This window comes from Pan troglodytes, chromosome 14 (assembly GCF_028858775.2).
Source record: "Pan troglodytes isolate AG18354 chromosome 14, NHGRI_mPanTro3-v2.0_pri, whole genome shotgun sequence".
Classification (NCBI taxonomy): Eukaryota; Metazoa; Chordata; class Mammalia; order Primates; family Hominidae; genus Pan; species Pan troglodytes.
The window spans coordinates 3,610,544-3,898,901 of NC_072412.2; positions in this window are offsets into that span (position 1 = coordinate 3,610,544).

Below are 288,358 nucleotides of genomic sequence, written 5' to 3' on the forward strand. Positions count from 1 at the left end.
TTGATATTTTATGTACCATATATGATACATATTTGGTTAACTTTGATATTTTATTTACAGTATGAAATATATATTAGCTATAATTTGATATTTTATGTACAGTATATAATATATATTTGGTGTACTTTGATATATTATGTACCGCATATAAGATATATATGGTGTACAGAGATATTTTATGTAAAGTATATAATATGTCTTTGGTATACTGTGATATATTATGTACAGTATATAAAATATATTTGTTGTACTTTGATGTTTTATGCACAGTATATAATGTAGATTTGTTGTAGTTTGATATTATATGTATAGAATATAGTATATATTTGGGGTACTTTGATATTTTATGTACAGTATACAATATGTATTTGGTGTTCATTGATATTTTAACTGCAGTATATAACATATATTTGGTGTACATTGATATTTTCTGTACAGTATATAATGTACATTTGGTGTACTTTGATATTTTATGTGCAGTGTATAATATATTTTTGGTGTACTTTGATATTTTATGTGCATTATATAAAACATATTTGGTGTACTGTGATGTTTTAAGTAGGGTATATAATATATATTTGTTGTACTTTGATATTTTATGTACAATATATAATATTCATTTGGTGTAACTTGATATTTTATGTACAGTATATAGTACATATTTCGTGTACTTTGGTATTTTATTTATAGCACATAATATATTGGGGGTACTATGATATTTTATGTACAGTATATATTATATATGGTGTACTTTGATATTTTATGTACAGTATATAATATATAATTGGTTTCCTTTGATAATTTATGTACAGCATACAATATATATTTGGGGTACTTTGATATTTTATGTACAGTATATAACATATATTTGGAGTACTGTGATATTTTATGTACTGTGTGTAATATATATATGGTATACTGTGATATTTTATGTACAGCATGTAATATATATTTGGTGTACTTTCATATTTGATGTACAGTGTATAATATATATTTGGTGTACTTTGATGTTTTATGTACAGTATATAATATATATTTTGTGTACTTTTATATTTTATGTGCAGTATATAACATATATTTGGTATACATTGAAATTTTATGTACTGTATATAATACATTTGGTGTACTTTTATATTTTATGTACAGTATATAATATATTTTGAGTACATTGATATTTTATGTACAGTACATAATTTATGTTTTGTGTAGTTTGATATTTTATTTAGAGTATATAATATATATCTGGCAAAATTTGATATTTTATGTACAGTATATAATATATATTTAATATACTTTGATATTTTATGTACAGTATGTAATATATATTTGGTGTACTTTGATATTTTATTTAGAGTATATAACATATATTTGGAGTACTTTGATATCTTATGTGCAGTATATAATATATATTTGGTGTACTTAGATATTTTATGTGAAGTATATAAAATATATTTCGTGTACTGTGGTATTTTATGTACATTATATAACACATATTTGGAGTACATTGAGATTTTACATACAGTATACAATATATTTGGTTTCCTTTGATACTTTATGTACAGTATATATATGTTTGGTGTACTTTGAAATATTATGTACAGTATATAATATATTTTGTGCATTTTGATCTTTTATGTACAGTATATAAAATATGGTGTACTTTCATATTTTATGTACAGTGTATAATATAAATTTGCTGTGCTTTCATATTTTATTTACAGTGTATAATATATAATTGGTGTACTTTTATACTTTGTGTACACTATATAATATATATTTGGTGTACTTTAATATTTTATGTACAGTATAAAATGCTCATTAGGTGTACTTTGATATATTATGTGCAGTGTATAATATATATTTGGTGTATTTTGATACTTTATTTGCAGTATATAAAATATATTTGGTGTACTGTGATATTTTATCTACAGTATATATCATTGGTGTATTTTGATATTTTAAGAAAAGCATATAATACATAGTTGGTGTACATTGATATTTTAGGTAGAGTATATAATATATATTGGGTGTACTTTGATATTTTATGTACAGTATAAAACATATTTTTAGTGTACTTTGAAATTTTATGTACAGTGTATAATATATTTGGTGTACTTTCATATTTTATTTACACTATATAATATATGGTGTACTTCATTATTTTATGTAGAGTATATAATATATATTTGCTGTACTTTGATATATAATGTACAGTATATAATGTACATTTGGCATACTTTGATATTTTATGTAGATAATATAATATATATTTGTGGTACTTTGATATCTTATGTATAGTTTATAATATATATTTGGTGCACATTGATATTTTATCTACGGTGTATAATATTTAATTAGTGTATTTGAATATTTTATGTGCAGTATATAATATATATATTGTGTATTTTGATATTTTATGTGCAGTATATAGTATATATTTGTTATTCTTTGACATTTTATGTATACTATATACTATATATTTGATGTACTTTGATATTTTGTACACAGAAAATAGTATATGTTTGATGTTATTTGATATTTTATGTACAGTATGTAATATATATTCCGTGTACTTTGATATTTTATGTAGAGTGTGAAATATATAATTGTTGTACTTTGATATTTTATGTGCAATGTATAATATACATTTGGTGTATTTTGATATTTTATGTGCAATATATAACATATATTTGGTGTAGTGTGATATTTTATGTAAAGTATATAATATATATTTGGTGCACTTTGATATTTTATGTAGAGTATATAAATATAGTTGGTGTATTTTGATATTTTAGGTATAGTATATAATATTTATTTGATGTACTTTGATATTTTATGTACAGTACATAATATATATTTGGTGAACTTTGAAATATTATGTACAGTGTACAATATATTTGGTGTAGTTTCATATTTTATGTACAGTATATAATATATATGGTGTAATTTGAGAGTTTATATACAGTATATAATATATATTTGCTGTAATTTTATATTTTATATACAGTATATAATATATATCTGGTGTACGTTGATATTTTACGTACAGTAGGTAATGTATATTTGGTGTAATTTGACATTTTATGTGCAGTGTATAATATATATTTTGTATACTTTTATATTTTATGTGCAGTATATAAAATGTATTTGGTGTACTGTGATATTTTATGCACTGTATATAATATATATTTGGTGTACTTTGTTGTTTTCTTTACAGAATAAAATATTCATTTGGTGTTCTTTGATATTTTATGTACAGTATATAATATATTTTTCGTGTGCTTTGATATTTGATGTACAGCATATAATATATTTGGTGTTCTATGATATTTTATGTATAGTATATTATATATGCAGTACTTTGATATTTTATCTTCAATATATAATATTTTTGGTATACATAGATATTTTATATATACCCTATGGTATATATTTGGTGTCATTTGACATTTTATGTACAGTATGTAATATATATTTGGTGTACTGTGACATTTTATGTATAATATATAATATATAGGTGCTGTACTTTGATATTTTATGTACAGTATTAAATAAATGTTTGGTGTACTTTGATATTTTATCTGCAGTGTATAATATATTTTTGGTGTACTTTGATATTCTTTCAACAGTATAATCCATATATTTGGTGTACTTCTATATTTTATATACAGTATATAAAATATATTTGGTGTATTTGATATTTCATATACAGTATTTAATATATATTTGGGGTACTTTGATATTTTATGTACTGTATATAATACATATTTGGGGTATTTTGATATTATATGTACAGTATAGGATACACATTTGGGTACTTTGACATTGTATCTACTGAACATAATACATATTTGTGGTTTTTTGATATTTTATGAACAGTATATAATACATACTTGGGGTACTTTGAAATTTTATGTACAGTATATAATATATATTTGGGGTATTTTGATTTCTTATGTACAGTATGTAGTGTTTATTTGAGTTACTTTGTCATTTTATATACAGTATATAATATATGTTTGGGGTACTTTGATATTTTATGTACAGTATATAATACATATTTGGTATACTTTGATAATTCATATACAGTGTATAATACATATTTGGTGTACTTTGATGTTTTATGTACAGCATATAATACACATTAGGTTTATTTAAAATTTTATGTACAGTATATAATTCTTATTTAGTGTACTTTGATATTTTATCTTCTGTATATACTGCATATTTGTTTCATTTTGATATTTTATTTACAGTATAAAATACATATCTGTTTCTCTTTGATAATTTATCTACAGTATATAATACATATTTGGGGTACTTTGATATTTTATCTACAGTATAAACTGCTTATTTGGGGTACCTTGATATTTTATGTACTGTAAGTAATACATACTTGCGATACTTTGATATTGTATGTACAGTATATAAAACATATTTTGGTTACTTTTATATTTTGTGTACAGTATATAATAAATATTTGGGTACTTTGATATTGTATCTAATGTATATAATACATATTTGGGGACATTTGATATTTTATGTACAGCATATAATACATATTTGAGGTACTTTGATATTTTATGTACAGTATATAATACACATTTGGGTACTTTGATATTTTATCTACTGAATATAATACACATTTGGGGTACTTTGATATTTTATGTACAGTATGTAATACATACTTGGGGTACTTTGATAATTTATGTACAGTATATAATACATATTTGGGGTACTTTGATTTCTTATGTACAGTAATGTTTATTTGGGTTACTTTGTTATTTTATATACAGTATATAATATATATTTGGTGTACTTTGATATTTTATGTACTGTATATAATACATATTTGGGGTGATTTGATATATTATATACAGTATATAATATATATTTGGGGTACTTTGATATTTCATATACAGTATTTCATATATATTTGGGTACTTTTTTATTTTATGTGCAGTATATTATATGTGTTTGAGCTACTTTGATATTTTATGTACAGCATATAATATATATTCGGTATACTTTGATATTTTATGTACAGTATACAATACACATTTGGGTACTTTCATATAGTATGTAATCTATATAATACATATTTGGGGTACTTTGATATTTTAGGTACAGTGTATAATACATATTTGGGTTACTTTGATATGTTATGCACTGTATATAATACACATTTGCGTACTTTGATATTGTATTTCCTGTATATAATATATATTTGGAGTACTTTGATATTTTATGTACAGTATATAATATATATTTTGGGTAATTTGATTTCTTATGTACAGTATGTAATATTTATTTGGGTTACTTTTTTATTTTATATAGAGTATATACTACATATTTGGGGTAATTTGATATTTTACGTACAGTATATTATATGTGTTTGAGCTACTTTGATATTTTATATACAGCATATAATATATATTCGGGATACTTTGATATTTTATGTACAGTATACAATACACATTTGGGTACTTTCATATTGTATGTAATCTATATAATACATATTTGGGGTACTTTGATATTTTATGAACAGTATGTAATACATACTTGGGGTACTTTGATATTTTATGTACAGTATATAATACATATTTGGGGTACTTTGATTTCTTATGTACAGTATGTAATATTTATTTGGGTTAGTTATTTTATATACAGTATTTAATACATATTTGGGGTACTTTGATATTTTATGTACAGTATATAATACATATTTGGGGTACTTTGATATTTCATATACAGTATTTCATATATATTTGGTGTACTTTGATATTTTATGTACAGTATATAATATATATTTGGGTTATTTTGATATTTTATGAACAGTATATAATACATATTTGGGGTACTTTGATATTTCATATACAGTACTTAATATATATTTGGGGCACTTTGATATTTTATATACAGTATATAATATATATTTGGGGTACTTTGATATTTTATGTACAGTATAAATACATATTTGGTGTACTTTGATAATTCATGTACAGTATATAATACATATGTGGTGTACCTTGATATTTTGTGTACAGTATATAATACATATTCGGGGTATTTTGACATTTTATGTACAGTATATAATACACATATGGGTAGTTTGATATTTTATCTACTGTTTATAATAGACATTTGGGTACTTTTACATTGTATCTGCTTTATATAATACATATTTGGGTTACTTTGATATTTTATGTACAGTATATAATACACATTTCGGTAGTTTGATATTGTATCTACTGTATATAATATATATTTTTGTTACTTTGATATTTAATATACAGTATGTAATACATATTTGAGGTACTTTGATATTTTATGTACAATATGTAATACATATTTGGTGTACTTTGATTTTTTATGTACAGTACATAATACACATTTGGGTAATTTGATATTGTATCTACTTATATAACACATATTTGGAGTGCTTTGATATTTTATGTACAGTATATAATACATACTTGGGGTACTTTGAAATTTTTTGTACAGTATATGATTCATATTTGGGGTACTTTGATTTCTTATGTACAGTATGTAATATTTATTTGGGTTACTTTTTTATTTTCTATACAGTATATATACACATTTGGGTTACTTTGGTATTTTAGGTACAGTATATAATACATATTTGGGGTAATTTGTTATATTATGTACAGTATATAATACATATTTGGGGTACTTTGTATTTCATATAGAGTATTTCATATACAGTATTTCATATATATTCGGTGTATTTTGATATTTTATGTACAGTATAGTGTATATATTTGTTTTACTTTTATATTTTATGAACGGTATATAATACATATTTGGGGTACTTTGATATTTCATATACAGTATTTAATATCAATTTGGGGTACTTTGTTATTTTACGTATAGTATATTATACATATTTAGGGTACTTTGATATTTCATATCCAGTATTTCATATATATTTGGTGTACTTTGATATTTTATGTACAGTATATAATATATATTTGGGTTACTTTGATATTTTATGTACAGTATGTAATACATATTTGGGGTACTTTGATTTCTTATGTACAGAAGGTAATATTTATTTTGGTTACTTTGTGATATTATACACCGTATACAGTACATGCTTGGGGTACTTTGCTATTTTATGTACAGTATATACTACATATTTGGTGTACTTTGATATATTATGTACAGTATATAATATATATTTAGGGTACTTTGATATTTCATATACAGTATTTCATAGATATTTGGGTACTTTGTTATTTTATGTACAGTATATAATATATGTTTGTGGTACTTTGATAAATTATGTACAGTATATAATACATATTTGGTGTACTTTCATATTTTATGTATAGCATATAATATATATTAGGTTTACTTTAATATATAATGTACAGTATATAATACATATTTGGCATACTTTCATATTTTATATAGAGTATATAATACACATATGGGTACTTTGATATTGTATGTACTCTATATAGTACACATTTGCGGTACTTTGACATTTTATGTACAGTATGTAATACATACTTGGGGTAATTTGATATTTTATGTACAGTATACAATACATATTTGGGGTACTTTGATTTCTTATGTACAGTATGTGCTTTTTAAATGGGTTAGTTTGTTATTTTATATACAGCATATAATACATATTTGGGGTTCTTTGATATTTTATGTACAGTATATAATATTTATTTGGGGTATGTTGATATTTTATGTACAGTATATAATACATATTTGGTGTACTTTTATATTTCAAATACAGTATTTCATATATATTTGGTGTACTTTGATATTTTATGTACAGTATATAATATATATTTGGGTTATTTTGGTATTTTATGAACAGTATATTGTACATATTTTTGGTACTTTGATATTCCATATACAGTATTTAATATTTATTTGGGGTATTGTGATATATTATGTACAGTATATAATATATGTTTGGGGTACTTTGATATTTCATGTACATATATAATACATATTTGGGGTACTTTGATAATTCACGTACAGTATATAATACTTATTTCATGTACTTTCATATTTTATGTACAGCATATAATACATATTAAGTTTGCTTTAATATTTTATGTGCAGTTTATAATACATATTTGGTGTACTTTGATATTTTATCTATAGTATAAAATCCATATTTATTTCACTTTGTTATTTTATGTACAGTATAAAATACATATCACTTTCCCTTTGATAATTTATCTACACTATATAATTCATATTTGGGGTACTTTGATATATTAAGTACAATATATAATACTTATTTTGGGTACTTTGATATTTCCTATACAGTATTTAATATATATTTGGTGTACTTTTATATTTTATGTACAGTATATAATATATATTTGGTGTATTTTGATATTCTATGTACAGTATACAATACATATTTGGGGTACTTTGATTTCTTATATACAGAATGTAATATTTATTTAGGATAGTTTGTTATTTTATATACAGTATATAATACATATTTGGGTTACTTTGATATTTTTTGTACAGTATATAATACATATTTGGAGTATTTTGATATATTATCTATAGTATATAATACATATTTGCGGTACTTTGATATTTCATATACAGTATTTCATATATATTTGGTGTACATTGATATTTTATTTACAGTATATAATACACATTTGGTTACTTTGATACTGTATCTACTGTATATAATACACATTTGGGTACTTTGATATTTTATGTATAATATATAATACATATTTGGGTTACTTTGATATTTTATGTACAGTACATAATACACATTTGCGTACTTTGATATTGTATATACTTTATATAATATGTATTCGGGGTACTTTGATATTTTATGTACAGTATATTATACATATTTTGGGTACTTTCATATATTATACACAGTATATAACATATATTTGGGATACTTTGATATTTCATATACAGTACTTCATATATATTTTGGGTACTTTGATATTTTATGTACAGTACATAATATATATTTGGGGTAATTTGATATTTTATGTACATTCTATAATACATATTTGGGTGATGTTGATATGTTATGAACAGTATATAATACACATGTGGTTACTTTGATATTGTATCTACTGTATATAATATATATTTGGGGTACATTGATATTTTATGTACAGTGTGTAATACGTACTTGGGGTACTTTGATATTTTATGTACAGTATATAATACATACTTGGGTTACTTTGATATGTTATGTACAGTATACAATAAACATTTGGGTACTTGATATTGTATCTACTGTATATAATATATATTTGGGGTTCTTTGATATTTTATGTACAGTATATAATACACATTTGGGTACTTTGATAATATATCTACTGTACATAATACATATTTTGGGTACTTTGATATTTTATGTACAGTACATAATGCATACTTGGAGTACTTTGATATTTTATGTACAGTATATAATACATATTTGGGTTACTTTGATATTTTATGTACAGTATATAATACATATTTGGGTACTTTGATATTGTATCTACTGTATATAATATATGTTTGGGGTACTTTAATATTTTACATACAGTATATAATACATATTTGTGGTACATTTATATTTTATGTACAGTGTATAATACACATTTGGGCACTTTGATATTGTATCTACTACATATAATACTTCTTTGGAGTACTTTGACATTTTCTGTAGAGTATATAATACATACTTGGGGTACTTTCATATTTTATGTACACTATGTAATACATATATGGGGTACTTTGATTTCTTATGTGCAGTATGTAATATTTACTTGGGTTACTTTGCTATTTTATATACAGTATATAATACATATTTGGTGTTCTTTGATATTTTACATACAGAATATAATTCATATTTGGGATACTTTAATATATTATGTACATTATATAATACATATTTGGGGACCTTTGATATTTCATATACAGTATTTCATATATATTTGGTGTACTTTGATATTTTATGTACAGTATTTAATATATATTTAGGTTGCTTTGATATTTTATGAACAGTATATAATACATATTTGGGGTACTTTGATATTTCAAAAAAAGGATTTAACATATATTTGGGGTATTTTGATATTTTATGTACAGTATATAATATATGTTTGGTGTACTTTGATATTTTATGTACAGTATATAATACATATTTGGGGTGCTTTGATATTTCATATACAGTATTTCATATATATTTGGTGTACTTTGATATTTTATGTACAGTATATAATATGTATTTGGGTTACTTTGATATTTTTATTAACAGTATATAATACATATTTGGGGTACTTTGATATTTCATATAAAGTATTTAACATATATTTGGGGAACTTTGATATTTTATGTACAGTATATAATACATATTTGGGGTACTTTGATATTTTATGTACAATATATAAAACACCTTTGGGTATATTCACATTGTATTTACTGTATATAATACACATTTGTGCACTTTGAGGTTGTATCTACTATATATAATGCATATTTCGGGTACTTTAATAGTTTATATACAGTATATAATTCATACGTGGTGTATTTTGATATTTAATGAACAGTATACAATACATATGTGGGTTACTTTGATATTTTATGTACAGTATATAATACACATTTGGGTACTTTGATATTGTATCTACTGCATATAATACATAATTGGGGTACTCTGATGTTTTATCTACAGTATATAATACATACCTGGGGTACTTTGATATTTTATGTACAGTATATAATACATATTTGGGTTACTTTGATATTTTATGTACAGTACATACTACACATTTGGGTAATTTGGTATCCTTTATACTGTATATAATATATATTTGGGATATTTTGATATTTTATTCTCGGTATATAATACATATTTTGGGTACTTTGACATATTATATACAGTATATAACACATATTTGTGGTACTTTGATATTTCATATACAGTGTTTCATATATATTTGGGGTACTTTGATATTTTATGTACAGTATATAATATATGTTTGGGTAAATTTGATATTTTATGTACAGTATATAATACATATTTGGGGTACTTTGATATATTATGTACAGTATATAATACACATGAGGGTACTTGGTATTGTATCTACTGTATATAATACATATTTGGGGTACTTTGATATTTTATGTACAGTATGTAATACATACTTGGGGTACTTTGATATTTTATGTAAAGTATATAATACATATTTGGGTTACTTTGATATGTTATGTACGGTATATAATACACATTTGGGTACTTTGATATTGTATCTACTGTATATAATATATATTTGGAGTACTTTGATATTTTTTGTGCAGTATATAATACATATTTGGGGTACTTTGATTTCTTATGTGCAGTATGTAATATTTATTTTCTTCACAGAATTGCAAAAAACTACTTCAAAGTTCATATGGAACCAAAAGAGAGCCCGCATCGCCAAGTCAATCCTAAGCCAAAAGAACAAAGCTGGAGGCATCACACTACCTGACTTCAAACTATACTACAAGGCTACAGTAACCAAAACAGCATGGTACTGGTACCAAAACAGAAATATAGATCAATGGAACAGAACAGAGCCCTCAGAAATAACGCCACTTACCTACAACTATCTGATCTTTGACAAACCTGAGAAAAACAAGCAATGGGGAAAGGATTCCCTATTTAATAAATGGTGCTGGGAAAACTGGCTAGCCATATGTAGAAAGCTGAAACTGGATCCCTTCCTTACACCTTATACAAAAATCAATTCAAGATGGATTAAAGATTTAAACGTTAGACCTAAAACCATAAAAACCCTAGAAGAAAACCTAGGCATTACCATTCAGGACATAGGCGTGGGCAAGGACTTCATGTCCAAAACACCAAAAGCAATGGCAACAAAAGCCAAAATTGACAAATGGGATCTAATTAAACTAAAGAGCTTCTGCACAGCAAAAGAAACTACCATCAGAGTGAATAGGCAACCTACAACATGGGAGAAAATTTTTGCAACCTACTCATCTGACAAAGGGCTAATATCCAGAATCTACAGTGAACTCAAACAAATTTACAAGAAAAAAACAAACAACCCCATCAAAAAGTGGGCGAAGGACATGAACAGATACTTCTCAAAAGAAGACATTTATGAGGCCAAAAAACACATGAAAAAATGCTCATCATCACTGGCCATCAGAGAAATGCAAATCAAAACCACTATGAGATATCATCTCACACCAGTTAGAATGGCAATCATTAAAAAGTCAGGAAACAACAGGTGCTGGAGAGGATGTGGAGAAATAGGAACACTTTTACACTGTTGGTGGGACTGTAAACTAGTTCAACCATTGTGGAAGTCAGTGTGGCGATTCCTCAGGGATCTAGAACTAGAAATACCATTTGACCCAGCCATCCCATTACTGGGTATATACCCAAAGGACTATAAATCATGCTGCTATAAAGACACATGCACACGTATGTTTATTGCGGCATTATTCACAATAGCAAAGACTTGGAACCAACCCAAATGTCCAACAATGATAGACTGGATTAAGAAAATGTGGCACATATACACCATGGAATACTATGCAGCCATAAAAAATGATGAGTTCATATCCTTTGTAGGGACATGGATGAAATTGGAAACCATCATTCTCAGTAAACTATCAGAAGAACAAAAAACCAAACACCGCATATTCTCACTCATAGGTGGGAATTGAACAATGAGATCCCATGGACACAGGAAGGGGAATATCATACTCTGGGGACTGTGGTGGGGAGGGGGGAGGGGGGAGGGATAGCATTGGGAGATATACCTAATGCTAGATGACGAGTTGGTGGGTGCAGCGCACCAGCATGGCACATGTATACATATGTAACTAACCTGCACAATGTGCACATGTACCCTAAAACTTAAAGTATAATAAAAAAATATATATATATATTTATTTGGGTTACTTTGTTATTTCATATACAGTATGTAACACATATTTTGGGTACTTTGATATTTTATGTTCAGTATATAATGCATACTTGGAGTACTTTGATATTTTATGTACAGTATATAAAACATATTTGGGTTACTTTGATATTTTATGTACAGTACATAATATACATTTGGGTACTTTGATATCCTATATACTGTATATAATATATATTTGGGATATTTTCATATTTTATGCACGGTATATAATACATATTTTGGGTACATTGACATATTATATACAGTATATAACACATATTTACGGTACTTTGCTATTTCATATACAGTATTTCAGATATATTTGGGGTACTTTGATATTTTATGTACAGTATAAAATCTAGGTTTGTGTAAATTTGATATTTTATGTACAGTATATAGTACATGTTTGGGGTACTTTGATATATTATGTACAGTATATAATACACATGAGGGTACTTTGATATTGTATCTACTGTATATAATACATATTTGGGGTACTTTGATATTTTATGTACAGTATATAATACATATTTGCATTACTTTGATATGTTATGTACAGTATATAATACACATTTGGGTACTTTCATATTGTATCTACTGTATATAATATATATTTGGGGTACTTTGATATTTTATGAACAGTATATAATACATATTGGGGGTACTTTGATTTCTTATGAGCAGTATGTAATATTTATTTGGGTTACTTTGTTATTTTACATACAGTATATAAAACATATTTGGGGTATTTTGATATTTTATGTTCAGTATATAATACATATTTGGGGTATTTTGATATATTAAGTTCGGTATATAATACATCTTTGGGGTACTTTGATATTTCATATAAATTATTTCATATATAATTATTTTACTTTGATATTATATATACAGTATATAATATGTATTTGGGTTACTTTGATATTTTATGAACAGTATATAATACATATTTGTGATACTTTGATATTTAATGTACAGTATATAATAAATATTGGGAGTACTTTGATATTTTATGTACAGTATATAACACATATTTTGGGTACCTTGATATATTATGTACAGTATATAATACATATTTGGGGTACTTTGATATTTCATATGGAGTATTTCATATATATTTGGTGTACTTAGATATTTTATGTACAGTATATAATATATATTTGGGTTACTTGTATATTTTTTTTAACAGAATATAAGACATATTTAGGGTCCTTTATAGTTCATATACAGTATTTAATATATATTTGGGGTACTTTGATATTTTATGTACAGTATATAATGTATGTTTGGGGTACTTTGATATTTTATGTACAGTATAAAATACATATTTGTTGTACTTTGATATTTGATCTACAGTATAAAATGCATATTTGTTTCACTTTCATAATTTATGTACAGTATAAAATACATATCTGATTCTCTTTGATAATTTATCTACAGTATATAATAAATATTTGGTGTACTTTCATATTTTATGTATAGTATATGATGCATATTTGGGGTAATTTGATAATTTATGTACAGTATATAATCCATTTTTGTGGTACTTTGATATGTCATGTACAGTATATAATACACATTTGTGAACTTTGATATTGTATCTACTGTATATAATACATATTTGGGGTAATTTGATATTTTATGTACAGTATATAATACATACTTGGGGTACTTTGATATTTTATGTACAGTATATAATGCATATTTGTGTTACTTTATATATTATGTACTGTATATAATACACATTTGGGTACTTTTATATTGTATCTACTGCATATAATATATATTTGTGGAACTTTGATATTATATATACAGTATATGCTACATATTTGGGGTAATTTGATTTCTTATGTACAGTATGTAATATTTATTTGGGTTACTTTGTTATTTTATATAGAGTATATAACACATATTTGGGGTACTTTGACATTTTCTGTACAGTATGTAATACACATTTGGGGTACTTTGATATATTAAGCACAGTATATAATACATATTTGGGGTACTTTGATATTTCATATACTGTATTTCATATATATTTGGTGTACTTTAATATTTTATGTACAGTATATAATATATATTTGGGTTGCTTCGTTATTATGTGAACAGTATATAATACATACTTTGGGAAATTTGATATTTTATGTACAGTATATAATACATATTTGTGTTACTTTGATATGTTATGTACAGTATATAATACACAGTTGTGTACTTTGATATTGTATCTACTGTATATAATATGTATTTGGGGTACTTTGATATTTTATGTACAGTATGTAATATATATTTGGGGTTCTTTGATATTTTATGTACAGTATATAATACACATTTGGGTACTTTCATATTGTATCTACTGAATATAATACATATTTGGGGTACTTTGATACTTTATGTGCAGTATGTAATACATACTTGGGTACTTTGATATTTTATGTACAGTATATAATACATATTTGGGTTACTTTGTTATGTTCTGTACAGTATATAATACACATTTGTTTACTTTGATATTGTATCTATTGTATATAATATATATTTGGGGTACTTAGATGTTTTATGAACAGTATATAATACATATTTGAGGTACTTTGATATTTCATATACAGTATCTAATACATATTTGCAGTACTTTGATATTTTATGTACAGTATATAATATAACTTTGGTGTACTTTGATATTTTATGTACACTATGTATTATATATTTGGTGTACTTTGATAATTCATGTACAGTATACAATACATATTTGGTGTACTTTGGTATTTTATGTACAGCATATAATACATATTAAGTTTACTTTAATATTTTATGTACAGTATATAATATATATTTGGTGTATTTTGATATTTTATCTACAGTATAAAACGCATATTTGTTTCACTTTGATATTTTATGTACAGTATAAAATACATATCTCTTTCTGTTTGATAATTTCTCCACAGTATATAATAAATATTTGGGGTACTTTGCTATTTTATGTACACTATATCATGAATATTTGCGGTACTTTGATATTTTATGTACATTATAAAATACATAATTGGGGTACTTTGATATTTTATGTACATTATACAATACATATTTGGGGTATTTTGGTATTTTATGTACAGTATATAATACACATTTGGGTACTTTGATATTGTATCTACTGTATATAATACATATTTGGGGTACTTTGATATTTTATGTACAGTATATAATACACATTTGGGGTACTTTGATATATTAAGTACAGTATATAATATATATTTGGGGACTTTGATATTTTATGTACACTATATAATACACATTTGGGTACTTTGATATTGTATCTACTGTATATAATATATATTTGGGGTACTTTTATATTTTATGTACTCTATATAATACACATTTGGGTACTTTGATATTGTATCTACTGTATATAATATATATTTGGGTTACTTTGATATTTTACATACAGTATATAATAGAAATTTGGGGTACGTTGATTTTTTATGCACAGTATATAATACACATTTGTGTACTTTGATATTTTATATACTGTATATAATACATATTTGGGGTACTTTGCTATTTTATGTATGGTATATAATACATACTTGTTTTACTTTGATATTTTGTGTACACTATGTAATACATATTTTGGGTACTTTGATTTCTTATGTACAGTATGCAATATTTATTTGGGTTACTTTGTTATTTTATATGTGGTATATAATACATATTTGGTGTACTTTGATATTTTATGTACATTATAGAATACATACTTGGGGTTCTTTGATATTTCATATACAGTATTTCATATATATTTGGTGTAATTAGATATTTTATGTACAGTATATAACACACATTTGGCTACTCTGATATTGTATCTTCTGTATATAATACGTATTTGGGTTACTTTGATATGTTATGTACAATATATAATACACATTTCGGTACATTGACATTGTATCTACTGTATATAATATATATGTGGGGTACTTTGATATTTTATGTACAGTATATAATATATCTTTGTGGTAGTTTGATATATTATGTACAGTATATAATACACATTAGGGTAATTTGATATTGTATCTACTGTATATAATACATATTTGGGGTACTTTGATATTTTATGTACAGTTTATAATACATACTTCGGGTACTTTGATATATTATGTACAGTATATAGTACATATTTGGATTACTTTGCTATTTTATGTAAAGTATATAATACACAATTTGGTACTTTGATATTGTATCTACTGTATATAATATATATTTGGGGTACTTTGATGTTTTCCGTACAGAATATAATATATATTTGTGGTACTTTGATATTTTATGTACTCTATATAATACATATTTTGGTTACTTTTATTTCTTATGTACAGTATGTAATATTTATTTGGGTTACTTTGTTATTTTATATACAGTATATAATACATATTGGGTGTACTTTGATATTTTATGCACAGTATATACTACATATTTTGGGTACTTTGATATATTATGTGCATTATATAATACATATTTCTGTTCTTTGATATTTCATATACAGTATTTCATATATATTTGGTGTACTCTGATATTTTATGTAAAGTATATAATATATACTTGGGGTACTTTGATATTTTATGTACAGTATAGAATACATATTTGGGGTGCATTGATATTTCATATAAACTATTTCATATATATTTGGTGTTCTTTGATATTTTATGTACAGTATTTAATATGTGTTTGGGTTACTTTGATATTCTATGAACAGTATATAATACATATTTTGGGTAGTTTGAGATTTCATATACAGTATTTAATATATATTTGGGGTACTTTGACATTTTATGTAGAGTATATAATACATATTTGGGGTACTTTGATATATTATGTACAGTATAGACTACATATTAGGGGTATTTAGATATTTCATATACAGTATTTCATATATATTGGTGTACTTTGATATTTCAGAACAGTATATAATACATATTTGGGTTACTTTGATTTTTTATGTACAGTAAATAATACATATTTGGGGTACTTTGATATTTTATGTACAGTATATAATACATATTTGAGGTACTTTTACATATTATGTACAGTATATAATACATATTTCGGGTACTTCGGTATTTCATATACAGTATTTCATATATATTTGTGGTACTTTGATATTTTATATACAGCATATAATATATATTTGGTTTACTTTGTTATTTTATGAATAGTATATAGTACATATTTGGGGTACTTTGATATTTCATATACAGTATTTAATATATATTTGGGGTACTTTGATATTTTACGTACAGTATATCATATATGTTTGTGGTACTTTGATATTTTATGTACAGTATGTAATACATATTTGGTGCAGTTTGATAATTCATGTACCGTTTCTTATACATATTTGGTGTACTTTGATATTTTTTGTACAGCATATAATACATACTAGGTTTACTTTAATATTTTATGTACAGTACAGAATACATATTTGGTGTACTTTGATATTTTATCTATAGTATAGAATGCATATTCCTTTCACTTTGATATTTTATGTACAGTATAAAATACATATGTTTTTCTCTTTAATAATTTCTCTACACTATATAATTCATATTTGGGGTGCATTGATATTTTATTTACAGTATGTAATACATGTTTGGGGTTCTTTGATATATTAAGTACAGTATATTATACATACTTGGGGTGCTTTGATATTTCATATACAGTATTTCATATATATTTGGTGTACTTTGATATTTCATGTACAGTATATAATATGTATTCGGGTTTCTTTGATATTTTTATGAGCAGTATATAATACATATTTGGGGTACCTTGATATTTTAGGTACAGTGTATAATACATATTTGGGTTACTTTGATATGTTATGTACTGTATATAATACACATTTGCGTACTTTGATATTGTATTTCCTGTATATAATATATATTTGGGGTACTTTGATATTTTATGTACAGTATATAATATATATTTTGGGTAATTTGATTTCTTATGTACAGTATGTAATATTTATTTGAGTTACTTTTTTATTTTATATAGAGTATATACTACATATTTGGGGTAATTTGATATTTTATGTAATGTATATAATACATATTTGGGGTACTTTGATACATTAAGTACAGTATATAATACATATTTGGGGTACTTTTATATTTCATATACAGTATTTAATATATATTTGGAGTACTTTGATATTTTATGTACAGTATATAATACATATTTGGGGTATAATGATATTTTATGTACAGTATATAATACATAATTGGGGTACTTTGATATTTTATTTACAGTATATAATATATTAGGCTTATTTTAATATTTTATGTACAGTATATAATACGTATTTGGTGTACTTTGATATTTTATCTACACTATAAAATGCATATTTATTTCACTTTCATATTTTATGTACAGTATAAAGTACATATCTGTTTCTCTTTGATAATTTATCTACAGTACATAATACATATTTGGGATACTTTGATATCTAATGTACACTATATAAAGCATATTTGTGGTACTTTGATATTTTATGTACAGTATATAATACATATTTGGGGTAATTTGATATTTTATGTACAGTACATAATACACATTTTGGTACTTTGCACTGTATCTACTGTATATAATCCATATTTGGGGTACTTTGATATTTTATGTACAGTACATAATACATACTTGGGGTACTTTGATATTTTATATACAGTATATAATACATATTTGGAGTAGGTTGATATTTTATGTTCAGTATATAATACATATTTGGGATCGTTTGATATATTAAGTACAGTATATAATACATATTTGGGGTACTTTGATATTTTATGCACAGTATATTATACATATTGGGGTACTTTATATATTATGTGCAGTATATAATACATATTTGGGGTACTTTGATATTTCATATACACTATTTCATATATATTCGGTGTACTTTGATATTTTATGTACAGTATGTAATATATATTTGGGTTACTTTGATATTTTATGAACAGTATACAATTCATATTTGTGGTACTTTGATATTTCATGTACAGTATTTGATATATATTTGGTGTACTTTGATATTTTATGTACAGTATATAATATATAATGGGGTTACATTGATATTTTATGAACAGTATATAATACATATTTGAGGTACTTTGATATGTCATATAGAGTATTTAATATATATTTGGGGTACTTTGATATTTTATGTACCGTGTATAATATATGTTTTGGGTACTTTGATATTTTAAGTACATTCTATAATACATCTTTGGTGTACTTTGATGATTCATGTACAGTATATAATACATATTTGCTCTATTTTGATATTTTATGTACAGCATATAATAAATATTAGGTTTACTTTAATATTTTATGTACAGTATATAATACATATTTGGAGTACTTTGATATTTTATCTACAGTATAAAATGCATATTTATTTCACTTTGATATTTTATGTACAGTATAAAATACATATCTGTTTCTCTTTGATAATTTATCTACAGTATGTAATACATATTTGGGGTACTTTGATGTTTTAAGTACACTATTTAATGCATGTTTGGGGTACTTTGATGTCTTATGTACAGTATGTAATACATATTTGTGTTACTTTGATATGTTATGTACTGTATATAGTACACATTTGTGTATTTTGATATTGTATCTACTGTACATAATACATGATTGTGGTACTTTGATACTTTAGGTACAGTATGTAATACATACTTGGTGTACTTTGATATTTTATGTACAGTATATAATACATATTTGGGATACTTTGATATTTCATATGCAGTGTTTCATATATATTTGGTGTAGTTTGATATTTTATGTACAGTATATAATATATATTTTGGTTACTTTGATATTTTATGTACAGCATATAATACATATTTGGGGTACTATGATATTTTATATACAGTATATAATACATATTTGGGGTACTTTGATATATTATGTACAGTATATAATACATATTTGGGGTACTTTGATGTTTCAGATACAGTATTTCATATATATTTGGGTTACTTTGATATTTTATGGGCAGTATATAATACATATTTGGGGTCCTTTATATTTCATATACAGTATTTAATATATACTTGGGGTACTTTGATATTTTATGTACAGTATATATGTTTGGGGTACTTTGATATTTTATGTATAGTATATAATACATATTTGGTGTACTTTGATAATTCATTTACAGTATGTAATACATATTTTGTGTACTTTGGTATTTTATGTACAGTATATAATATATATTAGGTTTTCTGTAATATTTTATGTACTGTATAAAATACGTATTTGGTGTAGTTTTATATTTTATCTACAGTATAAAATGCATATTTGTTTCACTTTGATATTTTATGTACAGTATAAAATACATATCTGTTAGTCTTTGATAACTTATCTACAATATATACTAAATATTTGGGGTACTTTGGTATTTTATGACCAGTACATAATACGTATTTGGTGTACTTTGATATTTTCTGTACACTATATAATACATATTTGGGGTACTTTGATATTTTATGTAGAGTATATAATAAACATTTGGGAACTTTGATATTGTATCTACTATATATAATACATATTTGGGGTAATTTGATATTTTATGCACAGTATATAATACATACTTGGGGTAATTTGATATTTTATGTACAGTATATAATGCAGTTTTGGGTTAATTTGATATGTTATGTACTGTTTACAGCACTCGTTTGGGTACTTTGATATTGTATCCAATGTATAAAATATATATTTGGGGTACTTTGATATTATATGTACATTATATGATACATATTTCGGTTACTTTGATTTCTTATATACAGTATGAAATATTTATTTGGGTTACTTTGTTATTTTATATACAGTATATAACACATATATGGGGTAATTTGATATTTTATGTAGAGTATATAATACATATTTTGGTTACTGTGATCTATTAAGTACAGTATATAATACATATTTGCGTAGTTTGATATTTCATATAGAGTATATAATACATATTTGGAGTAGTTTGATATTTTATGTACAGTATGTAATACATATTTGGGTTACTTTGATATGTTATGTACACTATATAATTCACATTTGGGTACTTTGATATTGTATCGACTCTATATAATATATATTTGGGGTACTTTGATATTTTATGTACAGTATATAATACATCTTTGGAGTAGTTTGATATTTTATGTACAGTATATAGTACACATTTGTGTACTTTGATATTGTATCTACTGTATATAATACATATTTGGGGTACTTTGATATTTTGTGTACAGTATATAATACATACATGGGGTACTTTGATATTTTATGTACAATATATAATATATATTTGGGTTACTTTGATATTTTATGTACAGTATATAGTACACATTTGGGTACTTTGGTATTGTATCTCCTGTTTATAATATATATTTGGGGTACTTTGTTATTTTACGTAGGGTATATAATACATATTTGGGGTATTTGATATTTTATGTACTGTATATAATACACATTTGGGTACTTTGATATTGTATCTACTGTAAATAATATATATTTGGGGTACTTTGATATTTTATGTATGGTATATAATACATATTTGGGGTACCTTGATTTCTTATGTACAGTATGTAATATTTATTTGCGTAACTTTGTTATTTCATATACAGTATATAACACATATTTAGGGTACTTTGGTATCTTATGTACAGTATATAATACATATTTGGGGTACTTTGATATATTAAGTACAGTATATAATAAATATTTGGGGTACTTTCATATTTTATGTACAGTATATAATAGATGCTTGGGGTACTTTGATATTTTATGTACAGTATATAATACATATTTTGTGCACTTTGATTATTCATGTACTGTATATAATACATATTTGGTGTACTTTGATATTTTATCTACAGTATAAAATGCATATTTGTTTCACTTTGATATTTTATGTACAGTATAAAATATATATGTGTTCCTCTTTGATAATTTATCCACAGAATATAATACATATTTGCGGTACTTTGATATTTTATGTACACTATATAACGCATATTTGGGGTACTTTGATAGTTTATGTACAGTATATAATACATTTTTGGAGTACTTTGTTACTTTATGTACAGTATATAATTCATATTTGGGGTACTTTGATGTTTTATGTACAGTATATAATACATATTTGGGTACTTTGATATTGTATCTACTGTATATAATACATATTTGGGGTACATTGATATTTTATGTACAGTATATAATACATACTAGTGGTAGTTCGATATTTTATCTACAGTACATAATATATATTTGGGTTACTTTTATATGTTATGTACTGTATATAATACACATTTGGGTACTCTGATATTGTATCTACTGTATATAATATATGCTTTGGGTACTGTAATATTTTATGTACATTATATAATACATATTTGGGGTATTTTTGTTTCTTATGTACAGTATGTAATATTTATTTGGGTTAATTTGTTATTTTTTATAAAGTGTATAAAACATATTTGGTGTAGTTAGCTATTTTATGTACAGTATATAATATGTATTTACATTACTTTAATATTTTATGACCAGTATATAATACATATTTGGGGAATTTTGATATATTATGTACAGTATATAATTCATATTTGTGGTACTTTGATATTTCATATACAGTATTTCATATATATTTGGTGTACTTTGATATTTTATGTACATTATATAATATATATTTGGGTTAATTTGATATTTTATGTACAATATATAATATGTATTCGGGTTACTTTGATATTTTATATACAGTATATAATAGATATTTGGGGTACTTTGATATATTATGTACAGTATATAATACATATTTCAGGTCCTTTGATATTTCATATAGAGTATGTCAGATATATTTGGTGTACTTTGATATTTTAGGTACAGTATATAATATATATTTGGGTTACTTTGATATTTTATGTACAGTATATAATACATATTTGGGGACTTTGAGATTTCATATACAGTATTTAATATATATTTGGGGTACTTTGATATTTTATGTACAGTATGTATTACCTGTTTGGGGTATTTTGATATTTTATGTACACTATATAGTACATATTTGGTGTAATTTGATAATTCATGTACAGTACATAATACATATTTGGTGTACTTTGATATCTTATATAGAGCATATAGTACGTATTAGGTTTACTTTAATATTTTATGTACAGTATATAAAACATATTTGGTGTACTTTGATATTTTATCTATAGTATAAAATGCATATTTGTTTCACTTTGATATTTTATGTACAGTATAAAATACATATGTGTTTATTTTGATAATTTATCTATAGTATATCATATATATTTTGGATACTTTGATATTTTATGTACACTATATAATGCATATTTGGTGTACTTTGATATTTTATGTACAGTATATAATACATATTTGTGGTACTTTGATATGTTATGTGCAGTATATAATACATACTTGGGGTACCTTGATATTTTATGTACAGTCTATAATACATATTTGGGGTACTTTCATATGTTATGTACTGTATATAGTACACATTTGGGTACTTTGATATTGTATCTACTGTATATAATATATTTTTGTGGTACTTTGATATTTTATATATGGTATATAATACATATTTGGGGTACTTTGATTTCTTATGTACAGTATGTAATATTTATTTTGGTTGCTTTGTTATTTCATATACAGTATACAACACATATTTGGGGTACTTTGATATCTTATGTACAGTATATAATACAGATTTGGGGTACTTTGATATTTCATATACAGTATTTAATATATATTTGGGGTACTATTATATTTTATGTACAGTATACAATATATGTTTGGGGTACTTTGATATTTTATGTACAGTATATAATACATATTTTGGAGGATTTTATATTTCATATACAGTATTTCATATATATTTGGTGTTCTTTGATATTTTGTGTACAGTATTTCATATGTGTTTGGGATACTTTGATATTTTATGTACAGTATATAATGCATATTTGGGTTACTTTGATATGTTATGTAGTGTATTTAAGACACATTTGGGTACATTGATATTGTATCTCCTGTATATAATATATAGGGGGTACTTTGTAATTTTATGTACAGTATATAATACATATTTGGGGTACTTTGATTTCTTATGTAGAGTATGTAATATAACTTTGGGTTAATTGTTATTTTATATAGAGTACATAATTCATATTTGGGGTACTTTGATATTTTATGAACAGTATGTAATACATATTTGGGGTACTTTTATATATTAAGTACAGTATATAATACATATTTGGGGTACTTTGATATTTCATATACAGTATTACATGTATATTTGGTGTACTTTGATATTTTATGTACAGTATATAAAATATATTTGGGGTACTATGATATTTTATGTACACTATGTAATGCATATTTGGGATACTTTGATATTTTATGTACAGTATCTAATACATATTTGGGGTAATTTGATATTTTATGTACAGTATATAATACACATTTGGGTACTTTGTATTGTATCTTCTGTATATAATAGATATTTGAGGTACTGTGATATTTTATGTACAGTATATAATACATACTTGGGGTACTTTTATATTTTATGTACATTATATAATGCATATTTGGGTTACATTTATATGTTATAATACATATTTTGATTAATTTTGTATATTATGTACAGTATATAATACATATTTTGGTTACTTTGATATGTCATATACAGTATTTCATATATATTTTGTGTACTTTGATATTTGAAATACAGTATATAATATATAATTGGGTTACTTTGATATTTTATGTACAGTATATAATTCATATTTTGTGGTACTTTGATATTTTATGTACAGTATATAATACATATTTGGGGTACTTTGATATATTATGTACAGTATATAATACATGTTTGGGGTCCTTTGATGTTTTGTATGCAGTATTTCATATATATTTGGTGTACTTTGATATTTTATGTACAGTATATAATATATATTTGGGTTACTTTGATATTTTATGAACAGTATATAATACATATTTGGGCTACCTGGATATTTCATACACAGTATGCAAAATATAATTGGTGTACTTTGATATTTTATGTACAGCATATGATACATATTATTTTTACTTTAATATTTTATGTACAGTATATTATACAAATGTGGTGTTCTTTGATGTTTTATCTACACTATAGAATGCATATTTGTTTTACTTTGATATTTTATGTACAGTAAGAAATATATATGTGTTTCTCTTTGATAATTTATCTACAGTATATAATACATATTTGTTGTACTTTGTTATTATATATACACTAAATAATGCATATTTGGGGTACTTTGGTATTTTATGTACAGTATATAATACATATTTGTGGTAGTTTGATATTTTATGTACAGTATATAATACATATTTGGGGTACATTGATATTTTATGTACATTATATAATATATATTTGGGGTAGTTTGATATATTATATACAGTATATAATACATATTTGGGGTACTTTGATATTTCATATACAGAATTTCATATATATTTTGCGTACTTTTATATTTTATGTATAGTATATAATATGTATTTGGGTTACTTTGATATTTTATGAACTGTATATAATACATATTTGGGGTACTTTGAAATTTCATATACAGTGTTTAATATATATTTGGGATACTTTGATATTTTATGTACTGTATGTTATATAGGTTTGGGGTATTTTGATGTTTTACGTACAGTATATAATACATATTTGGTGTACTTTGACACATTATGTACAGCATATAATACATATTAGGTTTACTTTAATATTTTCTGTACAGTATATAAAACATATTTGATGTTTTTGATATTTTATCTACAGTATAAAATGCATATTTGTTTCACTTGATATTTTATGTACAGTCCAAAATACATCTCTGTTTCTCTTTGAAAATTTATCTACAGTATATAATACACATTTGGGGTACTTTGATATTATATGTACACTATATAATCCTTTCTTGGGGTACTTTGATATTTTATGTAAAGTATATAATACATATTTTGGGTACTTTGATATTGTATGTACAGTACATAATACATATTTTGGGTACTTTTATATTTTATGTACAGTATATAATACACATTTGGGAACTTTGATATTGTATCTACTGTATATAATACATATTTGGGGTACTTTGATATTTTATGTACAGTATATAATACGTACTTGTTGTACTTTGATATTTTATGTTCAGTATATAATACATATTTGGGTTACTTTGATATTTTATGTACGGTATATAATACATATTTTGTTACTTTGATATTGTATCTAATGTAAATAATACATATTTGGGGTATTTTATATTTTATGTACAGTATATAATACACATTTGGCAACTTTGATATTATATCTACTGTATATAATACATATTTTGTGTACTTTGATATTTTATGTACAGTATATAATAGATTTCTGGGGTACATTGATATTTTATATACAGTATATATTGCATATTTGGGGTACTTTGATATTTCATATGCAGAATTTCATATATATTTGGTGTACTTAGATATTTTACGTACAGTATATAATATATAGTTGGGTTACTTTGATATTTTATGTACAGTATATAATACATATTTGGGGTAGTTTGATATTTCATATACAGTAGTTAATATATATTTGGGGTACTTTGATATTTTATGTAAGTATGTAATATATATTAGGTGTACTTTGACATTTTATGTACAGTATATAATATATATTTAGTGTAATTTGATAATTTATGTACGGTATATAATATATATTTGGTGTGATTTGATATTTTATGTACTGTAAATAACACATATTCTGTGTACTTTGATATTTTATGTTTAGTATATAATACATATTCAGTGTACTTTCAAATTTTATTTACAATATGTAATACATATTTGGTGTCCTTTTTATTTTATGCACAGTATATAATAGATATTTGGTGTACTTTGATATTTTGTGTACAGTATAGAATACATCTTTTCTGTACTTAGTATTTTATGAACAGTATATAATACATTTTAGGGGTATTTTAATATTTTATGTACAGTATATAATACATATTTGGTGTACTTTGATATTTTATGAACAGTATATTATACATATTTGGTGTACTTTTATATTTTATGTACAGTATATAATTCATATTTGGTGTAGTTTGATGTTTTATGTACAGTATATAATACATACTTGGTGTACTTTGATATTGTATGTGCAGTATAAAATACATATTTTTTTCCCATTGAGGATTTATGTACAGTGTATAATACATATTTGGGGTGCTTTGATATTTTATGAACGTTATATAACACATAATTCTGGTACTTTTTTTATGTAAATTATATAATATATATTTCGTGTAGTTTAATATATTTTATACAGTTTATAATATATATTTTTGGTACTTTGATATTGTATGTATGGTATATAATACATATTTGGGGTACTTTTATAATTCATGTACATTATTTAATATATATTTTGGGTACTTTGATATTTTATGTACAGAATAAAATATATATTTGGTGTACTTTGATATTTTATGTACAGTCTATAATACATATTTCGTGTACTGTGATATTTTGTTAACAGTATATAATACTTATTTGGTGTAGTTTGATATTTTATGAACAGTATTTAAAACATATTTGGTGTTTTTTGATATTTTATGTATGGTTTATAATACATATTTCTTTCACTTTGATATTTTATGTACAGTATATAATACATATTTGGTTCACTTTTATACTTTTGTACAGTATGTAAGAGATATTTGGGATACTTTGATATATTCTGTTCATTATATAAGACATATTAGTGGTTCTTTGATGTTTCCTGTACTGTATATAATAAGTATTTGGACTATTTTGATATTTTATCTACAGTATATAATCCATATTTGGGGTACTTTGATATTTTATGTACAGTATATAATACATGTTTGGGGTACTTTGATATTTCATGTACAGGATATAATATATCTTTAGTATTCTTTGATATTTTATGTACAGTATATAATATATATTTGGGATATTTTAATATTATATGTAGAGTACATAATCCATATTGGGGGCACTTTGATATTTTATGTACAGTGTATAATACATGTTTTGCATACTTTGATATTTTATGTACAGTGTATAATACATATTTTGCATAATTTGATATTTTATGTACTGTGTATAGTACATGTTTTCATAGTTTGATATTTTATGTGCAGTGTAAAATACATTTTTTGCTTAGTTTGATATTTTATGTACTGTGTATAGTACATATTTTAGGTGCTTTGATATTTTCTCTACAGACTATAATACATATTTTGTGTAGTTTGATATGTTATCTACAGTATATAATACATATTTTGTGAAATATGATATTTTATCTAGAGTGTATAATACATATTTTGCATAGTTTGATATTTTATCTACAGAGTAAAATACATATTTTGCTTACTTTGGTATTATATCTACAGTCTATAATACATATTTTGCGTACTTTCATATTTTATGTACAGTGTAAAATACATATTTTGCGTACTTTGATATTTCATCTACAGTGTGTAATACATATTTTGCATACTTTGATGTTTTATGTACAGTCTATAATACATATTTTGGGTACTTTGATATTTTATATACTGTATATAATACATATTTTCATAGTTTTTGGTATTTCATATACAGTATATAATACATGTTTTCCATAGTTTTTCATATTTTATGTACAGTATATAATACATATGTTATGTACTTTGATATTTTATGTACTGTATGTGATACACATTTTGCATATATTTTGATATTTTATGTAAAGCATATAATACATATTTTGCATTCTTTCATACTTTATGTACAGTATATATTACATATGTGGTATATTTTGATATTTCATGTACAGTATATAATATATCATATATTAAATATGTAACATATATTATATATATCATATATTGTATGTAATATACATAATATATTTTATGTTACATTTCATTTATTATATGTTATATGTAATATATTATCAATAATATATATCATAAGTTATATATAATATATATCATACATTATAAAATGTATAGCATATGTTATATACTAAATGGCATATATTACATAATATATAACATATCTTACATAATATATATCATATATCCTATTATATACCATATGTCATATATCATACATCATACATTATATTATATTTATCATATATTATATAATATATGTGGTATGGTATATTTATTATATTTGGTATATATTACCTATAAGATATTATTTACATATCATATAATATATGATTTATTGACTGTATTCTGTATTATATATTTTATTTAAAATATATTATATATAATATATTTATCATATATTTCATAAATTATGTATTTATTTAGTAACATATATAAGATGTTATATATACTAGATAGTATATAATGTATATTATATACATGTCACAAAATATAATATATATTATTGTTCATTATATAATATACATATTATATATTATATATTATATAATATATATGATATATTATATATATCATATAATATATAAAATATATATTATATGATATATAATATATCATATATATTATATGATATATATAATAGATCATATATATTATATAATATATATAATATATATACTATATTTTATATAATATGTATAATGTGTATAATATATTCTCTATAATATATAATACATATATTTTATATTATATTCTATATAATACATATAATATATTTTATATAATATATGTAATATATATAACATATTATATATATTTTATAAATAATATATAATATGTAATATATATTATGTCATATTAGATATATTACATATTATATATTTTATGTAATAATTATTAGTAATAATGACAGTTTTTAGATGGAGTTTTGTTCTGTTGCACTGGCTGGAGTGCAATGACACCAGCATGGCTCAGTGCAAACTCTGCCTCACGGGTTCAAGCGATTGCCCTGCCTCAGTCTCCCGGGTAGCTAGGACTACACCACACTGGGAGTACAGCAGCTGCCAGCATACCTGGCTAAGTTTTTTTGTTTAGTAGAGACAGGTTTTCATTCTGTTGGCCAGGTAGGTCTTGATCTGCTCACCTTGTGATCCTCTTGCCTTGGTCTCCCAAAATGGTGGTATTAGAGGCCTGAAGAAAGATACATATTTTTTAAATGAAGAAAAATTTCAAAGGTACTCTGCTTGGTACAATAATCAAATGTATAAATTGAGGAATAAAAAATGACCATGAAACATATCGATAACTGAATATGGAAAATACAGAGGATAATTTTTTAAATAACATATTTAGAAAGCACTAACTAGTAATTTGGAGAGTTTGCATTAGACAGGCCAGTATGAACATAGCTGGAATGAAGAAACACAGGTTCCCCATAAGAAAAATCAAAATAAGGGAAAGTGAAAACACAAAAGTTCAGTCTGCTCTTACCTTTGAAAAACTCAGCACAGACAGTGGCTCTTAGGACCAAGGACAGGAGCTCCCTAATCCCACCACAATGGCGATAGGGCATAAATATTACAGGGTGAAGGCACAATCCACATTGTGAGGTCAAACTACCGCCAGGCAGACAGGAGTGTTTTACATGTACAGGAAGATCATTGAAGGCTCATTGTTTGTTTCAAAAACTTAATCCCGAGCCCACACATTACCTTGCTGTATTTCTTAAAATAAGTTATGAGATGGGAAATAGGGGACCCCAAATATACATATACATACATATGTGTATATGCATATACAATTATCTATAATGTAATATATATAACATATGTAATAACTATAACATATATATAATTTCTTTTACATACTTCATCCTCACATTATATATAATATATTATGTATAATATAATGTAAAATAATATAAAATTATGATATAAAATATAATACATATAACATTATATAATTATATAGAACATAATATGTAATTATACATATAATTATATACTTATATATAACATAATAATATATAATATATGATGTATAATATATAGTATATTATATAATATATGATGTTATAAGTATATTATATAATATATATCTAATATACAATGTAATATAAAATGTATTACATATTACATATAATATGTAATATATTATACATATTATACATTATATTTGATGTTATATATTATATAATATATTATATACTAGATATTTTAGATCATATTTTATATTATAGCTTAATATAATATATATTAGAATATTATACATGAAATATATTAGATTCTATAAAACATATATTATCAATAGTAATAATATAATATAATATATAATATATCATGTTACCATACATATTATATATTAAGATATAGCATATATAAAATACAATATAATCATATATAATAGAATATTATATAATTATATATAATTGATAAAATATATAATATATATCATCTATTATATATAATATATAACATATATTTCATATAATATATGTCATATATTATATATCATATATTATATATAATATGTATCAGAAATTATATATATTATATGTTATAAATAATATGTACCATATATTATAAATTATATATCATTTATTGTCAATAGTACATATCATATGTTATATATAATAAATCACATATTGTATAATATATACAATATAATATATAATCTATAACTTATATTATATAATATATAGCATATATCATATGACTTATAGCATATATCATATTATATACCATATATCATATCATATACTTCATACATAATATTATATATATCGTATATTACATAATATATTTCATATTTTATATTTATTATATATGGTATATGTTACCTAAAATATATTCTTTACATATCATATAGTATACAAATATCCATATTATACAATATATTACAAATTTTATTTAATACATATTATATAAAATATATTTATCATATATTTTCTATATTATATAATTAATTTATAATATATATAATATATAATATATAATATATATAATATGTAATATATATTTTTTAAATGTCATAAAATGTAATACATATTATATTTCATTATGTAATGTACATCATATTATATATTATATAATATATATGTTACATATATTATATAACATACAATATATGTTATATATATTATATAACATACAATATATGTTATATATATTATATATAAAATATATTTTATGTGTTATACGTAATATATTATGTCACATTATATATTATATATTATATGTGATATATATTACATATAATTTGTACTGTATACAATATGACATAATATATAATATATACATTATGAATTATGACATATTATATATTATATATATCATATATGACATATATAGTATAATATATAACAAATATAATATATTATATATAACATATATAATATATTATATAATATATATTACATATTTAATTTATATTATATATATAATTGTTTTTAGACAGAGTCTTCTTCTTTTGCACAGACTAGGGTGTTATGGCACCATCTTGGCTCACTGGTAACTCTGCCTCATGGGTTCAAGCGATTGTCCTGCCTCAGCCTCCCAGGTAGCTGGGACTATACCTTTCTGGGACTACTCCAGCTGCCACCATGCCTGGCTAATTTTTTTTAGTTTTAGTAGAGACAGGATTCCACTGTATTGGCCAGGATGGTCTTGATCTCCTCACGATGTGATCCTCTTGCCTTGGCCTCCCAAATTGCTGGGATTAGAGGCCTGAGCCAAGATACATATATTTTAAATGAAGAAAAATTTCAAAGTTACTCTGCTTGGTCCAATAATCAAATATATAAGTTGAGGAATAAAACATAACCATGAAACCTATTGATAACATTATATGTAAAATACAGAGGATAATATTTTAAATAACATATTTGCAAAGCACTAACTAATAATCTGAAGAGTTTGCATTTGACAGGTCAATATGAAAATACCTTGAATGCAGCAACACAGGTTCAACAAGAGAAAAATCAAAATCATGGAAAATGAAACCACAAATGTTCAATTTGCTCTAAGCTTTGTAAAACTCATCAAAGACAGTGGCACTTAGGACCGAGGGCAGGAGATCCCTAATCAAATCACCACGGTGATAGTGCATACACATTCCAGGGTGAAGGCACAATCCACATTGTCAGGTCCAACTGCTGCCAGGCAGTCAGCAGTGCTTTTACATGTACAGGAATGTCACTGAAGTCTGTGTTTTGTTTAAAAGACTAATCCCAAGCCCACATATTACTACTCTGTACTTCTTAAAATAAGTTTTGAGATGGGAAATAGGGCACCCACAAATATATATATATGTGTGTATATATATAAATATATAATTTATAAAATGTAATATATATAAATTTTATAATATATATAGCAGACATATAATTTTCTTTTACATCCTGCATCCTTATATTATATATAATATATTATGTATAATACAATATATAATGTTATGTTATTATTATATACAATATAATACAAGTAATAATATATAATTTTTACATATAACATCTTATATAATTATATATATAATTATACAATTATATATAATAATATATAATGTAATAATATAGAATATATATAATATAGAATATATGATATAATATAGAATATCATATATATAACATATTATATAATATATAATATTTACTACATAATATAATACATATTACACTATATATTACATATAATATGTAATATATTATACATAATATATAATGTATTAGATATCATAAAATGTATACTATATTATGTATTCAATATTATATATTATGAGACATATTATAAATAATATCATAATATAATATATATTATAATATTATATATGATATGTATTAGATTATGTAATATATTAAATTATGTACAATAATATTATATATTATAAAATATATTATAAGTTATATATAATATATTATGATATATTATATATAATAAATTATGATGTAATATATACTATGTATTAAGATATTTTTCACAATATATAATATTATCATATATTATATAATATTATATATTATATATCATATATAACATATATAATGTATATCATATATCATATATAATATATATCATGATTTGTATATCATATATTATATATAATATGTATCATATATTACATATATCATACATTTTATGTAATAAATATCGTATATTATATGTTATATATCATATATTATAGTCATATATCATATATTATCAATAATATATGTCATATGTTCAATGTAATATATATCATACATTATATAATATGTAACATAGTTTATAAAATATATATAATATATTATATAATATATAGCATATATCATATTATATACCATATATCGTATAATATACATCATATATTATGTTATATATATCATAAGTTACATAATATATGTCGTATATTATATTTATTATAGATGGTATATATTACCTATAATGTATTATTTACATATCATATAATTTATAACTTAAATATTATATAATATATTATAAGTTTTGTTTAAAGTATAATATATAAGGTATATATTATATATTTTACATAAGATATATTTAATATATGATATATAATATATAATATTTTATATATTATATAACATATATTATATACATGTCATAAAATATAATATATATTATGGATCAGTATATAATACACATATTAAATATTAATTAAAATACATAATACATATCATATATATTATATATAATATAAATAATATAAATTATATGTAATATATAATGTCATATATCATGTATTATATATTGTATATAATATGTAAAACATGTAATACATTTTATATATAATAATACATAATATTTTTATGTATATTATCAGATATTATATTATATATTTATATTACAGATATATTCTATAATATATAATGCATATATATTTTATATATTATATATATAATTGTTTTTAGACAGAGTCTTGTTCTTTTGCACAGACTGCGGTGCAATGGCACCATCTTGGCTCAGTGCAACCTCTGCCTCACGGGTTCATGCGATTGACCTGCCTCACCCTCCCTGGTAGCTGGGACTACACCATACTGGGACTATTCCAGCTGCCACCATGCCTGGCTAATTTCTTTTAGTTTTAGTAGATACAGGGTTTCACTGTATTGGCCAGGATGGTCTTGATCTCCTCACGTTGTGATCCTCTTGCATTTGCCTCCCAAAGTGCTGGGATTGGAGGCCTGAACCAAGATACATATTTTTCAAATGAAGAAAAATTTTAAAGGTACTCTACTTGGTAGAGTAATCAAATATATAAATTGAGGAATAAAACGTAACCATGAAACATATTTATAACTGCATAGGGAAAATATAGAGGAAAAAGTTTTAAATAACATATTTGGAAAGCACTAACTAAGAATTTGAAGAGTTTGCATTTGACAGGCCAGTATGAACATACCTTGAATGCAGCAACACAGGTTCCACATGAGAAAAATCAAAATCAGGGAAAATGAAACCACAAATGTTCAACCTGCTCTGAGCTTTGAAAAACTCAGCACAGGAAGTGGCACTTAGGACCAAGGGCAGGAGATCCCTAATCCCATCACCATGGCGATAGGGCATACACATTCCAAGGTGAAGGCACAATCCACACTGTGAGGTCCAAGTGCTGCCAGGCAGTCAGGAGTGCTTTTACAAGTACAGGAATGTGATTGAAGGCTCGGTGTTTTCTTTCAAAAACTGAAGCCCAAGCCCACACATTACTATGCTGTACATGTTAAAATAAGATATGAAATGGGAAACAGGGCACCTACAAATATATATATATATATGTGTGCATATATATATAAATGTGTATATATATATAATTTATATAATGGAATACATAAAACTTAATTAATATGTATAACATATATATAATTTTCTTTTACACCCTGCATCCTTATATTATATATAATATATTATGTATAATTTAATATATAATGATAAGATAATACTATATACAATATAATACATGTAATAATATATAATTATTACATATAACAAATATATAATAATATATATATTTATGCAATTATATATATAATTATATATAATATAATATCATATATTTTATTTATTATAGACGGTATATATTACCTATAATATATTATTTACATATCATATAATATATTATTTAAATATTATATAATATATGTAATATATAATGTCATATAATACATATTATATATTATATGTTATTTGTAATATATAATACCTATAATATACATAATATATAATATGACATAATGTTTTTTATGTATATTATGAGATATTATATATTATATATTATATAATACAGATATGATATATTATATGATATATAATGCATATATATAATATATATTATATGTGTAATTGTTTTTAGATAGAGTCTTGTTCTGTTGCACAGACTGTGGTGCAATGGCACCATCTTGGCTCACTGCAACTTCTGCCTCATGGGTTCAAGTGATTGTCTTGCCTCAGACTCCCAGGTAGCTGGGAATACACCATACTGGGACTCCTCCATCTGCCACCATGCCTGGCTTATTTTCTTTAGTTTTAGTAGAGACAGGATTATACTGTATTGGCCAGGATGGTCTTGAATTCTTCACGTTGTGATCTTCTTGCCTTGGTCTCCCAAAGTGCTGGGATTAGAAGCCTGAGTCAAGATACATATTTTTTAAATGAAGAAAAATTTCAAAGGTACTCTGCTTGGTCCAATAATCAAATATATAAATTGAGGAATAAAACATAACCATGAAAAATATTGATAACTGCATATGAAATATACAGAGGATAATGTTTTAAATAACAAATTTGGAAAGCACTAACTAATAATTTGAAGAGTTTGCAATTGAAAGGCCAGTATGAACATACCTTGAATGCAGCAACACACATTCAACATGAGAAATATTATTATATGTTTATATATATAATATATATTAATATTTATATATTTATACAGGTATCTATATAAATAATTTTATATTTGTACATATATCTATATAAATATTTACATATTTATACAGATAACTATATAAATATTTATATATTTATAAAGATACGTACATATTTATATGTTTATACAGATATCTATATAATTATTTATATATTTACACAGATACACACATAAATATATATATATTTATACAGATATCTATATAAATGTTTATATGTTTATATAGATACATAAATAAATATATATATTTCTACAGATAACGATAAAAATATTTATATATTTATGTAGATATCTATATAAATATTTGTATATATACAGATATCAATATAAATATTTCTATATTTATACAGATATCTATATAAATATTTATATATTTATGCAGATATGTATATAAAGATTTATATAATTATACAGATATCTATATAAATATTATTTATATATTTATACACATATATAAATATTTATATATTTATAAAGATATCTAAATAAATATTTATATATTTACACAGATATCTATATAAATAATATTTATATATTTAGACAGATATGTATATAAATATTTATATATAATACAGATAACAATATAAATAATATCTATATATTAATACAGATATCTCTATGAATATTTGTATATTTATACAGATATCTCTGTAAATAATATTTAGATATTTATTCAGATATCTATATAAATAATATTTGTATATTTAGATATCTATATGAATAATCTTTTTATATTTAGACAGATATCTACATGAATATTTATATATTTATAAAGATATCTATAAAATATTTATATATTTAGACAGATATCTATATAAGCATTTAAATATTTATACAGATATCTATATAAATATTTATATATTTAGAAATACATCTATGTAAATATTTATATATTTATAGAGATATCTATAGAAATATTTATATATTTATACAGATATCTATATAAATAATATTTACATATTTATACAGATATCTGCATAAATATTTATATATTTATACAGATATCTATAAAAATATTTATATATTCATACAGGTGTCTATATAAATAATATTTTTATATTTATACAGATATCTATATAAATACTATTTTTATATTATACAGATATCTATAAAAATAGTTATATACTTCTACAGATATCTATGTAAATATTTATATATTTGTACAGATATATATATAAATACTATTTTTATATTATACAGATATCTATATAAATAGTTATATATTTCTACAGATATCTATGTAAATATTTATATATTTATACAGATATCTATAAAATATTTATATGTTCATACAGATATCTATATAAATATTTATATATTCATACAGATATCAATAAAAATAATGTTTATATATTTATACACATATACATAAATATTTATATATGTATACAGATAACTATATAAATATTTATGTATTTATGCAGATATATATATAAATAAGTTTTATATATTTATACAGATAACTATATAAATATTTATATATTTGTACAGATATCTATATAAATAAAATTTATATATTTATACAGATATCTGTATAAAAAATATTTATATATTTAGACAGATATCTATATAAATAAGATTTATATATTTAGACAGATATCTATATAAATAATATTTATATATTTAGACAGATATCTATATGAATAATCTTTTATATTTAGACAGATATCTACATAAATTTTTATACATTTATGAAGATGTCGAAAAAATATTTATATATTTAGACAGATATTTATATAAGGATTTAAATATTTATACAGATATCTATATAAATATTTATATATTTAGAAATATATTTATGTCTATTTATATATTTATACTGATATCTTTAGGAATATTTATATATTTATACACATATCTATACAAATATATATACAGTAACACAGATACCTATGCAAATATTTATATATTTATACAGATATGTATATAATTATTTATATATTTCTATAAATATCTATATAAATGTATATATATTTATACAGATATCAATATAATTATTGATATATTTCTACAGATACCTGTATAATTGTAGAAATATTTATACAGATACCTATATAAAAAATATTTACATATTTGTACAGATATCTATATAAATAATATGTATATATTTATACAGATATCTGTATAAATATGTATATATTTATACAGATATCTGTATAAATATGTATATATTTATACAGATATCTGTATAAATATGTATATATTTATACAGATATCTGAATAAATATTTATATATTTATTCAGATATCTGTAAAAATATTTATATATTCATACATGTATCTATATAAAGAATATTTTTATATTTATACAGATGTCTATATAAATACTACTTATATATTTAAACAGATATCTATATAAATACTTATATATTTCTACAGATATCTATGTAAATATTTATATATTCATACAGATATCTATATAAATATTTATATATTCATACAGTTATCTATATAAATAATACTTATATATTTATACACATATATAAATATTTATATATTCATACAAATCAGTATATAAATATTTATATATTTATACAGAGATGTATATAAATAACCTTTATATATTTATACAGATAACTATATAAATATTTATATATTTATACAGACATCTATATAAATAATATTTATATATATACTGATATCTGTATAAAAACTATTTATATATTTAGACAGATACCTATATAAATAATATTTATAAATTTAGACAGGTATTTATAAAAATATTTATATCTTAATACAGATATCTACATAAATATTTCTATAGTTATAGAGATATCTGTATAAATAATTATATACTTATACAGATATCTATATAAATATTTATCTTTATACAGATATAAATATAAATATTTATATATTTATACAGATATATGTATAAATAATATTTATATATTTAAACAGATATCTGTATAAATAACATTTATATGATAATAAATATCTCTGTATAAATAATATTTGTATATTTAGACAGATATCTGTATAAATAATATTTCTATGTTCATACAGATAACTGTATAAATAACATTTATGTGTTTATACAGGTTTGTGTAAAAATATTTATGTGTTTATTCAGATATCTCTATAAATATTTATGTGTTTACACAGATATCTGTATATATATTTATATATTCATACAGATATCTGTATAAATATTTATAAGTTTAAACAGATATCTGTATAAATACTTACATGTTTAAACAGATATCTTTATAAATACTTATATGTTAATACAGATATCTGTGTAAATATTTACATGTTTATACAAATATCTGTATAAATATTTATATGTTTAAACAGTTATCTGTTTAATATTTGCATGTTTATACACATATCTGTATAAATAATATTTTCAGATTTACAGATATCTGTATAAATAAAGTTTACATGTTTATACAGATATGTGTATAAATAATATTTACATGTTTATACAGATAACTGTATAAATAATATTTACATGTTTAAATGCACATCGATTTAAATATTTACACGTTTAATCAGATATCTGTATAAATATTTACACATTCATACAGATATCTGTATAAATATTTACATATTTGTTTCTACAGATATTTGTATAAATATTGACATGTTTATACAGATATCTGTATAAATATTGACATGTTTATTTATACAGATATCTGAACACATAAATGTTTATACAGATATTTGTATAAACACATATATATTTCTACACATGTCTGTATAAACATAAATATTTATAAAGATATCTGTATTAACACATAAATACTATTTATAAAGAAATCTGTATAAACATATAAATATTATTTATTCGGATATCTGTATAAACATGTAAATATTTATAGAAATATCTGTGTAAACTCATAAATATTATTTATACAGATATCTATATGAACATGTAAATATTATTTATACAGATATCTGTATAAACATGTAAATATTATTTCTACAGAAATCTGTATAAACATGTAAATATGTATACAGATGTCTGAATAAACGTCTAAATATTTTCACAGATATCTGTTTAAACATGAAAATATATACACAGATATCTGTATAAACATGTAAATATTTATACAGATATCTGTATAAACATGTAAATATTTATACAGATATCTGTATAAACATGAAAATATTTATACAGATATATGTAAAAGCAAACCTGTAAATATTTATAGAGATATCTGTATAAACATGTAAATATTATTTATTCAGATATCTGTATGAACATGTGAATAATATTTATACAGATATCTGCATAAAAAAATATATGTTTATAGAGATATCTGTATAAACAAACATGTAAATATTTATACAGACATCCGTATAAACAAACATGTAAGTATTTATACAGATATTTCTATAAACAAGCAAATATTTATACAGATATATGTATAAGTATGTAAATATACAGATATCTGTATAAACACGTAAGTATGCAAATATCTGTACAAGCATGGAAATATTATTTATACAGATATCTGTATAAACATCATATAAATATTATTTATACAGATATCTGTATGAAGATATAAATATTATTTATACAGATCTGTATACAGATATCTGTATAAACATATAAATATTATTTATAGAGATATCGTTATAAATATAAAAATATTATTTATGGTGATATCTGGGTATACATATAAATATAATTTAGGCAGATATCTGTTTAAACATATAAATATTTATGGAGATATCTGTACATACATATAAATATTTATTCAGATATCTGTATAAACATATAAATATTTATACAGACATGTGTATAAACATATAAATATAGAGATGTCAGTATAAACACATAAATATTTATACAGATATTTGCATAAACACATAAATATTTATACAGGGATCAGTATAAACACATAAGTATTTTCACAGATATCTGTATAAACACATAAATATTATTTATACAAATATCTGTGTAAACACAAATATTGTTTATATAAATATCTTTATGAACATGTTAATAATATTTATACACATATTTGTATAAACATAAATATTATTTATGCACATATCTGTTTAAACATAAATATTACTTATACAGATATTGGTATAAACATATAAATATTTTTTATACAGATATCTGTATAAACATACAAATATTTATACAGATATCTGTATAAACATATAAATATATATTCAGATATATGTATAAACATATAACTATTTATACAGATATCTGTATAAAGATATAAATATTTATAATGTTGTCTGTATAAAGATAAATATTTATACAGATTTCTGTGTAAACACATCAATATTTATAAAGATGTCAGTATGATAATATAAATATTTATACAGATGACTGTATAAATATGAGTATGTTTACACAAAAGTCTGTTTAAACATATAAATATTTATTCAGATATCTGTGTAAATATAGAAATATTTATTCAGATATCTGCATAAACATATAAATATGTTTACAGATATCTTTATAAACATATAAATATTGTTGATGCAGATATCTGTATAAACATGTAAATATTTATACAGTTATCTGTATAAATATGTAAATATATATACAGATATTTTTATACACATATAAATATTTATACAGATATCTGTATAAACATATAAATAGTATTTATACAGATAGTTGTGTAAACATATAAATATTATTTATACAGATATCTGTAAAAACATATAAATATTATTTATGCTGATATCTGCATAAGCATATAAATATTATCTATACAGATATCTGTTTAAACATTTAAATATTATTTATACAGATATCTGTATAAACATATAAATATTATTTATTCAGATATCTGTATAGACATTTAAGTATTATTTACACAGATATCGGTAGAGACGTATAAATATTATTTATACAGATATCTGTATAGACATATATATATTATTTATACAGAGATCTTTATAGACATATAAATATCATTTATACAGATATCAATATAGACATATAAATATTATTTTTACAGATATCTGTATAAATATATAAATATTTATACAGATATATGTACAGACATATAAATATTTGTACAGATATTTGTATCAACATATAAATATTTATACAGATATAAGTAAAAATATATACATATTATTTATACAGTTATCTGTTTAAACGTATAAATATTATTTATACAGATATCTGTATAAACATATAAATATTATTTACACAGACATCTGTATAAACATATAAATTTTGTTTAAACAGATATCTGTATAAACATATAACAACTATTTATACAGATACCTGTATAAACTTATATGTATTATTTATAAAGATATCTCTATAAACACATAAATATTATTTACATAGATATCCGTATAAACATTTATACAGATATCTGTAAATATATAAATATAATTTATACAGATATCTGCAAAAACATATAACTATATATACAGATATCTGTATCAATATATAAATATATATTCAGATGTCTGCATAAGCATATAAATATGATTTATACATATATCTCTATAAATATATAAATATTATTTATACAGTTATCTGAATAAACATATAAATATCTATAGAGGTATCTGTATAAACATATAAATATCTACACAGATATTTGTATAAACATATAAATATATATACAGATATCTCTATAAACATATAAATATTTATACAAACATCTGAATAAACATATAAATACTATTTATGGAGATATCTGCATAAACATATACATATTATTTATACAGATATCTGTATAAACATATACATATTATTTATACAGATATCTGTTTAAACATATAAACATATATGCAGACTTCTGTATAAACATATAAATATTATTTTTACAGATATCAGAATTAATATATAAATATTTATTATACAGATATCTGAATAAACTTTTAAATAATATTTTGAGAGATATCTGTATATACATATAATTATTATTTACGCTGATATCTGCATAAACATATAAATATTAGTTTTACAGATATTTTTATAAAGATATAAATATTTATGCAGTTATCTGTATAAACATGTAAATATATATAAAGACATCAGTATAAACATATAAATATTTATACAGATATCTATATAAATGTATAAATATTTTCAAGGTATCTGTATAAACATATAAATATATATACAGATATCTGTATAAACATATATATATATACAGATATCTGTATTAACATATAAATATTATTAATACAGATATGTCTATAAACATATAAATAATATTTATGCAGCTATCTATATAAATATATAAATATCTATAGAGATATCTGTATAAGTATATAAATATTTATATATATCTGTATAAACATATAAATATGTATACAGATATATGTATGAACATATAAATATTAATTATACAGACATCTGTATTACCATATAAATATTATTGGTACAGATATCTGTCTAAATATACAAATAATTAGGCAGATATCTGTATAAACATATAAATATATATAGATATCTGTAAAAACACATTTATACATATAACTCTATGAACATATAAATATTATTTATACAGATATCTGCATAAACATATAAATATTATTTATACAGATATCTGCATAAACATATAAATATTATTTATACAGATATCTGTATAAACAAATAAATATTATTTATGCAGATATCTGTAAAAGCATTTAAATGTTTATACAGATATCTGTATAAATATATCATTATTTAAACAGATATCTGTATAAATATATAAATATTATTTATACAGATATATGTATAAACATATAAAAATTGTAGATACAGATATCTGTATAAATATATATATTATTTATACAGATATCTGTATAAACATAGAAATATTATCTATACAGATATCTGTATAAACGTATAAATATTATTTGTAGATTTATCTGTGATATCGCATAAACATTATTTTACAGATATGTGTATAAACATATAAATATTATTTATACAGATATCTGTATAAATATATAAATATAATTTAATTTATACAGATATCTGTATAAACATATAAATATATATACAGATATCTGTATAAATATACAAATATTTATACAGATATCTGTATACACATATGAATATTATTTATAAAGATACCTGTATGAACATAAAAATATTATTTATACCGATATCTGTATAAACATATAAATATTATTTATACAGATATCTGTATAAACATATAAATATTATTAATACAGATATCTGTGTAAACATATAAATATTATTTGTACAGATATCTGTATAAACTTATAAATAATATTTTTACAGATATCTCTATATACATATAAATATTATTTATACAGATATCTGTACAAACATATAAATATTATTTATAGAGATATCTGTATAAACATATAAATATTTATACAGTTATCTGTGTAAGCATATGAATATTATTTATACAGATATCTGTGTAAACATATAAATATTTATACAGATATCTGCATAAACATACATATATATACTGATACCTTTATAAACATATAAATATTATTTATACAAATATCTATATTGATATATAAATATTTATACAGTTATCAGAATAAACATGTAAATATTATTTTTACCGCTATCTGCATAAACAAATACATATTATTTATACAGATATCTGTATAAACATATAAATATTTATACAGATATATGTATAAACATATAAATATATATTCAGATATCTTTATAAACATATAAATATATATAGAGCGATATCTGTATACACATGTAGATATTTATACAGATATCTGTGTAAATATATAAATAATATTTACACAGTTATCTGTATAAACATATAGATATTATTTATACACACATCTGTATAAAAATATAAATATTATTTATACACATATCTGTATAAAAATATTAATATTATTTATGCTGATATCTGTATGAACATATAAATAATATTTATGCAGATATCTGTATAAACATATAAATATTATTTATGCAGGTATCTTTATAAACCTATAAATATTACTTATACAGATATCTGTGTATATATATAGATATTATTTATACAGATATCTTTACAAACATATAAATATTTATGCAGATATCTGTATGAACATATAAAAATTATTTATACAGATATCTTTATTAATGTATAAATATTATTGATACAGATATCTGTCTAAACATATAAATATTTATACAGATATCTGTATAAACATATAAATATATACACAGATATTTGTAAAAACATAAATATTTATATAGACATCTCTATAAACATATAAATATTATTTCTGCAGATATCTGTATAAACATATAAATATTATTTATACAGATATCTGTATAAACATAAAATTATTATTCATGCAGATATCTGTATAAACATATAAATGTTTATGAAGATATCTGTATTAATATATCATTATTTAAACTGATATCTGTGTAAACATATAAATATTATTTATACAGATATCTGTATAAACATATACATATTATTTATACAGATATATCTATAAACATACAAATAAACACATATCTGTATAAACATAAATATTTATACAGATATCTGTATAAACATATAAATATATGTAAGGATATCTCTATAAATATTTAAATATTGATACAGATATCTGTAAAATCATATAAATATTATTTATACAGATATGTGTAAAAATATATAAATATTTATACAGATATCCGTATCAACATATAAATAATTCTAATGATGTCTGTATAAACATATTCATATTCATACAGAAATATGTATAAACATATAAATATTATTTATACAGTTACATTTATAAACATATAAATATTATTTATACAGATATCTGTATACACATATTAATATCTATATAGATATCTGTATAAACATTTAAATATTTATACTGATATCTTTATAAACATTCTAATATTTCTACTCATATGTGTATAAACATATAAATTTTATTTACACAGATATCTGTATAGACATATAAATATTTATACAGTCATCTGTATAAACATATAAATAATATGTATACAGAGGTATGTACAAATATATAAATATTATTTATGCAGATATATGTAGAAACTTATAAATATTATTTATATAGGTATCTGTATAAACATATCAATATTTTTATCTGTATGAACATATAAATATTTATGCAGATAACTGTGTAAACATATAATTATTTATACAGATATCTGTACAAACATTTACATATTACTTATACAGATATCTCTATAAACGTATAAATAATATATGTACAGATATCTGTATAAACACATAAATATTATTTATACAGATATCATCTGTATAAACATATAAATATTATTTATACAGATATCTGTATAACCATATAAGTATTATTTGTACAGATATCAGTATAAACATATAAATATACAGATATCTGAATAAACATATAAGTATTTATAAAGATATCTGTAAGTACATATAAATATATTTACAGATATCTGTATAAATATTTAAATATTTATGCAGATATCTATATAAACATATAAATATTATTTATACAGATATGAGTATTATCATATAAATATTTCTACAGGTATACATATAAACATATAAATATTATTACAGATATCTGTATAAACATATAAAGATTATTTATACAGGTATCTTTATAAACATATAAAGATTATTTATACAGGTGTCTTTATAAACATATAAATATTATTTATGCAGATATCTGTATAAACATATAAATATTATTTATAGAGATATCTGTATAAACATATAAATATTTATACAGATATCTGTATAAACATATAAATAATATTTATACAGATATCTCTATAAACATATTGATATTATTTATACACATATATCTCCATAAATATATTAATATTATTAATACAGATATCTGTATAAACATATAAATATTATTTATACAGATATCTCTATAAACATGTAAATATACACATATCTGCATCAACATATAAATATTTATACAGATATCTGTATAAACATATAAATATTTATACAGATATCTGTATAAACATATAAATATTTATACAGATATCTGTATAAACATATAAATATTTATACAGATATCTGTATAAACATATAAATATATATACAGATATCTGTAAAAATATTTATTTATACAGATATCTGTGGAAACATATAAATATTTTTTATACAGATATGTGTATAAATATATATATCATTATACAGATATCTGTATAAACATATAAATAATTCTACAGATATCTGTTTAAACATATACATATTTATGAAGATATCTGTATAAATATATAAATATTATTTATACATGTATCTTTATAAACATATAAATTTTATTTATACAGATAGCTGTATAAGCATAAAAATATTATTTATACAGATATCAGCATACACATATGAATATTTATACCGATATCTGTATAAACATATAAATATTTATAGTTATCCCTATAAATATTTTAATATTTATACGCATATCTGTGTAAACATATAAATTTTATTTACACAGATATCTGTATAGACATATAAATATTTATACAGTCATCTGTATAAACATATAAAAAATACGTATACAGATATATGTATAAACATATAAATATTATCTATGCAGATATCTGTATAAACATATAAATATTATTTACACAGATATCTGTATAAACCTATAAATATTACTTACACAGATATCTGTATAAACATATAAATATTTTTACAGATATCTGTATAAACATATAAATATTATTTATACAGATATCTCTACAAACATATTGATATTATGTATACACATATATCTCCATAAATATATTAATATTATTTATACAGATATCTGTATAAACATAGAAATATTATTTATACAGATATCTCTATCAACATGTAAATATACACATATCTGTATGAACATATAAATATTATTGACACAGATATCTGTATGAACGTATAAATATTTTTATACAGATATCTCTATAAACATATAAACATTATTTATACAGATATCTGTATAAACATATAAATATTATTTATACAGATATCTCTATGAACATATAAATATTATTTATACAGGTATCTGTATAAACTTATAAATATATATACAGATATCTGTACAATCATGTAAATATTTATACAGATATATGTATAAACATATAGATTATTTAAAGAGGTATCTGTATAAACATATAAATATTATTTATACAAATATCTGTGTAAAAATATTAATATTATTTCTACTGATATCAGTATGAACATATAAGTTTTGTTTATACAGATAACTCCATAAACATATAAATAATATTTATACAGGTATCCGTAGAAACATGTACATATTATTTATACAAATATCTGTATAAACATATAAATCTTATTTTTACAGATATCTGTATTAACATATAAATATTATTTATACACATATCAGTATAAACATACAAATATTATTTATGCAGATATCTGTATAAATATATAAGTATTATTTATGCAGATATCTGTAGAAACATATAAATATTATTTTTGCAGATATCTGCATAGACATAAAAATATTATTTATAAAGATATCTGTATTAGCATATAAATATTATTTATACTGATATCTGTATAAACATAAAAATATTTACAGAGATATCTGTATAAACATGTAATTATTTAATGCATATCTGTATAAACATATAAATAGCATTTATACAGAAAACTTTATAAACATATAAATATTATATAAACAGATATCTGTATCAACATAGAAATATTATTTTTACAGATATCTGTATAAACATATAAATATAATTTATACAGATATCTGTGTAAACGTAAATATAATTTATACATATATGTGTTTAAACATATAAATATCATTTATACAGATATCTGTATAGATTTATAATGATTATTTATACAGATATCTGTTTAAACATATAAATAATATTTATACAGATATCTGTATAAACATATGAATATTATTTATACAGATATCTATATAAACATAAAAATTATACTTATACATATATCTGTATAAACATATAAATATTATTTATACAGAGATCTCTATAAACATACAAGTATTATTTATACAGATATATAATTAAAGATAAATATAATTTATACAGATATCTGCATAAAAGTATAAATATTATTTATACAGATATCTGTATAAACATATAAATATTTATACATATATCTGTAAAAACATGGAAATATTATTTACACAGGTATGTGTATAAACATATGAATATTATTTATACAGATATCTGTATAAACTTATAAATATAATTTATACAGATATATTTATAATCATATAAATATTATTTATACAGATATCTGCATAAACATATAAATATTATTTCAAAAGATATTGGTATAAACATATAAATATCTACACAGATATCTGTATAAACATATAAATATTTACACAGATATCGGTCTGAACTTATAAATATTATTTATACAAATATCTGTATAGACATTTAAATATATATAAAGTTACCTGTATGAACATATAAATATTATTTATACAGATATTAGTGTAAACACATTAGTATTATTTATACAGATATCTGCATAAACATATAAATATTATGTAAACAGATATCTGTATAAATGTATAAATATTATTTATACAGATATCTGTATAAATATTATTTATACAGAAATCTGTATAAATATAGAAATATTTTTAAAGATATGTGTATAAACTTCTAAATATTTATACACATCAGTATAAACATACAAATATATATAGAGATACCTGTATAAACTTATAAATATTTATAAAGATATCTGTATAAACATGGAAATATTTATAATGTTATCTGTATTAACATAGAAATATTATTTATACAGTTACCTGTATAAACATATAAATATTATTTATACAAATATCTTAATATACACATAAATATCATCTATACAGATATCTGTATAAACATATAAATATTATATGTTCAGATATCTGTATAAACATATAAATATTATTTCTAAAGATATCTATATAAACGTGTAAATAATAGTTATGCAGATATCTGTATAAACATATCAATATTAGTTATACAGATATGTGTATAAACATATAAATATTATTTACACAGATATCTGTTTAAACATATAAATAATTTTTTACAGATATCTCCAAAAACATACAAATATTATTTATACAGGTATCTATATAAACATATAAATATTTACACAGATATCTGTATAAACATATAAATGATATTTATAGAGATATTGGTATAAGCATATAAATATTTATACAGATATATCTATCAACATATAAATGTTATTTATACAGATATCTGTATAAACATATAAATATTATTTATACAGCTATCTCTATAAACGTATAAATATTATTTATACACATATCAGTATAAACATACAAATATTTATACAGATATCTGTATAAAAAGATAAATAATTATACAGATATCTGTATAAACATATAAATATTATTTATGCAGGTATCTCTATAAACAAATAAATATTATTTACACAGATATTTGTATAAACATACAAGTCTTATTTATACAGATATATGTAAAGACATATAAATATTATTTATACATATATCTGTATAAACATATAAATATTATTTATACAGATATCTGTAAAGACATGTAAATATTATTTATCCAGATACCTGTATAAACATATAAATATTATTTACGCAGATATCTGTATACACATAAAAATATTTATACAGATAACTGTATTAACATATAAATATTTACACAGATATCTGTATAAACATATAAATATTCATACAGATGTCTATAAACAGATATATATTTATAAAGATATCTGAATAAACAAATAAATATTTATACAGATATCTGTATAAACCTATAAATATTTATACAGGCTTTTTTGTAAACATGTAAATATTTATAATGATATCTGTACAAACAGATAAATATTAATACAGATATCTGTATAAACATATAAATATTTGTACTGATATCTACATAAACATATAAATATATATACAGATATCTGTATAAACATATAAATATATATACAGATATCGGTATAAATGTATAAATACTTATACAAATATCTGTATAAAAGTATAAATATTTATAGCGATATCTGTATAAAAGTATAAATATTTATACAGATACCTGAATAAGAATACAAATATTATTTATCCAGATATCTGTATAAACATAGAAATATTATTTATACAGATATCTGTATAAACATAGAAATATTATTTATACAGATATCAGTATAAATATATAAATATTTTTACAGATATCTGTATATACATATAAATATTAATACAGATATCTCTATAAATATATAATTATTAATACAGATATCTGTATAAATATATAAATTTCATTTATAAAGGTATCTGTATAAACATAAATATTATTTATACAGGTATCTGTATAAACATATAAATATTATTTATACATATATCTGTAAAGACATATAAATATTATTTATGTAGATACCTGTAAAAACATATAAATATTATTTATACAGATATCGGTATACACATATAAATATATATACAGATATCTGTATTAACATATAAATATTTAGACAGATATCTGTATAAACATAAAAATATTTATACAAATGTCTGTATAAACAGATAAATATTTATACAGATATCTGAATAAACATATAAATATTTCTACAGATATCTGTATAAACATAAATATTAATACAGACATCTGTATAAACATACAAATATTTTTACTGATATCTGTATAAAGAGATAAATATTATTTATACAGATATCTGTTTAGACATATAAATGTTTATAGAGTTAACTTTATAAACATATATATTATTTATACAGGTATCATTATAAACATATAAATATTATTTATACAAATATCTGTATAAATATATGAATGTTATTTGTACAGATATCTGTATAAATATATGAATATTATTTGTACAGACATCTGTATAAACGTATAAATATTCTTTATGCAGATATCTGTATAAACATATAAATATTATTTATATAGATATCGGTATAAACCTATAAATATCTACACAGCTATCTCTATAAACATATAAATATTATTTGCAGATATCTGTATAAACATATAACAATTATCTACACAGATATCTGCATAAACATATAAATATTTATACAGATATTGGTATTAACATATGAATATTTACACTGATATCTGTATAAAAATATATATATTACTTTTGCAGATAACTGTATAGACATATAAATATTTATAGAGTTATCTGTATAAACGTATAAATATTACTTATAGATATCTGTATAAACATAAAAATATTATTTATAGTGATATCTGTACAAATATATAAATATTATTTATTCAGTTATCTCTATAAACTTATAGATATTATTCATACAGATATGTGTATAAACATATAAATATTTATACAGATATCTGTATAAACAGATATATATTTATACGGATATCTGAATAGACATATGAATATTTATGCAGATATCTGTATAAGCAGTACAGTAAATATATATTATACACTGTATATAAACTATCAAAAAGTACAGGGAATACAATTTATTTACTGTACATATAATAATATATACAAAGTGCGCCAAAGATGTATTATATACTGTATATAAAATATCAAAAATAAAGTAAATATATAGTTTTTTCTGTATTTAAAATATCAAAAAGTACACCAAATATGTATTACATACCATATATAAAATATCAAAAAGTAGACTAAATATATTTTATATACTGTACATATAATATTATCTACAAGTACACCAAATGCATATTATATACTGTAAATGGAATATCAAAAAGTACAGTAAATATATTTTATATGCTGTTCATAATATATCAAAATATACAGCAAATTCATATTATACATTCTAAATAAAATATCAAAATATACAGTAAATATATTGTATATAATTTACATATAATATTATTGCAAGTACACCAAATACATATTATATACTGTAAATGAAATATCAAAATGTTCTGCAAATATATATAACATACTCTACATAAAATATCAAAGAGTACCCCAAATATATATTATATACTGTACATAGAGTATCAAATATAAACCAAATATATATTATACACTGTAAATAAAATATCAAACTAAAATAAATATATATTTTATACTCTACATAAAATATCAAAAAGTACACGAAATGTATCTTATATACTGCAAATAAAACATCAAAAACTGCAGTAAATACATTTTACACAGTGTACATAAAATATCAAAAAGTACACCATTTATATATAATATACTCTAAATGAAATATTAAAAAGACAGTAAATATATTTTATATTATGTACACATAATATTATCTAAAGTTACACGAAATATATATTATATAGTGGAAATGAACTATCAAAAAGTACTATCAATATATATTACATAATGTACACAAAATATCAAAAAGTACACCAATATCTATTATAGACTGTAAATAAAATATAAAAAATTACAGTAAATATATTTAATATACTGAACATAAAACACCAAAAAGTTCACAAAACATATATTATATACGATACATAAAATATCAAAAATAAACTAAATATATTTTATATACTGTAGATATATTATCTAAATCTAAAAAATACATATATACTGTAAATAAAATATCAAACAGTACTGTAAATATATCTAACATACTATATATAAAATATCAAAAATTTCACCAAATATATATTATATACTGTACATAAAATATCAAATGTACACCAAATACATATTTTATACTGTACAAAAAAAATCATGAGTATACATCCAATATATACTCTATACTGTAAATAAAATATCAAAAAGTACAGTAAATATATATTACATAATGTAGATGAACTATCAAAATGTACACCAAATATCTATTATACACTGTACATAAAATATCAAAAAGTACACTAAATATATATTGTATACTCTATGTAATATATCAGGAAGAGTAAACCGAATACATATTATATACTGCATATAAAATAACAAAAAGTACTCCAAATATATAATAAACTGTAAAGAAAATATCAAAACTACATTAAATATATATTTTGAAGTGCACATAAAATATCAAAAATTACATAAAATATATATCATATCCTCTACATAAAATATATATTATGTTCTGTAAATAAAATATCAAAACCTACAGTAAGTATATTTTATACACTGTACATAAAATATCAAAAAGTACACCATATATATTATACACTCTAAATAAAATATTAAAATGACAGGAAATATATTTTATATAATGTACATATAATATCATCTAAAAGTACACCAAATACATATTATATACTTTAACTGAACTATTAAAAAGTACAGTAAATATATATTACATACTGTACATAAAATATCAAATAGTACACCAAATATATATTATAAACTGTAAATAAAATATAAAAATTGCAGTAAATATATTTTATATACTGAACATAAAATATCAAAAAGTATGGTAAATACATTTTATATTCTGTTCTTATAATATTATCTAAAAGTACAAATATATGTATTATATACTATAAATAAAATATCAAAAGTTACAGTAAATATATATTACATACTGTAGATAAAATATCAAAAATTTCACCAAATACATATAGTATACTGTACATAAAATATCAAAAAGTACACCAAATACATGGTATATACTGTACATAAAATATCTTGGGAAGTACACCAAATATATATTATATATGGTAAATAAAATATCAAAAAGTACAGGAAAAATATATGTTGCATACTGCACATAAACTATCAAAAAGTACACCAAATACATATTTTATTCTAAACATAAAAAATGAAAAAGTTCACCAAATATATATTATGTACTCCACATAAAATATCATGAAAAGTACACCGCATCCATGTTATATACTGCATAAAAAATGTTACAAAGGTCATCAAATATATATTATATAGTGTAAATAAAATAACAAAATGTACAGTAAATATATTTTATATATTGTACATATAATATTTTCTAAAAGTTCATCAAATATACATTACATACTGTAAATAAAATATCTAAATGTATATTAAATATATATTACATACTGTACATAAAATATGAAAAAGTACACCAAATATACATTATATAAAGTAAATAATATTTCAAAAACTACAGTAAATATAGTTTATATACTGTAAATTAAATGTCAAAAAGTACATCAAAAATATATTATATACTGCAAATGAATTAACAAAAAGTACAGTAAATATATTTTATATACTGTGCGATTAATATTATCTAAAAGTACACAAACTACAAAGTATATACTGTAAATGAAATGTCAAAAAGTGCAGTAAATATCTATTAAATACTGTATAGAAAATATCAAATGTACAGTAAATATATATTACATACTGTACATAAAATATCAAAAAGTACACCAAATATATGTTATATATAGTAAATAAATTATCAAAAACTTCTATAATTATATTTAATATACTGTACATAAAATATCAAAAATTACACCAAATGTATATTATATACTCTAAATAAAATATCAAAAAGTACAGTAAATATTTATTACACACTCCATGTAAAATATCAAAAACTACACTAAATATATTTATCTAATTTACATAAAATATCAAATGTACACCAAATATATATTATATACTCTACATAAAACACCAAAAAGTACGATAAATATATTTCATATATTGTACGTATAATATTATCTAAAAGTACAGCAAATACATATTATATACTGTAAATAAAATATCAAATGTACAGTAAATATATATTACATACTGTACAGAAAATATCAAAAAGTACACCAAATATGTATTATATATAATGTAAATGAACTATCAAAAACTACAGTAATTATATTTAATATACTGTACATAAAATATCAGAAATTACACCAAATATAAATTATATACTGTGAATAAAATATCAAAAATACAGTAAATATATATTACACACTTTATGTGAAATATCAAAAACTTCACCAAAAATATATTATATAATTTACATAAAATATCAAAAGTACACCAAATATATCTCATATACTGTACATAAAATATCAAAAAGTACAGTAAATATATTTCATATATTGTACATATAATATTATCTAAAATCACACGTAATGCATATTATGTACTGTAAATAAAATATCAAAATGTACAGTAAATATATATTACATACTGTACATAAAATATCAAAAAGTACACCAAATATTTGTTATATATACCGTAATTTAACTATCAAAAACTACAACAATTATAGTTTATATGCTGTACATAAAATATAAAAAAGTACACCAGCCATACATTATATAGAGTAAATAAAATATCAAAAATTGCCATAAATATCTTTTACATACTGTACACATAATATTGTCTAAAATACACCAAATATATATTATACACTGAAATAAAATATCAAAAGGTAGATTAAATATATCTTACATAATGTATATAAAATAAAATAATGTACATCAAATATACATTATATGATGTATATAAAATATCAAAAAGTACAGTAAATATACTTTATATACTGTACATAATATATCAAAAACTACACCAAATGTATATTATATTCTGTAAATAAAATATCAAAATGTACAGTAAATATATATTACACACTGTATGTAAAATATCAAAAACTACACCAGTTATGTATTATATAATTTACATAAACTATCAAAACTACACCAAATATATAGTATATACTGTACATAAAATAGCAAAAAGTACAGTAAATATATTTCATATATTGTATATATAATATTATCTAAAAGTACACCAAATACATATTATACACTGTAAATAAATTATCAAAATGTGCAGTAAATATATATTGCATACTGTATATAAAATATCAAAAAGTACAGTAAATATATTTTATATAATGTACATAAAATATCAAAAATTACACCAAATGTATATTGTATACTGTAAATAAAATATCAAATACTACAGAAAATACATATTACATACTCTACATAAAATAGCAAAAAGTACACCAAATATGTATTATATATACAGTAAATAAACTATGAAAAACTATGGTAATTATATTTTATATACTGTACATAAAATATCAAAAAGTACACCAAATATGTATTATATATACTGTAAATAAACTGTCAAAAACTAGAGTAATTATATTTTATATACTGTACATAAAGTAACAAAAAGTACATCCTATATATAATATACAGTAAATAAAATACCAAAAAGTAGAGTAAATATATTTTACATACTGTACACATAATGTTGTCTAAAATACACAATATATATATTTTACACTGAAATTAAATATCAAAATGTAGAGTAAGTATATATTATATGAAGTACAAAAAAATTTAAAAAGTACTGTAAATATATATTATATACTGTACATAATATATCAAAAGTACAGTAAATATATTTTATATACTGTATATAAAATATCAAAAATTAAACCAAATGTATATTATATACTGTAAATAAAACAACAAAAAGTACAGTAAATATTATATTACTTACTGTACATAAAATATCAAAAGTACAGTAAATATATATTACATACTGTACATAAAATATCAAAAAGTACAGTAAATATTTTTTATAAAATGTACATAAAATATCAAAAACTACACCAACTGTATATTGTATAGTGTAAATAAAATATCAAAATATACAGTAAACATATATTACACACTCTATGTAAAATAACAAAAACTACACCAATTATATATGATATAATATACATAAAATATCAAAAGTAAACCAAATACATATTATATACTATACAGAAAATATGAAAATGTACAGTACATGTATTTCATATATTGTACATATAATATTATCTAAAACTACACCAAATACATATTATATACTGTAAATAAAATATCAAAAACTACAGTAAATACATATTGCATACTGTACATAAAATCGCAAAAAGTACACAAAGTATGTATTATATATACAGTAAATAAACTATCAAAAACTACAGTAATTATATTTTATATACTGTACATAAAATATCAAAACCTATATCCTATACATTATATACATTAAATAAAATATCAAAAATTAGTGTAAATATATTTCAAATACTGTACACATAATGTTGTCTAAAATACACAAAATATATATTATACACTGAAATTAAATATCAAAAGCTCGAGTAAGTATATATTACATGCAGTAGAAAAAAATTAAAAAAGTACATGAAATATATACTATATACTGTACATAATATATCAAATGTACAGTAAATATATATTATATACTGTACATAAAATATCAAAAATTAAACCAAATGTATATTATATACTGTAAATAAACCATCAAAAATTACAGTAAATATTATATTACATACTGTACATAAAACATCAAAAATTACTGTAAATATATATTACATAGTGTACATAAAATATCAACAATTACAGTTAATATATTTTATATAATGTACATAAAATATCAAAAATTACCACAAATGTATATTGTATACTGTAAATAAAATATCAAAATGTACAGTAAATATATATTACGCACTCTATGTAAAATAACAAAAACTACACCAATTATATATGATATAATTTACATAAAATATCAAACGTACAGCAAATACATATTATATACTGATCATAAAATATCAAAAAGTACAGTAAATGTATTTCATATATTGTACATATAATATTATCTAAAAGTACACCAAATACATATTGTATACTGTAAATAAAATATCAAAAACTACAGTAAATACATATTGCATACTCTACATACAATATAAAAAACTACACCAAATATGTATTATATATACAGTAAATAAACTATCAAAAACAGCAGTAATTATATTTTATCTACTGTACATAAAATATCAAAAAGTACATCCTATATATTATGTACAGTAAATAAAACATCAAAAATTAGAGTAAATATGTTTTACATATGGTACACAAAATATGCTCTAAAATACACAAAATATATATTATACACTGAAATTAAATATCAAAATGTAGAGTAAGTATATATTACATGCAGGAAAAAAAATTAAAAATGTACACTAAATATATATTATATACTGTACATAAAATATCATATAGTACATTAAATATATTTTATATACTGTACATAAAATATCAAAAATTACACCAAATGTATATTATATACTGTAAATAAAATATCAAAAATACACTAAATACATATTACATACTGAACATACAATATCAAAAATTACACCAAATATGTATTATATATACTGTAAATAAACTATGAAAAACTACAGTAATTATATTTTATATACTGTACATAAAATATCAAAAAGTACATCCCATATATTATATAGAGAAAATAAAACATCAAAAATTCGGGTAAATATATTTTACATACTGTACACATAATATGGTCTAAAATACACAAAATATATGTTATAAACTGAAATTAAATATCAAAAGGTAGAGTAAGTATATATTACATGCAGTAGAAAAAAATTTAAAAAGTACACTAAATATATACTATATACTGTACATAAAATATCAAAAAGTACAGTAAATATATTTTATATACTGTACATAAAATATCAAAAATTACACCAAATATAGATTATATACTGTAAATAAAACATCAAAAATTACAGTAAATATTATATTACATACTGTACATAAAATATCAAAAATACAGTAAATATGTTTTATATAATGTACATAAAATATCAAAAATTACACCAAATGTATATTGTATACTGTAAATAAAATACCAAATTGTACATTAAATATATAACCCACTCTATGTAAAATAACAAAAACTACACCTATTATATATGATATAATTTACATAAAATATCAAAAGTACACCAAATACATATTATATGCTGTACATAAAATATCAAAAAGTACAGTAAATGTATTTCATATATTGTACATATAATATTATCTAAAAGTACACCAAGTACGTATTATATACTGTAAATAAATTATCAAAAAGTACAGTAAACACATTTTACATACTGTACATACAATATCAAAAAGTACACCAAATATGCATTATATATACTGTTAATTAACTATCAAAAACTACAGTAATTATATTTTATATACTGTACATAAAATATCAAAAAGTACAGTAAATATATATTACATACTGTACATAAAATGTCAAAAAGTACAGTAAATATATTTTATACAATGTACATAAAATATCAAAAATTACACCAAATGTATATTGTATACTGTAAATAAAATATCAAAATGTACAGTAAATATATAGTACACACTGTATGTAAAATAATAAAAAATACACAAATTATATATGATATAATTTACATAAAATATCAAAAGCACACCAAATACATATTATATACTGTACATAAATTATCAAAAAGTTCAGTAAATATATTTCATATATTGTATATATAATATTATCTAAAAGTACACCAAATACATATTATATGCTGTAAATAAAATATCAAAAACTACAGTAAATACATATTGCATACTGTACATACAATATCAAAAACTACACGAAATATGTGTTATATATACAGTAAATAAACTATCAAAAACTACAGTAATTATATTTTATATACTGTACATAAAATATCAAAATGTACATCCTATATATTATATACAGTAAATAAAACATCAAAAATTAGAGTAAGTATATTTTACATACTGTATACTTAATATTGTCTAAAAAACACAAAATATATATTATACACTGAAATTAAATATCAATAGGTAGAGTAAGTATATATTACATGCAGTAAAAAGAATTTAAAAAGTACACTAAACATATATTATGTACTCTACATAAAATATCCGAAAGTACAGTAAATATATTTCATATACTGTACATAAAATATCAAAAATTACACCAAATGTATATTATATACTGTAAATAAAATATCAAAAAGACAGTAAATATATATGAAACACCCCATGTGAAATATCAAAAACTACACCAAATATATATTATATAATTTACATAAAATATCAAAAGGACACCAAATATATCTTATATACTGTATATAAAATATCAAAAGGTACAGTAAATATATTTCATATATTGTACATATAATATTAACTAAAAGTACACCAAATACATTTTATATACTGTAAATAAAATATCAAAAAGTACAGTAAATATATATTACATACTGTACATAAAATATCAAAAGTTCACCAAATATGTGTAATATACACTGTAAATAAACTATCAAAAACTACAGTGATTATATTTAATATACTGTACATAAAACATCAACTATTACACCAAATGTATATTATATACTGTAAATAAAATTCAAAGTACAGTAAATATATATTACACACCCTATGTAAAATATCAAAAACTACACCAAATATATATTATATAATTTACATAAAATATCAAAAGGACACCATATATATTATATACTTTACATAAATTATCAAAAAGTACAGTAAATATCTATCACATAATGTACATAAAATATCCGGAAGTGCACCAAATATGTGTTATATATACTGTAAGTAAACTATCAAAAACTACAGTAATTATATTTAATATACTGTACATAAAATATCAAAAATTACACCAAATGTAGATTATATTCTGTAAATAAAATATCAAAAAGGACAGTAAATGTATATGACACACCCCATGTAAATTATCAAAAACTACACCAAATATATATTACATAATTTACATAAAACATCAAAAGGACACCAAATATATCTTATATACTGTACATAAAATATCAAAAAGTACAGTAAATTTATTTCATATATTGAACTTATAATATTAACTAAAAGTACACCAAATACATTTTATATACTGTAAATAAAATATCAAAAAGTACAGTAAATATATATTACACACTGTACATAAAATATCAAAAAGTACACCAAATATGTGTTATATATACTCTAAATAAACTATCAAAAACTACAGTAATTATATTTAATATACTGTACATAAATCATCAACTATTACACCAAATGTATATTATATACTGTAAATAAAATTCAAAGTACAGTAAATGTATATTACATACCCTATGTAAAATATCAAAACTACACCAAATATATATTATATAATTTACATAAAATATCAAAAGGACACCATATATATTATATACTTTACATAAATTATCAAAAAGTACAGTAATTATATATCACATACTGTACATAAAATATCCGGAAGTGCACCAAATATGTGTTATATATACTGTAAATAAACTATCAAAAACTACAGTAATTATATTTAATATACTGTACATAAAATATCAAAAATTACACCAAATGTATATTATATACTGTAAATAAAATATCAAAAAGGACAGTAAATATATATGACACAGCCAAAGTAAAATACCAAAAACTACACCAAATATATATTATATAATTTACATAAAATATCAAAAGGACACCAAATATATCTTATATACTGTACACAAAATATAAAAAATTACAGTATATATACTTCATATATTGCACATATAATATTAATTAAACTACACTAAATACATTTTATATACTGTTAATAAAATATCAAAAATACAGTAAATATATATTACATACTGTATATAAAATATGAATAAGTACACCAAATATGTGTTATATATACTGTAAATCAACTATCAAAAACTACAGTAATTATATTTAATATACTGTATATAACACATCAAAAATTACACCAAATGCATATTATATACTGTAAATAAAATATGAAAAAGGACAGTAAATATATATTACACTCTATGTAAAATATCAAAAACTACACCAAATATATAATATATAATTTACATAAAATATCAAAAGTACACCAAATATATATTATGTACTGTACATAAAATATCAAAAAGTACAGTAAATATATTTCATATATTGTACATATAATATTAACTAATATACACCAAATACATTTTATATTGTGTAAATAAAATATCAAAAAGTTCACTAAATATATATTACATACTGTATATAAAATATCAAAAAGTACACCAAATATGTGTTATATATACTGTAAATAAACTATCAAAAAATACAATAATTATATTTAATATACTGTACATTAAATATCAAAAATTACACTAAATATATATTACGCTCTACGTAAAATATCAAAAACTACACCAAATATATATTATATAATTTACATAAAATATCAAAAGGACACCAAATATATCGTATATACTGTACATAAAATATCGAAAAGTACAGTAAATATATTTCATATATTGTACATATAATATTAACTAATAGTACACCAAATACATTTTATATACTGTAAATAAAATATCAAAAAGTACAGTAAATATATATTACATACTGTTTATAAAATATCAAAAAGTACAGCAAATATGTGTTATATATACTGTAAATAAACTATCAAAAACTACAGTAATTATATTTAATATAATGTACATAAAATATCAAAAATTACACCAAATGTATATTATGTACTGTAAATAAAATATCAAAAAGGACACTAAATGTATCCGACACACCCAATGTAAAATATCAAAAACAACACCAAATACATATTATATAATTTACATAAAATATCAAAAGGACACCAAATATATCTTATATGCTGTACACAAAATATCAAAAAGTACAGTAAATATATTTCATATATTGAACATATAATATTAACTAAAAGTACACCAAACACATTTTATATACTGTAAATAATATATCAACAAGTAGAGTAAATATATATAACATACTGTACATAAAATATCAAAAAGTACACCAAATATGTGTTATATATACTGTAAATAAACTATCAAAAACTACAGTAATTATGTTGAATACACTGTACATAAAATATCAAATATTACACCAAATGTATATTATATACTGTAAATAAAATTCAAAGTACAGTAAATATATATTACACACCCAATGTGAATTATCAAAAACTACACCAAATATATATTATATAATTTACATAAAATATAAAAAGGACACCAAATGTATATTATATACTTTACATAAATTATCAAAAAGTACAGTAAATATATATTACATACTGTACATAAAATATCCAGAAGTACACCAAATATGTGTGATATATACTGTAAGTAAACTATCAAAAACTACAGTAATTATATTTAATATACTGTACATAAAATATCAAAAATTACACCAAATGTATATTATATACACTAAATAAAATATGAAAAAGGACAGTAAATATATATTACACTCTATGTAAAATATCAAAAACTACACCAAATATATATTATATAATTTACATAAAATATCAAAAGTACACGAAATATATATTATGTACTGTACATAAAATATCAAAAAGTACAGTAAATATATTTCATATATTGTACATATAATATTAACTAAAATACACCAAATATATTTTATATTGTGTAAATAAAATATCAAGTTCACTAAATATATATTACATACTGTATATAAAATATCAAAAAGTACACCAAATATGTGTTATATATACTGTAAATAAACTATCAAAAACTACAGTAATTATATTTAATATACTGTGTATAAATTATCAAAAATTACACCAAATGTATGTTATATACTGTAAATAAAATATCAAAAAGACAGTAAATATATATGAAAAACCCCATGTAAAATATCAAAAACTACACCAAATATATATTATATAATTTTCATAAAATATCAAAAGGACACCAAATATATCTTATATACTGTACATAAAATATCAAAAAGTACAGTAAATATATTTCATATATTGTACATATAATATTAACTAAAAGTACAGCAAAAACATTTTATATACTGTAAATAAAATATCAAAAAGTACAGTAAATATATATTACATACTGTACATAAAATATCAAAAAGTATGCCAAATATGTGTTATATATACTGTAAATAAACTATCAAAAAGTACAGTAATTATGTTTAATATACTGTACATTAAATATCAAAAATTACACCAAATGTATATTATATACTGTAAATAAAATATCAAAAAGAAAGTAAATATATATGACACACCCCATGTAAAATATCAAAAACTACAACAAATATATATTATATAATTTACATTAAATATCAAAGGACACCAAATATATACTATATACAGTACATAAAATATCAAAAAGTACAGTAAATATATCTCATATATTGTACATATAATATAATCTAAAAGTACACAAAATACATTTTATATACTGTAAATAAAATATCAAAAATTACAGTAAATATATATTACATACTGTACATAAAATATCAAAAGTTCACCAAATATGTGTTATATATACTGTAAATAAACCATCAAAAACTACAGTAATTATATTTATTATACTATACATAAAATATCAATAATTACACCAAATCCATACTATATACTGTAAATAAAATATCAAAAATGACAGTAAATATATATGACACACCCCATTTAAAATATCAAAACTCCACCAAATATATATTATGTAATTTACATAAAATATCAAAAGGACACCAAATATATCTTATATACTGTACATAAAATATCAAAAAGTACAGTAAATATATTTCATATATTGTACATATAATATTAACTAAAAGGACACCAAATACATTTTATATACTGTAAATAAAATATCAAAAACTACAGCAAATATATATTACATACTGTACATAAAATATCAAAAAGATCACCAAATATGTGTGATATATATAGTGTAAATAAACCATCAAAAACTACAGTAATTATATTTAATATACTGTACATAAAATATCAAAAATTACACCAAATGTATATTATATACTGCAAATAAAATATCACAAAGGACAGTAAATATATATGACACACCCCATGTAAAATATCAAAAACTCCACCAAATATATATTATATAATTTACATAAAATATCAAAAGGACACCAAATATATCTTATATACTGTACATAAAATATCAAAAATACAGTAAATATATTTCATATATTGTACACATAATATTAACTAAAAGTACACCAAATACATTTTATATAGTGTAAATAAAATATCAAAAAGTACAGTAAATATATAATACATACTGTACATAAAATATCAAAAGTACACCAAATATGTGTTATATATACTGTAAATAAACTATCAAAAACTACAGCAATTATATTTAATATACTGTACATAAAATATCAAAAATTACACCAAATGTATATTATATACTGTAAATAAAATATCAAAAGGTACAGCAAATATATATTACACACCCTATGTAAAATATTAAAAACTACACCAAATATATATTATATAATTTACATAAAATAACAAAAGGACAGCAAATATATCTTATATACTGTACAGAAAATATCAAAAAGTACAGTAAATATGTTTCATATATTGTACATATAATATTAACTAAAAGTACACCAAATACATTTTATATACTGTAAATAAAATATCAAAAATACAGTAAATATATATTACATACTGTACATAAAATATCAAAAAGTACACCAAATATGTGTTATATATACTGGAAATAAACTATCAAAAACTACAGTAATTATATTTAATATAATGTACATGAAATATCAAAAATTACACCAAAGGTATATTATATACTGTAAATAAAATATCAAAAATGACAGTAAATATATATGCCACACACCATGTAAAATATCAAAAACTCCACAAAATATATATTATATAATTTACATAAAATATCAAAAGGACGCCAAGTATATCTTATATACTGTACATAAAATATCAAAAAGTACAGTAAATATATTTCATATATTGTACATATAATATTAACTAAAAGTACACCAAATACATTTTATATAGTGTAAATAAAATATGAAAAATACAGTTAATATATATGACATACTGTACATAAAATATCAAAAGTACACCAAATATGTGTTATATATACTGTAAATAAACTATCAAAAACTACACTAATTATATTTAATATACTGTAAATAGAATATCAAAAATTACACCAAATGTATGTTATATACTGTAAATAAAATATCAAAAAGGACGGTAAATATATATGACAAAACCCATGTAAAATATCAAAAACTACACCAAATATATACTATATAATTTACATAAAATATCAAAAGGACAGCAAATATATCTTATATACTGTACATAAAATATCCAAAAAGACAGTAAATATATATGACACACCCCACGTAAAATATCAAAAATTACACCAAATATATATTATATAATTTACATAAAATATCAAAAGGACACCAAATATATCTTATATACTGTACATAAAATATCAAAAAGTACAGTAAATATATTTCATGTATTGTACATATAATATTAACTAAAAGTACACCAAATACATTTTATCTACTGTAAATTAAATATCAAAAATACAGTAAATATATATTACATACTGTACATGAAATATCAAAAGTACACCAAATATGTGTTATATATAATGTAAACTATCAAATCTACAGTAATTATATTTAATATACTGTACATAAAATATCAAAAATTACACCACATGTATATTATATACTGTAAATAAAACATCAAAAAGGACGGTAAATATATATGACACACCCCATGTAAAATATCAAAAACTACACCAAATATATGTTATATAATTTACATAAAATATCAAAAGGACACCAAATATATCTTATATACTGTACATAAAATATCAAAAATACAGTAAATATTTTTCATATATTGTACATGTAATATTAATTAAAAGTACACCAAATATATTTTATATACAGTAAATAAAATATCAAAAAGTACAGTAAATATATATTACATACTGTACATAAAATATCAAAAGTACACCAAATATGTGTTATATATACTGTAAATAAACTATCAAAAACTACAGTAATTATATTTAATATACTGTACAGAAAATATCAAAAATTACACCAAATGTATATTATATACTGTAAATAAAATATCAAAAAGGAAAGTAAATATATATGACACACCCCATTTAAAATATCAAAAACTACACCAAATATATATTATATAATTTACATAAAATATCAAAAGGACACCAAATATATCTTATATACTGTACATAAAATATCAAAAGGTACAGTAAATATATTTCATATATTGTACATATAATATTAACTAAAAGTACACCAAATACATTTTATATACTGTTAATAAAATATCAAAAATAAAGTGAATATATATTACATACTGTACATAAGATATCAAAAGTACACCAAATATGTGTTATATATACTGTAAATAAACTATCAAAAACTGCAGTAATTATATTTAATATACTGTAAATAGAATATCAAAAATTACACCAAATGTATACTATCTACTGTAAATAAAATATCAAAAAGGACCGTAAATATATATGACACACTCCATGTAAAATATCAAAAATTAAAACTAATATATATTATATAATTTATATAAAATATCAAAAGGACACCAAATATATCTCATATAGTGTACATAAAATATCAAAAAGTACAGTAAATATATTTCATATATTGTACATATAACATTAACTAAAAGTACACCAAATACATTTTATATACTGTAAATAAAATATCAAAAAGTACAGTAAATATATATTACATACTGTACATAAAATATCAAAAAGTACACCAAATATGTGTTATATATACAGTAAATAAACTATCAAAAACTACACTAATTATATTTAATATACTGCAGATAAATTATCAAAAATTACACCAAATGTATATTATATACTGTAAATAAAATATCAAAAAGGACAGTAAATATATGTGACACACCCCATGTAAAATATCAAAAACTCCACCAAATGTATATTATATAATTTACATAAAATATCAAAAGGACGCCAAATATATCTTATATACTGTACATAATATATCAAAAAGTACAGTAAATATATTTCATATATTCTACATATAATATTAACTAAAAGTACACCAAATACATTTTATTTACTGTAAATAAAATATCAAAAATAGAGTAAATATATATTACATACTGTACATAAAATATCAAAGTACACCAAATATGTGTTATATATAATATAAATAAACTATCAAAAACTACAGTAATTATATTTAATATACTGTAAATAGAATATCAAAAATTACACCAAATGTATATTATATACTGTAAATAAAATATCAAAAAGGACAGTAATTATATATGACACACGCCATTTAATATATCAAAAACTACACCAAATATATATAATATAATTTATATAAAATATCAAAAGAAAACCAAATATATCTTATATACTGTACATAAAATATCAAAAAGTACAGTAAATATATTTCATATATTGTACATATAATATTAACTAAAAGTACACCAAATACATTTTATATACAGTAAATAAATATCAAAAAGTACAGTAAATATATATTACATACTGTACATAAAATATCAAAAGTACAGCAAATATGTGTTATATATATAGTAAATAAACTATCAAAAACTACAGTAATTATATTTATTATACTGTACATAAAATATCAAAAATTACACCAAATGCATATTATATACTGTAAATAAAATATCAAAAAGACAGTAAATATATATGACACACCCTATGTAAAATATCAAAAACTCCACCAAATATATATTATATAATTTACATAAAATATCAAAAGGACAGCAAATATATCTTATATACTGTACATAAAATATCAAAAAGGACAGTAAATATATATGACACACCCCATGTAAAATATCAAAAACTACACCAAATATATGTTATATAATTTACATAAAATATCAAAAGGACACCAAATATATATTATATACTGTATATAAAATATCAAAAAGTACAGTAAATATATTTCATATATTGTACATATAATATTAACTAAAAGTACACCAAACACATTTTATATACTGTAAATAATATATCAACAAGTAGAGTAAATATATATAACATACTGTACATAAAATATCAAAAAGTACACCAAATATGTGTTATATATACTGTAAATAAACTATCAAAAACTACAGTAATTATGTTGAATACACTGTACATAAAATATCAAATATTACACCAAATGTATATTATATACTGTAAATAAAATTCAAAGTACAGTAAATATATATTCCACACCCAATGTGAATTATCAAAAACTACACCAAATATATATTATATAATTTACATAAAATATAAAAAGGACACCAAATGTATATTATATACTTTACATAAATTATCAAAAAGTACAGTAAATATATATTACATACTGTACATAAAATATCCAGAAGTACACCAAATATGTGTGATATATACTGTAAGTAAACTATCAAAAACTACAGTAATTATATTTAATATACTGTACATAAAATATCAAAAATTACACCAAATGTATACTATATACACTAAATAAAATATGAAAAAGGACAGTAAATATATATTACACTCTATGTAAAATATCAAAAACTACACCAAATATATATTATATAATTTACATAAAATATCAAAAGTACACGAAATATATATTATGTACTGTACATAAAATATCAAAAAGTACAGTAAATATATTTCATATATTGTACATATAATATTAACTAAAATACACCAAATATATTTTATATTGTGTAAATAAAATATCAAGTTCACTAAATATATATTACATACTGTATATAAAATATCAAAAAGTACACCAAATATGTGTTATATATACTGTAAATAAACTATCAAAAACTACAGTAATTATATTTAATATACTGTGTATAAATTATCAAAAATTACACCAAATGTATGTTATATACTGTAAATAAAATATCAAAAAGACAGTAAATATATATGAAAAACCCCATGTAAAATATCAAAAACTACACCAAATATATATTATATAATTTTCATAAAATATCAAAGGACACCAAATATATCTTATATACTGTACATAAAATATCAAAAAGTACAGTAAATATATTTCATATATTGTACATATAATATTAACTAAAAGTACAGCAAAAACATTTTATATACTGTAAATAAAATATCAAAAAGTACAGTAAATATATATTACATACTGTACATAAAATATCAAAAAGTATGCCAAATATGTGTTATATATACTGTAAATAAACTATCAAAAACTACAGTAATTATGTTTAATATACTGTACATTAAATATCAAAAATTACACCAAATGTATATTATATACTGTAAATAAAATATCAAAAAGAAAGTAAATATATATGACACACCCCATGTAAAATATCAAAAACTACAACAAATATATATTATATAATTTACATTAAATATCAAAGGACACCAAATATATCTTATATACAGTACATAAAATATCAAAAAGTACAGTAAATATATCTCATATATTGTACATATAATATAATCTAAAAGTACACCAAATACATTTTATATACTGTAAATAAAATATCAAAAAGTACAGTAAATATATATTACATACTGTACATAAAATATCAAAAGTACACCAAATATGTGTTATATATACTGTAAATAAACCATCAAAAACTACAGTAATTACATTTATTATACTATACATAAAATATCAATAATTACACCAAATCCATACTATATACTGTAAATAAAATATCAAAAATGACAGTAAATATATATGACACACCCCATTTAAAATATCAAAACTCCACCAAATATATATTATGTAATTTACATAAAATATCAAAAGGACACCAAATATATCTTATATACTGTACATAAAATATCAAAAAGTACAGTAAATATATTTCATATATTGTACATATAATATTAACTAAAAGGACACCAAATACATTTTATATACTGTAAATAAAATATCAAAAACTACAGCAAATATATATTACATACTGTACATAAAATATCAAAAAGATCACCAAATATGTGTGATATATATAGTGTAAATAAACCATCAAAAACTACAGTAATTATATTTAATATACTGTACATAAAATATCAAAAATTACACCAAATGTATATTATATACTGCAAATAAAATATCACAAAGGACAGTAAATATATATGACACACCCCAAGTAAAATATCAAAAACTCCACCAAATATATATTATATAATTTACATAAAATATCAAAAGGACACCAAATATATCTTATATACTGTACATAAAATATCAAAAATACAGTAAATATATTTCATATATTGTACACATAATATTAACTAAAAGTACACCAAATACATTTTATATAGTGTAAATAAAATATCAAAAAGTACAGTAAATATAAAATACATACTGTACATAAAATATCAAAAGTACACCAAATATGTGTTATATATACTGTAAATAAACTATCAAAAACTACAGCAATTATATTTAATATACTGTACATAAAATATCAAAAATTACACCAAATGTATATTATATACTGTAAATAAAATATCAAAAGGTACAGTAAATATATATTACACACCCTATGTAAAATATTAAAAACTACACCAAATATATATTATATAATTTACATAAAATAACAAAAGGACAGCAAATATATCTTATATACTGTACAGAAAATATCAAAAAGTACAGTAAATATGTTTCATATATTGTACATATAATATTAACTAAAAGTACACCAAATACATTTTATATAGTGTAAATAAAATATGAAAAATACAGTTAATATATATTACATACTGTACATAAAATATCAAAAGTACACCAACTATGTGTTATATATACTGTAAATAAACTATCAAAAACTACACTAATTATATTTAATATACTGCAAATAGAATATCAAAAATTACACCAAATGTATATTATATACTGTAAATAAAATATCAAAAAGGACGGTAAATATATATGCCAAACCCATGTAAAATATCAAAAACTACACCAAATATATATTATATAATTTACATAAAATATCAAAAGGACACCAAATATATCTTACATACTGTACATAAAATATCAAAAAGTACAGTAAATATATTTCGTATATTGTACATATAATAGTGACTAAAAGTACAAAAAATACATTTTATATACTGTAAATAAAATATCAAAAATTACAGTAAATATATATTATATACTGTATATAAAATATCAAAAACTACACCAAATATGTGTTATATATACTGTAAATAAACTATCAAAAACTACAGTAATTATATTTAATATACTGTACATAAAATATCAAAAATTACACCAAATGCATATTATATACTGTTAATAAATTATCAAAAAGGACAGTAAGTAAGTATGAGACACCCCATGTAAAATATCAAAAACTTCACCAAATATATATTATATAATTTACATAAAATATCAAAGGGACACCAAATATATCTTATATACTGTACATAAAATATCAAAAAGTACAGTAAATATATTTCATATATTGTACATATAATATTAACTAAAAGTACACCAAATACATTTTATATACTGCAAATAAAATATCAATAAGTACAGTTAATATATATTACATACTGTACATAAAATATCAAAAAGTACACCAAATATGTGTTATATATACTGTAAATATACTATCAAAAACTACAGTAATTATATTTAATATACTGTACATAAAATATCAAAAATTACACCAAATGTATATTATATACTGTAAATAAAATATCAAAAAGTACAGTAAATATATATTATACACCCTATGTAAAATATTAAAAACTACACCAAATATATATTATATAATTTACATAAAATATCAAAATGACAGCAAATATATATTATATAATGTACAGAAAATATGAAAAAGTACAGTAAATATGTTTCATATATTGTACATATATTATTAACTAAAAGTACACCAAATACATTTTATATACAGTAAATAAAATATCAAAAAGTACAGTAAATATATTTTACATACTGTACATAAAATAACAAAAGTCCACCAAATATGTGTTATATATACTGTAAATAAACTATCAAAAACTACAGTAATTATATTTATTATACTGTACATAAAATATCAAAAATTACACCAAATTCATATTATATACTGTAAATAAAATATCAAAAGGACACTGAATATATATGACACACCCCATGTAAAATATCAAAAACTCCACCATATATATATTATATAATTTACATAAAATATCAAAAGGACACCAAATATGTCTTATATAATGTACATAAAATATCAAAAAGAACAGTAAATATATTTCACATATTGTCCATATAATATTAACTAAAAGTACACCAAATACATTTTATATACTGTAAATAAAATATCAAAAATACAGTAAATATATATTACATACTGTACATAAAATATCAAAAAGTACACCAAATATGTGTTATATATACTGGAAATAAACTATCAAAAACTACATTAATTATATTTAATATACTGTACATAAAATATCAAAAATTACACCAAATGCATATTATATAGTGTAAATAAAATATCAAAAAGGACAGTACATATATATGACACACCCTATGTAAAATATCAAAAACTCCACCAAATATATACTATATAATTTACATAAAATATCAAAAGGACAGCAAATATATCTTATATACTGTACATAAAATATCAAAAAAGACAGTAAATATATATGACACACCCCACGTAAAATATCAAAAACTACACCAAATATATATTATATAATTTACATAAAATATCAAAAGGACACCAAATATATCTTATATACTGTACATAAAATATCAAAATGTACACTAAATATATTTCATATATTGTACATATAATATTAACTAAAAGTACACCAAATACATTTTATATACTGTAAATAAAATATCAAAAATATAGTAAATATATATTACATACTGTACATAAAATATCAAAAGTACACCAAATATGTGTTATATATACTGTAAATAAACTATCAAAATCTACAGTAATTATATTTAATATAATGTAAATAGAATATCAAAAATTACACCAAATGTATATTATATACTGTAAATAAAATATCAAAAATGACAGTAAATATATATGACACACCCCATGTAAAATATCAAAAACTACTCCAAATATATATTATATAATTTACATAAAATATGAAAAGGACACCAAATATATATTATATACTCTACATAAAATATCAAAAAGTACAGTAAATATATTTCATATAATTTACATATAATATTAACTAAAAGTACACAAAATACATTTTATATACTGTAAATAAAATATCAAAAACTACAGTAAATATATATTACATACTGTACATAAAATATCAAAATTTCACCAAATATGTGTGATATATATAGTGTAAATAAACCATCAAAAACTACAGTAATTATATTTAATATACTGTACATAAAATATCAAAAATTACACCAAATGTATATTATATACTGTAAATAAAATATCAAAAAATACAGTAAATATATATTACACACCTTATGTAAAATATCAAAAACTACAACAAATATATATTATATAATTTACATAAAATCTCAAAAGGACCGCAAATGTATCTTATATACTGTACTTAATATATCAAAAAGTACAGTAAATATGTTTCATATATGGTACACATAATATTAACTAAAAGTACACCAAATACATTTTATATACTGTAAATAAAATATCAAAAAGTACAGTAAATATATATTACATACTGTACATAAAATATCAAAAAGTACACCAAATATGTGTTATATATACTGTAAATAAACTATCAAAAACTACAGTAATTATATTTAATATACTGTACATAAAACATCAAAAATTACACCAAATGCATATTATATACTGTAAATAAAATATCAAAAAGGACAGTAAGTATATATGAGACACCCCATGTAAAATATCAAAAAGTCCACCAAATATATATTATATAATTTACATAAAATATCGAAAGGACACCAAATATATCTTATATACTGTACATAAAATATCAAAAAGTACAGTAAATATATTTCATATATTGTTCATATAATATTAACTAAAAGTACACCAAATACATTTTATATAGTGTAAATAAAATACCAAAAATACAGTAAATATATATTACATAGTGTACATAAAATATCAAAAGTACACCAAATATGTGTTACATATACTGTAAATAAACTATCAAAAACTACACAAATTATATTTCATATACTGTAAATAGAATATCAAAAATTACATCAAATGTATAATATATACTGTAAATAAAATATCAAAAAGGATGGTAAATATATATTACACAAACCATGTAAAATATCAAAAACTACACCAAATATATATTATATAATTTACATAAAATATCAAAAGGACACCAAATATATCTTATATACTCTACATAAAATATCAAAAAGTACAGTAAATATATTTCATATATTGTACATATAATATTAACTAAAAGGACACCAAATACATTTTATATACTGCAAATAAAATATCAAAAAGTACAGTAAATATATAATACATACTGTACATAAAATATCAAAATGTACAGCAAATATGTGATATATATAGTGTAAATAAAGAATCAAAAACTACAGTAATTATATTTAATATACTGTACGTAAAACATCAAAAATTACAACAAATGTATATTATATACTGTAAATAAAATATCAAAAAGGACAGTAAATATATATGACACACCCCATGTAAAATTTCAAAAACTACACCAAATATATATTATATAATTTACATAAAATCTCAAGAGGACACCAAATATATCTTATATACTGTACATAATATATCAAAAAGTACAGAAAAGATATTTCATATATTGTACATATAATATTAACTAAAAGTAAACTAAATACATTTTATATACTGTAAATAAAATATCAAAAAGTACAGTAAATATATATTACATTCTGCACATAAAATATCAAGAGTACACCAAATATGTGTTATATATACTGTAAATAAACTATCAAAAACTACAGTAATTATATTTAATTTACTGTACATGAAATATCAAAAATTACACCAAAGGTATATTATATACTGTAAATAAAATATCAAAAAGGACAGTAAATATATATGACACACCCCATGTAAAATATCAAAAACTCCACCAAATATATATTATACAATTTACATAAAATATCAAAAGGACACCAAATATATCTTATATACTGTACATAAAATATCAAAAAGTACAGTAAATATATTTCATATATTGTACATATAATATTAACTAAAAGTACACCAGATACATTTTATATACTGTAAATAAAATATCAAAAATACAGTAAATATATATTTCATACTGTACATAAAATATCAAAAGTACTCCAAATATGGGTTATATATACTGTAAATAAACTATCAAAAACTACAGTAATTATATTTAATAAACGGTAAATAGAGTATCAAAAATTACACCAAATGTATATTATATACTGTAAATAAAATATCAAAAAGACGGTAAATATATATGACACACTCCATGTAAAATATCAAAAACTACACCAAATATATATTATATAATTTACATAAAATATCAAAAGGACACCAAATATATCTCATATACTGTACATAAAATATCAAAAAGTACAGTAAATATATTTAACATATTGTACATATAATATTAACTAAAAGTACACCAATACATTTTATCTACTGTAAATAAAATATCAAAAAGTACAGTAAATATATATTACATACTGTACATAAAATATCAAAAAGTACACCAAATATGTGTTATACATACTGTAAATAAACTACCAAAAACTACAGTAATTATATTTAACATACTGTAAACAGAATATCAAAAATTACACCAAATGTATATTATATACTGTAAATAAAATATCAAAAAGGACGTTAAAAATATATGACACACCCCATGTAAAATATCAAAAACTACACCAAATATATATTATATAATTTACATAAAATATCAAAAGGACACCAAATATATCTTATATACTGTACATAAAATATCAAAAAGTACAGTAAATATATTTCATGTATTGTACATATAATATTAACTAAAAGTACACCAAATACATTTTATCTACTGTAAATTAAATATCAAAAATACAGTAAATATATATTACATACTGTACGTGAAATATCAAAAGTACACCAAATATGTGTTATATATAATGTAAACTATCAAAACTACAGTAATTATATTTAATATACTGTACATAAAATATCAAAAATTACACCACATGTATATTATATACTGTAAATAAAACATCAAAAAGGACGGTAAATATATATGACACACCCCATGTAAAATATCAAAAACTACACCAAATATATATTATAGAATTTACATAAAATATCAAAAGGACACCAAATATATCTTATATACTGTACATAAAATATCAAAAATACAGTAAATATTTTTCATATATTGTACATGTAATATTAATTAAAAGTACACCAAATATATTTTATATACAGTAAATAAAATATCAAAAAGTACAGTAAATATATATTACCTACTGTACATAAAATATCAAAAGTACACCAAATATGTGTTATATATACTGTAAATAAACTATCAAAAACTACAGTAATTATATTTAATATACTGTAGAGAAAATATCAAAAATTACACCAAATGTATATTATATACTGTAAATAAAATATCAAAAAGGAAAGTAAATATATATGACACAGCCCATTTAAAATATCAAAAACTACACCAAATATATATTATATAATTTACATAAAATATCAAAAGGACACCAAATATATCTTATATACTGTACATAAAATATCAAAAGGTACAGTAAATATATTTCATATATTGTACATATAATATTAACTAAAAGTACACCAAATACATTTTATATACTGTTAATAAAATATCAAAAATAAAGTGAATATATATTACATACTGTACATAAGATATCAAAAGTACACCAAATATGTGTTATATATAATGTAAATAAACTATCAAAAACTGCAGTAATTATATTTAATATACTGTAAATAGAATATCAAAAATTACACCAAATGTATACTATCTACTGTAAATAAAATATCAAAAAGGACCGTAAATATATATGACACACTCCATGTAAAATATGAAAAATTAAAACAAATATATATTATATAATTTATATAAAATATCAAAAGGACACCAAATATATCTCATATACTGTACATAAAATATCAAAAAGTACAGTAAATATATTTCATATATTGTACATATAATATTAACTAAAAGTACACCAAATACATTTTATATACTGTAAATAAAATATCAAAAAGTACAGTAAATATATATTACATACTGTACATAAAATATCAAAAAGTACACCAAATATGTGTTATATATACAGTAAATAAACTATCAAAAACTACACTAATTATATTTAATATACTGCAGATAAATTATCAAAAATTACACCAAATGTATATTATATACTGTAAATAAAATATCAAAAAGGACAGTAAATATATGTGACACACCCCATGTAAAATATCAAAAACTCCACCAAATATATATTATATAATTTACATAAAATATCAAAAGGACGCCAAATATATCTTATATACTGTACATAATATATCAAAAAGTACAGTAAATATATTTCATATATTCTACATATAATATTAACTAAAAGTACACCAAATACATTTTATATACTGTAAATAAAATATCAAAAATAGAGTAAATATATATTACATACTGTACATAAAATATCGAAGTACACCAAATATGTGTTATATATAATATAAATAAACTATCAAAAACTACAGTAATTATATTTAATATACTGTAAATAGAATATCAAAAATTACACCAAATATATATTATATACTGTAAATAAAATATCAAAAAGGACAGTAATTATATATGACACTCGCCATTTAATATATCAAAAACGACACCAAATATATATTATATAATTTATATAAAATATCAAAAGGACACCAAATATATCTTATATACTGTACATAAAATATCAAAAAGTACAGTAAATATATTTCATATATTGTACATATAATATTAACTAAAAGTACACCAAATACATTTAATATACTGCAAATAAAGTATCAAAAATACAGTAAATATATATTACATACTGTACATAAAATATGAAAAAGTTCACCAAATATGTGTGATATATATAGTGTAAATAAACCATAAAAAACTACAGTAATTATATTTAATATACTGTAAATAGAATATCAAAAATGACACCAAATGTATATTATATATTGTAAAGAAAATATCAAAAAGGACAGTAAATATATATGACACACCCCATGTAAAATATCAAAAACTACACAAAATATATATTATATAATTTACATAAAATATGAAAAGGACACCAAATATATATTATATACTCTACATAAAATATCAAAAAGTACAGTAAATATATTTCATATATTGTACATTTAATATTAACTAAAAGTACACAAAATACATTTTATATTCTGTAAATAAAATACCAAAAAGAATAGTAAATATATATTACATACTGTACATAAAATATCAAAAGTACACCAAATATGTGTTATATATACTGTAAATAAACTATCAAAAACTACAGTAATTATGTTTAATATACTGTACATAAAATATCAAAAATTACACCAAATGTATATTATATACTGTAAATAAAATATCAAAAAGGAAAGTAAATATATAGACCCACCCCATGTAAAATATCAAAAATATATATGACAAACCCTATGTAAAATATCAAAAACTACACCAAATATATATTATATAATTTACATAAAATATCAAAAGGACAGCAAATATATCTTATATACTGTACATAAAATATCAAAAAGTACAGTAAATGTATTTCATATATTCTACATATAATATTAACTAAAAGGACACCAAATACATTTTATATACTGCAAATAAAATATCAAAAAGTACAGTAAATATATAATACATACTGTACATAAAATATCAAAATGTACAGCAAATATGTGATATATATAGTGTAAATAAAGAATCAAAAACTACAGTAATTATATTTAATATACTGTACGTAAAACATCAAAAATTACAACAAATGTATATTATATACTGTAAATAAAATATCAAAAAGGACAGTAAATATATATGACACACCCCATGTAAAATTTCAAAAACTACACCAAATATATATTATATAATTTACATAAAATCTCAAGAGGACACCAAATATATCTTATATACTGTACATAATATATCAAAAAGTACAGAAAAGATATTTCATATATTGTACATATAATATTAACTAAAAGTAAACTAAATACATTTTATATACTGTAAATAAAATATCAAATAGTACAGTAAATATATATTACATTCTGCACATAAAATATCAAGAGTACACCAAATATGTGTTATATATACTGTAAATAAACTATCAAAAACTACAGTAATTATATTTAATTTACTGTACATGAAATATCAAAAATTACACCAAAGGTATATTATATACTGTAAATAAAATATCAAAAAGGACAGTAAATATATATGACACACCCCATGTAAAATATCAAAAACTGCACCAAATACATATTATATAATTTACATAAATTATCAAAAGGACACCAAATATATCTTATATACTGTACATAAAATATCAAAAAGTATAGTAAATATATTTCATATATTGTACATATAATATTAACTAAAAGTACACCAAATACATTTTATACACTGTAAATAAAATATCAAAAATACAGTAAATATATATTACATACTGTACATAAAATATCAAAAAGTACACCAAATATGTGTTATATATACTGGAAATAAACTATCAAAAACTACAGTAATTATATTTAATATAATGTACATGAAATATCAAAAATTACACCAAAGGTATATTATATACCGTAAATAAAATATCAAAAATGACAGTAAATATATATGCCACACCCCATGTAAAATATCAAAAACTCCACAAAATATATATTATATAATTTACATAAAATATCAAAAGGACGCCAAGTATATCTTATATACTGTACATAAAATATCAAAAAGTACAGTAAATATATTTCATATATTGTACATATAATATTAACTAAAAGTACACCAAATACATTTTATATAGTGTAAATAAAATATGAAAAATACAGTTAATATATATTACATACTGTACATAAAATATCAAAAGTACACCAAATATGTGTTATATATACTGTAAATAAACTATCAAAAACTACAGTAATTATATTTAATATACTGTAAATAGAATATCAAAAATTACACCAAATGTATATTATATACTGTAAATAAAATATCAAAAAGGACGGTAAATATATATGACAAAACCCATGTAAAATATCAAAAACTACACCAAATATATATTATATAATTTATGTAAAATATCAAAAGGGCACCAAATATATCTTATATACTGTACATAAAATATCAAAAAGTACAGTAAATATATTTCATATATTGTACATATAATAGTGACTAAAAGTACAAAAAATACATTTTATATACTGTAAATAAAATATCAAAAATTACAGTAAATATATATTATATACTGTATATAAAATATCAAAAAGTACACCAAATACGTGTTATATATACTGTAAATAAACTATCAAAAACTACAGTAATTATATTTAATATACTGTACATAAAATATCAAAAATTACACCAAATGCATATTATATACTGTTAATAAAATATCAAAAAGGACAGTAAGTATATATGAGACACCCCATGTAAAATATAAAAAACTTCACCAAATATATATTATATAATTTACATAAAATATCAAAGGGACACCAAATATATCTTATATACTGTACATAAAATATCAAAAAGTACAGTAAATATATTTCATATATTGTACATATAATATTAACTAGAAGTACACCAAATACATTTTATATACTGCAAATAAAATATCAATAAGTACAGTTAATATATATTAAATACTGTACATAAAATATCAAAAAGTACACCAAATATGTGTTATATATACTGTAAATACACTATCAAAACTACAGTAATTATATTTAATATACTGTACATAAAATATCAAAAATTACACCAAATGTTTATTATATACTGTAAATAAAATATCAAAAAGTACAGTAAATATATATTATACACCCTATATAAAATATTAAAAACTACACCAAATATATATTATATAATTTACATAAAATATCAAAATGACAACAAATATATCTTATATAATGTACAGAAAATATGAAAAAGTACAGTAAATATGTTTCATATATTGTACATATATTATTAACTAAAAGTACACCAAATACATTTTATATACAGTAAATAAAATATCAAAAAGTACAGTAAATATATTTTACATACTGTACATAAAATAACAAAAGTCCACCAAATATGTGTTATATATACTGTAAATAAACTATCAAAAACTACGGTAATTATATTTATTATACTGTACATAAAATATCAAAAATTACACCAAATGCATATTATATACTGTAAATAAAATATCAAAAGGACAGTAAATATATATGACACACCCCATGTAAAATATCAAAAACTCCACCAAATATATATTATATAATTTACATAAAATATCAAATGGACACCAAATATGTCTTATATAATGTACATAAAATATCAAAAAGAACAGTAAATATATTTCACATATTGTACATATAATATTAACTAAAAGTACACCAAATACATTTTATATACTGTAAATAAAATATCAAAAATACAGTAAATATATATTACATACTGTACATAAAATATCAAAAATTTCACCAAATATGTGTGATATATACAGTGTAAGTAAACCATCAAAAACTACAGTAATTATATTTAATATACTGTACATAAAATATCAAAAATTACACCAAATGTATATTATATACTGTAAATAAAATATCAAAAAGTACAGTTAATATATATTACACACCCTATGTAAAATATCAAAAACTACACCAAATATATATTATATAATTTACATAAAATATCAAAAGGACAGCAAATATATCTTATATACTGTACATAAAATATCAAAAAGTACAGTAAATATGTTTCATATGTTGTACATATAATATTAACTGAAAGTACACCAAATACATTTTATATACAGTAAATAAATATCAAAAAGTACAATAAATATATATTACATACTGTACATAAAATATCAAAAGTACAGCAAATATGTGTTATATATACTGTAAATAAACTATCAAAAACTACAGTAATTATATTTATTATACTGTACATAAAATATCAAAAATTACACCAAATGCATATTATATACTGTAAATAAAATATCAAAAAGGCAGTAAATATATATGACACACCCCATGTAAAATATCAAAAACTCCACCAAATATATATTATATAATTTACATAAAATCTCAAAAGGACACCAAATATATCTTATATACTGTACATAAAATATGAAAAATTACAGTAAAGATATTTCATACATTGTACATATAATATTAACTAAAAGTACACCAAATACATTTTATATACCGCAAATAAAATATAAAAAATTCAGTAAATATATATTACATACTGTACATAAGATATCAAAAGTACACCAAATATGTGTTATATATACTGTTAATAAACTATCAAAAACTACAGTAATTATATTTAATATACTGTAAATAGAATATCAAAAATTACACCAAATGTATATTATCTACTGTAAATAAAATATCAAAAAGGACAGTGAATATATATGACACACCCCATGTAAAATATCATAAGCTACACCAAATATATATTATATAATTTACATAAAATATCAAAAGGACACCAAATATATCTTATATACTGTACATAAAATATCAAAAGTACAGTAAATATAGTTCATATATTGTACATATAATATTAACTAAAAGTACACCAAATACATTTTATCTACTGTAAATAAAATATCAAAAATACAGTAAATATATATTACATACTGTATATAAAATATCAAAAGTTCACCAAATATGCGTTATATATACTGTAAATAAACTATCACAAACTACAGTAATTATATTTAATATACTGTAAATAGAATATCAAAAATTACACCCAATGTATATTATATACTGTAAATATAATATCAAAAAGGACGGTAAATATATTTGACACACCCCATGTGAAATATCAAAAACTACATCAAATATATATTATATAATTTACATAAAATATCAAAAGGACAGCAAATATATCTTATATACTCTACATAAAATATCAAAAAGTACAGTAAATATATTTCATATATTGTACATATAATATTAACTAAAAGTACACCAAATACATTTTATATACTGTAAATAAAATATCAAAATACAGTAAATATATATTACGTACTGTACATAAAATATCAAAAAGCACACCAAATATGTGTTATATATACTGTAAATAAACTATCAAAAACTACAGTAATTATAATTCATATACTGTACATAAAATATCAAAAATTACACCACATTTATATTATATACTGTAAATAAAATATCAAAAAGGACAGTAAATATATATGAAACACCCCATGTAAAATATCAAAAACTACACCAAATATATACTATATAATATACATAAAATATCAAAAGGACACCAAATATATCTTATATACTGTAACTAAAATATCAAAAACTACAGTAAATATATTTCATATATTGTATATAAAATATTAACTAAAAGTACACCAAATACATTTTATATACTGTAAATAAAATATCAAAAATACAGTAAATATATATTCCATACTGTACATAAAATATCAAAAGTACACCAAATATGTGTTATATATACTGTAAATAAACTATCAAAAACTACAGTAATTATATTAATATACTGTCAATGGAATATCAAAAATTACACCCAATGTATATTATATAATGTAAATAAAATATCAAAAAGACAGTAAATATATATGACACACCCAATTTAAAATATCAAAAACTACACCAAATATATATTATATTATTTACATAAAATATCAAAAGGACACCAAATATATCTTATATACTGTACATAAAATATCAAAAAGTATAGTAAATATGTTTCATATATTTTCCATATAAAATTAACTAAAAGTACACCAAATACATTTTATATACTGTAAATAAAATATCAACACTACAGTAAATATATATTACATACTGTACATAGAATATCAAAATGTCCACCAAATATGTGTGATATATATAGTGTAAATAAACCATCAAAAACTACAGTAATTATATTTAATATACTGTACATAAAATATCAAAAATTACACCAAATGTATATTATATACTGTAAATAAAATATCAAAAAGGACAGTAAATATATATGACACAACCCATGTAAAATATCAAAAACTACAACAAATATATATTATATAATTTACATAAAATATCAAAAGGACACCAAATATATCTTATATACTGTACATAAAATATCAAAAAGTACAGTAAATATATTTCATATATTGTACAAATAATATTAACTAAAGTACACCAAATACATTTTATATACAGTAAATAAAATATCAAAAATACAGTAAATATATATTACATACTGTACTTTAAATATCAAAAAGTACACCAGGTATGTGTTATATATACTGTAAACTATCAAAACTACAGTAATTATATTTAATATACTGTACATAAAATATCAAAAATTACACCAAATGTATATTATATACTGTAAATAAAACGTCAAAAACGACAGTAAATATATATGACACACCCCATGTAAAATATCAAAAACTACACCAAATATATATTATATAATTTACATAAAATATCAAAAGGACACCAAATATATCTTATATACTGTACATAAAATATCAAAAAGTACAGTAAATGTATTTCATATATTGTTCATATAATATTAACTAAAAGTACACCAAATACATTTTATCTACTGTAAATAAAATATCAAAAATACAGTAAATATATATTACATACTGTACATAAATATCAAAAGTACACCAAATATGTGTTATATATAATGTAAACTATCAAAACTACAGTAATTATATTTAATATACTGTACATAAAATATCAAAAATTACACCAAATGTATATTATATACTGTAAATTAAACATCAAAAAGGAGGGTAAAAATATATGACACACCCCATGGAAAATATCAAAAACTACACCAAATATATATTATATAATTTACATAAAATATAAAAAGGACACCAAATATATCTTATATACTGTACATAAAATATCAAAAAGTACAGTAAATATATTTCATATATTGTACATATAATATTAACTAAAAGTACACCAAATACATTTTATCTACTGTAAATTAAATATCAAAAATACAGTAAATATATATTACATACTGTACATAAAATATCAAAAGTACACCAAATATGTGTTATATATACTGTAAATAAACTATCAAAAACTACAGTAATTATATTTAACATACTGTAAACAGAATATCAAAAATTACACCAAATGTATATTATATACTGTAAATAAAATATCAAAAAGGACGGTAAAAATATATGATACACCCCATGTAAAATATCAAAAACTACACCAAATATATATTATATAATTTACATAAACTATCAAAAGGACACCAAATATATCTTATATACTGTACATAAAATATCCAAAAGTACAGTAAATATATTTCATATATTGTACATATAATATTAACTAAAATTACACCAAATACATTTTATCTACTGTAAATTAAATATCAAAAATACAGTAAATATATATTACATACTATACATAAAATATCAAAAGTACACCAAATATGTGTTATATATACTGTAAATAAACTATCAAAAACAACAGTAATTATATTTAATATACTGTAAATAGAATATCAAAAATTACACCCAATGTATATTATATACTGTAAATATAATATCAAAAAGGACGGTAAATATATATGACTCACCCCATGTAAAATATCAAAAGCTACACCAAATATATATTATATAATTTACATATAATATCAAAAGGACACCAAATATATCTTATATACTGTACATAAAATATCAAAAAGTACAGTAAATATATTTCATATATTGTACAAATAATATTAACTAAAGTACACCAAATACATTTTATATACAGTAAATAAAATATCAAAAAGTACAGTAAATATATATTACATATTGTACATAAAATATAAAAAAAATTACACCAAATATGTGTTATATATACTGTAACCTATCAAAATTACAGTAATTGTATTTAATACACTGTACATAAAATATCAAAAATTACACCAAATGTATATTATATACTGTAAATGAAATATCAAAAAGGACAGTAAATTTATATGACACACCCCATGTAAAATATCAAAAACTACACCAAATATATATTATACAATTTACATAAAATATCAAAAGGACACCAAATATATCTTATATACTGTACATAAAATATCAAAAAGTACAGTAAATATATTTCATATATTGTACATATAATATTAACTACAAGTACACCAAATACATTTTATATACTGTAAATAAAATATCAAAAATACAGTAAATATATATTTCATACTGTACATAAAATATCAAAAGTACACCAAATATGTGTTATATATACTGTAAATAAACTATCAAAAACTACAGTAATTATATTTAATACACGGTAAATAGAGTATCAAAAATTACACCAAATGTATATTATATACTGTAAATAAAATATCAAAAAGGACGGTAAATATATATGACACACTCCATGTAAAATATCAAAAACTACACCAAATATATATTATATAATTTACATAAAATATCAAAAGGACACCAAATATATCTCATATACTGTACATAAAATATCAAAAAGTACAGTAAATATATTTAACATATTGTACATATAATATTAACTAAAAGTACACCAAATAAATTTTATCTACTGTAAATAAAATATCAAAAAGTACACTAAATATATATTACATACTGTACATAAAATATCAAAAAGTACACCAAATATGTGTTATACATACTGTAAATAAACTATCAAAAAATACCGTAATTATATTTAACATACTGTAAACAGAATATCAAAAATTACACCAAATGTATATTATATACTGTTAATAAAATATCAAAAAGGACGGTAAAAATATATGACACACCCCATGTAAAATATCAAAAACTACACCAAATATATATTATATAATTTACATAAAATATCAAAAGGACACCAAATATATCTTATATACTGTACATAAAATATCAAAAAGTACAGTAAATATATTTCATATATTGTACATATAATATTAACTAAAAGTACACCAAATACATTTTATCTACTGTAAATTAAATATCAAAAATACAGTAAATATATATTACATACTGTACATGAAATATCAAAAGTACACCAAATATGTGTTATACATACTGTAAATAAACTATCAAAAACTACCGTAATTATATTTAATATACTGTACATAAAATATCAAAAATTACACCACATGTATATTATATACTGTAAATAAAACAGCAAAAAGGACGGTAAATATATATGACACACCCCATGTAAAATATCAAAAACTACACCAAATATATATTATATAATTTACATAAAATATCAAAAGGACACCAAATATATCTTATATACTGTACATAAAATATCAAAAATACAGTAAATATTTTTCATATATTGTACATGTAATATTAATTAAAATTACACCAAATACATTTTATATACTGTAAATAAAATATCAAAAAGTACAGTAAATATATATTACATACTGTACATAAAATTTCAAAGTACACCAAATATGAGTTATATATACTGTAAATAAACTATCAAAAACTACAGTAATTATATTTAATATACTGTACAGAAAATATCAAAAATTACACCAAATGTATAATATATACTGTAAATAAAATATCAAAAAGGAAATTAAATATATATGACACACCCCATTTAAAACATCAAAAACTACACCAAATATATATTATATAATTTACATAAAATATCAAAAGGACACCAAATATATCTTATATACTGTACATAAAATATCAAAAGGTACAGTAAATATATTTCATATATTGTACATATAATATTAACTAAAAGTACACCAAATACATTTTATATACTGTTAATAAAATATCAAAAATAAAGTGAATATATATTACATACTGTACATAAGATATCAAAAGTACACCAAATATGTGTTATATATACTGTAAATAAACTATCAAAAACTGCAGTAATTATATTTAATATACTGTAAATAGAATATCAAAAATTACACCAAATGTATACTATCTACTGTAAATAAAATATCAAAAAGGACCGTAAATATATATGACACACTCCATGTAAAATATCAAAAATTACACCAAATATATATTATATAATTTATATAAAATATCAAAAGGACACCAAATATATCTCATATACTGTACATAAAATATCAAAAAGTACAGTAAATATATTTCATATATTGTACATATAATATTAACTAAAAGTACACCAAATACATTTTATATACTGTAAATAATATATCAAAAATACAGTAAATATATATTACATACTGTACATAAAATATCAAAAGTACAGCAAATATGTGTTATATATACTGTAAATAAACTATCAAAAACTACAGTAATTATATTTAATATACTGCAGATAAATTATCAAAAATTACACCAAATGTATATTATATACTGTAAATAAAATATCAAAAAGGACAGTAAATATATGTGACACACCCCATGTAAAATATCAAAAACTACACCAAATATATATTATATAATTTACATAAAATATCAAAAGGACACCAAATATATCTTATATACTGTACATAATATATCAAAAAGTACAGTAAATATATTTCATATATTCTACAGATAATATTAACTAAAAGTACACCAAATACATTTTATATACTGTAAATAAAATATCAAAAATAGAGTAAATATATATTACATACTGTACATAAAATATCAAAAGTACACCAAATATGTGTTATATATACTGTAAATAAACTATCAAAAACTACAGTAATTATATTTAATATACGGTAAATAGAGTATCAAAAATTACACCAAATGTATATTATATACTGTAAATAAAATATCAAAAAGGACGGTAAATATATATGACACACTCCATGTAAAATATCAAAAACTACACCAAATATATATTATATAATTTACATAAAATATCAAAAGGACACCAAATATATCTCATATACTGTACATAAAATATCAAAAAGTACAGTAAATATATTTAACATATTGTACATATAATATTAACTAAAAGTACACCAAATAAATTTTATCTACTGTAAATAAAATATCAAAAAGTACACTAAATATATATTACATACTGTACATAAAATATCAAAAAGTACACCAAATATGTGTTATACATACTGTAAATAAACTATCAAAAACTACCGTAATTATATTTAACATACTGTAAACAGAATATCAAAAATTACACCAAATGTATATTATATACTGTTAATAAAATATCAAAAAGGACGGTAAAAATATATGACACACCCCATGTAAAATATCAAAAACTACACCAAATATATATTATATAATTTACATAAAATATCAAAAGGACACCAAATATATCTTATATACTGTACATAAAATATCAAAAAGTACAGTAAATATATTTCATATATTGTACATATAATATTAACTAAAAGTACACCAAATACATTTTATCTACTGTAAATTAAATATCAAAAATACAGTAAATATATATTACATACTGTACATGAAATATCAAAAGTACACCAAATATGTGTTATACATACTGTAAATAAACTATCAAAAACTACCGTAATTATATTTAATATACTGTACATAAAATATCAAAAATTACACCACATGTATATTATATACTGTAAATAAAACAGCAAAAAGGACGGTAAATATATATGACACACCCCATGTAAAATATCAAAAACTACACCAAATATATATTATATAATTTACATAAAATATCAAAAGGACACCAAATATATCTTATATACTGTACATAAAATATCAAAAATACAGTAAATATTTTTCATATATTGTACATGTAATATTAATTAAAAGTACACCAAATACATTTTATATACTGTAAATAAAATATCAAAAAGTACAGTAAATATATATTACATACTGTACAGAAAATTTCAAAGTACACCAAATATGTGTTATATATACTGTAAATAAACTATCAAAAACTACAGTAATTATATTTAATATACTGTACAGAAAATATCAAAAATTACACCAAATGTATAATATATACTGTAAATAAAATATCAAAAATGAAATTAAATATATATGACACACCCCACTTAAAACATCAAAAACTACACCAAATATATATTATATAATTTACATAAAATATCAAAAGGACACCAAATATATCTTATATACTGTACATAAAATATCAAAAGGTACAGTAAATATATTTCATATATTGTACATATAATATTAACTAAAAGTACACCAAATACATTTTATATACTGTTAATAAAATATCAAAAATAAAGTGAATATATATTACATACTGTACATAAGATATCAAAAGTACACCAAATATGTGTTATATATACTGTAAATAAACTATCAAAAACTGCAGTAATTATATTTAATATACTGTAAATAGAATATCAAAAATTACACCAAATGTATACTATCTACTGTAAATAAAATATCAAAAAGGACCGTAAATATATATGACACACTCCATGTAAAATATCAAAAATTACACCAAATATATATTATATAATTTATATAAAATATCAAAAGGACACCAAATATATCTCATATACTGTACATAAAATATCAAAAAGTACAGTAAATATATTTCATATATTGTACATATAATATTAACTAAAAGTACACCAAATACATTTTATATACTGTAAATAATATATCAAAAATACAGTAAATATATATTACATACTGTACATAAAATATCAAAAGTACAGCAAATATGTGTTATATATACTGTAAATAAACTATCAAAAACTACAGTAATTATATTTAATATACTGCAGATAAATTATCAAAAATTACACCAAATGTATATTATATACTGTAAATAAAATATCAAAAAGGACAGTAAATATATGTGACACACCCCATGTAAAATATCAAAAACTCCACCAAATATATATTATATAATTTACATAAAATATCAAAAGGACACCAAATATATCTTATATACTGTACATAATATATCAAAAAGTACAGTAAATATATTTCATATATTCTACAGATAATATTAACTAAAAGTACACCAAATACATTTTATATACTGTAAATAAAATATCAAAAATAGAGTAAATATATATTACATACTGTACATAAAATATCAAAAGTACACCAAATATGTGTTATATATAATATAAATAAACTATCAAAAACTACAGTAATTATATTTAATATACTGTAAATAGAATATCAAAAATTACACCAAATGTATATTATATACTGTAAATAAAATATCAAAAATGACAGTAAATATATATGACACACGCCATTTAAAATATCAAAAACTACACCAAATATATATTATATAATTTATATAAAATATCAAAAGGACACCAAATATATCTTATATACTGTACATAAAATATCAAAAAGTACAGTAAATATATTTCATACATTGTACATATAATATTAACTAAAAGTACACCAAATACATTTAATATACTGCAAATAAAGTATCAAAAATACAGTAAATATATATTACATACTGTACATAAAATATGAAAAAGTTCACCAAATATGTGTGATATATATTGTGTAAATAAACCATAAAAAACTACAGTAATTATATTTAATATACTGTAAATAGAATATCAAAAATTACACCAAATGTATATTATATATTGTAAAGAAAATATCAAAAAGGACAGTAAATATATATGACACACCCCATGTAAAATATTAAAAACTACACCAAATATATATTATATAATTTACATAAAATATGAAAAGGACACCAAATATATATTATATACTCTACATAAAATATCAAAAAGTACAGTAAATATATTTCATATATTGTACATTTAATATTAACTAAAAGTACACAAAATACATTTTATATTCTGTAAATAAAATACCAAAAAGAATAGTAAATATATATTACATACTGTACATAAAATATCAAAAGGACACCAAATATGTGTTATATATACTGTAAATAAACTATCAAAAACTACAGTAATTATGTTTTATATACTGTACATAAAATATCAAAAATTACACCAAATGTATATTATATACTGTAAATAATATATCAAAAAGGAAAGTAAATATATATGACACATCCCATGTAAAATATCAAAAATATATATTACACACCCTATGTAAAATATCAAAAACTACACCAAATATATATTATATAATTTACATAAAATATCAAAAGGACAGCAAATATATCTTATATACTGTACATAAAATATCAAAAAGTACAGTAAATATGTTTCAAATGTTGTACATATAATATTAACTAAAAGTACACCAAATACATTTTATATACAGTAAATAAATATCAAAAAGTACAGTAAATATATATTACATACTGAACATAAAATATCAAAAGTACAGCAAATATGTGTTATATATACTGTAAATAAACTATCAAAAACTACAGTAACTATATTTATTATACTGTACATAAAATATCAATAATTACACCAAATGCATATTATATACTGTAAATAAAATATCAAAAAGGCAGTAAATATATATGACACACCCCATGTAAAATATCAAGAACTCCACCAAATATATATTATATAATTTACATAAAATATCAAAAGGACACCAAATTTATCTTATATACTGTACACAAAATATCAAAAAGTACAGTAAATATATTTCATATATTGTACATATAATATTAACTAAAAGTACACCAAATGCATTTTATATACTGTAAATAAAATATCAAAAATACAGTAAATATATATTACATACTGTACATAAAATATCAAAAAGTACACCAAATATGTGTTATATATACTGTAAATAAACTATCAAAAACTACAGTAATGATATTTAATATACTGTACATAAAATATCAAAAATTACACCAAATGTATATTATATACTGTAAATAAAATATTAAAAAGGACAATAAATATATATTACACACCCTATGTAATATATCAAAAACTACACCAAATATATATTATATAATTTACATAAAATATCAAAAGGACAGAAAATATATCTAATATACTGTACTTAAAATGTCAAAAAGTACAGTAAATATGTTTCATATATTGTACATATAATATTAACTAAAAGTACACCAAATACATTTTATATACTGTAAATAAAATATCAAATACTACAGTAAATATATATTACATACTGTACATAAAATATCAAAAAGTTCACCAAATATGTGTGATATATATAGTGTAAATAAACCATCGAAAACTACAGTAATTATATTTAATATACTGTACATAAAATATCAAAAATTACACCAAATGTATATTATATACTGTAAATAAAATATCAAAAAGGAAAGTAAATATATATGACACACCCCATGTAAAATATCAAAAACTACACCAAATATATATTATATAATTTATATAAAATATCAAAAGGACACCAAATATATCTTATATACTGTACATAAAATATCAAAAAGTACAGTAAATATATTTCATATATTCTACATATAATATTAACTAAAAGTACACCAAATACATTTTATATACCGCAAATAAAATATGAAAAATTCAGTAAATATATATTACATACTGTACATAAAATATCAAAAGTACACCAAATATGTGTTATATATACTGTAAATATACTATCAAAAACTACAGTAATTATATTTAATATACTGTAAATAGAATATCAAAAATTACACCAAATGTATATTATCTACTGTAAATAAAATATCAAAAAGGACAGTGAATATATATGACACACCCCATGTAAAATATCAAAAGCTACACCAAATATATATTATATAATTTACATAAAATATCAAAAGGACACCAAATATATCTTATATACTGTACATAAAATATCAAAAGTACAGTAAATATAGTTCATATATTGTACATATAATATTAACTAAAAGTACACCAAATACATTTTATATACTGTAAAGAAAATACCAAAAAATACAGTAAATATATATTACATACTGTACATAAAATATCAAAAAGTTCACCAAATATGTGTGATATATATAGTGTAAATAAACCATCAAAAACTACAGTAATTGTATTTAATATACTGTACATAAAATATCAAAAATTACACCAAATGTATATTATATACTGTAAATAAATTATCAAAAAGTATAGTAAATATATATGACACACCCCATGAAAAATATCAAAAACTACACCAAATATATATTATATAATTTATATAAAATATCAAAAGGACAGCAAATATATCTTATATACTGTACTTAAAATATCAAAAAGTACAGGAAATATATTTCATATATTCTACAGATAATATTAACAAAAAGTACACCAAATACATTTTATATACTGTAAATAAAATATCAAAAATACAGTAAATATATATTACATACTGTACATAAAATACCAAAGTACACCAAATATGTGTTATATATACTGTAAATAAACTATTAAAAACTACAGTGATTATGTTTAATATACTGTACATAAAATATCAAAAATTACACCAAATGCATATTATATAGTGTAAATAAAATATCAAATAGGACAGTAAATATATATGACACACCCTATGTAAAATATCAAAAACTCCACCAAATATATATTATATAATTTACATAAAATATCAAAAGGACAGCAAATATATCTTATATACTGTACATAAAATATCAAAAATGACAGTAAATATATATGCCACACCCCATGTAAAATATCAAAAACTCCACAAAATATATATTATATAATTTACATAAAATATCAAAAGGACGCCAAGTATATCTTATATACTGTACATAAAATATCAAAAAGTACAGTAAATATATTTCATATATTGTACATATAATATTAACTAAAAGTACACCAAATACATTTTATATAGTGTAAATAAAATATGAAAAATACAGTTAATATATATTACATACTGTACATAAAATATCAAAAGTACACCAAATATGTGTTATATATACTGTAAATAAACTATCAAAAACTACAGTAATTATATTTAATATACTGTACATAAAATATCAAGAATTACACCAAATGCATATTATATACTGTTAATAAAATATCAAAAAGGACAGTAAGTATATATGAGACACCCCATGTAAAATATCAAAAACTTCACCAAATATATATTATATAATTTACATAAAATATCAAAGGGACACCAAATATATCTTATATACTGTACATAAAATATCAAAAAGTACAGTAAATATATTTCAAATATTGTACATATAATAATAACTAAAAGTACACCAAATACATTTTATATACCGCAAATATAATATCAATAAGTACAGTTAATATATATTACATACTGTACATAAAATATCAAAAAGTACACCAAATATGTGTTATATATACTGTAAATACACTATCAAAAACTACAGTAATTATATTTAATATACTGTACATAAAATATCAAAAATTACACCAAATGTATATTATATACTGTAAATAAAATATCAAAAAGTACAGTAAATATATATTATACACCCTATATAAAATATTAAAAACTACACCAAATATATATTATATAATTTACATAAAATATCAAAATGACAGCAAATATATCTTATATAATGTACAGAAAATATGAAAAAGTACAGTAAATATGTTTCATATATTGTACATATATTATTAACTAAAAGTACACCAAATACATTTTATATACAGTAAATAAAATATCAAAAAGTACAGGAAATATATTTTACATACTGTACATAAAATAACAAAAGTCCACCAAATATGTGTTATATATACTCTAAATAAACTATCAAAAACTACAGTAATTATATTTATTATACTGTACATAAAATATCAAAAATTACACCAAATGCATATAATATACTGTAAATAAAATATCAAAAGGACAGTAAATATATATGACACACCCCATGTAAAATATCAAAAACTCCACCAAATATATATTATATAATTTACATAAAATATCAAATGGACACCAAATATGTCTTATATAATGTACATAAAATATCAAAAAGAACAGTAAATGTATTTCACATATTGTACATATAATATTAACTAAAAGTACACCAAATTCAGTTTATATACTGTAAATAAAATATCAAAAATACAGTAAATATATATTACATACTGTACATAAAATATCAAAAAGTACACCAAATATGTGTTATATATACTGGAAATAAACTATCAAAAACTACATTAATTATATTTAATATACTGTACATAAAATATCAAAAATTACACCAAATGCATATTATATAGTGTAAATAAAATATCAAAAAGGACAGTACATATATATGACACACCCTATGTAAAATATCAAAAACTCCACCAAATATATAATATATAATTTACATAAAATATCAAAAGGACAGCAAATATATCTTATATACTGTACATAAAATATCCAAAAGGACAGTAAATATATATGACACACCCCACGTAAAATATCAAAAACTACACCAAATATATATTATATAATTTACATAAAATATCAAAAGGACACCAAATATATCTTATATACTGTACATAAAATATCAAAATGTACACTAAATATATTTCATATATTGTACGTATAATATTAACTGAAAGTACACCAAATACATTTTATATACTGTAAATAAAATATCAAAAACTACAGTAAATATATATTACATACTGTACATAAAATATCAAAATTTCACCAAATATGTGTGGTATATATAGTGTAAATAAACCATCAAAAACTACAGTAATTATATTTAATATACTGTACATAAAATATCAAAAATTACACCAAATGTATATTATATACTGTAAATAAAATATCAAAAACTACAGTAAATATATATTACACACCCTATGTAAAATATCAAAAACCACAACAAATATATATTATATAATTTACATAAAATATCAAAAGGACAGCAAATGTATCTTATATACTGTACTTAATATATCAAAAAGTACAGTAAATATGTTTCATATATGGTACACATAATATTAACTAAAAGAACACCAAATACATTTTATATACTGTAAATAAAATATCAAAATGTACAGTAAATATATATTACATACTGTACATAAAATATGAAAAAGTACACCAAATATGTATTATATATACTGTAAATAAACTATCAAAAACTACAGTAATTATATTTAATATACTGTACATAAAACATCAAAAATTACACCAAATGCATATTATATACTGTAAATAAAATATCAAAAAGGACAGTAAGTATATATGAGACACCCCATGTAAAATATCAAAAACTCCACCAAATATATATTATATAATTTACATAAAATATCGAAAGGACACCAAATATATCTTATATACTGTACATAAAATATCAAAAAGTACAGTAAATATATTTCATATATTGTACATATAATATTAACTAAAAGTACACCAAATACATTTTATATAGTGTAAATAAAATACCAAAAATACAGTAAATATATATTACATAGTGTACATAAAATATCAAAAGTACACCAAATATGTGTTACATATACTGTAAATAAACTATCAAAAACTACACAAATTATATTTAATATACTGTAAATAGAATATCAAAAATTACATCAAATGTATATTATATACTGTAAATAAAATATCAAAAAGGAGGGTAAATATATATGACACAACCCATGTAAAATATCAAAAACTACACCAAATATATGTTATATAATTTACATAAAATATCAAAAGGACACCAAATATATCTTATCTACTCTACATAAAATATCAAAAAGTACAGTAAATATATTTCATATATTGTATATATAATATTAACTAAAAGGACACCAAATACATTTTATATACTGCAAATAAAATATCAAAAAGTACAGTAAATATATAATACATACTGTACATAAAATATCAAAATGTACAGCAAATATCTGATATATACAGTGTAAATAAACAATCAAAAACTACAGTAATTATATTTAATATACTGTACGTAAAACATCAAAAATTACAACAAATGTATATTATATACTGTAAATAAAATATCAAAAAGGACACTAAATATATATGACACACCCCATGTAAAATTTCAAAAACTACACTAAATATATATTATATAATTTACATAAAATATCAAAAGGACACCAAATATATCTTATATACTCTACATAAAATATCAAAAGGTACAGTAAATATAGTTCATATATTGTACATATAATATTAACTAAAAGCACACCAAATACATTTTATATACTGTAAATAAAATATCAAAAATACAGTAAATATATATTACATACTGTACATAAAATATCAAAAGTACACCAAATATGTGTTATATATACTGTAAATAAACTCTCAAAATCTACAGTAATTATATTTATTATACTGTACATAAAATATCAAAAATTACACCAAATGCATATTATATACTGTAAATAAAATATCAAAAAGGCAGTTAATATATATGACACACCCCATGTAAAATATCAAAAACTCCACCAAATATATATTATATAATTTACATAAAATCTCAAAAGGACACCAAATATATCTTATATACTGTACATAAAATATCAAACAGTACAGTAAATATATTTCATATATTGTACATATAATATTAACTAAAAGTACACCAAATACATTTTATATACATTAAATAATTTATCAAAAGTACAGTAAATATATATTACATACTGTACATAAAATATCAAAAAGTACACCAAATATGTGTTATATATACTGTAAATAAACTATCAAAATCTACAGTAATTATATTTAATATACTGTACATAAAATATCAAAAATTTCACCAAATGTATATTATATACTGTAAATAAAATATCAAAAAGACAGTAAATATATATGACACACCCCATGTAAAATATCAAAAACTCCACAAAATATATATTATATAATTTACATAAAATTTCAAAAGGACACCAAATATATCTTATATACTCTACATAATATATCAAATGTACAGTAAATATATTTCATATATTGTACATATAATATTAACTAAAAGTACACCAAATACATTTTATCTACTCTAAATTAAATATCAAAAATAAAGTAAATATATATTACATACTGTACATAAAATATCAAAAGTACACCAAATATGTGTTATATATACTGTAAATAAACTATCAAAAACTACAGTAATTATATTTCTTATACTGTACATAAAATATCAAAAATTACACCAAATGCATATTATATACTGTAAATAAAATATCAAAAAGGCAGTAAATATATATGACACACCCCATGTAAAATATCAAAAACTCCACCAAATATATATTATATAATTTACATAAAATCTCAAAAGGACACCAAATATATCTTATATACTGTACATAAAATATCAAACAGTACAGTAAATATATTTCATATATTGTACATATAATATTAACTAAAAGTACACCAAATACATTTTATATACATTAAATAATTTATCAAAAGTACAGTAAATATATATTACATACTGTACATAAAATATCAAAAAGTACACCAAATATGTGTTATATATACTGTAAATAAACTATCAAAATCTACAGTAATTATATTTAATATACTGTACATAAAATATCAAAAATTTCACCAAATGTATATTATATACTGTAAATAAAATATCAAAAAGACAGTAAACATATATGACACACCCCATGTAAAATATCAAAAACTCCACAAAATATATATTATATAATTTACATAAAATATCAAAAGGACACCAAATATATCTTATATACTGTACATAATATATCAAATGTACAGTAAATATATTTCATATATTGTACATATAATATTAACTAAAAGTACACCAAATACATTTTATCTACTCTAAATTAAATATCAAAAATAAAGTAAATATATATTACATACTGTACATAAAATATCAAAAGTACACCAAATATGTGTTATATATACTGTAAATAAACTATCAAAAACTACAGTAATTATATTTATTATACTGTACATAAAATATCAAAAATTACACCAAATGCATATTATATACTGTAAATAAAATATCAAAAAGGCAGTAAATATATATGACACACCCCATGTAAAATATCAAAAACTCCACCAAATATATATTATATAATTTACATAAAATCTCAAAAGGACACCAAATATATCTTATATACTGTACATAAAATATCAAACAGTACAGTAAATATATTTCATATATTGTACATATAATATTAACTAAAAGTACACCAAATACATTTTATATACATTAAATAATTTATCAAAAGTACAGTAAATATATATTACATACTGTACATAAAATATCAAAAAGTACACCAAATATGTGTTATATATACTGTAAATAAACTATCAAAATCTACAGTAATTATATTTAATATACTGTACATAAAATATCAAAAATTTCACCAAATGTATATTATATACTGTAAATAAAATATCAAAAAGACAGTAAATATATATGACACACCCCATGTAAAATATCAAAAACTCCACAAAATATATATTATATAATTTACATAAAATATCAAAAGGACACCAAATATATCTTATATACTGTACATAATATATCAAATGTACAGTAAATATATTTCATATATTGTACATATAATATTAACTAAAAGTACACAAAATACATTTTATATACTGTAAATAAAATATCAAAAATACAGTAAATATATATTCCATACTGTACATAAAATATCAAAAGTACACCAAATATGTGTTATATATTCTGAAAATAAACTATTAAAAACAACAGTAATAATATTTAATATACTGTAAATAGAATATGAAAAATTACACCAAATGTATATTATATACTGTAAATAAAGTATCAAAAAGGACAGTAAATATATATGACAAACCCCATTTAAAATATGAAAAACTACACCAAATATATATTATATAATTTACATAAAATATCAAAAGGACACCAAATATATCTTATATACTGTACATAAATTATGAAAAATTACAGTAAAGATATTTCATACATTGTACATATAATATTAACTAAAAGTACACCAAATACATTTTATATACTGTAAATAAAATATCAAAATACAGTAAATATATATTACATACTGTACATAAAATATCAAAAAGTACACCAAATATGTGTTATATATACTGTAAATAAACTATCAAAAACTACAGTAATTATATTTAATATACTGTACATAAAATATCAAAAATTACACCAAATGTATATTATATACTTTAAATAAAACATCAAAAAAGACGTTAAATATATATGACACACCCCATGTAAAATATCAAAAACTACACCAAATACATAGTATATAATTTACATAAAATATCAAAAGGACACCAAATATATCTTATATACTGTACATAAAATATCAAAAAGTACAGTAAATATATTTCATATATTGTACATATAATATTAACTAAAAGTACACCAAATACATTTTATATACTGTAAATAAAATATCAAAAAAATACAGTAAATATATATTCCACACTGTACATAAAATATCAAAAGTACACCAAATATGTGTTATATATACTGTAAATAAACTATCAAGAAATACAGTAATTATATTTAATATAGTGTAATAGAATATAAAAATTACACCAATGTATATTATATACTGTAAATAAAATATCAAAAAGGACGGTAAAAATATATGACACACCCCATGTAAAATATCGAAAACTACACCAAATATATATTATATAATTTACATAAAATATCAAAAGGACACCAAATATATCTTATATACTCTACATAAAATATCAAAAAGTACAGTAAATATATTTCATATATTGTACATATAATATTAACTAAAAGTACACCAAATACATTTTATCTACTCTAAATTAAATATCAAAAATAAAGTAAATATATATTACATACTGTACATAAAATACCAAAGTACACCAAATATGTGTTATATATACTGTAAATAAACTATCAAAAACTACAGTAATTATATTTATTATACTGTACATAAAATATCAAAAATTACACCAAATGCATATTATATACTCTAAATAAAATATCAAAAAGGCAGTAAATATATATGACACACCCCATGTAAAATATCAAAAACTCCACCAAATATATATTATATAATTTACATAAAATCTCAAAAGGACACCAAATATATCTTATATACTGTACATAAAATATCAAACAGTACAGTAAATATATTTCATATATTGTACATATAATATTAACTAAAAGTACACCAAATACATTTTATATACATTAAATAATTTATCAAAAGTACAGTAAATATATATTACATACTGTACATAAAATATCAAAAAGTACACCAAATATGTGTTATATATACTGTAAATAAACTATCAAAATTTACAGTAATTATATTTAATGTACTGTACATAAAATATCAAAAATTTCACCAAATGTATATTATATACTGTAAATAAAATATCAAAAAGACAGTAAATATATATGACACACCCCATGTAAAATATCAAAAACTCCACAAAATATATATTATATAATTTACATAAAATATCAAAAGGACACCAAATATATCTTATATACTGTACATAATATATCAAATGTACAGTAAATATATTTCATATATTGTACATATAATATTAACTAAAAGTACACAAAATACATTTTATATACTGTAAATAAAATATCAAAAATACAGTAAATATATATTCCATACTGTACATAAAATATCAAAAGTACACCAAATATGTGTTATATATTCTGAAAATAAACTATTAAAAACAACAGTAATAATATTTAATATACTGTAAATAGAATATGAAAAATTACACCAAATGTATATTATATACTGTAAATAAAGTATCAAAAAGGACAGTAAATATATATGACAAACCCCATTTAAAATATGAAAAACTACACCAAATATATATTATATAATTTACATAAAATATCAAAAGGACACCAAATATATCTTATATACTGTACATAAAATATGAAAAATTACAGTAAAGATATTTCATACATTGTACATATAATATTAACTAAAAGTACACCAAATACATTTTATATACTGTAAATAAAATATCAAAATACAGTAAATATATATTACGTACTGTACATAAAATATCAAAAAGTACACCAAATATGTGTTATATATACTGTAAATAAACTATCAAAAACTACAGTAATTATATTTAATATACTGTACATAAAATATCAAAAATTACACCAAATGTATATTATATACTTTAAATAAAACATCAAAAAAGACGTTAAATATATATGACACACCCCATGTAAAATATCAAAAACTACACCAAATACATAGTATATAATTTACATAAAATATCAAAAGGACACCAAATATATCTTATATACTGTACATAAAATATCAAAAAGTACAGTAAATATATTTCATATATTGTACATATAATGTTAACTAAAAGTACACCAAATACATTTTATATACTGTAAATAAAATATCAAAAAAATACAGTAAATATATATTCCACACTGTACATAAAATATCAAAAGTACACCAAATATGTGTTATATATACTGTAAATAAACTATCAAGAAATACAGTAATTATATTTAATATAGTGTAATAGAATATAAAAATTACACCAATGTATATTATATACTGTAAATAAAATATCAAAAAGGACGGTAAAAATATATGACACACCCCATGTAAAATATCGAAAACTACACCAAATATATATTATATAATTTACATAAAATATCAAAAGGACACCAAATATATCTTATATACTCTACATAAAATATCAAAAAGTACAGTAAATATATTTCATATATTGTACATATAATATTAACTAAAAGTAAACCAAATACATTTTATCTACTCTAAATTAAATATCAAAAATAAAGTAAATATATATTACATACTGTACATAAAATACCAAAGTACACCAAATATGTGTTATATATACTGTAAATAAACTATCAAAAACTAAAGTAATTATATTTATTATACTGTACATAAAATATCAAAAATTACACCAAATGCATATTATATACTCTAAATAAAATATCAAAAAGGCAGTAAATATATATGACACACCCCATGTAAAATATCAAAAACTCCACCAAATATATATTATATAATTTACATAAAATCTCAAAAGGACACCAAATATATCTTATATACTGTACATAAAATATCAAACAGTACAGTAAATATATTTCATATATTGTACATATAATATTAACTAAAAGTACACCAAATACATTTTATATACATTAAATAATTTATCAAAAGTACAGTAAATATATATTACATACTGTACATAAAATATCAAAAAGTACACCAAATATGTGTTATATATACTGTAAATAAACTATCAAAATCTACAGTAATTATATTTAATGTACTGTACATAAAATATCAAAAATTTCACCAAATGTATATTATATACTGTAAATAAAATATCAAAAAGACAGTAAATATATATGACACACCCCATGTAAAATATCAAAAACTCCACAAAATATATATTATATAATTTACATAAAATATCAAAAGGACACCAAATATATCTTATATACTGTACATAATATATCAAATGTACAGTAATTATATTTCATATATTGTACATATAATATTAACTAAAAGTACACAAAATACATTTTATATACTGTAAATAAAATATCAAAAATACAGTAAATATATATTCCATACTGTACATAAAATATCAAAAGTACACCAAATATGTGTTATATATTCTGAAAATAAACTATTAAAAACAACAGTAATAATATTTAATATACTGTAAATAGAATATGAAAAATTACACCAAATGTATATTATATACTGTAAATAAAGTATCAAAAAGGACAGTAAATATATATGACAAACCCCATTTAAAATATGAAAAACTACACCAAATATATATTATATAATTTACATAAAATATCAAAAGGACACCAAATATATCTTATATACTGTACATAAAATATGAAAAATTACAGTAAAGATATTTCATACATTGTACATATAATATTAACTAAAAGTACACCAAATACATTTTATATACTATAAATAAAATATCAAAATACAGTAAATATATATTACGTACTGTACATAAAATATCAAAAAGTACACCAAATATGTTTTATATATACTGTAAATAAACTATCAAAAACTACAGTAATTATATTTAATATACTGTACATAAAATATCAAAAATTACACCAAATGTATATTATATACTTTAAATAAAACATCAAAAAAGACGTTAAATATATATGACACACCCCATGTAAAATATCAAAAACTACACCAAATACATAGTATATAATTTACATAAAATATCAAAAGGACACCAAATATATCTTATATACTGTACATAAAATATCAAAAAGTACAGTAAATATATTTCATATATTGTACATATAATGTTAACTAAAAGTACACCAAATACATTTTATATACTGTAAATAAAATATCAAAAAAATACAGTAAATATATATTCCACACTGTACATAAAATATCAAAAGTACACCAAATATGTGTTATATATACTGTAAATAAACTATCAAGAAATACAGTAATTATATTTAATATAGTGTAATAGAATATAAAAATTACACCAATGTATATTATATACTGTAAATAAAATATCAAAAAGGACGGTAAAAATATATGACACACCCCATGTAAAATATCGAAAACTACACCAAATATATATTATATAATTTACATAAAATATCAAAAGGACACCAAATATATCTTATATACTCTACATAAAATATCAAAAAGTACAGTAAATATATTTCATATATTGTACATATAATATTAACTAAAAGTAAACCAAATACATTTTATCTACTCTAAATTAAATATCAAAAATAAAGTAAATATATATTACATACTGTACATAAAATACCAAAGTACACCAAATATGTGTTATATATACTGTAAATAAACTATCAAAAACTAAAGTAATTATATTTATTATACTGTACATAAAATATCAAAAATTACACCAAATGCATATTATATACTCTAAATAAAATATCAAAAAGGCAGTAAATATATATGACACACCCCATGTAAAATATCAAAAACTCCACCAAATATATATTATATAATTTACATGAAATCTCAAAAGGACACCAAATATATCTTATATACTGTACATAAAATATCAAACAGTACAGTAAATATATTTCATATATTGTACATATAATATTAACTAAAAGTACACCAAATACATTTTATATACATTAAATAATTTATCAAAAGTACAGTAAATATATATTACATACTGTACATAAAATATCAAAAAGTACACCAAATATGTGTTATATATACTGTAAATAAACTATCAAAATCTACAGTAATTATATTTAATGTACTGTACATAAAATATCAAAAATTTCACCAAATGTATATTATATACTGTAAATAAAATATCAAAAAGACAGTAAATATATATGACACACCCCATGTAAAATATCAAAAACTCCACAAAATATATATTATATAATTTACATAAAATATCAAAAGGACACCAAATATATCTTATATACTGTACATAATATATCAAATGTACAGTAATTATATTTCATATATTGTACATATAATATTAACTAAAAGTACACAAAATACATTTTATATACTGTAAATAAAATATCAAAAATACAGTAAATATATATTCCATACTGTACATAAAATATCAAAAGTACACCAAATATGTGTTATATATTCTGAAAATAAACTATTAAAAACAACAGTAATAATATTTAATATACTGTAAATAGAATATGAAAAATTACACCAAATGTATATTATATACTGTAAATAAAGTATCAAAAAGGACAGTAAATATATATGACAAACCCCATTTAAAATATGAAAAACTACACCAAATATATATTATATAATTTACATAAAATATCAAAAGGACACCAAATATATCTTATATACTGTACATAAAATATGAAAAATTACAGTAAAGATATTTCATACATTGTACATATAATATTAACTAAAAGTACACCAAATACATTTTATATACTATAAATAAAATATCAAAATACAGTAAATATATATTACGTACTGTACATAAAATATCAAAAAGTACACCAAATATGTTTTATATATACTGTAAATAAACTATCAAAAACTACAGTAATTATATTTAATATACTGTACATAAAATATCAAAAATTACACCAAATGTATATTATATACTTTAAATAAAACATCAAAAAAGACGTTAAATATATATGACACACCCCATGTAAAATATCAAAAACTACACCAAATACATAGTATATAATTTACATAAAATATCAAAAGGACACCAAATATATCTTATATACTGTACATAAAATATCAAAAAGTACAGTAAATATATTTCATATATTGTACATATAATATTAACTAAAAGTACACCAAATACATTTTATATACTGTAAATAAAATATCAAAAAAATACAGTAAATATATATTCCACACTGTACATAAAATATCAAAAGTACACCAAATATGTGTTATATATACTGTAAATAAACTATCAAGAAATACAGTAATTATATTTAATATAGTGTAATAGAATATAAAAATTACACCAATGTATATTATATACTGTAAATAAAATATCAAAAAGGACGGTAAAAATATATGACACACCCCATGTAAAATATCAAAAACTACACCAAATATATATTATATAATTTACATAAAATATCAAAAGGACACCAAATATATCTTATATACTCTACATAAAATATCAAAAAGTACAGTAAATATATTTCATATATTGTACATATAATATTAACTAAAAGTACACCAAATACATTTTATCTACTCTAAATTAAATATCAAAAATAAAGTAAATATATATTACATACTGTACATAAAATATCAAAAGTACACCAAATATGTGTTATATATACTGTAAATAAACTATCAAAAACTACAGTAATTATATTTAACATACTGTAAACAGAATATCAAAAATTACACCAAATGTATACTTTATACTGTAAATAAAATATCAAAAAGGACGGTAAAAATATATGACACACCCCATGTAAAATATCAAAAACTACACCAAATATATATTATATAATTTACATAAAATATCAAAAGGACACCAAATATATCTTATATACTGTACATAAAATATCAAAAAGTACAGTAAATGTATTTCATATATTGTACATATAATATTAACTAAAAGTACACCAAATACATTTTATATACTGTAAATAAAATATAAAAAACACAGTAAATATATATTACATACTGTACATAAAATATCAAAAAGTACACCAAATATGTGTTATATATACTGTAAATAAACTATCAAAAACTACAGTAATTATATTTAATATACTGTACATGAAATATCAAAAATTACTCCACATGTATATTATATACTGTAAATAAAACATCAAAAATGACAGTAAATATATATGAAACAACCCATGTAAAATATCAAAACTACACCAAATATATATTATATAATTTACATAAAATATCAAAAGGACACCAAATATATCTTATATACTGTACATAAAATATCAAAAAGTACAGTAAATGTATTTCATATATTGTACATATAATATTAACTAAAAGTACACCAAATACATTTTATCTACTGTAAATAAAATATCAAAAATACAGTAAATATATATTACATACTGTACATAAAATATCAAAAAGTACACCAAATATGTGTTATATATACTGTAAATAAACTATCAAAAACTACAGTGATTATATTTAACATACTGTAAACAGAATATCAAAAATTACACCAAATGTATATTATATACTGTAAATAAAATATCAAAAAGGACGGTAAAAATATATGATACACCCCATGTAAAATATCAAAAACTACACCAAATATATATTATATAATTTACATAAAATATCAAAAGGACACCAAATATATCTTATATACTGTACATAAAATATCAAAAAGTACAGTAAATATATTTCATATATTGTACATATAATATTAACTAAAAGTACACCAAATACATTTTATCTACTGTAAATTAAATATCAAAAATACAGTAAACATATATTACATACTGTACATAAAATATCAAAAGTACAGCAAATATGTGTTATATATACTGTAAATAAACTATCATAAACTACTGTAATTATATTTAAGATACTGTAAACAGAATATCAAAAATTACACCAAATGTATATTATATACTGTAAATAAAATATCAAAAAGGACGGTAAAAATATATGACACACCCCATGTAAAATATCAAAAACTACACAAAATATATATTATATAATTTACATAAAATATCAAAAGGACACCAAATATATCTTATATACTGTACATAAAATATCAAAAAGTACAGTAAATATATTTCATATATTGTACATATAAAATTAACTAAAAGTACACCAAATACATTTTATCTACTGTAAATTAAATATCAAAAATACAGTAAATATATATTACATACTGTACATAAAATATCAAAAGTACACCAAATATGTGTTATATATACTGTAAACTATCAAAACTACAGTAATTATATTTAATATACTGTACATAAAATATCAAAAATTACACCACATATATATTATATACTGTAAATAAAACATCAAAAAGGACGGTAAATATATATGACACACCCCATGTAAAATATCAAAAACTACACCAAATATATATTATATAATTTACATAAAATATGAAAAGGACACCAAATATATCTTATATACTCTACATAAAATATCAAAAAGTACTGTAAATGTATTTCATATATTGTACATATAATATTAACTAAAAGTACACCAAATACATTTTATCTACTGTAAATTAAATATCAAAAATACAGTAAATATATATTACATACTGTACATAAAATATCAAAAGTACACCAAATATGTGTTATATATACTGTAAATAAACTATCAAAAACTACAGTAATTATATTTAATGTACTGTAAATAGATATCAAAAATTACACCAAATGTATATTATATACTGTAAATAAAATATCAAAAAGGACAGTAAATATATATGACACACCCCATGTAAAATATCAAAAACTACACCAAATATATATTATATAATTTACATAAAATATCAAAAGGACACCAAATATATCTTATATACTGTACATAAAATATCAAAAAGTACAGTAAACATATTTCATATATTGTACATATAATATTAACTAAAAGTACACCAAATACATTTTATATACTGTAAATAAAATATCAAAAATACAGTAAATATATATTACATACTGTACATAAAATATCAAAAAGTACACCAAATATGTGTTATATATACTGTAAATAAACTATCAAAAACTACAGTAATTATATTTAATATACTATATATAAAATATCAAAAATTACACCACATGTATATTATATACTGTAAATAAAACATCAAAAAAGACAGTAAATATATATGACACACCCCATGTAAAATGTCAAAAACTACAACAAATATATATTATATAATTTACATAAAATATCAAAAGGACACCAAATATATCTTATATTCTGTACATAAAATATCAAAAAGTACAGTAAATATATTTCATATATTGTACATATAATATTAACTAAAAGTAGACCAAATACATTTTATATACTGTAAATAAAATATCAAAAATACAGTAAATATATATTACATACTGTACATAAAATATCACAAGTACACCAAATATGTGTTATATATACTGTAAATAAACTATCAAAAAAACAGTAATTATATTTAATATACTGTAAATAGAATATCAAAAATTACACCAAATGTATATTATATACTGTAAATAAAATATCAAAAAGGACGGTAAAAATATATGACACACCCCATGTAAAATATCAAAAACTACACCAAATATATATTATATAAGTTACAGAAAATATCAAAAGGACACCAAATATATCTTATATACTGTACATAAAATATCAAAAAGTACAGTAAATATATTTCATATATTGTACATATAATATTAACTAAAAGTACACCAAATACATTTTATATACTGTAAATAAAATATAAAAAACACAGTAAATATATATTACATACTGTACGTAAAATATCAAAAAGTACACCAAATATGTGTTATATATACTGTAAATAAACTATCAAAAACTACAGTAATTATATTTAATATACTGTACATAAAATATCAAAAATTACTCCACATGTATATTATATACTGTAAATAAAACATCAAAATCGACAGTAAATATATATGAAACACCCCATGTAAAATATCAAAACTACACCAAATATATATTATATAATTTACATAAAATATCAAAAGGACACGAAATATATCTTATATACTGTACATAAAATATCATAAAGTACAGTAAATGTATTTCATATATTGTACATATAATATTAACTAAAAGTACACCAAATACATTTTATCTACTGTAAATAAAATATCAAAAATACAGTAAATATATATTACATACTGTACATAAAATATCAAAAAGTACACCAAACATGTGTTATATATACTGTAAATAAACTATCAAAAACTACAGTAATTATATTTAACATACTGTAAACAGAATATCAAAAATTACACCAAATGTATATTATATACTGTAAATAAAATATCAAAAAGGACGGTAAAAATATATGACACACCCCATGTAAAATATCAAAAACTACACCAAATATATATTATATAATTTACATAAAATATCAAAAGGACACCAAATATATCTTATATACTGTACATAAAATATCAAAAAGTACAGTAAATATATTTCATATATTGTACATATAATATTAACTAAAAGTACACCAAATACATTTTATCTACTGTAAATTAAATATCAAAAATACAGTAAATATATATTACATACTGTACATAAAATATCAAAAGTACACCAAATATGTGTTATATATACTGTAAATAAACTATCAAAAACTACTGTAATTATATTTAAGATACTGTAAACAGAATATCAAAAATTACACCAAATGTATATTATATACTGTAAATAAAATATCAAAAAGGACGGTAAAAATATATGACACACCCCATGTAAAATATCAAAAACTACAACAAATATATATTATATAATTTACATAAAATATCAAAAGGACACCAAATATATCTTATATACTGTTCATAAAATATCAAAAAGTACAGTAAATATATTTCATATATTGTACATATAATATTAACTAAAAGTACACCAAATACATTTTATCTACTGTAAATTAAATATCAAAAATACAGTAAATATATATTACATACTGTACATAAAATATCAAAACTACACCAAATATGTGTTATATATACTGTAAACTATCAAAACTACAGTAATTATATTTAATATACTGTACATAAAATATCAAAAATTACACCACATATATATTATATACTGTAAATAAAACATCAAAAAGGACGGTAAATATATATGACACACCCCATGTAAAATATCAAAAACTACACCAAATATATATTATATAATTTACATAAAATATCAAAAGGACACCAAATATATCTTATATACTGTACATAAAATATCAAAAAGTACAGTAAATGTATTTCATATATTGTACATATAATATTAACTAAAAGTACACCAAATACATTTTATCTACTGTAAATAAAATATCAAAAATACAGCAAATATATATTACATACTGTACATAAAATATCAAAAGTACACCAAATATGTGTTATATATACTGTAAATAAACTATCAAAAACTACAGTAATTATATTTAATATACTGTAAATAGAATATCAAAAATTACACCAAATGTATATTATATACTGTAAATAAAATATCAAAAAGGACAGTAAATATATATGACACAACCCATGTAAAATATCAAAAACTACACAAAATATATCTTATATAATTTACATAAAATATCAAAAGGACACCAAATATATCTTATATACTGAACATAAAATACCAAAAAGTACAGTAAATATATTTCATATATTGTACATATAATATTAACTAAAAGTACACCAAATACATTTTATATACTGTAAATGAAATATCAAAAATACAGTAAATATATATTACATACTGTACATAAAATATCAAAAGTACACCAAATATGTGTTATATATACTGTAAATAAACTATCAAAAACAACAGTAATTATATTTAATATACTGTAAATAGAATATCAAAAATTACACCCAACGTATATTATATACTATAAATATAATATCAAAAACGACGGTAAATATATATGACACACCCCATGTAAAATATCAAAAACTACACCAAATATATATTATATAATTTACATAAAATATCAAAATGACACCAAATATATCTTATATACTGTACATAAAATATCAAAAAGTTCAGTAAATATATTTCATATGTTGTAGAAATAATATTAACTAAAGTACCCCAAATACATTTTATATACAGTAAATAAAATATCAAAAATTACAGTAAATATATATTACATACTGTACATAAAATATCAAAAAGTACACCAAATATGTGTTATATATAATGTAAACTATCAAAACTACCGTAATTATATATAATACACAGTACATAAAATATCAAAAATTACACCAAATGTATATTATATACTGTAAATAAAATATCAAAAAGGACAGTAAATATATATGACACAATCCATGTAAAATATCAAAAACTACACCAAATATATATTATATAATTTACATAAAATATCAAAAGGGCACAAAATATATCTTATATACTTTACATAAAATATCAAAAAGTACAGTAAATATATTTCATATATTGTACATATAATATTAACTAAAAGTACACCAAATACATTTTATATACTGTAAATAAAATATAAAAAATACAGAAAATATATATTACATACTGTACATAAAATATCAAAAGTACACCAAATATGTGTTATATATACTGTAAATAAACTATCAAAAATTACAGTAATTATATTTAACATACTGTAAACAGAATATCAAAAATTACACCAAATGTATATTATATACTGTAAATAAAATATCAAAAAGGACGGTAAAAATATATGACACACCCCATGTAAAATATCAAAAACTACACCAAATATATATTATATAATTTACATAAAATATCAAAAGGACACCAAATATATCTTATATACTGTACATAAAATATCAAAAAGTACAGTAAATATATTTCATATATTGTACATATAATATTAACTAAAAGTACACCAAATACATTTTATATACTGTAAATAAAATATCAAAAACACAGTAAATATATATTACATACTGTACATAAAATATCAAAAAGTACACCAAATATGTGTTATATATACTCTAAATAAACTATCAAAAACTACAGTAATTATACTTAATATACTGTACATAAAATATCAAAAATTACTCCACATGTATATTATATACTGTAAATAAAACATCAAAAACGACAGTAAATATATATGACACACCCCATGTAAAATATCAAAACTACACCAAATATATATTATATAATTTACATAAAATATCAAAAGGACACCAAATATATCTTATATACTGTACATAAAATATCAAAAAGTACAGTAAATGTATTTCATATATTGTACATATAATATTAACTAAAAGTACACCAAATACATTTTATCTACTGTAAATTAAATATCAAAAATACAGTAAATATATCTTACATACTGTACATAAAATATCAAAAGTACACCCAATATGTGTTATATATACTGTAAATAAACTATCAAAAACTACAGTAATTATATTTCATATACTGTACATAAAATATTAAAAATTACACCAAATGTATATTATATACTGTAAATAAAATATCAAAAAGGACAGTAAATATATATGACACACCCCATGTAAAATATCAAAAACTACACCAAATATATATTATATAATTTACATAAAATATCAAAAGGACACCAAATATATCTTATATACTGTACCTAAAATATCAAAAACTACAGTAAATATATTTCATATATTGTGCATAAAATATTAACTAAAAGTACACCAAATACATTTTATATACTGTAAATAAAATATCAAAAATACAGTAAATATATATTACATACTGTACATAAAATATCAAAAGTACACCAAATATGTGTTATATATACTGTAAATAAACTATGAAAAACTACAGTAATTATATTTAATATACTGTACATAAAATATCAAAAATTACTCCAAATGTATATTATATACTGTAAATAAAATATCAAAAAGTACAGTAAATATATATGACACACCCCATGTAAAATATCACAAACTACACCAAATATATATTATATAAATTACATAAAATATCAAAAGAACAGCAAATATATCTTATATACTGTACATAAAATATCAAAATGTACAGTAAATATATTTCATATATTCTACATATAATATTAACAAAAAGTACACCAAATACATTTTATATACTCTAAATAAAATATCAAAAATACAGTAAATATATATTACATACTGTACATAAAATACCAAAGTACACCAAATATGTGTTATATAAACTGTAAATAAACTATCAAAAACTACAGTAATTATGTTTAATATACTGTACATAAAATATCAAAAATTACACCAAATGCATATTATATAGTATAAATAAAATATCAAAAAGACAGTAAATATATATGACACACCCCATGTAAAATATCAAAAACTCCACCAAATATATATTATATAATTTACATAAAATATCAAAAGGAAACCAAATATATCTTATACACTGTACATAAAATATGAAAAATTACAGTAAATATATTTCATATATTGTACATATAATATTAACTAAAAGTACACCAAATGCATTTTATATACTGTAAATAAACTATCAAAAACTACAGTAAATATATATTACATACTGTACATAAAATATCAAAAAGTTCAGCAAATATGTGTGATATATATAATGTAAATAAACTATCAAAAACTACAGTAATGATATTTAATATACTGTTCATAAAATATCAAAAATTACACCAAATGTATATTATATACTGTAAATAAAATATTAAAAAGGACAATAAATATATATTACACACCCTATGTAATATATCAAAAACTACACCAAATATATATTATATAATTTACATAAAATATCAAAAGGACAGAAAATATATCTAATATACTGTACTTAAAATATCAAAAAGTACAGTAAATATGTTTCATATATTGTACATATAATATTAACTAAAAGTACACCAAATACATTTTATATACTGTAAATAAAATATCAAATACTACAGTAAATATATATTACATACTGTACATAAAATATCAAAAAGTTCACCAAATATGTGTGATATATATAGTGTAAATAAACCATCGAAAACTACAGTAATTATATTTAATATACTGTACATAAAATATCAAAAATTACACCAAATGTATATTATATACTGTAAATAAAATATCAAAAAGGAAAGTAAATATATATGACACACCCCATGTAAAATATCAAAAACTACACCAAATATATATTATATAATTTATATAAAATATCAAAAGGACACCAAATATATCTTATATACTGTACATAAAATATCAAAAAGTACAGTAAATATATTTCATATATTCTACATATAATATTAACTAAAAGTACACCAAACACATTTTATATACCGCAAATAAAATATAAAAAATTCAGTAAATATATATTACATACTGTACATAAAATATCAAAAGTACACCAAATATGTGTTATATATACTGTAAATATACTATCAAAAACTACAGTAATTATATTTAATATACTGTAAATAGAATATCAAAAATTACACCAAATGTATATTATCTACTGTAAATAAAATATCAAGAAGGACAGTGAATATATATGACACACCCCATATAAAATATCAAAAGCTACACCAAATATATATTATATAATTTACATAAAATATCAAAAGGACACCAAATATATATTATATACTGTACATAAAATATCAAAAGTACAGTAAATATAGTTCATATATTGTACATATAATATTAACTAAAAGTACACCAAATACATTTTATATACTGTAAAGAAAATACCAAAAAATACAGTAAATATATATTACATACTGTACATAAAATATCAAAAAGTTCACCAAATATGTGTGATATATATAGTGTAAATAAACCATCAAAAACTACAGTAATTATATTTAATATACTGTACATAAAATATCAAAAATTACACCAAATGTATATTATATACTGTAAATAAATTATGAAAAAGTATAGTAAATATATATGACACACCCGATGTAAAATATCAAAAACTACAACAAATATATATTATATAATTTACATAAAATATCAAAAGGACACCAAATATATCTTATATTCTGTACATAAAATATCAAAAAGTACAGTAAATATATTTCATATATTGTACATATAATATTAACTAAAAGTAGACCAAATACATTTTATATACTGTAAATAAAATATCCAAAATACAGTAAATATATATTACATACTGTACATAAAATATCAAAAGTACACCAAATATGTGTTATATATACTGTAAATAAACTATCAAAAACTACAGTAATTATATTTAACATACTGTAAACAGAATATCAAAAATTACACCAAATGTATATTATATACTGTAAATAAAATATCAAAAAGGACGGTAAAAATATATGACACACCCCATGTAAAATATCAACAACTACACCAAATACATATTATATAATTTACATAAAATATCAAAAGGACACCAAATATATCTTATATACTCTACATAAAATATCAAAAAGTACAGTAAATATATTTCATATATTGTACATATAATATTAACTAAAAGTACACCAAATACATTTTATCTACTCTAAATTAAATATCAAAAATACAGTAAATATATATTACATACTGTACATAAAATATCAAAAGTACACCAAATATGTGTTATATATACTGTAAATAAACTATCAAAAACTACAGTAATTATATTTAACATACTGTAAACAGAATATCAAAAATTACACCAAATGTATATTATATACTGTAAATAAAATATCAAAAAGGACGGTAAAAATATATGACACACCCCATGTAAAATATCAAAAACTACACCAAATATATATTATATAATTTACATAAAATATCAAAAGGACAACAAATATATCTTATATACTGTACATAAAATATCAAAAAGTACAGTAAATATATTTCATATATTGTACATATAATATTAACTAAAAGTACACCAAATACATTTTATCTACTGTAAATTAAATATCAAAAATACAGTAAATATATATTACATACTGTATATAAAATATCAAAAGTACACCAAATATGTGTTATATATACTGTAAATAAACTATCAAAAACTACAGTAATTATATTTAACATAATGTAAACAGAATATCAAAAATTACACCAAATGTATATTATATACTGTAAATAAAATATCAAAAAGGACGGTAAAAATATATGACACACCCCATGTAAAATATCAAAACTACACCAAATATATATTATATAATTTACATAAAATATCAAAAGGACACCAAATATATCTTATATACTGTACATAAAATATCAAAAAGTACAGTAAATATATTTCATATATTGTACATATAATATTAACTAAAAGTACACCAAATACATTTTATCTACTGTAAATTAAATATCAAAAATACAGTAAATATATATTACATACTGTACATAAATATCAAAAGTACACCAAATATGTGTTATGTATAATGTAAACTATCAAAACTACAGTAATTATATTTAATATACTGTACAAAAAATATCAAAAATTACACCACATGTATATTATATACTGTAAATAAAACATCAAAAAGGACGGTAAATATATATGACACACCCCATGTAAAATATCAAAAACTACACCAAATATATATTATATAATTTACATAAAATATCAAAAGGACACTAAATATATCTTATATACTGAACATAAACTATCAAAATGTACATTAAATATATTTCATATATTGTACATATAATATTAACTAAAAGTACACCAAATACATTTTATATACTGTAAATAAAATATCAAAAAGACAGTAAATATATATTACATACTGTACATAAAATATCAAAAGTACACCAAATATGTGTTATATATACTGTAAATAAACTATCAAAAACTACAGTAATTATATTTAACATACTGTAAACAGAATATCAAAAATTGCACCAAATGTATATTATATACAGTAAATAAAATATCAAAAAGGACGGTAAAAATATATGACACACCCCATGTAAAATATCAAAACTACACCAAATATATATTATATAATTTACATAAAATATCAAAAGGACACCAAATATATCTTATATACTGTACATAAAATATCAAAAAGTACAGTAAATATATTTCATATATTGTACATATAATATTAACTAAAAGTACACCAAATACATTTTATCTACTGTAAATTAAATATCAAAAATACAGTAAATATATATTACATACTGTACATAAATATCAAAAGTACACCAAATATGTGTTATGTATAATGTAAACTATCAAAACTACAGTAATTATATTTAATATACTGTACAAAAAATATCAAAAATTACACCACATGTATATTATATACTGTAAATAAAACATCAAAAAGGACGGTAAATATATATGACACACCCCATGTAAAATATCAAAAACTACACCAAATATATATTATATAATTTACATAAAATATCAAAAGGACACCAAATATATCTTATATACTGAACATAAAATATCAAAAAGTACATTAAATATATTTCATATATTGTACATATAATATTAACTAAAAGTACACCAAATACATTTTATATACTGTAAATAAAATATCAAAAATACAGTAAATATATATTACATAGTGTACATAAAATATCAAAAGTACACCAAATATGTGTTATATATACTGTAAATAAACTATCAAAAACTACAGTAATTATATTTAACATACTGTAAACAGAATATCAAAAATTACACCAAATGTATATTATATACTGTAAATAAAATATCAAAAAGGACGGTAAAAATATATGACACACCCCATGTAAAATATCCAAAACTACACCAAATATATATTATATAATTTACATAAAATATCAAAAGGACACCAAATATATCTTATATACTCTACATAAAATATCAAAAAGTACAGTAAATATATTTCATATATTGTACATATAATATTAACTAAAAGTACACCAAATACATTTTATCTACTCTAAATTAAATATCAAAAATACAGTAAATATATATTACATACTGTACATAAAATATCAAAAGTACACCAAATATGTGTTATATATACTGTAAATAAACTATCAAAAACTACAGTAATTATATTTAAGATACTCTGAACAGAATATCAAAAATTACACCAAATGTATATTATATACTGTAAATAAAATATCAAAAAGGACGGTAAAAATATATGACACACCCCATGTAAAATATCAAAAACTACACCAAATATATATTGTATAATTTACATAAAATATCAAAAGGACACCAAATATATCTTATATACTGTACATAAAATATCAAAAATTTCAGTAAATATATTTCATATGTTGTACATATAATATTAACTGAGAGTACACCAAATACATTTTATCTACTGTAAATTAAATATCAAAAATACAGTAAATATATATGACATACTGTACATAAAATATCAAAAGTACACCAAATATCTGTTATATATAATGTAAACTATCAAAACTACAGTAATTATATTTAATATACTGTACATAAAATATCAAAAATTACACCACATGTATATTATATACTGTAAATAAAACATCAAAAAGGACGGTAAATATATATGACACACCCCATGTAAAATAGCAAAAACTACACCAAATATATATTATATAATTTACATAAAATATCAAAACGACACCAAATATATCTTATATACTGTACATAAAATATCAAAATGTACAGTAAATATATTTCATATATTGTACAAATAATATTAACTAAAGTAGACCAAATACATTTTATATACAGTAAATAAAATATCAAAAATACAGTAAATATATATTACATACTGTACATAAAATATCAAAAAGTACACCAAATATGTGTTATATATACTGTAAACTATCAAAATTACAGTAATTGTATTTAATACACTGTACATAAAATATCAAAAATTACACCAAATGTATATTATATACTGTAAATGAAATATCAAAAAGGACAGTAAATATATATGACACACCCCATGTAAAATATCAAAAACTACACCAAATATATATTATATAATTTACATAAAATATCAAAAGGGCACCACATATATCTTATGTACTGTACATAAAATGTCAAAAAGTTAAGTAAATATATTTCATATAGTGTACATATAATATTAACTAAAAGTACACCAAATACATTTTATATACTGTAAATAAAATATCAAAAATACAGTAAATATATATTACATACTGTACATAAAATATCAAAAGTACACCAAATATGTGTTATATATACTGTAAATAAACTATCAAAAACTACAGTAATTATATTTAACATACTGTAAACAGAATATCAAAAATTACACCAAATGTATATTATATACTGTAAATAAAATATCAAAAAGGACGGTAAAAATATATGACACACCCCATGTAAAATATCAAAAACTACACCAAATATATATTATATAATTTACATAAAATATCAAAAGGACACCAAATATATCTTATATACTGTACATAAAATATCAAAAAGTACAGTAAATATATTTCATATATTGTACATATAATATTAACTAAAAGTACACCAAATACATTTTATATACTGTAAATAAAATATGAAAAACACAGTAAATATATATTACATACTGTACATAAAATATCAAAAAGTACACCAAATATGTGTTATATATACTGTAAATAAACTATCAAACACTACAGTAATTATATTTAGTATACTGTACATAAAATATCAAAAATTACTCCACATGTATATTATATACTGTAAATAAAACATCAAAAACGACAGTAAATATATATGAAACACCCCATGTAAAATATCAAAACTACACCAAATATATATTATATAATTTACATAAAATATCAAAACGACACCAAATATATCTTATATACTGTACATAAAATATCAAAATGTACAGTAAATATATTTCGTATATTGTACAAATAATATTAACTAAAGTACACCAAATACATTTTATCTACTGTAAATTAAATATCAAAAATACAGTAAATATATATTACATACTGTACATAAAATATCAAAAGTACACCAAATATGTGTTATATATACTGTAAATAAACTATCAAAAACTACAGTAATTATATTTAATATGCTGTAAATAGAATATCAAAAATTACACCAAATGTATATTATATACTGTAAATAAAATATCAAAAAGGACATTAAATATATATGACACAACCCATGTAAAATATCAAAAACTACACAAAATATATCTTATATAATTTACATAAAATATCAAAAGGACACCAAATATATCTTATATACTGAACATAAAATATCAGAAAGTACAGTAAATATATTTCATATATTGTACATATAATATTAACTAAAATTACACCAAATACATTTTATATACTGTAAATGAAATATCAAAAATACAGTAAATATATATTACATACTGTACATAAAATATCAAAAGTACACCAAATATATGTTATATATACTGTAAATAAACTATCAAAAACAACAGTAATTATATTTAATATACTGTAAATAGAATATCAAAAATTACACCCAACGTATATTATATACTATGAATATAATATCAAAAACGACGGTAAATATATATGACACACCCCATGTAAAATATCAAAAACTACACCAAATATATATTATATAATTTACATAAAATATCAAAATGACACCAAATATATCTTATATACTGTACATAAAATATCAAAAAGTTCAGTAAATATATTTCATATGTTGTACAAATAATATTAACTAAAGTACCCCAAATACATTTTATATACAGTAAATAAAATATCAAAAATTACAGTAAATATATATTACATACTGAACATAAAATATCAAAAAGTACACCAAATATGTGTTATATATACTGTAAACTATCAAAAATACAGTAATTATATATAATACACAGTACATAAAATATCAAAAATTACACCAAATGTATATTATATACTGTAAATAAAATATCAAAAAGGACAGTAAATATATATGACACAATCCATGTAAAATATCAAAAACTACACCAAATATATATTATATAATTTACATAAAATATCAAATGGGCACAAAATATATCTTATATACTGTACATAAAATATCAAAAAGTACAGTAAATATATTTCATATATTGTACATATAATATTAACTAAAAGTACACCAAATACATTTTATATACTGTAAATAAAATATCAAAAATACAGTAAATATATATTACATACTGTACATAAAATATCAAAAGTACACCAAATATGTGTTATATATACTGAAAATAAACTATCAAAAATTACAGTAATTATATTTAACATACTGTAAACAGAATATCAAAAATTACACCAAATGTATATAATATACTGTAAATAAAATATCAAAAAGGACGGTAAAAATATATGACACACCCCATGTAAAATATCAAAAACTACACCAAATATATATTATATAATTTACATAAAATATCAAAAGGACACCAAATATATCTTATATACTGTACATAAAATATCAAAAAGTACAGTAAATATATTTCATATATTGTACATATAATATTAACTAAAAGTACACCAAATACATTTTATATACTGTAAATAAAATATCAAAAACACTGTAAATATATATTACATACTGTACATAAAATATCAAAAAGTACACCAAATATGTGTTATATATACTCTAAATAAACTATCAAAAACTACAGTAATTATACTTAATATACTGTACATAAAATATCAAAAATTACTCCACATGTATATTATATACTGTAAATAAAACATCAAAAACGACAGTAAATATATATGACACACCCCATGTAAAATATCAAAACTACACCAAATATATATTATAAAATTTACATAAAATATCAAAAGGACACCAAATATATCTTATATACTGTACATAAAATATCAAAAAGTACAGTAAATGTATTTCATATATTGTACATATAATATTAACTAAAAGTACACCAAATACATTTTATCTACTGTAAATTAAATATCAAAAATACAGTAAATATATATTACATACTGTACATAAAATATCAAAAGTACACCCAATATGTGTTATATATACTGTAAATAAACTATCAAAAACTACAGTAATTATATTTCATATACTGTACATAAAATATCAAAAATTACACCAAATGTATATTATATACTGTAAATAAAATATCAAAAAGGATAGTAAATATATATGACACACCCCATGTAAAATATCAAAAACTACACCAAATATATATTATATAATTTACATAAAATATCAAAAGGACACCAAATATATCTTATATACTGTACCTAAAATATCAAAAACTACAGTAAATATATTTCATATATTGTGCATAAAATATTAACTAAAAGTACACCAAATACATTTTATATACTGTAAATAAAATATCAAAAATACAGTAAATATATATTACATACTGTACATAAAATATCAAAAGTACACCAAATATGTGTTATATATACTGTAAATAAACTATGAAAAACTACAGTAATTATATTTAATATACTGTACATAAAATATCAAAAATTACACCAAATGCATATTATATAGTATAAATAAAATATCAAAAAGACAGTAAATATATATGACACACCCCATGTAAAATATCAAAAACTCCACCAAATATATATTATATAATTTACATAAAATATCAAAAGGAAACCAAATATATCTTATACACTGTACATAAAATATGAAAAATTACAGTAAATATATTTCATATATTGTACATGTAATATTAACTAAAAGTACACCAAATGCATTTTATATACTGTGAATAAAATATCAAAAACTACAGTAAATATATATTACATACTGTACATAAAATATCAAAAAGTTCAGCAAATATGTGTGATATATATAATGTAAATAAACTATCAAAAACTACAGTAATGATATTTAATATACTGTACATAAAATACCAAAAATTACACCAAATGTATATTATATACTGTAAATAAAATATTAAAAAGGACAATAAATATATATTACACACCCTATGTAATATATCAAAAACTACACCAAATATATATTATATAATTTACATAAAATATCAAAAGGACAGAAAATATATCTAATATACTGTACTTAAAATATCAAAAAGTACAGTAAATATGTTTCATATATTGTACATATAATATTAACTAAAAGTACACCAAATACATTTTATATACTGTAAATAAAATATCAAATACTACAGTAAATATATATTAAATACTGTACATAAAATATCAAAAAGTTCACCAAATATGTGTGATATATATAGTGTAAATAAACCATCGAAAACTACAGTAATTATATTTAATACACTGTACATAAAATATCAAAAATTACACCAAATGTATATTATATACTGTAAATAAAATATCAAAAAGGAAAGTAAATATATATGACACACCCCATGTAAAATATCAAAAACTACACCAAATATATATTATATAATTTATATAAAATATCAAAAGGACACCAAATATATCTTATATACTGTACATAAAATATCAAAAAGTACAGTAAATATATTTCATATATTCTACACATAATATTAACTAAAAGTACACCAAATACATTTTATATACGGCAAATAAAATATGAAAAATTCAGTAAATATATATTACATACTGTACATAAAATATCAAAAGTACACCAAATATGTGTAATATATACTGTAAATATACTATCAAAAACTACAGTAATTATATTTAATATACTGTAAATAGAATATCAAAAATTACACCAAATGTATATTATCTACTGTAAATAAAATATCAAAAAGGACAGTGAATATATATGACACACCCCATGTAAAATATCAAAAGCTACACCAAATATATATTATATAATTTACATAAAATATCAAAAGGACACCAAATATATCTTATATACTGTACATAAAATATCAAAAGTACAGTAAATATAGTTCATATATTGTACATATAATATTAACTAAAAGTACACCAAATACATTTTATATACTGTAAAGAAAATACCAAAAAATACAGTAAATATATATTACATACTGTACATAAAATATCAAAAAGTTCACCAAATATGTGTGATATATATAGTGTAAATAAACCATCAAAAACTACAGTAATTATATTTAATATACTGTACATAAAATATCAAAAATTACACCAAATGTATATTATATACTGTAAATAAATTATCAAAAACTATAGTAAATATATATGACACACCCCATGAAAAATATCAAAAACTACACCAAATATATATTATATAACTTATATAAAATATCAAAAGGACAGCAAATATATCTTGTATACTGTACTTAAAATATCAAAAAGTACAGGAAATATATTTCATATATTCTACATATAATATTAACAAAAAGTACACCAAATACATTTTATATACTGTAAATAAAATATCAAAAATACAGTAAATATATATTACATACTGTACATAAAATACCAAAGTTCACCAAATATGTGTTATATATACTGTAAATAAACTATTAAAAACTACAGTGATTATGTTTAATATACTGTACATAAAATATCAAAAATTACACCAAATGCATATTATATAGTGTAAATAAAATATCAAATAGGACAGTAAATATATATGACACACCCTATGTAAAATATCAAAAACTCCACCAAATATATATTATATAATTTACATAAAATATCAAAAGGACAGCAAATATATCTTATATACTGTACATAAAATATCAAAAATGACAGTAAATATATATGCCACACCCCGTGTAAAATATCAAAAACTCCACAAAATATATATTATATAATTTACATAAAATATCAAAAGGACGCCAAGTATATCTTATATACTGTACATAAAATATCAAAAAGTACAGTAAATATATTTCATATATTGTACATATAATATTAACTAAAAGTGCACCAAATACATTTTATATAGTGTAAATAAAATATGAAAAATACAGTTAATATATATTACATACTGTACATAAAATATCAAAAGTACACCAAATATGTGTTATATATACTGTAAATAAACTATCAAAAACTACAGTAATTATATTTATTATACTGTACATAAAATATCAAGAATTACACCAAATGCATATTATATACTGTTAATAAAATATCAAAAAGGACAGTAAGTATATATGAGACACCCCATGTAAAATATCAAAAACTTCACCAAATATATATTATATAATTTACATAAAATATCAAAGGGACACCAAATATATCTTATATACTGTACATAAAATATCAAAATGTACAGTAAATATATTTCAAATATTGTACATATAATAATAACTAAAAGTACACCAAATACATTTTATATACTGCAAATATAATATCAATAAGTACAGTTAATATATATTACATACTGTACATAAAATATCAAAAAGTACACCAAATATGTGTTATATATACTGTAAATACACTATCAAAAACTACAGTAATTATATTTAATATACTGTACATAAAATATCAAAAATTACACCAAATGTATATTATATACTGTAAATAAAATATCAAAAAGTACAGTAAATATATATTATACACCCTATATAAAATATTAAAAACTACACCAAATATATATTATATAATTTACATAAAATATCAAAATGACAGCAAATATATCTTATATAATGTACAGAAAATATGAAAAAGTACAGTAAATATGTTTCATATATTGTACATATATTATTAACTAAAAGTACACCAAATACATTTTATATACAGTAAATAAAATATCAAAAAGTACAGGAAATATATTTTACATACTGTACATAAAATAACAAAAGTCCACCAAATATGTGTTATATATACTGTAAATAAACTATCAAAAACTACATTAATTATATTTAATATACTGTACATAAAATATCAAAAATTACACCAAATGCATATTATATAGTGTAAATAAAATATCAAAAAGGACAGTACATATATATGACACACCCTATGTAAAATATCAAAAACTCCACCAAATATATAATATATAATTTACATAAAATATCAAAAGGACAGCAAATATATCTTATATACTGTACATAAAATATCCAAAAGGACAGTAAATATATATGACACACCCCACGTAAAATATCAAAAACTACACCAAATATATATTATATAATTTACATAAAATATCAAAAGGACACCAAATATATCTTATATACTGTACATAAAATATCAAAATGTACACTAAATATATTTCATATATTGTACGTATAATATTAACTGAAAGTACACCAAATACATTTTATATACTGTAAATAAAATATCAAAAACTACAGTAAATATATATTACATACCGTATATAAAATATCAAAATTTTACCAAATATGTGTGGTATATATAGTGTAAATAAACCATCAAAAACTACAGTAATTATATTTAATATACTGTACATAAAATATCAAAAATTACACCAAATGTATATTATATACTGTAAATAAAATATCAAAAACTACAGTAAATATATATTACACACCCTATGTAAAATATCAAAAACCACAACAAATATATATTATATAATTTACATAAAATATCAAAAGGAGAGCAAATGTATCTTATATACTGCACTTAATATATCAAAAAGTACAGTAAATATGTTTCATATATGGTACACATAATATTAACTAAAAGTACACCAAATACATTTTATATACTCTAAATAAAATATCAAAAAGTATAGTAAATATATATTACATACTGTACATAAAATATCAAAAGTACACAAATATGTGTTATATATACTGTAAATAAACTATCAAAAACTACAATAATTATATTTATTATACTGTACATAAAATATCAAAAATTACACCAAATGCATATTATATACTGTAAATAAAATACCAAAAAGGACAGTAAATATATATGACACACCCCATGTAAAATATCAAAAACTCCACCAAATATATCTTATATAATTTACATAAAATATCAAAAGGACACCAAATATATCTTATATACTGTACATAAAATATCAAAAAGTACAGTAAATATATTTCATATATTGTACATATAATATTAACTAAAAGTACACCAAATACATTTTATATACTGTAAATAATATATCAAAAATAGAGTAAATATATATTACATACTGAACATAAAATATCAAAAGTACACCCAATATGTGTTATATATACTGTAAATAAACTATCAAAAACTACAGTAATTATATTTTATATACTGTAAATAGAATATCAAAAATTACACCAAATGTATATTATATACTGTAAATATTATATCAAAAAGGACGGTAAATATATATGACACACCGCATGTAAAATATCAAAAACTACACCAAATATATATTATATAATTTACATAAAATATCAAAAGGACACCAAATATATCTTATATACTGTACATAAAATATCAAAAAGTACAGTAAATATATTTCATATATTGTACATATAATATTAAGTAAAATACACCAAATACATTTTATATACTGTAAATAAAATATCAAAAATACAGTAAATATGTATTACATACTGTACATAAAATATTAAAAGTACACCAAATATGTGTTATATATACTGTAAATAAACGATCAAAAACTACAGTAATTATATTTAATATACTGTAAATACAATATCAAAAATTACACCAAATGTATATTATATAGTGTAAATAAAATATCAAAAAGGACGGTAAACATATATGACACACCCCATGTAAAATATCAAAAACTACAACAAATATATATTATATAATTTAAATAAAATATCAAAAGGACACCAAATATATCTTATATACTGTACATAAAATATCAAAAAGTACAGTAAATATATTTCATATATTGTACATATAATATTAAGTAAAACTACACCAAACACATTTTATATACTGTAAATAAAATATCAAAAATACAGTAAATATATATTACATACTGTACATAAAATATCAAAAAGTACACCAAATATGTGTTATATATACTGTGAATAAACTATCAAAAACTACAGTAATTATATTTAGTATACTGTAAATAGAATATCAAAAATTACACCAAATGTATATTATATACTGTCAATAAATTATCAAAAAGACAGTAAATATATATGACACACCCCATGTAAAATATCAAAAACTACACCATATATATATTATATAATTTACATAAAATATCAAAAGGACACCAAATATATCTTATATACTGTACATAAAATATCAAAAATACAGTAAATATATTTCATATATTCTACATATAATATTAACTAAAAGTACACCAAATACATTTTATCTACTCTAAATAAAATATAAAAAATACAGTAAATATATATTACATACTGTACATAAAATATCAAAAGTACACCAAATATGTGTTATATATACTGTAAACTATCAAAACTACAGTAATTATATTTAATATACTGTACATAAAATATCAAAAATTATACCAAATGTATATTATATACTGTAAATAAAATATCAAAAAGGACAGTAAATATATATGACACACCCCATGTAAAATATCAAAAACTACACCAAATATATATTATATAATTTACATAAAATACCAAAGGACACCAAATATATCTTATATACTGTACATAAAATATCAAAAAGTACAGTAAACATATTTCATATATTGTACATATAATATTAACTAGAAGTACACCAAATACATTTTATATACTGTAAATAAAATATCAAAAATACAGTAAATATATATTACATACTGTACATAAAATATCAAAAAGTACACCAAATATGTGTTATATATACTGTAAATAAACTATCAAAAACTACAGTAATTATATTTAATATACTGTACATAAAATATCAAAAATTACACCACATGTATATTATATACTGTAAATAAAACATCAAAAACGACAGTAAATATATATGACACACCCCATGTAAAATATCAAAAACTACACCAAATATATATTATATAATTTACATAAAATATGAAAAGGACACCAAATATATCTTATATACTGTACATAAAATATCAAAAAGTACAGTAAATATATTTCATATATTGTACATATAATATTAACTAAAAGTACACCAAATACATTTTATATACTGTAAATAAAATATCAAAAATACAGTAAATATATATTACATACTGTACATAAAATATCAAAAGTACACAAATATGTGGTATATATACTGTAAATAAACTATCAAAAACTACAGTAATTATATTTATTATACTGTACATAAAATATCAAAAATTACACCAAATGCATATTATATACTGTAAATAAAATACCAAAAAGGACAGTAAATATATATGACACACCCCATGTAAAATATCAAAAACTCCACCAAATATATATTATATAATTTACATAAAATATCAAAAGGACACCAAATATATCTTATATACTGTACATAAAATATCAAAAAGTACAGTAAATATATTTCATATATTGTACATATAATATTAACTAAAAGTACACCAAATACATTTTATATACTGTAAATAATATATCAAAAATAGAGTAAATATATATTACATACTGAACATAAAATATCAAAAGTACACCCAATATGTGTTATATATACTGTAAATAAACTATCAAAAACTACAGTAATTATATTTTATATACTGTAAATAGAATATCAAAAATTACACCAAATGTATATTATATACTGTAAATATTATATCAAAAAGGACGGTAAATATATATGACACACCGCATGTAAAATATCAAAAACTACACCAAATATATATTATATAATTTACGTAAAATATCAAAAGGACACCAAATATATCTTATATACTGTACATAAAATATCAAAAAGTACAGTAAATATATTTCATATATTGTACATATAATATTAAGTAAAATACACCAAATACATTTTATATACTGTAAATAAAATATCAAAAATACAGTAAATATTTATTACATACTGTACATAAAATATTAAAAGTACACCAAATATGTGTTATATATACTGTAAATAAACGATCAAAAACTACAGTAATTATATTTAATATACTGTAAATACAATATCAAAAATTACACCAAATGTATATTATATAGTGTAAATAAAATATCAAAAAGGACGGTAAACATATATGACACACCCCATGTAAAATATCAAAAACTACACCAAATATATATTATATAATTTAAATAAAATATCAAAAGGACACCAAATATATCTTATATAATGTACATAAAATATCAAAAAGTACAGTAAATATTTTTCATATATTGTACATATAATATTAATTAAAACTACACCAAATACATTTTATATACTGTAAATAAAATATCAAAAATACGGTAAATATATATTACATACTGTACATAAAATATCAAAAAGTACACCAAATATGTGTTATATATACTGTAAATAAACTATCAAAAACTACAGTAATTATATTTAGTATACTGTAAATAGAATATCAAAAATTACACCAAATGTATATTATATACTGTCAATAAATTATCAAAAAGACAGTAAATATATATGACACACCCCATGTAAAATATCAAAAACTACACCAAATATATATTATATAATTTACATAAAATATCAAAAGGACACCAAAGATATCTTATATACTGTACATAAAATATCAAAAATACAGTAAATATATTTCATATATTCTACATATAATATTAACTAAAAGTACACCAAATACATTTTATCTACTCTAAATAAAATATCAAAAATACAGTAAATATATATTACATACTGTACATAAAATATCAAAAGTACACCAAATATGTGTTATATATACTGTAAACTATCAAAACTACAGTACTTATATTTAATTTACTGTACATAAAATATCAAAAATTACACCAAATGTATATTATATACTGTAAATAAAATATCAAAAAGGACAGTAAATATATATGACACACCCCATGTAAAATATCAAAAACTACACCAATTATATATTATATAATTTAAATAAAATATGAAAAGGACACCAAATATATCTTATACACTGTACATAAAATATCAAAAAGTACAGTAAATATATTTCATATATTGTACATATAATATTAACTAAAATACACCAAATACATTTTATATACTGTAAATAATATATCAAAAATACAGTAAATATATATTACATACTGTACATAAAATATCAAAAGTACACCAAATATGTGTTATATATACTGTAAATAAACGATCAAAAACTACAGTAATTATATTAAATATACTGTAAATGGAATATCAAAAATTACACCAAATGTATATTATATACTGTAAATAAAATATCAAAAAGACGGTAAACATATATGACACACCCCAGGTAAAATATCAAAAACTACACCAAATATATATTATATAATTTAAATAAAATATCAAAAGGACACCAAATATATCTTATATACTGTACATAAAATATCAAAAAGTACAGTAAATATATTTCATATATTGTACATATAATATTAAGTAAAACTACACCAAATACATTTTATATACTGTAAAAAAAATATAAACAATACAGTAAATATATATTACATACTGTACATAAAATATCAAAAGTACACCAAATATGTGTTATATATGCTGTAAATAAACTATCAAAAACTACAGTAATTATATATAATATACTGTAAATAGAATATCAAAAATTACACCAAATGTATATTATGTACTGTAAATAAAATATCAGAAAGTACAGTAAATATATTTCATATATTGTGCATATAATATTATCTAAAGGTACACCAAATACATTTTAAATACTGTAAATAAAATGTCAAAAAGTACAGTAAATATATATTACAAACTGTACATAAAATATCAAAAAGTACACCAAATATGTGTTATATATACTGTAAACTATTAAAACTACAGTAATTATATTTAATACCCTGTACATAAAATATCAAAAATTACACCAAATGTATATTATATACTGTAAATAAAATATCAAGAAGGACAGTAAATATATATGACACACCCCATGTAAAATATCAAAAACTACACCAAATATATATTATATAATTTACATAAAATATCAAAAGGACACCAAATATTTCTTATATACTGTATATAAAATATCAAAAAGTACAGTAAATATATTTCATATATTATACATATAATATTAACTAAAAGTACACCAAATATATTTTATATACTGTAAATAAAATATCCAAAATACAGTAAATATATATTACATACTGTACATAAAATATCAAAAGTACACCAAATATGTGTTATATATACTGTGAATAAACTGTCAAAAACTACAGTAATTATATTTAACATACTGTAAATAGAATATCAAAAATTACACCCAATGTATATTATATACTGTAAATAAAATATCAAAAAGGACGCTAAATATATATGACACACCACATGTAAAATATCAAAAACTACACCAAATATATATTATATAATTTACATAAAATATCAAAAGGACACCAAATATATCTTATATACTGTACATAAAATATCAAAAAGTACAGTAAATATATTTCATATATTGTACATGTAATATTAACTAAAAGTACACCAATTACATTTTATATACTGTAAATAAAATATCAAAAAGTACAGTAAATATATATTACATACTGTACATAAAATATCAAAAGTACACCAAATATGTGTTATATATACTGTAAATAAACTATCAAAAACTACAGTAATTATATTTAACATACTGTAAATAGAATATCAAAAATTACACCAAATGTATATTATATACTCTAAATAAAATATCAGAAAGTACAGTAAATATATTTCATATATTGTGCATATAATATTATCTAAAGGTACACCAAATACATTTTAAATACTGTAAATAAAATGTCAAAAAGTACAGTAAATATATATTACAAACTGTACATTAAATATCAAAAGTACACCAAATATGTGTTATATATACTGTAAATAAACTATCAAAAACTACAGTAATTATATTTAACATACTGTACATAAAATATCAAAAATTACACCAAATGTATATTATATACTGTAAATAAAACATCAAAAAAGACAGTAAATATATATGACACACCCATGTAAAATATCAAAATCTACAACAAATATATATTATATAATTTACATAAAATATCAAAAGGACAGCAAATATATCTTATATGCTGTACATAAAATATCAAAAAGTACAGTAAATATATTTCATATATTGTACATATAATATTAACTAAAAGTAGACCAAATACATTTTATATACTGTAAATAAAATATCAAAAATGCAGTAAATATATATTACATACTGTACATAAAATATCAAAAGTACACCAAATATGTGTTATATATACTGTAAATAAACTATCAAAAACAACAGTAATTATATTTAATATACTGTAAATAGAATATCAAAAATTACACCAAATGTATATTATATACTGTAAATAAAATATCAAAAAGGACAGTAAATATATATGACACACCCCATGTAAAATATCAAAAACTACACCAAAGATATATTATATAATTTACATAAAATATCAAAAGGACACCAAATATATCTTATATACTGCACATAAAATATCAAAAAGTACAGTAAATATATTTCATATATTGTGCATATAATATTAACTAAAAGTACACCAAATACATTTTATATACCGTAAATAAATATCAAAAATACAGTAAATATATATTACATACTGTACATAAAATATCAAAAGTACACCAAATATGTGTTATATATACTGTAAATAAACTATCAAAAACTACAGTAATTATATTTAACATACTGTAAATAGAATATCAAAACTTACACCAAATGTATATTATGTACTGTAAATAAAATATCAGAAAGTACAATAAAAATATATTTCACATATTGTGCATATAATATTAACTAAAAGTACACCAAATACATTTTATATCCTGTAAATAAAATGTCAAAAAGGACGGTAAATATATATGACACACACCATATAAATTATCAAAAACTACACCAAATATATATTATATAATTTATATAAAATATCAAAAGGACACCAAATATATCTTATATACGCTATATAAAATATCAAAAAGTACAGTAAATATATTTCATATATATGACATATAATATTAACTAAAAGTACACCAAATACATTTTATATACTGTAAAGAAAATATCAAAAAGTACAGTAAATATATATTACATACTGTACATAAAATATCAAAAGTACACCAAATATGTGTTATATATACTGTAAATAAACTATCAAAAACTACAGTAATTATATTTAACATACTGTAAATAGAATATCAAAAATTACACCAAATGTATATTATATACTGTAAATAAAATATCAAAAAGGACGGTAAATATATATGACACACCGCATGTAAAATATCAAAAACTACACCAAATATATATTACATAATTTACATAAAATATCAAAAGGATACCAAATATATCTTATACACTGTACATAAAATATCAAAAAGTACAGTAAATATATTTCATATATTGTACATATAATATTAACTAAAAGTACACCAATTACATTTTATATACTGTAAATAAAATATCAAAAAGTACAGTAAATATATATTACATACTGTACATAAAATATCAAAAAGTACACCAAATATGTGTTATATATACCGTAAATAAACTATCAAAAACTACAGTAATAATATTTAATATACTGTACATAAAATATCAAAAATTACACCAAATGTATATTATACACTGTAAATAAAATATCAAAAAGACAGTAAATATATATGACACACCCCATGTAAAATATCAAAAACTACACCAAATATATATTATATAATATACATAAAATATCAAAAGGACACCAAATATATCTTATATACTGTACATAAAATATCAAAAATACAGTAAATATATTTCATATATTGTACATATAATATTGACTAAAAGTACACCAAATACATTTTATATACTGTAAACAAAATATCAAAAATACAGTAAATATATATTACATACTGTACATAAAATATCAAAAGTACACCAAATATGTGTTATATATACTGTAAATAAACTATCAAAAACTACAGTAATTATATTTAACATACTGTAAATAGAATATCAAAAATTACACCAAATGTATATTATATACTGTAAATAAAATATCAGAAAGTACAGTAAATATATTTCATATATTGTGCATATAATATTAACTAAAAGTACACCAAATACATTTTATATACTTTAAATAAAATGTCAAAAAGGACGGTAAATGTATATGACACACCCAATATAAAATATCAAAAACTACACCAAATATATATTATATAATTTACATAAAATATCAAAAGGACACCAAATATATCTTATATACGCTATATAAAATATCAAAAAGTTCAGTAAATATATTTCATATATTTTACATATAATATTAACTAAAAGTACACCAAATACATTTTATATACTGTAAATAAAATATCAAAAATACAGTAAATATATATTACGTACTGTACATAAAATATCAAAAAGTACACCAAATATGTGTTATATGTACTGTAAACTATCAAAACTACAGTAATTATATTTAATACACTGTACATAAAATATCAAAAATTACACTAAATATATATTATATACTGTAAATAAAATATCAAAAAGGACAGTAAATATATATGACACACCGCATGTAAAATATCAAAAACTACAACAAATATATATTATATAATTTACATAAAATATCAAAAGGACACCAAACGTATCTTATGTACTGTACATAAAATATCAAAAAGTACAGTAAATATATTTCATATATTGTGCATATAATATTAACTAAAAGTACACCAAATACATTTTATATACTGTAAATAAAATGTCAAAAAGGACGGTAAATATATATGACACACCCCATATAAATTATCAAAAACTACACCAAATATATATTACATAATTTACATAAAATATCAAAAGGACACCAAATATATCTTATATACTGTACATAAAATATCAAAAAGTACAGTAAATATATTTCATATATTGTACATATAATATTAACTAAAAGTACACCAATTACATTTTATATACTGTAAATAAAATATCAAAAAGTACAGTAAATATATATTACATACTGTACATAAAATATCAAAAAGTACACCAAATATGTGTTATATATACTGTAAATAAACTATCATAAACTACAGTAATAATATTTAACATACTGTACATAAAATATCAAAAATTACACCAAATGTATATTATATACTGTAAATAAAATATCAAAAAGGACAGTAAATATATATGACACACCCCATGTAAAATATCAAAAACTACACCAAATATATATTATGTAATATACATAAAATATCAAAAGGACACCAAATATATCTTATATACTGTACATAAAATATCAAAAATACAGTAAGTATATTTCATATATTGTACATATAATATTGACTAAAAGTACACCAAATACATTTTATATACTGTAAATAAAATATCAAAAATACAGTAAATATATATTACATACTGTACATAAAATATCAAAAGTACACCAAATATGTGTTATATATACTGTAAATAAACTATCAAAAACTACAGTAATTATATTTAACATACTGTAAATAGAATATCAAAAATTACACCAAATGTATATTATATACTGTAAATAAAATATCAGAAAGTATAGTAAATATATTTCATATATTGTGCATATAATATTAACTAAAAGTACACCAAATACATTTTATATACTGTAAATAAAATGTCAAAAAGGACGGTAAATATATATGACACACCCCATATAAATTATCAAAAACTACACCAAATATATATTATACAATTTATATAAAATATCAAAAGGACACCAAATATATCTTATATACGCTATATAAAATATCAAAAAGTACAGTAAATATATTTCATATATTTTACATATAATATTAACTAAAAGTACACCAAATACATTTTATATACTGTAAATAAAATATCAAAAAGTACAGTAAATATATATTACATACTGTACATAAAATGTCAGAAAGTACACCAACTATGTGTTTTATATACTGGAAATAAACTATCAAAAACTACAGTAATTATATTTAATATACTGTACATTAAATATCAAAAATTACACCAAATGTATATTATATACTGTAAATAAAATATCAAAAAGGACAGTAAATATATGACACAACCTATGTAAAATATCAAAAACTACACCAAATATATATTATATAGTTTACATAAAATATCAAAAGGACACCAAATATATCTTATATACTGTACATAAAATATCAAAACGTACAGTAAATATATTTCATATATTGTACATATAATATTAAGTAAAAGTACACCAAATACATTTTATATACTGTAAATAAAATATCAAAAATACAGTAAATATATATTACATACTGTACATAAAATATCAAAAGTACACCAAATATGTATTATATACAGTGTAAATAGACTATCAAAAACTACAGTAATTATATTTAACATACTGTAAATAGAATATCAAAAATTACACCAAATGTATATTATATACTGTAAATAAAATATCAAAAAGGACGGTAAATATATATGACACACCGCATGTAAAATATCAAAAACTACACCAAATATATATTATATAATTTACATAAAATATCAAAAGGACACCAAATATATCTTATATACTGTATATAAAATATCAAAAATACAGTAAATATATTTCATATATTGTACATATAATATTAACTAAAAGTACACCAAATACATTTTATATACTGTAAATAAAATATCAAAAATAGAGTAAATATATATTACATACTGTACATAAAATATCAAATGTACACCAAATATGTGTTATATATACTGTAAATAAACTATCAAAAACTACAGTAATTATATTTAACATACTGTAAATAGAATATCAAAAATTACACCAAATGTATATTATATACTGTAAATAAAATATCAGAAAGTACAGTAAATATATTTCATATATTGTGCATATAATATTAACTAAAAGTACACCAAATACATTTATATACTTTAAATAAAATGTCAAAAAGGACAGTAAATGTATATGACACACCCCATATAAAATATCAAAAACTACACCAAATATATATTATATAATTTACATAAAATATCAAAAGGACACCAAATATATCTTATATACGCTATATAAAATATCAAAAAGTACAGTAAATATATTTCATATATTTTACATATAATATTAACTAAAAGTTCACCAAATACATTTTATATACTGTAAATAAAATATCAAAAACTACAGTAAATATATATTACATACTGTACATACAATATCAAAAAGTTCACCAAATATTTGTGATATATACAGTGTAAGTAGAACATCAAAAACTACAGTAATTATATTTAATATACTGTACATAATATAACAAAAATTACAACAAATGTATATTATATACTGTAAATAAAATATCAAAAAGTACAGTAAATATTTATTACACACCCTATGTAAAATATCAAAAACTACACCAAATATATATTATATAATTTACATAAAATATCAAAAGGACAGCAAATATATCTTATACACTGTACATAAAATATCAAAAAGTACAGTATATATGTTTCATATATTGTACATATAATATTAACTAAAAGTACACAAAATACATTTTATATACAGTAAATACATATCAAAAAGTACAGTAAATATATATTACATACTGTACATAAAATATCAAAAGTACAGCAAATATGTGTTATATATACTGTAAATAAACTATCAAAAATTACAGTAATTATATTTATTATACTGTACATAAAATATCAAAAATTACACCAAATGCATATTATATACTGTAAATAAAATATCAAAAACGACAGTAAATATATATGACACACCCCATGTAAAATATCAAAAACTCCACCAAATATATATTATATAATTTACATAAAATATCAAAAGGACACCAAATACATCTTATATACTGTACATAAAATATCAAAACGTACAGTAAATATATTTCATATATTGTACATATAATATTAAGTAAAAGTACACCAAATACATTTTATATACTGTAAATAATATATCAAAAATACAGTAATTATATATTACATACTGTACATAAAATATCAAAAAGTACACCAAATATGTGTTATATATACTGTAAATAAACTATCAAAAACTACAGTAATTATATTTAATATACTGTACATAGAATATCAAAAATTACACCAAATGTATATTATATACTGTAAATATAATATCAAAAAGGACGGTAAATATATATGACACACCCCATGTAAAATATAAAAAACTATACCAAATATATATTATATAATTTACATAAAATATCAAAAGAACACCAAATATATCTTATATACTGTACATAAAATATCAAAAAGTACAGTAAATATATTTCATATATTGTACAAATAATATTAACTAAAAGTACACCAATTACATTTTATATACTGTAAATAAAATATCAAAAATACAGTAAATATATATTACGTACTGTACATAAAATATCAAAAAGTACACCAAATATGTGTTATATATACTGTAAATAAATTATCAAAAACTACAGTAATTATATTTAATATACTGTACATAAAATATCAAAAATTACACCAAATGTATATTTTATAATATAAATAAAATATCAAAAAGGACGGTAAATATATATGACACACCCCATGTAAAATATCAAAAACTACACCAAATATATATTATATAATTTAAATAAAATATCAAAAGGACACCAAATATATCTTATATACTGTACATAAAATATCAAAATGTACAGTAAATATATTTCGTATATTGTACATATAATATTAACTAAAAGTACACCAAATACATTTTATATACTGTAAATAATATATCAAAAATACACTAAATATATATTACAAACTGTACATAAAATATCAAAAAGTACACCAAATATGTGTTATATATACTGTAAATAAACTATCAAAAACTACAGTAATTATATTTAATATACAATACATAAAATATCAAATATTACACCACATGTACATTATATACTGTAAATAAAATATCAAGAAGGACAGTGAATATATATGACACACCCCATGTAAAATATCAAAAGCTACACCAAATATATATTATATAATTTACATAAAATATCAAAAGGACACCAAATATATATTATATACTGTACATAAAATATCAAAAGTACAGTAAATATAGTTCATATATTGTACATATAATATTAACTAAAAGTACACCAAATACATTTTATATACTGTAAAGAAAATACCAAAAAATACAGTAAATATATATTACATACTGTACATAAAATATCAAAAAGTTCACCAAATATGTGTGATATATATAGTGTAAATAAACCATCAAAAACTACAGTAATTATATTTAATATACTGTACATAAAATATCAAAAATTACACCAAATGTATATTATATACTGTAAATAAATTATGAAAAAGTATAGTAAATATATATGACACACCCGATGTAAAATATCAAAAACTACAACAAATATATATTATATAATTTACATAAAATATCAAAAGGACACCAAATATATCTTATATTCTGTACATAAAATATCAAAAAGTACAGTAAATATATTTCATATATTGTACATATAATATTAACTAAAAGTAGACCAAATACATTTTATATACTGTAAATAAAATATCCAAAATACAGTAAATATATATTACATACTGTACATAAAATATCAAAAGTACACCAAATATGTGTTATATATACTGTAAATAAACTATCAAAAACTACAGTAATTATATTTAACATACTGTAAACAGAATATCAAAAATTACACCAAATGTATATTATATACTGTAAATAAAATATCAAAAAGGACGGTAAAAATATATGACACACCCCATGTAAAATATCAACAACTACACCAAATATATATTATATAATTTACATAAAATATCAAAAGGACACCAAATATATCTTATATACTCTACATAAAATATCAAAAAGTACAGTAAATATATTTCATATATTGTACATATAATATTAACTAAAAGTACACCAAATACATTTTATCTACTCTAAATTAAATATCAAAAATACAGTAAATATATATTACATACTGTACATAAAATATCAAAAGTACACCAAATATGTGTTATATATACTGTAAATAAACTATCAAAAACTACAGTAATTATATTTAACATACTGTAAACAGAATATCAAAAATTACAGCAAATGTATATTATATACTGTAAATAAAATATCAAAAAGGACGGTAAAAATATATGACACACCCCATGTAAAATATCAAAAACTACACCAAATATATATTATATAATTTACATAAAATATCAAAAGGACAACAAATATATCTTATATACTGTACATAAAATATCAAAAAGTACAGTAAATATATTTCATATATTGTACATATAATATTAACTAAAAGTACACCAAATACATTTTATCTACTGTAAATTAAATATCAAAAATACAGTAAATATATATTACATACTGTATATAAAATATCAAAAGTACACCAAATATGTGTTATATATACTGTAAATAAACTATCAAAAACTACAGTAATTATATTTAACATAATGTAAACAGAATATCAAAAATTACACCAAATGTATATTATATACTGTAAATAAAATATCAAAAAGGACGGTAAAAATATATGACACACCCCATGTAAAATATCAAAACTACACCAAATATATATTATATAATTTACATAAAATATCAAAAGGACACCAAATATATCTTATATACTGTACATAAAATATCAAAAAGTACAGTAAATATATTTCATATATTGTACATATAATATTAACTAAAAGTACACCAAATACATTTTATCTACTGTAAATTAAATATCAAAAATACAGTAAATATATATTACATACTGTACATAAATATCAAAAGTACACCAAATATGTGTTATGTATAATGTAAACTATCAAAACTACAGTAATTATATTTAATATACTATACAAAAAATATCAAAAATTACACCACATGTATATTATATACTGTAAATAAAACATCAAAAAGGACGGTAAATATATATGACACACCCCATGTAAAATATCAAAAACTACACCAAATATATATTATATAATTTACATAAAATATCAAAAGGACACTAAATATATCTTATATACTGAACATAAACTATCAAAAAGTACATTAAATATATTTCATATATTGTACATATAATATTAACTAAAAGTACACCAAATACATTTTATATACTGTAAATAAAATATCAAAAAGACAGTAAATATATATTACATACTGTACATAAAATATCAAAAGTACACCAAATATGTGTTATATATACTGTAAATAAACTATCAAAAACTACAGTAATTATATTTAACATACTGTAAACAGAATATCAAAAATTGCACCAAATGTATATTATATACAGTAAATAAAATATCAAAAAGGACGGTAAAAATATATGACACACCCCATGTAAAATATCAAAACTACACCAAATATATATTATATAATTTACATAAAATATCAAAAGGACACCAAATATATCTTATATACTGTACATAAAATATCAAAAAGTACAGTAAATATATTTCATATATTGTACATATAATATTAACTAAAAGTACACCAAATACATTTTATCTACTGTAAATTAAATATCAAAAATACAGTAAATATATATTACATACTGTACATAAATATCAAAAGTACACCAAATATGTGTTATGTATAATGTAAACTATCAAAACTACAGTAATTATATTTAATATACTGTACAAAAAATATCAAAAATTACACCACATGTATATTATATACTGTAAATAAAACATCAAAAAGGACGGTAAATATATATGACACACCCCATGTAAAATATCAAAAACTACACCAAATATATATTATATAATTTACATAAAATATCAAAAGGACACCAAATATATCTTATATACTGAACATAAAATATCAAAAAGTACATTAAATATATTTCATATATTGTACATATAATATTAACTAAAAGTACACCAAATACATTTTATATACTGTAAATAAAATATCAAAAATACAGTAAATATATATTACATAGTGTACATAAAATATCAAAAGTACACCAAATATGTGTTATATATACTGTAAATAAACTATCAAAAACTACAGTAATTATATTTAACATACTGTAAACAGAATATCAAAAATTACACCAAATGTATATTATATACTGTAAATAAAATATCAAAAAGGACGGTAAAAATATATGACACACCCCATGTAAAATATCAAAAACTACACCAAATATATATTATATAATTTACATAAAATATCAAAAGGACACCAAATATATCTTATATACTCTACATAAAATATCAAAAAGTACAGTAAATATATTTCATATATTGTACATATAATATTAACTAAAAGTACACCAAATAAATTTTATATACTGTAAATTAAATATCAAAAATACAGTAAATATATATTACATACTGTACATAAAATATCAAAAGTACACCAAATATGTGTTATATATACTGTAAATAAACTATCAAAAACTACAGTAATTATATTTAACATACTCTAAACAGAATATCAAAAATTACACCAAATGTATATTATATACTGTAAATAAAATATCAAAAAGGACGGTAAAAATATATGACACACCCCATGTAAAATATCAAAAACTACACCAAATATATATTGTATAATTTACATAAAATATCAAAAGGACACCAAATATATCTTATATACTGTACATAAAATATCAAAAATTTCAGTAAATATATTTCATATGTTGTACATATAATATTAACTAAGAGTACACCAAATACATTTTATCTACTGTAAATTAAATATCAAAAATACAGTAAATATATATGACATACTGTACATAAAATATCAAAAGTACACCAAATATCTGTTATATATAATGTAAACTATCAAAACTACAGTAATTATATTTAATATACTGTACATAAAATATCAAAAATTACACCACATGTATATTATATACTGTAAATAAAACATCAAAAAGGACGGTAAATATATATGACACACCCCATGTAAAATAGCAAAAACTACACCAAATATATATTATATAATTTACATAAAATATCAAAACGACACCAAATATATCTTATATACTGTACATAAAATATCAAAATGTACAGTAAATATATTTCATATATTGTACAAATAATATTAACTAAAGTAGACCAAATACATTTTATATACAGTAAATAAAATATCAAAAAGTACAGTAAATATATATTACATACTGTACATAAAATATCAAAAAGTACACCAAATATGTGTTATATATACTGTAAACTATCAAAATTACAGTAATTGTATTTAATACACTGTACATAAAATATCAAAAATTACACCAAATGTATATTATATACTGTAAATGAAATATCAAAAAGGACAGTAAATATATATGACACACCCCATGTAAAATATCAAAAACTACACCAAATATATATTATATAATTTACATAAAATATCAAAAGGGCACCACATATATCTTATGTACTGTACATAAAATGTCAAAAAGTTAAGTAAATATATTTCATATAGTGTACATATAATGTTAACTAAAAGTACACCAAATACATTTTATATACTGTAAATAAAATATCAAAAATACAGTAAATATATATTACATACTGTACATAAAATATCAAAAGTACACCAAATATGTGTTATATATACTGTAAATAAACTATCAAAAACTACAGTAATTATATTTAACATACTGTAAACAGAATATCAAAAATTACACCAAATGTATATTATATACTGTAAATAAAATATCAAAAAGGACGGTAAAAATATATGACACACCCCATGTAAAATATCAAAAACTACACCAAATATATATTATATAATTTACATAAAATATCAAAAGGACACCAAATATATCTTATATACTGTACATAAAATATCAAAAAGTACAGTAAATATATTTCATATATTGTACATATAATATTAACTAAAAGTACACCAAATACATTTTATATACTGTAAATAAAATATGAAAAACACAGTAAATATATATTACATACTGTACATAAAATATCAAAAAGTACACCAAATATGTGTTATATATACTGCAAATAAACTATCAAACACTACAGTAATTATATTTAGTATACTGTACATAAAATATCAAAAATTACTCCACATGTATATTATATACTGTAAATAAAACATCAAAAACGACAGTAAATATATATGAAACACCCCATGTAAAATATCAAAACTACACCAAATATATATTATATAATTTACATAAAATATCAAAACGACACCAAATATATCTTATATACTGTACATAAAATATCAAAATGTACAGTAAATATATTTCGTATATTGTACAAATAATATTAACTAAAGTACACCAAATACATTTTATCTACTGTAAATTAAATATCAAAAATACAGTAAATATATATTACATACTGTACATAAAATATCAAAAGTACACCAAATATGTGTTATATATACTGTAAATAAACTATCAAAAACTACAGTAATTATATTTAATATGCTGTAAATAGAATATCAAAAATTACACCAAATGTATATTATATACTGTAAATAAAATATCAAAAAGGACATTAAATATATATGACACAACCCATGTAAAATATCAAAAACTACACAAAATATATCTTATATAATTTACATAAAATATCAAAAGGACACCAAATATATCTTATATACTGAACATAAAATATCAGAAAGTACAGTAAATATATTTCATATATTGTACATATAATATTAACTAAAATTACACCAAATACATTTTATATACTGTAAATGAAATATCAAAAATACAGTAAATATATATTACATACTGTACATAAAATATCAAAAGTACACCAAATATATGTTATATATACTGTAAATAAACTATCAAAAACAACAGTAATTATATTTAATATACTGTAAATAGAATATCAAAAATTACACCCAACGTATATTATATACTATAAATATAATATCAAAAACGACGGTAAATATATATGACACACCCCATGTAAAATATCAAAAACTACACCAAATATATATTATATAATTTACATAAAATATCAAAATGACACCAAATATATCTTATATACTGTACATAAAATATCAAAAAGTTCAGTAAATATATTTCATATGTTGTACAAATAATATTAACTAAAGTACCCCAAATACATTTTATATACAGTAAATAAAATATCAAAAATTACAGTAAATATATATTACATACTGAACATAAAATATCAAAAAGTACACCAAATATGTGTTATATATACTGTAAACTATCAAAAATACAGTAATTATATATAATACACAGTACATAAAATATCAAAAATTACACCAAATGTATATTATATACTGTAAATAAAATATCAAAAAGGACAGTAAATATATATGACACAATCCATGTAAAATATCAAAAACTACACCAAATATATATTATATAATTTACATAAAATATCAAATGGGCACAAAATATATCTTATATACTGTACATAAAATATCAAAAAGTACAGTAAATATATTTCATATATTGTACATATAATATTAACTAAAAGTACACCAAATACATTTTATATACTGTAAATAAAATATCAAAAATACAGTAAATATATATTACATACTGTACATAAATATCAAAAGTACACCAAATATGTGTTATATATACTGTAAATAAACTATCAAAAATTACAGTAATTATATTTAACATACTGTAAACAGAATATCAAAAATTACACCAAATGTATATAATATACTGTAAATAAAATATCAAAAAGGACGGTAAAAATATATGACACACCCCATGTAAAATATCAAAAACTACACCAAATATATATTATATAATTTACATAAAATATCAAAAGGACACCAAATATATCTTATATACTGTACATAAAATATCAAAAAGTACAGTAAATATATTTCATATATTGTACATATAATATTAACTAAAAGTACACCAAATACATTTTATATACTGTAAATAAAATATCAAAAACACTGTAAATATATATTACATACTGTACATAAAATATCAAAAAGTACACCAAATATGTGTTATATATACTCTAAATAAACTATCAAAAACTACAGTAATTATACTTAATATACTGTACATAAAATATCAAAAATTACTCCACATGTATATTATATACTGTAAATAAAACATCAAAAACGACAGTAAATATATATGACACACCCCATGTAAAATATCAAAACTACACCAAATATATATTATATAATTTACATAAAATATCAAAAGGACACCAAATATATCTTATATACTGTACATAAAATATCAAAAAGTACAGTAAATGTATTTCATATATTGTACATATAATATTAACTAAAAGTACACCAAATACATTTTATCTACTGTAAATTAAATATCAAAAATACAGTAAATATATATTACATACTGTACATAAAATATCAAAAGTACACCCAATATGTGTTATATATACTGTAAATAAACTATCAAAAACTACAGTAATTATATTTCATATACTGTACATAAAATATCAAAAATTACACCAAATGTATATTATATACTGTAAATAAAATATCAAAAAGGATAGTAAATATATATGACACACCCCATGTAAAATATCAAAAACTACACCAAATATATATTATATAATTTACATAAAATATCAAAAGGACACCAAATATATCTTATATACTGTACCTAAAATATCAAAAACTACAGTAAATATATTTCATATATTGTGCATAAAATATTAACTAAAAGTACACCAAATACATTTTATATACTGTAAATAAAATATCAAAAATACAGTAAATATATATTACATACTGTACATAAAATATCAAAAGTACACCAAATATGTGTTATATATACTGTAAATAAACTATGAAAAACTACAGTAATTATATTTAATATACTGTACATAAAATATCAAAAATTACACCAAATGCATATTATATAGTATAAATAAAATATCAAAAAGACAGTAAATATATATGACACACCCCATGTAAAATATCAAAAACTCCACCAAATATATATTATATAATTTACATAAAATATCAAAAGGAAACCAAATATATCTTATACACTGTACATAAAATATGAAAAATTACAGTAAATATATTTCATATATTGTACATATAATATTAACTAAAAGTACACCAAATGCATTTTATATACTGTGAATAAAATATCAAAAACTACAGTAAATATATATTACATACTGTACATAAAATATCAAAAAGTTCAGCAAATATGTGTGATATATATAATGTAAATAAACTATCAAAAACTACAGTAATGATATTTAATATACTGTACATAAAATACCAAAAATTACACCAAATGTATATTATATACTGTAAATAAAATATTAAAAAGGACAATAAATATATATTACACACCCTATGTAATATATCAAAAACTACACCAAATATATATTATATAATTTACATAAAATATCAAAAGGACAGAAAATATATCTAATATACTGTACTTAAAATATCAAAAAGTACAGTAAATATGTTTCATATATTGTACATATAATATTAACTAAAAGTACACCAAATACATTTTATATACTGTAAATAAAATATCAAATACTACAGTAAATATATATTACATACTGTACATAAAATATCAAAAAGTTCACCAAATATGTGTGATATATATAGTGTAAATAAACCATCGAAAACTACAGTAATTATATTTAATACACTGTACATAAAATATCAAAAATTACACCAAATGTATATTATATACTGTAAATAAAATATCAAAAAGGAAAGTAAATATATATGACACACCCCATGTAAAATATCAAAAACTACACCAAATATATATTATATAATTTATATAAAATATCAAAAGGACACCAAATATATCTTATATACTGTACATAAAATATCAAAAAGTACAGTAAATATATTTCATATATTCTACACATAATATTAACTAAAAGTACACCAAATACATTTTATATACGGCAAATAAAATATGAAAAATTCAGTAAATATATATTACATACTGTACATAAAATATCAAAAGTACACCAAATATGTGTAATATATACTGTAAATATACTATCAAAAACTACAGTAATTATATTTAATATACTGTAAATAGAATATCAAAAATTACACCAAATGTATATTATCTACTGTAAATAAAATATCAAAAAGGACAGTGAATATATATGACACACCCCATGTAAAATATCAAAAGCTACACCAAATATATATTATATAATTTACATAAAATATCAAAAGGACACCAAATATATCTTATATACTGTACATAAAATATCAAAAGTACAGTAAATATAGTTCATATATTGTACATATAATATTAACTAAAAGTACACCAAATACATTTTATATACTGTAAAGAAAATACCAAAAAATACAGTAAATATATATTACATACTGTACATAAAATATCAAAAAGTTCACCAAATATGTGTGATATATATAGTGTAAATAAACCATCAAAAACTACAGTAATTATATTTAATATACTGTACATAAAATATCAAAAATTACACCAAATGTATATTATATACTGTAAATAAATTATCAAAAACTATAGTAAATATATATGACACACCCCATGAAAAATATCAAAAACTACACCAAATATATATTATATAACTTATATAAAATATCAAAAGGACAGCAAATATATCTTGTATACTGTACTTAAAATATCAAAAAGTACAGGAAATATATTTCATATATTCTACATATAATATTAACAAAAAGTACACCAAATACATTTTATATACTGTAAATAAAATATCAAAAATACAGTAAATATATATTACATACTGTACATAAAATACCAAAGTACACCAAATATGTGTTATATATACTGTAAATAAACTATTAAAAACTACAGTGATTATGTTTAATATACTGTACATAAAATATCAAAAATTACACCAAATGCATATTATATAGTGTAAATAAAATATCAAATAGGACAGTAAATATATATGACACACCCTATGTAAAATATCAAAAACTCCACCAAATATATATTATATAATTTACATAAAATATCAAAAGGACAGCAAATATATCTTATATACTGTACATAAAATATCAAAAATGACAGTAAATATATATGCCACACCCCGTGTAAAATATCAAAAACTCCACAAAATATATATTATATAATTTACATAAAATATCAAAAGGACGCCAAGTATATCTTATATACTGTACATAAAATATCAAAAAGTACAGTAAATATATTTCATATATTGTACATATAATATTAACTAAAAGTACACCAAATACATTTTATATAGTGTAAATAAAATATGAAAAATACAGTTAATATATATTACATACTGTACATAAAATATCAAAAGTACACCAAATATGTGTTATATATACTGTAAATAAACTATCAAAAACTACAGTAATTATATTTATTATACTGTACATAAAATATCAAGAATTACACCAAATGCATATTATATACTGTTAATAAAATATCAAAAAGGACAGTAAGTATATATGAGACACCCCATGTAAAATATCAAAAACTTCACCAAATATATATTATATAATTTACATAAAATATCAAAGGGACACCAAATATATCTTATATACTGTACATAAAATATCAAAATGTACAGTAAATATATTTCAAATATTGTACATATAATAATAACTAAAAGTACACCAAATACATTTTATATACTGCAAATATAATATCAATAAGTACAGTTAATATATATTACATACTGTACATAAAATATCAAAAAGTACACCAAATATGTGTTATATATACTGTAAATACACTATCAAAAACTACAGTAATTATATTTAATATACTGTACATAAAATATCAAAAATTACACCAAATGTATATTATATACTGTAAATAAAATATCAAAAAGTACAGTAAATATATATTATACACCCTATATAAAATATTAAAAACTACACCAAATATATATTATATAATTTACATAAAATATCAAAATGACAGCAAATATATCTTATATAATGTACAGAAAATATGAAAAAGTACAGTAAATATGTTTCATATATTGTACATATATTATTAACTAAAAGTACACCAAATACATTTTATATACAGTAAATAAAATATCAAAAAGTACAGGAAATATATTTTACATACTGTACATAAAATAACAAAAGTCCACCAAATATGTGTTATATATACTGTAAATAAACTATCAAAAACTACATTAATTATATTTAATATACTGTACATAAAATATCAAAAATTACACCAAATGCATATTATATAGTGTAAATAAAATATCAAAAAGGACAGTACATATATATGACACACCCTATGTAAAATATCAAAAACTCCACCAAATATATAATATATAATTTACATAAAATATCAAAAGGACAGCAAATATATCTTATATACTGTACATAAAATATCCAAAAGGACAGTAAATATATATGACACACCCCACGTAAAATATCAAAAACTACACCAAATATATATTATATAATTTACATAAAATATCAAAAGGACACCAAATATATCTTATATACTGTACATAAAATATCAAAATGTACACTAAATATATTTCATATATTGTACGTATAATATTAACTGAAAGTACACCAAATACATTTTATATACTGTAAATAAAATATCAAAAACTACAGTAAATATATATTACATACCGTATATAAAATATCAAAATTTTACCAAATATGTGTGGTATATATAGTGTAAATAAACCATCAAAAACTACAGTAATTATATTTAATATACTGTACATAAAATATCAAAAATTACACCAAATGTATATTATATACTGTAAATAAAATATCAAAAACTACAGTAAATATATATTACACACCCTATGTAAAATATCAAAAACCACAACAAATATATATTATATAATTTACATAAAATATCAAAAGGAGAGCAAATGTATCTTATATACTGCACTTAATATATCAAAAAGTACAGTAAATATGTTTCATATATGGTACACATAATATTAACTAAAAGTACACCAAATACATTTTATATACTCTAAATAAAATATCAAAAAGTATAGTAAATATATATTACATACTGTACATAAAATATCAAAAGTACACAAATATGTGTTATATATACTGTAAATAAACTATCAAAAACTACAATAATTATATTTATTATACTGTACATAAAATATCAAAAATTACACCAAATGCATATTATATACTGTAAATAAAATACCAAAAAGGACAGTAAATATATATGACACACCCCATGTAAAATATCAAAAACTCCACCAAATATATCTTATATAATTTACATAAAATATCAAAAGGACACCAAATATATCTTATATACTGTACATAAAATATCAAAAAGTACAGTAAATATATTTCATATATTGTACATATAATATTAACTAAAAGTACACCAAATACATTTTATATACTGTAAATAATATATCAAAAATAGAGTAAATATATATTACATACTGAACATAAAATATCAAAAGTACACCCAATATGTGTTATATATACTGTAAATAAACTATCAAAAACTACAGTAATTATATTTTATATACTGTAAATAGAATATCAAAAATTACACCAAATGTATATTATATACTGTAAATATTATATCAAAAAGGACGGTAAATATATATGACACACCGCATGTAAAATATCAAAAACTACACCAAATATATATTATATAATTTACATAAAATATCAAAAGGACACCAAATATATCTTATATACTGTACATAAAATATCAAAAAGTACAGTAAATATATTTCATATATTGTACATATAATATTAAGTAAAATACACCAAATACATTTTATATACTGTAAATAAAATATCAAAAATACAGTAAATATGTATTACATACTGTACATAAAATATTAAAAGTACACCAAATATGTGTTATATATACTGTAAATAAACGATCAAAAACTACAGTAATTATATTTAATATACTGTAAATACAATATCAAAAATTACACCAAATGTATATTATATAGTGTAAATAAAATATCAAAAAGGACGGTAAACATATATGACACACCCCATGTAAAATATCAAAAACTACAACAAATATATATTATATAATTTAAATAAAATATCAAAAGGACACCAAAAATATCTTATATACTGTACATAAAATATCAAAAAGCACAGTAAATATATTTCATATATTGTACATATAATATTAAGTAAAACTACACCAAACACATTTTATATACTGTAAATAAAATATCAAAAATACAGTAAATATATATTACATACTGTACATAAAATATCAAAAAGTACACCAAATATGTGTTATATATACTGTGAATAAACTATCAAAAACTACAGTAATTATATTTAGTATACTGTAAATAGAATATCAAAAATTACACCAAATGTATATTATATACTGTCAATAAATTATCAAAAAGACAGTAAATATATATGACACACCCCATGTAAAATATCAAAAACTACACCATATATATATTATATAATTTACATAAAATATCAAAAGGACACCAAATATATCTTATATACTGTACATAAAATATCAAAAATACAGTAAATATATTTCATATATTCTACATATAATATTAACTAAAAGTACACCAAATACATTTTATCTACTCTAAATAAAATATAAAAAATACAGTAAATATATATTACATACTGTACATAAAATATCAAAAGTACACCAAATATGTGTTATATATACTGTAAACTATCAAAACTACAGTAATTATATTTAATATACTGTACATAAAATATCAAAAATTATACCAAATGTATATTATATACTGTAAATAAAATATCAAAAAGGACAGTAAATATATATGACACACCCCATGTAAAATATCAAAAACTACACCAAATATATATTATATAATTTACATAAAATACCAAAGGACACCAAATATATCTGATATACTGTACATAAAATATCAAAAAGTACAGTAAACATATTTCATATATTGTACATATAATATTAACTAGAAGTACACCAAATACATTTTATATACTGTAAATAAAATATCAAAAATACAGTAAATATATATTACATACTGTACATAAAATATCAAAAAGTACACCAAATATGTGTTATATATACTGTAAATAAACTATCAAAAACTACAGTAATTATATTTAATATACTGTACATAAAATATCAAAAATTACACCACATGTATATTATATACTGTAAATAAAACATCAAAAACGACAGTAAATATATATGACACACCCCATGTAAAATATCAAAAACTACACCAAATATATATTATATAATTTACATAAAATATGAAAAGGACACCAAATATATCTTATATACTGTACATAAAATATCAAAAAGTACAGTAAATATATTTCATATATTGTACATATAATATTAACTAAAAGTACACCAAATACATTTTATATACTGTAAATAAAATATCAAAAATACAGTAAATATATATTACATACTGTACATAAAATATCAAAAGTACACAAATATGTGGTATATATACTGTAAATAAACTATCAAAAACTACAGTAATTATATTTATTATACTGTACATAAAATATCAAAAATTACACCAAATGCATATTATATACTGTAAATAAAATACCAAAAAGGACAGTAAATATATATGACACACCCCATGTAAAATATCAAAAACTCCACCAAATATATATTATATAATTTACATAAAATATCAAAAGGACACCAAATATATCTTATATACTGTACATAAAATATCAAAAAGTACAGTAAATATATTTCATATATTGTACATATAATATTAACTAAAAGTACACCAAATACATTTTATATACTGTAAATAATATATCAAAAATAGAGTAAATATATATTACATACTGAACATAAAATATCAAAAGTACACCCAATATGTGTTATATATACTGTAAATAAACTATCAAAAACTACAGTAATTATATTTTATATACTGTAAATAGAATATCAAAAATTACACCAAATGTATATTATATACTGTAAATATTATATCAAAAAGGACGGTAAATATATATGACACACCGCATGTAAAATATCAAAAACTACACCAAATATATATTATATAATTTACGTAAAATATCAAAAGGACACCAAATATATCTTATATACTGTACATAAAATATCAAAAAGTACAGTAAATATATTTCATATATTGTACATATAATATTAAGTAAAATACACCAAATACATTTTATATACTGTAAATAAAATATCAAAAATACAGTAAATATTTATTACATACTGTACATAAAATATTAAAAGTACACCAAATATGTGTTATATATACTGTAAATAAACGATCAAAAACTACAGTAATTATATTTAATATACTGTAAATACAATATCAAAAATTACACCAAATGTATATTATATAGTGTAAATAAAATATCAAAAAGGACGGTAAACATATATGACACACCCCATGTAAAATATCAAAAACTACACCAAATATATATTATATAATTTAAATAAAATATCAAAAGGACACCAAATATATCTTATATAATGTACATAAAATATCAAAAAGTACAGTAAATATTTTTCATATATTGTACATATAATATTAATTAAAACTACACCAAATACATTTTATATACTGTAAATAAAATATCAAAAATACGGTAAATATATATTACATACTGTACATAAAATATCAAAAAGTACACCAAATATGTGTTATATATACTGTAAATAAACTATCAAAAACTACAGTAATTATATTTAGTATACTGTAAATAGAATATCAAAAATTACACCAAATGTATATTATATACTGTCAATAAATTATCAAAAAGACAGTAAATATATATGACACACCCCATGTAAAATATCAAAAACTACACCAAATATATATTATATAATTTACATAAAATATCAAAAGGACACCAAAGATATCTTATATACTGTACATAAAATATCAAAAATACAGTAAATATATTTCATATATTCTACATATAATATTAACTAAAAGTACACCAAATACATTTTATCTACTCTAAATAAAATATCAAAAATACAGTAAATATATATTACATACTGTACATAAAATATCAAAAGTACACCAAATATGTGTTATATATACTGTAAACTATCAAAACTACAGTACTTATATTTAATTTACTGTACATAAAATATCAAAAATTACACCAAATGTATATTATATACTGTAAATAAAATATCAAAAAGGACAGTAAATATATATGACACACCCCATGTAAAATATCAAAAACTACACCAATTATATATTATATAATTTAAATAAAATATGAAAAGGACACCAAATATATCTTATACACTGTACATAAAATATCAAAAAGTACAGTAAATATATTTCATATATTGTACATATAATATTAACTAAAATACACCAAATACATTTTATATACTGTAAATAATATATCAAAAATACAGTAAATATATATTACATACTGTACATAAAATATCAAAAGTACACCAAATATGTGTTATATATACTGTAAATAAACGATCAAAAACTACAGTAATTATATTAAATATACTGTAAATGGAATATCAAAAATTACACCAAATGTATATTATATACTGTAAATAAAATATCAAAAAGACGGTAAACATATATGACACACCCCAGGTAAAATATCAAAAACTACACCAAATATATATTATATAATTTAAATAAAATATCAAAAGGACACCAAATATATCTTATATACTGTACATAAAATATCAAAAAGTACAGTAAATATATTTCATATATTGTACATATAATATTAAGTAAAACTACACCAAATACATTTTATATACTGTAAAAAAAATATAAACAATACAGTAAATATATATTACATACTGTACATAAAATATCAAAAGTACACCAAATATGTGTTATATATGCTGTAAATAAACTATCAAAAACTACAGTAATTATATATAATATACTGTAAATAGAATATCAAAAATTACACCAAATGTATATTATGTACTGTAAATAAAATATCAGAAAGTACAGTAAATATATTTCATATATTGTGCATATAATATTATCTAAAGGTACACCAAATACATTTTAAATACTGTAAATAAAATGTCAAAAAGTACAGTAAATATATATTACAAACTGTACATAAAATATCAAAAAGTACACCAAATATGTGTTATATATACTGTAAACTATTAAAACTACAGTAATTATATTTAATACCCTGTACATAAAATATCAAAAATTACACCAAATGTATATTATATACTGTAAATAAAATATCAAGAAGGACAGTAAATATATATGACACACCCCATGTAAAATATCAAAAACTACACCAAATATATATTATATAATTTACATAAAATATCAAAAGGACACCAAATATTTCTTATATACTGTATATAAAATATCAAAAAGTACAGTAAATATATTTCATATATTATACATATAATATTAACTAAAAGTACACCAAATATATTTTATATACTGTAAATAAAATATCCAAAATACAGTAAATATATATTACATACTGTACATAAAATATCAAAAGTACACCAAATATGTGTTATATATACTGTGAATAAACTGTCAAAAACTACAGTAATTATATTTAACATACTGTAAATAGAATATCAAAAATTACACCCAATGTATATTATATACTGTAAATAAAATATCAAAAAGGACGCTAAATATATATGACACACCACATGTAAAATATCAAAAACTACACCAAATATATATTATATAATTTACATAAAATATCAAAAGGACACCAAATATATCTTATATACTGTACATAAAATATCAAAAAGTACAGTAAATATATTTCATATATTGTACATGTAATATTAACTAAAAGTACACCAATTACATTTTATATACTGTAAATAAAATATCAAAAAGTACAGTAAATATATATTACATACTGTACATAAAATATCAAAAGTACACCAAATATGTGTTATATATACTGTAAATAAACTATCAAAAACTACAGTAATTATATTTAACATACTGTAAATAGAATATCAAAAATTACACCAAATGTATATTATATACTCTAAATAAAATATCAGAAAGTACAGTAAATATATTTCATATATTGTGCATATAATATTATCTAAAGGTACACCAAATACATTTTAAATACTGTAAATAAAATGTCAAAAAGTACAGTAAATATATATTACAAACTGTACATTAAATATCAAAAGTACACCAAATATGTGTTATATATACTGTAAATAAACTATCAAAAACTACAGTAATTATATTTAACATACTGTACATAAAATATCAAAAATTACACCAAATGTATATTATATACTGTAAATAAAACATCAAAAAAGACAGTAAATATATATGACACACCCATGTAAAATATCAAAATCTACAACAAATATATATTATATAATTTACATAAAATATCAAAAGGACAGCAAATATATCTTATATGCTGTACATAAAATATCAAAAAGTACAGTAAATATATTTCATATATTGTACATATAATATTAACTAAAAGAAGACCAAATACATTTTATATACTGTAAATAAAATATCAAAAATGCAGTAAATATATATTACATACTGTACATAAAATATCAAAAGTACACCAAATATGTGTTATATATACTGTAAATAAACTATCAAAAACAACAGTAATTATATTTAATATACTGTAAATAGAATATCAAAAATTACACCCAATGTATATTATATACTGTAAATATAATATCAAAAAGGACGGTAAATATATATGACACACCCCATGTAAAATATCAAAAACTACACCAAATATATATTATATAATTTACATAAAATATCAAAAGGACACCAAATATATCTTATATACTGTACATAAAATATCAAAAAGTACAGTAAATATATTTCATATATTGTACATATAATATTAACTAAAAGTACACCAAATACATTTTATATACTGTAAATAAAATATCAAAAACTACAGTAAATATATATTACATACTGTACATAAAATATCAAAAAGTACACCAAATATGTGTTATATATACTGTAAATAAACTATCAAAATCTACAGTAATTATATTTTATATACTGTACATAAAATATCAAAAATTACACCAAATGTATATTATATACTGTAAATAAAATATCAAAAAGGACAGTAAATATATATGACACACCCCATGTAAAATATCAAAAACTACACCAAAGATATATTATATAATTTACATAAAATATCAAAAGGACACCAAATATATCTTATATACTGTACATAAAATATCAAAAAGTACAGTAAATATATTTCATATATTGTGCATATAATATTAACTAAAAGTACACCAAATACATTTTATATACCGTAAATAAATATCAAAAATACAGTAAATATATATTACATACTGTACATAAAATATCAAAAGTACACCAAATATGTGTTATATATACTGTAAATAAACTATCAAAAACTACAGTAATTATATTTAACATACTGTAAATAGAATATCAAAACTTACACCAAATGTATATTATGTACTGTAAATAAAATATCAGAAAGTACAATAAAAATATATTTCATATATTGTGCATATAATATTAACTAAAAGTACACCAAATACATTTTATATCCTGTAAATAAAATGTCAAAAAGGACGGTAAATATATATGACACACCCCATATAAATTATCAAAAACTACACCAAATATATATTATATAATTTATATAAAATATCAAAAGGACACCAAATATATCTTATATACGCTATATAAAATATCAAAAAGTACAGTAAATATATTTCATATATATGACATATAATATTAACTAAAAGTACACCAAATACATTTTATATACTGTAAAGAAAATATCAAAAAGTACAGTAAATATATATTACATACTGTACATAAAATATCAAAAGTACACCAAATATGTGTTATATATACTGTAAATAAACTATCAAAAACTACAGTAATTATATTTAACATACTGTAAATAGAATATCAAAAATTACACCAAATGTATATTATATACTGTAAATAAAATATCAAAAAGGACGGTAAATATATATGACACACCGCATGTAAAATATCAAAAACTACACCAAATATGTATTACATAATTTACATAAAATATCAAAAGGATACCAAATATATCTTATACACTGTACATAAAATATCAAAAAGTACAGTAAATATATTTCATATATTGTACATATAATATTAACTAAAAGTACACCAATTACATTTTATATACTGTAAATAAAATATCAAAAAGTACAGTAAATATATATTACATACTGTACATAAAATATCAAAAAGTACACCAAATATGTGTTATATATACCGTAAATAAACTATCAAAAACTACAGTAATAATATTTAATATACTGTACATAAAATATCAAAAATTACACCAAATGTATATTATACACTGTAAATAAAATATCAAAAAGACAGTAAATATATATGACACACCCCATGTAAAATATCAAAAACTACACCAAATATATATTATATAATATACATAAAATATCAAAAGGACACCAAATATATCTTATATACTGTACATAAAATATCAAAAATACAGTAAATATATTTCATATATTGTACATATAATATTGACTAAAAGTACACCAAATACATTTTATATACTGTAAACAAAATATCAAAAATACAGTAAATATATATTACATACTGTACATAAAATATCAAAAGTACACCAAATATGTGTTATATATACTGTAAATAAACTATCAAAAACTACAGTAATTATATTTAACATACTGTAAATAGAATATCAAAAATTACACCAAATGTATATTATATACTGTAAATAAAATATCAGAAAGTACAGTAAATATATTTCATATATTGTGCATATAATATTAACTAAAAGTACACCAAATACATTTTATATACTTTAAATAAAATGTCAAAAAGGACGGTAAATGTATATGACACACCCAATATAAAATATCAAAAACTACACCAAATATATATTATATAATTTACATAAAATATCAAAAGGACACCAAATATATTTTATATACGCTATATAAAATATCAAAAAGTTCAGTAAATATATTTCATATATTTTACATATAATATTAACTAAAAGTACACCAAATACATTTTATATACTGTAAATAAAATATCAAAAATACAGTAAATATATATTACGTACTGTACATAAAATATCAAAAAGTACACCAAATATGTGTTATATGTACTGTAAACTATCAAAACTACAGTAATTATATTTAATACACTGTACATAAAATATCAAAAATTACACTAAATATATATTATATACTGTAAATAAAATATCAAAAAGGACAGTAAATATATATGACACACCCCATGTAAAATATCAAAAACTACAACAAATATATATTATATAATTTACATAAAATATCAAAAGGACACCAAACGTATCTTATGTACTGTACATAAAATATCAAAAAGTACAGTAAATATATTTCATATATTGTGCATATAATATTAACTAAAAGTACACCAAATACATTTTATATACTGTAAATAAAATGTCAAAAAGGACGGTAAATATATATGACACACCCCATATAAATTATCAAAAACTACACCAAATATATATTACATAATTTACATAAAATATCAAAAGGACACCAAATATATCTTATATACTGTACATAAAATATCAAAAAGTACAGTAAATATATTTCATATATTGTACATATAATATTAACTAAAAGTACACCAATTACATTTTATATACTGTAAATAAAATATCAAAAAGTACAGTAAATATATATTACATACTGTACATAAAATATCAAAAAGTACACCAAATATGTGTTATATATACTGTAAATAAACTATCATAAACTACAGTAATAATATTTAACATACTGTACATAAAATATCAAAAATTACACCAAATGTATATTATATACTGTAAATAAAATATCAAAAAGGACAGTAAATATATATGACACACCCCATGTAAAATATCAAAAACTACACCAAATATATATTATGTAATATACATAAAATATCAAAAGGACACCAAATATATCTTATATACTGTACATAAAATATCAAAAATACAGTAAATATATTTCATATATTGTACATATAATATTGACTAAAAGTACACCAAATACATTTTATATACTGTAAATAAAATATCAAAAATACAGTAAATATATATTACATACTGTACATAAAATATCAAAAGTACACCAAATATGTGTTATATATACTGTAAATAAACTATCAAAAACTACAGTAATTATATTTAACATACTGTAAATAGAATATCAAAAATTACACCAAATGTATATTATATACTGTAAATAAAATATCAGAAAGTATAGTAAATATATTTCATATATTGTGCATATAATATTAACTAAAAGTACACCAAATACATTTTATATACTGTAAATAAAATGTCAAAAAGGACGGTAAATATATATGACACACCCCATATAAATTATCAAAAACTACACCAAATATATATTATACAATTTATATAAAATATCAAAAGGACACCAAATATATCTTATATACGCTATATAAAATATCAAAAAGTACAGTAAATATATTTCATATATTTTACATATAATATTAACTAAAAGTACACCAAATACATTTTATATACTGTAAATAAAATATCAAAAAGTACAGTAAATATATATTACATACTGTACATAAAATGTCAGAAAGTACACCAACTATGTGTTTTATATACTGGAAATAAACTATCAAAAACTACAGTAATTATATTTAATATACTGTACATTAAATATCAAAAATTACACCAAATGTATATTATATACTGTAAATAAAATATCAAAAAGGACAGTAAATATATGACACAACCTATGTAAAATATCAAAAACTACACCAAATATATATTATATAGTTTACATAAAATATCAAAAGGACACCAAATATATCTTATATACTGTACATAAAATATCAAAACGTACAGTAAATATATTTCATATATTGTACATATAATATTAAGTAAAAGTACACCAAATACATTTTATATACTGTAAATAAAATATCAAAAATACAGTAAATATATATTACATACTGTACATAAAATATCAAAAGTACACCAAATATGTATTATATACAGTGTAAATAGACTATCAAAAACTACAGTAATTATATTTAACATACTGTAAATAGAATATCAAAAATTACACCAAATGTATATTATATACTGTAAATAAAATATCAAAAAGGACGGTAAATATATATGACACACCGCATGTAAAATATCAAAAACTACACCAAATATATATTATATAATTTACATAAAATATCAAAAGGACACCAAATATATCTTATATACTGTATATAAAATATCAAAAATACAGTAAATATATTTCATATATTGTACATATAATATTAACTAAAAGTACACCAAATACATTTTATATACTGTAAATAAAATATCAAAAATAGAGTAAATATATATTACATACTGTACATAAAATATCAAATGTACACCAAATATGTGTTATATATACTGTAAATAAACTATCAAAAACTACAGTAATTATATTTAACATACTGTAAATAGAATATCAAAAATTACACCAAATGTATATTATATACTGTAAATAAAATATCAGAAAGTACAGTAAATATATTTCATATATTGTGCATATAATATTAACTAAAAGTACACCAAATACATTTATATACTTTAAATAAAATGTCAAAAAGGACAGTAAATGTATATGACACACCCCATATAAAATATCAAAAACTACACCAAATATATATTATATAATTTACATAAAATATCAAAAGGACACCAAATATATCTTATATACGCTATATAAAATATCAAAAAGTACAGTAAATATATTTCATATATTTTACATATAATATTAACTAAAAGTTCACCAAATACATTTTATATACTGTAAATAAAATATCAAAAACTACAGTAAATATATATTACATACTGTACATACAATATCAAAAAGTTCACCAAATATTTGTGATATATACAGTGTAAGTAGAACATCAAAAACTACAGTAATTATATTTAATATACTGTACATAATATAACAAAAATTACAACAAATGTATATTATATACTGTAAATAAAATATCAAAAAGTACAGTAAATATTTATTACACACCCTATGTAAAATATCAAAAACTACACCAAATATATATTATATAATTTACATAAAATATCAAAAGGACAGCAAATATATCTTATACACTGTACATAAAATATCAAAAAGTACAGTATATATGTTTCATATATTGTACATATAATATTAACTAAAAGTACACAAAATACATTTTATATACTGTAAATAAAATACCAAAAAGTACAGTAAATATATATTACATACTGTACATAAAATATCAAAAAGTTCACCATATATGTGTGATATATATATTGTAAATAAACCATCAAAAACTACAGTAATTATATTTAATATGCTGTACATAAAATATCAAAAATTACACCAAATGTATATTATATACTGTAAATAAAATATCAAAAAGTACAGTCAATATATATGACACACCCTATGTAAAATATCAAAAACTACACCAAATATATATTATATAATTTCCATAAAATATCAAAAGGACAGCAAATATATCTTATATACTGTACATAAAATATCAAAAAGTACAGTAAATATGTTTCATATGTTGTACATATAATATTAACTAAAAGTACACCAAATACATTTTATATACAGTAAATACATATCAAAAAGTACAGTAAATATATATTACATACTGTACATAAAATATCAAAAGTACAGCAAATATGTGTTATATATACTGTAAATAAACTATCAAAAATTACAGTAATTATATTTATTATACTGTACATAAAATATCAAAAATTACACCAAATGCATATTATATACTGTAAATAAAATATCAAAAACGACAGTAAATATATATGACACACCCCATGTAAAATATCAAAAACTCCACCAAATATATATTATATAATTTACATAAAATATCAAAAGGACACCAAATACATCTTATATACTGTACATAAAATATCAAAACGTACAGTAAATATATTTCATATATTGTACATATAATATTAAGTAAAAGTACACCAAATACATTTTATATACTGTAAATAATATATCAAAAATACAGTAATTATATATTACATACTGTACATAAAATATCAAAAAGTACACCAAATATGTGTTATATATACTGTAAATAAACTATCAAAAACTACAGTAATTATATTTAATATACTGTACATAGAATATCAAAAATTACACCAAATGTATATTATATACTGTAAATATAATATCAAAAAGGACGGTAAATATATATGACACACCCCATGTAAAATATAAAAAACTATACCAAATATATATTATATAATTTACATAAAATATCAAAAGAACACCAAATATATCTTATATACTGTACATAAAATATCAAAAAGTACAGTAAATATATTTCATATATTGTACAAATAATATTAACTAAAAGTACACCAATTACATTTTATATACTGTAAATAAAATATCAAAAATACAGTAAATATATATTACGTACTGTACATAAAATATCAAAAAGTACACCAAATATGTGTTATATATACTGTAAATAAATTATCAAAAACTACAGTAATTATATTTAATATACTGTACATAAAATATCAAAAATTACACCAAATGTATATTTTATAATATAAATAAAATATCAAAAAGGACGGTAAATATATATGACACACCCCATGTAAAATATCAAAAACTACACCAAATATATATTATATAATTTAAATAAAATATCAAAAGGACACCAAATATATCTTATATACTGTACATAAAATATCAAAATGTACAGTAAATATATTTCGTATATTGTACATATAATATTAACTAAAAGTACACCAAATACATTTTATATACTGTAAATAATATATCAAAAATACACTAAATATATATTACAAACTGTACATAAAATATCAAAAAGTACACCAAATATGTGTTATATATACTGTAAATAAACTATCAAAAACTACAGTAATTATATTTAATATACAGTACATAAAATATCAAATATTACACCACATGTACATTATATACTGTAAATAAAATATCAAAAAGATAGTACATATATATGACAAACCCCATGTAAAATATCAAAAACTACAACAAATATATATTGTATAATTTACATAAAATATCAAAAGGACACCAAATATATCTTATATACTGTACATAAAATATGAAAAATTACAGTAAATATATTTGATATATTGTACACACAATATTAACTAAAAGTACACCGAATACATTTTATATACTGTAAATAAAATATCAAAATACAGTAAATATATATTACATACTGTACATAAAATATCAAAAAGTACACCAAATATGTGTTATATATACTGTAAATAAACTATCAAAGTCTACAGTAATTATATTTAATATACTGTACATAAAATATCAAAAATTACACCAAATGTATATTATATACTGTAAATAAAATATCAAAAAGGACAGTAAATATATATGACACACCCCATGTAAAATATCAAAAACTACACCAAATATATATTATATAATTTCCATAAAATATCAAAAGGACACCAAATATATCTTATATACTGTACATAAAATATAAAAAATACAGTAAATATATTTCATATATTGTACATATAATATTAACTAAAAGTACACCAAATACATTTTATATACTGTAAATAAAATATCAAAAATACAGTAAATATATATTACATACTGTACATAAAATATCAAAAGTACACCAAATATGTGTTATATATACTGTAAATAAACTATCAAAAACTACAGTAATTATATTTAACATACTGTAAATAGAATATCAAAAATTACACCAAATGTATATTATATACTGTAAATAAAATATCAGAAAGTACAGTCAATATATTTCACATATTGTGCATATAATACTAACCAAAAGTACACCAAATACATTTTATATACTGTAAATAAAATGTCAAAAAGTACAGTAAATATATATTACATACTGTACATAAAATATCAAAAGTACACCAAATATGTGTTATATATACTGTAAATAAACTAACAAAAACTACAGTAATTATATTTAACATACTGTACATAAAATATCAAAAATTATACCAAATGTATATTATATACTGTAAATAAAACATCAAAAATGACAGTAAATATATATGACACACCCCATGTAAAATATCAAAAACTACAACAAATATATATTATATAATTTACATAAAATATCAAAAGGACAGCAAATATATCTTATATACTGTACATAAAATATCAAAAAGTACAGTAAATATATTTCATATATTGTACATATAATATTAACTAAAAGTAGACCAAATACATTTTATATACTGTGAATAAAATATCAAAAATACAGTAAATATATATTACATACTGTACATAAAATATCAAAAGTACACCAAATATGTGTTATATATACTGTAAATAAACTATCAAAAACAACAGTAATTATATTTAACATACTGTAAATAGAATATCAAAAATTACACCCAATGTATATTATATACTGTAAATATAATATCAAAAAGGACGGTAAATATATCTGACTCACCCCATGTAAAATATCAAAAACTACACCAAATATATATTATATAATTTACATAAAATATCAAAAGGACACCAAATATATCTTATATACTGTACATAAAATATCAAAAAGTACAGTAAATATATTTCATATATTGTACAAATAATATTAACTAAAGTACACCAAATATATTTTATATACAGTAAATAAAATATCAAAAAGTACAGTAAATATATATTACATACTGTACAAAAAATATCAAAAAGTACACCAAATATGTGTTATATATATTGTAAACTATCAAAACTACAGTAATTATATTTAATACCCTGTACATAAAATATCAAAAATTACACCAAATGTATATTATATACTGTAAATAAAATATCAAAAAGGACAGTAAATATATATGACACACCCCATGTAAAATATCAAAAACTACACCAAATATATATTATATAATTTACATAAAATATCAAAAGGACACCAAATATATCTTATATACTGTACATAAAATATCAAAAAGTACAGTAAATATATTTCATATATTGTACATATAATATTAACTAAAAGTACACCAAATACATTTTATATACTGTAAATAAAATATCAAAAATACAGTAAATATATATTACATACTGTACATAAAATATCAAAAGTACACCAAATATGTGTTATATATACTGTAAATAAACTATCAAAAACTACAGTAATTATATTTAACATACTGTAAACAGAATATCAAAAATTACACCAAATGTATATTATATACTGTAAATGAAATATCAAAAAGGACGGTAAAAATATATGACACACCCCATGTAAAATATCAAAAACTACACCAAATATATATTATATAATTTACATAAAATATCAAAAGGACACCAAATATATCTTATATACTGTACATAAAATATGAAAAAGTACAGTAAATATATTTCATATATTGTACATATAATATTAACTAAAAGTATACCAAATACATTTTATATACTGTAAATAAAATATCAAAAATACAGTAAATATATATTACATACTGTATATAAAATATCAAAAGCACACCAAATATGTGTTATATATACTGTAAATAAACTATCAAAAACTACAGTAATTATATTTAATATACTGTAAATAGAATATCAAAAATTACACCCAATGTATATTATATACTGTAAATATAATATCAAAAAGGACGGTAAATATATATGACACAACCCATGTAAAATATCAAAAACTACACCAAATATATATTTTATAATTTACATAAAATATCAAAAGGACACGAAATATATCTTCTATACTGTACATAAAATATCAAAAAGTACAGTAAATATATTTCATATATTGTACAAATAATGTTAACTAAAGTACACCAAATACATTTTATATACAGTAAATAAAATATCAAAAAGTACAGTAAATATATATTACATACTGTACATTAAATATCAAAAAGTACACCAAATATGTGTTAAATATACTGTAAATAAACTATCAAAGTCTACAGTAATTATATTTAATATACTGTACATAAAATATCAAAAATTACACCAAATGTATATTATATACTGTAAATAAAATATCAAAAAGGACAGTAAATATATATGACACACCCCATGTAAAATATCAAAAACTACACCAAATATATATTATATAATTTACATAAAATATCAAGAGGACACCAAATATATCTTATATACTGTACATAAAATATCAAAAATACAGTAAATATATTTCATATATTGTACATATAATATTAACTAAAAGTACACCAAATACATTTTATATACTGTAAATAAAATATCAAAAATACAGTAAATATATATTACATACTGTACATAAAATATCAAAAGTACACCAAATATGTGTTATATATACTGTAAATAAACTATCAAAAACTACAGTAATTATATCTAACATACTGTAAATAGAATATCAAAAATTACACCAAATGTATATTATATACTGTAAATAAAATATCAGAAAGTACAGTCAATATATTTCACATATTGTGCATATAATACTAACCAAAAGTACACCAAATACATTTTATATACGGTAAATAAAATGTCAAAAAGTACAGTAAATATATATTACATACTGTACATAAAATATCAAAAGTACACCAAATATGTGTTATATATACTGTAAATAAACTAACAAAAACTACAGTAATTATATTTAACATACTGTACATAAAATATCAAAAATTATACCAAATGTATATTATATACTGTAAATAAAACATCAAAAATGACAGTAAATATATATGACACACCCCATGTAAAATATCAAAAACTACAACAAATATATATTATATAATTTACATAAAATATCAAAAGGACAGCAAATATATCTTATATACTGTACATAAAATATCAAAAAGTACAGTAAATATATTTCATATATTGTACATATAATATTAACTAAAAGTAGACCAAATACATTTTATATACTGTGAATAAAATATCAAAAATACAGTAAATATATATTACATACTGTACATAAAATATCAAAAGTACACCAAATATGTGTTATATATACTGTAAATAAACTATCAAAAACAACAGTAATTATATTTAATATACTGTAAATAGAATATCAAAAATTACACCCAATGTATATTATATACTGTAAATATAATATCAAAAAGGACGGTAAATATATATGACACACCCCATGTAAAATATCAAAAACTACACCAAATATATATTATATAATTTACATAAAATATCAAAAGGACACCAAATATATCTTATATACTGTACATAAAATATCAAAAAGTACAGTAAATATATTTCATATATTGTACATATAATATTAACTAAAAGTACACCAAATACATTTTATATACTGTAAATAAAATATCAAAAACTACAGTAAATATATATTACATACTGTACATAAAATATCAAAAAGTACACCAAATATGTGTTATATATACTGTAAATAAACTATCAAAATCTACAGTAATTATATTTTATATACTGTACATAAAATATCAAAAATTACACCAAATGTATATTATATACTGTAAATAAAATATCAAAAAGGACAGTAAATATATATGACACACCCCATGTAAATATCAAAAACTACACCAAAGATATATTATATAATTTACATAAAATATCAAAAGGACACCAAATATATCTTATATACTGTACATAAAATATCAAAAAGTACAGTAAATATATTTCATATATTGTGCATATAATATTAACTAAAAGTACACCAAATACATTTTATATACCGTAAATAAATATCAAAAATACAGTAAATATATATTACATACTGTACATAAAATATCAAAAGTACACCAAATATGTGTTATATATACTGTAAATAAACTATCAAAAACTACAGTAATTATATTTAACATACTGTAAATAGAATATCAAAACTTACACCAAATGTATATTATGTACTGTAAATAAAATATCAGAAAGTACAATAAAAATATATTTCATATATTGTGCATATAATATTAACTAAAAGTACACCAAATACATTTTATATCCTGTAAATAAAATGTCAAAAAGGACGGTAAATATATATGACACACCCCATATAAATTATCAAAAACTACACCAAATATATATTATATAATTTATATAAAATATCAAAAGGACACCAAATATATCTTATATACGCTATATAAAATATCAAAAAGTACAGTAAATATATTTCATATATATGACATATAATATTAACTAAAAGTACACCAAATACATTTTATATACTGTAAAGAAAATATCAAAAAGTACAGTAAATATATATTACATACTGTACATAAAATATCAAAAGTACACCAAATATGTGTTATATATACTGTAAATAAACTATCAAAAACTACAGTAATTATATTTAACATACTGTAAATAGAATATCAAAAATTACACCAAATGTATATTATATACTGTAAATAAAATATCAAAAAGGACGGTAAATATATATGACACACCGCATGTAAAATATCAAAAACTACACCAAATATATATTACATAATTTACATAAAATATCAAAAGGATACCAAATATATCTTATACACTGTACATAAAATATCAAAAAGTACAGTAAATATATTTCATATATTGTACATATAATATTAACTAAAAGTACACCAATTACATTTTATATACTGTAAATAAAATATCAAAAAGTACAGTAAATATATATTACATACTGTACATAAAATATCAAAAAGTACACCAAATATGTGTTATATATACCGTAAATAAACTATCAAAAACTACAGTAATAATATTTAATATACTGTACATAAAATATCAAAAATTACACCAAATGTATATTATACACTGTAAATAAAATATCAAAAAGACAGTAAATATATATGACACACCCCATGTAAAATATCAAAAACTACACCAAATATATATTATATAATATACATAAAATATCAAAAGGACACCAAATATATCTTATATACTGTACATAAAATATCAAAAATACAGTAAATATATTTCATATATTGTACATATAATATTGACTAAAAGTACACCAAATACATTTTATATACTGTAAACAAAATATCAAAAATACAGTAAATATATATTACATACTGTACATAAAATATCAAAAGTACACCAAATATGTGTTATATATACTGTAAATAAACTATCAAAAACTACAGTAATTATATTTAACATACTGTAAATAGAATATCAAAAATTACACCAAATGTATATTATATACTGTAAATAAAATATCAGAAAGTACAGTAAATATATTTCATATATTGTGCATATAATATTAACTAAAAGTACACCAAATACATTTTATATACTTTAAATAAAATGTCAAAAAGGACGGTAAATGTATATGACACACCCAATATAAAATATCAAAAACTACACCAAATATATATTATATAATTTACATAAAATATCAAAAGGACACCAAATATATCTTATATACGCTATATAAAATATCAAAAAGTTCAGTAAATATATTTCATATATTTTACATATAATATTAACTAAAAGTACACCAAATACATTTTATATACTGTAAATAAAATATCAAAAATACAGTAAATATATATTACGTACTGTACATAAAATATCAAAAAGTACACCAAATATGTGTTATATGTACTGTAAACTATCAAAACTACAGTAATTATATTTAATACACTGTACATAAAATATCAAAAATTACACTAAATATATATTATATACTGTAAATAAAATATCAAAAAGGACAGTAAATATATATGACACACCCCATGTAAAATATCAAAAACTACAACAAATATATATTATATAATTTACATAAAATATCAAAAGGACACCAAACGTATCTTATGTACTGTACATAAAATATCAAAAAGTACAGTAAATATATTTCATATATTGTGCATATAATATTAACTAAAAGTACACCAAATACATTTTATATACTGTAAATAAAATGTCAAAAAGGACGGTAAATATATATGACACACCCCATATAAATTATCAAAAACTACACCAAATATATATTACATAATTTACATAAAATATCAAAAGGACACCAAATATATCTTATATACTGTACATAAAATATCAAAAAGTACAGTAAATATATTTCATATATTGTACATATAATATTAACTAAAAGTACACCAATTACATTTTATATACTGTAAATAAAATATCAAAAAGTACAGTAAATATATATTACATACTGTACATAAAATATCAAAAAGTACACCAAATATGTGTTATATATACTGTAAATAAACTATCATAAACTACAGTAATAATATTTAACATACTGTACATAAAATATCAAAAATTACACCAAATGTATATTATATACTGTAAATAAAATATCAAAAAGGACAGTAAATATATATGACACACCCCATGTAAAATATCAAAAACTACACCAAATATATATTATGTAATATACATAAAATATCAAAAGGACACCAAATATATCTTATATACTGTACATAAAATATCAAAAATACAGTAAATATATTTCATATATTGTACATATAATATTGACTAAAAGTACACCAAATACATTTTATATACTGTAAATAAAATATCAAAAATACAGTAAATATATATTACATACTGTACATAAAATATCAAAAGTACACCAAATATGTGTTATATATACTGTAAATAAACTATCAAAAACTACAGTAATTATATTTAACATACTGTAAATAGAATATCAAAAATTACACCAAATGTATATTATATACTGTAAATAAAATATCAGAAAGTATAGTAAATATATTTCATATATTGTGCATATAATATTAACTAAAAGTACACCAAATACATTTTATATACTGTAAATAAAATGTCAAAAAGGACGGTAAATATATATGACACACCCCATATAAATTATCAAAAACTACACCAAATATATATTATACAATTTATATAAAATATCAAAAGGACACCAAATATATCTTATATACGCTATATAAAATATCAAAAAGTACAGTAAATATATTTCATATATTTTACATATAATATTAACTAAAAGTACACCAAATACATTTTATATACTGTAAATAAAATATCAAAAAGTACAGTAAATATATATTACATACTGTACATAAAATGTCAGAAAGTACACCAACTATGTGTTTTATATACTGGAAATAAACTATCAAAAACTACAGTAATTATATTTAATATACTGTACATTAAATATCAAAAATTACACCAAATGTATATTATATACTGTAAATAAAATATCAAAAAGGACAGTAAATATATGACACAACCTATGTAAAATATCAAAAACTACACCAAATATATATTATATAGTTTACATAAAATATCAAAAGGACACCAAATATATCTTATATACTGTACATAAAATATCAAAACGTACAGTAAATATATTTCATATATTGTACATATAATATTAAGTAAAAGTACACCAAATACATTTTATATACTGTAAATAAAATATCAAAAATACAGTAAATATATATTACATACTGTACATAAAATATCAAAAGTACACCAAATATGTATTATATACAGTGTAAATAGACTATCAAAAACTACAGTAATTATATTTAACATACTGTAAATAGAATATCAAAAATTACACCAAATGTATATTATATACTGTAAATAAAATATCAAAAAGGACGGTAAATATATATGACACACCGCATGTAAAATATCAAAAACTACACCAAATATATATTATATAATTTACATAAAATATCAAAAGGACACCAAATATATCTTATATACTGTATATAAAATATCAAAAATACAGTAAATATATTTCATATATTGTACATATAATATTAACTGAAAGTACACCAAATACATTTTATATACTGTAAATAAAATATCAAAAATAGAGTAAATATATATTACATACTGTACATAAAATATCAAATGTACACCAAATATGTGTTATATATACTGTAAATAAACTATCAAAAACTACAGTAATTATATTTAACATACTGTAAATAGAATATCAAAAATTACACCAAATGTATATTATATACTGTAAATAAAATATCAGAAAGTACAGTAAATATATTTCATATATTGTGCATATAATATTAACTAAAAGTACACCAAATACATTTATATACTTTAAATAAAATGTCAAAAAGGACAGTAAATGTATATGACACACCCCATATAAAATATCAAAAACTACACCAAATATATATTATATAATTTACATAAAATATCAAAAGGACACCAAATATATCTTATATACGCTATATAAAATATCAAAAAGTACAGTAAATATATTTCATATATTTTACATATAATATTAACTAAAAGTTCACCAAATACATTTTATATACTGTAAATAAAATATCAAAAACTACAGTAAATATATATTACATACTGTACATACAATATCAAAAAGTTCACCAAATATTTGTGATATATACAGTGTAAGTAGAACATCAAAAACTACAGTAATTATATTTAATATACTGTACATAATATAACAAAAATTACAACAAATGTATATTATATACTGTAAATAAAATATCAAAAAGTACAGTAAATATTTATTACACACCCTATGTAAAATATCAAAAACTACACCAAATATATATTATATAATTTACATAAAATATCAAAAGGACAGCAAATATATCTTATACACTGTACATAAAATATCAAAAAGTACAGTATATATGTTTCATATATTGTACATATAATATTAACTAAAAGTACACAAAATACATTTTATATACTGTAAATAAAATATCAAAAAGTACAGTAAATATATATTACATACTGTACATAAAATATCAAAAAGTTCACCATATATGTGTGATATATATATTGTAAATAAACCATCAAAAACTACAGTAATTATATTTAATATACTGTACATAAAATATCAAAAATTACACCAAATGTATATTATATACTGTAAATAAAATATCAAAAAGTACAGTCAATATATATGACACACCCTATGTAAAATATCAAAAACTACACCAAATATATATTATATAATTTCCATAAAATATCAAAAGGACAGCAAATATATCTTATATACTGTACATAAAATATCAAAAAGTACAGTAAATATGTTTCATATGTTGTACATATAATATTAACTAAAAGTACACCAAATACATTTTATATACAGTAAATACATATCAAAAAGTACAGTAAATATATATTACATACTGTACATAAAATATCAAAAGTACAGCAAATATGTGTTATATATACTGTAAATAAACTATCAAAAATTACAGTAATTATATTTATTATACTGTACATAAAATATCAAAAATTACACCAAATGCATATTATATACTGTAAATAAAATATCAAAAACGACAGTAAATATATATGACACACCCCATGTAAAATATCAAAAACTCCACCAAATATATATTATATAATTTACATAAAATATCAAAAGGACACCAAATACATCTTATATACTGTACATAAAATATCAAAACGTACAGTAAATATATTTCATATATTGTACATATAATATTAAGTAAAAGTACACCAAATACATTTTATATACTGTAAATAATATATCAAAAATACAGTAATTATATATTACATACTGTACATAAAATATCAAAAAGTACACCAAATATGTGTTATATATACTGTAAATAAACTATCAAAAACTACAGTAATTATATTTAATATACTGTACATAGAATATCAAAAATTACACCAAATGTATATTATATACTGTAAATATAATATCAAAAAGGACGGTAAATATATATGACACACCCCATGTAAAATATAAAAAACTATACCAAATATATATTATATAATTTACATAAAATATCAAAAGAACACCAAATATATCTTATATACTGTACATAAAATATCAAAAAGTACAGTAAATATATTTCATATATTGTACAAATAATATTAACTAAAAGTACACCAATTACATTTTATATACTGTAAATAAAATATCAAAAATACAGTAAATATATATTACGTACTGTACATAAAATATCAAAAAGTACACCAAATATGTGTTATATATACTGTAAATAAATTATCAAAAACTACAGTAATTATATTTAATATACTGTACATAAAATATCAAAAATTACACCAAATGTATATTTTATAATATAAATAAAATATCAAAAAGGACGGTAAATATATATGACACACCCCATGTAAAATATCAAAAACTACACCAAATATATATTATATAATTTAAATAAAATATCAAAAGGACACCAAATATATCTTATATACTGTACATAAAATATCAAAATGTACAGTAAATATATTTCGTATATTGTACATATAATATTAACTAAAAGTACACCAAATACATTTTATATACTGTAAATAATATATCAAAAATACACTAAATATATATTACAAACTGTACATAAAATATCAAAAAGTACACCAAATATGTGTTATATATACTGTAAATAAACTATCAAAAACTACAGTAATTATATTTAATATACAGTACATAAAATATCAAATATTACACCACATGTACATTATATACTGTAAATAAAATATCAAAAAGATAGTACATATATATGACAAACCCCATGTAAAATATCAAAAACTACAACAAATATATATTGTATAATTTACATAAAATATCAAAAGGACACCAAATATATCTTATATACTGTACATAAAATATGAAAAATTACAGTAAATATATTTGATATATTGTACACACAATATTAACTAAAAGTACACCGAATACATTTTATATACTGTAAATAAAATATCAAAATACAGTAAATATATATTACATACTGTACATAAAATATCAAAAAGTACACCAAATATGTGTTATATATACTGTAAATAAACTATCAAAGTCTACAGTAATTATATTTAATATACTGTACATAAAATATCAAAAATTACACCAAATGTATATTATATACTGTAAATAAAATATCAAAAAGGACAGTAAATATATATGACACACCCCATGTAAAATATCAAAAACTACACCAAATATATATTATATAATTTCCATAAAATATCAAAAGGACACCAAATATATCTTATATACTGTACATAAAATATAAAAAATACAGTAAATATATTTCATATATTGTACATATAATATTAACTAAAAGTACACCAAATACATTTTATATACTGTAAATAAAATATCAAAAATACAGTAAATATATATTACATACTGTACATAAAATATCAAAAGTACACCAAATATGTGTTATATATACTGTAAATAAACTATCAAAAACTACAGTAATTATATTTAACATACTGTAAATAGAATATCAAAAATTACACCAAATGTATATTATATACTGTAAATAAAATATCAGAAAGTACAGTCAATATATTTCACATATTGTGCATATAATACTAACCAAAAGTACACCAAATACATTTTATATACTGTAAATAAAATGTCAAAAAGTACAGTAAATATATATTACATACTGTACATAAAATATCAAAAGTACACCAAATATGTGTTATATATACTGTAAATAAACTAACAAAAACTACAGTAATTATATTTAACATACTGTACATAAAATATCAAAAATTATACCAAATGTATATTATATACTGTAAATAAAACATCAAAAATGACAGTAAATATATATGACACACCCCATGTAAAATATCAAAAACTACAACAAATATATATTATATAATTTACATAAAATATCAAAAGGACAGCAAATATATCTTATATACTGTACATAAAATATCAAAAAGTACAGTAAATATATTTCATATATTGTACATATAATATTAACTAAAAGTAGACCAAATACATTTTATATACTGTGAATAAAATATCAAAAATACAGTAAATATATATTACATACTGTACATAAAATATCAAAAGTACACCAAATATGTGTTATATATACTGTAAATAAACTATCAAAAACAACAGTAATTATATTTAACATACTGTAAATAGAATATCAAAAATTACACCCAATGTATATTATATACTGTAAATATAATATCAAAAAGGACGGTAAATATATATGACTCACCCCATGTAAAATATCAAAAACTACACCAAATATATATTATATAATTTACATAAAATATCAAAAGGACACCAAATATATCTTATATACTGTACATAAAATATCAAAAAGTACAGTAAATATATTTCATATATTGTACAAATAATATTAACTAAAGTACACCAAATATATTTTATATACAGTAAATAAAATATCAAAAAGTACAGTAAATATATATTACATACTGTACAAAAAATATCAAAAAGTACACCAAATATGTGTTATATATATTGTAAACTATCAAAACTACAGTAATTATATTTAATACCCTGTACATAAAATATCAAAAATTACACCAAATGTATATTATATACTGTAAATAAAATATCAAAAAGGACAGTAAATATATATGACACACCCCATGTAAAATATCAAAAACTACACCAAATATATATTATGTAATATACATAAAATATCAAAAGGACACCAAATATATCTTATATACTGTACATAAAATATCAAAAATACAGTAAATATATTTCATATATTGTACATATAATATTGACTAAAAGTACACCAAATACATTTTATATACTGTAAATAAAATATCAAAAATACAGTAAATATATATTACATACTGTACATAAAATATCAAAAGTACACCAAATATGTGTTATATATACTGTAAATAAACTATCAAAAACTACAGTAATTATATTTAACATACTGTAAATAGAATATCAAAAATTACACCAAATGTATATTATATACTGTAAATAAAATATCAGAAAGTATAGTAAATATATTTCATATATTGTGCATATAATATTAACTAAAAGTACACCAAATACATTTTATATACTGTAAATAAAATGTCAAAAAGGACGGTAAATATATATGACACACCCCATATAAATTATCAAAAACTACACCAAATATATATTATACAATTTATATAAAATATCAAAAGGACACCAAATATATCTTATATACGCTATATAAAATATCAAAAAGTACAGTAAATATATTTCATATATTTTACATATAATATTAACTAAAAGTACACCAAATACATTTTATATACTGTAAATAAAATATCAAAAAGTACAGTAAATATATATTACATACTGTACATAAAATGTCAGAAAGTACACCAACTATGTGTTTTATATACTGGAAATAAACTATCAAAAACTACAGTAATTATATTTAATATACTGTACATTAAATATCAAAAATTACACAAAATGTATATTATATACTGTAAATAAAATATCAAAAAGGACAGTAAATATATGACACAACCTATGTAAAATATCAAAAACTACACCAAATATATATTATATAGTTTACATAAAATATCAAAAGGACACCAAATATATCTTATATACTGTACATAAAATATCAAAACGTACAGTAAATATATTTCATATATTGTACATATAATATTAAGTAAAAGTACACCAAATACATTTTATATACTGTAAATAAAATATCAAAAATACAGTAAATATATATTACATACTGTACATAAAATATCAAAAGTACACCAAATATGTATTATATACAGTGTAAATAGACTATCAAAAACTACAGTAATTATATTTAACATACTGTAAATAGAATATCAAAAATTACACCAAATGTATATTATATACTGTAAATAAAATATCAAAAAGGACGGTAAATATATATGACACACCGCATGTAAAATATCAAAAACTACACCAAATATATATTATATAATTTACATAAAATATCAAAAGGACACCAAATATATCTTATATACTGTATATAAAATATCAAAAATACAGTAAATATATTTCATATATTGTACATATAATATTAACTAAAAGTACACCAAATACATTTTATATACTGTAAATAAAATATCAAAAATAGAGTAAATATATATTACATACTGTACATAAAATATCAAATGTACACCAAATATGTGTTATATATACTGTAAATAAACTATCAAAAACTACAGTAATTATATTTAACATACTGTAAATAGAATATCAAAAATTACACCAAATGTATATTATATACTGTAAATAAAATATCAGAAAGTACAGTAAATATATTTCATATATTGTGCATATAATATTAACTAAAAGTACACCAAATACATTTATATACTTTAAATAAAATGTCAAAAAGGACAGTAAATGTATATGACACACCCCATATAAAATATCAAAAACTACACCAAATATATATTATATAATTTACATAAAATATCAAAAGGACACCAAATATATCTTATATACGCTATATAAAATATCAAAAAGTACAGTAAATATATTTCATATATTTTACATATAATATTAACTAAAAGTTCACCAAATACATTTTATATACTGTAAATAAAATATCAAAAACTACAGTAAATATATATTACATACTGTACATACAATATCAAAAAGTTCACCAAATATTTGTGATATATACAGTGTAAGTAGAACATCAAAAACTACAGTAATTATATTTAATATACTGTACATAATATAACAAAAATTACAACAAATGTATATTATATACTGTAAATAAAATATCAAAAAGTACAGTAAATATTTATTACACACCCTATGTAAAATATCAAAAACTACACCAAATATATATTATATAATTTACATAAAATATCAAAAGGACAGCAAATATATCTTATACACTGTACATAAAATATCAAAAAGTACAGTATATATGTTTCATATATTGTACATATAATATTAACTAAAAGTACACAAAATACATTTTATATACTGTAAATAAAATATCAAAAAGTACAGTAAATATATATTACATACTGTACATAAAATATCAAAAAGTTCACCATATATGTGTGATATATATATTGTAAATAAACCATCAAAAACTACAGTAATTATATTTAATATACTGTACATAAAATATCAAAAATTACACCAAATGTATATTATATACTGTAAATAAAATATCAAAAAGTACAGTCAATATATATGACACACCCTATGTAAAATATCAAAAACTACACCAAATATATATTATATAATTTCCATAAAATATCAAAAGGACAGCAAATATATCTTATATACTGTACATAAAATATCAAAAAGTACAGTAAATATGTTTCATATGTTGTACATATAATATTAACTAAAAGTACACCAAATACATTTTATATACAGTAAATACATATCAAAAAGTACAGTAAATATATATTACATACTGTACATAAAATATCAAAAGTACAGCAAATATGTGTTATATATACTGTAAATAAACTATCAAAAATTACAGTAATTATATTTATTATACTGTACATAAAATATCAAAAATTACACCAAATGCATATTATATACTGTAAATAAAATATCAAAAACGACAGTAAATATATATGACACACCCCATGTAAAATATCAAAAACTCCACCAAATATATATTATATAATTTACATAAAATATCAAAAGGACACCAAATACATCTTATATACTGTACATAAAATATCAAAACGTACAGTAAATATATTTCATATATTGTACATATAATATTAAGTAAAAGTACACCAAATACATTTTATATACTGTAAATAATATATCAAAAATACAGTAATTATATATTACATACTGTACATAAAATATCAAAAAGTACACCAAATATGTGTTATATATACTGTAAATAAACTATCAAAAACTACAGTAATTATATTTAATATACTGTACATAGAATATCAAAAATTACACCAAATGTATATTATATACTGTAAATATAATATCAAAAAGGACGGTAAATATATATGACACACCCCATGTAAAATATAAAAAACTATACCAAATATATATTATATAATTTACATAAAATATCAAAAGAACACCAAATATATCTTATATACTGTACATAAAATATCAAAAAGTACAGTAAATATATTTCATATATTGTACAAATAATATTAACTAAAAGTACACCAATTACATTTTATATACTGTAAATAAAATATCAAAAATACAGTAAATATATATTACGTACTGTACATAAAATATCAAAAAGTACACCAAATATGTGTTATATATACTGTAAATAAATTATCAAAAACTACAGTAATTATATTTAATATACTGTACATAAAATATCAAAAATTACACCAAATGTATATTTTATAATATAAATAAAATATCAAAAAGGACGGTAAATATATATGACACACCCCATGTAAAATATCAAAAACTACACCAAATATATATTATATAATTTAAATAAAATATCAAAAGGACACCAAATATATCTTATATACTGTACATAAAATATCAAAATGTACAGTAAATATATTTCGTATATTGTACATATAATATTAACTAAAAGTACACCAAATACATTTTATATACTGTAAATAATATATCAAAAATACACTAAATATATATTACAAACTGTACATAAAATATCAAAAAGTACACCAAATATGTGTTATATATACTGTAAATAAACTATCAAAAACTACAGTAATTATATTTAATATACAGTACATAAAATATCAAATATTACACCACATGTACATTATATACTGTAAATAAAATATCAAAAAGATAGTACATATATATGACAAACCCCATGTAAAATATCAAAAACTACAACAAATATATATTGTATAATTTACATAAAATATCAAAAGGACACCAAATATATCTTATATACTGTACATAAAATATGAAAAATTACAGTAAATATATTTGATATATTGTACACACAATATTAACTAAAAGTACACCGAATACATTTTATATACTGTAAATAAAATATCAAAATACAGTAAATATATATTACATACTGTACATAAAATATCAAAAAGTACACCAAATATGTGTTATATATACTGTAAATAAACTATCAAAGTCTACAGTAATTATATTTAATATACTGTACATAAAATATCAAAAATTACACCAAATGTATATTATATACTGTAAATAAAATATCAAAAAGGACAGTAAATATATATGACACACCCCATGTAAAATATCAAAAACTACACCAAATATATATTATATAATTTCCATAAAATATCAAAAGGACACCAAATATATCTTATATACTGTACATAAAATATAAAAAATACAGTAAATATATTTCATATATTGTACATATAATATTAACTAAAAGTACACCAAATACATTTTATATACTGTAAATAAAATATCAAAAATACAGTAAATATATATTACATACTGTACATAAAATATCAAAAGTACACCAAATATGTGTTATATATACTGTAAATAAACTATCAAAAACTACAGTAATTATATTTAACATACTGTAAATAGAATATCAAAAATTACACCAAATGTATATTATATACTGTAAATAAAATATCAGAAAGTACAGTCAATATATTTCACATATTGTGCATATAATACTAACCAAAAGTACACCAAATACATTTTATATACTGTAAATAAAATGTCAAAAAGTACAGTAAATATATATTACATACTGTACATAAAATATCAAAAGTACACCAAATATGTGTTATATATACTGTAAATAAACTAACAAAAACTACAGTAATTATATTTAACATACTGTACATAAAATATCAAAAATTATACCAAATGTATATTATATACTGTAAATAAAACATCAAAAATGACAGTAAATATATATGACACACCCCATGTAAAATATCAAAAACTACAACAAATATATATTATATAATTTACATAAAATATCAAAAGGACAGCAAATATATCTTATATACTGTACATAAAATATCAAAAAGTACAGTAAATATATTTCATATATTGTACATATAATATTAACTAAAAGTAGACCAAATACATTTTATATACTGTGAATAAAATATCAAAAATACAGTAAATATATATTACATACTGTACATAAAATATCAAAAGTACACCAAATATGTGTTATATATACTGTAAATAAACTATCAAAAACAACAGTAATTATATTTAACATACTGTAAATAGAATATCAAAAATTACACCCAATGTATATTATATACTGTAAATATAATATCAAAAAGGACGGTAAATATATATGACTCACCCCATGTAAAATATCAAAAACTACACCAAATATATATTATATAATTTACATAAAATATCAAAAGGACACCAAATATATCTTATATACTGTACATAAATATCAAAAAGTACAGTAAATATATTTCATATATTGTACAAATAATATTAACTAAAGTACACCAAATATATTTTATATACAGTAAATAAAATATCAAAAAGTACAGTAAATATATATTACATACTGTACAAAAAATATCAAAAAGTACACCAAATATGTGTTATATATATTGTAAACTATCAAAACTACAGTAATTATATTTAATACCCTGTACATAAAATATCAAAAATTACACCAAATGTATATTATATACTGTAAATAAAATATCAAAAAGGACAGTAAATATATATGACACACCCCATGTAAAATATCAAAAACTACACCAAATATATATTATATAATTTACATAAAATATCAAAAGGACACCAAATATATCTTATATACTGTACATAAAATATCAAAAAGTACAGTAAATATATTTCATATATTGTACATATAATATTAACTAAAAGTACACCAAATACATTTTATATACTGTAAATAAAATATCAAAAATACAGTAAATATATATTACATACTGTACATAAAATATCAAAAGTACACCAAATATGTGTTATATATACTGTAAATAAACTATCAAAAACTACAGTAATTATATTTAACATACTGTAAACAGAATATCAAAAATTACACCAAATGTATATTATATACTGTAAATGAAATATCAAAAAGGACGGTAAAAATATATGACACACCCCATGTAAAATATCAAAAACTACACCAAATATATATTATATAATTTACATAAAATATCAAAAGGACACCAAATATATCTTATATACTGTACATAAAATATCAAAAAGTACAGTAAATATATTTCATATATTGTACATATAATATTAACTAAAAGTATACCAAATACATTTTATATACTGTAAATAAAATATCAAAAATACAGTAAATATATATTACATACTGTATATAAAATATCAAAAGCACACCAAATATGTGTTATATATACTGTAAATAAACTATCAAAAACTACAGTAATTATATTTAATATACTGTAAATAGAATATCAAAAATTACACCCAATGTATATTATATACTGTAAATATAATATCAAAAAGGACGGTAAATATATATGACACAACCCATGTAAAATATCAAAAACTACACCAAATATATATTTTATAATTTACATAAAATATCAAAAGGACACGAAATATATCTTCTATACTGTACATAAAATATCAAAAAGTACAGTAAATATATTTCATATATTGTACAAATAATGTTAACTAAAGTACACCAAATACATTTTATATACAGTAAATAAAATATCAAAAAGTACAGTAAATATATATTACATACTGTACATTAAATATCAAAAAGTACACCAAATATGTGTTAAATATACTGTAAATAAACTATCAAAGTCTACAGTAATTATATTTAATATACTGTACATAAAATATCAAAAATTACACCAAATGTATATTATATACTGTAAATAAAATATCAAAAAGGACAGTAAATATATATGACACACCCCATGTAAAATATCAAAAACTACACCAAATATATATTATATAATTTACATAAAATATCAAGAGGACACCAAATATATCTTATATACTGTACATAAAATATCAAAAATACAGTAAATATATTTCATATATTGTACATATAATATTAACTAAAAGTACACCAAATACATTTTATATACTGTAAATAAAATATCAAAAATACAGTAAATATATATTACATACTGTACATAAAATATCAAAAGTACACCAAATATGTGTTATATATACTGTAAATAAACTATCAAAAACTACAGTAATTATATCTAACATACTGTAAATAGAATATCAAAAATTACACCAAATGTATATTATATACTGTAAATAAAATATCAGAAAGTACAGTCAATATATTTCACATATTGTGCATATAATACTAACCAAAAGTACACCAAATACATTTTATATACGGTAAATAAAATGTCAAAAAGTACAGTAAATATATATTACATACTGTACATAAAATATCAAAAGTACACCAAATATGTGTTATATATACTGTAAATAAACTAACAAAAACTACAGTAATTATATTTAACATACTGTACATAAAATATCAAAAATTATACCAAATGTATATTATATACTGTAAATAAAACATCAAAAATGACAGTAAATATATATGACACACCCCATGTAAAATATCAAAAACTACAACAAATATATATTATATAATTTACATAAAATATCAAAAGGACAGCAAATATATCTTATATACTGTACATAAAATATCAAAAAGTACAGTAAATATATTTCATATATTGTACATATAATATTAACTAAAAGTAGACCAAATACATTTTATATACTGTGAATAAAATATCAAAAATACAGTAAATATATATTACATACTGTACATAAAATATCAAAAGTACACCAAATATGTGTTATATATACTGTAAATAAACTATCAAAAACAACAGTAATTATATTTAACATACTGTAAATAGAATATCAAAAATTACACCCAATGTATATTATATACTGTAAATATAATATCAAAAAGGACGGTAAATATATATGACTCACCCCATGTAAAATATCAAAAACTACACCAAATATATATTATATAATTTACATAAAATATCAAAAGGACACCAAATATATCTTATATACTGTACATAAAATATCAAAAAGTACAGTAAATATATTTCATATATTGTACAAATAATATTAACTAAAGTACACCAAATATTTTTTATATACAGTAAATAAAATATCAAAAAGTACAGTAAATATATATTACATACTGTACAAAAAATATCAAAAAGTACACCAAATATGTGTTATATATATTGTAAACTATCAAAACTACAGTAATTATATTTAATACCCTGTACATAAAATATCAAAAATTACACCAAATGTATATTATATACTGTAAATAAAATATCAAAAAGGACAGTAAATATATATGACACACCCCATGTAAAATATCAAAAACTACACCAAATATATATTATATAATTTACATAAAATATCAAAAGGACACCAAATATATCTTATATACTGTACATAAAATATCAAAAAGTAGAGTAAATATATTTCATATATTGTACATATAATATTAACGAAAAGTACACCAAATACATTTTATATACTGTAAATAAAATATCAAAAATACAGTAAATATATATTACATACTGTACATAAAATATCAAAAGTACACCAAATATGTGTTATATATACTGTAAATAAACTATCAAAAACTACAGTAATTATATTTAACATACTGTAAACAGAATATCAAAAATTACACCAAATGTATATTATATACTGTAAATGAAATATCAAAAAGGACGGTAAAAATATATGACACACCCCATGTAAAATATCAAAAACTACACCAAATATATATTATATAATTTACATAAAATATCAAAAGGACACCAAATATATCTTATATACTGTACATAAAATATCAAAAAGTACAGTAAATATATTTCATATATTGTACATATAATATTAACTAAAAGTATACCAAATACATTTTATATACTGTAAATAAAATATCAAAAATACAGTAAATATATATTACATACTGTATATAAAATATCAAAAGCACACCAAATATGTGTTATATATACTGTAAATAAACTATCAAAAACTACAGTAATTATATTTAATATACTGTAAATAGAATATCAAAAATTACACCCAATGTATATTATATACTGTAAATATAATATCAAAAAGGACGGTAAATATATATGACACAACCCATGTAAAATATCAAAAACTACACCAAATATATATTTTATAATTTACATAAAATATCAAAAGGACACGAAATATATCTTCTATACTGTACATAAAATATCAAAAAGTACAGTAAATATATTTCATATATTGTACAAATAATGTTAACTAAAGTACACCAAATACATTTTATATACAGTAAATAAAATATCAAAAAGTACAGTAAATATATATTACATACTGTACATTAAATATCAAAAAGTACACCAAATATGTGTTAAATATACTGTAAATAAACTATCAAAGTCTACAGTAATTATATTTAATATACTGTACATAAAATATCAAAAATTACACCAAATGTATATTATATACTGTAAATAAAATATCAAAAAGGACAGTAAATATATATGACACACACCATGTAAAATATCAAAAACTACACCAAATATATATTATATAATTTACATAAAATATCAAAAGGACACCAAATATATCTTATATACTGTACATAAAATATCAAAAATACAGTAAATATATTTCATATATTGTACATATAATATTAACTAAAAGTACACCAAATACATTTTATATACTGTAAATAAAATATCAAAAATACAGTAAATATATATTACATACTGTACATAAAATATCAAAAGTACACCAAATATGGGTTATATATACTGTAAATAAACTATCAAAAACTACAGTAATTATATCTAACATACTGTAAATAGAATATCAAAAATTACACCAAATGTATATTATATACTGTAAATAAAATATCAGAAAGTACAGTCAATATATTTCACATATTGTGCATATAATACTAACCAAAAGTACACCAAATACATTTTATATACGGTAAATAAAATGTCAAAAAGTACAGTAAATATATATTACATACTGTACATAAAATATCAAAAGTACACCAAATATGTGTTATATATACTGTAAATAAACTAACAAAAACTACAGTAATTATATTTAACATACTGTAAATAAAATATCAAAAATTACACCAAATGTATATTATATACTGTAAATAAAACATCAAAAAAGACACTAAATATATATGACACACCCCATGTAAAATATCAAAAACTACAACAAATATATATTATATAATTTACATAAAATATCAAAAGGACAGCAAATATATCTTATATACTGTACATAAAATATCAAAAAGTACAGTAAATATATTTCATATATTGTACATATAATATTAACTAAAAGTAGACCAAATACATTTTATATGCTGTGAATAAAATATCAAAAATACACTAAATATATATTACATACTGTACATAAAATATCAAAAGTACACCAAATATGTGTTATATATACTGTAAATAAACTATCAAAAACAACAGTAGTTATATTTAATATACTGTAAATAGAATATCAAAAATTACACCCAATGTATATTATATACTGTAAATATAATATCAAAAAGGACGGTAAATATATATGAATCACCCCATGTAAAATATCAAAAACTACACCAAATACATATTATATAATTTACATAAAATATCAAAAGGACACCAAATATATCTTATATACTGTACATAAAATATCAAAAAGTACAGTAAATATGTTTCATATATTGTACAGATAATATTAACTAAAGTACACCAAATATATTTTATATACAGTAAATAAAATATCAAAAAGTACAGTAAATATATATTACATACTGTACATAAAATATCAAAAAGTACACCAAATATGTGTTATATATACTGTAAACTATCAAAACTACAGTAATTATATTTAATACCCTGTACATAAAATATCAAAAATTACACCAAATGTATATTATATACTGTAAATAAAATATCAAAAAGGACAGTAAATATATATGACACACCCCATGTAAAATATCAAAAACTACACCAAATATATATTATATAATTTACATAAAATATCAAAAGGACACCAAATATATCTTATATACTGTACATAAAATATCAAAAAGTACAGTAAATATATTTCATATATTGTACAAATAATATTAACTAAAGTACACCAAATACATTTTATATACTGTAAATAAAATATCAAAAATACAGTAAATATATATTACATACTGTACATAAAATATCAAAAGTACACCAAATATGTGTTATATATACTGTAAATAAACTATCAAAAACTACAGTAATTATATTTAACATACTGTAAACAGAATATCAAAAATTACACTAAATGTATATTATATACTGTAAATGAAATATCAAAAAGGACGGTAAAAATATATGACACACCCCATGTAAAATATCAAAAACTACACCAAATATATATTATATAATTTACATAAAATATCAAAAGGACACCAAATATATCTTATATACTGTACATAAAATATCAAAAAGTACAGTAAATATATTTCATATATTGTACATATAATATTAACTAAAAGTACACCAAATACATTTTATATACTGTAAATAAAATATCAAAAATAGAGTAAATATATATTACATACTGTACATAAAATATCAAAAGTACACCAAATATGTGTTATATATACTGTAAATAAACTATCAAAAACTACAGTAATTATATTTAATATACTGTAAATAGAATATCAAAAATTACACCCAATGTATATTATATACTGTAAATATAATATCAAAAAGTACGGTAAATATATATGACACACCCTATGTAAAATATCAAAAACTACACCAAATATCTATTTTATAATTTACATAAAATATCAAAAGGACACCAAATATATCTTATATACTGTACGTAAAATATCAAAAAGTACAGTAAATATATTTCATATATTGTACAAATAATATTAACTAAAGTACACCAAATACATTTTACATACAGTAAATAAAATATCAAAAAGTACAGTAAATATATATTACATAGTGTACATTAAATATCAAAAAGTACACCAGGTATGTGTTATATATACTGTAAACTATCAAAACTACAGTAATTATATTTAATATACTGTACATAAAATATCAAAAATTACACCAAACTTATATTATATACTGTAAATAAAATATCAAAAAGGACAGTAAATATATATGACACACCCCATGTAAAATATCAAAAACTACACCAAATATATATTATATAATTTAAATAAAATATCAAAAGGACACCAAATATGTCTTATATACTGTACATAAAATATCAAAAAGTACAGTAAATATATTTCATATATTGTACATATAATATTAACTAAAAGTACACCAAATACATTTTATCTACTGTAAATAAAATATCAAAAATACAGTAAATATATATTACATACTGTACATAAAATATCAAAAGTACACCAAATATGTGTTATATATACTGTAAATAAACTATCAAAAACTACAGTAATTATATTTAATATACTGTAAATAGAATATCAAAAATTACACCAGATGTATATTATATACTGTAAATAAAATATCAAAAAGGACAGTAAATATATATGACACACCCCATGTAAAATATCAAAAACTACACCTAATATATATTATATAATTTACATAAAATATCAAAAGGACACCAAATATATCTTATATACTGTACATAAAATATCAAAAAGCACAGTAAATATATTTCATATATTGTACATATAATATTAACTAAAAGTACACCAAATACATTTTATATACTGTAAATAAAATATCAAAAATACAGTAAATATATATTACATACTGTACATAAAATATCAAAAAGTACACCAAATATGTGTTATATATACTGTAAATAAACTATCAAAAACTACAGTAATTATATTTAACACACTGTACATAAAATATCAAAAATTACACCAAATGTATATTATATAATGTAAATAAAATATCAAAAAGGACAGTAAATATATATGACACACCCCATGTAAAATATCCAAAACTACACCAAATATATATTATATAATTTACATAAAATATCAAAAGGACACCAAATATATCTTATATACTGTACTTAAAATATCAAAAAGTACAGTAAATATATTTCATATATTGTACATATAATATTAACTAAAAGTACACCAAATACATTTTATATACTGTAAATAAAATATCAAAAAGTACAGTAAATATATATTACATACTGTACATAAAATATCAAAAAGTACACCAAATATGTGTTATTTATACTGTAAATAAACTATCAAAAACTACAGTAATTATATTTAATATACTGTACATAAAATATCAAAAATTACACCACATGTATATTATATACTGCAAATAAAATATCAAAAAGGACAGTAAATATATATGACACAGCCCATGTAAAATATCAAAAACTACACCAAATATATATTATATAATTTACATAAAATATCAAAAGGACACAAAATATATCTTATATACTGTACATAAAATATCAAAAAGTACAGTTAATATATTTCGTATATTGTACATATAATATTAACTAAAAGTACACCAAATACATTTTATCTACTGTAAATAAAATATCAAAAATACAGTAAATATATAATACATACTGCACATAAATTATCAAAAGTACACCAAATATGTGTTATATATACTGTAAATAAACTATCAAAAACTACAGTAATTATATTTAATATACTGTACATAAAATATCAAAAATTACACCACATGTATACTATATACTGTAAATAAAATATCAAAAAGTACAGTAAATATATATGACACACCCCATGTAAAATATCAAAAACTACACCAAATATATATTATATAATTTACACTAAATATGAAAAGGACACAAAATATATCTTATATACTGTACATAAAATATCAAAAAGTACAGTATATATATTTCATATATTGTACATATGACATTAACTAAAAGTACACCAAATACATTTTATATACCGTAAATAAAATATCAAAAAGTACAGTAAATATATATTACATACTGTACATATAATATCAAATATTTCACCAAATATGTGTGATATATATAGTGTAAGTAAACCATCAAAAACTACAGTAATTATATTTAATATACTGTACATAAAATAACAAAAATTACAACAACTGTATATTATATACTGTAAATAAAATATCAAAAGGTACAGCAAATATTTATTACGCACCCTATGTAAAACATCAAAAACTACACCAAATATATATTATATAATATACATAAAATATCAAAAGGACAGCAAATATATCTTATACACTGTACATAAAATATCAAAAAGTACAGTATATATGTTTCATATATTGTACATATAATATTAACTAAAGTACACCAAATATATTTTATATACAGTAAATAAAATATCAAAAAGTACAGTAAATATATATTACGTACTGTACATAAAATATCAAAAAGTACACCAAATATGTGTTATATATACTGTAAACTATCAAAACTACAGTAATTATATTTAATACCCTGTACATAAAATATCAAAAATTACACCAAATGTATATTATATACTGTAAATAAAAAATATCAGAAAGGACAATAAATATATATGACACACCCCATGTAAAATATCAAAAACTACACCAAATATATGTTATATAATTTACATAAAATATCAAAAGGACACCAAATATATCTTATATACTGTACATAAAATATCAAAAAGTACAGTAAATATATTTCATATATTGTACATATAATATTAACTAAAAGTACACCGAATACATTTTATATACTGTAAATAAAATATCAAAAATAGAGTAAATATATATTACATACTGTACATAAAATATCAAAAGTACACCAAATATGTGTTATATATACTGTAAATAAACTATCAAAAACTACAGTAATTATATTTAATATACTGTAAATAGAATATCAAAAATTACACCCAATGTATATTATATACTGTAAATATAATATCAAAAAGTACGGTAAATATATATGACACACCCTATGTAAAATATCAAAAACTACACCAAATATCTATTTTATAATTTACATAAAATATCAAAAGGACACCAAATATATCTTATATACTGTACGTAAAATATCAAAAAGTACAGTAAATATATTTCATATATTGTACAAATAATATTAACTAAAGTACACCAAATACATTTTACATACAGTAAATAAAATATCAAAAAGTACAGTAAATATATATTACATAGTGTACATTAAATATCAAAAAGTACACCAGGTATGTGTTATATATACTGTAAACTATCAAAACTACAGTAATTATATTTAATATACTGTACATAAAATATCAAAAATTACACCAAACTTATATTATATACTGTAAATAAAATATCAAAAAGGACAGTAAATATATATGACACACCCCATGTAAAATATCAAAAACTACACCAAATATATATTATATAATTTAAATAAAATATCAAAAGGACACCAAATATGTCTTATATACTGTACATAAAATATCAAAAAGTACAGTAAATATATTTCATATATTGTACATATAATATTAACTAAAAGTACACCAAATACATTTTATCTACTGTAAATAAAATATCAAAAATACAGTAAATATATATTACATACTGTACATAAAATATCAAAAGTACACCAAATATGTGTTATATATACTGTAAATAAACTATCAAAAACTACAGTAATTATATTTAATATACTGTAAATAGAATATCAAAAATTACACCAGATGTATATTATATACTGTAAATAAAATATCAAAAAGGACAGTAAATATATATGACACACCCCATGTAAAATATCAAAAACTACACCTAATATATATTATATAATTTACATAAAATATCAAAAGGACACCAAATATATCTTATATACTGTACATAAAATATCAAAAAGCACAGTAAATATATTTCATATATTGTACATATAATATTAACTAAAAGTACACCAAATACATTTTATATACTGTAAATAAAATATCAAAAATACAGTAAATATATATTACATACTGTACATAAAATATCAAAAAGTACACCAAATATGTGTTATATATACTGTAAATAAACTATCAAAAACTACAGTAATTATATTTAACACACTGTACATAAAATATCAAAAATTACACCAAATGTATATTATATACTGTAAATAAAATATCAAAAAGGACAGTAAATATATATGACACACCCCATGTAAAATATCCAAAACTACACCAAATATATATTATATAATTTACATAAAATATCAAAAGGACACCAAATATATCTTATATACTGTACTTAAAATATCAAAAAGTACAGTAAATATATTTCATATATTGTACATATAATATTAACTAAAAGTACACCAAATTCATTTTATATACTGTAAATAAAATATCAAAAATAGAGTAAATATATATTACATACTGTACATAAAATATCAAAAGTACACCAAATATGTGTTATATATACTGTAAATAAACTATCAAAAACTACAGTAATTATATTTAACTTACTGTAAACAGAATATCAAAAATTACACCAAATGTATATTATATAATGTAAATAAAATATCAAAAAGGATGGTAAAAATATATGACACACCCCATGTAAAATATCAAAAACTACACCAAATATATATTATATAATTTACATAAAATATCAAAAGGACACCAAATATATCTTATATACTGTACCTAAAATATCAAAAGGTACAGTAAATATATTTCATATATTGTACATATAATATTAACTAAAAGTACACCAAATACATTTTATATACTGTAAATAAAATATCAAAAATTACAGTAAATATATTACATACTGTACATAAAATATCAAAAAGTACACCAAATATGTGTTATATATACTGTAAATAAACTATCAAAAACTACAGTAATAATATTTAATACACTGTACATAAAATATCAAAAATTTCACCAAATGTATATTATATACTGTAAATAAAATATCAAAAAGGATAGTAAATATATATGACACAACCTATTGAAAATATCAAAAACTACACCTAATATATACTATATAGTTTACATAAAATATCAAAAGGACACCAAATATATCTTATATACTGTACATAAAATATCAAAAAGTACAGTAAATATATTTCATATATTGTACATATAACATTAACTAAAAGTACACCAAATACATTTTATATACTGTAAATAAAATATCAAAAATACAGTAAATATATATTACATACTGTACATAAAATATCAAAAGTACACCAAATATGTGTTATATATACTGTAAATAAACTATCAAAAACTACAGTAATTATATTTAATATACTGTAAATAGAATATCAAAAATTACACCCAATGTATATTATATACTGTAAATATAATATCAAAAGGGACGGTAAATATATATGACACACCCCATGTAAAATATCAAAAACTACACCAAATATATAGTATATAATTTACATAAAATAGCAAAAGGACACAAAATATATCTTATATACTGTACATAAAATATCAAAAAGTACAGTAAATATATTTCATATACTGTACATATAATATTAACTAAAAGTACACCAAACACATTTTATATACTGTAAATAAAATATCAAAAATACAGTAAATATATATTACATACTGTACATAAAATATCAAAAGTACACCAAATATGTGTTAAATATACTGTAAATAAACTATCAAAAACTACAGTAATTATATTTAATATACTGTAAACTGAATATCAAAGTTAAACCAAATGTATATTATATACTGTAAATAAAATATCAAAAAGGACGGTAAATATATATGACAAACCCCATGTAAAATATCAAAAACTACACCAAATATATATTATATAATTTACAGAAAATAGCAAACGGACACCAAATATATCTTATATACTGTACATAAAATATCAAAAAGTACAGTAAATATATTTCATATACTGTACATATAATATTAAGTAAAACTACACCAAATACATTTTATATACTGTAAATAAAATATCAAAAATACAGTAAATATATATTACGTACTGTACATAAAATATCAAAAAGTACACCAAATATGTGTTATATATACTGTAAATAAACTATCAAAAACTACAGTAATTACATTTAATATACTGTACATAAAATATCAAAAATTAAACCACATGTATATTATATACTGTAAATAAAACATCAAAAACGACAGTAAATATATATGACACACCCCATGTAAAATATCAAAAACTACACCAAATATATATTATATAATTTACATAAAATATCAAAAGGACACCAAATACATCTTATATACTGTACAGAAAATATCAAAAAGTACAGTAAATATATTTCATATATTGTACATATAAAATTAACTAAAAGTACAGCAAATACATTTTATATAATGTAAATAAAATATCAAAAATACAGTAAATATATATTACATACTGTACATAAAATATCAAAAAGTACACCAAATATGTGTTATATATACTGTAAGTAAACTATCAAAAACTACAGTAATTATATTTAATATACTGTACATATAATATCAAAAATTACACCACATGTATATTATATACTGTAAATAAAACATCAAAAACGACAGTAAATATATATGACACACCCCATGTAAAATATCAAAAACTACACCAAATATATATTATATAATTTACATAAAATATCAAAAGGACACCAAATATATCTTATATACTGTACATAAAATATCAAAAAGTACAGTAAATAAATTTCATATATTGTACATATAATATTAACTAAAAGTACACCAAATACATTTTATATACTGTAAATAAAATATCAAAAATACAGTAAATATATATTACATACTGTACATAAAATATCAAAAGTACACCAAATATGTGTTATATACACTGTAAATAAACTATCAAAAACTACAGTAATTATATTTAACATACTGTAAACAGAATATCAAAAATTAAACCAAATGTATATTATATACTGTAAATAAAATATGAAAAAGGACGGTAAAAATATATGACACACCCCATGTAAAATATCAAAAACTACACCAAATATATATTATATAATTTACATAAAATATCAAAAGGACACCAAATATATCTTATATACTGTACATAAAATATCAAAAAGTACAGTAAATATATTTCATATATTGTACATATAATATTAACTAAAAGTACACCAAATACATTTTATATACGGTAAATAAAATATCAAAAATACAGTAAATATATATTACATACTGTACATAAAATATCAAAAAGTACACCAAATATGTGTTATATATTCTGTAAATAAACTATCAAAAACTACAGTAATTATATTTAATATACTGTACATAAAATATGAAAAATTACTCCACATGTATATTTTATACTGTAAATAAAACATCAAAAACGACAGTAAATATGTATGACACACCCCATGTAAAATATCAAAAACTTCACAAAATATATATTATATAATTTACATAAAATATCAAAAGGACACCAAATATATCTTATATACTGTACATAAAATATCAAAAAGTACAGTAAATATATTTCATATATTGTACATATAATATTAACTAAAAGTACACCAAATACATTTGATATACTGTAAATAAAATATCAAAAATACAGTAAATATATATTACATACTGTACATAAAATATCAAAAAGTACACCAAATATGTGTTATATATACTGTAAATAAACTATCAAAAACTACAGTAATTACATTTAATATACTGTACATAAAATATCAAAAATTACACCAAATGTATATTATATACTGTAAATAAAATATCAAAAAGGACAATAAATATATATGACACACCCCATGTAAAATATCAAAAACTACACCAAATATATATTATATAATTTACATAAAATATCAAAAGGACACCAAATATATCTTATATACTGTACATAAAATATCAAAAAGTACAGTAAATATATTTCATATATTGTACATATAATATTAACTAAAAGTACACCAAATACATTTCATATACTGTAAATAAAATATCAAAAATAAAGTAAATATATATTACATACTGAACATAAAATATCAAAAGTACACCAAATATGTGTTATATATACTGTAAATAAACTATCAGAAACTACAGTAATTATATTTAACATACTGTAAACAGAATATCAAAAATTACACCAAATATATATTATATACTGTAAATAAAATATCAAAAAGGATGGTAAAAATATATGACACACCCCATGTAAAATATCAAAAACTACACCAAATATATATTATATAATTTACATAAAATATCAAAAGGACACCAAATATATCTTATATACTGTACATAAAATATCAAAAAGTACAGTAAATATATTTCATATATTGTACAAATAATATTAACTAAAAGTACACCAAATACATTTTATATACTGTAAATAAAATATCAAAAATACAGTAAATATATATTACATACTGTACATAAAATATCAAAAGTACACCAAATATGTGTTGTATATACTGTAAATACACTATCAAAAACTACAGTAATTATATTTATTATACTGTAAATAGAATATCAAAAATTACACCAAATGTATAATATATACTCTAAATAAAATATCAAAAAGTACGGTAAATATATATGACACACCCCATGTAAAATATCAAAAACTACACCAAATATATATTATATAATTTACATAAAACATCAAAAGGACACCAAATATATCTTATATACTGTATATAAAATATCAAAAAGTACAGTAAATATATTTCATATATTGTACATATAATATTAACTAAAAGTACACCAAATACATTTTATATACTGTAAATAAAATATCAAAAAGTACAGTAAATATATATTACATACTGTACATAAAATATCAAAAAGTACAACAAATATGTGTTATTTATACTGTAAATAAAGTATCAAAAACTACAGTAATTATATTTAATATACTGTACATAAAATATCAAAAATTACACCACATGTATATTATATACTGCAAATAAAATATCAAAAAGGACAGTAAATATATGTGACACACCCCATGTAAAATATCAAAAACTACACCAAATATATATTATATAATTTACATAAAATATCAAAAGGACACAAAATATATCTTATATACTGCACATAAAATATCAAAAAGTACAGTTAATATATTTCATATATTGTACATATAATATTAACTAAAAGTACACCAAATACATTTTATCTACTGTAAATAAAATATCAAAAATACAGTAAATATATAATACATACTGCACATAAATTATCAAAAGTACACCAAATATGTGTTATATATACTGTAAATAAACTATCAAAAACTACAGTAATTATATTTAATATACTGTACATAAAATATCAAAAATTACACCAAATGTATATTATAAACTGTAAATAAAATATCAAAAAGGACGGTAAATATATCTGACAAACCCCATGTAAAATATCAAAAACTACACCAAATATATATTATATAATTTACATAAAATAGCAAAAGGACACCAAATATATCTTATATACTGTACATAAAATATCAAAAATTACAGTAAATATATGTCATATATTGTACATATGACATTAACTAAAAGTACACCAAATACATTTTATATACTGTAAATGAAATATCAAAAAGTACAGTAAATATATATTACATACTGTACATATAATATCAAATAGTTCACCAAATATGTGTGATATATATAGTGTAAGTAAACCATCAAAAACTACAGTAATTATATTTAATATACTGTACATAAAATAACAAAAATTACAACAAATGTATATTATATAGTGTAAATAAAATATCAAAAGGTACAGTAAATATTTATTACACACCCTATGTAAAATATCAAAAACTACACCAAATATATATTATATAATATACATAAAATATCAAAAGGACAGCAAATATATCTTATACACTGTACATAAAATATCAAAAAGTACAGTATATATGTTTCATATATTGTACATATAATATTAACTAAAAGTACACCAAATACATTTTATATACTGTAAATAAAATATCAAAAAGTAAAGTAAATATATATTACATACTGTACATAAAATATCAAAAGTACAGCAAATATGTGTTATATATACTGTAAATAAACTATCAAAAACTACAGTAATTGTATTTATTATACTCTACATAAAATATCAAAAATTACACCAAATGCATAATATATACTGTAAATAAAATAATAAAAAGGACAGTAAATATATATGACACACCCCATTTAAAATAAAAACTACACCAAATATATATTATATAATTTACATAAAATATCAAAAGGACACCAATTATATCTTATATACTGTACATAAAATATCAAAAATTATAGTAAATATATTTCATATATTGTACATATAAAATTAACTAAAAGTACACCTAATACATTTTATATACTGTAAATAAAATATCAAAATTACAGTAAATATATATTACATACTGTACATAAAATATCAAAAAGTTCACCAAATATGTGTGATATATATATTGTAAATAAACCATCAAAAACTACAGTAATTATATTTAATATACTGTACATAAAATATCAAAAATTACACCAAATGTATATTATATACTGTAAATAAAATATCAAAAAGAACAGTAAATATATATTACACACCCTATGTAAAATATCAAAAACTACAACAAATATATATTATACAATTTACATAAAATATCAAAAGGACAGCAAATATATCTTATATACTGTACATAAAATATCAAAAAGTACAGTAAATATGTTTCATATATTGTACATATAATATTAACTAAAAGTACACCAAATACATTTTATATACAGTAAATAAAATATCAAAAAGTACAGTAAATATATATTACATACTGTACATAAAATATCAAAAGTACAGCAAATATGTGTTATATATACTGTAAATAAACTATCAAAAACTACAGTAATTATATTTATTATACTGTACATAAAATATCAAAAATTCCACCAAATGCATATTATATACTGTAAATAAAATATCAAAAAGGCAGTAAATATATATGACACACCCCATGTAAAATATCAAAAACTCCACCAAATATATATTATATAATTTACATAAAATATCAAAAGGACACCAAATATATCTTTTATACTGTACATAAAATATCAAAAAGTACAGTAAATATATTTCATATATTGTACATATAATATTAACTAAAAGTACACCAAATACATTTTATATACAGTAAATAAAATATCAAAAAGTACAGTAAATATATATTATATACTGTACATAAAATATCAAAAAGCACACCAAATATGTGTTATATATACTGTAAATAAACTATCAAAATCTACAGTAATTATATTTAATATACTGTACATAAAATATCAAAAATTTCTCCAAATGTATATTATATACTGTAAATAAAATATCAAAAAGACAGTAAATATATATGACACACCCCATGTAAAATATCAAAAACTCCACAAAATATATATTATATAATTTACATAAAATATCAAAAGGACACAAAATATAACTTATATACTGTTCATAAAATATCAAAAAATACAGTAAATATATTTCATATATTGTACATATAATATTTACTAAAAGTACACCAAATACATTTTATATACTGTAAATAAAATATCTAAAATACAGTAAATGTATATTCCATACTGTAAATGAAATATCAAAAGTTCACCAAATATGTTTTATATATACTGAAAATAAACTATCAAAAACAACAGTAATAATATTTAATATACTGTAAATAGAATATCAAAAATTACACCAAATGTATATTATATACTGTAAATAAAGTATCAAAAAGGACAGTAAATATATATTACAAACCCCATTTAAAATATCAAAAACTACACCAAATATATATATTATATAATTTACATAAAATATCAAAAAGACACCAAATATATCTTATATACTGTACATAAAATATCAAAAAGTACAGTAAATATATTTCATATATTGTACATATAATATTAACTAAAAGTACACCAAATACATTTTATATACTGTAAATAATATATCAAAAATAGAGTAAATATATATTACATACTGAACATAAAATATCAAAAGTACACCCAATATGTGTTATATATACTGTAAATAAACTATCAAAAACTACAGTAATTATATTTTATATACTGTAAATAGAATATCAAAAATTACACCAAATGTATATTATATACTGTAAATATTATATCAAAAAGGACGGTAAATATATATGACACACCGCATGTAAAATATCAAAAACTACACCAAATATATATTATATAATTTACATAAAATATCAAAAGGACACCAAATATATCTTATATACTGTACATAAAATATCAAAAAGTACAGTAAATATATTTCATATATTGTACATATAATATTAAGTAAAACTACACCAAATACATTTTATATACTGTAAATAAAATATCAAAAATACAGTAAATATATATTACATACTGTACATAAAATATCAAAAAGTACACCAAATATGTGTTATATATACTGTGAATAAACTATCAAAAACTACAGTAATTATATTTAGTATACTGTAAATAGAATATCAAAAATTACACCAAATGTATATTATATACTGTCAATAAATTATCAAAAAGACAGTAAATATATATGACACACCCCATGTAAAATATCAAAAAATACACCATATATATATTATATAATTCACATAAAATATCAAAAGGACACCAAATATATCTTATATACTGTACATAAAATATCAAAAATACAGTAAATATATTTCATATATTCTACATATAATATTAACTAAAAGTACACCAAATACATTTTATCTACTCTAAATAAAATATAAAAAATACAGTAAATATATATTACATACTGTACATAAAATATCAAAAGTACACCAAATATGTGTTATATATACTGTAAACTATCAAAACTACAGTAATTATATTTAATATACTGTACATAAAATATCAAAAATTATACCAAATGTATATTATATACTGTAAATAAAATATCAAAAAGGACAGTAAATATATATGACACACCCCATGTAAAATATCAAAAACTACACCAAATATATATTATATAATTTACATAAAATACCAAAGGACACCAAATATATCTTATATACTGTACATAAAATATCAAAAAGTACAGTAAATATATTTCATATATTGTACATATAATATTAACTAGAAGTACACCAAATACATTTTATATACTGTAAATAAAATATCAAAAATACAGTAAATATATATTACATACTGTACATAAAATATCAAAAAGTACACCAAATATGTGTTATATATACTGTAAATAAACTATCAAAAACTACAGTAATTATATTTAATATACTGTACATAAAATATCAAAAATTACACCACATGTATATTATATACTGTAAATAAAACATCAAAAACGACAGTAAATATATATGACACACCCCATGTAAAATATCAAAAACTACACCAAATATATATTATATAATTTACATAAAATATCAAAAGGACACCAAATATATCTTATATACTGTACATCAAATATCAAAAAGTACAGTAAATATATTTCACATATTGTACATATAATATTAACTAAAAGTACACCAAATACATTTTATCTACTGTAAATAAAATATCAAAAATACAGTAAATATATATTACATACTGTACATAAAATATCAAAAGTACACCAAATATGTGTTATATATACTGTAAACTATCAAAACTACAGTAATTATATTTAATATACTGTACATAAAATATCAAAAATTACACCAAATGTATATTATATACTGTAAATAAAATATCAAAAAGGACAGTAAATATATATGACACACCCCAAGTAAAATATCAAAAACTACACCAAATATATATTATATAATTTACATAAAATATCAAAAGGACACCAAATATATCTTATATACTGTACATAAAATATCAAAAAGTACAGTAAATATATTTCATATATTGTACATATAATATTAACTAAAAGTACACCAAATACATTTTATCTACTGTAAATAAATTATCAAAAAGTACAGTAAATATATATTACATACTGTACATAAAATATCAAAAGTACACCAAATATGTGTTATATATACTGTAAATAAACTATCAAAAACTACAGTAATTATATTTAATATACTGTAAATAGAATATCAAAAATTACACCAAATGTATATTTTATATTGTCAATAAAATATCAAAAAGACAGTAAATATATATGACACACCCCATGTAAAATATCAAAAACTACACCAAATATATATTATATAATTTACAGAAAATATCAAAAGGACACCAAATATATCTTATATACTGTACATAAAATATCAAAAATACAGTAAATATATTTCATATATTCTACATATAATATTAACTAAAAGTACACCAAATACATTTTATCTACTCTAAATAAAATATAAAAAATACAGTAAATATATATTACATACTGTACATAAAATATCAAAAGTACACCAAATATGTGTTATATATACTGTAAACTATCAAAACTACAGTAATTATATTTAATATACTGTACATAAAATATCAAAGATTATACCAAATGTATATTATATACTGTAAATAAAATATCAAAAAGGACAGTAAATATATATGACACACCCCATGTAAAATATCAAAAACTACACCAAATATATATTATATAATTTACATAAAATACCAAAGGACACCAAATACATCTTATATACTGTACATAAAATATCAAAAAGTACAGTAAATATATTTCATATATTGTACATATAATATTAACTAGAAGTACACCAAATACATTTTATATACTGTAAATAAAATATCAAAAATACAGTAAATATATATTACATACTGTACATAAAATATCAAAAAGTACACCAAATATGTGTTATATATACTGTAAATAAACTATCAAAAACTACAGTAATTATATTTAATATACTGTACATAAAATATCAAAAATTACACCACATGTATATTATATACTGTAAATAAAACATCAAAAACGACAGTAAATATATATGACACACCCCATGTAAAATATCAAAAACTACACCAAATATATATTATATAATTTACATAAAATATCAAAAGGACACCAAATATATCTTATATACTGTACATAAAATATCAAAAAGTACAGTAAATATATTTCATATATTGTACATATAATATTAACTAAAAGTACACCAAATACATTTTATCTACTGTAAATAAAATATCAAAAATACAGTAAATATATATTACATACTGTACATAAAATATCAAAAGTACACCAAATATGTGTTATATATACTGTAAACTATCAAAACTACAGTAATTATATTTAATATACTGTACATAAAATATCAAAAATTACACCAAATGTATATTATATACTGTAAATAAAATATCAAAAAGGACAGTAAATATATATGACACACCCCAAGTAAAATATCAAAAACTACACCAAATATATATTATATAATTTACATAAAATATCAAAAGGACACCAAATATATCTTATATACTGTACATAAAATATCAAAAAGTACAGTAAATATATTTCATATATTGTACATATAATATTAACTAAAAGTACACCAAATACATTTTATCTACTGTAAATAAATTATCAAAAAGTACAGTAAATATATATTACATACTGTACATAAAATATCAAAAGTACACCAAATATGTGTTATATATACTGTAAATAAACTATCAAAAACTACAGTAATTATATTTAATATACTGTAAATAGAATATCAAAAATTACACCAAATGTATATTTTATATTGTCAATAAAATATCAAAAAGACAGTAAATATATATGACACACCCCATGTAAAATATCAAAAACTACACCAAATATATATTATATAATTTACATAAAATATCAAAAGGACACCAAATATATCTTATATACTGTACATAAAATATCAAAAATACAGTAAATATATTTCATATATTCTACATATAATATTAACTAAAAGTACACCAAATACATTTTATCTACTCTAAATAAAATATCAAAAATACAGTAAATATATATTACATACTGTACATAAAATATCAAATGTACACCAAATATGTGTTATATATACTGTAAACTATCAAAACTACAGTACTTATATTTAATTTACTGTACATAAAATATCAAAAATTACACCAAATGTATATTATATACTGTAAATAAAATATCAAAAAGGACAGTAAATATATATGACACACCCCATGTAAAATATCAAAAACTACACCAAATATATATTATATAATTTACATAAAATACAAAAGGACACCAAATATATCTTATATACTGTACATAAAATATCAAAAAGTACAGTAAATATATTTCATATATTGTACATATAATATTAACTAAAAGTACACCAAATACATTTTATATACTGTAAATAAAATATCAAAAATACAGTAAATATATATTACATACTGTACATAAAATATCAAAAGTACACAAATATGTGTTATATATACTGTAAATAAACTATCAAAAACTACAGTAATTATATTTATTATACTGTACATAAAATATCAAAAATTACACCAAATGTATATTATATACTGTAAATAAAATACCAAAAAGGACAGTAAATATATATGACACACCCCATGTAAAATATCAAAAACTCCACCAAATATATATTATATAATTTACATAAAATATCAAAAGGACACCAAATATATCTTATATACTGTACATAAAATATCAAAAAGTACAGTAAATATATTTCATATATTGTACATATAATATTAACTAAAAGTACACCAAATACATTTTATATACTGTAAATAATATATCAAAAATAGAGTAAATATATATTACATACTGAACATAAAGTATCAAAAGTACACCCAATATGTGTTATATATACTGTAATTAAACTATCAAAAACTACAGTAATTATATTTTATATACTGTAAATAGAATATCAAAAATTACACCAAATGTATATTATATACTGTAAATATTATATCAAAAAGGACGGTAAATATATATGACACACCGCATGTAAAATATCAAAAACTACACCAAATATATATTATATAATTTACATAAAATATCAAAAGGACACCAAATATATCTTATATACTGTACATAAAATATCAAAAAGTACAGTAAATATATTTCATATATTGTACATATAATATTAAGTAAAATACACCAAATACATTTTATATACTGTAAATAAAATATCAAAAATACAGTAAATATTTATTACATACTGTACATAAAATATTAAAAGTACACCAAATATGTGTTATATATACTGTAAATAAACGATCAAAAACTACAGTAATTATATTTAATATACTGTAAATACAATATCAAAAATTACACCAAATGTATATTATATAGTGTAAATAAAATATCAAAAAGGACGGTAAACATATATGACACACCCCATGTAAAATATCAAAAACTACACCAAATATATATTATATAATTTAAATAAAATATCAAAAGGACACCAAATATATCTTATATACTGTACATAAAATATCAAAAAGTACAGTAAATATTTTTCATATATTGTACATATAATATTAAGTAAAACTACACCAAATACATTTTATATACTGTAAATAAAATATCAAAAATACAGTAAATATATATTACATACTGTACATAAAATATCAAAAAGTACACCAAATATGTGTTATATATACTGTAAATAAACTATCAAAAACTACAGTAATTATATTTAGTATACTGTAAATAGAATATCAAAAATTACACCAAATGTATATTATATACTGTCAATAAATTATCAAAAAGACAGTAAATATATATGACACACCCCATGTAAAATATCAAAAACTACACCAAATATATATTATATAATTTACATAAAATATCAAAAGGACACCAAAGATATCTTATATACTGTACATAAAATATCAAAAATACAGTAAATATATTTCATATATTCTACATATAATATTAACTAAAAGTACACCAAATACATTTTATCTACTCTAAATAAAATATAAAAAATACAGTAAATATATATTACATACTGTACATAAAATATCAAAAGTACACCAAATATGTGTTATATATACTGTAAACTATCAAAACTACAGTAATTATATTTAATATACTGTACATAAAATATCAAAGATTATACCAAATGTATATTATATACTGTAAATAAAATATCAAAAAGGACAGTAAATATATATGACACACCCCATGTAAAATATCAAAAACTACACCAAATATATATTATATAATTTACATAAAATACCAAAGGACACCAAATATATCTTATATACTGTACATAAAATATCAAAAAGTACAGTAAATATATTTCATATATTGTACATATAATATTAACTAGAAGTACACCAAATACATTTTATATACTGTAAATAAAATATCAAAAATACAGTAAATATATATTACATACTGTACATAAAATATCAAAAAGTACACCAAATATGTGTTATATATACTGTAAATAAACTATCAAAAACTACAGTAATTATATTTAATATACTGTACATAAAATATCAAAAATTACACCACATGTATATTATATACTGTAAATAAAATATCAAAAAGGACAGTAAATATATATGACACACCCCATGTAAAATATCAAAAACTACACCAAATATATATTATATAATTTAAATAAAATATGAAAAGGACACCAAATATATCTTATACACTGTACATAAAATATCAAAATTACAGTAAATATATTTCATATATTGTACATATAATATTAACTAAAATACACCAAATACATTTTATATACTGTAAATAATATATCAAAAATACAGTAAATATATATTACATACTGTACATAAAATATCAAAAGTACACCAAATATGTGTTATATATACTGTAAATAAACGATCAAAAACTACAGTAATTATATTAAATATACTGTAAATAGAATATCAAAAATTACACCAAATGTATATTATATACTGTAAATAAAATATCAAAAAGACGGTAAACATATATGACACACCCCAGGTAAAATATCAAAAACTACACCAAATATATATTATATAATTTAAATAAAATATCAAATGGACACCAAATATATCTTATATACTGTACATAAAATATCAAAAAGTACAGTAAATATATTTCATATATTGTACATATAATATTAAGTAAAACTACACCAAATACATTTTATATACTGTAAAAAAAATATCAACAATACAGTAAATATATATTACATACTGTACATAAAATATCAAAAAGTACACCAAATATGTGTTATATATACTGTAAATAAACTATCAAAAACTACAGTAATTACATTTAATATACTGTACATAAAATATCAAAAATTAAACCCCATGTATATTATATACTGTAAATAAAATATCAAAAACGACAGTAAATATATATGACACACCCCATGTAAAATATCAAAAACTACACCAAATATATATTATATAATTTACATAAAATATCAAAAGGACACCAAATATATCTTATATACTGTACATAAAATATCAAAAAGTACAGTAAATATATTTCATATATTGTACATATAATATTAACTAAAAGTACACCAAATACATTTTATATACGGTAAATAAAATATCAAAAATACAGTAAATATATATTACATACTGTACATAAAATATCAAAAAGTACACCAAATATGTGTTATATATTCTGTAAATAAACTATCAAAAACTACAGTAATTATATTTAATATACTGTACATAAAATATGAAAAATTACTCCACATGTATATTATATACTGTAAATAAAACATCAAAAACGACAGTAAATATATATGACACACCCCATGTAAAATATCAAAAACTTCACAAAATATATATTATATAATTTACATAAAATATCAAAAGGACACCAAATATATCTTATATACTGTACATAAAATATCAAAAAGTACAGTAAATATATTTCATATATTGTACATATAATATTAACTAAAAGTACACCAAATACATTTGATATACTGTAAATAAAATATCAAAAATACAGTAAATATATATTACAAACTGTACATAAAATATCAAAAAGTACACCAAATATGTGTTATATATACTGTAAATAAACTATCAAAAACTACAGTAATTACATTTAATATACTGTACATAAAATATCAAAAATTACACAAAATGTATATTATATACTGTAAATAAAATATCAAAAAGGACAATAAATATATATGACACACCCCATGTAAAATATCAAAAACTACACCAAATATATATTATATAATTTACATAAAATATCAAAAGGACACCAAATATATCTTATATACGCTATATAAAATATCAAAAAGTACAGTAAATATATTTCATATATTGTACATATAATATTAACTAAAAGTACACCAAATACATTTCATATACTGTAAATAAAATATCAAAAATAAAGTAAATATATATTACATACTGAACATAAAATATCAAAAGTACACCAAATATGTGTTATATATACTGTAAATAAACTATCAAAAACTACAGTAATTATATTTAACATACTGTAAACAGAATATCAAAAATTACACCAAATATATATTATATACTGTAAATAAATTATCAAAAAGGATGGTAAAAATATATGACACACCCCATGTAAAATATCAAAAACTACACCAAATATATATTATATAATTTACATAAAATATCAAAAGGACACCAAATATATCTTATATACTGTACATAAAATATCAAAAAGTACAGTAAATATATTTCATATATTGTACAAATAATATTAACTAAAAGTACACCAAATACATTTTATATACTGTAAATAAAATATCAAAAATACAGTAAATATATATTACATACTGTACATAAAATATCAAAAGTACACCAAATATGTGTTGTATATACTGTAAATACACTATCAAAAACTACAGTAATTAAATTTATTATACTGTAAATAGAATATCAAAAATTACACCAAATGTATAATATATACTCTAAATAAAATATCAAAAAGTACGGTAAATATATATGACACACCCCATGTAAAATATCAAAAACTACACCAAATATATATTATATAATTTACATAAAACATCAAAAGGACACCAAATATATCTTATATACTGTATATAAAATATCAAAAAGTACAGAAAATATATTTCATATATTGTACATATAATATTAACTAAAAGTACACCAAATACATTTTATATACTGTAAATAAAATATCAAAAAGTACAGTAAATATATATTACATACTGTACATAAAATATCAAAAAGTACAACAAATATGTGTTATTTATACTGTAAATAAACTATCAAAAACTACAGTAATTATATTTAATATACTGTACATAAAATATCAAAAATTACACCACATGTATATTATATACTGCAAATAAAATATCAAAAAGGACAGTAAATATATATGACACACCCCATGTAAAATATCAAAAACTACACCAAATATATATTATATAATTTACATAAAATATCAAAAGGACACAAAATATATCTTATATACTGCACATAAAATATCAAAAAGTACAGTTAATATATTTCATATATTGTACATATAATATTAACTAAAAGTACACCAAATACATTTTATCTACTGTAAATAAAATATCAAAAATACAGTAAATATATAATACATACTGCACATAAATTATCAAAAGTACACCAAATATGTGTTATATATACTGTAAATAAACTATCAAAAACTACAGTAATTATATTTAATATACTGTACATAAAATATCAAAAATTACACCAAATGTATATTATAAACTGTAAATAAAATATCAAAAAGGACGGTAAATATATCTGACAAACCCCATGTAAAATATCAAAAACTACACCAAATATATATTATATAATTTACATAAAATAGCAAAAGGACACCAAATATATCTTATATACTGTACATAAAATATCAAAAATTACAGTAAATATATGTCATATATTGTACATATAATATGAACTAAAAGTACACCAAATACATTTTATATACTGTAAATAAAATATCAGAAATTACAGTAAATATATATTACATACTGTACATAAAATATCAAAAAGTACACCAAATAATTGTTATACATACTGTAAATAAACTATCAAAAACTACAGTAATTATATTTAATGTACTATACATAAAATATCAAAAATTACACCACATGTATACTATATACTGTAAATAAAATATCAAAAAGGACAGTAAATATATATGACACACCCCATGTAAAATATCAAAAACTACACCAAATATATATTATATAATTTACATAAAATATCAAAAGGACACCAAATATATCTTATATACTGTACATAAAATATCAAAAAGTACAGTAAATATGTTTCATATATTGTACAAATAATATTAACTAAAGTACACCAAATACATTTTATATACAGTAAATAAAATATCAAAAAGTACAGTAAATATATATAACATACTGTACATAAAATATCAAAAAGTACACCAAATATGTGTTATATATACTGTAAACTATCAAAACTACAGTAATTATATTTAATACACTGTACATAAAATATCAAAAATTACACCAAATGTATATTATATACTGTAAATAAAATATCAAAAAGGACAGTAAATATATATGACACACCCCATGTAAAATATCAAAAACTACACCAAATATATATTATATAATTTACATAAAATATCAAAAGGACACCAAATATATCTTATATACTGTACATAAAATATCAAAAAGTACAGTAAATATATTTCATATATTGTACATATCATATTAACTAAAAGTACACCAAATACATTTTATATACTGTAAATAAAATATCAAAATACAGTAAATATATATTACATACTGTACATAAAATATCAAAAGTACACCAAATATGTGTTATATATACTGTAAATAAACTATCAAAAACTACAGTAATTATATTTAACATACTGTAAACAGAATATCAAAAATTAAACCAAATGTATATTATATACTGTAAATAAAATATCAAAAAGGACGGTAAAAATATATGACACACACCATGTAAAATATAAAAAACTACACCAAATATATATTATATAATTTACATAAAATATCAAAAGGACACCAAATATATCTTATATACTGTACATAAAATATCAAAAAGTACAGTAAATATATTTCATATATTGTACATATAATATTAACTAAAAGTACACCAAATACATTTTATATACTGTAAATAAAATATCAAAATACAGTAAATATATATTACATACTGTACATAAAATATCAAAAGTACACCAAATATGTGTTATATATACTGTAAATAAACTATCAAAAACTACAGTAATTACATTTAACATACTGTAAACAGAATATCAAAAATTAAACCAAATGTATATTATATACTGTAAATAAAATATCAAAAAGGACGGTAAAAATATATGACACACCCCATGAAAAATATAAAAAACTACACCAAATATATATTATATAATTTACATAAAATATCAGAAGGACAACAAATATATCTTATATACTGTACATAAAATATCAAAAAGTACAGTAAATATATTTCATATATTGTACATATAATATTAACTAAAAGTACACCAAATACATTTTATATACTGTAAATAAAATATCAAAAATACAGTAAATATATATTACATACTGTACATAAAATATCAAAATTACACCAAATATGTGTTATATATACTGTAAATAAACAATCAAAAACTACAGTAATTATATTTAATATACTGTACATAAAATATCAAAAATTACTCCACATGTATATTATATACTGTAAATAAAACATCAAAAACGACAGTAAATATATATGACACACCCCATGTAAAATATCAAAAACTACACCAAATATATATTATATAATTCACATAAAATATCAAAAGGACACCAAATATATCTTATATACTGTACATAAAATATCAAAAAGTACAGTAAATTTATTTCACATATTGTACATATAATATTAACTAAAAGTACACCAAATACATTTTATATACTGTAAATAAAATATCAAAAATACAGTAAATATATATTACATACTGTACGTAAAATATCAAAAAGTACACCAAATATGTGTTATATATACTGTAAATAAACTATCAAAAACTACAGTAATTATATTTAATATACTGTACGTAAAATATCAAAAATTACACCAAATGTATATTATATACTGTAAATAAAATATCAAAAAGGACAATAAATATATATGACACACCCCATGTAAAATATGAAAAACTACACCAAATATATATTATATAATTTACATAAAATATCAAAAGGACAACAAATATATCTTATATACTGTACATAAAATATCAAAAAGTACAGTAAATATATTTCATATATTGTACATATAATATTAACTAAAAGTACACCAAATACATTTTATATACTGTAAATAAAATATCAAAAATACAGTAAATATATATTACATACTGTACATAAAATATCAAAAAGTACACCAAATATGTGTTATATATACTGTAAATAAACAATCAAAAACTACAGTAATTATATTTAATATACTGTACATAAAATATCAAAAATTACTCCACATGTATATTATATACTGTAAATAAAACATCAAAAACGACGGTAAATATATATGACACACCCCATGTAAAATATCAAAAACTACACAAAATATATATTATATAATTCACATAAAATATCAAAAGGACACCAAATATATCTTATATACTGTACATAAAATATCAAAAAGTACAGTAAATTTATTTCATATATTGTACATATAATATTAACTAAAAGTACACCAAATACATTTTATATACTGTAAATAAAATATCAAAAATACAGTAAATATATATTACATACTGTACGTAAAATATCAAAAAGTACACCAAATATGTGTTATATATACTGTAAATAAACTATCAAAAACTACAGTAATTATATTTAATATACTGTACGTAAAATATCAAGAATTACACCAAATGTATATTATATACTGTAAATAAAATATCAAAAAGGACAATAAATATATATGACACATCCCATGTAAAATATGAAAAACTACACCAAATATATATTATATAATTTACATAAAATATCAAAAGGACACCAAATATATCTTATTTACTGTACATAAAATATCAAAAAGTACAGTAAATATATTTCATATATTGTACATATAATATTAACTAAAAGTACACCAAATACATTTCATATACTGTAAATAAAATATCAAAAATACAGTAAATATATATTACATACTGTACATAAAATATCAAAAGTACACCAAATATGTGTTATATATACTGTAAATAAACTATCAAAAACTACAGTAATTATATTTAACATACTGTAAACAGAATATCAAAAATTACACCAAATGTATATTATATACTGTAAATAAAATATCAAAAAGGATGGTAAAAATATATGACACACCCCATGTAAAATATCAAAAACTACACCAAATATATATTATATAATTTACATAAAATATCAAAAGGACACCAAATATATCTTATATATTGTATATAAAATATCAAAAAGTACAGTAAATATATTTCATATATTGTACATATAATATTAACTAAAAGTACATCAAATACATTTTATATACTGTAAATAAAATATCAAAAAGTACAGTAAATATATATTACATACTGTACATAAAATATCAAAAAGTACACCAAATATGTGTTATATATACTGTAAATAAACTATCAAAAACTACAGTAATTATATTTAATATACTGTACATAAAATATCAAAAATTACTCCACATGTATATTATATACTGTAAATAAAACATCAAAAACGACAGTAAATATATATGACACACCCCATGTAAAATATCAAAAACTACACAAAATATATATTATATAATTCACATAAAATATCAAAAGGACACCAAATATATCTTATATACTGTACATAAAATATCAAAAAGTACAGTAAATATATTTCATATATTGTACATATAATATTAACTAAAATACACCAAATACATTTTATATACTGTAAATAAAATATCAAAAATACAGTAAATATATAACCCATACTGTACATAAAATATGAAAAGTACACCAAATATGTGTTATATATACTGTAAATAAAGTATCAAAAACTACAGTAATTATATTTAATATACTGTAAATAGAATATCAAAAATTACACCAAATGTATATTATATACTCTAAATAAAATATAAAATAGAACGGTAAACATATATGACACACCCCATGTAAAATATCAAAAACTACACCAAATATATATTATATAATTTAAATAAAATATCAAAGGGACACCAAATATATCTTATATACTGTACATAAAATATGAAAAATTACAGTAAATATATTTCATATATTGTATATATAATATTAACTAAAAGTACACCAAATACATTTTATATACTGTAAATAAAATATCAAAATACAGTAAATATATATTACATACTGTACATAAAATATCAAAAAGTACACCAAATATGTGTTATATATACTGTAAATAAACTATCAAAAACTACAGTAATTATATTTCATATACTGTAAATAGAATATCAAAAATTACACCCAATGTATATTATATACTGTAAATATAATATCAAAAAGGACAGTAAATATATGTGACACACCCCATGTAAAATATGAAAAACTACACCAAATATATATTATGTAATTTTCATAAAATATCAAAAGGACACCAAATATATCTTATATACTGTACATAAAATATCAAAAATATAGTAAATATATTTCATATATTGTACATATAATATTAACTAAAAGTACACCGAATACATTTTATATACTGTAAATAAAATATCAAAAAGTACAGTAAATATATATTACATACTGTACATTAAATATCAAAAATACACCAGGTATGTGTTATATATACTGTAAACTATCAAAACTACAGTAATTATATTTAATATACTGTACATAAAATATCAAAAATTACACCAAATGTATATTATATACTGTAAATAAAATATCAAAAAGGACAGTAAATATATATGACACACCCCATGTAAAATATCAAAAACTACACCAAATATATATTATATAATTTACATAAAATATCAAAAGGACACCAAATATATCTTATATGCTGTACATAAAATATCAAAAAGTACAGCAAATATATTTCATATATTGTATATATAATATTAACTAAAAGTACACCAAATACATTTTATCTACTGTAAATAAAATATCAAAAATACAGTAAATATATATAACATACTGTACATAAAATATCAAAAGTACACCAAATATGTGTTATATATACTGTAAATAAACTATCAAAAACTACAGTAATTATATTTAATACACTGTACATAAAATATCAAAAATTACACCAAATGTATATTATATACTGTAAATAAAATATCAAAAAGGACAGTAAATATATATGACACACCCCATGTAAAATATCAAAAACTACACCAAATATATATTATATAATTTACATAAAATATCAAAAGGACACCAAATATATCTTATATACTGTACATAAAATATCAAAAAGTACAGTAAATATATTTCATATATTGTACATATCATATTAACTAAAAGTACACCAAATACATTTTATATACTGTAAATAAAATATCAAAATACAGTAAATATATATTACATACTGTACGTAAAATATCAAAAGTACACCAAATATGTGTTATATATACTGTAAATAAACTATCAAAAACTACAGTAATTATATTTAACATACTGTAAACAGAATATCAAAAATTAAACCAAATGTATATTATATACTGTAAATAAAATATCAAAAAGGACGGTAAAAATATATGACACACACCATGTAAAATATAAAAAACTACACCAAATATATATTATATAATTTACATAAAATATCAAAAGGACACCAAATATATCTTATATACTGTACATAAAATATCAAAAAGTACAGTAAATATATTTCATATATTGTACATATAATATTAACTAAAAGTACACCAAATACATTTTATATACTGTAAATAAAATATCAAAATACAGTAAATATATATTACATACTGTACATAAAATATCAAAAGTACACCAAATATGTGTTATATATACTGTAAATAAACTATCAAAAACTACAGTAATTATATTTAACATACTGTAAACAGAATATCAAAAATTAAACCAAATGTATATTATATACTGTAAATAAAATATCAAAAAGGACGGTAAAAATATATGACACACCCCATGAAAAATATAAAAAACTACACCAAATATATATTATATAATTTACATAAAATATCAGAAGGACAACAAATATATCTTATATACTGTACATAAAATATCAAAAAGTACAGTAAATATATTTCATATATTGTACATATAATATTAACTAAAAGTACACCAAATACATTTTATATACTGTAAATAAAATATCAAAAATACAGTAAATATATATTACATACTGTACATAAAATATCAAAATTACACCAAATATGTGTTATATATACTGTAAATAAACAATCAAAAACTACAGTAATTATATTTAATATACTGTACATAAAATATCAAAAATTACTCCACATGTATATTATATACTGTAAATAAAACATCAAAAACGACAGTAAATATATATGACACACCCCATGTAAAATATCAAAAACTACACCAAATATATATTATATAATTCACATAAAATATCAAAAGGACACCAAATATATCTTATATACTGTACATAAAATATCAAAAAGTACAGTAAATTTATTTCACATATTGTACATATAATATTAACTAAAAGTACACCAAATACATTTTATATACTGTAAATAAAATATCAAAAATACAGTAAATATATATTACATACTGTACATAAAATATCAAAAAGTACACCAAATATGTGTTATATATACTGTAAATAAACAATCAAAAACTACAGTAATTATATTTAATATACTGTACATAAAATATCAAAAATTACTCCACATGTATATTATATACTGTAAATAAAACATCAAAAACGACGGTAAATATATATGACACACCCCATGTAAAATATCAAAAACTACACAAAATATATATTATATAATTCACATAAAATATCAAAAGGACACCAAATATATCTTATATACTGTACATAAAATATCAAAAAGTACAGTAAATTTATTTCATATATTGTACATATAATATTAACTAAAAGTACACCAAATACATTTTATATACTGTAAATAAAATATCAAAAATACAGTAAATATATATTACATACTGTACGTAAAATATCAAAAAGTACACCAAATATGTGTTATATATACTGTAAATAAACTATCAAAAACTACAGTAATTATATTTAATATACTGTACGTAAAATATCAAGAATTACACCAAATGTATATTATATACTGTAAATAAAATATCAAAAAGGACAATAAATATATATGACACACCCCATGTAAAATATGAAAAACTACACCAAATATATATTATATAATTTACATAAAATATCAAAAGGACACCAAATATATCTTATTTACTGTACATAAAATATCAAAAAGTACAGTAAATATATTTCATATATTGTACATATAATATTAACTAAAAGTACACCAAATACATTTCATATACTGTAAATAAAATATCAAAAATACAGTAAATATATATTACATACTGTACATAAAATATCAAAAGTACACCAAATATGTGTTATATATACTGTAAATAAACTATCAAAAACTACAGTAATTATATTTAATATACTGTAAACAGAATATCAAAAATTACACCAAATGTATATTATATACTGTAAATAAAATATCAAAAAGGATGGTAAAAATATATGACACACCCCATGTAAAAAATCAAAAACTACACCAAATATATATTATATAATTTACATAAAATATCAAAAGGACACCAAATATATCATATATATTGTACATAAAATATCAAAAAGTACAGTAAATATATTTCATATATTGTACATATAATATTAAGTAAAATACACCAAATACATTTTATATACTGTAAATAAAATATCAAAAATACAGTAAATATGTATTACATACTGAACATAAAATATCAAAAGTACACCAAATATGTGTTATATATACTGTAAATAAACGATCAAAAACTACAGTAATTATATTTAATATACTGTAAATAGAATATCAAAAATTACACCAAATGTATATTATATACTGTAAATAAAATATCAAAAAGGACGGTAAACATATATGACACACCCCATGTAAAATATCAAAAACTACACCAAATATATTATATAATTTACATAAAATATCAAAAGGACACCAAATATATCTTATATACTGTACATAAAATATCAAAAAGTACAGTAAATATATTTCATATATTGTACAAATAATATTAACTAAAAGTACACCAAATACATTTTATATACTGTAAATAAAATATCAAAAATACAGTAAAGATATATTACATACTGTACATAAAATATCAAAAGTACACCAAATATGTGTTGCATATACTGTAAATACACTATCAAAAACTACAGTAATTATATTTATTATACTGTAAATAGAATATCAAAAATTACACCAAATGTATAATATATACTCTAAATAAAATATCAAAAAGTACGGTAAATATATATGACACACCCCATGTAACATATCAAAAACTACACCAAATATATATTATATAATTTACATAAAACATCAAAAGGACACCAAATATATCTTATATACTGTATATAAAATATCAAAAAGTACAGTAAATATATTTCATATATTGTACATATAATATTAACTAAAAGTACACCAAATACATTTTATATACTGTAAATAAAATATCAAAAAGTACAGTAAATATATATTACATACTGTACATAAAATATCAAAAAGTACACCAAATATGTGTTATTTATACTGTAAATAAACTATCAAAAACTACAGTAATTATATTTAATATACTGTACATAAAATATCAAAAATTACACCACATGTATATTATATACTGCAAATAAAATATCAAAAAGGACAGTAAATATATATGACACAGCCCATGTAAAATATCAAAAACTACACCAAATATATATTATATAATTTACATAAAATATCAAAAGGACACAAAATATATCTTATATACTGTACATAAAATATCAAAAAGTACAGTTAATATATTTCATATATTGTACATATAATATTAAGTAAAAGTACACCAAATACATTTTATCTACTGTAAATAAAATATCAAAAATACAGTAAATATATAATACATACTGCACATAAATTATCAAAAGTACACCAAATATGTGTTATATATACTGTAAATAAACTATCAAAAACTACAGTAATTATATTTAATATACTGTACATAAAATATCAAAAATTACACCACATGTATACTATATACTGTAAATAAAATATCAAAAAGTACAGTAAATATATATGACACACCCCATGTAAAATATCAAAAACTACACCAAATATATATTATATAATTTACACTAAATATGAAAAGGACACAAAATATATCTTATATACTGTACATAAAATATCAAAAAGTACAGTAAATATATTTCATATATTGTACATATGACATTAACTAAAAGTACACCAAATACATTTTATATACCGTAAATAAAATATCAAAAAGTACAGTAAATATATATTACATACTGTACATATAATATCAAATAGTTCACCAAATATGTGTGATATATATAGTGTAAGTAAACCATCAAAAACTACAGTAATTATATTTAATATACTGTACATAAAATAACAAAAATTACAACAACTGTATATTATATACTGTAAATAAAATATCAAAAGGTACAGTAAATATTTATTACGCACCCTATGTAAAACATCAAAAACTACACCAAATATATATTATATAATATACATAAAATATCAAAAGGACAGCAAATATATCTTATACACTGTACATAAAATATCAAAAAGTACAGTATATATGTTTCATATATTGTACATATAATATTAACTAAAGTACACCAAATATATTTTATATACAGTAAATAAAATATCAAAAAGTACAGTAAATATATATTACGTATTGTACATAAAATATCAAAAAGTACACCAAATATGTGTTATATATACTGTAAACTATCAAAACTACAGTAATTATATTTAATACCCTGTACATAAAATATCAAAAATTACACCAAATGTATATTATATACTGTAAATAAAAAATATCAGAAAGGACAATAAATATATATGACACACCCCATGTAAAATATCAAAAACTACACCAAATATATGTTATATAATTTACATAGAATATCAAAAGGACACCAAATATATCTTATATACTGTACATAAAATATCAAAAAGTACAGTAAATATATTTCATATATTGTACATATAATATTAACTAAAAGTACACCAAATACATTTTATATACTGTAAATAAAATATCAAAAATAGAGTAAATATATATTACATACTGTACATAAAATATCAAAAGTACACCAAATATGTGTTATATATACTGTAAATAAACTATCAAAAACTACAGTAATTATATTTAATATACTGTAAATAGAATATCAAAAATTACACCCAATGTATATTATATACTGTAAATATAATATCAAAAAGTACGGTAAATATATATGACACACCCTATGTAAAATATCAAAAACTACACCAAATATCTATTTTATAATTTACATAAAATATCAAAAGGACACCAAATATATCTTATATACTGTACGTAAAATATCAAAAAGTACAGTAAATATATTTCATATATTGTACAAATAATATTAACTAAAGTACACCAAATACATTTTACATACAGTAAATAAAATATCAAAAAGTACAGTAAATATATATTACATAGTGTACATTAAATATCAAAAAGTACACCAGGTATGTGTTATATATACTGTAAACTATCAAAACTACAGTAATTATATTTAATATACTGTACATAAAATATCAAAAATTACACCAAACTTATATTATATACTGTAAATAAAATATCAAAAAGGACAGTAAATATATATGACACACCCCATGTAAAATATCAAAAACTACACCAAATATATATTATATAATTTAAATAAAATATCAAAAGGACACCAAATATGTCTTATATACTGTACATAAAATATCAAAAAGTACAGTAAATATATTTCATATATTGTACATATAATATTAACTAAAATTACACCAAATACATTTTATCTACTGTAAATAAAATATCAAAAATACAGTAAATATATATTACATACTGTACATAAAATATCAAAAGTACACCAAATATGTGTTATATATACTGTAAATAAACTATCAAAAACTACAGTAATTATATTTAATATACTGTAAATAGAATATCAAAAATTACACCAGATGTATATTATATACTGTAAATAAAATATCAAAAAGGACACTAAATATATATGACACACCCCATGTAAAATATCAAAAACTACACCTAATATATATTATATAATTTACATAAAATATCAAAAGGACACCAAATATATCTTATATACTGTACATAAAATATCAAAAAGCACAGTAAATATATTTCATATATTGTACATATAATATTAACTAAAAGTACACCAAATACATTTTATATACTGTAAATAAAATATCAAAAATACAGTAAATATATATTACATACTGTACATAAAATATCAAAAAGTACACCAAATATGTGTTATATATACTGTAAATAAACTATCAAAAACTACAGTAATTATATTTAATATACTGTACATAAAATATCAAAAATTACACCACATGTGTATTATATACTCTAAATAAAACATCAAAAAAGACAGTAAATATATATGACACACCCCATGTAAAATATCAAAAACTACAACAAATATATATTATATAATTTACATAAAATATCAAAAGGACACCAAATATATCTTATATACTGTACATAAAATATCAAAAAGTACAGTAAATATATTTCATATATTGTACATATAATATTAACTAAAAGTACACCAAATACATTTTATATACTCTAAATAAAATATCAAAAATACAGTAAATATATATTACATACTGTACATAAAATATCAAAAGTACACCAAATATGTGTTATATATACTGTAAATAAACTATCAAAAACAACAGTAATTATATTTAATATACTGTAAATAGAATATCAAAAATTACACCCAATGTATATTATATACTGTAAATATAATATCAAAAAGGACGGTAAATATATATGACACACCCCATGTAAAATATCAAAAACTACACCAAATATATATTATATAATTTACATAAAATATCAAAAGGACACCAAATATATCTTATATACTGTACATAAAATATCAAAAATTACAGTAAATATATTTCATATATTGTACAAATAATATTAACTAAAGTACACCAAATACATTTTATATACAGTACATAAAATATCAAAAAGTACAGTAAATATATATTACATACTGTACATAGAATACCAAAAAGTACACCAAATATGTGTTATATATATTTAAACTATCAAAACTACAGTAATTATATTTAATACCCTGTACATAAAATATCAAAAATTACACCAAATGTATATTATATACTGTAAATAAAATATCAAAAAGGACAGTAAATATATATGACACACCCCATGTAAAATATCCAAAACTACACCAAATATATATTATATAATTTACATAAAATATCAAAAGGACACCAAATATATCTTATATACTGTACTTAAAATATCAAAAAGTACAGTAAATATATTTCATATATTGTACAAATAATATTAACTAAAAGTACACCAAATTCATTTTATATACTGTAAATAAAATATCAAAAATAGAGTAAATATATATTACATACTGTACATAAAATATCAAAAGTACACCAAATATGTGTTATATATACTGTAAATAAACTATCAAAAACTACAGTAATTATATTTAACTTACTGTAAACAGAATATCAAAAATTACACCAAATGTATATTATATAATGTAAATAAAATATCAAAAAGGATGGTAAAAATATATGACACACCCCATGTAAAATATCAAAAACTACACCAAATATATATTATATAATTTACATAAAATATCAAAAGGACACCAAATATATCTTATATACTGTACCTAAAATATCAAAGGGTACAGTAAATATATTTCATATATTGTACATATAATATTAACTAAAAGTACACCAAATACATTTTATATACTGTAAATAAAATATCAAAAATTACAGTAAATATATTACATACTGTACATAAAATATCAAAAAGTACACCAAATATGTGTTATATATACTGTAAATAAACTATCAAAAACTACAGTAATAATATTTAATACACTGTACATAAAATATCAAAAATTTCACCAAATGTATATTATATACTGTAAATAAAATATCAAAAAGGATAGTAAATATATATGACACAACCTATGTAAAATATCAAAAACTACACCTCATATATACTATATAGTTTACATAAAATATCAAAAGGACACCAAATATATCTTATATACTGTACATAAAATATCAAAAAGTACAGTAAATATATTTCATATATTGTACATATAATATTAACTAAAAGTACACCAAATACATTTTATATACTGTAAATAAAATATCAAAAATACAGTAAATATATATTACATACTGTACATAAAATATCAAAAGTACACCAAATATGTGTTATATATACTGTAAATAAACTATCAAAAACTACAGTAATTATATTTAATATACTGTAAATAGAATATCAAAAATTACACCCAATGTATATTATATACTGTAAATATAATATCAAAAGGGACGGTAAATATATATGACACACCCCATGTAAAATATCAAAAACTACACCAAATATATAGTATATAATTTACATAAAATAGCAAAAGGACACAAAATATATCTTATATACTGTACATAAAATATCAAAAAGTACAGTAAATATATTTCATATACTGTACATATAATATTAACTAAAAGTACACCAAACACATTTTATATACTGTAAATAAAATATCAAAAATACAGTAAATATATATTACATACTGTACATAAAATATCAAAAGTACACCAAATATGTGTTAAATATACTGTAAATAAACTATCAAAAACTACAGTAATTATATTTAATATACTGTAAACTGAATATCAAAAATTACACCAAATGTATATTATATACTGTAAATAAAATATCAAAAAGGACGGTAAATATATATGACAAACCCCATGTAAAATATCAAAAACTACACCAAATATATATTATATAATTTACAGAAAATAGCAAACGGACACCAAATATATCTTATATACTGTACATAAAATATCAAAAAGTACAGTAAATATATTTCATATACTGTACATATAATATTAAGTAAAACTACACCAAATACATTTTATATACTGTAAATAAAATATCAAAAATACAGTAAATATATATTACGTACTGTACATAAAATATCAAAAAGTACACCAAATATGTGTTATATATACTGTAAATAAACTATCAAAAACTACAGTAATTACATTTAATATACTGTACATAAAATATCAAAAATTAAACCACATGTATATTATATACTGTAAATAAAACATCAAAAACGACAGTAAATATATATGACACACCCCATGTAAAATATCAAAAACTACACCAAATATATATTATATAATTTACATAAAATATCAAAAGGACACCAAATACATCTTATATACTGTACAGAAAATATCAAAAAGTACAGTAAATATATTTCATATATTGTACATATAAAATTAACTAAAAGTACAGCAAATACATTTTATATAATGTAAATAAAATATCAAAAATACAGTAAATATATATTACATACTGTACATAAAATATCAAAAAGTACACCAAATATGTGTTATATATACTGTAAGTAAACTATCAAAAACTACAGTAATTATATTTAATATACTGTACATATAATATCAAAAATTACACCACATGTATATTATATACTGTAAATAAAACATCAAAAACGACAGTAAATATATATGACACACCCCATGTAAAATATCAAAAACTACACCAAATATATATTATATAATTTACATAAAATATCAAAAGGACATCAAATATATCTTATATACTGTACATAAAATATCAAAAAGTACAGTAAATAAATTTCATATATTGTACATATAATATTAACTAAAAGTACACCAAATACATTTTATATACTGTAAATAAAATATCAAAAATACAGTAAATATATATTACATACTGTACATAAAATATCAAAAGTACACCAAATATGTGTTATATACACTGTAAATAAACTATCAAAAACTACAGTAATTATATTTAACATACTGTAAACAGAATATCAAAAATTACACCAAATGTATATTATATACTGTAAATAAAATATGAAAATGGACGGTAAAAATATATGACACACCCCATGTAAAATATCAAAAACTACACCAAATATATATTATATAATTTACATAAAATATCAAAAGGACACCAAATATATCTTATATACTGTACATAAAATATCAAAAAGTACAGTAAATATATTTCATATATTGTACATATAATATTAACTAAAAGTACACCAAATACATTTTATATACGGTAAATAAAATATGAAAAATACAGAAAATATATATTACATACTGTACATAAAATATCAAAAAGTACACCAAATATGTGTTATATATTCTGTAAATAAACTATCAAAAACTACAGTAATTATATTTAATATACTGTACATAAAATATGAAAAATTACTCCACATGTATATTATATACTGTAAATAAAACATCAAAAACGACAGTAAATATATATGACACACCCCATGTAAAATATCAAAAACTTCACAAAATATATATTATATAGTTTACATAAAATATCAAAAGGACACCAAATATATCTTATATACTGTACATAAAATATCAAAAAGTACAGTAAATATATTTCATATATTGTACATATAATATTAACTAAAAGTACACCAAATACATTTTATATACTGTAAATAAAATATCAAAAAGTACAGTAAATATATATTACATACTGTACATAAAATATCAAAAAGTACACCAAATATGTGTTATTTATACTGTAAATAAACTATCAAAAACAACAGTAATTATATTTAATATACTGTACATAAAATATCAAAAATTACACCACATGTATATTATATACTGCAAATAAAATATCAAAAAGGACAGTAAATATATATGACACACCCCATGTAAAATATCAAAAACTACACCAAATATATATTATATAATTTACATAAAATATCAAAAGGACACAAAATATATCTTATATACTGTACATAAAATATCAAAAAGTACAGTTAATATATTTCATATATTGTACATATAATATTAACTAAAAGTACACCAAATACATTTTATCTACTGTAAATAAAATATCAAAAACACAGTAAATATATAATACATACTGCACATAAATTATCAAAAGTACACCAAATATGTGTTATATATACTCTAAATAAACTATCAAAAACTACAGTAATTATATTTAATATACTGTACATAAAATATCAAAAATTACACCAAATGTATATTATAAACTGTAAATAAAATATCAAAAAGGACGGTAAATATATCTGACAAACCCCATGTAAAATATCAAAAACTACACCAAATATATATTATATAATTTACATAAAATAGCAAAAGGACACCAAATATATCTTATATACTGTACATAAAATATCAAAAATTACAGTAAATATATGTCATATATTGTACATATAATATTAACTAAAAGTACACCAAATACATTTTATATACTGTAAATAAAATATCAGAAATTACAGTAAATATATATTACATACTGTACATAAAATATCAAAAAGTACACCAAATAATTGTTATAAATACTGTAAATAAACTATCAAAAACTACAGTAATTACATTTAATATACTGTACATAAAATATCAAAAATTACACCAAATGTATATTATATACTGTAAATAAAATATCAAAAAGGACAATAAATATATATGACACACCCCATGTAAAATATCAAAAACTACACCAAATATATATTATATAATTTACATAAAATATCAAAAGGACACCAAATATATCTTATATACTTTACATAAAATATCAAAAAGTACAGTAAATATATTTCATATATTGTACATATAATATTAACTAAAAGTACACCAAATACATTTCATATACTGTAAATAAAATATCAAAAATACAGTAAATATATATTACATACTATACATAAAATATCAAAAGTACACCAAATATGTGTTATATATACTGTAAATAAAATATCAAAAACTACAGTAATTATATTTAACATACTGTAAACAGAATATCAAAAATTACACCAAATATATATTATATACTGTAAATAAAATATCAAAAAGGATGGTAAAAATATATGACACACCGCATGTAAAATATCAAAAACCACCAAATATATATTATATAATTTACATAAAATATCAAAAGGACACCAAATATATCTTATATACTGTACATAAAATATCAAAAAGTACAGTAAATATATTTCATATATTGTACAAATAATATTAACTAAAAGTACACCAAATACATTTTATATACTGTAAATAAAATATCAAAAATACAGTAAAGATATATTACATACTGTACATAAAATATCAAAAGTACACCAAATATGTGTTGTATATACTGTAAATACACTATCAAAAACTACAGTAATTATATTTATTATACTGTAAATAGAATATCAGAAATTACACCAAATGTATAATATATACTCTAAATAAAATATCAAAAAGTACGGTAAATATATATGACACACCCCATGTAAAATATCAAAAACTACACCAAATATATATTATATAATTTACTTAAAACATCAAAAGGACACCAAATATATCTTATATACTGTATATAAAATATCAAAAAGTACAGTAAATATATTTCATATATTGTACATATAATATTAACTAAAAGTACACCAAATACATTTTATATACTGTAAATAAAATATCAAAAAGTACAGTAAATATATATTACATACTGTACATAAAATATCAAAAAGTACACCAAATATGTGTTATTTATACTGTAAATAAACTATCAAAAACTACAGTAATTATATTTAATATACTGTACATAAAATATCAAAAATTACACCACATGTATATTATATACTGCAAATAAAATATCAAAAAGGACAGTAAATATATATGACACAGCCCTTGTAAAATATCAAAAACTACACCAAATATATATTATATAATTTACATAAAATATCAAAAGGACACAAAATATATCTTGTATACTGTACATAAAATATCAAAAAGTACAGTTAATATATTTCATATATTGTACATATAATATTAACTAAAAGTACACCAAATACATTTTATCTACTGTAAATAAAATATCAAAAATACAGTAAATATAAAATACATACTGCACATAAATTATCAAAAGTAAACCAAATATGTGTTATATATACTGTAAATAAACTATCAAAAACTACAGTAATTATATTTAATATACTGTACATAAAATATCAAAAATTACACCACATGTATACTATATAGTGTAAATAAAATATCAAAAAGTACAGTAAATATATATGACACACCCCATGTAAAATATCAAAAACTACACCAAATATATATTATATAATTTACACTAAATATCAAAAGGACACAAAATATATCTTATATACTGTACATAAAATATCAAAAAGTACAGTAAATATATTTCATATATTGTACATATGACATTAACTAAAAGTACACCAAATATATTTTATATACTGTAAATGAAATATCAAAAAGTACAGTAAATATATATTACATACTGTACATATAATATCAAATAGTTCACCAAATATGTGTGATATATATAGTGTAAGTAAACCATCAAATACTACAGTAATTATATTTAATATACTGTACATAAAATAACAAAAATTACAACAAATGTATATTATATACTGTAAATAAAATATCAAAAGGTACGGTAAATATTTATTACACACCCTATGTAAAATATCAAAAACTACACCAAATATATATTATATAATATACATAAAATATCAAAAGGACAGCAAATATATCTTATACACTGTACATAAAATATCAAAAAGTACAGTATATATGTTTCATATATTGTACATATAATATTAACTAAAAGTACACCAAATACATTTTATATACTGTAAATAAAATATCAAAAAGTACAGTAAATATATATTACATACTGTACATAAAATATCAAAAGTACAGCAAATATGTGTTATATATACTGTAAATAAACTATCAAAAACTACAGTAATTGTATTTATTATACTCTACATAAAATATCAAAAATTACACCAAATGCATAATATATACTGTAAATAAAATAATAAAAAGGACAGTAAATATATATGACACACACCATTTAAAATAAAAACTACACCAAATATATATTATATAATTTACATAAAATATCAAAAGGACACCAATTATATCTTATATACTGTACATAAAATATCAAAAATTATAGTAAATATATTTCATATATTGTACATATAAAATTAACTAAAAGTACACCAAATACATTTTATATACTGTAAATAAAATATCAAAATTACAGTAAATATATATTACATACTGTACATAAAATATCAAAAAGTTCACCAAATATGTGTGATATATATATTGTAAATAAACCATCAAAAACTACAGTAATTATATTTAATATACTGTACATAAAATATCAAAAATTACACCAAATGTATATTATATACTGTAAATAAAATATCAAAAAGAACAGTAAATATATATTACACACCCTATGTAAAATATCAAAAACTACACCAAATATATATTATACAATTTACATAAAATATCAAAAGGACAGCAAATATATCTTATATACTGTACATAAAATATCAAAAAGTACAGTAAATATGTTTCATATATTGTACATATAATATTAACTAAAAGTACACCAAATACATTTTATATACAGTAAATAAAATATCAAAAATACAGTAAATATATATTACATACTGTACATAAAATATCAAAAGTACAGCAAATATGTGTTATATATACTGTAAATAAACTATCAAAAACTACAGTAATTATATTTATTATACTGTACATAAAATATCAAAAATTCCACCAAATGCATATTATATACTGTAAATAAAATATCAAAAAGGCAGTAAATATATATGACACACCCCATGTAAAATATCAAAAACTCCACCAAATATATATTATATAATTTACATAAAATATCAAAAGGACACCAAATATATCTTATATACTGTACATAAAATATCAAAAAGTACAGTAAATATATTTCATATATTGTACATATAATATTAACTAAAAGTACACCAAATACATTTTATATACAGTAAATAAAATATCAAAAAGTACAGTAAATATATATTATATACTGTACATAAAATATCAAAAAGCACACCAAATATGTGGTATATATACTGTAAATAAACTATCAAAATCTACAGTAATTATATTTAATATACTGTACATAAAATATCAAAAATTTCTCCAAATGTATATTATATACTGTAAATAAAATATCAAAAAGACAGTAAATATATATGACACACCCCATGTAAAATATCAAAAACTCCACAAAATATATATTATATAATTTACATAAAATATCAAAAGGACACAAAATATAACTTATATACTGTTCATAAAATATCAAAAAATACAGTAAATATATTTCATATATTGTACGTATAATATTTACTAAAAGTACACCAAATACATTTTATATACTGTAAATAAAATATCTAAAATACAGTAAATATATATTCCATACTGTAAATGAAATATCAAAAGTACACCAAATATGTTTTATATATACTGAAAATAAACTATCAAAAACAACAGTAATAATATTTAATATACTGTAAATAGAATATCAAAAATTACACCAAATGTATATTATATACTGTAAATAAAGTATCAAAAAGGACAGTAAATATATATTACAAACCCCATTTAAAGTATCAAAAACTACACCAAATATATATATTATATAATTTACATAAAATATCAAAAAGACACCAAATATATCTTATATACTGTACAAAAAATATCAAAAATTATAGTAAATATATTTCATATATTGTACATATAAAATTAACTAAAAGTACACCAAATACGTTCTATATACCCTAAATAAAATATCAAAAACTACAGTAAATATATATTACATACTGTACATAAAATATCAAAAAGTACACCAAATATGTGTTATATATACTGTAAATAAACTACCAAAAACTACAGTAATTATATTTAATACACTGTACATAAAATATCAAAAATTACACCAAATGCATATTATATACTGTAAATAAAATATCAAAAAGGACAGTAAATATATATGACACACCCCATGTAAAATATCAAAAACTACACAAAATATATATTATATAATTTACATAAAATATCAAAAGGACACCAAATATATCTTATATACTGTACATAAAATATCAAAAAGTACAGTAAATATATTTCATATATTGTACATATAATATTAACTAAAAGTACACCAAATACATTTTATATACTGTAAATAAAATATCAAAAATACAGTAAATATATATTACATACTGTACATAAAATATCAAAAAGTACACCAAATATGTGTTATATATACTGTAAATAAACTATCAAAAACTACAGTAATTATATTTAATATACTGTACATAAAATATCAAAAATTACACCACATGTATATTATATACTGTAAATAAAACATCAAAAACGACAGTAAATATATATGACACATCCCATGTAAAATATGAAAAACTACACCAAATATATATTATATAATTTACATAAAATATCAAAAGGACACCAAATATATCTTATATACTCTACATAAAATATCAAAAAGTACAGTAAATATATTTCATATATTGTACATATAATATTAAGTAAAATACACCAAATACATTTTATATACTGTAAATAAAATATCAAAAATACAGTAAATATGTATTACATACTGTACATAAAATATTAAAAGTACACCAAATATGTGTTATATATACTGTAAATAAACGATCAAAAACTACAGTAATTATATTTAATATACTGTAAATACAATATCAAAAATTACACCAAATGTATATTATATAGTGTAAATAAAATATCAAAAAGGACGGTAAACATATATGACACACCCCATGTAAAATATCAAAAACTACAACAAATATATATTATATAATTTAAATAAAATATCAAAAGGACACCAAATATATCTTATATACTGTACATAAAATATCAAAAAGTATAGTAAATATATTTCATATATTGTACATATAATATTAAGTAAAACTACACCAAATACATTTTATATACTGTAAATAAAATATCAAAAATACAGTAAATATATATTACATACTGTACATAAAATATCAAAAAGTACACCAAATATGTGTTATATATACTGTGAATAAACTATCAAAAACTACAGTAATTATATTTAGTATACTGTAAATAGAATATCAAAAATTACACCAAATGTATATTATATACTGTCAATAAATTATCAAAAAGACAGTAAATATATATGACACACCCCATGTAAAATATCAAAAACTACACCATATATATATTATATAATTTACATAAAATATCAAAAGGACACCAAATATATCTTATATACTGTACATAAAATATCAAAAATACAGTAAATATATTTCATATATTCAACATATAATATTAACTAAAAGTACACCAAATACATTTTATCTACTCTAAATAAAATATAAAAAATACAGTAAATATATATTACATACTGTACATAAAATATCAAAAGTACACCAAATATGTGTTATATATACTGTAAACTATCAAAACTACAGTAATTATATTTAATATACTGTACATAAAATATCAAAAATTATACCAAATGTATATTATATACTGTAAATAAAATATCAAAAAGGACAGTAAATATATATGACACACCCCATGTAAAATATCAAAAACTACACCAAATATATATTATATAATTTACATAAAATACCAAAGGACACCAAATATATCTTATATACTGTACATAAAATATCAAAAAGTACAGTAAATATATTTCATATATTGTACATATAATATTAACTAGAAGTACACCAAATACATTTTATATACTGTAAATAAAATATCAAAAATACAGTAAATATATATTACATACTGTACATAAAATATCAAAAAGTACACCAAATATGTGTTATATATACTGTAAATAAACTATCAAAAACTACAGTAATTATATTTAATATACTGTACATAAAATATCAAAAATTACACCACATGTATATTATATACTGTAAATAAAACATCAAAAACGACAGTAAATATATATGACACACCCCATGTAAAATATCAAAAACTACACCAAATATATATTATATAATTTACATAAAATATCAAAAGGACACCAAATATATCTTATATACTGTACATAAAATATCAAAAAGTACAGTAAATATATTTCATATATTGTACATATAATATTAACTAAAAGTACACCAAATACATTTTATCTACTGTAAATAAAATATCAAAAATACAGTAAATATATATTACATACTGTACATAAAATATCAAAAGTACACCAAATATGTGTTATATATACTGTAAACTATCAAAACTACAGTAATTATATTTAATATACTGTACATAAAATATCAAAAATTACACCAAATGTATATTATATACTGTAAATAAAATATCAAAAAGGACAGTAAATATATATGACACACCCCAAGTAAAATATCAAAAACTACACCAAATATATATTATATAATTTACATAAAATATCAAAAGGACACCAAATATATCTTATATACTGTACATAAAATATCAAAAAGTACAGTAAATATATTTCATATATTGTACATATAATATTAACTAAAAGTACACCAAATACATTTTATCTACTGTAAATAAATTATCAAAAAGTACAGTAAATATATATTACATACTGTACATAAAATATCAAAAGTACACCAAATATGTGTTATATATACTGTAAATAAACTATCAAAAACTACAGTAATTATATTTAATATACTGTAAATAGAATATCAAAAATTACACCAAATGTATATTATATATTGTCAATAAAATATCAAAAAGACAGTAAATATAAATGACACACCCCATGTAAAATATCAAAAACTACACCAAATATATATTATATAATTTACATAAAATATCAAAAGGACACCAAATATATCTTATATACTGTACATAAAATATCAAAAATACAGTAAATATATTTCATATATTCTACATATAATATTAACTAAAAGTACACCAAATACATTTTATCTACTCTAAATAAAATATCAAAAATACAGTAAATATATATTACATACTGTACATAAAATATCAAATGTACACCAAATATGTGTTATATATACTGTAAACTATCAAAACTACAGTACTTATATTTAATTTACTGTACATAAAATATCAAAAATTACACCAAATGTATATTATATACTGTAAATAAAATATCAAAAAGGACAGTAAATATATATGACACACCCCATGTAAAATATCAAAAACTACACCAAATATATATTATATAATTTACATAAAATACCAAAGGACACCAAATATATCTTATATACTCTACATAAAATATCAAAAAGTACAGTAAATATATTTCATATATTGTACATATAATATTAACTAAAAGTACACCAAATACATTTTATATACTGTAAATAAAATATCAAAAATACAGTAAATATATATTACATACTGTCCATAAAATATCAAAAGTACACAAATATGTGTTATATATACTGTAAATAAACTATCAAAAACTACAGTAATTATATTTATTATACTGTACATAAAATATCAAAAATTACACCAAATGCATATTATATACTGTAAATAAAATACCAAAAAGGACAGTAAATATATATGACACACCCCATGTAAAATATCAAAAGCTCCACCAAATATATATTATATAATTTACATAAAATATCAAAAGGACACCAAATATATCTTATATACTGTACATAAAATATCAAAAAGTACAGTAAATATATTTCATATATTGTACATATAATATTAACTAAAAGTACACCAAATACATTTTATATACTGTAAATAATATATCAAAAATAGAGTAAATATATATTACATACTGAACATAAAATATCAAAAGTACACCCAATATGTGTTATATATACTGTAAATAAACTATCAAAAACTACAGTAATTATATTTTATATAATGTAAAAAGAATATCAAAAATTACACCAAATGTATATTATATACTGTAAATATTATATCAAAAAGGACGGTAAATATATATGACACACCGCATGTAAAATATCAAAAACTACACCAAATATATATTATATAATTTACATAAAATATCAAAAGGACACCAAATATATCTTATATACTGTACATAAAATATCAAAAAGTACAGTAAATATATTTCATATATTGTACATATAATATTAAGTAAAATACACCAAATACATTTTATATACTGTAAATAAAATATCAAAAATACAGTAAATATTTATTACATACTGTACATAAAATATTAAAAGTACACCAAATATGTGTTATATATACTGTAAATAAACGATCAAAAACTACAGTAATTATATTTAATATACTGTAAATACAATATCAAAAATTACACCAAATGTATATTATATAGTGTAAATAAAATATCAAAAAGGACGGTAAACATATATGACACACCCCATGTAAAATATCAAAAACTACACCAAATATATATTATATAATTTAAATAAAATATCAAAAGGACACCAAATATATCTTATATACTGTACATAAAATATCAAAAAGTACAGTAAATATTTTTCATATATTGTACATATAATATTAAGTAAAACTACACCAAATACATTTTATATACTGTAAATAAAATATCAAAAATACAGTAAATATATATTACATACTGTACATAAAATATCAAAAAGTACACCAAATATGTGTTATATATACTGTAAATAAACTATCAAAAACTACAGTAATTATATTTAGTATACTGTAAATAGAATATCAAAAAGTACACCAAATGTATATTATATACTGTCAATAAATTATCAAAAAGACAGTAAATATATATGACACACCCCATGTAAAATATCAAAAACTACACCAAATATATATTATATAATTTACATAAAATATCAAAAGAACACCAAAGATATCTTATATACTGTACATAAAATATCAAAAATACAGTAAATATATTTCATATATTCTACATATAATATTAACTAAAAGTACACCAAATACATTTTATCTACTCTAAATAAAATATCAAAAATACAGTAAATATATATTACATACTGTACATAAAATATCAAAAGTACACCAAATATGTGTTATATATACTGTAAACTATCAAAACTACAGTACTTATATTTAATTTACTGTACATAAAATATCAAAAATTACACCAAATGTATATTATATACTGTAAATAAAATATCAAAAAGGACAGTAAATATATATGACACACCCCATGTAAAATATCAAAAACTACACCAAATATATATTATATAATTTAAATAAAATATGAAAAGGACACCAAATATATCTTATACACTGTACATAAAATATCAAAAAGTACAGTAAATATATTTCATATATTGTACATATAATATTAACTAAAATACACCAAATACATTTTATATACTGTAAATAATATATCAAAAATACAGTAAATATATATTACATACTGTACATAAAATATCAAAAGTACACCAAATATGTGTTATATATACTGTAAATAAACGATCAAAAACTACAGTAATTATATTAAATATACTGTAAATATAATATCAAAAATTACACCAAATGTATATTATATACTGTAAATAAAATATCAAAAAGACGGTAAAAATATATGACACACCCCAGGTAAAATATCAAAAACTACACCAAATATATATTATATAATTTAAATAAAATATCAAAAGGACACCAAATATATCTTATATACTGTACATAAAATATCAAAAAGTACAGTAAATATATTTCATATATTGTACATATAATATTAAGTAAAACTACACCAAATACATTTTATATACTGTAAAAAAAATATCAACAATACAGTAAATATATATTACATACTGTACATAAAATATCAAAAAGTACACCAAATATGTGTTATATATACTGTAAATAAACTATCAAAAACTACAGTAATCACATTTAATATACTGTACATAAAATATCAAAAATTAAACCACATGTATATTATATACTGTAAATAAAATATCAAAAACGACAGTAAATATATATGACACACCCCATGTAAAATATCAAAAACTCCACCAAATATATATTATATAATTTACATAAAATATTAAAAGGACACCAAATATATCTTCTATACTGTACATAAAATATCAAAAAGTACACCAGATATATTTCATATATTGTACATATAATATTAACTAAAAGTACACCAAATACATTTTATCTACTGTAAATAAAATATCAAAAATACAGTAAATATATATTAAATACTGTACATAAAATATCAAAAGTACACCAAATATGTGTTATATATACTGTAAATAAACTATCAAAAACTACAGTAATTATATTTAACATGCTGTCAATGGAATATCAAAAATTACACCCAATGTATATTATATACTGTAAAAAAAATATCAAAAAGACAGTAAATATATATGACACACCACATTTAAAATATCAATAACGACACCAAAAATATATTACATAATTTACATAAAATATCAAAAGGACACCAAATATATCTTATATACTGTACATAAAATATCGAAAAGTATAGTAAATATATTTCATATATTGTCCATATAAAATTAACTAAAAGTACACCAAATACATTTTATATACTGTAAATAAAATATCAAAAACTACAGTAAATATATATTACATACTGTACATAAAATATCAAAAAGTTCACCAAATATGTGTGATATATATAGTGTAAATAAACCATCTAAAACTACAGTAATATACTGTACATAAAATATCAAAAATTACACCAAATGTATATTATATACTGTAAATAAAATATCAAAAATGACAGTAAATATATATGACACAACCCATGTAAAATATCAAAACTACAGCAAATATATATTATATAATTTACATAAAATATCAAAAGGACACCAAATATATCTTATATACTGTACATAAAATAACCAAAAATACAGTAAATATATTTCATATATTGTACAAATAATATTAACTAAAGTACACCAAATGCATTTTTTATACTGTAAATAAAATATCAAAAAGAACAGTAAACATATATTTCATACTGTACATAAAATATCAAAAATTACACCAAATATGTGTTATATATACTGTAAATAAACTATCAAAACTACAGTAATTATATTTAATATACTGTACATAAAATATCAAAAATTACACCAAACGTATATCATATACTGTAAATAAAATATCAAAAAGGACAGTAAATATATATGACACACCCCATGTAAAATATCAAAAACTACACCAAATATATATTATATAATTTACATAAAATACCAAAGGACACCAAATATATCTTATATACTGTACATAAAATATCAAAAAGTACAGTAAATATATTTCATATATTGTACATATAATATTAACTAAAAGTACACCAAATACATTTTATATACTGTAAATAAAATATCAAAAATACAGTAAATATATATTACATACTGTACATAAAATATCAAAAGTACACCAAATATGTGTTATATATACTGTAAATAAACTATCAAAAACTACAGTAATTATATTTGATATACTGTAAATAGAATATCAAAAATTACACCAAATGTATATTATATACTGTAAATAAAATATCAAAAAGGACAGTAAATATATATGACACACCCCATGTAAAATATCAAAAACTACACCAAATATATATTATATAATTTACATAAAATATCAAAGGACACCAAATATATCTGACATACTGTACATAAAATATCAAAAAGTACAGTAAATATATTTCATATATTGTACATATAATATTAAATAAAGTACACAAAATACATTTTATATACTGTAGATAAAATATCAAAAAGTACAGTAAATATACATTACATACTGTACATAAAATATCAAAAAGTACACCAAATATGTGTTATATATATTGTAAATAAACTATCAAAAACTACAGTATTTATATTTAATATACTGTATATAAAATATCAAAAATTACACCAAATGTATATTATATACTGTAAATAAAATATCAAAAAGAACAGTAAATATATATTACACACCCTATGTAAAATATCAAAAACTACACCAAATATATATTATATAATTTACATAAAATATCAAAAGGACAGCAAATATATCTTATATACTGTACATAAAATATCAAAAAGTACAGTAAATATGTTTCATATATTGTACATATAATATTAACTAAAAGAACACCAAATACATTTTATATACAGTAAATAAAATATCAAAAAGTACAGTAAATATATATTACATACTGTACATAAAATATCAAAAGTACACAAATATGTGTTATATATACTGTAAATAAACTATCAAAAACTACAGTAATTATATTTATTATACTGTACATAAAATATCAAAAATTACACCAAATGCTTATTATATACTGTAAATAAAATACCAAAAAGGACAGTAAATATATATGACACACCCCATGTAAAATATCAAAAACTCCACCAAATATATATTATATAATTTACATAAAATATCAAAAGGACACCAAATATATCTTATATACTGTACATAAAATATCAAAAAGTACAGTAAATATATTTAATATATTGTACATATAATATTAACTAAAAGTACACCAAATACATTTTATATACTGTTAATAATATATCAAAAATACAGTAAATATATATTACATACTGTACATAAAATATCAAAAGTACACCCAATATGTGTTATATATACTGTAAATAAACTATCAAAAACTACAGTAATTATATTTAATATACTGTAAATAGAATATCAAAAATTACACCAAATGTATATTATATACTGTAAATAAAATATCAAAAAGGACGGTAAACATATATGACACACCCCATGTAAAATATCAAAAACTACACAAAATATATATTATATAATTTAAATAAAATATCAAAAGGACACCAAATATATCTTATATACTGTACATAAAATATCAAAAAGTACAGTAAATATATTTCATATACTGTACATATAATATTAAGTAAAACTACACCAAATACATTTTATATACTGTAAATAAAATATCAAAAATACAGTAAATATATATTACATACTGTACATAAAATATCAAAAGTAAACCAACTATGTGTTATATATACTGTAAATAAAATATCAAAAACTACAGTAATTATATTTAACATACTGTAAACAGAATATCAAAAATTACACCAAATATATATTATATACTGTAAATAAAATATCAAAAAGGATGGTAAAAATATATGACACACCCCATGTAAAATATCAAAAACTACACCAAATATATATTATACAATTTACATAAAATATCAAAAGGACACCAAATATATCTTATATACTGTACATAAAATATCAAAAAGTACAGTAAATATATTTCATATATTGTACAAATAATATTAACTAAAAGTACACCAAATACATTTTATATACTGTAAATAAAATATCAAAAATACAGTAAAGATATATTACATACTGTACATAAAATATCAAAAGTACACCAAATATGTGTTGTATATACTGTAAATACACTATCAAAAACTACAGTAATTATATTTATTATACTGTAAATAGAATATCAAAAATTACACCAAATGTATAATATATACTCTAAATAAAATATCAAAAAGTACGGTAAATATATATGACACACCCCATGTAAAATATCAAAAACTACACCAAATATATATTATATAATTTACATAAAACATCAAAAGGACACCAAATATATCTTATATACTGTATATAAAATATCAAAAAGTACAGTAAATATATTTCATATATTGTACATATAATATTAACTAAAAGTACACCAAATACATTTTATATACTGTAAATAAAATATCAAAAAGTACAGTAAATATATATTACATACTGTACATAAAATATCAAAAAGTACAACAAATATGTGTTATTTATACTGTAAATAAACTATCAAAAACTACAGTAATTATATTTAATATACTGTACATAAAATATCAAAAATTACACCACATGTATATTATATACTGCAAATAAAATATCAAAAAGGACAGTAAATATATATGACACACCCCATGTAAAATATCAAAAACTACACCAAATATATATTATATAATTTACATAAAATATCAAAAGGACACAAAATATATCTTATATACTGTACATAAAATATCAAAAAGTACAGTTAATATATTTCATATATTGTACATATAATATTAACTAAAAGTACACCAAATACATTTTATCTACTGTAAATAAAATATCAAAAATACAGTAAATATATAATACATACTGCACATAAATTATCAAAAGTACACCAAATATGTGTTATATATACTGTAAATAAACTATCAAAAACTACAGTAATTATATTTAATATACTGTACATAAAATATCAAAAATTACACCAAATGTATATTATAAACTGTAAATAAAATATCAAAAAGGACGGTAAATATATCTGACAAACCCCATGTAAAATATCAAAAACTACACCAAATATATATTATATAATTTACATAAAATAGCAAAAGGACACCAAATATATCTTATATACTGTACATAAAATATCAAAAATTACAGTAAATATATGTCATATATTGTACATATAATATTAACTAAAAGTACACCAAATACATTTTATATACTGTAAATAAAATATCAGAAATTACAGTAAATATATATTACATACTGTACATAAAATATCAAAAAGTACACCAAATAATTATTATACATACTGTAAATAAACTATCAAATCTACAGTAATTATATTTAATGTACTATACATAAAATATCAAAAATTACACCACATGTATACTATATACTGTAAATAAAATATCAAAAAGGACAGTAAATATATATGACACACCCCATGTAAAATATCAAAAACTACACCAAATATATATTATATAATTTACATAAAATATCAAAAGGACACCAAATATATGTTATATACTGTACATAAAATATCAAAAAGTACAGTAAATATGTTTCATATATTGTACAAATAATATTAACTAAAGTACACCAAATACATTTTATATACAGTAAATAAAATATCAAAAAGTACAGTAAATATATATAACATACTGTACATAAAATATCAAAAAGTACACCAAATATGTGTTATATATACTGTAAACTATCAAAACTACAGTAATTATATTTAATACACTGTACATAAAATATCAAAAATTACACCAAATGTATATTATATACTGTAAATAAAATATCAAAAAGGACAGTAAATATATATGACACACCCCATGTAAAATATCAAAAACTACACCAAATATATATTATATAATTTACATAAAATATCAAAAGGACACCAAATATATCTTATATACTGTACATAAAATATCAAAAAGTACAGTAAATATATTTCATATATTGTACATATCATATTAACTAAAAGTACACCAAATACATTTTATATACTGTAAATAAAATATCAAAATACAGTAAATATATATTACATACTGTACATAAAATATCAAAAGTACACCAAATATGTGTTATATATACTGTAAATAAACTATCAAAAACTACAGTAATTATATTTAATATACTGTACATAAAATATCAAAAATTACACCAAATGTATATTATATACTGTAAATAAAATATCAAAAAGGACAATAAATATATATGACACACCCCATGTAAAATATGAAAAACTACACCAAATATATATTATATAATTTACATAAAATATCAAAAGGACAACAAATATATCTTATATACTGTACATAAAATATCAAAAAGTACAGTAAATATATTTCATATATTGTACATATAATATTAACTAAAAGTACACCAAATACATTTTATATACTGTAAATAAAATATCAAAAATACAGTAAATATATATTACATACTGTACATAAAATATCAAAAAGTACACCAAATATGTGTTATATATACTGTAAATAAACAATCAAAAACTACAGTAATTATATTTAATATGCTGTACATAAAATATCAAAAATTACTCCACATGTATATTATATACTGTAAATAAAACATCAAAAACGACGGTAAATATATATGACACACCCCATGTAAAATATCAAAAACTACACAAAATATATATTATATAATTCACATAAAATATCAAAAGGACACCAAATATATCTTATATACTGTACATAAAATATCAAAAAGTACAGTAAATTTATTTCATATATTGTACATATAATATTAACTAAAAGTACACCAAATACATTTTATATACTGTGAATAAAATATCAAAAATACAGTAAATATATATTACATACTGTACGTAAAATATCAAAAAGTACACCAAATATGTGTTATATATACTGTAAATAAACTATCAAAAACTACAGTAATTATATTTAATATACTGTACGTAAAATATCAAAAATTACACCAAATGTATATTATATACTGTAAATAAAATATCAAAAAGGACAATAAATATATATGACACACCCCATGTAAAATATGAAAAACTACACCAAATATATATTATATAATTTACATAAAATATCAAAAGGACAACAAATATATCTTATATACTGTACATAAAATATCAAAAAGTACAGTAAATATATTTCATATATTGTACATATAATATTAACTAAAAGTACACCAAATACATTTTATATACTGTAAATAAAATATCAAAAATACAGTAAATATATATTACATACTGTACATAAAATATCAAAAAGTACACCAAATATGTGTTATATATACTGTAAATAAACAATCAAAAACTACAGTAATTATATTTAATATACTGTACATAAAATATCAAAAATTACTCCACATGTATATTATATACTGTAAATAAAACATCAAAAACGACGGTAAATATATATGACACACCCCATGTAAAATATCAAAAACTACACAAAATATATATTATATAATTCACATAAAATATCAAAAGGACACCAAATATATCTTATATACTGTACATAAAATATCAAAAAGTACAGTAAATTTATTTCATATATTGTACATATAATATTAACTAAAAGTACACCAAATACATTTTATATACTGTAAATAAAATATCAAAAATACAGTAAATATATATTACATACTGTACGTAAAATATCAAAAAGTACACCAAATATGTGTTATATATACTGTAAATAAACTATCAAAAACTACAGTAATTATATTTAATATACTGTACATAAAATATCAAAAATTACACCAAATGTATATTATATACTGTAAATAAAATATCAAAAAGGACAATAAATATATATGACACACCCCATGTAAAATATGAAAAACTACACCAAATATATATTATATAATTTACATAAAATATCAAAAGGACAACAAATATATCTTATATACTGTACATAAAATATCAAAAAGTACAGTAAATATATTTCATATATTGTACATATAATATTAACTAAAAGTACACCAAATACATTTCATATACTGTAAATAAAATATCAAAAATACAGTAAATATATATTACATACTGTACATAAAATATCAAAAGTACACCAAATATGTGTTATATATACTGTAAATAAACTATCAAAAACTACAGTAATTATATTTAACATACTGTAAACAGAATATCAAAAATTACACCAAATGTATATTATACACTGTAAATAAAATATCAAAAAGGATGGTAAAAATATATGACACACCCCATGTAAAATATCAAAAACTACACCAAATATATATTATATAATTTACATAAAATATCAAAAGGACACCAAATATATCTTATATACTGTATATAAAATATCAAAAAGTACAGTAAATATATTTCATATATTGTACATATAATATTAACTAAAAGTACACCAAATACATTTTATATACTGTAAATAAAATATCAAAAAGTACAGTAAATATATATTACATACTGTACATAAAATATCAAAAAGTACACCAAATATGTGTTATATATACTGTAAATAAACTATCAAAAACTACAGTAATTATATTTAATATACTGTACATAAAATATCAAAAATTACTCCACATGTATATTATATACTGTAAATAAAACATCAAAAACGACAGTAAATATATATGACACACCCCATGTAAAATATCAAAAACTACACAAAATATATATTATATAATTCACATAAAATATCAAAAGGACACCAAATATATCTTATATACTGTACATAAAATATCAAAAAGTACAGTAAATATATTTCATATATTGTACATATAATATTAACTAAAATACACCAAACACATTTTATATACTGTAAATAAAATATCAAAAATACAGTAAATATATAACCCATACTGTACATAAAATATGAAAAGTACACCAAATATGTGTTATATATACTGTAAATAAAGTATCAAAAACTACAGTAATTATATTTAATATACTGTAAATAGAATATCAAAAATTACACCAAATGTATATTATATACTCTAAATAAAATATAAAATAGAACGGTAAACATATATGACACACCCCATGTAAAATATCAAAAACTACACCAAATATATATTATATAATTTAAATAAAATATCAAAGGGACACCAAATATATCTTATATACTGTACATAAAATATGAAAAATTACAGTAAATATATTTCATATATTGTATATATAATATTAACTAAAAGTACACCAAATACATTTTATATACTGTAAATAAAATATCAAAATACAGTAAATATATATTACATACTGTACATAAAATATCAAAAAGTACACCAAATATGTGTTATATATACTGTAAATAAACTATCAAAATCTACAGTAATTATATTTAATATACTGTACATAAAATATCAAAAATTTCTCCAAATGTATATTATATACTGTAAATAAAATATCAAAAAGACAGTAAATATATATGACACACCCCATGTAAAATATCAAAAACTCCACAAAATATATATTATATAATTTACATAAAATATCAAAAGGACACCAAATGTATCTTATATACTGTACATAAAATATCAAAAAGTACAGTAAATATATTTCATATATTGTACATATAATATTAACTAAAAGTACACCAAATACATTTTATATACTGTAAATAATATATCAAAAATAGAGTAAATATATATTACATACTGAACATAAAATATCAAAAGTACACCCAATATGTGTTATATATACTGTAAATAAACTATCAAAAACTACAGTAATTATATTTTATATACTGTAAATAGAATATCAAAAATTACACCAAATGTATATTATATACTGTAAATATTATATCAAAAAGGACGGTAAATATATATGACACACCGCATGTAAAATATGAAAAACTACACCAAATATATATTATATAATTTACATAAAATATCAAAAGGACACCAAATATATCTTATATACTGTACATAAAATATCAAAAAGTACAGTAAATATATTTCTTATATTGTACATATAATATTAAGTAAAATACACCAAATACATTTTATATACTGTAAATAAAATATCAAAAATACAGTAAATATTTATTACATACTGTACATAAAATATTAAAAGTACACCAAATATGTGTTATATATACTGTAAATAAACGATCAAAAACTACAGTAATTATATTTAATATACTGTAAATACAATATCAAAAATTACACCAAATGTATATTATATAGTGTAAATAAAATATCAAAAAGGACGGTAAACATATATGACACACCCCATGTAAAATATCAAAAACTACACCAAATATATATTATATAATTTAAATAAAATATCAAAAGGACACCAAATATATCTTATATACTGTACATAAAATATCAAAAAGTACAGTAAATATTTTTCATATATTGTACATATAATATTAATTAAAACTACACCAAATACATTTTATATACTGTAAATAAAATATCAAAAATACAGTAAATATATATTACATACTGTACATAAAATATCAAAAAGTACACCAAATATGTGTTATATATACTGTAAATAAACTATCAAAAACTACAGTAATTATATTTAGTATACTGTAAATAGAATATCAAAAATTACACCAAATGTATATTATATAATGTCAATAAATTATCAAAAAGACAGTAAATATATATGACACACCCCATGTAAAATATCAAAAACTACACCAAATATATATTATATAATTTACATAAAATATCAAAAGGACACCAAAGATATCTTATATACTGTACATAAAATATCAAAAATACAGTAAATATATTTCATATATTCTACATATAATATTAACTAAAAGTACACCAAATACATTTTATCTACTCTAAATAAAATATCAAAAATACAGTAAATATATATTACATACTGTACATAAAATATCAAAAGTACACCAAATATGTGTTATATATACTGTAAACTATCAAAACTACAGTACTTATATTTAATTTACTGTACATAAAATATCAAAAATTACACCAAATGTATATTATATACTGTAAATAAAATATCAAAAAGGACAGTAAATATATATGACACACCCCATGTAAAATATCAAAAACTACACCAAATATATATTATATAATTTAAATAAAATATGAAAAGGACACCAAATATATCTTATACACTGTACATAAAATATCAAAAAGTACAGTAAATATATTTCATATATTGTACATATAATATTAACTAAAATACACCAAATACATTTTATATACTGTAAATAATATATCAAAAATACAGTAAATATATATTACATACTGTACATAAAATATCAAAAGTACACCAAATATGTGTTATATATACTGTAAATAAACGATCAAAAACTACAGTAATTATATTAAATATACTGTAAATAGAATATCAAAAATTACACCCAATGTATATTATATACTGTAAATAAAATATCAAAAAGACCGTAAACATATATGACACACCCCAGGTAAAATATCAAAAACTACACCAAATATATATTATATAATTTAAATAAAATATCAAAAGGACACCAAATATATCTTATATACTGTACATAAAATATCAAAAAGTACAGTAAATATATTTCATATATTGTACATATAATATTAAGTAAAACTACACCAAATACATTTTATATAGTGTAAAAAAAATATCAACAATACAGTAAATATATATTACATACTGTACATAAAATATCAAAAGTACACCAAATATGTGTTATATATGCTGTAAATAAACTATCAAAAACTACAGTAATTATATATAATATACTGTAAATAGAATATCAAAAATTACACCAAATGTATATTATGTACTGTAAATAAAATATCAGAAAGTACAGTAAATATATTTCATATATTGTGCATATAATATTATCTAAAGGTACACCAAATACATTTTAAATACTGTAAATAAAATGTCAAAAAGTACAGTAAATATATATTACAAACTGTACATTAAATATCAAAAGTACACCAAATATGTGTTATATATACTGTAAATAAACTATCAAAAACTACAGTAATTATATTTAACATACTGTACATAAAATATCAAAAATTACACCAAATGTATATTATATACTGTAAATAAAACATGAAAAAAGACAGTAAATATATATGACACACCCATGTAAAATATCAAAATCTACAACAAATATATATTATATAATTTACATAAAATATCAAAAGGACAGCAAATATATCTTATATGCTGTACATAAAATATCAAAAAGTACAGTAAATATATTTCATATATTGTACATATAATATTAACTAAAAGTAGACCAAATACATTTTATATACTGTAAATAAAATATCAAAAATGCAGTAAATATATATTACATACTGTACATAAAATATCAAAAGTACACCAAATATGTGTTATATATACTGTAAATAAACTATCAAAAACAACAGTAATTATATTTAATATACTGTAAATAGAATATCAAAAATTACACCCAATGTATATTATATACTGTAAATATAATATCAAAAAGGACGGTAAATATATATGACACACCCCATGTAAAATATCAAAAACTACACCAAATATATATTATATAATTTACATAATATATCAAAAGGACACCAAATATATCTTATATACTGTACATAAAATATCAAAAAGTACAGTAAATATATTTCATATATTGTACATATAATATTAACTAAAAGTACACCAAATACATTTTATATACTGTAAATAAAATATCAAAAACTACAGTAAATATATATTACATACTGTACATAAAATATCAAAAAGTACACCAAATATGTGTTATATATACTGTAAATAAACTATCAAAATCTACAGTAATTATATTTAATATACTGTACATAAAATATCAAAAATTACACCAAATGTATATTATATACTGTAAATAAAATATCAAAAAGGACAGTAAATATATATGACACACCCCATGTAAAATATCAAAAACTACACCAAAGATATATTATATAATTTACATAAAATATCAAAAGGACACCAAATATATCTTATATACTGTACATAAAATATCAAAAAGTACAGTAAATATATTTCATATATTGTGCATATAATATTAACTAAAAGTACACCAAATACATTTTATATACCGTAAATAAATATCAAAAATACAGTAAATATATATTACATACTGTACATAAAATATCAAAAGTACACCAAATATGTGTTATATATACTGTAAATAAACTATCAAAAACTACAGTAATTATATTTAACATACTGTAAATAGAATATCAAAACTTACACCAAATGTATATTATGTACTGTAAATAAAATATCAGAAAGTACAGTAAATATATTTCATATATTGTGCATATAATATTAACTAAAAGTACACCAAATACATTTTATATCCTGTAAATAAAATGTCAAAAAGCACGGTAAATATATATGACACACCCCATATAAATTATCAAAAACTACACCAAATATATATTATATAATTTATATAAAATATCAAAAGGACACCAAATATATCTTATATACGCTATATAAAATATCAAAAAGTACAGTAAATATATTTCATATATTTGACATATAATATTAACTAAAAGTACAGCAAATACATTTTATATACTGTAAAGAAAATATCAAAAAGTACAGTAAATATATATTACATACTGTACATAAAATATCAAAAGTACACCAAATATGTGTTATATATACTGTAAATAAACTATCAAAAACTACAGTAATTATATTTAACATACTGTAAATAGAATATCAAAAATTACACCAAATGTATATTATATACTGTAAATAAAATATCAAAAAGGACGGTAAATATATATGACACACCGCATGTAAAATATCAAAAACTACACCAAATATATATTACATAATTTACATAAAATATCAAAAGGATACCAAATATATCTTATATACTGTACATAAAATATCAAAAAGTACAGTAAATATATTTCATATATTGTACATATAATATTAACTAAAAGTACACCAATTACATTTTATATACTGTAAATAAAATATCAAAAAGTACAGTAAATATATATTACATACTGTACATAAAATATCAAAAAGTACACCAAATATGTGTTATATATACCGTAAATAAACTATCAAAAACTACAGTAATAATATTTAATATACTGTACATAAAATATCAAAAATTACACCAAATGTATATTATACACTGTAAATAAAATATCAAAAAGACAGTAAATATATATGACACACCCCATGTAAAATATCAAAAACTACACCAAATATATATTATATAATATACATAAAATATCAAAAGGACACCAAATATATCTTATATACTGTACATAAAATATCAAAAATACAGTAAATATATTTCATATATTGTACATATAATATTGACTAAAAGTACACCAAATACATTTTATATACTGTAAACAAAATATCAAAAATACAGTAAATATATATTACATACTGTACATAAAATATCAAAAGTTCACCAAATATGTGTTATATATACTGTAAATAAACTATCAAAAACTACAGTAATTATATTTAACATACTGTTAATAGAATATCAAAAATTACACCAAATGTATATTATATACTGTAAAAAAAATATCAGAAAGTACAGTAAATATATTTCATATATTGTGCATATAATATTAACTAAAAGTACACCAAATACATTTTATATACTTTAAATAAAATGTCAAAAAGGACGGTAAATGTATATGACACACCCAATATAAAATATCAAAAACTACACCAAATATATAATATATAATTTACATAAAATATCAAAAGGACACCAAATATATCTTATATACGCTATATAAAATATCAAAAAGTTCAGTAAATATATTTCATATATTTTACATATAATATTAACTAAAAGTACACCAAATACATTTTATATACTGTAAATAAAATATCAAAAATACAGTAAATATATATTACGTACTGTACATAAAATATCAAAAAGTACACCAAATATGTGTTATATGTACTGTAAACTATCAAAACTACAGTAATTATATTTAATACACTGTACATAAAATATCAAAAATTACACTAAATATATATTATATACTGTAGATAAAATATCAAAAAGGACAGTAAATATATATGACACACCCCATGTAAAATATCAAAAACTACAACAAATATATATTATATAATTTACATAAAATATCAAAAGGACACCAAACGTATCTTATGTACTGTACATAAAATATCAAAAAGTACAGTAAATATATTTCATATATTGTGCATATAATATTAACTAAAAGTACACCAAATACATTTTATATACTGTAAATAAAATGTCAAAAAGGACGGTAAATATATATGACACACCCCATATAAATTATCAAAAACTACACCAAATATATATTACATAATTTACATAAAATATCAAAAGGACACCAAATATATCTTATATACTGTACATAAAATATCAAAAAGTACAGTAAATATATTTCATATATTGTACATATAATATTAACTAAAAGTACACCAATTACATTTTATATACTGTAAATAAAATATCAAAAAGTACAGTAAATATATATTACATACTGTACATAAAATATCAAAAAGTACACCAAATATGTGTTATATATACTGTAAATAAACTATCAAAGTCTACAGTAATTATATTTAATATACTGTACATAAAATATCAAAAATTACACCAAATGTATATTATATACTATAAATAAAATATCAAAAAGGACAGTAAATATATATGACACACCCCATGTAAAATATCAAAAACTACACCAAATATAGATTATATAATATACATAAAATATCAAAAGGACACCAAATATATCTTATATACTGTACATAAAATATCAAAAATACAGTAAATATATTTCATATATTGTACATATAATATTGACTAAAAGTACACCAAATACATTTTATATACTGTAAATAAAATATCAAAAATACAGTAAATATATATTACATACTGTACATAAAATATCAAAAGTACACCAAATATGTGTTATATATACTGTAAATAAACTATCAAAAACTACAGTAATTATATTTAACATACTGTAAATAGAATATCAAAAATTACACCAAATGTATATTATATACTGTAAATAAAATATCAGAAAGTATAGTAAATATATTTCATATATTGTGCATATAATATTAACTAAAAGTACACCAAATACATTTTATATACTGTAAATAAAATGTCAAAAAGGACGGTAAATATATATGACACACCCCATATAAATTATCAAAAACTACACCAAATATATATTATACAATTTATATAAAATATCAAAAGGACACCAAATATATCTTATATACGCTATATAAAATATCAAAAAGTACAGTAAATATATTTCATATATTTTACATATAATATTAACTAAAAGTACACCAAATACATTTTATATACTGTAAATAAAATATCAAAAAGTACAGTAAATATATATTACATACTGTACATAAAATGTCAGAAAGTACACCAACTATGTGTTTTATATACTGGAAATAAACTATCAAAAACTACAGTAATTATATTTAATATACTGTACATTAAATATCAAAAATTACACCAAATGTATATTATATACTGTAAATAAAATATCAAAAAGGACAGTAAATATATGACACAACCTATGTAAAATATCAAAAACTACACCAAATATATATTATATAGTTTACATAAAATATCAAAAGGACACCAAATATATCTTATATACTGTACATAAAATATCAAAACGTACAGTAAATATATTTCATATATTGTACATATAATATTAAGTAAAAGTACACCAAATACATTTTATATACTGTAAATAAAATATCAAAAATACAGTAAATATATATTACATACTGTACATAAAATATCAAAAGTACACCAAATATGTATTATATACAGTGTAAATAGACTATCAAAAACTACAGTAATTATATTTAACATACTGTAAATAGAATATCAAAAATTACACCAAATGTATATTATATACTGTAAATAAAATATCAAAAAGGACGGTAAATATATATGACACACCGCATGTAAAATATCAAAAACTACACCAAATATATATTATATAATTTACATAAAATATCAAAAGGACACCAAATATATCTTATATACTGTATATAAAATATCAAAAATACAGTAAATATATTTCATATATTGTACATATAATATTAACTAAAAGTACACCAAATACATTTTATATACTGTAAATAAAATATCAAAAATAGAGTAAATATATATTACATACTGTACATAAAATATCAAATGTACACCAAATATGTGTTATATATACTGTAAATAAACTATCAAAAACTACAGTAATTATATTTAACATACTGTAAATAGAATATCAAAAATTACACCAAATGTATATTATATACTGTAAATAAAATATCAGAAAGTACAGTAAATATATTTCATATATTGTGCATATAATATTAACTAAAAGTACACCAAATACATTTATATACTTTTAATAAAATGTCAAAAAGGACGGTAAATGTATATGACACACCCCATATAAAATATCAAAAACTACACCAAATATATATTATATAATTTACATAAAATATCAAAAGGACACCAAATATATCTTATATACGCTATATAAAATATCAAAATGTACAGTAAATATATTTCATATATTTTACATATAACATTAACTAAAAGTTCACCAAATACATTTTATATACTGTACATAAAATATCAAAAAGTACACCAAATATGTGTTATATATACTGTAAATAAAGTATCAAAAACTACAGTAATTATATTTAATATACTGTACATAAAATATCAAAAATTACACCAAATGTATATTATATACTGTAAATAAAATATCAAAAAGGACAGTAAATATATATGACACACCCCATGTAAAATATCAAAAACTACACCAAATATATATTATATAAATTACATTAAATATCAAAAGGACAAGAAATATATCTTATATATTGTACATAAAATATCAAAAAGTACAGTAAATATATTTCATATATTGTACATATAATATTAACTAAAAGTACACCAAATACATTTTATATACTGTAAATAAAATATCAAAAATACAGTAAATATATATTACATGCTGTACATAAAATATCAAAAGTACACCAAATATGTGTTATATATACTGTAAATAAACTATCAAAAACTACAGTAATTATATTTAATATACTGTAAATTTAATATCAAAATTACACCAAATGTATATTATATAGTGTAAATAAAATATCAAAAAGGACGGTAAATATATATGACACACCACATGTAAAATATCAAAAACTACACCAAATATATATTATATAATTTACATAAATTATCAAAAGAACACCAAATATATCTTATATACTGTACATAAAATATCAAAAAGCATAGTAAATATATTTCATATATTGTACATATAATATTAACTAAAAGTACACCAAATACATTTTATATACTCTAAATAAAATATCAAAAAGTATAGTAAATATATGTTACAGACTGTACATAAAATAGCAAAAAGTACACCAAATATGTGTTATAAATACTGTAAATAAACTATCAAAAACTACAGTAATTATATTTAATATACTGTACATAAAATATCAAATATTACAGCAAATGTATGTTATATACTGTAAATAAAATATCAAAAAGGACAGTAAATATATATGACACACCCCATGTAAAATATCAAAAACTCCACCAAATATATATTATATAATTTACATTAAATATCAAAAGGACACCAAATATATCTTATATACTGTACATAAAATGTCAAAAATTACAGTAAATATATTTCATATATTGTACATATGATTTTAACCAAAAGTACACCAAATACATTTTATATACTGTAAATAAAATATCAAAAAGTACAGTAAATATATATTACATACTGTACATAAAATATCAAAAAGTTCACCAAATATGTGTGATATATATATTGTAAATAAACCATCAAAAACTACAGTAATTATATTTAATATACTGTACATAAGATATCAAAAATTACACCAAATGTATATTCTATACTGTAAATAAAATATCAAAAAGTACAGTAAATATATATTACACACCCTATGTAAAATATCAAAAACTACACCAAATATATATTATATAATTTACATAAAATATCAAAAGGACAGCAAATATATCTTATATACTGTACATAAAATATCAAAAAGTACAGTTAATATGTTTCATATATTGTACATATAATATTAACTAAAAGTACACCAAATACATTTTATATACTGTAAATAAAATATCAAAAAGTACAGTAAATATATATTACATACTGTACATGGAATATCAAAAGTACAGAAAATATGTGTTATATATACTGTAAATAAACAATCAAAAACTACAGTAATTATATTTATTATACTGTACATAAAATATCAAAAATTACACCAAATGCATATTATATACTGTAAATAAAATATCAAAAAGGCAGTAAATATATATGACACACCCCATGTAAAATATCAAAAACTCCACCAAATATATATTATGTAATTTACATAAAATATCAAAAGGACACCAAATATATCTTATATACTCTACATAAAATATCAAAAAGTGCAGTAAATATATTTCATATATTGTACATATAATATTAACTGAAAGTACACCAAATACATTTTATAGACTGTAAATAAAATATCAAAAAGTACAGTAAATATATATTACATACTGTACATAAAATATCAAAAAGTACACCAAATCTGTGTTATATATAGTGTAAATAAACTATCAAAATCTACAGTAATTATATTTAATATACTGTACATAAAACATCAAAAATTTCACCAAATGTATATTATATACTGTAAATAAAATATCAAAAAGGACAGCAAATGTATATGACACACCCCATGTAAAATATCAAAAACTACAACAAATATATATTATGTAATTTACATAAAATATCAAAAGGACACCAAATATATCTTATATACTGTACATAAAATATCAAAAAGTACAGTAAATATATTTCATATATTGTACATATCATATTAAATAAAAGTACACCAAATACATTTCATATACTGTAAATAAAATATCAAAAACTACAGTAAATATATATTACATACTGTAAATACAATATCAAAAAGTTCACCAAATATTTGTGATATATACAGTGTAAGTAGAACATCAAAAACTACAGTAATTATATTTAATATACTGTACATAATATAACAAAAATTACAACAAATGTATATTATATACTGTAAATAAAATATCAAAAAGTACAGTAAATATTTATTACACACCCTATGTAAAATATCAAAAACTACACCAAATATATATTATATAATTTACATGAAATATCAAAAGGACAGCAAATATATCTTATACACTGTACATAAAATATCAAAAAGTACAGTATATATGTTTCATATATTGTACATATAATATTAACTAAAAGTACACAAAATACATTTTATATACTGTAAATAAAATATCAAAAATAGAGTAAATATATATTACATACTGTACATAAAATATCAAAAGTACACCAAATATGTGTTATATATACTGTAAATTAACTATCAAAAACTACAGTAATTATATTTAACATACTGTACATAAAATATCAAAAATTACACCAAATGTATATTATATACTGTAAATAAAACATCAAAAAAGACAGTAAATATATATGACACACCCATGTAAAATATCAAAAACTACAACAAATATATATTATATAATTTACATAAAATATCCAAAGGACAGCAAATATATCTTATATACTGTACATAAAATATCAAAAAGTACAGTAAATATATTTCACATGTTGTACATATAATATTAACTAAAAGTAGACCAGATACATTTTATATGCTGTAAATAAAATATCAAAAATACAGTGAATATATATTACATACTGTGCATAAAATATCAAAAGTACACCAAATATGTGTTATATATACTGTAAATAAACTACCAAAAACAACAGTAATTATATTTAATATACTGTAAATAGAATATCAAAAATTACACCCAATGTATATTATATACTGTAAATATAATATCAAAAAGGACGGTAAATATATATGACACACCCCATGTAAAATATCAAAAACTCCACCAAATATATATTATATAATTTACATAAAATATCAAAAGGACACCAAATACATCTTATATACTGTACATAAAATATCAAAACGTACAGTAAATATATTTCATATATTGTACATATAATATTAAGTAAAAGTACACCAAATACATTTTATATACTGTAAATAATATATCAAAAATACAGTAATTATATATTACATACTGTACATAAAATATCAAAAAGTACACCAAATATGTGTTATATATACTGTAAATAAACTATCAAAAACTACAGTAATTATATTTAATATACTGTACATAGAATATCAAAAATTACACCACATGTATATTATATACTGTAAATATAATATCAAAAAGGACGGTAAATATATATGACACACCCCATGTAAAATATAAAAAACTATACCAAATATATATTATATAATTTACATAAAATATCAAAAGAACACCAAATATATCTTATATACTGTACATAAAATATCAAAAAGTACAGTAAATGTATTTCATATATTGTACAAATAATATTAACTAAAAGTACACCAATTACATTTTATATACTGTAAATAAAATATCAAAAATACAGTAAATATATATTACGTACTGTACATAAAATATCAAAAAGTACACCAAATATGTGTTATATATACTGTAAATAAATTATCAAAAACTACAGTAATTATATTTAATATACTGTACATAAAATATCAAAAATTACACCAAATGTATATTATATACTGTAAATAAAATATCAAAAAGGACAGTAAATATATATGACACACCCCATGTAAAATATCAAAAACTACACCAAATATATATTATATAAATTACATAAAATATCAAAAGGACACGAAATATATCTTATATATTGTACATAAAATATCAAAAAGTACAGTAAATATATTTCATATATTGTACATATAATATTAACTAAAAGTACACCAAATACATTTTATATACTGTAAATAAAATATCAAAAATACACTAAATATATATTACATGCTGTACATAAAATATCAAAAGTACACCAAATATGTGTTATATATACTGTAAATAAACTATCAAAAACTACAGTAATTATATTTAATATACTGTAAATTGAATATCAAAATTACACCAAATGTATATTATATAGTGTAAATAAAATATCAAAAAGGACGGTAAATATATATGACACACCGCATGTAAAATATCAAAAACTACACCAAATATATATTACATAATTTACATAAATTATCAAAAGGACACCAAATATATCTTATATACTGTACATAAAATATCAAAAAGTACAGTAAATATATTTCATATATTGTACATATAATATTAACTAAAAGTACACCAAATACATTTTATATACTCTAAATAAAATATCAAATAGTATAGTAAATATATGTTACAGACTGTACATAAAATAGCAAAAAGTACACCAAATATGTGTTATAAATACTGTAAATAAATTATCAAAAACTACAGTAATTATATTTAATATACTGTACATAAAATATCAAATATTACAGCAAATGTATGTTATATACTGTAAATAAAATATCAAAAAGGACAGTAAATATATATGACACACCCCATGTAAAATATCAAAAACTCCACCAAATATATATTATATAATTTACATTAAATATCAAAAGGACACCAAATATATCTTATATACTGTACATAAAATATCAAAAATTACAGTAAATATATTTCATATATTGTACATATGATTTTAACCAAAAGTACACCAAATACATTTTATATACTGTAAATAAAATATCAAAATACAGTAAATATATATTACAAACTGTACATAAAATATCAAAAACTTCACCAAATATGTGTGATATATATATTGTAAATAAAACATCAAAGACTACAGTAATTATATTTAATATACTGTACATAAAATACCAAAAATTACACCAAATGTATATTATATACTGTAAATAAAATATCAAAAAGTACAGTAAATATATATTACACACCCTATGTAAAATATCAAAAACTACACCAAATATATATTATATAATTTACATAAAATATCAAAAGGACAGCAAATATATCTTATATACTGTACATAAAATATCAAAAAGTACAGTTAATATGTTTCATACATTGTACATATAATATTAACTAAAAGTACACCAAATACATTTTATATACAGTAAATAAAATATCAAAAAGTACAGTAAATATATATTACATACTGTACATGAAATATCAAAAGTACAGAAAATATGTGTTATATATACTGTAAATAAACTATCAAAAACTACAGTAATTATATTTATTATACTGTACATAAAATATCAAAAATTACACCAAATGCATATTATATACTGTAAATAAAATATCAAAAAGGCAGTAAATATATATGACACACCCCATGTAAAATATCAAAAACTCCACCAAATATATATTATATAATTTACATAAAATATCAAAAGGACACCAAATATATCTTATATACTCTACATAAAATATCAAAAAGTACAGTAAATATATTTCATATATTGTACATATAATATTAACTAAAAGTACACCAAATACATTTTATAGACTGTAAATAAAATATCAAAAAGTACAGTAAATATATATTACATACTGTACATAAAATATCAAAAAGTACACCAAATCTGTGTTATATACACTGTAAATAAACTATCAAAATCTACAGTAATTATATTTAATATACTGTACATAAAACATCAAAAATTTCACCAAATGTATATTATATACTGTGAATAAAACATCAAAAAAGACAGTAAATATATATGTCACACCCCATGTAAAATATCAAAAACTACAACAAATATATATTAAATAATTTACATAAAATATCAAAATGACAGCAAATATATCTTATATACTGTACATAAAATATCAAAAAGTACAGTAAATATATTTCATATATTGTACATATAATATTAACTAAAAGTAGACCAAATACATTTTGTATACTGTAAATAAAATATAAAAAGTACAGTAAATATATATTACATACTGTACATAAAATATCAAAAGTACACCATATATGTGTTATATATACTGTAAATAAACTATCAAAAACAACAGTAATTATATTTAGTATACTGTAAATAGAATATCAAAAATTACACCCAATGTATATTATATACTGTAAATATAATATCAAAATGACGGTAAACATATATGACACACCCCATGTAAAATATCAAAAACTACACCAAATATATATTATATAATTTACATAAAATATCAAAAGGACACCAAATATATCTTATATACTGTACATAAAACATCAAAAAGTACAGTAAATATATTTCATATACTGTACAAATAATATTAACTAAAGTACACCAAATACATTTTATATACAGTAAATAAAATATCAAAAAGTACAGTAAATATATATTACATACTGTACATAAAATATCAAAAAGTACACCAAATATGTGTTATATATACTGTAAACTATCAAAACTACAGTAATTATATTTAATACCCTGTACATAAAATATAAAAAATTACACCAAATGTGTATTATATACTGTAAATAAAATATCAAGAAGGACAGTAAATATATATGACACACTCCACGTAAAATATCAAAAACTACACCAAATATATAATTTACATAAAATATCAAAAGGACACCAAACATATCTTATATACTGTACATAAAATATCAAAAAGTACAGTAAATATATTTCATATATTGTACATATAATATTAACTAAAGGTACACGAAATACATTTTATATACTGTAAATAAAATATCAAAAATACAGTAAATATATATTACATACTGTACTTACAATATCAAAAGTACACCAAATATGTGTTATATATACTGTAAATAAACTATCAAAAATTACAGTAATTATATTTAACATACTGTAAATAGAATATCAAAAATTACACCAAATGTATATTATATACTGTAAATAAAATATCAAAAAGGACGGTAAATATATATGACACACAGCATGTTAAATATCAAAAACTACACCATATATATTATATAATTTACATAAAATATCAAAAGGACACCAAATATATCTTATATACTGTACATAAAATATCAAAAAGTACAGTAAATATATTTCATATATTGATCATATAATATTAACTAAAAGTACACCAATTACATTTTATATACTGTAAATAAAATATCAAAAATTACAGTAAATATATATTACATACTGTACATAAAATATCAAATAGTACACCAAATATGTGTTATATATACCGTAAATAAACTATCAAAAACTACAGTAATTATGTTTAATATACTGTACATAAAATATCATAAATTACACCAAATGTATATTATATACTGTAAATAAAATATCAAAAAGGACAGTAAATATATATGACACACCCCATGTAAAATATCAAAAACTACACCAAATATATCTTTTATAATTTACATAAAATATCAAAAGGACACCAAATATATCTTATATACTGTACATAAATTATCAAAAATACAGTAAATATATTTCATATATTGTAGATATAATATTAACTAAAAGTACACCAAATACATTTTATATACTGTAAATAAAATATCAAAATTACAGTAAATATATATTACATACTGTACATAAAATATCAAAAGTACACCAAATATGTGTTATATATACTGTAAATAAACTATCAAAAACTACAGTAATTATATTTAACTTATTGTAAACAGAATATCAAAAATTACACCAAATGTATATTATATACTGTAAATAAAATATCAAAAAGGATGGTAAAAATATATGACACACCCCATGTAAAATATCAAAAACTACACCAAATATATATTATATAATTTACATAAAATATCAAAAGGACACCAAATATATCTTATATACTGTACATAAAATATCAAAAGGTACAGTAAATATATTTCATATATTGTACATATAATACTAACTAAAATTACACCAAATACATTTTATATAATGTAAATAAAATATCAAAAAGTACAGTAAATATATATTACATACTGTACATAAAATATCAAAAAGTACACCAAATATGTGTTATATATACTGTAAATAAACTATTAAAAACTACAGTAATTATATTTAATACTGTACATAAAATATCAAAAATTACACCAAATATATATTATATACTGTAAATAAAATATCAAAAAGGACAGTAAATATATATGACACAACCTATGTAAAATATCAAAAACTACACCAAATATATATTATATAGTTTACATGAAATATCAAAAGGACGCCAAATATATGTTATATACTGTACATAAAATATCAAAAAGTACAGTAAATATATTTCATATATTGTACATATAATATTAACTAAAAGTACACCAAATACATTTTATATACTGTAAATAAAATATCCAAAATACAGTAAATATATATTACATACTGTACATAAAATATCAAAAGTACACCAAATATGTGTTATATATACTGTAAATAAACTATCAAAAATTACAGTAATTATATTTAACATACTGTAAATAGAATATCAAAAATTACACCAAATGTATATTATATACTGTAAATAAAATATCAAAAAGGACGGTAAATATATATGACACACAGCATGTTAAATATCAAAAACTACACCAAATATATATTATATAATTTACATAAAATATCAAAAGGACACCAAATATATCTTATATACTGTACATAAAATATCAAAAAGTACAGTAAATATATTTCATATATTGTACATATAATATTAACTAAAAGTACACCAATTACATTTTATATACTGTAAATAAAATATCAAACAGTACAGTAAATATATATTACATACTGTACATAAAATATCAAAAAGTACACCAAATATGTGTTATATATACCGTAAATAAACTATCAAAAACTACAGTAATTATATTTAATATACTGTACATAAAATATCAAAAATTACACCAAATGTATATTATATACTGTAAATAAAAGCTCAAAAAGGACAGTAAATATATATGACACACCCCATGTAAAATATCAAAAACTACACCAAATATATATTATATAATTTACATAAAATATCAAAAGGACACCAAATATATCTTATATACTGTACATAAAATATCAAAAATACAGTAAATATATATTACATACTGTACATAAAATATCAAAAGTACACCAAATATGTGTTATATATACTGTAAATAAACTATCAAAAACTACAGTAATTATATTTAACATACTGTAAATAGAATATCAAAAATTACACCAAATGTATATTATATACTGTAAATAATATATCAGAAAGTACAGTAAATATATTTCATATATTGTGCATATAATATTAACTAAAGGTACACCAAATACGTTTTATATACTGTAAATAAAATGTCAAAAAGTACAGTAAATATATATTACATACTGTACATTAAATATCAAAAGTACACCAAATATGTGTTATATATACTGTAAATAAACTATCAAAAACTACAGTAATTATATTTAACATACTGTACATAAAATATCAAAAATTACACCAAATGTATATTATATACTGTAAATAAAACATCAAAAAAGACAGTAAATATATATGACACACCCATGTAAAATATCAAAAACTACAACAAATATATATTATATAATTTACATAAAATATCAAAAGGACAGCAAATATATCTTATATACTGTACATAAAATATCAAAAAGTACAGTAAATATATTTCATATATTGTACATATATTAACTAAAAGTAGACCAAATACATTTTATATACTGTAAATAAAATATAAAAAGTACAGTAAATATATATTACATACTGTACATAAAATATCAAAAGTACACCAAATATGTGTTATATATACTGTAACTAAACTATCAAAAACAACAGTAATTATATTTAATATACTGTAATTAGAATATCAAAAATTACACCCAATGTATATTATATACTGTAAATATAATATCAAAAAGGACGGTAAACATATGTGACACACCCCATGTAAAATATCAAAAACTACACCAAATATATATTATATAATTTACATAAAATATCAAAAGGACACCAAATATATCATATACTGTACATAAAATATCAAAAAGTACAGTAAATATATTTCATATATTATACAAATAATATTAACTAAAGTACACCAAATACATTTTATATACAGTAAATAAAATATCAAAAAGTACAGTAAATATATATTACATACTGTACATAAAATATCAAAAAGTACACCAAATATGTGTTATATATACTGTAAACTATCAAAACTACAGTAATTATATTTAATACCCTGTACATAAAATATCAAAAATTACACCAAATGTATATTACACACTGTAAATAAAATATCAAGAAGGACAGTAAATATATATGACACACCCCATGTAAAATATCAAAAACTACACCAAATATATATTATATAATTTACATAAAATATCAAAAGGACACCAAATATATCTTATATACTGTACATAAAATATCACAAAGTACAGTAAATATATTTCATATATTGTACATATAATATTAACTAAAGTACACCAAATACATTTTATATACTGTAAATAAAATATCCAAAATACAGTAAATATATATTACATGCTGTACATAAAATATCAAAAGTACACCAAATATGTGTTATATATACTGTAAATAAACTGTCAAAAACTACAGTAATTATATTTAACATACTCTAAATAGAATATCAAAAATTACACCCAATGTATATTATATACTGTAAATAAAATATCAAAAAGGACGGTAAATATATATGACACACCGCATGTAAAATATCAAAAACTACACCAAATATATATTACATAATTTACATAAAATATCAAAAGGACACCAAATATATCTTATATACTGTACATAAAATATCAAAAAGTACAGTAAATATATTTCATATATTGTACATGTAATATTAACTAAAAGTACACCAATTACATTTTATATACTGTAAATAAAATATCAAAAAGTACAGTAAATATATATTACATACTGTACATAAAATATCAAAAGTACACCAAATATGTGTTATATATACTGTAAATAAAGTATCAAAAACTACAGTAATTATATTTAACATACTCTAAATAGAATATCAAAAATTACACCAAATGTATATTATATACTGTAAATAATATATCAGAAACTACAGTAAATATATTTCATATATTGTGCATATAATATTAACTAAAGGTACACCAAATACATTTTATATACTGTAAATAAAATGTCAAAAAGTACAGTAAATATATATTACAAACGGTACATTAAATATCAAAAGTACACCAAATATGTGTTATATATACTGTAAATAAACTATGAAAAACTACAGTAATTATATTTAACATACTGTACATAAAATATCAAAAATTACACGGCATGTATATTATATACTGTAAATAAAATATCAAAAACGACAGTAAATATATATGACAAACACCATGTAAAATATCAAAAACTACAACAAATATATATTATATAATTTACATAAAATAACAAAAGGACACCAAATATATCTTATATACTGTACATAAAATATGAAAAATTACAGTAAATATATTTCATATATTGTACATACAATATTAACTAAAAGTACACCAAATACATTTTATATACTGTTAATAAAATATCAAAATACAGTAAATATATATTACATACTGTACATAAAATATCAAAAAGTACACCAAATATGTGTTATATATACTGTAAATAAACTATCAAAAACTACAGTAATTATATTTCATATACTGTACATAAAATATCAAAAATTACACCAAATGTATATTATACACTGTAAATAAAATATCAAAAAGGACAGTAAATATATATGACACAGCCCATGTAAAATATCAAAAACTACACCAAATATATACTTTATAATTTACATAAAATATCAAAAGGACACCAAATATATCTTATGTACTGTACATAAAATATCAAAAAGTAAAGTAAATATATTTCATATATTGTACATATAATATTAACTAAAAGTACACCAAATACATTTTATATACTGTAAATAAAATATCAAAGATACAGTAAATATATATTCCATACTGTACATAAAATATCAAAAGTACACCAAATATGTGTTATATATACTGTTTAATAAACTATCAAAAAATACAGTAATTATATTTAATATACTGTAAATAGAATATCAAAAATTACACCAAATGTATATTTTATAATATAAATAAAATATCAAAAAGGACGGTAAATATATATGACACACCCCATGTAAAATATCAAAAACTACACCAAATATATATTATATAATTTAAATAAAATATCAAAAGGACACCAAATATATCTTATATACTGTACATAAAATATCAAAATGTACAGTAAATATATTTCATATATTGTACATATAATATTAACTAAAAGTACACCAAATACATTTTATATACTGTAAATAATATATCAAAAATACACTAAATATATATTACAAACTGTACATAAAATATCAAAAAGTACACCAAATATGTGTTATATATACTGTAAATAAACTATCAAAAACTACAGTAATTATATTTAATATACAGTACATAAAATATCAAAAATTACACCACATGTACATTATATACTGTAAATAAAATATCAAAAAGATAGTACATATATATGACAAACCCCATGTAAAATATCAAAAACTACAACAAATATATATTATATAATTTACATACCATATCAAAAGGACACCAAATAGATCTTATATACTGTACATAAAATATCTAAAAGTACAGTAAATATATTTCATATATTGTACATATAATATTAACAAAAAGTACACCAAATACATTTTATATACTGTAAATAAAATATCAAAATTCAGTAAATATATATTACATACTGTACATAAAATATCAAAAAGTACACAAAATATGTGTTATATATACTGTAAATAAACTATCAAAAACTACAGTAATTATATTTAATATACTGTATATAGAATATCAAAAATTACACCCAATGTATATTATATACTGTAAATATAATACCAAAAAGGATGGTAAATATATATGACACACCCTATGTAAAATATCAAAAACTACACTAAATATATATTTTATAATTTACATAAAATATCAAAAGGACACGAAATATATCTTATATACTGTACATAAAATATCAAAAAGTACAGTAAATATATTTCATATATTGTACAAATAATATTAACTAAAGTACACCAAATACATTTTATATACAGTAAATAAAATATCAAAAAGTACAGTAAATATATATTACATACTGTACATTAAATATCAAAAAGTACACCAAATATGTGTTATATATACTGTAAATAAACTATCAAAGTCTACAGTAATTATATTTAATATACTGTACATAAAATATCAAAAATTACACCAAATGTATATTATATACTGTAAATAAAATATCAAAAAGACAGTAAATATATATGACACACCCCATGTAAAATATCAAAAACTACACCAAATATATATTATATAATTTCCATAAAATATCAAAAGGACACCAAATATATCTTATATACTGTACATAAAATATAAAAAATACAGTAAATATATTTCATATATTGTACATATAATATTAACTAAAAGTACACCAAATACATTATATATACTGTAAATAAAATATCAAAAATACAGTAAATATATATTACATACTGTACATAAAATATCAAAAGTACACCAAATATGTGTTATATATACTGTAAATAAACTATCAAAAACTACAGTAATTATATTTAACATACTGTAAATAGAATATCAAAAATTACACCAAATGTATATTATATACTGTAAATAAAATATCAGAAAGTACAGTCAATATATTTCACATATTGTGCATATAATACTAACCAAAAGTACACCAAATACATTTTATATACTGCAAATAAAATGTCAAAAAGTACAGTAAATATATATTACATACTGTACATAAAATATCAAAAGTACACCAAATATGTGTTATATATACTGTAAATAAACTAACAAAAACTACAGTAATTATATTTAACATACTGTACATAAAATATCAAAAATTATACCAAATGTATATTATATACTGTAAATAAAACATCAAAAATGACAGTAAATATATATGACACACCCCATGTAAAATATCAAAAACTACAACAAATATATATTATATAATTTACATAAAATATCAAAAGGACAGCAAATATATCTTATATACTGTACATAAAATATCAAAAAGTACAGTAAATATATTTCATATATTGTACATATAATATTAACTAAAAGTAGACCAAATACATTTTATATACTGTGAATAAAATATCAAAAATACAGTAAATATATATTACATACTGTACATAAAATATCAAAAGTACACCAAATATGTGTTATATATACTGTAAATAAACTATCAAAAACTACAGTAATTATATTTAACATACTGTAAATAGAATATCAAAAATTACACCCAATGTATATTATATACTGTAAATATAATATCAAAAAGGACGGTAAATATATATGACTCACCCCATGTAAAATATCAAAAACTACACCAAATATATATTATATAATTTACATAAAATATCAAAAGGACACCAAATATATCTTATATACTGTACATAAAATATCAAAAAGTACAGTAAATATATTTCATATATTGTACAAATAATATTAACTAAAGTACACCAAATATATTTTATATACAGTAAATAAAATATCAAAAAGTACAGTAAATATATGTTACATACTGTACAAAAAATATCAAAAAGTACACCAAATATGTGTTATATATATTGTAAACTATCAAAACTACAGTAATTATATTTAATACCCTGTACATAAAATATCAAAAATTACACCAAATGTATACTATATAGTGTAAATAAAATATCAAAAAGTACAGTAAATATATATGACACACCCCATGTAAAATATCAAAAACTACACCAAATATATATTATATAATTTACACTAAATATCAAAAGGACACAAAATATATCTTATATACTGTACATAAAATATCAAAAAGTACAGTAAATATATTTCATATATTGTACATATGACATTAACTAAAAGTACACCAAATACATTTTATATACAGTAAATGAAATATCAAAAAGTACAGTAAATATATATTACATACTGTACATATAATATCAAATAGTTCACCAAATATGTGTGATATATATAGTGTAAGTAAACCATCAAAAACTACAGTAATTATATTTAATATACTGTACATAAAATAACAAAAATTACAACAAATGTATATTATATACTGTAAATAAAATATCAAAAGGTACAGTAAATATTTATTACACACCCTATGTAAAATATCAAAAACTACACCAAATATATATTATATAATATAAATAAAATATCAAAAGGACAGCAAATATATCTTATACACTGTACATAAAATATCAAAAAGTACAGTATATATGTTTCATATATTGTACATATAATATTAACTAAAAGTACACCAAATACATTTTATATACTGTAAATAAAATATCAAAAAGTACAGTAAATATATATTACATACTGTACATAAAATATCAAAAGTACAGCAAATATGTGTTATATATACTGTAAATAAACTATCAAAAACTACAGTAATTATATTTATTATACTCTACATAAAATATCAAAAATTACACCAAATGCATAATATATACTGTAAATAAAATAATAAAAAGGACAGTAAATATATATGACACACCCCATTTAAAATAAAAACTACACCAAATATATATTATATAATTTACATAAAATATCAAAAGGACACCAATTATATCTTATATACTGTACATAAAATATCAAAAATTATAGTAAATATATTTCATATATTGTACATTAAAATTAACTAAAAGTACACCAAATACATTTTATATACTGTAAATAAAATATCAAAATTACAGTAAATATATATTACATACTGTACATAAAATATCAAAAAGTTCACCAAATATGTGTGATATATATATTGTAAGTAAACCATCAAAAACTACAGTAATTATATTTAATATACTGTACATAAAATATCAAAAATTACACCAAATGTATATTATATACTGTAAATAAAACATCAAAAAGAACAGTAAATATATATTACACACCCTATGTAAAATATCAAAAACTACACCAAATATATATTATACAATTTACATAAAATATCAAAAGGACAGAAAATATATCTTATATACTGTACATAAAATATCAAAAAGTACAGTAAATATGTTTCATATATTGTACATATAATATTAACTAAAAGTACACCAAATACATTTTATATACAGTAAATAAAATATCAAAAAGTACAGTAAATATATATAACATACTGTACATAAAATATCAAAAGTACAGCAAATATGTGTTATATATACTGTAAATAAACTATCAAAAACTACAGTAATTATATTTATTATACTGTACATAAAATATCAAAAATTCCACCAAATGCATATTATATACTGTAAATAAAATATCAAAAAGGCAGTAAATATACATGACACACCCCATGTAAAATATCAAAAACTCCACCAAATATATATTATATAATTTACATAAAATATCAAAAGGACACCAAATATATCTTATATACTGTACATAAAATATCAAAAAGTACAGTAAATATATTTCATATATTGTACATATAATATTAACTAAAAGTACACCAAATACATTTTATATACAGTAAATAAAATATCAAAAAGTACAGTAAATATATATTATATACTGTACATAAAATATCAAAAAGCACACCAAATATGTGTTATATATACTGTAAATAAACTATCAAAATCTACAGTAATTATATTTAATATACTGTACATAAAATATCAAAAATTTCTCCAAATGTATATTATATACTGTAAATAAAATATCAAAAAGACAGTAAATATATATGACACACCCCATGTAAAATATCAAAAACTCCACAAAATATATATTATATAATTTACATAAAATATCAAAAGGACACAAAATATAACTTATATACTGTTCATAAAATATCAAAAAATACAGTAAATATATTTCATATATTGTACATATAATATTTACTAAAAGTACACCAAATACATTTTATATACTGTAAATAAAAAATCTAAAATACAGTAAAAATATATTCCATACTGTAAATGAAATATCAAAAGTACACCAAATATGTTTTATATATACTGAAAATAAACTATCAAAAACAACAGTAATAATATTTAATATACTGTAAATAGAATATCAAAAATTACACCAAATGTATATTATATACTGTAAATAAAGTATCAAAAAGGACAGTAAATATATATTACAAACCCCATTTAAAATATCAAAAACTACACCAAATATATATATTATATAATTTACATAAAATATCAAAAAGACACCAAATATATCTTATATACTGTACAAAAAATATCAAAAATTATAGTAAATATATTTCATATATTGTACATATAAAATTAACTAAAAGTACACCAAATACGTTCTATATACCCTAAATAAAATATCAAAAACTACAGTAAATATATATTACATACTGTACATAAAATAGCAAAAAGTACACCAAATATGTGTTATATATACTGTAAATAAACTACCAAAAACTACAGTAATTATATTTAATATACTGTACATAAAATATCAAAAATTACACCAAATGTATATTATACACTGTAAATAAAATATCAAAAAGGACAGTAAATATATATGACACACCCCATGTAAAATATCAAAAACTACACCAAATATAGATTATATAATTTACATAAAATATCAAAAGGACACCAAATATATCTTATATACTGTACATAAAATATCAAAAAGTACAGTAAATATATTTCATATATTGTACATATAATATTAACTAAAAGTACACAAAATACATTTTATATACTGTAAATAAAATATCAAAAATACAGTAAATATATATTACATACTGTACATAAAATATCAAAAAGTACACCAAATATGTGTTATATATACTGTAAACTATCAAAAGTATAGTAATTATATTTAATACACTGTACATAAAATATCAAAAATTACACCAAATGCATATTATATACTGTAAATAAAATATCAAAAGGACAGTAAATATATATGACACACCCCATGTAAAATATCAAAAACTACACAAAATATATATTATATAATTTACATAAAATATCAAAAGGACACCAAATATATCTTATATACTGTACATAAAATATCAAAAAGTACAGTAAATATATTTCATATATTGTACATATAATATTAACTAAAAGTACACCAAATACATTTTATATACTGTAAATAAAATATCAAAAATACAGTAAATATATATTACATACTGTACATAAAATATCAAAAAGTACACCAAATATGTGTTATATATACTGTAAATAAACTATCAAAAACTACAGTAATTATATTTAATATACTGTACATAAAATATCAAAAATTACACCACATGTATATTATATACTGTAAATAAAACATCAAAAACGACAGTAAATATATATGACACATCCCATGTAAAATATGAAAAACTACACCAAATATATATTATATAATTTACATAAAATATCAAAAGGACACCAAATATATCTTATATACTCTACATAAAATATCAAAAAGTACAGTAAATATATTTCATATATTGTACATATAATATTAACTAAAAGTACACCAAATACATTTTATCTACTGTAAATAAAATATCAAAAATACAGTAAATATATATTACATACTGTACATAATATATCAAAAGTACACAAATATGTGTTATATATACTGTAAATAAACTATCAAAAACTACAATAATTATATTTATTATACTGTACATAAAATATCAAAAATTACACCAAATGCATATTATATACTGTAAATAAAATACCAAAAAGGACAGTAAATATATATGACACACCCCATGTAAAATATCAAAAACTCCACCAAATATATATTATATAATTTACATAAAATATCAAAAGGACACCAAATATATCTTATATACTGTACATAAAATATCAAAAAGTACAGTAAATATATTTCATATATTGTACACATAATATTAACTAAAAGTACACCAAATACATTTTATATACTGTAAATAATATATCAAAAATAGAGTAAATATATATTACATACTGAACATAAAATATCAAAAGTACACCCAATATGTGTTATATATACTGTAAATAAACTATCAAAAACTACAGTAATTATATTTTATATACTGTAAATAGAATATCAAAAATTACACCAAATGTATATTATATACTGTAAATATTATATCAAAAAGGACGGTAAATATATATGACACACCGCATGTAAAATATCAAAAACTACACCAAATATATATTATATAATTTACATAAAATATCAAAAGGACACCAAATATATCTTATATACTGTACATAAAATATAAAAAAGTACAGTAAATATATTTCATATATTGTACATATAATATTAAGTAAAATACACCAAATACATTTTATATACTGTAAATAAAATATCAAAAATACAGTAAATATGTATTACATACTGTACATAAAATATTAAAAGTACACCAAATATGTGTTATATATACTGTAAATAAACGATCAAAAACTACAGTAATTATATTTAACATACTGTAAATACAATATCAAAAATTACACCAAATGTATATTATATAGTGTAAATAAAATATCAAAAAGGACGGTAAACATATATGACACACCCCATGTAAAATATCAAAAACTACAACAAATATATATTATATTATTTAAATAAAATATCAAAAGGACACCAAATATATCTTATATACTGTACATAAAATATCAAAAAGTACAGTAAATATATTTCATATATTGTACATATAATATTAAGTAAAACTACACCAAATACATTTTATATACTGTAAATAAAATATCAAAAATACAGTAAATATATATTACATACTGTACATAAAATATCAAAAAGTACACCAAATATGTGTTATATATACTGTGAATAAACTATCAAAAACTACAGTAATTATATTTAGTATACTGTAAATAGAATATCAAAAATTACACCAAATGTATATTATATACTGTCAATAAATTATCAAAAAGACAGTAAATATATATGACACACCCCATGTAAAATATCAAAAACTACACCATATATATATTATATAATTTACATAAAATATCAAAAGGACACCAAATATATCTTATATACTGTACATAAAATATCAAAAATACAGTAAATATATTTCATATATTCTACATATAATATTAACTAAAAGTACACCAAATACATTTTATCTACTCTAAATAAAATAGAAAAAATACAGTAAATATATATTACATACTGTACATAAAATATCAAAAGTACACCAAATATGTGTTATATATACTGTAAACTATCAAAACTACAGTAATTATATTTAATATACTGTACATAAAATATCAAAAATTATACCAAATGTATATTATATACTGTAAATAAAATATCAAAAAGGACAGTAAATATATATGACACACCCCATGTAAAATATCAAAAACTACACCAAATATATATTATATAATTTACATAAAATACCAAAGGACACCAAATATATCTTATATACTGTACATAAAATATCAAAAAGTACAGTAAATATATTTCATATATTGTACATATAATATTAACTAGAAATACACCAAATACATTTTATATACTGTAAATAAAATATCAAAAATACAGTAAATATATATTACATACTGTACATAGAATATCAAAAAGTACACCAAATATGTGTTATATATACTGTAAATAAACTATCAAAAACTACAGTAATTATATTTAATATACTGTACATAAAATATCAAAAATTACACCACATGTATATTATATACTGTAAATAAAACATCAAAAACGACAGTAAATATATATGACACACCCCATGTAAAATATCAAAAACTACACCAAATATATATTATATAATTTACATAAAATATCAAAAGGACACCAAATATATCTTATATACTGTACATAAAATATCAAAAAGTACAGTAAATATATTTCATATATTGTACATATAATATTAACTAAAAGTACACCAAATACATTTTATCTACTGTAAATAAAATATCAAAAATACAGTAAATATATATTACATACTGTACATAAAATATCAAAAGTACACCAAATATGTGTTATATATACTGTAAACTATCAAAACTACAGTAATTATATTTAATATACTGTACATAAAATATCAAAAATTACACCAAATGTATATTATATACTGTAAATAAAATATCAAAAAGGACAGTAAATATATATGACACACCCCAAGTAAAATATCAAAAACTACACCAAATATATATTATATAATTTACATAAAATATCAAAAGGACACCAAATATATCTTATATACTGTACATAAAATATCAAAAAGTACAGTAAATATATTTCATATATTGTACATATAATATTAACTAAAAGTACACCAAATACATTTTATCTACTGTAAATAAATTATCAAAAATACAGTAAATATATATTACATACTGTACATAAAATATCAAAAGTACACCAAATATGTGTTATATATACTGTAAATAAACTATCAAAAACTACAGTAATTATATTTAATATACTGTAAATAGAATATCAAAAATTACACCAAATGTATATTATATATTGTCAATAAAATATCAAAAAGACAGTAAATATATATGACACACCCCATGTAAAATATCAAAAACTACACCACATATATATTATATAATTTACATAAAATATCAAAAGGACACCAAATACATCTTATATACTGTACATAAAATATCAAAAATACAGTAAATATATTTCATATATTCTACATATAATATTAACTAAAAGTACACCAAATACATTTTATCTACTCTAAATAAAATATCAAAAATACAGTAAATATATATTACATACTGTACATAAAATATCAAATGTACACCAAATATGTGTTATATATACTGTAAACTATCAAAACTACAGTTCTTATATTTAATTTACTGTACATAAAATATCAAAAATTACACCAAATGTATATTATATACTGTAAATAAAATATCAAAAAGGACAGTAAATATATATGACACACCCCATGTAAAATATCAAAAACTACACCAAATATATATTATATAATTTACATAAAATACCAAAGGACACCAAATATATCTTATATGCTGTACATAAAATATCAAAAAGTACAGTAAATATATTTCATATATTGTACATATAATATTAACTAAAAGTACACCAAATACATTTTATATACTGTAAATAAAATATCAAAAATACAGTAAATATATATTACATACTGTACATAAAATATCAAAAGTACACAAATATGTGTTATATATACTGTAAATAAACTATCAAAAACTACAGTAATTATATTTATTATACTGTACATAAAATATCATAAATTACACCAAATGCATATTATATACTGTAAATAAAATACCAAAAAGGACAGTAAATATATATGACACACCCCATGTAAAATATCAAAAACTCCACCAAATATATATTATATAATTTACATAAAATATCAAAAGGACACCAAATATATCTTATATACTGTACATAAAATATCAAAAAGTACAGTAAATATATTTCATATATTGTACATATAATATTAACTAAAAGTACACCAAATACATTTTATATACTGTAAATAATATATCAAAAATAGAGTAAATATATATTACATACTGAACATAAAATATCAAAAGTACACCCAATATGTGTTATATATACTGTAAATAAACTATCAAAAACTACAGTAATTATATTTTATATACTGTAAATAGAATATCAAAAATTACACCAAATGTATATTATATACTGTAAATATTATATCAAAAAGGACGGTAAATATATATGACACACCGCATGTAAAATATCAAAAACTACACCAAATATATATTATATAATTTACATAAAATATCAAAAGGACACCAAATATATCTTATATACTGTACATAAAATATCAAAAAGTACAGTAAATATATTTCATATATTGTACATATAATATTAAGTAAAATACACCAAATACATTTTATATACTGTAAATAAAATATCAAAAATACAGTAAATATTTATTACATACTGTACATAAAATATTAAAAGTACACCAAATATGTGTTATATATACTGTAAATAAACGATCAAAAACTACAGTAATTATATTTAATATACTGTAAATACAATATCAAAAATTACACCAAATGTATATTATATAGTGTAAATAAAATATCAAAAAGGACGGTAAACATATATGACACACCCCATGTAAAATATCAAAAACTACAGCAAATATATATTATATAATTTAAATAAAATATCAAAAGGACACCAAATATATCTTATATACTGTACATAAAATATCAAAAAGTACAGTAAATATTTTTCATATATTGTACATATAATATTAAGTAAAACTACACCAAATACATTTTATATACTGTAAATAAAATATCAAAAATACAGTAAATATATATTACATACTGTACATAAAACATCAAAAAGTACACCAAATATGTGTTATATATACTGTAAATAAACTATCAAAAACTACAGTAATTATATTTAGTATACTGTAAATAGAATATCAAAAATTACACCAAATGTATATTATATACTGTCAATAAATTATCAAAAAGACAGTAAATATATATGACACACCCCATGTAAAATATCAAAAACTACACCAAATATATATTATATAATTTACATAAAATATCAAAAGGACACCAAAGATATCTTATATACTGTACATAAAATATCAAAAATACAGTAAATATATTTCATATATTCTACATATAATATTAACTAAAAGTACACCAAATACATTTTATCTACTCTAAATAAAATATCAAAAATACAGTAAATATATATTACATACTGTACATAAAATATCAAAAGTACACCAAATATGTGTTATATATACTGTAAACTATCAAAACTACAGTACTTATATTTAATTTACTGTACATAAAATATCAAAAATTACACCAAATGTATATTATATACTGTAAATAAAATATCAAAAAGGACAGTAAATATATATGACACACCCCATGTAAAATATCAAAAACTACACCAAATATATATTATATAATTTAAATAAAATATGAAAAGGACACCAAATATATCTTATACATTGTACATAAAATATCAAAAAGTACAGTAAATATATTTCATATATTGTACATATAATATTAACTAAAATACACCAAATACATTTTATATACTGTAAATAATGTATCAAAAATACAGTAAATATATATTACATACTGTACATAAAATATCAAAAGTACACCAAATATGTGTTATATATACTGTAAATAAACGATCAAAAACTACAGTAATTATATTAAATATACTGTAAATAGAATATCAAAAATTACACCAAATGTATATTATATACTGTAAATAAAATATCAAAAAGACGGTAAACATATATGACACACCCCATGTAAAATATCAAAAACTACACCAAATATATATTATATAATTTAAATAAAATATCAAAAGGACACCAAATATATCTTATATACTGTACATAAAATATCAAAAAGTACAGTAAATATATTTCATATATTGTACATATAATATTAAGTAAAACTACACCAAATACATTTTATATACTGTAAAAAAAATATCAACAATACAGTAAATATATATTACATACTGTACATAAAATATCAAAAAGTACACCAAATATGTGTTATATATACTGTAAATAAACTATCAAAAACTACAGTAATCACATTTAATATACTGTACATAAAATATCAAAAATTAAACCACATGTATATTATATACTGTAAATAAAATATCAAAAACGACAGTAAATATATATGACACACCCCATGTAAAATATCAAAAACTCCACCAAATATATATTATATAATTTACATAAAATATTAAAAGGACACCAAATATATCTTCTATACTGTACATAAAATA